The sequence below is a fragment of the Acinonyx jubatus genome, chromosome B4, assembly GCF_027475565.1.
Source record: "Acinonyx jubatus isolate Ajub_Pintada_27869175 chromosome B4, VMU_Ajub_asm_v1.0, whole genome shotgun sequence".
Lineage (NCBI taxonomy): Eukaryota > Metazoa > Chordata > Mammalia > Carnivora > Felidae > Acinonyx > Acinonyx jubatus.
Window position 1 is genome coordinate 20,584,540 of NC_069387.1, and position 283,635 is coordinate 20,868,174.

The following is a 283,635-nucleotide window of genomic DNA, read 5'->3' on the forward strand; positions in this document are numbered from 1 at the left end:
CCATCTAAAGGGTTGAACTTTGCTTGCTGAGGCAAAATTCAAAAAAATACAAGTGAGCTGGAACAAGGTATATTTTACTTCCAATGGACGCTCCAAAATTGGCCACAGCACAATAGACTCAGAAAACAGGCTATCCCTTAAACCATGAAGTTCGTTTGACCCACGTGGTATCCAGAATGCCAAGGAATCAGTCCTGGGATCAGGATTACTGCCAATGTTCATGTTCTCTTTCTCTCTGTCTCCCTCATACTCTGATTCTCTGCACTACATAATCTATTTATCCCTTGGCCTTCCATCTTCCTTCTTCTTTTTTTTTTTTTAATGTTTTATTTGAGAGAGAGATACAGAGTGTGAGTGGGGGAGGATCAGAGAGAGAAGGAGACACAGAATCCGAAGCAGGCTCCAGGCTCCGAGTTGTCAGCACAGAGCCCGACGCGGGGCTCGAACACACGTGCCGTGAGATCATGACCTGAGCCGAAGTCAACCGACTCAGTTCAACCGACTGAGTCATCCAGGGGCCCCGTTGCCCACAGTTTTTAAAGTTTATTTATTCTGAGAGAGCCAGAGCATGAGCAAGCTGGGGAGGGGCAGAGAGAGGGAGAGACACGGGGCCCGATCCCGCAACCGGGAGATCATGACCTGACGCCAAAATCAAGAGTTGGGCACTTAACCAACTGAGCCACCCAGGCGCCCCCTCATTACCCACATTTTAAGTATCAGGAAGCTGAGCCTTACACAGCTTATCACTCTCAAGCTACTAACCGTGGGACTGGGGTTGGCCCCATTTGGCCTAACTCCAAGTTTGGGCCTAGAATCACTTCAGGCCCCTGACAAGTTCTCCTTCCAAAGCATATTAAGAATGGAGTAAAGATAAGAGGGTTGAAACCGAGGAATTCAGAGAAGTGTGAACTGAAGTCACCTTATGACCTCTACTGTCAGTTGGATTGCGGCCGCTAATTTATTTTTAGATCACGTTGCACCCTGTTAGTTGCCGGGTTTATTCCCAAGGCCATCACTCCTGAATTTAAAATTGTATGAAATGCACTGTTTTAGGCGGCTCCCCCTCCTCCTCATGGGTCCCTACTGGTCTCTGATACCTTGCAGCTCCCCAGGACTTAGGGAAATCTGATACACCCCTTCCAAGGTGCCTTCCCCAGTCACTCAGGCCGCACCTGCTCTTTCCGGTCTTGGGATTTCCAAGCACAACCACCTACCTACACGTTTCACTGCACGCTGCTCCGGAACTACGTTCCTCTTCATGAGCAGGGCAGAGACTCATACGCTTCTCTTGAGTCCTCTCTGGTGCCTTGCTAATAAATGTTCCCAATAAATATTTGCTAAATGTAGGAACACCACTAACTGCTTTTGAGCAATCACAGAGGTGAAAAGAGCCGGGTAGTTTCATGATGTGTTAAGTTCTCTGAGCATAACAAGACCTTGGCAGGTGGAAACACTCTACCGAAAAATCACTGTCAGTTTGTTAATCCCCCAAAGAGGCCAGCCTGAAAGAAATGAAGTCCGCGGTTCATAAAGAGCAGATAAATGTTTTATATGGAAAATAAATTAGCAAATTCACTGTCAGATTCCTAATGGCAAGGAAGCATGGGAAGTCACAGTTTAACTTCCTTAACAAACCTGTCACTGGCAGCCAGATGACAGAGTCTATCAAAGAAACCATGTGTCACTTGGGAGACAGATTGCTCTCTGACAAACAGCGTTCATTCCCGGGCCTACCCCCTAAGACTGGAATAACAGTGACATCTCGCAAAAAAAGCATTTGTCATTTGACTGTACAAAAGTTTCCCTTCAAAGTTGAGGGTATTTTGAAGCCATGTAGATTCCCATGTACGAAAAGGAGTGCTTGTCACAGGAGTCTTTTATGGGAAGTAAAATCTATTTGAAAATCTGCTTTGATTACATCATTTCATGAAATTTGGGGTTTTGCTCATGGTGAACACGTTATGAGTCAGATAAGGCAGACCCAACTCATTTCTTTGTCATAAAGACTTCCCAAATCTGGCCTTGGCTGCTCGGTGTATCACCATTTGATCAGTTAATGGGGAAGTAAGACTTGCCACACTAAAAATAGGCCAAAATATTCCCAGAGGCCAATAGAACAACGAAGAGGTGAGGAAATAGTATGCTTGTGGAACGAAATGCGGAGCGGGATAAAGGTGCTCGCTCACAACCCATCTGTTCAAGAGCAAGCATTTATTAGGCACCCACTGTTTGCCAGGTGCCGTGTTAGATGTTGGAGAAGTAATATAAAGTTGACATGGCTGCTGTTCCCAAGGAGACTGTGGTGGGGGAGGTCACGAGGTGTCCCCCAGTCCTTGAAGAGTTCTGTGAATTCACTTCTGGAAAATCAACTTGACGGGTTCCTCAATTCATGACATCTTCATGACATCTCACACTTTAAGAATCACACACACACAGAATATCGATCCTTTTATTCCTGAAGAAGCAGCTGCTGGTGTCCCTGAGCAGCTCTATTTACTTAAATATAGCCCTCCATTTTGTTTTTTCTGCTCAAATGAAACACCAAGCTACCACAGCGCTTGGGTGAGACTTAGCGAGACAAAACTCTAACTTAAAAATGAAACCTATGGGGCGCCTTAAGCGTCTGACTTCTGCTCAGGTCAGATCTCATGGTTTGAGAGTTTGAGCCCCTGCGTCGGGCTCTGGGCTGACAGCTCGGAGCCCGGAGCCTGCTTCGGATTCTGTGTCTCCCTCTCTCTCTGCCCCTCCCCCACTCACACCCTGTGCGTGTCTCTCTCTCTCCAAAATAAATAAACATTAAAAACAAATTAAAAAAAAAAAAAAACAGAAAGAAAGAAACCTAAAGGGGGCGCCCGGGTGGCTCAGTCGGTTGAACGTCTGACTTCAACTCAGGTCATGATCTCACGGTTTGTGGGTTTGAGCCCCGCATCGGGCTCTGTGCTGACAGCTCGGAGCCTGCTTGGGATCCTCTGTCCTCCCCCACTCTCTCTCTCAAAAATAAATAAAACCAAAAACAAAAAAACCCTGAAATCTTACTAATACAAAAGAAAGCGTGGCATCTCAAAGGAACATGGGTATTCGAGGCAGGCAGATCTAGGCCCCAGTCCTTGCCTCAGCTGTGTGATGTACATAATCATCAGCTTGGCACACAGTCATTGGTACTGACATTGTCAATGATTGTGGTCTCGGTAATGGAAGCCCTTAACTCGTAAGAGAAACCGCCCCTGACAGGAAGAGACTCGAACCTCTCCGATCGGTGTACCCGTGAGCTCTCAGACACGCGGCAACACTAGAGTGATTTGCAGGGAAGGATTTAGCGAAGGGATTACAGGATCGCCTGCTACTGCTGCCTCCGAGCCTGGGGCCATCCTGAAGGTCAGCAGGGCTGGCATCTGGAAGAAAACCTGGATGCCCATGGGAGAGAGTGAGAACAAACTGGAACCCACGGGACAAACTGGAACCCGCATTTCCTCTCGTGAACCCCAACCTCGAGTCACGGCCGACCTTCGCCTGGGGGCTGTGTGCCCCCCTTAGTCCCAGCCCCAGAGAGGCTGAAGCAGGAGACCCCGCGGGAGCTGCCGGGGCTGTGGGCCAGGTGCTGCCCCCCTCGGACGAGGCAGGGGCTGCGGTGGCTCCTGGTGTCCCACTCTGACCTTCAGGGGGGTGTGAGTGCCACTTGGCTTCTGCCTTCCAGACCCAGTGCGGGTTCCTCCCGGCCAGATCTCGCTTGGAACCATGCTGGGAAGGGAACTGGGGGGAGCAGTTTCAGCCTCGCTCCGTTGACACAGAACAAACTAGCACAGAGGAGACCGGCCATTGCCACAGCACAGGCTGGTCCACGTGTGCCTGGTTTCCTGTCCCGCCTCCCTCCACACCTCCCCCTCCCCCGCCCCTTCACACCGTGTCACCTCTCTGTAGAGCACTTACTATGTTCCAGGTGCTATCTTAGGTCCCGGGGAAAAAAATTCCGAGACGTGGTGCCCACCCTCGTGACTCTTACAGTCTGTTGGGTGTGAGACATTAAATACCCACACACAGAGATGTAAAATTTCAGCTACGGTTAGAGCCATGACGGAGAGGGTACGTGGTCCCCTTGAGAGTGCACAAAAAGAGGATTTCACCTGATCTAATAAAAACACCTGAAACCCGATTAAATATCACTTCTTTAAAAACCTCCAGATTTCTCTGGATGCACCGGTGACACTGTTGATTCACACTGATTCTTAAGGTCAGCCTGAGACCACTGGCATCACTGATACATGACCATCAGAGTGGGCCAGAATGAGAAGAGCTGAAGATTAAATCGAAATCTGGAGAGATTTTTTTTTTTCTTTTTGAGAGGGCGCGTGCGTGCGCGAGAAAGAGAGCGGGGGAGGAGCAGAGAGAGCGGGAGAGAGAGAATCCCAAGCGGGCTCCACGCTGTCAGCTCAGAACCCCATGTGGGGCTCGAACATACAAACTGTGAGATCATGGCCTGAGCCAGACAGGCTCCCCATGGTCTGGGAAGATTTTTTATCGCCGTCTTATTAACTGACAGGTTAACTTTGCAGGGAACCCTGTCATGTACTGAGAGAAATACTGAGTTACAGGCAAGGGGGAAAGGAATAGAAAGCTCCAGCAGCAACACTCACACTGCTTACCCAGTCCTACATCGGACATCCCATTAATCGAATCATTTCTCAACTCCAAGACCTGGCACAATCCAGGCTTCTGTATAAATGTGTCACCTCAGCTGCTAACTGGACCATTCACATACGCTCCAATGTTTTGTAAACGATGAACTACTTTTTCCAAGGCAGCATTCAAGTCACGCTATAAAGCTGCTACCTGAAGACAAGAACTTATTTTTCCGGTTCCTTCTCTGCGGCACCTGGCAGAGACCCTGAGTGGGGTAGGTGTTCTGTAAGTGTCCTGGTCAGTTTGGGCTGCTGTGACATAATGCCGTAGACTGGGCGGCTTGTCAAGGACAGAAATTTCTCACAGTTCTGGAGGCTGGCAAGTCCAAGATCAAGGCATTGGCAGATCAAGTGTCTGGTGAGAACATAGATGCTTCCTGGTTCTTAGACGGCTGCCCTCTCGCTGTGTCCTCACATGGAAGAAGGGATGAAGAATCCCTTGGGGGTGTCTTTTGTAAGGGCACTAATCCCATTCACAAGGCCTCCACCCTTATGACCTAATCACCATGCAAGGGCCCCACCTCCTAATACCATCACATTGGGGTTTAGATTCCATCATACGGATTTTGGGGGAACACAAACATTCAGGCTACAGCGGCAAGCACCAGTGGAATGAATGAATCTAAATAGCAGGTTGGATGTCAGGATCTGCCTCCTATGGTAGGTTGCTATCCCGTAGCAAATGTGCCATCTTCTTCCAACAGCAGGAAGTGCATAAAAGGTTTCACCCTTGAGTTTGGGGTTTGCCCAAACCCGGGTCCTCCAGTGGGATCTACCATTCCCCTGACTGCGAACCTGCCTTTGACCCTCAGGTCTGTAGGGAACTTTGGGTTCTCCAGACTTGGGTGGGGGAAGTTGTCCAGTGTTGACTCACCTCTCGGTCACCACCTCTGACTTGTATGCCTCCAACCCAATGTGTCTCTTTGGTTTGCCTTGACAGTTGTTTTCCAGAGACCCCATTTTCTGTTTCTTGGGTTTTTGTTCTTTCTCCAATCTTACTCCCCCTCCCCACTCCCCACATGACTACAGTTGTTCAGCCTTCAGCACCTGAGGGCCCGTGTGCCAGCTGAGGGCCAGAAGACAAGTTCATATGGGCAAGTTACATGACGACCACAAGGCAGCTACCAGCGTCGTGGGTGCTGCTGAATTGTGCCATCATAGACGTCCCGGGAGTGATTTTCTGGAGCTACATTGACCAGATGCAGAGTGAAGGACCTAGTCCTGTTTCTTAAAAATTCTTTTGGAATTAGATGCTACCTTCCTTTTTAGTAATACTTTTGTTTTAAAAGAAAAGAACTTTTTTGTTTATGAAAAATAATCAAAATTACCACAAATAATTTGGAAAATGTAACATGTACTAAAGAAGGCACAGTATCCATGAGATAGTTATTTAGATGGCACAAGATGGGAGGTGACTTAAGGTCTGCGTGTCATATGAGCCACAGGGCGTACTTTCTTCCTAATCAAGAGGACTGCCTACTGTGTCTCCTTCAGACAGCCCCAGAGCTGGGCATGAGCCCAGCGGCCCCGCTGCTGACAGACCGTCTTCCTAGAGCACAAATCTTGTCACCTGCCCTGCTTAGGCCATTTTCCATGGACTCCTTCCCTGTGCTTTCCAGATAGTCTATCCCCTTTGTATAACACATAAGCTCGTCTTTCTTTTCTTTTCTTTTTTCTTTTTCTTTTCTTTTCCTTTTTCTTTTCTTTTCCTTTTCTTTCTTTTTTCTTTTCTTTTTCTTTTCTCGTTCCTTTCCTTTCCTTCCTCTCCTCCCCTCCCCTCCCCTCCCTTCCCTTCCCTTCCTTTCTTTCTTTTGTCTTTTTCTTTTCTTTTTTTTTTTGCAATCAGCTTTATTGGAGTGTAATTTACATACAATGAAACTCACTGATGTTATGTGTATAGGTCAGCGGCTTTTGACAAAACGTGTTATCTGGGGAACCACCATCACCACTATTAGAACATAGAATAATTTGCTCACGTCCCTCGGCTAGAACGCCCTTCCTGTGTCTCCAGTCCCTGGAAACTATTGATCTGTTTCGTGTCATTGTAGTTTTGCCTTTTAAAAAGAATTTCATATAAAAGAAATGGTAGAGAATGTAGTCTTTTGAACCTGGCTTCTTTTCACTCGTAATGCTTTTTATATTCGTCCTTGATGTTGTGTGTATCAGATGTGTGCTCTGCTTAAAGGTCGGCTCGTATCACATTGTGTGGGCATACTTTGATTAGGGTATTTATTTACGGTTGATGGACGACTGGGTAATTTCCAGTTTTTCACTCTTCTGAATAAACCTGTTAGGAGCATTCTTTGCATGAGCCCGTGTCTCTCGTTTCTCACAGGTAAATCCCCAGGAGTGGAATTGTTGCACTGTGTGTGTGACTTTACAAGAATATTGCAAACCGTTTCCCACAGTGGCTGGCCCATCTGCCATGACGTCTGCTAGCGTTTGAGGGCTCCATATCCTCACCCACACCCGGACCATGGGACTGCCCATCTTTTTAGTGTTGGTTCTTGTGGTGGGTTATGCGAGGCTTTTTTAGCCCACCCTCCAGGCCTCCGGGGGGCCCCCCTCCTGCTCTGTTCACATAGATTCACACTCAGTCGTGTGAGTTGTGTGAGTTGTATGAGAGCTACTGCTCTGCCATGCCGCTTCCTCAAGTGACCAGCTTCGTACGGGAGCCCCTGCCCTTCTCAAGGCTGAACGGGGGTCCTTGCTCCGGCACCCGCAGTATCTGGTGCACATCCGTCCTTACTGTGCTTGTTGGGTTTTTCCTGCCTTCTCCTCTTTTATAATTTTTTTTAAGTTTATTTATTTATTTTGAGAGAGAGAGAGAGAGAGGAGAGCCCTCCGTGCAGAGTCCAGTACGGGGCTCAAACTCACGAACTGTGAGATCATGAGCTGAAATCAAGAGTTGACTGCTTAACCGACTGGGCCACCCGGGTGCCCCATTTTTTTTTAAACAAAAATTTATTTAAAATAATAATTTATTTAAATAATAAAATAAAAATTTATTGTATTTATTTTTAAATACAAATTTTAATTTTTTTTGCAACATTTATTTATTTTTGGGACAGAGAGAGACAGAGCATGAACGGGGGAGGGGCAGAGAGAGAGGGAGACACAGAATCGGAAACAGGCTCCAGGCTCCGAGCCATCAGCCCAGAGCCTGACGCGGGGCTCGAACTCACGGACCGCGAGATCGTGACCTGGCTGAAGTCGGACGCTTAACCGACTGCGCCACCCAGGCGCCCCTTAAATACAAATTTTAAAGTTTATTTATTTATTTTGAGAGAGAGAGAGAGAAGGAAAGAGAAAGTGCTGAAGGGGCAGAGAGCGAGGGAGAGAGAGAGAATCCCGAACAGGCTCTGTACTGTCAGTGCGGAGCCCGGCTGCCTTCTCCTCTTAACCCAAACTTCAGTGGCAAGAATGAAGAGTGGGAAGAAGTTTCCACATCTTTGCAGCCCAGGGTCTACCACCGGGTCAAGAATTATGTGTTGAGTGAAAGAATGAACAAATGGATCTTGAGACTTTTAATACATTTTCGAATTGACAGGACTTACTCCCCCATCCAAACACGCCCCCAGCCATTCTTCAAAGAATGCATTGCTGCCCATCTTCTCTCCAGGGGCGCCTAGGAAAAAAGAAATTTCCCAGAAAGCTAGTGACGCATCCAGCCCCAGACTATGAGATGTGAGGCCGAGTGTGTCTCAGCAGGACTGGGGCTCTGACTTTACCCACTCGGTGCCCATCAGAGCCCTTCACTTATTCAGAAGTACTTATCAAGTACTAACCATGTCCAGGTACTTTGGTTAGGTTCTGAGGGTACCATGGCAGGGAAGGGGGAAACGTGTGGAACGGTCGGGCAAAGCTGAGAAGAATGGGTAGAACTGGACAGATGGAGAGACAAGGGAAAGAATGACCTTTCTGGTTACAGAGTTCCTGCTCACAAAACTAAAAAGTGGACCTAAGCCACGCCTGCTCGGGTAGTTAGGCCCTGGGTAGAGCATGGCTAGAACGTAGGGTCCCTTTTGAGAACTGCAGCACATGTAATCAGAGGGGTCCATGAACAATTGGGGAAGGTTCTAGAATGCATGGTGAAGGGGATTGAATTTTATCTCACAGGCAAGGGGCTGAAGGGAGGTGGGAAAGACTTTGTTTGTAACAGGATAGTAAAGGGATGAGATCAGTGTTTTAGAAAAAGACTCTGATAAGTATGTGAGGGATCCGCCTTCGACATTTGTACCAACCAGCGCTCATTTTCTGGGCTCCTAGATCTCCCAGAAATCTTTGATCCCTTTGGCAGCTAGCCTGGTGTTCACCCTTCAAGTCTGTTTCCTCAGGATGTTCCTGATACCCTAAGTCTATTTCTGAGGCTACGTAGCCTTCCAGATTGGATGCCTTTCTTTCTGTCCTGGCCCCATCACCAGGGGATCCCCGCTGTTGTGTGACAAGGCTAGTTCTATTCGGTCATACTAGTCATCCCACCGGAAGACAAATTAACATTGGCACAGTGATTTGGAGTTTACGGAACACCTGGAAATGTGACTGTTAGCGGGCATCTTGTAAAAGTAGGAGTATGGGGTGCCTGGGTGGCTCAGTCGGTTGGGCATCTGACTTCGGCTCGGGTCATGATCTCACGGTCCGTGAGTTCGAGCCCCGCGTCGGGCTCTGTGCTGCCAGCTCAGAGCCTGGAGCCCGTTTCAGATTCTGTGTCTCCCTCTCTCTCTGCCCCTCCCCTGTTCATGCTCTGTCTCTCTCTGTCTCAAAAATAAACGTTAAAAAAAAAAAAAAAAAAAAAAGTAGGAGTATGGCCACCCAAGACTCCTCCCGGGGCCCTGGCGGGGAGGTCCTGTGTGGAGGAGTTCGGCTCAGGGGCCCGCGGACACCTTGGCGTGGTGGGAGCCCCTGGGGCTGGGTTCCTGGCCTGGGACGGGGGTCATTCCAACCGAGAGGACAAACGCTGCCCTCGGCCCCACTGCATTTTTAAGCTGTCCTCAAAGGGCACAGGCTTCCTCTCCAAACCTGCCACATTCTCAGGATTTCTCTAGGAAAGCCCCACTTGAGGGTCTCATGTGCAGCATATTGTGTGAAGACCCTGCCCCCCCCTCCCCCCACCCCCCTGCCCCAGAAGGCCCTGTGGGCTTTATTCCTTGTTCAGAGAGCTGGAAAGAGCACGCAGCTGGTGTGAGCGAGGGCAGGGGTGGCCATCGCTTTTTGTATATAAACTGTTAGCGCAAATACAAACTGCTGTAAAGTCAAACAAACGTGCAAGAATGCCTAGTCCATGCAGGGATTCGGAGCTCCCGGACAGAAGCCTGCCTGGGGGGCGGGCTGCTCATCTGGCCCTTCTGATGGGGACGGGTGAGTCCCCTGGCGAGGCTCCCAAGGGAGGTGATGCAGCCTCAGACCTGGCCCCGCGTTCCTGGCAAGTCTGTCTTCTCTCTTAACGTTACTCCCTCGGTTTCTTCCTTTCTCTTCTGTCCTCAGAATGGAAAACAGCGGGGCAACCTCCTTCCTCCTTGAAGGTGGTTATTGAGGCCCGCCCTTTTGCGTTTTCCCTGGGTGGCCGGTAGCCCTTCGTCACTAGTGGGCATCTGAGATCCCGCGTCAGCACGAGAACTCATCATTTGCCTGCCTCGTTCCGCTGCCTCAGCTCCTTCTTGGAAGCAGGTGGCCTCTCTCCATTATGAATCCATTAAAAAGAGAAAAGAAAGAAAGGAAGAAAACACTCCCGGCTTGTTGTTAGGCCAGCCTCTTGTGGGAGACACAGGCCTCCTTCTCAGTATGCTCTAAGCACAGGAAGGAGCTTCGCGTGTGGAGAGTGATTTTTCTTCAGCGTTTGTCAGAGGCAGCGACCGACAGAGTCGAAGTTGCCGGATAAATTCATTAGCCCGCGAAGGGAGATATAAATACTGCTTAGGGTCACCTAAGCAGAGGTGTTCCCTCTTCCCGGAGTGGAAGAGGTCCCGGATGGTGGTGGAGGTAGGGGTACGAGGAGCTGGGGAAATGCCAGTTTGCACCAGTCGCTTAGCTTGCGACACGGACCGTCACCGGATAGCAGAGAGAGAGCTGTTTAAACTTGGGCCGCCGGGTAGACTTTTTAAAAACCTCTTTGCAAGGTTGATTTTAACATAAATCTCGAGCAAGCATAACATGTAAAACACCACTCAGGGCCATTACGGTTCTGTTACGGTTTTATTTTCTCTTGCCAAGCGGGATTTCTCTCTCTGCTGGTATTCTATGCGCCTGCCAAAGCCATATAAAAAGCACTCATGGAGAAAAGTTTCCAATCAAGCAGCCAATCCCGTTCTCTCCCAAATCCGAAGGTTATAAAGCAGGGCCTGGAGACGGGTAGGAAGTAGATGTTAGGAAAGACGCTGAGGGAGGCACGCTTGAAGGCAAGATGAATACACTCAGTGTCCAGCCGGCCGGCCTTGTGGGGTGGGGGGGGCGGGGGGGGAAAGGACCGGGACGCTTCGATTCATCACGGCTAAAGCTGAAAAGAGACCCAAGTCGGTGGCGTTTTCCAGTGACGTTTATCTTCTCATCTGTCGGTTGTTTTCTGTCAAGAAGGATAAGCTGCTAAAACACCAGACCAACCGAACCCTGCGGTTCACAGCGATCAATACGCACGTTTGCGCTGTTTACACACATTTCGGCCCGCACAGGTCCTCCTGTCTGTAAAATTAGGAGTTAGAGAGAGAGTCGTAGGGCAAAAAAACGGATCGTGTGTGGTGACTAATAGCTCTGATGAGACACACACACACACACACACAGACACGCACACACGCACGCACACCCTTCCTGTGGCATTTATAGTCACCAAACCTGTCCTGAGCTGACAGTCATATTTTTATGCGGTGACATGGGCCATATATTCAGGACCATCGAGACAGATAAGAATTCTGAGGTCCCCTGTGACTGGGCTGGGTGAGGAAGCCTTTGTGTGGCTGGAGGCAGTGTTCGCAGGACAATGGACTTCTAGCAATATATGCAAATGTGTCCTTTTCCCATTCCTGAAAGTGACCTTTATGATGAGATGGGAACAGCAACATCAATCCCTGGGTTAATATGACTTATTGGCCTAAAGGGAGGGAGGGAGCTCTGCTAGCAGGATTTAAAAACTAGGAATTAGCCTCGTCCAATTCGAACCTTCCCCAGAGCCCCAGGGGCCTTCCTTGTGCCATGCTAGAGAAACTTTTGCTGTCTTTGGACATCAGAGGAAACCACCTTTCCAGGAGTGTTATGAGCCTTTATGAAGAGTTCACACAAAAGTCAGGAGAGATGGCTTAAATAATATCAGGCCCTCTGAGGTCCCCAAACAGGACCTTTCCAGATTCTTCTAAGCCCCAGTGCCAGGGGCAGATTCAGGCCAGATTCAGAGACGTGCCTGTCAATAAAAATCATTATCAAATGGGGTTAAGAGTTACTGTTTATTGGCGAAATAGTCTGGTAGCCGCTAGATATAGAAAACATACAGAAGGCGATTTTCCTGGAGGAGGGGTCCAGCCTCGCCAAGCAAACTGCTCCCTCTGGCTGCCCCCACCCCACTTCTTCTTCCGGCCTCAGGGGCCAGGAGTTTGACTGTAATGTAAGAGCGATTGCTCTTTCCATGCTCATCATTGTTAGTGATTTTCCCTGGAGAGAGAGAGAGAGAGAGAGAGAGAGAGAGAGAAGGAGGCAGAGAGAGAGGGGGAGAGACAGAATCCCAAGCAGAGCTATCGGCACAAAGCCCGCCGTGGGGCTCGATCCCATGAACGCTGAGATCATGACCTAAGCTGAAATCCAGAGTTGGACGCTTAACCCACTTAGCCACCCAGGTGCCCTGAGACTTTACGTTTTTCAAATGCCTTAAAATGCCTTGACCAGTTTCTCAAGGTCAACAAGTATGAGGGCCCAGAGACGCAGAGTGCAGCCAGCATGTGCTGACAAGTGCCGTGCATTCACTGGCAGACCCAGTGGAGATAAATGGAGATACATTTTTATTATTATTTTTTTTTTTAGGGAGGCCAGGATTTCAAAGGAACAACAACAAAAAAGAAAAACAGTGACATCACTGAAGGGAAGAAAGCACCCACTGCTGTTAGACTCCAGACACTTTTAGTGGGTTAAAAAAAAAAAAAAAAAAAAGAAGTTGAGACAAAGTTTGCAGTTCTGTGACCATTTATACAGGTGACCCTTAGTGTTTGCAAATAAAGAGCCCTTTAAAAACTCTGTTAAGGGGTTTTCGTCAAAAGACGTTGACATCGCCTTGTTAAACTATTGTTCTATGTGAAAGAGGCATTTGGCTGTGCTTCCCATCTGGAGGGTTAAAATGGCTAAGTATTTAATTGCTTAGAAAGTAATCCTATTATTTCAGATTTCATGCGTAATGAATTCTTTTTCCTAATTTGAGGAACGATGAAGGGGAAAGTGAGATTCTCTGGTAAGTTTATTTTTGAAAAAGCACTTGACAGATGTTGGAACATCAGTCTCAAGTCTGGGAGAGGCTCTCAGCAGCAGATCGGGGAGCAGGTACCGGAGGCTGAGTGTGCAAAACCCACGTGACAATCAAATGAGGTGATGTCTGCCTCTGGTTCCCAGCATGAACTCACCGTAAAAAACAAGACTTTTCAGAAACAGGGCATAAATGAATACTTTGTTTCACTTAAAGCCCCTAATATTTCTTCTCAGAAGGGGCGCGTTTGTGGAAACATCTCAGCCCTAAGCAGCTCTGGGTAGCTTCGCGAACCTCTGAGAAGTTCGGGGGGCGGGGGGGGGGAGCAGGGCAAGCCTTTATTTCACGATTTCTGTCACAAATGACTAGACAGGAAAGTGATTAGAAACCGAGGGCTCAGGGGAGGCGTGGGGTGAATAGAAGAATTGCAAGCACCACGGAAGCTCCCAGCACGAAACACAGGCGTCAATAAAGATCTGTTGTGTGGATGGCTGACTGGATGGACCCAGTGAAAGGTTTTGTGATCACAAAAAAAGGTCAGTCAACGCTTTTTCTTGTAGAACCCACTCACCAACCCCCGCCCCCCCCCAATGATTGGGAAATGGGAACTCCTAATTAAGTTGATTAATATGCCCTAAATGAACCACTTAATTTCAAAAAAGTTTCAAAGGCCTTGCTAACATTCACACCACACAGACCAACCCAACCATGTGATTCTTGGGGGAGTCATAAAGCCCTGTAGGATAGCGCTGAGCCTGGACATCATTTATCACCGTGCAGTTCAGCAAAGGCGTTCTGTGAACTCTCGTTTTCAGATAACTTTGATTCTTGAGAAATAGGAATGGATCTTACCTACATGGTTAGTCTTGCTTTTTTTTTTTTTTTTTTAATTATGAAACACGCTATTATCTAATCTGCGCTGGAGATTTTTGACAAGCGAGTTTTGGAATTTTGTGGCGGGGGGGCCACCAGCATTGACCTTTGTTGATGGGTTTGACCTCTGCTAAGTGGGCTGCTGGGGCCTCTGAGAAAGGGACCCTCTGGAAGGGAGAAGAGTCGGCTGATTTAAGCCACAAGCAAAAACAAAAAACAAAAAACAGAACGCTGAGGTTTTGGGAATTTGGGTCTTGGTTTCTCTTTGTGACCTCGACTATGTTTACGATTTAGTGGGATGTATTATTTTTTCTTATGCTTTTTAAACTTTTTCTTTGCTCTTCCAAAATATTTTTAGAAAGTTTTCATTGTTTTTTTTTTTTAGTTTAGTATAGCTAAGGATCACTTATTCCCAATATCTAAGAAACTGGGAATTACTCTTCCAAGAAACTGGGAATTCCCAATATCTGAGAAACTGGGAACCTCTAGCCCTCTTCCTGCCCAAGAAAGAGAGTATACTTCTCAATATGTTTTCCCTGACTTTCTTCTCCAATAAAACTTTTTTTTTTTCTGGGTTGCATCACAGATCAGCTAAAGAATACTTTAAAAGAGGGCCTGCACAACATTTTACCTGTCGAGAAAAATCAGGATGGAAACCACCAGCCAGAGGAAGGTTTCAGGAGGATGTTTGAGCAAGGAGCTAGATGGTAATGAGGCCGGGTGAAGGAGAAGTCATATATATCTACTGTGTTGTTAAGACAGCTTCAGAAAACATTCTGGTCCCGATAGAAAACCTATCAGAGCTACGTGTATACCACTTACTGCAAAGCCATTTTCTGTTAGCGGAGGTGGCAGTCTGTCACCTCATCTGTCTGGGAGAAAACTGTCATTAGAAGGTTGGTGTGGGGGGTGCACAATGGGCTAGAATTCCTTACCCACGCATGTTTTCTCCCCCTTTCCTGCAGAGCGTGGGCTCTGAGGCAGGCCCCCCCAGTTCGGTGAAATCATGACCTTGTTCTCCTCACTGGGTTTCATTCTAGAACTGTCTGAAAAGACACCGCTTCATCTAGGGTACAGCCTGATCCCTTCTGGTGACGCATTTGTTCCTACTACCTTGTAACGTACTTTATTGTACCTACAAACCAATCAGAACCTTCAAGCGTTGATCCGGTGCTGACATGTTAAAGCAGAGTTGCTCACCTTGCTCTGAGACATATGAAGGAATGAGAGGGAAGGGCAATTTTCTGATAATTTGGCTCATTAATGGAAACCATTAGGGAAGAATGGAAACTATGGTTGAAGCCAGAACACTGACATATCTCTTGCAGCTACAAAGCATCTGTGATATTGTACTCATCTGTCATTTAGATGAGTGTACGGAAATAGATTCAATTATTCCTTCTAATTAACAAATTACAAATATCCGATGAATATGCATAGTCCTGAGTGATCTGGGGGACTGAAGCACCTATTTCGTGCTACGTCTGAAAACTAGTGCAAAACAACATGTTATTTTAGTTAGTCACTCAAGTAACCATGGGAGCTGCATAATAGCCCCTTTCTAGAAATGTGGAAACAAACTCAGAAGCCTGCCCAGGGTGACGCGGCAGGGCTGGGATTCCACCTCAGATCTCCAAGATTTTTAGAGCCTGGGGGCTTCTCATGATGGCACATGGAAGAAGAACCTTGAGGCTTTCCACATGTTAGTGTGGAGCGCGTTACTCACAGGCAGCAGGAAAGCAGAGAACGGGGGCCAGGACCTTAGCGCGATGGTCCCCAGGAGATGAGCCTACCTCCTCGGTACCCCCAGTCCTCATCGCGGGCAAAATGTTATCTTCTGTGCTGATCCGTAAGCTCCTTTAGTTAATTTACTTGTATATATCATCAGTGGCTCACACAAAGCTTAACACATACAATTTGTTACATGAGAGATTATGATACGTTCTGTACCATCAAATCCTAGAGGTCTGCCTTTTCCATTCACCTAGGGATCTTGTTTCTTGGCAGCATTTTCTCTGTCTCAGGGCTGTTTTCACAGGCGTCTGGGACGCCCACTTTAACGCCTGGCACCGCCTGCCCCCACAGCCCTCTCCCTTCCTTTGCTCATTGTTGTGGCTGCTTCCTGCACAAACATCAGGGCTGCTGTTGACATGTGATTCACACGTTTCAATTGTTTTTGCCCTTGTGAGAATTCTGGTTGGGGAGTAATGAAATGGGTGAGGAAATAAAAATGAGAAAGAAGGGGTGGGGGAGAGAGTTCCACATCCTATTTTTTTTTTTTTAACAAGTTATAAATGCTGAATCAACACGAGAAGGTGAAGGTCCATCTGGTACCATCACTGACCCTTGAGATTCGGCTCAGCCATGAGAAGGCCCAGCCAGTCAGTGCGTAGCTGTCACCGAAATAGCTGTCCCTGAAATGCCATCTGCACAAGCGAGCTGAGAATGCTGAGGTGAGAATTTAGCTCAAGATGAACCTACAACTTTTTCTGTAAACACAAAGGCTTTAAAAGCTGCCATGCATATTACCCTACTGCTGAATACTGTGGCAGCAAGATCCAGGGGCACAGACACCGTAAAAAAGGAGAAAGACCCATGTGATTGGATGGCCGGGGGGACATTTCCATTCCTACTGTCTTCTGTGAGTGCCATTTGGAGCAGAGACACCTGACCACTTCCCCAGTTCCAGAGGAGTCTCAGAGAAGCCAAATCTTTAACAGGTCTGAGAACAAGTTGTCTATGCCACGCTTGGAGGAGACAATAGTGAATGCAGGTAGAAGTGGCCAAACCAAGGGCCCCTGGGTGGCTCAGTCGGTTCAGCCTTCACAAGGTCATGATCTCAACGTTCTTGAGTTCGAGCCTTGTGTTGGGCTCTGTGCTGACAGCTCGGAGCCTGGAGCCTGCTTCGGATTCTGTGTTTCTCAATCTCTGCCCCTGGCCTACTTACACTCTGTCTCTCCCTCAAAAATAAACATTAAAAAAAGAATAAAAAAGAAGTGACCAATCCAAGTAACTTCCCAGCTCTCCTGCCTTAGAGCCTCACTCTGCTTCTTTATTTTAGAATAAAATAACAAGAGAAAACAAGAGAGAGGTAGTGAGTGTGCCAAGTGATGATCAAGAAAAGTCTGAAGGTCAAAGCCTTTTCCTCACTTTTTGGTACCGATGCTCTTTTAAAGAGTTACGATTTAATTTGTATTTTGTATTTGTAAAAGGTACAAAAGGGTGTATAATGTAGACCAAGTGTCTCTCCCATGTGTCTCCAAGTCATATACTTCCCCTTATTTCCAGGGACAACCACTGAAACTGTTTTTTTTGTTTTCTCCCAGAGATACTCTGTGTATCTACAAGCATATATATTTATTTAAAATGAAATTGTTCTCTATACACTGTTGGGTGCCATATTTTGTTTTTTCCTTTTAAAAAATATATTTATATATATTTATTTAAATATATTTATTTAAGTACATTTATATATACTTATTTAAATATATATTTGTTTAAATATATTTATTTAAATATATTTATATAAATGTATTTAAATATATTTAAATAAATATATATTTATATAAATATATTTATATAAATATATATTTATTTATATAAATATATATTTATTTAAATATTAAATATATATTTATTTATATAAATATTTATTTAAATATTAAATATATGTATATAAATATTTATTTAAATATTAAATATATGTATATAAATATTTATTTAAATACTAAATATATTTATATAAATATATATTTATTTAAATATATATTAAAATATTTAAATAAAATTTATATAAATATATTTATTTAAATTTAAATATTTATTTAAATATATTTATATATATTTATTTATCTTTATTTATTTAAATATATGTATTTAAATTTTAGAGAGCAGGGGAGAGGGGCAGAGGGAGAAGGCGGTGGGGGGGGCAGGTAGAGAGAATCCCAAGTAGGCTCCACACTCAGCACAGAGCCTGACACCGGGGTCATTCCCACAACCCTGGGATCATGACCTGAGCTGAAATCAAGAGTCAGACACTCAACCGACTGAGCCACCCAGGTGCCCCTGGTTTTGTTTTTTCAATCGTCAGTTTATCTTGGACAGATAAGTCCAGAATCAGCACATTTAGAGCATCCACATTCTTTTGAAGGGCTGTGCGGTATTCTCTTTTTTGGATAAACTTCTACCGGCTATTTAAATTGTTTTCCATTTTTGCCCACAGAAACAGGGCTTCAACGAACATGCAGACGTTATTGCATAGTTGCTTGAGTGTTTATGTAGCATAAATCCCCTATCAGAGGGACTGGTGTGTCAAAGGAGTAAATTCGAAATACTACCGTTCTCACGTATAGGTGTCCTGTACGTGCCGCCCGTTGTGTCCAGCCTCCTGTCTGCTCTTGGCCTCTAGCTGTGACCCTAGCCACAGGAAACCATTTGAAAGTGCCATATCGTCCCCATCCTCTCTATCTGCTGTTCACTCAGCCAAAACAGTCCCCTCTTACCCGTCCCACCTCCTCTTTTGTCACACGATCCTTTGGATCTCAAACTAGATGGCCCCTCTTACTCCTGGCAGCTTTGTGTCTCCTCAAGAGATGGCCTCAGTGCCTTCCTGTGTGCACCCGTAGCAACCGTGATCCTGCCTTATTGCAGAGAACATACAGCAAAGTCCACGCACATGAAAAAATTATACACTATGAGATGGATTATGATGGTAATGAACGGAGTATGATGCTGAGAGAATTATGGAAGAACTCCACTTCATATGATCTTCAGTGGGAGAAGGAACGAGTCGGAGGAGGGCCTTCCAGGATATGGGAAAAGAAAGGACAGAGGCTTTAAGTTGAGAAGAACTTGGCTTGTTTGAGAAAAAGAAACAGAAACAAATCAGGTTTTGCTGGAGCACAGGGAGCTGCTGAGACAGGACTAGATAAGATCTAAGAAAAGGGGAGAGGAGGGGCAGGGGCGCCTGGGTGGCTCAGTCGGTTGAGCGTCTGACTTTGGTTCAGGTCATGATCTCTCGGTCTGTGAGTTCGAGCCCCATGTCAGGCTCTGTGCTGACAGCTCAGAGCCTGGATCCTGCTTCGGATTCTGTGTCTCCCTCTTTCTCTGTCCCTCTCCCGCTCATGCTCTGTCTCTCTCTCTCTCTGTCAAAAATAAATAAACATTAAAAGAAACAAAAAGAAAAGGGCAGGGGCAAGGTGATCTAAAGGCTGGCAGGCCATGTGAGGGGTGTGACTATTCTAGGTATGATGAGAAGCCATTGAAGGGTTTCATATATGTGGGTGCAATGTTTTGATTTACCTTTCAGGAAGAGGAGAATATACCTCGTAGCAAGAGGGCACCCAGTGAGAGATGACGGTGGGTCTGGACCAGAATGATAGCAGTGGAAATAGAGGGAAGTTGATGGAATGGGATATTTTGAAACAAGAGTCAGCAGGATTTGCTGATTGACTGACTGTGGTCGGGAGGGAAAGAAATGAGTAATGAAGTTCCCGTGTTTTTGGCTTGAGCAACTGAATGGACTCCAAAAGATTAAACAAGGTGGTAGACATGGAGAAAAGGAGATGAATTTGAGGGATAGTTGGGAGGGAGAATTAGGAGGATGTGGTAATTCTGGATGTGGGGGATGGAGGACCTCACATGGTTTCTGGCACGTGGAAGGTCTTCATTGGCTACTGGTAAGCGAGATCAGTTCCTTGCCAAGTGGGCCTCTGCTCACGACATAACAGCCGGATTCCGTCAGAGGGTGCAAGGAAGAGAGCAAGAGGGGGTGAGGAAAATGGAAGCCAGAGTCTGTCCATAACCTAATCTTGGAAGCGACATCTCATCATTTTTGCCATATTCTGTTTGTTAGAAGTGAGGCTATTCCAGCCTACCCTTAAGCAGGCAGGACTAAACAAAGGCACGGATACCAGGAGGAGAGGATCACCGGAAGCTGCCTCCTAGGCCTAGCAGAATGATTAGACTTTAAAGATAAAGAAGAAAGTTCTTCAGCTGAGATACCCTTCAAATATCAAGGCTATTGAAAACCAGTCCTGAACATGGAAGAACTCAGGGACTACCATATACAGGTGCTTTTCCTAAGCAACCTGTTTGAGCAGACATAATAGGGTTCGCCAAAGAAGCAAAACCCATAGGATGGATGTATGGGAAGAGAGTTGTGTAAGGAATTGGCTCACACAATTATGGAGACGGAGAAGTTCCATGATCTTCCACTTGCAAGCTGGAGACCCAGGAAAGCCAGTGGTATAATTCAGTCTGAGTCTAAAGGCCTGAGAACCAAGAGTGCCTTGGGTGGGTGATCAATATTCCAATTCAATCAGGCAGGAAGGGCTGAATTCTTCCTCTCCTGTTTTCTTCTAATCAGGCTCTCAACATATTGGATGATGCTCCCCTACACTGGGATGGGGGTGGGGGGGTGGGGGGTGGGTAGGGGAAGGAGACAAACTACTGAATCCATTGATTCAAGGGGTAATTTCATACAGACACACCTAGAAATGATGCTTGGCCAAATATCTGGGCATCCTGTGATTCAGTCAAGTTGACACATAAAATTAACTATCACAGCAGGGCTCCGCAAACTAGCTATCCATTTTTGTAAATAAAATTTTATTGGAGCATAGCCGCATCCATCCATTTATGTATATGTCTGTGGCTGCTTTTGCACTAAAACAGCAGACTGAGTAATTCTGACAGCTTCCCACCAGTCCTAAAATATTTACTATCAGGTTCCTTAACGAGAAAGCCTCCCTACTCTTGGACTGCAGGATGACCTTTATCCAGTAAGCGATGACTGGGGAAACTGTCACAAGGACGGACGGTGACCATTTCCTGTATTTAATTATAGCGCCAAGGCCAACAGAAGAGTGGGACTGCGGGTAACAGTATAACATATAAACATTATATGTGCTGAAAAAGTAAGAAAAATGTAACTCAAAACGAGAGGAGAAGAAAGAGAGAGAGAGGAGAAATTAGAAGAAGGCTGCACGCTGCAGCACTCAAGCGGGAGTCAAAGCGTGCCTACTCAGAGAGGAAGAGTGCGCCTGCGTCGTGGCCACTCAGCGCTTCAGTACGCCGGGTCAAGGGTCAGCCGCGCAAGATGGCGGCGAGATCGTGCTGCGGCCGTTGGGCCCGAGCGGCGTCGGGGCGCTGAGTGTCCCGGGGTGCCGGGTATTTCAGGGTGTGGAATTTGTCAGCCGTGGGGAAGAGCACGCGCACTGGCTGGGGGAATGATGTCAAAGACTACGCGAAAATTCTATTTGTAGGCCATCGGAGAGAGGTGAGTGGAAGCTTTGATATTGATTGGCAGAGTCGGGTCACAGCGTGCAACTGCCCGGTGATAATAAAGAATATACCCTCTTAAAAAAATTTTTTTTAATGTTTATTTTCGAGAGACAGAGCATGAGCGGTGGAGGGGGAGAGACACAGACACAGAATCTAAAGCAGGCTCCAGGCTCCCAGCTGTCAGCACAGAGTCAGGGGTGGGGCTCGAACCCACCAGCGTGAGATCATGACCTGAGCCAAAGTGGGACGCTCAACCGAATGAGCCCCCCGGGTGCCCCCAGAATATATCTTCTTTTAAACACCATGTGAACATTCCTGAAAAGGGATCGTGTATTAGGGCACAAAGAAATCATTGATAGGTTTCATCAAAGTGAAACATTATTAATATTTTCTGAACACAGCACAATAAAGTTAGAAATGAAAACCAAAAACAAGAAAGCACTTCCACCTGGAAATTTTTAAGAAATTCTATTAAACAACTCGGGTTACAAGGGAAATATACACAGAAGTTACAGAATTTCTGAAAAATGATAATGAAAAGGCTATGAATCAAGAATATATACGTAAAACCTTTACATAGTTATATATTTAAAGTATCTCTATATAAGAAGCAGTGATTGTTAACAATTCAAAGCCCTAAACACCTCTATCAGTTAAAATTAAAAATGGAAAATAAAGGCATTAGATCCCCAATTCAAAAATCTAGAAAAAAGAATAAAACCAAAAGCACACAAAGATAATAAAGGCAAATGCAGAAATTGATGAGATTTAAAACAGAAAAATAGTGGATGAAATCCACCAATCAAAATTCTAGGGGCACCTGGGTGGCTCAGTCGGTTAAGCATTGGACTTGGGCTCAGGTCATGACCTCTCCGTTCATGAGTTCGAGCCCTGCACGGGACTCTCTGCTGTCACCGAGGAGCCTGCTTGGGATTCTCTGTCTCCCTCTCTTTCTGCCCCTCCCTTGCTTGCACACTCTCTTTCACAAATAAGCATTAAAAAAAAAAGGGGGGGCTGCCTATTTAAAAACAAAAAGTTCTTTGGAAAAGATGCACAAGATAGACCACTAGCTAATTTAATCAAAAGGAGATGTGATGATGGAAGCAGAGTCAGAGAGAAATTTGAAGATGCTATACAGCTGGCTTTGAAGGTGAAAGAAGGGGCCAGAAGCCCACAGTATAGGCGGACTCTAGGTGCTAGAAAAGGCAAGAGAATGGATTCTACCCTAGGGCTTCAAGAAAGAATGCAGGCCTTCTCCTGGTATAAACCTAGGTAACCCGTGTTTAACCGCTTGAGGTACTGCCAGACTGCTTTCCAAAGCGGTCTCACCATTTTTGGTTATATCCGTCCTAGTGGGTGTGAAATGATTTGTGGCTTTGATTTGCATTTTCCTAATAATGACGTTGAGCGTCTTTCCGTGTGCTTCTGAGCCATTTGTATATCTTCTTTGGAGACACGTGTATTCAAATTCTTTCCTCGTTTTAAAATTTGTCCCTTTCGTTGTCGAGTTGAAAGAGTTCTTTACAAATTCTGGGCATAAGTCGTGTTGCTTTCTGTGAAACATCTTTGCCTGATTGTTCATTTTCCCGGGCTCTGTTGGTATCGCTGCCTTCGACCAAGCAGGCCCCTCTCCTGCTTCGTGGACCGGCTTTGTACAGAGGACCCACTGAGCGATTCTGGGGACCTCTACCAACTCTTTCCCTCCTCAGGGAGAAGCATGTGGCTGTCATTTTTGTCTCCTGCTCTGTGCTGAGCACGGGTGTGGGAGGCTATGGCATCAGTCCAAAGCACTGTCTCTCTTCTCCCCTAGACAACTAGACTGTGCTGACCAGTCCAGAGATTCAAAAGTGTTTAGACAGCAGCTCTGGAAAAGTCGGGGAGGTGGACGTAAAGATAAACTCCTTTCCTCCCTGGGGGTAGCTGACAGCGGGCAGGGAGTTTTCATCCACTCGCTCTGCCAGGCGGGGGGAAGGTCCGTGGCATCTGCCAGCCCAAGCTACTGTTTCCATTCTTCCCCAGGCAGCTAACTGTCTGGGCTTCAAGACTGGCAAGACAAGGGCTAGTCTTCTGGGGAGACCTCTTGGAAAAGTTGGGGTGATGGATGTACAGACCAATCTCTTCCTTCCCCTAGGTTAAGTGGGGGGCTGGGGTGGGGGCGCTCTTCCTGGTCACGCGGTGCTTTGCCGGGCGCGGGGACTCCCGTGAGACGATGTCCCGAATCTCCCTACTGACTTCGGAGAGTCTAGTTTTGTGTTCTGTCGGATGCAGGAGCCTTTCAGTTTGTTTCCGGATTTCTCATAAAGAGACTGGCTGTGAATTGGTGCTCAATTGGGGTGTTTGTTGGGGGAAGGAGGGTCCGGGGCTTCCTCCTTCACCGTCTTGCTGACATCACCCTCATTTCAGCTTGAAGGACTTCGCTGAGTGTTTATATTGATTGGGAGGATCTGCTAGTGACAGATCTTCTCCGTTTTTGTCTATCTGAGAGTAAGGTAAAACACAAAAAAGCTCCCTTCTTCCCAAGATCCGGTTGTTTTCTTGAATGAAGGCGCCTCAAATTGCTGCAAGTTTTTGGCTCATGTCCAGAGTTCTAAAAAAGTAGATGATGACAGTTTTGCTACTATTCTGATTACTTTCACGGAGAAGTGGATTTTCTGAGGGTTTTATTCCATCATTGCTTTCCCCCTTGTTATTGAAGAAGCTCTGGAAGATCGGTGTCAGAGGTCTGCCGGAAAACCACAGCCAGTAAAAGCTATATATTAAAGTGATTTATTTAAAGGCATTGGTTTATGTGATTGCGAGGGCTTATTAGGTTAAGTCGAAAAAACATAGGCGAGGCTGTCAGGAAGGGTCGGCTGGAGCTCTCAGGCATGAGCTGAAGCTGCTGTCCACAGGTAGAATGTCTCCTTCTGGAAAACCTCATTTTTGCTCGAAAGGCCTTATGGAATCAGGCCTCGTATCATCTGCCGTAATCTTTCTTAGTTAACGTAAATTGATTATAGACTCGAATCGCGTCTACAAGATGCCTTCACGGCAACACCTAGATTAGCGTTTGATCATTTTCATGAGGTCTCTGGGGAAACCAAGCCAACTATGACTGTCCAAATCAGATGAAGTACAAAGCCACAGGAACAGTTTGACTTCACATGGATTAAATGGAAGGAAATTGAGGACGTCTAATATTTTGGGAACCTTAGTGACGTGATGTAGTGCAAAGAACACGTAATGTACAGAGAACACTGAGATGACCTGGCTGAAGCCTGGCCCTGTGATTGACTACCTCAGAGAGTTTACCAGTCTGTCGGAGCATCAGTCTTCTCAGTTGTGAAAAGAGAATAATAAAGATAAAACCACGGTACGAGATTTAAGTGAGAGAATGTGAGGGACCCCTGAGTTAACGTAAAGACCTGGTGAAAATTGAATTTCATCACACTGATGACTTAAAAACCCTTTTACATAACATCATTTAGAGGACCAAAAGCCAAGAGCATCTGTACATCCCTGGCCTACGTATCCCACCCCCACATGGGAACAGTGGGTGTGTGTCCGTCCGGTCAGCAAATCCCAGATGTCCCTTAGTCTATCTGGTTCACTAGAGCGGTGATCAATACATACAGTTCATTTGTATATTTTAGCATTTTTGCTGCTGCTTGTTTTTGGTAAAAAGAGGCATTAAAAACAATTTTTTTAAACGTTTATTTATTTTTAAGACAGAGAGAGAAAGAGCATGAACGGGGGAGGGTCAGAGAGAGGGAGACACAGAATCTGAAACAGGCTCCAGGCTCTGAGCTGTCAGCACAGAGCCCGACGCGGGGCTCGAACTCACGGACCGTGAGATCATGACCTGAGCCGAAGTCGGCCACTTAACTGACTGAGACACCCAGGCGCCCCTCTCTTTGTGGCATTTTATTTTATTAAAAGCTAAATTCCTAAGTCCATGTAGGAAAATATTAAAAGAAAAAACCATATGGCTTCGTAGTTAAACATTCGGTGTTCGATTCGGGGAGTCTTATGTGACAACGTGAAGATATTCCACTTTGTGTGCCCTGTAGAGTATCACCCACCACAGTAACGTGTTCTGTTTGTTCTGTGATTAGTTCCCTATTTTTAGAAAGACTTGCTAATTTATAGTAAATCAACTTTACCATCTGGACAAAATGTGGGAGTGGGGTGGGGTGGGAGGATGGGTTCTATTCTCAGAATTTAAATGGAAAACTCCCTCCTTTGGCCTGGTCAAACCCTGGTTTGGAGATGTGTAAGTACAACCAAAGCAGGAAGAAGCTCCCTTCTGGACTTTTGGGGAAAAATATCTGAGGCCATCTAAGGCACCGAATCCCCAGGCTAATAAACTATTCATCCCCAGACCATGAGGAAGCTTGAGGGGGGAAAGTGGTAGGTAAACACCGGTAAAACAGAAATCCTTATATTTTAGCACTATCATCTTTGGTAAAACTAAGTGAAAGTAGCACATATTAGTTGCCACAGGATCCTTAACTAATACAACCTGAGGCCCCCCCAAATTTTGTTAAGTGTATATGAGTATACTAAAGTTGTGTAGAAAATGTCACATATGTTGAAGCAATCGTCTGTTTTTATAGGACTTTAACAAAGTGATTGACTGAATGACTTCTATAAATGGATTTCTCAGTCTACTCCACTGGTAACTGCGATGCTCATTTAAGATGACCACAGCAATTTACTCAAAAACAAATTCACAAGGCAGTGTAACTTCAGTAAAAACCGAGGGCGATCATGACGTTGCCACACCTGTAGTAAAAGAATGAAAGAAATCTCAACTCCAGATCGGGGGGAGGAAGGTCTCTGTGGATCATACGGCAATCGTAGCTGAAGTCCACGGTTTTGCGGAGACCACTTTGTGGTACTAAAATGAGGCTGTTTCAGGGGCCGGCAAACTTGCTCTGTAAAGGGCTCTCGTAAGTGTTTCAGGCTTTGTGGGCGTCGGGTCTCAGTCACAACTACTGACTCTGCCACTGTGGCTTGAAAGCAGTGATAGAAAATATGTGAACGGGCGTAGGTGTTTCAGTAAAACTACAAAAATCATGTGTTGGGCTGGATTTGGCCCTCCGACTGTGGCTTGCTGACTCCTGCTCTAATCAGTAAGAAGCTGCCTCGTTCATATGTTTTAAGTATAGACAAGGGAGGCGGGAAGAGAGAAAGGGAGAGACAGAAAGAAGCATATTACAAAAAGTATTTAAAATGAGTGATTCATTTGGTGGGAGGGATTAATCGCTTAAGACCATTTTCCAAACTGGCCATCGGAAGTGAGACCTCTCGATTTAAAGTCAGGCAACAGTAAAGAAAATGCTGTTGGACTGAGAAAAAGATAGGAAAGGGAATAATACAGATTGACTCTCATAACATGAACCGTGGGAGGGTTGGTACAAAACCCAGGAGGCTGCGTGCTGGCGGGGGCTCTCCAGACACAGCTGAGGGGCTTGGGAAAGGGGAGCCCTGCCGAAGGAAGGGTGGTGGTGAGGTCTTGGAGTCTGGAGAGGGTGCTGCGCCCATCAGTCAAGCCTTCAACTTCCAATCTTGAGCTGCCGGAGTTCCAGCCCTGGCCTTGCTGGCAACGATCATGTGACCTCGGGCCAGTCACCTAGCTTGTGTGGGCCAAAGGTTCCTCATCTGTGACGCCTCCTCCAGCAGTAAGTGTGGGGTTGTGGAACACGGATGCATCACACTGGATTCCGAGAAATCCTGATCTCTTGTCCCTTCTCTTAAAAAGTCAAACACGAGCGTTTAAGAGTGAGAGAAAATTCCAGACTATGGCATGTAAGCGCCCTTTGTTAGGATTTTCACAGCATCACAAACAGGACTAAGACAAGCTTCTGGAGGGTATTCGGTTTAGATGAAAAGCTACCCCTTCAGAAAGAAGGAACTTTCAGTAATGGTTCTTGGTAACTTATCAACTCTACTTTTCCAGAGACACTTTCCTGGTCTTTGGGGCCACTTTGCCACCAGTGCCTCTTTGATATGCCAACTGTTTAAAGGCGGCAGTTAGTCTGGGAGAAGGGGACTGAGTGAAGGCTGCTGTGCACGTAACTCCTGTGCCTGGGAATTCAAAGGGCACAGCAAGTCTCCGCCCTTTAGGGAGAGCGACTTTTATATTTTTAACATAGCGCTCTCCAGATAATGTGGCTGGAGCTGAATAAAATGCTGTTTAAGAAGATGGGGAGGGAGGAAGAGATGGAAAGTGGTATTTTGAGACCTGGAAGAAGGATTTTTATGTGCAGTATATACTGTGACCCCTGATTTTGTGCCAATTAAACATTCCGTGTACAGTGATGGCTGGGGGCTTTCGGAGCACCGATGTTAAGAACTCCCGGGTGTAACTCCATGTTTCAACCTCTTGGCCTTGCTTCCTCTTCACTATATCACTTCCTTATATACATTTATACATTGTATACGTTACCAGCTCAGCATCCACAACCCCTGGTCTCTTGCACTTAACCCTTAATCACTTATTTCCAAAAATGTCGTGTTAAGGATTAATGCTTCATACCAACTTTTGCCCTTCTGTGAATCTGCAGTAACCAGTTTTCTAGGACCAATGTGAATTGAATCCAGAACATTAAATCATTGCTCTTGGCACAAGAAAACCCACAGAGCTTATGGGAATACTGGGACTAAGGGGCACAGCACCCCCAAACTTCATCACTGATACGGTCTTAAAAAAAAAGAGGAACCTAATAAAAATAGCAGTAGTTTTAAGCGTTGCTAAGTGGCCAGGAAATGGACAAATACCACAATAAATGTGGCAGGTTATCGTGAAGAGGACCTGAAGGGTGCCTGTGGTAGGAAACACTGGAAGGGGCTGTGTCTCTGGGATTGTTGTGAAGTAGAGCAAGGAGTGATTTGAAGTCAGACGTGAGGTTCTAACCCCAGGTAGAGCCCAGGGTGACTGCCCACATGGGGAGAAACCGAGGGAGTTGGCGATGTTTGAGGGGTGCATGGCTTGCGTATTCCTGTGTGGCACCGTTCGGCCAGGTGCAGTTTTCTGTGTCCACCTCGTGTTCCTCGTGGACTCAAGTGCACACGACTAAATGGGAAAAGTACATCATGGCCGATCCTTTCCTCACGTATCAATCGCGTTAGAACAAATACGCATTTCAAAACGAGTGTTGTAGCCAAACGGACTGTGTTTGCTAACCTGGCCCCGATGACGGTGGAATGCTCTAAGAGAGCCTTCCGTCCGCCGGCCGTGGCCCAATAAGAGTTTCAAAAAATGCTGACACAGAACTGTGGTTGGTAAAAATGGAAGATAAAATGATATTTATAGGGTATTCACTGAAGAGATTTCTTTTCTCTGTTCATCTTACAGCAAGTCCATTTTGGTGTGGAAGTTTCCATTGTTTACTAATAAAATAATTCACAGGTTGAAGGCAAAGCTCTAGGTAGTGAAGAGATTCGGTTTTACTTGTCCTTCTTCAAGGTGCAGCTAAAGGTACTCTTAGTACCGAGTCTTTAAATTTATTTGCATTAGAGACAAACCCAGTGGAGACGGAGGAACGAGGGATCCACTTTGTGAGTCATCAAAGTGCTTTATTTTGTAAAGCCTGGCTCATGACTGGAGTGTATTGTTAGCACTAGGAGATACAAGGCAAACTTCCTCACTCTGTCCAAATAGTTTATCGACAGAAATGAATGACAGAGACTGTTACAGACAAAAAGAAAGCATTTTGTAAACTTCTAAAAGCATACACACACTGGCCACAAAGGAAATAGTTACTCAAATAATGTATGGGTGCCTTATCTTTACTTCAGGGTCTCACCTCTGTAGTCTTGGGCCAAAGAAACCACAGTATAACTTCAGAATACTCGAACTGACTTGATTCCAGAATGAATGGGGGGGGGGGGGCAAACCAGTCTCGATTAATTCAAATGCATAAAATACGGATTCGGACAACCATGTCATGGTGGTGACACCATCTACCGTGGAGGACGAACCCGGGGGAAGTCCATAATGGTACGGTGGTGTTGCTGGCCTCCGAAGGTCCTGACTTGCCATCAGCACGTGTTTTCTGAAGTAAACCCACACACACTGGGCACAGTTGCAGCCCTGATAAGCCCTGAAGTAAAGTCATTGGAAGAGGCAGTATGGCAGGGGGTATTTGTGAGTTGTAAGTAATCACTGGAGGGTGGATTTTTTTTTTCTTTTCTGAAACTGCCTACAAAAATCCTCTCATGTTTTAAACAAAGAATTTCAAAGGCACAGCTTTAGCACAGTGTATAAGTTGATAACCTACTCTAAGCAAGTCTAATATTTTAGCTTGACGCCTTTCAGAAAATGCCAGAAAGTTGGTAAATACATGATCGATGTTGAAAATTTATAAACTGATTAAAACACAATCAGCACAGTTTAGGGCAATGAACTTACATAACCAGATTTGGGTTAAACATTAAAAAAAAAAAATCATCGGGTTGATAAATGTACATCTGGAGGAAACAAAACCACCTTTTACTTTCATTGTAGAAGACTGCCTACCGTGTACTTTGAATAAAACACTCACCCAAAAACATGACTGCAGGGTACATTTCAAAATATGACAAACATTATTTCACCTACACTGTAAAATGACTTTACATGTAAACTTCAAAAATCACATGCTGTACATTAAATTTTTAGATTCAAAAATATCCCTGTTTTCCTAATAATGTAAACAGTAAAATTGAGGGTTTCAGTTAAAGGGATAATTCATAACAAAATACCACTGTTTAAACAATGGTCAAACATAAACATCTTCTAATTTAGATCTGCCATCCATCGTTAACAGGAGAGTTCAGAGTTCTAATGCTTTGCTCACCTTCCCACAGTAGGAGATGTAGATACCATTGCCCGAAACTATGCACTTTTCAGGTAAGCTTTATTTTTATTTTGTAGCATAAATTCCTATATTGCAACATAAGAGTGTAACAGTGAAGAAGCTCCAGGCAAGAAAAGAGAAGTAAGCAGTTTTCCTGGACATACTTACTGAGGTGAAAAATGTACAGGTAAGAGTCACTAGGGGCATCAGCTTCTTGCTGGAGGAGGGGCATTTGTTCCCGGACCCCGGGGGCCCCCGCCGGACACCGTGTGGAGGCGGAACCCTGAAGCAGGGCATGCCCCTGCCTGGTGCCAGGGGCCTGGGGCACAGCTGTTAAGGAGCGTCAGCGTGCGTGGTAGAAATGTAACATTCGCAGTAAGTTTTTTCTTTTAATCACCATCATTATTATCATTATTATTATCTTCATTATTATTATGAATACTGTCACATCTTTCAACTCCAAAAAATAAACTGATCCACAGTTTATCGTGTGATGCCAACATGGTTGGTCTGACATGCATTTCCTTCATCCCCTCCCCCCGCATGTGCTCATTCATTCATTCGTCCACAGCTGGAATGAGAGGGTTGTTGCCCAAACACACCCTGACTGAAGCTGATCAGTTTTCATTAATTAATTAATTAATTTTTAAGACACGCACGCGCACACACGCGCACACACACACACACGTGTCAGAAATAGCTAGAACGATGCTGGGAAATATCAGGTAGCTGTCAAAGCAAGTAGCCTCCAAATCAGTCATCTTGGCCCGAAGATGTAAACGAGGAGGTGTGCTTCACTGAGTTTGGTTTTCATTTTTCTTACGCTGAAGCCACCTCTGTCCTTCCCATGCTCATGTCCGTCCAAGGTCGTGGGAGGTTACGTCAAGATGTGGCCAATAAAGTCCAAAAAGCGCTTTGAATACTGTTCTGGGTTCACGGTCGAGATCTCTGCACCAGCCTAGGCAGATGGAAAGGAGAGGAATATCGATATAATCACTACTCAGTATGTAGAGCATTTTTTTCAATTGCAGCTAAACATAAAGCTAATAATAATAATCTGTGCCCCGTTCTTAGAACTCAGAATTCTATCGTGGATATTGCATCTGAATATCTGAATGGTCCAGGTTCTTAGGATCTGTGTGAAAACGAGGCAGAGAGGCTGAACCACAGATGCTGTTATCCCACATACTGTGACTGTAGCAACTGAAAAAAACACCTTGAACTAGCCACGTCTGGGATGTTCCTTTCAAACAGTGGACTCCATGTGGCCTACATTCGGAAGCCACGTAATCAATGTTTGTTTTTCAGGAGAACAGATTGGAGATACCTTGAGAATGACACAAACAGCAACATTCGGCTGAAGGGGAATTCCACCGACCATGACCTAGGATTGCGTTTCTCTTCCAGGACCCGGGTAAGTGGCTGAGTGCTCAAAAGAGAGGGGTGACAGCAGCAGCAGGGTCCGTGTCAGCTGGCACCGTAACCAGGTGGGACGTGAGGCTGCTGATCGCACCTCCCCCAGCAGGGCACAGCAGTGCCATTGTTCCCCTTCACAGTGACCCGCTCAGAGCAAGGAAGCAGGGGCCCCTCGAGGAGGCTCAGTGGGGGACTTCCTATTACCAGAGGCGATGCTGGCGACCAGACTCGAGGTCTGGAGTTACCAGCCAGTTTCCTGAGCTGCAAAGGGCAAGACCAGTTTTACTAAGTCACCAGGTGCTATTTTTAGACACCCATAGTCACTGGGGAACCTATAATTTCCATGCCTGGCCTGGGCCGCCGGGATCTCCACAGACGAGCCCGGGCCTCGAAGGCAGAGAATAGTTCCCAGCAGCTCAGCACGGCATTCCTTTGCTAAGAGTAATGTCTTGCTCCTGCAGATGCAAACTGTACACAGTTTCAGGCCATGTGGTGTATGACAGAGCTGGGCTGGTGCCTTCCAGTGGAGACTCGCGTGGAGCCACGTTTGCCACGGCAAATTTCCAGTTTCACATGGCGTGTGATGTTACGGTGAGAATGGGGAAAGAGGGGAACAAACACGGAGCACCTCCCTGGCGCTCGGCCTGGTCGCCTCACGTCTCCTCCACAAGACCCCTTCAGCAAGTCAGTGGGGCTCCCTTCTTAGTGAGGGGACCTGAAGCTCTCGAGGTTACACGGCCGGGAAAGCTGAAATCGGGGTTCTGAGCCAGTTCTGTCTCTGTAGTATGCCCGTGGTTCGCCATCAGAGGTGAGCATCAGAATGACTACAGAGCCGTTGAGGGCCCTCCCCCAGCTTCTTGGACCGGACTCAGAATCGGGGAAGGGGACGGTGCGTCTGGCACGCACACACTTCACAAATGCCATGCGGGAGGCTGCGATGCCAGCAGGTGAGAGCCGCCGGGAGCCCTCCTCTTTCACCGATGCAGGAGTTCCGGCACTTTCACTGGGCCGAGGGAGGTCTTGGTCATGCTTTGCACACGGTTGGAATACCGTAAGTAGTAGCTGATGGTGCAACTGAAATGTTTCTTTGGCAAACAGAATATGGTTTTGGGCTGGTTCCCTTGCTGGGAGGGCAGCCTAGCCTGTTTGATTGTAAAATACAGAAAAAGAGCCTTTAATAGAGGCTGACGTTCTGGTGTATCCTGGCTGGTTGTACACACTATTGCTCCTTCCAGTGTGAACAAGCCAAGACACAAGTCTGTCTCTATGGGATGGGGTCTGCAGCTTTTTTAGCAACACCTGGAAAGCCAAAATGAATCTCTACGATACAAGCATAATGGATACTCACCACCTGGGAGGTTCAGCCAGGCAGGTGGGATTTGCTGGTAGGGCATGGGGCCGGGACTAGCACAGAGCAAGGGGCTGGGCTAGGTCCTGGGGAGCAGTCCCATTTCTACCACTTTCTAGTGCCGTGACCCTGACAAGTTACCATTTACGCTTTCTTCCTCAGTTTCTTCAACTGATAAACAGGGATACAGGCTTGTCATGGGGATTCAGTAAGTCAACATATGCCTAGAATAGTGATGATTTAGAGCAAGAACAATAAAGGTGAGGAATTTATGTTATTAAACTTTGATCTTGCACCCAAAAGCTTTCTGTAATAAAAAATACACAATTCACTGTGCAAAAAGAAAGATAATACTGCATATCTGGAAAGTGTCTGAAGCACAGAATAGTGCTTCAGTTCTGAACATTTTACAGTTTTGAGAATTCATCTTAAAACACTGTCTTTGAAGCATTTTTCAAACAAAAACGAATTCGCACAATATTCTAGAGATGCACGTGTGTGCTAATACCCCAGTGTGGAAAAAGACGACTGGCCGCTGAGTTGAAGTGACCTGCCCAAGGCGTAGGGAGTCGTGGTGGGAGCTGGTATTAGCTGTTGGCATTTGCCGGCTCCAAATCTCGCACTCGGAACATGACCCCCCCCAAGGTAACAAGAACCCCTGAGGGACTCTGGGACAGCTCAGTGGGAGGGAGGCAACCACAGCTGGTCCCTGCACTCCAGACTGCAGCAAGGGCCCAAGAGCAGAGAAGGAAACAAAGTGGAGATACTTACGCCATGTTTAACAGTTTTTGCAGCGTGGGCAGCTTTCTTTTTTGCATCATAATGAGTCAAAATGTCAATAATTGCCATAAAGTACACCTGTTTCCTGGGCGAGTCTGTAAAGGGATGAGAGAGAGCAGTGATTGTGGGACAAATGACGCCACCTGGAGAGGCACATCCTGGGGGTGAGGGACTCAGGACAGAACAGGGTTTGGAGGAGTCTGAAAACTAAGGCCATGTCCGTGTAAGTTCAAACACATTCTAAAAAAACACTTTTACTCCTTCCTCCATGTTTTATGGAGTAGAGAGGTGGGCAGACTGTGTGAGGGGACTGGGAGAGACCGGCTTCCGGTTATGGGAGGAACAAGTCACGGAGCAGAAAGGCACAGTGTAGGGAACACAGCAGTGACTCGGCACCAGGGCTGAGAGGTGGGCAGGTGTGGGCACGGCAGAATCACTGTGTTGTCCACCGGAAGTTAACGTTAACGCTGTGTATCAGCTATCCCCAAACACAGAAAAAGGTAACTGGTAAATAAAATAGTAATTTGGAAAAAGCATCCACGTAACTCCTGCATATCCCTGTTAAACAGCTTAACTTTCCCCAATTCTTTCTCAATTCAAAAAGTAAAAAAGTATCACCCTAGGATGTTACCAGTAGAGGTCCAAGGGGGAGATGGTTTTTAATTTTTGTCAATCTGCATTTTCTTTAACGATTATGGATTGCTTTGGTGTAAAGAGAGATGCTCATACAACAGGTAGATGGAATTACGCTCCTTACTCCTAGTCTACTGTTAACTACGCTTTGCTTTACGGCGCTTTGCACATACTGCATTTTCCACAGGTTGAAGGTTTATGGCAACCCTGTGTCAAGTCTGCTGGCACCATTTTCCCAATGGCATTTGCTCACTTCGTGTCTCCGTCACATTCTGGTAATCCTAGCAATAGTTTAAACTTTTTCATTATTGTATTTGCATGGTGATCTGTGATCAGTGATCACAACTCCCTGAAAGCTCAGATGATGGTTAGTATTAGTATATTTTAGCAATAGAGTATTTTTAAAATAAGATACGTACATTGTTTTTTAAAGATACAATGCTATTGCACACTTAAGAGACTATACAGCAGTGTAAATAAACATAACTTCTATATGTACCAGGAAACCAGAACATTCATCTGACTCACGTGGTGGTGGTGGTCTAGAACTCACCCTGCAACACCTTTGAGGTGTGCCTGTCCTTACAACCGTTCATAATTCTGAGTCTAGCATCAGAACTGCAGAAAGGCATTTATCATCTCTAAGATCCGTCTTCCACGTATTTCCACAAATAGGCTGTTTTAATTATAAATAAGAAAAGTGCATTTGACTACATCTCATTTTCTGCACTGAAGAAAATTTTGGGGAGCAAAATAACAACTCAAGCTCACTTGGCTGATATGCCACATCTTTTTTTTTTTTTTTTTCTTAAACAATGACGAACCACAATTTTTATTACTCAAAAAATAAGAGGCCTGTTTTTATCCTACCTCCAAATCATCTTGGTTTTCTCATGTCTCAGTAGCTAAGGTAGAAGGTGATATTCCTTCAAATATCCAGTCACCCAGATTTGGAGGATTAAGATTGGGCTCACTTAGACAAGAGGGCCACAGAGACCCCTTAATGGGCGGCCAGGGGGCACAGCAGAGGACAGACAGACACAACAGCAGACCAGACGCCCTCATCCCACGCCCTGGGCCAGCTTCAGCGCTCCTGAAAAGGGGAAGGGCCGGTAGCGATGAGACGCCGGCCCTCCAGGGCGTCCGCATGAGCCTCCCTCCCGCGTGAGGCACACTAGGGACCTCGTGTGTGCCTAGCTCTGGATGGACTCCTGCCATTTCGGATCCACGTAAGAGATGGCAAAGAATAAAAATTTCAAAAACGTTTCTTCTGTATGTTATCTGTCCGCACCTAAGTGTGGGTACGTGGGTGTTACATAGTTTGTGGCTTCACTCCATTCCAACATCACAAAATTCAAGGGCCCGGTCACATCCCGTTTCAAAACCAGAGATGAGCTACCCTTAACATTCTCGTGTCCCTGAGTCAGCTACTGAGGCTCTGGAGAATAAGCCTTGGAGGGCAGCAGACTTTTAACCGGGATTATGATTACTGGTGGGAAACAATGCAAAAATCAAATCACTTCATAGATAAAAAGAGGTGGTAAGAGCTCAGCTTACTTTCATGGCATTTAATCCCATAAACATCAATGTTTGGATCAAACTCCCCCGGGGCCAAAGGCGGTGAGCTGTTGAGCGTGTTTCCAGGACTGTCCGGAGGGGTTCCCACGGGGTGGGTGCCGTCGCTCTCCCCCTCCTCTTCCCCGTCCTCCTCACACTCCACCTCCTCCTGCTCGGCTCGCTCCACATCATGGATTCCCACCAGCAGGCTGTAGTCCATGAGCTTCAACTGGGCAAGGAACTGAGGGTGGGAGGCAGCAGGGTCAGTCAGGCCTTCAAACCCCAGATCTGGAGAAAACAAGCTCAGGAAAATGCACACGGGGGAAGGCTGTGAGCCAGGGGGCGGCAGAAACGAGAAGAGGGTCTCCCCGACAGGCGGCCAGCCAGGAGCCTCCTTTGTGATGCTCTCCCAGCCCCGCGGAAGCTTCGCGGGCCGAAAACGGAGCCCCACACCCCGGGCCGGCCCGGCGCTAGTAGTATTTTCCCTGAGACGCCAAGCTGGATGCCGAGAGGCGGGCACACATCCCATGGAGGCTGGATTACCCCAGAGAGCACAGCACATGGCCGGCAAGGAGGGAAGAGAGCTGCTCCCCCAACAACTGAGACTGGCCGAGGGGAAAGACCAGGGGCCTCCCAAGTGGCTTCCAGCAGTCTCTTGTGAAAGCACTTGGAAATTCAGCACACTGGGCTGAGGACGTGAGTACGCTGTCCGTCCCCACTAAGTAAAAGCCCAAATGTCCCAACCGACCAGCAAACGCCTGTGTCAGTGCTCGGGTGAGTAACACAGTCCTGTCCTGCTCAGGTTTCCTTCTGGAAGCGGGGAGACCGGAGGAGCTGAGGGCGGGTCCACTTCACACGAGGCAGCACAGGCCCAGGACCCCCGTCCCCGCTCGTCCCGTTCCAGCCTCGGGTAGAACGAATGTGGGCCGAGACCTGGCTCCGAGGGTCAGCCTGCCTTTCCTACTCCTCTCTGGACTTCTCACGCCATTTTCTTTCCTCTTCTTAGGAGACGCACCCAGACACGTGCTCTAATCGCTCCATTAAAGTGTGGCTAAGAACTGAGGGCAAAACGTGCTGGCCCATCTGCTGGCTAAAACCCCACAGCTCCCCGGTCCCCACCCAGCTGGCTCCGCACAGGGTCCGGTTCTGTTCCCACCCCGTGCCCATGGCCCAAGAAGACGCAGGACCCCGACTCTCGGAGGGCCTGATGCCACCCTCGTTCGGTGACGCAGAGCAGCCAGCTGGCCTCCGGCCATCCCGGCAGAAGTTAGGACATGAACTTCCTTACACAAAGGGCAAGCATGTGAAATGACCGGTCTTGGAGTTCTGGCCGAAAATGAGTGAAACGAAATCCGTTTGTGGAGACCTGCAGGAACCCCCCGGCCCCGGCCCCCCAGCCTGTAGGGAAGCAGCTCAGTGAGCGGAAGGAGAAGCCATTCCCCCTTGAAGACCAGGAGGGGACCCCGCACGCCAGCTGTGCCCAGAGGCCTTCCGTTCCTCACCAGCCCAGGCCGCCTCCTGCTCTCCTCTTTCTTAGCTCCCATTTCCATGTCTTCCCACCATGAATCCCCTGGGGCCAGGCTGACTCTGCCTCATTGAAGCTCAGGGGGAAAAAAAAATCACACAAATCCTCGTTCAGGCATGTAAGCAAGGTAGGAGAACCCTACGTGCAAACCCTTTGCCAAAAGAGTACTCCGTAGCCAACGGGTACACAAAAAGATGCTCCACATCACTCATCATCAGGGAAATGCAAATCAAAACCGCAGTGAGGCGGTCACACCTGTCAGAATGGCTGGTGTCAAAAAGACGAGATAACGGGTGTTGGCCAGGATGTGGAGAAAAGAGAAGCTTGTGCACTGTCGGTGCGGCCAGCATGGAAAACGGTATGAAAATGCCTCAAGGAATTGAAAACAGAACTACCCTACGATCCGGCAATCCCAGTTCCGGGTGCATATCCACAGGAAACAAAACCATTATCTCGAAGATGTATCTGTACTCCCATGTCCGCCGCAGCATTATTCCTAATAGCCAAGGTATGGAAATGACCTAAGTGTAGGTGGATAACTGGATCGAGAAAATGGGGTATATGTACACTGAGGAATGTTGTTTCATCTTAAAAAAGAAAGAAAAATTCTGTCACTGTGAACCTGCTGGGCGTTACACTAAGCGAAATAAGCCAGACAGGAAAAGACAAATACTGTGTGGTATCACTTATGTGTGTCTGTATGTTGGGGGGGGCGGGGTTGAACTCATAGAATCAATAGAAAAGTGGTTGCCAGGAGCCGGTGGGGGGTGCTGTGGAAGAACTAAGGAGAGCTGGTAAAAGGGTACAAACCTACAGCTATCAGATGTGTAAGGTCTGAGGATCTAATGCACAACGTAGTGACTGTAGTTGGTAACACCGTGTCGCGGATAACTCAAAATCGCTAAGAGGGTAGGACTTAAACGTTCTCACCAGAAGAATAAAAAAAGGTAAGTATCTGAGGTAATGGCTGTGTTCCTAACTTGATGGGGGAAATCCTCTGACAATGGATACATACAGCAAATCACCACCGTAAACACTTTAAATATCTTATAATAGTATTTGTAAGTAAGTGTTACTTATTTGTTACAAAAAAAACCAAAAAACAAAAAAAAAAAACCCCAAACCACAAAACAGTAACAAAACACAGTGCTGGTTCTCATGCCTTGAATCACTTTTCTGAGCCCGAGAGAGAGAGAGAGAGAGAGAGAGAGAGAGAGAGAGAGAGAGAGAGAGAGGAAGCTCCCGTTCCTCCCATGGTCTTCCCCAAACTCCCCCTTTAAAGTAATCACAGAACCACCTTTCTGGGCCCACCTTGCTCAGCTAGATTTGTCTGGCGGACAAAGACTGCTCATCGTGCCGTGGCCCCTGGCAGGTGCTGGGCTTTGGGGTGACCAGGGACTCACGTGGGCAACCGTCCCCCTCTGGAGTGAATGACAACGCGGTAAGACCCGTGAATCTTCTACCGAGGCGCCCAGCCGTGCAGCCAGATCCGGGTGACTTGGTCTGCTCCCCCACGGACCTGCATCTCCATGGATGTGGAAGAGAACCAGGTGCTGTGGGGACAGAGACAGCTGGCCTCCAGGGACTCAAAGCTAAGTAGTCGTGGATTCAGGATCCCGCGTTCAAAGCTCGTTCTTTACGCTGCGCTACGCTGCTTCTGGAAACTGCAGCAAGGCAGCTCTTCCCAAGTCGGGTTCTTTGCAACACTAGTACGGAAAAAATGAGTTCAATCAAATGGTTCCTGAGGAGGAGGGCCTCCCCGAGTTGCCAAGCACAGGGAGTCTCCGCGAGGGGTAGGTAGGTGCCGGCGGCACGCCTCACAGCGGCTTCATCTCGGAACCGCTTTACCCCCCTTCGGAGCACCCCGTGGAAACAAAAGACGTCTGGGAAACACTGAGGCCGAAACACCCAGTCATGCTCTCTGACCCCGCCCGGGTGTGGCGGGCAGGATGCTCCCCAGTGGCCACGGGCCTCAGGAGGCTGTGGCGGGGGCGGAGCTCAGCCTCTAGGCTCCTGGACATCAGGGTCCCTGCGTCTCTGTCTCCTGGCCCCTCCCACGCCGGGCACGGTGCTTGCAGAACACGCGGCACGCTGGCAGACACCGGGTTCCCGGCTGGCAACATCTCCCCAGAGAGCCCACGTGTTGGGGGGGGGGCACGGGTGGGGGAGCGGGCTGCTCGACCGGGCCACAGGCCCCCTTCTTTCCATCCCCGCTCCTCCCGGATCCTTGGAAGGTCCCTGAGAAGCGGTAAGGGTCCCAGTCCTCTGGGAAGGGAGGATCTTTTCAAAATGCGAGTTTGATCTTAACTCCGCCCCTGCTCTAGGCCTTGCAGTGGGTGCCTGTTCCTCGCGGGGCAGAAGCAAACTCGAACACGGCCCAGCGGACCAGGATGGTTGGCCCCATTACCTCTTTGGCTGCCTTGAAGCCTGTTCCAGCCCACCTTCTGGCCCTCTCACCTGCACCACTTGACCTTCAGATCACAACTGCAGGGACGCTTGCTTATGGAAGCCTTTCCCGATTCTTGCCTGGGCCACGCCCCCAAAGCACGGGCGTGGAGGGACCCGCACACTTTTCCCTAATGACACTTGGCTTGGCTGCACATTTACCTTGTTAGATTATTTGGGGAAGCTTCTGTCTTCCCTGAACACGGCAGCCCCGTGAGGGCAGGGGCTCTGGCTGTTTCTGCCCTCACCGTATTCCCGGTGGTAAGGTGTCAGTATTTACTGGACAAGTGAATGAGATGCCTGCTGCCTCTTCCCCAGTCCCCTTGAACTCACCCTAATTTCCCTAACCCCTTTCTCGAAGAAACAACCACCCAGGGCAAGTAAAAACAAAGAACAAAGCAACAAAGAAACCTTTGAGACTGTAAGAGGAAGCACCTACTCGAAGCAAAGTGAGAGCATTTACCACGTATCTTTGCCAGAATGGAACCTCGCTATCATGTAAGTCTACTGTTTGACCTTCAGAAGGCTGGTTTTCAAACACCCTTGCAGGTGTGCCTGATTACAAAAGTAAGGGGCTGCCTGTAATGAACTTGCAAAGGTCAGCTGGGAAGGGAGGATGACCACGGCTGGGCCGCTGCACTCAGTGGAGTCCCTCCCCCCCGCCCCCATATCCATGATGCTCGTGATGCTCATGATGCCAGGCCCTTTCCTGGGCCTTAGCTCTGCAGTCAGACTAGTGCCCAGGCTCCCTTTTTCAGTAAGGAAACATCTGTATCCAAAATACAAAACTGAAACCATCAGTGAAACATAATATGCATCTCTAGGTAAGAAGCTGCTCTCCGGGCTCCTGGGTGGCTCAGTTAGTTAAGCGTCTGACTTTGGCTCAGGTCGTGATCTCAGAGTTTGTGAGTTTGAGCCCTGCATCGGGATCTCTGCTGTCGATGCAGGACGTGCTTTGGATCCTCTGTCTCCCTCTCTCTCTGCTCCTCCCCCACGCTCTCTCTCAAAAATAAATAAATATTAAAAAAAAATAATAAGAGTATAGGTCTGGGAGTCCGGTGGGAAATGAAACCTTATTTCCCTCACTAGCTCTGTGACTTGACAAGGCGTCCACCTCCCCGAGCCTCAGTTATTCTAACTGTACAATGGGATAATCCCGCTAAGCTCACAGGGGTGTGGAGAGGAAGGAGAGAGGATGCGTAGTTCAGGTGATGGAAACCGGGCCTCGCTCGCAACAATGGAGGCTGTTACTGTGATTGCCCGTGTCGCTGTTATTCTGGTAGAAGGCTTTTTTCCAACAAGTCCGCACTTTAAACACGGGGACAGGTTCAAGTTAGGTGGGCCAAGAGGAGAAGCGTGGAGAACCCCACTAGCTCTTGTCTCCATAAAGTTTATTTTCCATCTCTTCTGAAGTAGAGGGGAATGTGGCAATAGACTCGAGAGTCTCGGTAGAGAAGATTCCCGCCGGGTGTCGCAAAACTGCCGTGGCCTGGAAGATTCCACGTGGCTGGGGAGGGGTTAAAGATTCCACTGCTGGGGTTTGCCTCCAGCTGACATTAAGGAACTTAATACACATCTGTTCTGGTTTCTCTTCATCCCTTTAAGCTTCTGACTCAAATTTATTGATTTTTTTTAAGTACGTAAGATTTCGAAGCATGACGATGTTTAAATCTCTATAATCTTCAGGCCCCTCGCCTCTCCTCCTTTTCCAACTTGTTAATAATTATCTGCCAGACCTTTGGGCTTCTTTTCCCCTCAGAAGATCCCACCTAATCTGATTCTTTCATGATTAATCCCTCTTTATGCCAAATCTCTGAGCTAGTGTCTTCTTCAAGATCTTTAACGAGTCCTGTCACAAACCCTTCTAGAAAACGATGTGGTCAGGGAGCCATTAATAAGCTCTCTTTCGCAACGTTTAAACTCACTTTATTTATTAACACATTCGCTCTACTGAATTACCACCTCCTAACACATCTGCGATGCAGAATTAAAATTCCAACCAGCACTATTTAACAGTTCTCTTGTATCACTTGTTAAAAGTTGTAATAATCCTCCTTTGGGCCATTTATCGGGAAACAAAATCTTAACTGCGATCTCACAGACGTTTCTCATCTGCGTTTCGTATCAGAGCAGTTTAGGAGCGTGGCCTCTGACAGCCTCAAATCCCAAATTAGTCTCTGGGCTTGGTTTTCCCATCCACAGACTGGGTAACAATAGCACTCATCCCCAGGAGTTTCGAATGAAAGAGACGATGTCCGCATGGGAAGGAGTCAGGCTCCACGCGTGGCTCTGTCGACGCTGGTGGCCCACCATCCCCCGCCGGCCTCCCCCGACTCCCACCCACCTCCAAGGCTGCGGGCCCAGAGACCCCACAGCTGAGATGCCCCGTGGTGGGGGTGCTCCCGGACACCACGGGGATCCCGGCGTGAGCCAGTGAGGGGAGATACGGGTGTCAGTTCTCTGCAGTCACGATCGGCGCCGACCACGCGCAGGCCAGAAGGCAAAAGTGATTGCCCCTCTCCCTACAGCACCTCCTTTTGGAGAAAAGGGCTCACCAATATGGAGTTATGTGCAAAGCTTTCTTTACAGAGTATATGAACAGAACAGGATTTGGGGTGCAGGGAAACAAAACAAAACAACCAGAACAGCTAGACTCTCATGACATTCTCTTCTTTTTGCTACAGAAACAGGTTACTGGGGCACCTGGGTGGCTCACTTGGTTAAGCATCGGACTTCGGCTCGGGTCACGATCTAACGGTTCGTGAGTTTGAGCCCCACATGGCGCTCTGTGCTGTCGGCAAGGAGCCACCTGGGACCCTCAGTCTCCCTCTCTCTCTGCCCCTCCCCTGCTTGCGCTCTCTCTTAAACATAACCATTTAAAAAACAACATAAAAAATTACTTATTGAGGTGTAATAAGTTCCCCTTTTAAGTCTTAAGTAAAAAACAAAAAGTACCACCAACCCCCATCCCCTCCAAAAAAACTAACAGGCCAGTCAGCTAACTTAGAAAGCAGAGTGTTACAAAAATGAAACTAGATTAAACTCTAGTTTCGTTTACCAAGATCAGATGTCAAGCTACCTCACCATAATTACCCGCTTAAAAATTTAATGATGCTTCTGCATGAATTTCAAAACTAAAGATACTTGTATCAGCCACTGAGAATTTTTTTTAAGGGAAGAATGCTTTATGCCCTGCTTCCATTTCAACAGAACAGCTAAGCGCGAGAGCCACGGATGGGATTAAACTCTCCAAATCCTCTAATCAACGACATTATTAGAGACAACAAAAGGGCTAAGAGGATCCTTATGTAATTCAGCTGTAAATTTGAACTGCTTCAGTTACGTTATTTCTGGAGTCTAAATATCCTAGTGGTACACAGCCAACAGAAAAAAGGATGAAAACATTTTTTCTTGGCAGATCGTGCACAACCCCTAAAGCATATTTACCATAATTGCTCAAGCCATATTATTCTCAGGATCAAAGATTCACTGATTAATGAATAAAAAGCTGAAACTGAGAAGGTCTTCCTCGAGTACTTAGTTATCAGTTAGATCAGGCTGACACCCAAGTAAGGGAAATATTTAATGTTGAATATGTATTATAATAACCACTGACAACAATGGAAAAATAAACATTAATGAAAGACTGGAGAAAAATGTTACATGATTTTCTACTTCTTTTCTACTTCTATTTTTTTTTTAATGTTTATTTATATTTGAGAGAGAGACAGTGTGCAAGCAGGGGAGGGGCACAGAGAGAGGAGGAGACACAGAATCTGAAGCAGGCTCCAGGCTCTGAGCTGTCAGCACAGAGCCTGACGCAGGGCTCGAACTCACGAACTGTGAGATCATGACCTGAGCCGAAGTCGCTCAACTGACTGAGCCACCCAGGATCCCCTCTACTTCTCTTTCTCAGGAGACAGTTGTATCCTTCACAAATAAACAATATTTAGGTTCTAACTGAAGTATATACACGAGCTAGGTTAAAAAAAAAACAAAACAGGTAAACGTTTTTAATGAGAATAAATTCATGACCTGAAAATAATTATGAACTCCTTCAATCGGTCTGGGTATCTTACAATGAAAGAGATGTTAGAACAGTGAAAAGAATATTGTAAAAACTGCTCAGCCCTCGCGGGGGATACAGTCTAATGCACACTCATCCTTTGGCTCAAACCATTTTAATTGTTTTTGTTTGATGACATGAAAAGAACTTTCCACAAAGCCTCTAAGTAGTAGAGCTGTATTGCTGTGTGGGGGACTGGATTTTAAAAGTAAAAAAACAGAGGCGCCTGGGTGGCTCTGTCGGTTGAGTGTCCTACCTTGGCTCAAGTCGTGATCTCACAGTTTGTGGGTTTGAGCCCTGCATCAGGTGCTGTGCTGACAGCTCAGAGCCTGGAGCCTGCTTTGGATTCTGTGTCTCCCTCTCTCTCTCTGCCCCTCCCCTGTTCACACTCTTCTCTCTCCTTCTCTCTGTCTCTCTCTCAAAAATAAGTATTAAAAAAATAAAGAAATAAAAGTAAAAAAAATAAAAAGTATACCACGTTCACGCATACGTACGAACAAAAGTTAACAGCTCAGCAAAACTTAGTTCAGTAACTGTCTAAATCAGAATTCTCTTTGCACTGTCTTACAAACCTAACAAATTTCAAGAAAATAACTTCTCCCGGCTTGATTTCTAAAAGATGCATAACAGGAAGTCCAACGGGAGAGCAGGAAAAGTACATTTCTCATTCTTAACCAGAATAACAGTGAAAGAAAGAAAACTTCATTATGGATGAAAAGCCCATTTTCACACAGTATTTGATGTGTCACAACCATCCCCCCCCCCCCCCCCATGCCACTGGTATCAGGAGCCACCTTTGCTCCGTTCCCACGACGTGTAAGGCTCAGTGGGGCTACTTTCACAGAGACTGCTGGAAATGTTCAAGCATCAGGTGACCGGGAATGTGTTCACGAACACCGAGATGCGGTTCCTGAACGTCTGCGCTTGAAATGCTCTGCTGCGTGACGGGACACCATGGTTCCGCGGAACCCTCACTCTGGGGGCCACGGGCAGTCGGCGCGAGCGGGCTTCCACTGAACAGACCCTCCTGCCAACTAGAAGGTGGGAACCCGAGCGGGGCGATGCCCGGCAGAGGCCTTCAGGCGCTCTTTTCTAAACCAGACCACGCGTGAGATACACCTGCTTACACCTGACTTTGATCGCGTACAACAGGCATTTTGGCCTCGGTTGCAGAAGCTTCAGAAGCCAGCCCAGACGGCGGACGTTTCTACAACGGGGCCGTCCTTTATACTGATTTTTCTTACCTCGACATCCTTTTTCAGTTTTTCCAGGAAGGCCTTTTTGTTGTTGTCGTCAATATAAATCTTCTGGCCCTCGTTAATGAAGTCATTATCCTTTAAGGTCGGTAGCTCTTTGGCCTAAAGCAAATGACAAAAAGAATGAAAGAAGCTTGAATAAAATAAAATTAAAAAAAAACAAAACACGTATGTCTTCCAGTCCCCGGAGGATAAGTTTCCACCCCCAGAAACAGTCCCCCTCGTTCACTGTGGGAGTCTTTTACCCAAGGCAACAACATGCGAAGTGGCTTGAATACCGCAAGGGGGCACCAGTGAGCTACGGCCGCTGGAAGCATTCCCACCAGGAGTGGAGGGTCACACATACCCCATATTATGAAGTTTAGTAACAGATGTCATGGTTTTCGTGGGCATGAACCTGACTGGATTCACTTTCTTACAAGAGGTCTTCTAAGTATAGAATTTGTATTCTTGGAATTCTTTGTCAGGAACCTTCAATTTTCTTACTGGTACAACCCAACTCCACGCCCCCGACGCTTTTTGGGTAGCCTTTGCCGGGTTCATGTTACAAATAACACGTTATCTGGCCTCAGAAAAGCACCATCCAGAATCATATCTAATTTCTCAGTCGGGGAGATCATGCAGCCAGAGGTTAGCCACCTGTCCTTCTAAGCCTTCCTGGTCACCACCCCGCCAAGAAAATTCTGTTTGCAGTTGGGCAATGCCGAAGGAAAATGTCTTCTTTTAATACAAAACATACTAAGATGAGAAGTTCTGTCCTTTACAAATAAACAAGAGGGTGGTGGGCTGGCGATTAAATGGAACTTACGCTGACCCGATCAACGCAAAGTAACGAGGGGGGGGGACGACCGAAACACGGGTCACAAGCAGAACAAAACTAGCTTATGCTGCAGGATAATATGGGCATTTAATTTTAAACTCGTGTGGATTATTCTATTTAACTTCGTGCAACCTGCATTTTGGGAGAGTTCAAGACCAATTAAAACCCCTCCCCGCTCCCGTCAGCAACTCATAGCTTATTTCTTCCACTTGAAAGGAATCCAATATAAGATATCATCTTTCTTACCATATTAATGAATGTCTGAATGGCTCTCTTTTCCATAAGTGTGAGCTAAATGAAAAAAAAAAAAATAATCCAAGGAAAGAATGTATTCTCTTTCTTGTTCCCCACACTGCCCTACCCCGCTATTCAGAGTGATAAAGGAAAACCCATTGCACAGATCTGTGGAACCAGTTTTCTTTTTCTTTTTCAAAAATGATTACTTTTGAGAGAGAGAGAGCACGCGCGAGCAGGGGAGGGGCAGAGAGGGAGGAGGACAGAAGATCCGAAGCAGCCGGACGTGGGGCTCGAACCCACGAACCGTGAGATCGTGACCTGAGCTGAAGTCAGACATTGAACTGACTGGGCCACCCAGGCGCCCCTGCAGAACCATTTCTCAAATGCCTGAAACTTCTCACTTTTCCTTCTATGTAAACTGCTCACATCTGTCTGAACATATACATATATGCACATATATTACACAATTACAAATCTGTAGCTTTGCTACTTGTTTTTAACTTCGCCAAAATTTGAAGCTTTGCAATTTTTGATAAGACTACTGCCAGAATAGCTATTTCTACAATGCAGGTATAGCAGAGATCAGAGATCCAAACATTTGACACTTTAAATAATCGTATTCCTGGGGCACCTGGGTGGCTCAGTTGGTTGAGCGTCCCACTTCGGCTCAGGTCGTGATCTCACGGTTCATGGGTTCAAGCCTCGCTTCGGGCTCTGTGGTCACAGCTCCGAGCCTGGAGCCTGCTTCAGATTCTGTGTCTCTCTCTGTCCCTCCCCTGCTCATGCTCTGTCACTCTCTCTGTCTCTCTCTCAAAAAAGAAATAAACATTAAAAAAAATTTTTTTTTAAATAAGGCAGCATGAATACGCAAAATGGACAGATGAATAACAGCATTCTTGGGGGACACTGATCTACTTTCAAATACTTTTATGCGGAGTCAGAGTTTTGAGGAAATAAAAACACAATGCCGCTGTTCCCAAAAGCTATGGGAGGGGCCTGGTAGATGAACTCCCTAAATGTGTCATTAATAACTTGAAAATAATGTCATAAACGTGACACGAAAAACCCTAAATGTGAAGACAGCGCATTAACGTGAAATGTTGGGGTCAACCGCACTGAGCCCTCAGTTCTTCCATCGGAATCATAAACGTAACGAAGTTTCAGAGAATGAAGCGCAAGGATCTGAAGTTGAACAGACCCAGGGTTTCTCACTGCCCCAAACCCGGAACCAGAGGCGCCCCTGGAGAAAGGGCTGAAGCCAGGTCTCCACCCAGGAACAGAGATGGAGGGGACTCTCCAAGGGGACGACGTGGGCGTCTGTGTGTGGGGGGGGGGGGGGGCGGGGGGCAGCGTTAAGGATTAAGGTATCTGCCTCAACTCGCTTCGTATGTGTAAGACAAGAAGGGCACAGGGATTTCTGTCTCTGTGTGAGCAAAAGGGAAACCTGAAGCCAGCGATGTCGGAGCCCGGCTGAGGCAGTAAATGACACGCTGGATAGGTGTTTATAATTCCAGGCACATTAATGAAGGTGAATGCCGTTTCAGGTTTACCCCAGCAGGGTTACTTCATGTGACAGGGAAAACTTAATCCTACCTCGTAAAACTCCGGGCACCCTGTACTGTATTACTAAGCTCGCTTGTGAATTTCACAGGCACTAGGGACGTATTTAGATTGGATCAAGTTTTAAAAAGGGCAACCAGATTGGTTAAAAGACTTAAGGGCTTATCGAAAGTCTCAAGAGGCAAAGGCAGATCCTTAGTGGGGCAGCTGCTGGAGGAACCCAACACTGGTCTACGCGTACCCCACCCCCAAGTGCCTGTGGTGGGGCAAGAGCGTGGGAGCACCAGGATGTCGGGGACGGTCCGGATCCTGGCTCCACCCCCTTACTTGCCAGGGCCCAGGCCAGGTTTCTGGAACCCTCCAGGCTGTTGCCTTATGGGCAGCACGGGGGAAACCCCACCAGCACCAGCAGCCATAGGTACGGTGCTAATAAGCATTTCATGTGCCTCAATTCATTCAAGTGCATCATCTCCCTGGTTCTGCACAACAATCTTAACTATTTCTCTCAAATTCATACCGACAAGGAAACTGAGTTTAGAAGAGATTATGCAACTTTAAACAAATTTTAATTTTTTTTTTTAAGGTTTATTCATTTTTCAGAGAGCATGAGCGGGGGAGGGGCAGTGAGAGAGGGAGACACAGAATCCGAAGCAGGCTCCAGGCTCCGAGCTGTCAGCACAGAGCCTGATGCGGGGCTCGAACCCACGAACCGTGAGATCATGACCTGAGCCGCAGTCGGATGCTTTAACCCACTGCATCACCCAGGCGCCCCTAAAATAATTTCTTTTAAAAAAATTAAAGAAAAGGACAAAGATAAAGTCCTCTGACAATGATTCATGCTCAAGCAAACCTTACTGCTTAGCTTTAAAACAAAACATTTTTTTTAAATTTTAATTCCAGTAAAGTGTTATATTAGTTTCAGGTATACAATATAGTGATGTGACAATTCCATCACTCAGCGCTCATCACAGTAAATGTGCTCTTAACCCCCATCACCCCCCACCTCCCCTCTGGCAATCATCGGTTTGTTCTCTATAGTTAAGAATCTGTTTTTCGGGGGGCGCCTGGGTGGCTCAGTCGGTTAAGCGTCTGACTTCGGCTCAGGTCATGATCTCACGGTTCGTGGGTTCGAGCCCTGCGTCGGGGTCTGTGCTGACAGCTCAGTGCCTGGAGCCTGTTTCAGATTCTGTGTCTCCCTCTCTCTCTGCCCCTCCCCCACTTGCACACGCTCTCTCAAAAATAAACGTTAAAAATAATTTGTTTTTTGGTTTTTCTTTTTTCTTCTTATTACTTAGCTGGTAGAACAATTTCAATACATCCCTCTGATAATGAGAGGCATTTATATTTAAGACACATTTTTTTAAAGTGAAGAAAACCACTACGCGATGAAGTAATGAACTTAATAAACTCGCGGTGTTCACGGCCCACAGAGGTGAGGTCCACAGAGCAGCACAGAAGCCACTGTGGGCAGCAGTGCAGTCTACCCTTTGCTTCGCAACCGGATTATCTGCACTTAGGAGACCTCTGAAAGCCTCGAAGTCCCCGGCCTGGTTCTTTAACGGGTGTCTTTCATACCCTTTCCAGGTCAATGCAGAACCAGCCAGAGGGCGGAGGAAACCACCAGAGCTAAAGCCATCAGCTCAGAATCGTTTCTTCACTGCACTCCCAAGGCTGGCTCCCAGCCAGCGGTCAGCAACTTTTCTGGGCTAGGTTAAGTCTTTATTTATTCCCTCTGAACCAAGTTCTCCTGGCCAGTTCCGTGTAGATTGGGAGCCCCCAAGTGTAATGAGGGAACTGTAGTACCACACTGGCCGGGAGGCGAGGCCCAGAAAGATCTACCACATGGCCCTCCCCGGTCTGCCCGGCCCTGGGCTGGGACTCCCGCCAGGAGCTGCTCCCAGGCCCCAGCCAGCCGAGGGAGGCTGCGTCCAACCCAGCTCAGCACAGAGTCCAGCACGGCCCAGTTTAACGAGGCAAGGTGACTCTCCCTTTTGCAGGAGCGGATTCTACTGGGGTGGGCTAGCCCCGAAATGGCACTCACCCCCACTACTGTGGCCTGGAAACGCGCAAAGACAGCCAAAGGTGTCAGCAGAGAGACACTGTCCCCTTGGCGACCGGCCTACCCTGCTTCCATGGTTGGGACAAAATTAGCAGGACGAATGTCCCTCCCACTTTCTTGCTGCGTCATTCATGCCAGACGGCGGGCCCGTCCGGCATGGCCCGGGTTTCTACACGGGCCCGGGACTGAAGCGTGAGGTTATGAGCACAAACTGGGTCCCGGCTGCCGGGGGTTACATCTCATCTGCTCCAATTATCAGCTGTGTGACTCTGAGCAAGTTACTTAACCTCCCTGTGACTTGGCTTCCTCTCTCTAAACGGGGATCGGCAAGAACCCCGGCGCTGTTGTGACGATTCTGTGAGTTCGGACACATCAAAAGTTGGGGCGCCCGGGTGGCTCAGTCAGTTAGGTGTCCGACTTCGGCTCAGGTCACGATCTCACAGTTCGTGAGTTCGAGCCCCGCGTCAGGCTCTGTGCTGACCGCTCAGAGCCTGGAGCCTGTTTCAAATTCTGTGTCTCCCTCTCTCTTTGACCCTCCCCCGTTCATGCTCTGTCTCTGTCTCAAAAATAAATAAACGTTAAAAAAAAAAAAAAAAGCTTAGGGTCGAGCTTGCCACGTGGGGAGTTATATACAAACATCGTCAGGGTTCTTTGCTGGGCATGCTCTCAAGCATGGCTTGCATAGGCAGAGACAAACTCATTGCCGATCAGGCCGGAGCAAGGTTTTCAAAACGTTTGGCGTAGGTAACATTGTCATACTGGCTCTGATGTTCTGAACCAGCTACTTAATGTGTCTCTTTCCAAGTCTTTACTTCTCATCAGTAAGCAACATGCTATGTAACAACGTTGGTCATGGCCCAAACGGTTTATGTGTAACTAAACACAAACGAACATGGCCGTGAGAGTCAGGACGTACATGAGACTGTAGTCGGAACCTGAAGGTCACCAACACGTGGATATTTTAAATGTATAGATGCTTCCGAATAGAATTACTTACTATTCCCTAGGGTTCCGTAAAAGATATAAATGATCTCTAAGGACAGATTTGGCCAGGGCTTTGAGATTAAAAAAAGGGAAAAATCTGCAGACCTAACCACCACCAAATTTGGAACTCTCAGTTTTAGAAATGAGAGTGTGCCTCTGTCACCAGCTCAGCAGACAATGACCCAGGAGCGAAGGCGGTGGCCAGAGAGAAATTACGGATCCCCGGGGGGCAGAGGAGGCAAGGGTAGAAGGCATGGAGGGAAGGAGATCAAAAACAAAAAACAAAAAACAAAAAACAAGGCATTAGAACTGCCCTTCTAATATAAACATTTTTAGCACTTTTCATAAAAACTTAGAAATTCCTAATTACTAAAAATTTTACAAATGCTCTGTGAAGACATAACCAAAACTAAATGTTTACCTAAAGGATTCACATCTTTTTTCCAATGGAGATGATCCCATTGGGTTGCATACATAGTTGCCTGTTTCACTGGGTTCTGTGCTTTGATACATGGTTGCTGTCACGTGCATGGAGTTAATTAACCCTGGTTATTTTAAGGGTTAGGAAAGCCAGGAATGATACAGAGGTGTTATTTCAGTGAGATTAAGAAATCAAATTATCTTTCAGAGGAGTCAAAAAAACACTAAAAAAAAAAAAAAAAACAAAACCCCAAATATCTGGGGCACCTGGGTGGCGCCGTCGGTTAAGCGTCCGACTTCAGCCAGGTCACGATCTCGCGGTCTGTGAGTTCGAGCCCCGCGTCGGGCTCTGGGCTGACAGCTCGGAGCCTGGAGCCTGTCTCGGATTCTGTGTCTCCCTCTCTCTCTGACCCTCCCCCGTTCATGCTCTGTCTCTCTCTGTCTCAAAAATAAATAAACCATCGAAAAAATAAATAAATAAAAATAAACGTCTAATTGTAAACCCCGACATCAAAAATTGCTGCCTGGCGTCCCTTTGATGGGCCATATTGTCACATTGGGAGCCAAAGACACAATATTAAAAAAAAAAAAATGTACTAATTATTGTCTCATGTTCGGGGTTGCTTATGTTCCTGATTTACTTGTTATTCAAGGCTCACCTACATGAAAATAAAGTTTGCAAAAAATAAAAAAATAAAAAAAATAAAAAGAATAAAACGCCCTTCCCCAGGCTTTCCAAAACACTTCATAAAAATCAGTCTGTGAGGCTGAAAATCTATTGTCCAGAAATATTTCTGTGAGGGAGGGAATTTCAGGTAATCCTTACACTGGAGCTAGGATAAAGAGAATCTGATCGAATAACATCACGTATATGGTATCAATTTTAGGGTAATCAGAGATGTTAGAGATTTACAATAAAGTCAGTTCTGCTTCTCAAAACATCCAAGCCACAAATTTGATACACGAAATTTGGAAAGGCAAATGGGTGAATGTGGGTAAAGTTCGTACAGAAATAGCAAGACGACAGTTGCTTTCTCACGAAGAGCACATGTAACGACCTTCTTTCACAACATAAGCAGAATGTTTACATACGTCCGTGGCTTGGGAAGTGACCCGACGGCTCTTCCTGCACCTTGTAATTTCCACAGTGAGAATGTACAGCAGCTGGATGTGAAAGGTGCGTGGTTTTCATTTTGAACTTGTTTGTCTATGTGTAAATGTAGAAAGAGAATATGCCTCAACACCCTTGTCAAACAGCGCTGCAATTCGGTAACACAAAACCGGCTAAGCCCTAGTATGATTTGGCCACTTAGAACTGTTAAGGCTAGGGGTGCCTGGGTGGCTCAGTCGGTTAAGCATCCGACTTCGGCTCAGGTCATGATCTTGCGGTCTGTGAGTTCGAGCCCCACGTCGGGCTCTGTGCTGACAGCTCAGTGCCTGGAGCCTGTTTCGGATTCTGGGTCTCCCTCTTTCTCTGACCTTCCCCCGTTCGTGCTCTGTCTCTCTCTGTCTCAAAAATAAATAAACATTAAAAAAAAAAAAAAAAAAACTGTTAAGGCTGGCAAGTGCCCAGATGTTGGTTATTTAGCTTCCCTATTTTTTTTTTAATGTTTATTTGTTTATGGGGGGAGGGGCAGAGAGAGGGAGAATCTGAAGCAGGCTCTGTGCAGCTAGTGTGCAGAGCCTGATGTGGGGCTCGAACTCACGAACCGTGAGATCATGACCTGAGTTGAAGTCGGATGCTTAACCGACGGAGCCGCCCAGGTGCCCCTGCCTAAAATTTTCAAGCTAATATTTAAAATGTGAAATTACCGCTTTTCTGATATTGTCATACTTTTCAAAACATGATGGCCCTTTAACTGTAAGGGCCTGTCCCTGTAAGTGACGATGTCAATGGTGACAGTTTGGTTTTCCTCCACAGGCTGTGACGTGACAGTTAACCTGCATGCCAGACACACAAAACAGGTGGTTGCGATCTGACCAGAAGATTCTGTCGCGCAAATGTTGATGGTGACGACGTAAGAAATCTCAAGAGTCTGAAAACTGAAGAAGCTTGCTAAGTACTATATAGTTTCTGGTTTAATACTAACATAGCGAACATCACAATTTTATTATTTTAGTAAGTATGCATCTGCAACAGCTTGCCTTAAATTCAGGTCCCATTCTAAATCTTAAAGTCCTCTCTCCACCCTGACTCTTTCTGGAACTAAGAGTTTTCAGCTTAAAAAAAAAAATTCCCTATCTAACAGCACTGCTCCCTGTGCGCTTGGGATACTCTGGGTTGGATTCATCCCAGAGCAGTAAAAATGAATCGAAGGCAACTAGGAGTTTATACACGACTGCAAGCCAGACCTGCCTGAGGACTTTCATGCTGTCACCTGGCAGGTGCTGTCACCTAGCAGAGTCACTGCCTGTGCTATCTTCTCTCTTTTCCGCCTGCCACTCTTACCAAATTCCAAACGAACTGAATCTTAAAAACTCCACTTCCCAGAATCACCCCCATGGTTTACATTAGAGGGTCCTTACATCTGCTAATACAATAGGACAGTTCCAAACATTTTTTCCATTAACCACAGCAATCACCTTCACCTATACCTAGAACAGACAGGATTTTAGTGACTGTCAGTCAAGTCCAGGACTCCTCAAAGTCAAGTCTAATACCTGCATCTCTGCAGGAGGGGAAAGCTTCACTTGAAACGAGAGATCTTGCAGCACGGAAGCAGGAGAACCAGTGATACAATCAAATCTTTTAATCTTATGAATGACGACCAAGTGGAATGATTGATCCCCACACCCCGAACTTCCGTTAACGCCAGAGCAGGGGCTGGGACTCAGATCCACTAATGCTCTTTGCACCCCCCCCTCCCCAAACCCCCTTTTATAAACCCTCTCTGGGCCACGAGGCAGATGTTAGTGCCGCTGCCTTTAACTTGAGGTCCGAGAAACAGACCCCGCTCCTGCCCTGGCAGGAACCTATTCCTTGCACTTTGGGCGCTGGAAGAGGCGTTTCTAACACTGGCTGGCAATGGGAACCGATTCGCTTCCACCTGGGGAGAAAAGGGAGTTTACAGAAGAAGGTTAAAGCGTTAGCTGAGTTTAGGGCTTAGAACCCGTGATAATCTACCTTTAACCGATCATCAGCCGACAGCAGAAAGATTCCCAGAAGGACACGCTGCTGTGCTCGATGCTCCGAGCGTCTTTGTCCCCTTGCCTGCATCCCAAAGAACCAGACAGAGGGAGGAATTAATCGCAATTTGCTACAATGTAAAGATCGCAAAAGAAATGCTGGAAACTGGCTTAGGAAAGCAGTTTTCGATGTAAGGGTATTAATGATGAATTCGCCTGACGCCTCGGTCAGTAATAGGTAAAGTGTCAGAGACAATGACACTCACTTAATTGCCAGTGCAATTCACAATGCCCAGGGATCGACAAGGCAGCTTTCTGTAGCCCATTATCAAAGTGTCAACAATGATTATTGCCGATATAGTTATACAAATGTCAATTGCAGGACAGCTGTTTTCTTTCACATGGGTTCCAGGGAGAAGGTTCTACGTTAGCAGAAGCAGTTAGAAGGTTCTACGGTAGAAGCAGTCTTCCTATTGCGACCTAGTGACTCCATTACACAGGCTTTACTTCACCCAAGCAAATCAGACATGAGTTTGAAGAAGAACTGTGCAGAGCGATGAACAAAATGCATATTTGTGTAAGTCCCCAGGACTCTCTCGCTCAAGAACATGGGCTTTTTAAAGAGTCAGGTCAAATCCCCCAGAAATCAAGTGAGCCCAGTTATGTTTTCTTTTACTTCCCTAGATTCCCTGCTGAGTGGCTTGCTTGTTGGCAGCGTGGCTCGGGCTGTCATTTGTAAAAAGCAGTCCGCTCAGCTATAATTACTAATTCGATGTCACACTGGAATCGCAGCGCAGCTGTGAAAAGATCGACCACCAGGGAGATTCGCATTTCTCGGTCTCATTTAGAGGAGGTAAACTGCCGGAGCCATGAATGGAAGATGCCCTTCCATTAAAAAGGAAAGAATTAAAGAATAAAACAAGTCATAGCAGCTGTCAAAATCTGACAACGGCTTAAAAAAAAAAAAAAAAAAAAAAGCCCTGGTCTTTTTTTTTTTTTTTTTTAAATTCAAGACATCTGTATGTACGTGTTCTGATACTTGTTGCCATGAAAGTGATTCCATTATTGTTGCAACAGAACTTCTTTATTTCCCTCAGCGCCATCTTCATTATGATGCTAATGCAAATCACACTAATTACGAGGGAGCTGAAATCAGGGGACGGGACTTGTCTGCACCTAGATCACTAAATATTTGAAATGACGGTTTCAAAACTTGTCACCAACAAGTTGGAAGTCTGGGCAATGAAGACAGTTATGGAGATTCAAATGAAAGGGAAAACTCACAAGCCAGATTACTAATCAAGCCAAGGCCGTGGGGATTCTTTACGAAAATTATCCTTTGCACCGTGACAATCTTTTTTTTTTTTTTTTTCTTGGAGAATATAGTTACACGGTGAAAGCAGTGAGAAGACTCTTGGCACATCACGGGATTCCATTCGTGAAAGGCTAAAATGCAGAAAATAAATATATCTAACGGCGGCTGTTTTGATGACATCAATGGTTTTACTTGCGAAAAGAATAGCATGTTTTTTGGGAGATGAGAAATATCCACTGCTCGTGGAAAGAAAACCTGAAAGTTGAGAGGGCAAGAAGGGCAAAGACGTGTTTTAGAACTTGAAAACCCAATGTTTTTAGGAGCTCAGCTCTATTAATACATTTCATTTCTTTTTAGTAGGACAGTTTAGTGACCATTCCCTCAGCTGTTGCCAGATTATAAACAAACCTCCGCATCAGAGAGCCCTGATGCCCTCCTGCCGATGCAGGGGCGGGGGGGGGGGGGGGGGGCGTCGCCTCCGCCAATGACAAATTTGAATTACTTTTACATTCCTTATCTTTAAGGTGTTTCCTCTCGCCCCTGCTCGGTGAGCACTTGTAAACTACAAGGGCAGGCGGGCAGGCGGGTGGCCTTGTGGAGCTCCTCTTTGTGGAAGAAGACTTGTCATGAACCCCACGCCCCGACAGAAGTAGAGGGCACGGAATTCTTCCCCAGGGCAATCGTGTGGACCGCGTTAATGTGTACACGGTGTAAGACACAGGGAGGTCGCCCGTGTTTATATATTAAAAAAACAAAAACAAAAACAAAAACGGAGGCAACTTGCCAACATAGCATGAAACCGAACCATTGATGTCGCTACTTTAAGAATTTTAAGATCAAGACTCAGAATGAACTGCTCTAGCACCGTATTTAACTCCGAAACATTGTTTCTGTCAATGCAGTGAATGTTTCATGATTCACGGGATTAACCAGAATCTTTGATGCTATGTCCTTTTAAAACAGGAGACCGAGAGCTGCCAGACATTCAGAGGGTAACAGCACAGTGGTCAGAAATGTGAGCTCTGGGCTGAGACCCTTGGCTGTATCACATCGTAACTGGGGGACTCTGGACAAGTTACTGAACCTGTCTGCGAACTAACTTCATTTACTCAGAGGAAGTAGTAAGAGCACCAACCTGGTGGTAAGGATGATCCGACCGAATTCGTGTAAGGTTTACACTCCACAAATGTCAGTTATCACTATTTGCCTTTCTAAGGCCCAAGACATCAAAACGCACAGTAAAAACACAAACCCCAGACGAAGGGAAGGTTTCACCTCTGCCACTGATTGATTGTGTGACGCCCCACGGGAACGTAAGTTCATGGGTCTCAAATCGGTCCCGATGTGAGGTAGGGGAGGTCGTTCCCCTCTCTGACTTCTCTAAGCCCATCTCCCAGGGAGATGTTTTGAGGAACAATTTAGAATATGAGAAAAGCATTCTAAGCATTTTAGGCGCCTCAGAAAAGCGGGCTGCTGTTAGAAATTCTGTAATTTCACTCTTTTTCACAGCTACCTAGACCAGTAAAAGGCGGGGCATTTTTGGTGAAGGGGGCAGTGGGGGTGTGGTGAGGGCCTTGGGCATTCTGGGCAGTGCATGGTCCTGTAGGCAGAGAGTAGAGGGAGGGATAGGGAACGAAGGGTCTGCTTCTGATGAAATAATACAGCTTCGAGGATGTCAAATACTTGTGGCTTTCCTTCGTAGATGTCCTCGTTTGCAGATTTTGGCTTCAGCAGCAGCCACCCCATGGCCTGTAACTGTCTTTCTGGGCATTGTTTATTGTCCAAGCAGACCATGCCCTTGGGGAGCAAACCTGAAGACGTTAAAATGAACAGAGGGCGGGAAGGGTGGGGCCTGCTAGCAATGATCTCAAGGGACCAGGGCGCAAAGGCAAAACAGAGCCACCGACGTGGAGAAGTGGATGCCACCCCAACCACAGTTCCTCCTCAGGGGCTGGCTTCTTGTTACGACGCAGAAAAGTCTGTGTGGCTCTCTAGATGGTCCAGATTATTTTCTCCTAGGAGAAAACCCAACCATACTAAACCTCTGAGTCTCTCACGGGCTCAAACTTAAATACCCACTTGAGTCTTGAGCACCTGGAAAAACTGTTTAGTCATAGCAACATGCAAGTCCACAGTCCATTGCTTCTGCTGCTTTTGGCCAAAGCTGGCGCCTTCAGGGTGCTGTAGGTGGAGGTCAGAAATGTCAAAATACACCCACTAGTGCACAGTAGAGATACAAATGGTCGAAGAAGGAGCCACCATTTCCCTTTCTCTTCCCCGCTTCTTAACCCACTGCTCTCCGGCTTCTGTGGCACCCACTGTCACAGGCAAGGTCACCAGAGATTTCCTTGGTGATAGGCCAATGGATAACTCTCAGTCCTCACCCTACCTGAGCCTGCAGAAGGATCTGATTTACCTGATTCCGGGGCAGTTCTTTCTCTCTGGTTTCTGGGCTACGACCAGAGTGCACGTCTCCTAAGACCAGGGGCAAGGTTCACTGGGCATTTCTCACAAGACACTCAGTAAATGTGTCTCTTTGGCCGATCCTTTGCAGGACTCTCGTCCTTAACCCACTCCTTAAATCCGATGCTCTTCTGGGCTGGTTCCAGACACACTTCTCATCCTGGGCGGTCTCATATATTTCCCTGATCATCCTTCCTGGAGGTTTCCAAGCCCCTTTGCTTCCGGCTGAAACCTTCCCTGCCGCCCCTCATGCCAAATGAGCATCTCTGTCATGGGGGAGGGGGGGACTGACGTTTCAAACTCCTCCCACTCTGTTCTCCCCCGTCTGTGAGTAGAATCGACACCCTCCCCACCGTCCAAACCAGACAGCCGGGAGTCATCCCGAACCCCGCCCTCCCTCCACACACACTCCCTGGCACTGGTCCCCTGGCAGGGGGGGACCAGCTCATTTAATCTCTGAGCTCTGTGGATGCTTCCTCCTAGACCTCCATAACCTATCCTTGTCGGCCATCCCAGCTCCGGCCACCATTTTATCCCGGTCATTTCAACAGCCTTTCCAACTGGTGCGGCTTACCTCCCCCTCCAGCTAGGGTGCCCGGTGCGCCCCCTCTGCACCCCTGTACAGGATGCTCCTTCTCACCCCTCCCTCCAGCTAACTCTGACTTGTCCTCAGGTTTCCAAACATCACCTCCCCCAGGAAGCCCCTCCCCGCCGACCCCCACCAAGCCAGAGTCAGGGGCCACATGTGCCCTATTAAACCGCTTATCACACGAGATGGTCATTTCCTATTTAACGTCCGTATCGCCTCCTAGATGGGTCTGTGTCGTTCATTATTTTAGTCCCTGAAGCCTGTAGGGATGGTACCCACGAAAGCATTCACAAACACTTCTGAATGAACACAGCAGATCTCCAAAATATAAACTGCAAATCTAGACGGAGTGACGCCACTCTGAGATAATAATTTAAAAACAAAACAAAAACAGAAAACCTTGAGCCCAGCTTCCAAACGGTTTGGTCAAAAAACCAAAACCAAAACCAAAACCAAAACCAAAAACAAAGGCACTTCCCAAGGTGACAAGGGGGAATAACTGAGGGTACAGAGGTCCCTTTCATATAAGCCAATGTCGATTTTGGTCAGTTCAGATTTACACGCAGAAAGCCACTTCCCACATTCTCAATCAAACGGATTCAAGTTGAATCTGTCATCTTGCCTAATAAACGAGATGGGATTCACATATTGCCTGCTGTCCGGTGACTCAGGAAAAGGTAAAAAGAGGTAGTCTCTCCATCCCTAATTCTGCAAGTGACACACATTCCAACCCCATCTTAGAGTCGGAAGGGAATCGGAAGCTCATCCCAGCCAACCTTTCACAGGTCAAGCTGAAGCTTTACCACCCTCATTTTGCAGGTGCGAAGCCAGGGCTCAGGGAGGCGCGGAAAGCGCTCGAGCTCCCGCCCGCTGGTTCGGGGTAATGTGGGGCCGGGACCCGACGGCTGCTGAGCCGTGCCTGCCAGTCTGGATCCCGAGAGACCGGGTTCAAGACCGGGTTGCACGCGAAACGCTTCTTTCACCCACCCTTAAAACCAAGAACTACTCCATGAGCCAACACAGAGGGAGGGGGGCACCTCATCCGAGGAAGCGAGGGCCGCAGGCGACCCCTCAGTTGGGTGACGCGGTGCTGGTGTGGCGGAAGGGAGCCGGGAGCGTCGCGGCGGAAGCCAAGAGGGAAAGTGGGGGGACAGGGGTGCTGTCCCCGCACGTCAGCAGGACCGCGCCGGGAGTAGGTCAGGGTACTCACCTTTTCCTTGTCGCTAGCTTCTCTAGCCACCGTGGAGCCCTGAAACACAAACACATCATGAAAACAGGCACACGGGAGGCATCGGGCTTCGCACGTTTAAAACACGCGCGTGTGCCAGGGCAGAGCGCAGAACACGTGAGCGCCAACTTCGCCGTGGAGCCTCAGCCCGCGTGGGCTCTGTCCCCTCCCCGACCATGACCCTGCCCCGTGGGTGCTCCCTGCTCCGCAGACCTTCCTGTTAGCTCGTCTCTAATCCTCTCCCTAGCTTGTCACCCGAGCTGTCTTCTCCCTGGTTCTCGTCCCCCCTTCCCCCCCAATGGAAATCAGAAAACCTGACAATCACTTGAGTGATCAATCACTCAACGTTGGATCCAAACCACGCTCTGCTTCTGGCCCCGACTGCCAGAAATGGTTGGTCTTAACGGTCTTCAAAGGGGAAGTGGGCCACTAAGTGGCTGCAGGGGCCACGGGGGCACAGAATGCCCCTTTCCCCCACATTACGTCTTCCAGCTATGAGCGCGCCTGGCCCTCTGCCTGTCTTTGTCCGTTTCCGAGAAATGTCTTCCTCGTTACCGTGAGTAACCCGTGTGTACCTCCCGGGCCCCCTCACTCTGGGAATCCCTTCAGACCCACACATTCACCCGCACCCCACTTTGTGCCAGGCGCCCGGCCGAGCACAGAGGTAGAAAGTGGAAGAAAACAGTTCTTGATCCCAGTAATTCTGCTCGGCTCTCCAAGCAGAATTGGTTCTCCAAGCTCTGTCATCACAAGAACCGTTCATTCTTGGTGTTCCTCAGCGGCGACAGCAGGATCTCACATAGCGATCGATGCCTGGCGTTCCCTGAACCGATGGCTGGAGAAAGATCCTGACCGATTCCCTGCTCTCCCTTCCCCCCACTCAGGTCAGCGGTGATGCGCTTACCTGATCATCTCTTGTACACCCATTTATTGCCCTGGAATACTTGCCTTAGCCAACCATTAAGAGAACTTATCTGTGACTTGAGGAAAGTTAAAGTGGCTTCTCGACTGGCCATTCTTAAATCAAAATTTACTACTCCGTGACCATCTTGCATCCAAGCAGCTCAGGCACTGATTAGAAAGTAGCCCGTAGGGGCGCCTGGGTGGCTCAGTCAGTTGAGCGGCCAACTTCGGCTCAGGTCATGATCTCACAGCTTGTGCGTTCAAGCCCCGTGTCGGGCTCTCTGCTGACAGCTCAGAGACTGGAGCCTGCTTCATATTCTGTGTCTCCCTCTCTCTCTGCCCCAACCCACTCATGTTCTGTCTCTGTCTCTCTCAAAAATAAATAAACATTAAAAAAAAAAAAAAAAAAGAAAGTAGCCTGTAATTCACAGATGAGAGACTCAGACTGAGGAGTCTCCTGATACTGGGGACGGGGGCCCAGGCTGGAGTCCCCACCACCTTGGGGCCAATTCTCCACCCCTCTGGTACTTGGCATTCCCAGGTCCGGTGGATGTGTGAGATCCTGCCGTCAGCCCAGGGGAAATGCTCAGTGTTTCTCGGGGATGCGTCAGGGGAGCACAAAGCCGACCCACGAAACGATGACAAGGTGAGTGGTTCAGAAGGAAAACCTGGGGCCCCTTTCCACAACCACAGCACGTACTCCTCTGCACAAACCCAGCCGCTGCCCCTTGCAATGGCCTGTTTGCCCTTCTTCAGGGATTCTTGAACACAGACCACAAATACCTTCCTTTACACACTGGTTTCTAACAAAGAATGTTCTCAAATTCAAAAAACAACAACAAGACAGGATATTTGCAATATTTGAGCACTGTCTACGCTTACTGGTCAGAGGAAGAAACTGCTTATTCCTCTTTGTATCTTTAGCCAAGTTTCTGGTCGCTGTGTGTGTATTATTCCCCCTGTAACAGAATTTACCCGGCTCTGAGTCTCAGGGAAGCTTCATCTTTATGTAAATGCAGATCATTAGCCGGGAGTGGGGGGGGGGGGGAACCTCACCCAAATTTAAATTAACTCAAAATAAAAAAAACAGAAATAGAAAATAAGGTTAGTTAAGTCATGGCCAAGAGTGTGAGCCACAAGATGATGCCAGATGTCCAGGTTCCGTCACAACAGAAAGTCCTGGCAAGAACAGAATTTATTTTTTCTACAAGCTAAGGAGGGAGATGAAATTATGAAGTCAAATTACAACTATAATATCCAGGCTATAAGTATAATTTACAGCAAGCTATGTTTACTAGGTGCTTGCTTGAATGAGGCACTATCTGAGGCATTTCTGGGGCATAAAAAATAAAAAGGACCAAAAATTTGCCTTTAAGGCACTTACTGGTAGAATGGATAAGTCACAACCAAATTCACTGACCAATTCCCATATGCTACACATTATGCTGGACATAAGATATATACATATATATACGTATATGTATATACGTATATACATACATATACATATATATGTATACATATATACGTATATACATATACGTATATATGTATACATACGTATACATACATATATATACATATACATATGTGTGTGTGTGTGTGTGTGTGTGTGTGTGTATATGGGTCCTTCCTCACCTAGCAAAGGTAGGTAAAATTATCCCTGTTTTACAGACGAAGAAACTGAGGCTCAGGAAAGGTTCAGCAACACATAACACAGCTGACAAGTGATAAAACCAGGACATGTGGCTTCAGAGGTCACTCTGGCTTATTATATGGGGGGAGTCAGGCCAGTGAAAGGAGTCCTCCTTCCCCTAAGGAGCACTGCAAAAGCTTCGTGGGAGAGAGGTACAAGGAACCCTGGAGGGTGGCTGGGATCTCCACCAGGGGCAATCCCAGAGAACAAAACTGCCTCAACTAGGAGGCAGGACAGAGGAAGGCTGTACTTGGGGAGCTTATACAGTTTATCTGAACTTCAGAGGGCAGGAGATCAGCCTAAACCACTTTGTCTCCCTTAGACTAGCATTTCTCAAAGTGTGCTGAGCATCCTGGGGTTCCAAGACCCTTTCATGGTCTGCAGAGTCAAAACTATCTTTATAATAACATTGAGACACGTTCTACTTTTTTCACTGTCTTGATATTTGCACGGATATTGAAAAAAAATAATGGGTAAAACTGTGGACAGCTCAGCATAAATCCAGTGGCATCAGTGGTACTCATCGATATTGTCGGTCGTAAAATACATACAAAACTATACATATTACATGTATGTACAAACATGTCCTTGAAGCAATGAAGTTAGTAAATCTTGACCGTGGAGTCAATACCTTTTCAGTATTCTTTGTGGGACGATATAGAAAACACTCCCGTTTATCAAGAAGAAATGTTTTTTTTTTTTAATTTTTTTTTCAACGTTTTTATTTATTTTGGGGACAGAGAGAGACAGAGCATGAACGGGGGAGGGGCAGAGAGAGAGGGAGACACAGAATCGGAAACAGGCTCCAGGCTCCGAGCCATCAGCCCAGAGCCTGACGCGGGGCTCGAACTCACGGACCGCGAGATCGTGACCTGGCTGAAGTCGGACGCTTAACCGACTGTGCCACCCAGGCGCCCCAAGAAGAAATGTTTTAAGAACATTTTTGTGACGGGGGCTGTCCGGGGGGCTCAGTGGGTTAGGCGTCTGACTCTTGACTTCGGCTCGGGTCACAATCCCACTGTCGTGGGACGGAGCCCCGCGTCAGGCTCTGCGCTGACAACACGGAGCCTGCTTGGGATTCTATCTCTTCCCCTCTCTCGGTTCTTCCAATGCTGCTCACGCGTGCACGTGCGCACGCACTCTCTCTCAAAATAAAGAAACATTAAAAAAAAAAAAGAACATTTTTGTGGTGGTTCGAGTTATGAGCTCAACTAGCCACTTTTTTCCATCACAACAACATTTTTGCTTGGAAGATCAAGTGGCAATGTCTTTACTCCGATCCAGGCATTTGGTAGGTATTTGCTCAAAGAAGAACAAAGCTGCGGGGCTCCGCTATGTGCGGGGTGGGGGGGGGGGTGCTGTGTGCTGGCACATCACAGAAAACAGTTCCCAGGGCTTGCTGCTGATGGTAAAATTTGAGCTTTTGAGTAGAAATCAGAGTTTGAAGAAACTTTTATCCATCACTGTGAGTATGACAGCTTCTCCATACTGATGAGACTTGTGGCGATATTGATGTGACTTTTAAGTTTATTTATTTATTTTGGGAAAGAGAGAGAGTGAGCGTGAGAGCATGTGTGGCACATGAGCAGGGAAGGGACAGTGAGAGAGAGAGAGAGAGAGAGAGAGAGAGAGAGAGAGAGGGAGGGAGGGAGGGAGGGAGGGAGGGAGCTGTGCGGTCATCTCGGAGCCTAATGGGGGCGGGATCCCAAGAACTATGAGATCATGACCTGAGCCAAAATCAAGAGTCAGAGCTTAACCAACTGAGCCAGCCAGGTGCCCCATGACTCCTTGACACTGTATAATGAAATGTGTCAATATCTGGAAGAGCACGAAACTCAGTGAACCATCTGTTCCAAATGACCAAAGCATGATGTCTTCGGACCGCTATATGTAAATGCACCTGTAGATTATACAGAAATAAGTACAGAAAGTTCACTGATGTGATTTCAGATTCCACATTGTAACTGAGCTTTAAGAAATTACTACTTGTCAAGTTTTGGTGTAGTATCAAAGAAGAATCTCTGCAAATTTCTGAGAAAGTTCTTAAAATACCCACCCTCCCGCTTTCCAACCACGTATCTTTGTAAGGTCAGACTTTCTTCATACACTTCAATCAAGTAACATCGTTAGCAGGCTGACAGCACAACCAGCTATGACATTCCAGTTGTCTCAGATTAAGTCAGATATTAAGGAGATTTGCGAAAAATGTAAAAAAAAAAAAAAAGGCCATCTGTCTCACTAAATTTTTTGATTTGTAAGATACAGCTATTTTTCATAAAAACATGCTAACGTGTAATAATAGTCTTTTATTTTAAATGAAGCAAGCATTTAAAAATCTCTTATTTCAGGGGTGCCTGGGGAGCTCAGTTTGCTAAGCGTCAGACTCTCGATTTCAGCTCAGGTCATGATCTCATGATTTCTGGTTTGGGTCTGGCATTGGGCTTTATGCTGACGGTATGGAGCCGGCTCGGGATTCTCTCTCTCTCAAAATAAATAAACCTAAAGAAAAATTTTATTTTAATTTCTAGCATTAAATAGCAGTAGATATAACCTACACAAGCAAAAGCTTTTTGGGGTCCTCTTTTTTACAAATTGTAATTTCAATATAACCAGCATACAATGTTACATTAGTTTCAGATGTACAACACAGTGACCTAGCACTTCTATATACATTACTCAGTGCTCATCGTGGTGGCTGTACTTTTAATCCCTTTTACCTCTTTCACCCATCCCTCACCCACCTCCCCTCTGGTAACCATTAGTTCGCTCTTTGTGGTTAAGACTTTTTTTTTTTTTTTTTTTTTTTGGTCCCTCTTTTTGTTTGTTTCTTAAATTCCATGAGCGAAATCGTATGGTATTTGTCTTTCTCTGACTTCTTTCGCTTCCCATTATACCTTCTAAATCCATCCGTGCTGTCATAAATGGCAAGATTTCATTATTTTTTTATGGCTGAGTAATATTCCAGTGTGTGTGTGTGTGTGTGTGTGTGTGTGTGTGTGTGTGTGAATACACCACATCTTTATCCATTCACCTCCATATCTTGGCTATGGTAAATAACGCTACAAGAAACACAGGGTGCACGTATCTTTTCTAATTAGTGTTTTGTATCCTTTGGGTAAATACCCAGTGCAGTTACGGGGTCATGTGGCCATTCTATTTTAATTTTTTGAGGACGTTCCATAGGGGCTGTATCAGGGGTCCTCTTTTAAGAACGAAGGAGTCTGAGATTAAAACAAAAACAAAACAAAACAAAATTCGCAATCTCCGGGTAAAGGCCAAAGGGTGGCAAGCTTTTTCTAAAAAGGGTCAGCTGGTTGGCTGTTTTAGGTTTTGGGGTCCAAAACAGTTGCTGTGGTACAAGGTAACTCTGTTGCTGTAATACAAAAACAACCACCCGTGATACAGAAACACTGGCCGTGGCAGCGTTCCAATAAAACTTTATTTACAAAAATGGCCAGGTCGGATTCGCCACGCAGGCAGGTCGCAGCTTGCCAGCTCCCAACCTGGACGTTCTCCCCCCAGATTGGCGATCCAAGAATCGGTTCACCCCACTCCACTCAGAATTCCAGTGGTGTGCCTGTCCCTCAAGGTCTCTGAAACAGCCGGCCTCAGGCCCTGCGCCCTCTGCTGGGAATGCCGTTCTCTCAGCTCATGCCCTCCTCCCCCGGGGCGGCTTCCGTGTCGTCTCAGTGAAACCTTCCCTGACACCCTGTTTAAGCTGCATCCCTTCCCCATTCTTCCCCTTCTTTACCTCTGTCCATCGCACTTAGCCCCTCTTAACATGCCGGGGGATTTACTCACTGCTTTTACTTACTGTCCACCTTTACCCACCACGGTATCAGCTCCTTTGAGTACGGACAGCATTGGTCTGTTCTGTCCATCACACTGTTCCCAGCGCCAAAGCCGTGCCCGGCACCTAGCTGGTGTTCAACAAATAACTTGTCGAAAAAAATCAGATGTGCTATTTCCCAACGTGCAACGGTCTTCTGGGAAAGCCCACAAGTGATTCTTGTTTAAGTCGAAGGACAGCACTGTTGGGCTAACTGCCTGGTGGCGTTAAGCTCTGAGCAGCAAATAAGCATTTGGCGGGATCAATTACAGCATTTGGTCAATTACTTAATAAAAATTCACACAGTCTTACCTTTAAGTCGTATTTCCTATATACAGATAAACGGTGGCTGAACACATTTCTTGTAACAATCACGTATATTTCCACTCCGTCCACATTAAGCCGGTACATGCCCAAGAACTGAGGAAGAAGGGTGATCCCATGACATTCTACTATATACTGCATAGGGGAGAGAGAGAGACAGGAACAAAGCATGCACTCAAAAGGTGCTCATTCAGATGTAAACCGTAACTCTTCAGCCTACGCTGGGCGGACAAAGTGAAACCCTCCAACCGTTAAGGTCCTAGTTACAGAAAATGACCACGTTTATACTGCCTGACACAGGATCTGCGTTCACATTTACACAGATAAGAGAATTCAACTTTTATCTCCAAAGAGGTATTTTTTCCTAACATTCCAAACCAATTTGTACAGTCAAATCTTGGACATAATAGTGTTAGGCCAGAGGGCAAGTGACTGGCCTATTTGCTAATGCCTCTAGAGAGAAATCACACCCTCCCTAAGGCCTCTGCCTTCCTCCCCAGAAGCCCAGGTGATTGATTTCGTGAGGTTGAGGGAGAGTCACTTGGCCACGAAGATCAGCTCTTTTAACGGTGTTATTAAAGTACAGCGTTGAAGCTGTGATTAAAGAGGAAACTGTGGAGAGAGCTCAGTGTGGGAAGCTGGGACGGCTGGCTCTAGTCTTAGTTTTTGTTTCTTACCCACCACTCTGATGTCTCGGGCTAGGCGGCCCGCCAGAGCAGTGCATGAAGGGAAGGTGCCACGCCAGAGAGCTCGATCCTGCTCTATAGCCGGGTCAGATGGAGATTCTCTGGCCTGTTGTTGGATTTCATCAAGGCCACTGGCCAAGCTTTGACGCCATTTCTGATTAAAGTTGCAAAAACACAACAGGGGTCGAGAAGTATTGGTGACTGTCCTCTAAAGGGCCACAAGATGGAGACACTTCTCCTTGAAAGCAGATCTTTATAAAATGGGTCCCACTGCACTTTTCAAAGGAAAGCTAGGTTTTTCCTCTCTTTAAAACGAAGGGAGAAAGAATATTGCAAAAAAAGCTCTTTCAGGTCCTTGAGATGTATGTGAAATCTCTAGGACGTGAACAGCACGAACAGTAAGATTCCAAAATTGTAAAAATTGTTAAGATCACACATGTTGTGCGTATTTACAGGGAGGAGCCTGGAAGAATGGTCACCACGTATTAATAGTGGAATTTTGGGTAATTTTGCTTTCTTCCCTTTTTTTAAAAAAAAATTATATCGTTTGAATTTTTTCATTTTACAGTGGGCATTGTATAACAACAAAATGCCCTTTCAAACATTTTAGTGGTAAGCACTGTCAATAATCAACTCCGATAATATTTAACCATCTTAAGAGAAAAAAAAAAAGACCTTTATTTTTATCATTAAAGATGGACAGCATCAGAAAATGAGTTTGACTTGTGCCACCCAGAGTTGTGGCAGGTTTTAAAGATGCCCTTGCCTTTGTTTGTTTGTTTGTTTTACCATACTGACCCTAACTGAGCCACACATTTTAATTTGACACATTTTTCTGAGTAGAATGTCACTTGAATTTGTTCTTAATTTGAAGTCAGATCAGTGGAACATTTTCTATTTGTCTCCTTTCAAAAAATAGTAAATTGGGGCACCTGGATGGCTCAGTCGGTTAAGCGTCTGACTTCGGCTCAGGTCGTGATCTCCCAGTTCGTGAGTTCGAGCCCCACGTCGGGCTCTGTGCTGACAGCTCAGAGCCTGGAGCCTCCTTCGGATGCTGTGTCTCCTTCTCTCTCTGCCCCTCCCCTGCTTGCACTCTGTCTCTCTGCCTTTCTCTCTCTCTCTCTCTCTCAAAACTAAACATTTAAAAAAACCCAGCAAATTAACTTGAGTTTTGCGGATACAAAACAGGGGGTAAAGAGCCATTGGTTGAAAATAAAACCTCTTACCTCTGATTGAAAGAAATAAAAAGGGTTGCTGTCCCTCCCCTCTGAAGAAAGACCTTGGGTGGAGTCTTAAAAACCTGGAGACTACGGGAGTCTACATTGTGTGAACGTGGTAGAAAGACCATGGGTGTGGGAGCTGGAAAGAATGTATGTGCCTCCTGGTGTCTCCGTTTAGCAACTGTGGGATCTCGGGCAAGCTATTAAATCACTTTTCATTTTAGTTTCATTTTCTGGAAAATGAGCACCGTAATTCCTACCATGAAGGAGGGTTACTGTCAAGATTAGAGATGAAAGTATTTCGACACACTTCACACAATGCCTTGTGCTGCCCTACATTCCCTCCTCCTGCAGGTGACAGTGGTAATAGTAACAATTCTTCTCATTTAAAACTCTCATAAGAGACTTCACCGTTGCACCTGTCGGCTTTGTCCTCCAAACTCACTGGCAGGCACTGGACTGGCGTCTACTGAGGCAGGCTCTGCGTCGCTATTTTGGAGGCCCCAGGGGGCATGTCCCCAGCCCTGGGGGTGGGGGGTGCACACCAGTTTCAGTCTGGCTGCTCAACCCCTCTTTGTGCTCGGATTATTCTCATCCTGGCCCATCTTTTACAAGTCTTGCCAGTAAATGAAGTCTTTTTAATCAAAATCTCTGTGTAACGGGGCACCTGGGTGGCTCAGTCGGTTAAGCATCCAACTTCGGCTCAGGTCATGGTCTCGCGGTTCGTGAGTTCGAGCCCCGCGTGGGGGGCTCTGTGCTGTCAGCTCAGAGCCTGGAGGCTGCTTTGGATTCTGTATCTCCCTCTCTCTTGCCCCTCCCCTGCTCATGCTCTGTCACTCTCAGAAATAAATAAACATTAAAAAAATATCTTTGGGGGGGAGCCTGGGTGGCTTAGTTGGTTAAGCATCCAACTTCGGTTTGGGTCATGATCTCATGGTTTGTGAGTTTGAGCCCCGCGTCAGGCTCTGTGCGGACAGCTCGGAGCCAGGAGCCTGCTTCGGATTCTGTGTCTCCCTCTCTCTCTGCCCCTTTCCTGCTCACACTATCTCTCTCTCTTAAAAACAAATAAACATTAAAAAATTTTTAAAAATATTAAAAAAAAAAATCCGTGTAAACCCACAGAGCACCATGGAACAGAGTGGATACTATTATTCAGGTTATGAACATGATAAAGAAACTCTGAATACTGTACAGGAAATCATCAAGGTTCCCCCCGCCCCATGCAGATGACATCCTACAATTCCTCTACCTTTACGATTAAATAAATTACTGCATATAAAAATCAGATCAGTTTGATCTGCATCTCCCAGCTTCTACGCGCACTTGCGCTCAAAGGCGCGTTCATCTCTGAGGCTCTCTGACGCACACCTGGAATAAACGCAGAACCACATCCCATATTCAAGCCTATCGTATTAGATTCCAGGATCGACAGGGCAACAGTCGGTGACAAAGGTTTAGGAAGCACTTACGGGTCAAAACTTGGCAGAAGAGAAACTCTACCCACCAGCTGCATTTCTGGGGAGAGCTTACACGGTTTCCTTACGGGAGAGGGACGTCCGGCCGGCTCTGTGAACGCGGGGGCCGGGGGACCGCCGCTCTGGCAGGCGGGTCGCTGCGCGCGGGAGCCAGCACGAAGGGGCCTGAACGGTCATCCTCTCGGGTTTTCACCAGCTGACCCAGGAAATGCTGCACACTAAGGGCAACACCAGTGGTCGCGTGTGCAAACCACGCACACAAACTCCTGGGGTAATCCCACATCCGGGAGACTGTCAATTCTCGGCCGGAGCTGTAGCTGGGCCCTTTGCACGACTCAGCCGCGTGGCGCTGCTAACCCCCCGCCCCGTCCGGTTCCACATTCACTAGCTGTGTACCCTCCGGGGAATCACTCAACCTCTCTGTGCCTCTGCATTTAGAGAAGAGGGGTGACAACAGTACTGAGGGCACAGGGTCTTTGTGAAGAATGTGAAGGCCAGGGGAATGGGACTTGGGGGGACTGACTGCCCTGGAGTCAGGCCACAGCAAGATGAAACCAAGACCCTGGGGGGAGGGGCGGAAAAGGGAGTGGGTAGAGAGGGAGGGAGACTTTCTAGGGCACCTGATGTGTTCCCCAAATGCTGAGAAATGGATTTTATTTTATTTAAAAAAGTTTAAATGTTTATTATATTTTTGAGAGAGAGAGAGAGAAAGAGAGAGAGAAAGAGAGAGGGAGGGAGGGAGAGGGAGGGAGAACAAATGGGGGAGGGGCAGAGAGGGGGGCGGGGGACAGAGGATCCATAGCGGGCTCTGTGCTGACAGCAGGGAACCTGATGGGAACCTGATGGGGGCTTGAACTCTCGAACTGCATGATCATATTCTCAGCTGAAGTCAGAAGCCTACCTGACTGAGCCACCCAGGCCCCTCTGGATTTTATTTTAAATACGTGACGGGGAGTCCCAATTTCAATGAATCTTCACAGAACAAAGGCTTTCTAAAAATGAATAGTTTTGCAATATGTATGTGTGTATGTATTTGTTTATAAAGTTAGGCGATATTTTTGTAAATATAAAATAAACACTAACAAATTGCATTTCTCTCTCACGTTGCTTTTAGGATCAGAGGCCTGAGCCCTTTCCCTTCAAGAACTTAAACACCATTGACGAATTTACACCACAACGTGGACAAAAATGCTTCAAAAATGATAAGAAAGGCGTGCACTGGGGGCACTATAATATTGTGCGTTTCTTTAATAACCAATTCTCTCTCTCTTTTTTAAATAGTTACAAACACCCCCGGCATCTGCTAGGTATTCATTTCTTTTTAACACTGTTGACTCAATCACAAGATAATCTAAGGAAAACCTTTGCTCCCTCCCTTCTACAGGCTTAATTTCCAGATGACGAGAATGGAGAAATAACAACTTAATTCTGAGGATGACTCCTTAAGAAAAGTGTAAGTATTTCTTTCACGTTCAGCCACTGTCTGGCTTGTGGCTACAAGGCGGGCCGTCCCCGGGCACACGGCTGTTCCCTACCTGCTCTGTTGCAACCTCGATCTACAGACTCAGAAACTGCGGTACCTGCCGTAGCCCGGTGGACTCCTTTCTAGAAGTCGGAAGGGTCTGCAACCTGTGTCCTCTGCTACTCAAGGTCCCGAGGGAGATGGGGCCACCAACGGACCAAACTTCTGGCCATGCTAATCATCCACGTGTGGCTCAGAAAGCAAGAGCGCGCATCAGCCAGCAGAGGGGATTCTTCCCCGAGAGCGAGGGCCGAACGTACACCATCCCTCCAGGGTCTCTCAAATATGGCATTTTTCGGAGACATTCCTATCTGGGGCATGACGGCGGCTGCTCTGGGTCACCTGCAGCCTAGCTCTACTCTCGCGTCGGAGAAGCTCGGTCTGGCGCCCGCACTGGTGGCTTTCAAATGCGTGCAACTCCGCAATGACCCTGAGTTTTCATCTGAATAGGCACTGAACACGTCCTCTCCAAGTTTAAAAAAGTGAACTCGATTGCCATCAATTCTTACTATGCTTTCTATATGGAGCTAAGACAATGACAGTTATTCTTGGGCTCAGCGTCTATATTCTCAGTGTTACACTTCCCGCATTACCTACGTTTGCATTTTAAAATATTGTTTTTATTAAGTATTTTTCACGCTTGTATTTTCATGGCTGGATACCTCCTGTTACCTGTTATTTATCACAGAGTGGCTTCTGTTTTTTTTTCAAGAGGACTCTCAGAAACTTATATTTGCTGGCAATGTTTTTGTCTGCAACTGTGTTTTCAACACTAACAGTTTTTACTTTTTTATGTCTTCTTTGAAAAAAATGTGCTTGCTGGGGAGCATCTGAGTGTCTCAGTTGGTTAAGCGTCAGACTCTTGACTTCGGCTCAGGTCCTGATCCCGTAGTTCATGAGTTCCAGCCCCGCATCAGGCTCCACACTGACAGTCTGGAGCCTGCTTGGGTTCCCTCTCTCCCTCTCTCTCTGCCCCTCCCCAACCTGCACTTTCTCTCCCTCAAAATAAATAAACATTTAAAAAAAAAAATGTACTTGTTGGAGGGGCGCCTGGGTAGCTCAGTCGGCAAAGTGTCTAACTTCGGCTCAGGTGGTGATCTCGCAGTTTGTGGGTCTGAGCCCTGTGTCGGGCTCTGTGCTGACAGCTCAGAGCCTGGAGCCTGTTCCAGATTCTGTGTCTCCCTCTCTCTCTGCCCCTCCCCTGCTTGCGCTCTGTCGTCTCCCTCTCTCAAAAATAAATACATGTTTAAAAAAAAATGTACTTGTTAGAAAAAAATAACGTATTTGTCTGGGCACCTGGCTGGCTCAGTCGGAAAAACATGCAACTCTTGATCTTGGAGTTGTGAGTTCAAGCCCCATGTTGGGTGTAGAGATTACTTAAATAAATAGTACGTTAAAAAAATGCAATTGTAGGGGTGCCTGCGTGGCTCAGTTGGTTGAGAGGCCGACTTCAGCTCAGGTCATGATCTCACGTCTTGTGGGTTCGAGCCCCGCATTGGGCTCTGTGCTGACAGCTCAGAGCCTGGAGCCTGCTTCAGATTCTGTCTCCCTCTCTCTCTGCCCCTCCCCAACTCGCACTGTGTGTGCTGTGTCTCTCTCTCTCAAAAGTAAACAAACATTAACAAAAATTCATAAAGGATTCCATGGGGTAACCAGTAAAACTAAAGTTTATCTCTTCATCATTCTTCCTTAGAACTTTTTCCTATATAGCTACGGCTTTGCTAGAACTGTAACACAATGATAAATTAACACGGCGAAATCAGAAATTTTAAATCCTATAAAGCCAAACAACCACAACAAGGTCTCCGTCTCCTTTGCTCTTAGGCACTCAACAAGAATAACAAGTCTTATGAATCCCCAATTTGTTGCTCCTCTCGTGCAAAATGAAACACCATGAAAAGACCCACAGCCGACGGAAGGTTTCAGCCGAGAAGGTTCTAAGTGATGTCCCGCAACACATCAATATTTATAGCTCTGCATGCAAGTGCGAACCTGGGCTCTTGGCTTTGGAAATTGCTGTTATTATCATGTTTCACTCATTCTTCTAGAGGCTTGGAGTGACAAGTTAATATAGCATCAAATTAATACTTCAATGTAAAGTCTCGTTTCATTTAATGTTTCTGAAAGGGTAAATTACCTGTAATCCTTACTGTGCCTCTGGCTATGTTTATAGATCACTGCGCCAACAAGAAAGAAAGAAAAGAAAGAAAGAGGGGTGCCTGGGGGGCTCAGTCGGTCGAGTGTCTGACTTCGGCTCAGGTCATGATCTCACCGTTTGTGAGTTTGAGCCCCACGTCGGGCTCCGCGCTGGCAGCGTGGAGCCTGCTTAGGGTTCTCTCTCTCCCTCCCCACCCCCTGCCATTCATGCTATGTCTGTCTCTCTCAAAATAAATAAACTCAAGTAAGTGCTTAGGGCATTTTTTCCTGGCTACAATGAAAATGCAGAATGGCCGTTCCAGCCTCATCCTAAGGAGATCTGAGACCTTAAGGCCCCTCCAGAACCACACTCGACGGGAGGCTGAGCTGGTCAAAGAAGGCAGGTTCCAGAACCATCCTCTTGCCCTCCAAACAGCCAGGAGCTGGGCCCCAGAGGCCCGTGCCTAGGACTGGGAGGTCAAATGTTTCAGCAGGGGTACCTGGGAGCCAGGCCAGGAGGAGGAACTGGGGCCAGAGAAGTTGGGTTGTGTAGCAGGAAAGGCAGGGCGCTACGAGGTGTAGATCCTGACAGAAACATGTTGTGCTCCCCGTTCACCTTCTTCGGCCCAGAGAAAGCTCTCTGGACAGCACCTTGCCTAAAGTAAAGCTCGGGGACCCTCTGGATATTAAGCAAGGAGCTCACCAGGACCACCAAAGACGAGAAGGCAAGTGTGGCGGCCCCTGGGGAAGGCCTTCCCACCCAGCTGTGGAGCTCAGTCCGCGGCCTTGTTGGCAGGCTCCTTCTGCACCTGCCTCCCTGTCACTCTGGCCCAACGCAGGAGCTTCTCGGGGGGAGGGCTCAAGAGCACTGCACCAGTCGGCCACAGCTTCATTGGCCTGCATGGCGGTCTGACTCCCCGTCTGCCCAATCCTGCCCCTCCCCCCTCCCCTACCCTACCTAGGTATGACCCCTAGTCTACATCTTGACCCCACACCGTGTGGGCTTCTGCTTGGGAAGGTTGCTCTGAGGCTTTTATCTTAACTTAATTATATATTTAAAAATTTTTTTTAACGTTTATTTATTTTTGAGAGAGAGAGCGTGAGCGAGCACGAGCGGGGGAGGGGCAGAGAGAAACAACAAATTCAGGTTCCCAGAAATTACAAAGGTTGGGACTATCAGAAAGAGAATTCGAACAGCTCTGCATAAAACATTTAAAAGACAGAAGATGGGGGCGCTTGGGTGGCTCGGTTGGCTAAACGTCTGACTCTTGGGGTGCCTGGGTGGCTTGGTCGGTTAAGCGTCCGACTTCGGCTCAGGTCACGATCTCACAGTCCGTGAGTTCAAGCCCCGCGTCGGGCTCTGTGCTGACAGCTCAGAGCCTGGAGCCTGTTTCCGATTCTGTGTCTCCCTCTCTCTCTGCCCCTCCCCTGTTCATGCTCTGTCTCTCTCTGTCTCAAAAATAAATAAACGTTAAAAAAAATTAAAAAAAAAAAAAACAAACAAAAAACAAACGTCTGACTCTTGATCTCAGCTCAGGTCTTGATCTCAGGGTCGTGAGTTCAAGACCCGCACTGGGCTTCATGCTGGGTGTGAAGGCTACTTAAAAAAGAAGTACATTTTTTAAAAGCTAAAAAAACTAAAAATAAAGAATGCCATTTCAGACATGGGCATATTACAAGCAACTATCAGGAATGAACTGGCAGGTATTTAAAAATGGAACTTCTGGAAGGAAAACAGAATTATAGAAACAAAAAGCACTGGATAGGTGAGACAGGGGAACAGGACAGTATAGCTGGAACGGGTACAGCTGAGGAATTTCCCCGGAATCTCACGAGCAGAGGGGTGTGCAGGTGGAAAATGGCAAAGAGAAGTGATGAGCCGTGGAGACCAGAATGAGAACGTTCTAGCTGTTACAGAGGCAAGAGGAGAAAAGACGATGCATAAAGAGAAAAGGTCGGCGGAATTTCCAGAAACTGGAGAAGATCTGCTGCAGGAGGCAGGTGCCGTGAGTGGGTTGGGCAACTCCCTGGAGACCCGAGACCCAATGTGTAGGATGCCAGGAGCTGGGAGCCGGGAGGCAAGGGCTCTGAGCACCCCATTCATCAGCAAGCAGCAACTCCCACCTGCAAAGTGGAGCTGGGGTGGGGGGACTCCCTGGGGACCCCAGAGATGGCAAAGGCCTTTCCTGATGTTTCTGGCTGTTTCTAAGACCAAGAAATGCATCTGCGGCTTCTGAGGGCAGAGGCCCTGCTGGGAGCTCAGAGCTCCCCGGCACCCCCTGGACTTAAAGCTTTAATGTCCTTTTCAAATTTTAACAGACCTCTTCTCCAGACAGGGAACCAAAAACCCAAGGGCAGACTCGGGAGTGTTTCCCCAGTTCTAGAAAGGAGACACTGCCCTGCCACCCAAGAAGCTTCGTCAGCATCACCTGGGAGCACGTTAGAGACGCAGCATCTCAGGCCACACCCCAGACCCACGGAGTCAGAATCTGCGTTTGTGTGGGAGGCTCGAGTGTTGCGTCTAGAATCAAAGTCTGAGAAGCAACGATGTGGTCTGTAACTGTTTCTCCTGTGCCAACACTGGTTGTTTTAACGGCCGGCTTTTATGGTGCCTGTTTTCTGGGTTTTCCTCTACCCGTGGCTCACTCTTCGAATGATAACGCCGACACCACTGTCCTTTGTGGGAAGGTAAAAAGATATGGTTCAGAGAGGGTCCAAAAAAAGTCCAGCATTCACTCTAAATCCTCCGCTGAGATGTGAGGTACTCGCATAACATCCAGATTCAGCTCAAGTTACTGACTGTTTCCCAATTGCCAAGGATAAAAAGGGATTTGGGGGCGTTACTTTATCAATTCTTTCAGTTGATCATTTCAGTCATTTGAAATAAAAAAAGAAGCACTTTTAAACCCTGAATTGCAAAAACTTAAAAGATATTCTTAGGCATTTCTTGATCATTTATACCAACTTGTTCCCTCTCCTGAAACTTCTAAAATTTTACTGACACTGACTCTGAATTTCAGTTAACGCTGAAGGACAGAATACCAAAACTCCCAGTGAATTCAAGCCGGTGGGAAAAAAAGAATCACTCACTTAAAGAGGAAGTAAGACATTCAAGTAGGTTCTTGACCATTTTCTTTTCCCCCCTTTTCGAATGCTCTCTGACACAGTCGGGCCAGTCAGCTGATAATCGTCACTTACGAGACCCAAGTTTACTGTAGCCTGACAAAATCCGAAGATGGCGTTGACACCAAAACATTAGGTTATTTTCCCAAATAAAACAAAGAGAAAACCAAATAAAGTAAGAGAGACTTGTAAGTGTTTCCTTTGCTAAATAGAAATTTCCCGCTGGTCTGAGAGACGACGCGGAGTAGAAATTAGGGTAGGATTTCGGCCGCATGTCAAGACTAAAAGCAAGATACCAGGACTTGGGAAAAATTCGAACTCCTTGAGGTTTGAATCCTCCTAATTCTGCAACAGGACCACACGGTATCAGAAACCAGGCCCCCCAGTGGATCGAAAGAGTTCACGGGGTTCAACACCGGGAGGGAGGAGAACAGTATTTATCTTAGTCATTTGTTTAGCACGGACCATACACCAACCTGAGCAGGTTGTAAAAATCAATTCGCCTAATTAGCACAAAACCTAAGGAGGTTGGTGCTTGATGAAGGAGGTTCTGTGATCCAAATTTTATAGGCAGAGAAGCGGCAGGGAGAGGTTAGGTAACTTGCCCCAGGTCGCGGCGCTGGTCACAGGCAAAAGTGAGCACACAGCTCCGCAGTCCGAGGCTTGAACCCTCTCCCACACCGCATGGCCGGGGAGGTAGGCTCGTCAGAAGCTTGGTCCCAGGAAAAATGTATTTAAACATCTAGCAATGTTCCACTTCTCCAGACACTGGCCTGGTCTCTGACCTTCCAGACCATAGCTGCAGCTCTGGGGAGATTTCATCAAAACGGAAAACAACGAAGGAAAAGAGAAGGGAAAAGAGAAGTCACAGGGCCATGCCATTACCACAGCTATCAGCAAGTCCATCCGTTTATTCCACAGGAGACACCCTCTCGGAGGGCCGGTCCCGTCCGTTGACAGGTAATGTGAACAAGTCTCATTGCTTGTCTACTAGCCCAGGTGGTTCAGAAGCACAGCACGTTAGAAGGTAAAGGCGGCAAAAAGCAACACGAAAGGGAAGAAGTCAGTTGCCGCTAAAGCAAGAGACAGAAATTTATGACTCCACAAAAATCCCAGAGTTCGTGTAGGCCTACTCAAAGCGGGAAGAAAGGCCTGATGTGCATCTCAAACGCCTCTGAGCGTCACCGAACAGAGAACCACAACTCCTGGATTGCAGATGACGCGGCCTGTGTCTGATCGCCCGGAACAGCTACCCAGGGGCACGAGCAGGGCTGAGCTCAGCACCATGGAAAGTTACCCACAGCTCATTGGAAGGTGGCCTGTGAGAGGAGCAGCGTGAAGAAGGTTCAAGTTCGGTCTGGAGGAAGCCAGGCCGGCAGAGGGCCGGGGAACCCATGCAAACTGCCCCTTCCCTGGCACGATCGTGTCGATCGAGTGTAATTACCGTCTGGTTTCAGCAGCCTACGATGATGATTTTCTTTTAAAGTCCTAGGAAATTCTGTGCTGCATGGCTGTTTGCAAGGATGACGTTTGTTGTGCCACATGCCCCCTCTGTGGGGTGCTCCTCAAGACAGCGCTGTCTGATCTTAATACCAAGAACAGTTGTGTTCCTCCTGAACAACCGATTCATCTGTACCTTCAGGCACAGCAGCCGTGTAACTGACACACTCAGGTTTCTCTTTCCGCTTTGGATGCTAGGAAACTGCGGTCTACCGGACCTCGTGCCACCAAGCACACTGGTCACCATGGCATGACATTTTCGGCTCTTCCCACGCTCCGTTTTGTGCCTTCGCCCTCTCCTTCCCTCTTCTACGTTCCCTTTCTTCCCACTGATTCTATCTTGTATTTCAAACTTCCTTCAAGGCCACCTTATATCCTTTCTGGAATTAGGTCAAGAGTAAGACCGTGAACGAATGAATGAATGAATGAATGAATGAATGGAACTCAGGTGGGGACACTGAGGTTCAGAGATCGCCTAAGTAGCCATTTCATAACAAGCCAGGATCTATGTCTCCTGCTTTTCAATGTCACGTCCTTTACATTAATTGTGTTAACAACGGTGATTCTCAATGATCAAGATGCTTTATATTTAAAAATACTATTTCTAAGCGGAAAGAAAAATCCAGATGTTGCCTAATTGAGACTTTTCTGGATGAAGAACATACCGAGAAAATAACAATTTTCTAGCAGTGGAACGGAAGGAAATCTTGCACGCTCTGAAAGCCCTGGGAGCACGTCAATCGATTTGTTTTGATCCCTGATGTATTTTATGTAATACTAACACTATGTCAGATCTGCATGTTAGGGTACAGGGACTACCCGGGAGAAAACGTTTCAAACAGTGATTTCTGTAAAGTCAAAAAAATTCTCAACTCAACGTTGTCATCAAGGAGTTGATGCTTGAATTGTGTGTCACATTTTACTAGAACAGTATCAGAGTCATGTATCAGAAGAGTATGTTTTCATCAGTCACTTGAGGTATCACTTTGCTTTGAATGTTCTGAGGCAATTTAGAGAAAGAATAAAAAGAATGTCTAAGTATGACATTAAGTTCCAGAGGGGGAACACGAAATAGTAGACAGCTTAAAAGGTGAACAGGTAAACGCTGCCTCTTACAATCCAATCCATTCAGAAGCGAGTGCCTTAGTGTTCCCCCCCTCGCCTGTACTATGCCGGCATTTTAAAGCGTCCTTCATATTAGGCAATAGCATAAATGCTCTAGAACAAGTTTCAAAAGGAACAGATGTTATAAAAGATTTTTTAGATAGGAAATGAATTTACAGGCTGACTAATGTTTTTAGAAAACAAATCAGGCACAGTCCCCCGTTTCCTGAAACAGAATATAGCTCAAAGATGTTGACAGATTTCACTGCGAGCAGAATGCAGTCGATCACATTTGCAAAGATGGGAGGAAACAGCAACTGCGAAGAAATGATCCACGATGGTCAGCACATCGTGCGTGACCATAAAGTAAGGAAGCTGACTTTTATTTTTTATTTATTTATGTATTTAAAAATTTTTTTAATATTTTTGAGAGAGAGAGCGAGTGAGCATGAGCGGGGGAGGGGCAGAGAGAGAGGGAGACAACGAATCTGAAGCAGGCTCCAGGCTCTGAGCTGTCAGCACAGGGCCCGACGCGGGGCTCGAACTCACGAACGACGAGATCATGACCTGAGCTGAAGTCGGGCGCTTCACCGACTGAGCCACCCAGGCGTCCCAGAAAATGACTTTTAAACAGACATCTCGGGAGCTCACAAGTCCAAAGGAGCACTGCCATCAACACAGTCACCTTAAGAGGCGGGTACATAATAATGATTCAGAATCCTTTGGTTAACACAGGCAGGGCCCTCAGCACTTTGTCTGACTACCTTCTGTGCAGCCAATCGTTACCTGGAGGTATTCAGGTAAAAAAACAAAGCAGGACTCTAAAAGCGTGTGTGTGTGTGTGTGTGTGTGTGCGTGCGCGCGCGTGCGCGCATGTACGTGTTTTAGCGTGTGGTTCAAACACGAGTTCTGAGGAGGACCGCTATGACGTTGTAAACAACGGTGACATTCACGCCACTGTTGCGTGACTTAATGAGAATGGTTCCCAACACCATATATTGAGCTCCTAAGGTATGGCAGACGGGGTGCTAATGTACATTCTCCCCTTCAACCCTCAGGACTCCAGAGTTAGGTGCTGTTATTATCTCCACTGTATAAATAAAGGAAGAAAATGAGGCTCTGAAGTCCAGAAGTCATGTGGTTAGTAGGCGACAGGGCTGGGATTTGAACCCAGGATTGTCTGATACTGGGCTGCATGCTCTTATTCCACAGTAAGTGGAAAAGCCTTTTGTACCTCTGGCTGGGCCCTGAGAACGGTTGTTCTACCAGGCACACTTACATTGGAATTTATTGAGATTGAGAGAGCGAGGGAGGGAGGGAGACAGAAGGACAGACTGCTGCTCCCAAGGGTACCTTCATTTTATCCCCAGGGGATTATAAAGGGATAACATGAGGGGTGAAAAAGAGGCAGGAAACACAAACACCCACTTTCTCAAACCAAACAATTTTCTCAGAGTGGGGTGGACCTTTCTGGGGCCAGGACAGGAAGAGACCGAGAAAACAGGACAGGATTTGGACATGTAAGTGAATAAGTCCTCGAGAGATCAACACCTAACTTCTGGCATGGGTGAAACACTTCTGAAATGTTGCCAAATCTTAAACCGAGTGATTTTAAAATCAGAACGGTCATCATCAAAACTATTATGGAGAAGAGTTTCATATGAAGAATGTTTTATACATAACTAATGATCTTCCTAGTATAAGAATTCCTAAATGTTATCAGTCATCTGGCCACAGTAGTGTTAAGAAACCCAGCTAGAGGAGACTTTTATGCCAAATGTGTTCTCATCATTTCCTACCTAGATCTTTGGTCTTGGTCCTAATTCATCGTGACTTTCAGTTCACTTTCTCAAGAGTTTCAAATAAAGAAAAACTACCTGGTGGTATTTCTTCAGGATGTTGTGCATTTCGGCCACATCTTCACTTGTGATGGTCTTGATGATGTATCTCTTGTCATAGGAAGTGTGGAATCGAGCCCCGCTGCGTGCCTGGGAGTCGTTGGGAAGGGGTGCGCTCCTCGTCAAGGAATTCTTCCCGTTGGGATAAGGTTGGAGGGAAGAGGAAAGAGACTGGTTAGAGGCATGGTTTTCTCATTTGCAGATCACGTGCTGTCATCACAAGTCTTCAAACACGGTTACGTTTGGAAGAAATCGGTGTAAGTAGGGTGACATTATATATTCATAGTGACTCAAGTGGGTAGTCTTTCAAATGTAATGCAGACAGCTTGGATCCGTACTGTGCTTCTAGTGTCCTTAAAGTAGGCGAATCCCTAGAATTACAATCAACGTTACTGTGTTCACCTTGTTCTTTCCTTTTTAAAAGAAAACTTTTAAAAATGCTTATTTATGTTTGAGAAAGAGACAGAGAGAGTGTGAGCGGGGGAGGGGCAGAGAGAGAGGGAGACACAGTATCCGAAGCAGGATCCAAGCACAGAGGCCGACACGGAGCTTGAACCCACGAACCGCGAGATCGTGACCTGAGCCGAAGTCGGACGCTCCACCGACTGAGCCACCCAGGCGCCCCTCACCTTGTTCTTTTCTGAGTGGGACAGGGCTCGGATTTTCTTCTGAATAAACTTAGGTTCCAGTCGTGAAAACCTTTTTTTTTTTTTTTTTTTTTTTATATTCCCTGAGTGGTTTCCTTATAGGACAGGTATTCCCCTAAACAGCAGGTGCAAAGCATTTCTTTCTCCTAATTCTGGTAACATCTCCATGAAATGGTTACTATTAATATTATCACAGGTTTACAGAGGAGGAGACGGGAGAAGAGATGGGTTGATCATTGGGCAAAGGTCACATGGCTAGTAAGGGGAAGGGCTAGGATCCCATCTCCAGGGCTGCTGGCTCAGATCCCAGGTACTCAACTAGGAAAACTACTCAAAACTGTGTTGTCTGTGGCATGCCTGGGGAGGAGCTGGGGCAGGTGTATCCCAAACTAGCTCCTCCTAAGATTCTGGCTTGGTCCACCCCCACCCTCCCTTCAGCCATTTTTGAGAACTTAGCTCCTGGAGAGTGGATGAGGAGGGGCTCTTGGAGCACCAGTTCATTCCAGTATCTGGGTCACACTAATGGCACTCTAGCTACATAAGCCCACCCTAATGTCTCCCCTCTTCTCATTTGTGACTCTCCTGTTTGAATCTCCTGTTTTCTTTCTTTCTTTTTTTTTTAAGATTAAAAAAAATGTTTACGGGCACCTGGGTGGCTCAGTCAGTTAAGCGTCTGACTTTGGCTCAGGTCATGATCTCATGGTCCGTGGGTTCAAGCCCCACGTCAGGCTCTGTGCTGACAGCTCAGAGCCTGGAGCCCGTTTCGGATTCTGTGTCTCCCTCTCTTTCTCTCTCTCTCTCTCAAAAATAAATAAAAACACTAAAAAAAAATTTTTTTTAATATTTTATTATTAAAAAAAATTTTTTTAATGTTTTTATTTATTTGTGTGAGAGACAGAGTGCAAGCAGGGGAGAAGCAGAGGAGAGGGAGACACAGAATCCGAACAGGCTCCAGGCTCTGATCGCTCAGCACAGAGTCCGACGTGGGGCTTGAACCCACAAACCGTGAGATCATGACCTGAGCCGAAGTCCGACGCTTAACCGACTGAGCCACCCAGGCCCCCGATGTTAATTTATATTTGAGAGAAACAGAGAAAGTGTGTGGGAGCACAACAACAAGGGAGGGGCAAAGAGAGAAGGAGGCAGAAGATCTGACTGAGCCACCCAGGCACCCCAATCTCCTGTTTTCTTGACCTCCCCCACTTCCCCCACCTTCTCACACTGGTCACTCAGCCGACTAGGATAACCTGTAGCATCTGAGAAGTCTGGTCCCCACCCCTGCTACCTGTGCTCCTCAGTGTTGCCCTTCCTGCCCTGCCTGGCCCCACTCGGCTGCATCTGAGGGATTCAAAGGCAAAGACCCTTTCCCCCTCCAACTTCCTCTCTACCAGTGGGCACTCCAAAGCCCCAGTGAATGTCTCGTTAAGGGACAGACGTCTTTAGAGAGGCAGGGGATATCACTGCATCATGGATTTTCAAGGGGAGAGTTCCTCTGTGTCTGGTATATTCAAGTCTCCTTATCCTTTCCTTCCTTTCTAGACGAAATCCAGCAAGGTTTGGCTATATGAAGCAGAACTAAATTGCGGGGGCAGAGTAAGACCTCCTGAAGGTCCGCCTCGGGCTGAGGGAGGGTCTCCCAGACTGGGTGCTGATGCCACGGCAGCGCACCGTGCTGTCCTGTGCGTCTCGCTTGCGATGTGGCGGCCACACCTGTCAAGTGCAAAGCCAATGCTGCCGATTAACTGAATTTGCTTTCCTCAGCCTATTAGAAACTGGAGAGAGGGGGGAAAAAAAAAATCGATGCAACTTGCAATGACTTTACAAGCAGGATTTGGCAGTGTTAAGTCATTCTTAAGACCACTGAAATTCATTAGACCGAGAAGGATGGAAATAATTTTCAGGATGAAAATGGCCATATTGATAAAGAGTTTAATTCCCAATCATGTTTTTCTTTCTCCTCTCAAAAAAAAAAATTCTCCTTAGTAGAATAAAAAGGAAGAAAATCAGAGTGAATTCCCCCTTTAGGGGTTTTAAATGCTAGCAAAAAAAAAAAAAAAAGCAGTCATTGCTACTGGCTAATGGTCTCACATTTTCCTCCCACACGTTAACCTGCAGAAAATTATTCCAAATAACTCCTTTCAGGAAGGGGGTGGGGTATATAGTAAAGGGCACCTGTGTTCTGCAAAGGACCGAATTAAGGCAGCATATTTACAGATCGCTTTCCTAGGTGTTACAGAGGCCATTGGGAAGACAATACAATTGAAAGCTGCACACTAAGTGCTTCTCAAACTTTAAGGAGCAACCAAATCACCTGGGATCCTGTTAAAATGCAGGTTCTGACCCAGCAGGCATGGGGTGGGGCATCTGAAGCAGATGGGGCTGCTCACAGCAGGTCTGCCGCCCGTGGGACAATCAAGGGTCCACTGAACGGTGGCTATGACGTGTTTTCTGTGTTCTTAGTGCGTAAAGTCATTACACACTTACCTGCATGAACACCTTTCCCGTTATATTCTGTGCAACTCTGCTTTGATTAAAATGGGAGGCTTTACGGTGAGGATGAAGAATTGATTGCACCCACTGTATTAATTCATTAAAGGAGTGTTTCATTATGATATGTACAAGGCAGCATCTGAATTTCCAAAGGGCTGGAAATGATTCATCCAATGAGCAGCACCTCCTTAGCTCAGACGCTACCTCCTTGCAAATTCTTTGTCTTCCCCTTCAGTTTCAAATATATTGACAAGCATTTATTATAGACTCTGTATGAGCATACTGCCCACGTCCTAATCCTGGTCATAACACTTCACAAATTCTAATCTTAATTCTGCCTCAACTCAGTTTTTCAATAATCACGTGAGTGGTCCCAACCTACAGTGCCTACTACCGCTATGTGTAAGGATTTTTTTTTAAGGCTCTTCAGTTTCAAATAATCAGTGAAGTTAGGAACAGATACTTGTCACAGTTAAGAATGTACCTTTTATAATCACTATGAATGTAAAAAGACAGCGAATCAAGTTCACCGAACGACCTAGACAAGCAGAAACTCAGAAGAGAAAACACAATTTATACAAAATGCACGATCCTTGGAATGACTCAAGCACTTGGGAAAATCCAACTCATTAGTTCGTATTTTATTTTCACAACATTCCTCTGAGATAGGAAAGGTCAGGTGCATTTTCCCACTTGAAGATAACCAAACTGTGGAGTACAACGGAGTCAAGTAATAATGCCTAAGCCTCCTGCCGGAAGCTTCCTCTGAGGAAGCCGGAAAGGGCAATTTTTGAAAAGACTTTTGACATTACTTAACATCATCATTATCGACTTTCTGTGGTCTTTGAAATAAGGTAGGGGAGAGAGAGAGAGAGAGAGAGAGAGAGAGAGAGTGAGTGAGTGTGTGTGTGTGTGTGTGTGTGTGTGTAAAGGCAGTACTGTGTAATGGTAGGGAGCCGGGCTGGAACCCAGTACACGTTCTGTCACTCTTCAACCCTTGGATGTCATTTAGCCTCTCTGAGCCTCAGTTTCTGGGTTTGTGAACTGATGGAGAATAAAGCAGGGGAGAGGGGGAGCTGAATGGGATGTCTACCTCAGACCTTTCATAACTCTAAGAAAGTCTTTACTCGAAGGCACGACGTGCCGCTCCAGGAACCGGAGATTCACCTCGGAGGGTGAGTCTGTATGTTTCCCAACAGAAGTGCAGTCAGAAAAGTACGCCCACTCAGCAGGGGCATGATGATGGTTTAGGACGTCTGGGCCATGATTCAACAGGGGGTGGCAATCGTTCTTAGGGGAGCATGAAACTGACGCTTCGCTGATTGCAGATGGGCTCAGGACAATTTCAGCAAGGCCGAGAAAGGGGGCTGAGGGGAGGAGGTCAGGGCTGCAGGCCGACAGGACTCGCTGAGCGGCCTCGGTACAGTCTGCTACCTAGCAAAGCCGAACATTGAAATTCTTCAGTGCGCTCCGCTCTGTCCCAAAGGAAAAACGGACTGTAGAATCACACGGGATGCTTGGTGAGTTTGCGAGGTCAAGAGGAGGAAGGCCCGAGAGAAGCAGAGCTTGGGATGGCCAGAGGGGCCCTCTGTGTGTAAGTAATTCTCTTAATCCAGGAGCACGACAGCTGGAAACAACCTTGGAGATTATTCCAAACCATCCCATGACAGGCAAGAAAACAGAAGCCCAGAGTGGAAATGACTGGCCTGCCTCAGTCCTTTAACACCTCGGTGGGATGAGGTACGTGGCGGGGGGGGGGCCCTGCAGGGGCAGTCGGCCACCATCCCTCCCGGGCTGGAGAGTCTGGGGTGCATCAACAATAGGACTGTTGACACAGATTCTTCCGTGGTGACAAATGCCTTCTAATCACAACTTAAGAGCATGGGCGAACTGGCCCAAAACCAAAAGTGTCTCAGGTTTGCAGTTTCGCCGAGTAAAGGTAAATCCTCGGTAACAGCTTCGACGCGAATGCAGCCCAGAGCCCTCAATTCGCACTTTTATTAACATGTGTATTTATGTATCCTGACTCATCCTAGGGCTGTTCGTTCCTCGACTTGGGGGAGGAGGGGTAGGAGTAAGAGCCGTCTTCTCTCCAGGCAAGAGTTGAAAGTGATGGATGTTTGTGGAACAGGTTTCGGGACAGGGAAAGCATGTGTGGCTGAGTCCCGAGCTTGGAGTCAGACAATCCAATGGCACAGAGGGGGCTGGGAGATGCCTAAGCACTCAGTATTTCTGCCGGTCCCGTCCGTGCACTGGGGTGACAGCACCAATCCTGAGATTTCTTCACATTTCTGACCAGGTGGCGTAGTTCATTGTGCCTGTTTTAATTAGTCCACACGTTCTGGGAATTGCTGGGGGTTCTCATTCTCTTTTGGGGACTGGCTCCTATCTTTACAGACTGCCCCATCCTCTGTCTTTCCCGGCTTAAAGCAATAAGGGTTTTCTTGGCAAAGAATGCCAAGGCTGAAAGAAGAAATCCTTTCCTCCGGGAGTGCTAAACTGGCTCATTCTCTACAATGCTCAACTGGTAAGGAAAGAAAGAAACAGAAAAAGAAGTTAAGGCAAAAATCTGCAAGCTAGGACAAGCTCTGCACGGAAGAAAGAAGGTCTAGCTGATGGCACCATTTAAAAAAAAAAAAAAAAATCTTTCTAAGGGCACCTGAGTGGCTCGGTCGGTTAAGCGTCCGACTCTGGGTTTCAGCTCACGTCATGATCTGGCGATTTCGGGCTCTGTGCCGACAGCGCAGAGCCTGCTTGGGATTCTCTCTCTCTGCCCCTTCCTCACTCATGCCGTCTCTCTCTCTCTTAAAATAAGTACATAAACTTAAAAAAAAAAATTCTTTCTCATCTGGACCACCTGATTTAAAGACCAAGTCTGAGATGAAAGTCTGATCTAACCAAAGGCCTACAAAGCACCATTTATAGGGCTGGTTCAGAGACCTTCAAGGTAATTCCTATTTCCAAAATAAAAAATTTACTGTCAGGAATGTTCCCCCTGACCTACCTGTCCATGTGTATGAGAAAGCTGCCTAGAGTGTGGAGCTCTATTCTCATTAGAGAACAGATTCCCTGTCAAGGACAAAGCTTAGAGAGTTATATATTCTGAAATAAGGTGTGCTTAAGAAATTCAAAATCTGGGATTCTGAACCTCTCAGTTCAAAAGTGTGAACATGCAAAACAAAGTGCCCTGGGGATATCTGGGGTCAAAGTCACAACACAATATAAAGGCAATCCAGGGCATTGAGTGTGTGAAATGTCCATCCCATTACATATTCCCAAGTCTAGAAGCCATCGGAAGAGAACGCATTATCACCAACCTACTAAGTACACACTCATCAGAAGATTCTGAACGTCGAGACCATCTCTCTGTGTTTACTTTATTCATCCGTCTATCTAGTTTCCTCATATTTCCTCAGGCTCACATTAACATAAGCAGAGGCCTGATGTTTCAAGTTCCAAACAGTGCTGATGAGGAAACTAGGAGACGGAATAACATGGAATTGGACACGGGAACTTTAGAAATCAAGACTATGAATTTGGACAAGTTATTTAAGCTCTTTGTGCCTCAGTGTCTACATGTGTAGAAAGGTAATAATGATGAGGATAATGATAATACCAATCAAAAGTTTGCCTGGGGGTTAAATTAGAGAATGTAAACTTTTTATAATAGTGCCTGGAATACAGTAGTACTCAGTAAACAGTAGCTATTATTATAAATAGTAAATTTCAACTTGGAAGCTACTTAGAGGGGCAGACTGATATTGACAGATGATTCTGCAGGATAGGAAGTTAAGAATGAAGGATTCATAGAGGTGCCTGCGTGGCTCAGTCGGTTAGGCGTCTGACTTCAGCTCAGGTCAAGATCTCGCGGTTCACGAGTTTGAGCCCCGCGTCGGACTCTGTGCTGACAGCCTGGAGCCTGCTTAGGATTCTGTGTCTCCCTCTCTCTACCCCTTGCCCACTCACACTCTGTCTCTCTCTCTCTCAAAAATAAATAAACGTTAAAAAAAAAAAAAAAAAATGAAGGACTCATAGTAAGTTCTTCTAATTTGCTCTTGATTCCTCCTGTCCCCGCCCTGGCCAAGCCTCTAGTTTGTACCCAGTGAAAATTGAGAGCCACACACTCTCCATTCACCTTTGCAGGTTATTTCCTACAGCCCTCCATAACAACCACTTACATTTTTATAAAAGAACTTAAAACATTTTATAAAGACCTTTCAAGTTGAAAATTCCCAACCCGCAAGGTCTTTCTCCTGTCCTTGGCCCCCGCTTACCTCCACCAAAGGGGAAAGGGGTGGGACAAGTCTCTAAAGAAATAGAAAGGGGTGGGGGGAGGCAGCTGGGGGCAGTGGGTGCCTCCTTCTTGAGGAGGAGGAAGGGAGGAAAGTAGGCTGGCTGAAGATGCCCATGAATCTGCAGGAATGGCAGGGGTGGGGGGTGGGGAGGGGATGGACTCAGGGTAGCCCAATGTGCAGGCCTCCGTTGCCTCTGTTACCTCGAGGGAGAAACAAGAATAATGAAGGGTGAGCAGGTGCCGGCTAAAGATGACGGCTTGAGGAGAGGAATGGAGGTTTGGAAAAGTAACCTTGGAACTGATCGTCCGGGAAGTCACCTGTGTAATAGGTTGGCTTCCCACGAAACCACAATCCCATTCAATGCGGGGCCTTCAAAGACTCACTTTAATATTCAAAATATGAATGAACAGACCTTGGTACAGCGTCACTGCCCATAAGGTCTCAGCATGTATGACAGAAATAGAGCAAGTCAGAAGTTAAGGGCGACGAGCCCGCCCAACTCGCCTCCCCCGCCCCTCACTCTGTTACCTGATTATCTGCAAAGAAAGTTGGACTTCATGTCTCTAGGTTTCCTTCTCGCTCTCCTAATCGCTATTCAGTGATAGTTACTGCTGTTAGCTTGTAGAGACGTAGGAACGGATAACGATTTGCTATCAGTTTAGGGTGAAATCTAATCATAAATGTAAAGCTAACTGCTGTGTTCATTGGCTACCCCTTTCTTCTATACATGCGTTAGCTTCATATTATAAACTATGTAACGTTTTAAATTCACTTGTTCTAAATGGAAATACCGTTATCACAACGCCCGGCCCTCGAGAACAAGGCAACTGAAATCGGTGGTGGAAGGAAAAAACAAAATCATACACTGAATATAAACGAATCTTAAACCGCCAACATTCTTCTGTCTTCATGGCGTTACTGAGCTGTAACTCACATACCACACAATCCGCCTACTTCAAGTTCAATGGTTTTTTTTTAAGTATATATACAGAGTTAACCATCCCCGCAATGAATTCTGGAACATTTTCATCACCTCAAAAAGAAGCCTGGGCCCGTTAGCAGTCACTCCCATTCTGACCTGCTCTAGGAAACCACAAATCGACGGTCTTCTAGATTTGCCTGTTGCGGACATTTCATAGAAACGCTCCTACGGGACAGAGGCGTGTGTGACAGAACCGAACTTTCTTCTTGCAAGTCCCTGACGTGACCGACGGTGCTGGCTGTAGCCCCTGCGCCGTCTCTGGGCGAGTGAAGGGACATTACGGGCACCCTGTCCTCGGTCCAGTGCAGGGGATGCACGACAGCCAGCAGATGTTGCGTCGTGGGGTACTTCTGGGCTTGCTGGGGAGTTGGGGGGGGAGAAGATGGGCTCTGACAAAAACTGAAATTCTGGGGCAAAGCTATTGGAGGTAGGGCGGGTAGCAATCTGACCACTGAGCCCAGATTTGCTTGCCTATCTTGCCAGTTGGTAAGTGAACTTTTTTTCAGCACCTCCATTTTCCACAGCCACATATATTACGGATCGTACAGCGCCCTGTCCCCAAACCTCAAGAGCTGTGTTTGAAGCTCCAATATACCATGTCAGCCCTCGGCAGGGAATAAAGGAAGATCATGAGAGATACGGCTCCCTCTTCAGCGGCCTTCGTGCGCTTCTAAATGGAAATTTGTCGTCATTTCCCTTCAGAAAGGGATTAATGGTGCCATCCTCCCTCCCCACTCCTCTACAGTCTACACTGAAGAGGTTTGTTTCCTCAGTGGGAGGTCCGGGGTTGGGGGCGGGGGGGGGGTGCCCAGAAAAGTGGAGGAAATGTAAAGGTCAATTTGATTAGCTCATTCTTAGCGGCCATCTTCTAATGTCTCTCATGAAAATGTCATGATTTAGCAACCATTACGGTCCCCTGTGCATTTTTTTTTTTAATACCCAAGCATTTTGAACACTTCATTCTCCTCGTCTTAGGCATTTTTGGTTTCTTCCCCCTGCCCCCCCCCCCCCCCGCTCCCCATTTTGATATGGTTTGCATTTCTGTTAAAACTCATGGATGGAGAGTTGTTTTCTTCTTCTTTTTTTTTTTTTTTAATCAACAGAGAGGCCGCTTAAAATCAGGCCTGTCATGCTCCAATGTACAGAGGCCACCATCTCACAAAGAGAACACGTCAATATTGTATATAAGAGCCTCGGCGACTGTCATCTACTCGAGATGACTTAATAACACATCCAGAGAGTTGACAGCTGGCAGGGCCTCAGCAAACATCGCATCCTTCTCCCTCATTTCACAGATGAGAAAACTGAGACTCACCGGGAGTAAGTGACTGGATGTAGCCACAGCCAACAGTCACTGAAGATCCAAAACTCAAACCAGCCCCCTTGCTCCCAGGAAACGCTCTTTTTTCCTAACCCACGCTACCTGTTTTGGGGACTTGAAACCTGGAAGCCGATCGCTCCCTGCGGACAACTCAGGATTATGATTACATGCCTCGAATCACAAGGCGGGGAGCCAGGAGCAACCACCCAATGAGGCTGCTTTCTGGGTTTGCATTTGACAGATCTGAGAAAGCACAGATGGTCCTCTGACCTCGTCAGAGGGGGAAAGACCAACACGCTAACTTGAACATCATCATCAAGGATTTATTAAATGCCCACTGTGTTCAAAGTCATGTGTTAAGCTCTTTGGGAATTTCAAAGAAAGTCTGAGCTGTGATCCCAGGCGCAGAGTGGCTTTCATTAAAAAGGGGAGCAAGACACATTGCAATTTAACACTTATCAATAATGAAACGGCGGAGAAAAGAACACACAAATGAATGGTGATGGCCAGCAGAGAAAGCAGCAGAGATGCGGGAACTTCACAGAGCGCCACGAGACCTCCTTCAAAAATCTCAGTCGGTTAAGCATCTGACTTTGGCTCAGGTCATGAGCTCACGTGTGGATCGTGAGTTCGAGCCCCACATCGGGCTCTGCGCTGACAGTGTGGAACCTGCCCGGGATTCTCTCTCCCCATCTCTCTCTCTGCCCCTCTCCCCTACTTGCATACTCTCTTTCTCTTTGTTAAAAAACAAAACAAAACCCTCGGGTTGGTAACTGACCGAGATCAAAATACCCCAGACCTGTGTCTAAGGATCGTAAGAAGCAAACACAACATCTAACCCGGACAGGAGCTCCCTGACGAGATGACTGTCCGCTCCTGGTTGGAAATCACGGGTCATCACCCAAAGTGGGTTCAGGGTGAGGAACACAGGCAAACAGGAAGCCTGAGTTCTCAGGTGGGGACAGTAACCGGTTCAATTCATAAGAAAGAGCAGAGAAAGCACAAGAAAAAGAAAATCTGATGATGTTGGTGGGTTGTGAGGGAGTTTTCCCAAAAGTCTGTCAGGAGATTGTCCGATCCTTCGGTTTTCAGCCCCGGGAGGAGCTTCTGTCCGATACGCACTGTGGGGCCCACGGAGGCTCAGCCGTGAGGCCCGCGGGTGTGAGAAGCTGTGAACAAGCTGGCCCAAGAGACAACAGTCTCAATGGGAAAAGGAAGAGCTGATATGGTTCAGGGAGTAAGTTCCAGGTGGTGACAGCGTAGGTAGGTTTGTCGAGAGACAAGCACCCACATGCCAATCCCTCCCAGGCCCGGGCCTCAGCTCCTGACCCCGACCCCGACCCCGAGCACCCCCCAGGCTGCCCCACTGCATGACGACCTGCCCCTCCCCCGTGACTCGCACCCCCCGCTCTCCCAGCCCCTCAGGCTCCGCCACCCCCAACTCCTGTCACGTGTGTCTCAAAACTGCTCTCTGCCTCACCCTGTCACTCTCAAGTGCCCTGGTTTATGCCTCTTCACTTTGCTGGGACATTGCACGGGCTCCGGCTTTTGTTACCTCCTCTTTCTGCATTCTGCGCGTGACCACCCTCAGTCATCTTTAGACAATTCACACGTCCTCACATCACTCCCCTGTGCAAAATCCGCACGGCTGCTCCGGGGCTGACGAATCTGGCTGAAGTCTGCAGTCCAGCTTCCCGTCCTTATCTCCGCAGTACCGCCACCATCCAGGGGCTGAGCATTTCCTGGGCTCTCGGCCGCCATGCTCTGGCCCAGAGGGCTCACTTACCTTGGTCTCCCCCCACCCCCCCACCAGCCCTCCCTCCCCTTCTGCCTCACGTATTTCCTACGGGCCTGCCCGAGGCCTGGCCGCTGCTACGTTCTGGGCCTGCACCCTGGTGGGCACGCTGGACTCAGTCCCTGCCCTCAGCCTAAGTGACACTTGGGGAAATCTACGTGATGACAGGCGCTGTCTTGTGCAGATATTTTGTTTGCCACAGCTCCGCACACCCTGAAGGTCTTTCTTCACACCGTAAAAACGTTATTTTGAAACCCGAAAGGACAACATCAAAAGTTTCAGACGTGAGCTTTTAGAATCAGTTGTTTTAAAATTAGAATTCTCTGTTACAAATACAAAGGAGAAGGTGCATCAGATGCAAATAATGAGGGATTCTAATTCAGGAGACGCGGCAGGGGAAGAGAAAGCCCAGTGATTATCCTCCACAAAGAACAAGAGGGCCTCAGTTTCAATTACGCGCTGTGTCGAGGCTTAACTGCCTCATCCCCGTCCTGCGGAACGTTTTGGTCTCTGGCGGGCAGTCCTCTCCCGCAGCTCAGAAACTTTAAGCGAAGCCTCCCTTTCACTTCCCAGGCCTGTTGTGAAACGTTCTGGTCCTCGGAGAGGCTGGAAAGAGGGACGCAGCTTTTCTTGGAGAAGAGTAAAAAAGATGTCTGGGTTTCTGTAAATCTCATTAGCATCAAATACAGAATCTGGCGTGGAATAGTTTAAAAGCAAGCGAACAGCAGACACAAACAATGGGGCGCCTGGGTGACTCAGCGGGTTAAGCATCCCACTTCGGCTCAGGTCATGATCTCGCAGTTCATGGGTTCGAGCCCCGTGTCGGGCTCGGTGCGGACAGCTCAGAGCCTGGAGCCTGCTTCGGATTCTGTGTCTCCCTCTCTCTCTGCCCCTCTGCTTGTGTTTGTTTTCTCTCTCTCTCAAAAATAAATAAAGTTAAAAAAAAAAAACAACAGCTGTCTCTGGTTTTAAAAAACAAACAAAAAGGAGTCCCCTTGCTCTGTCTTCCCTTCTGCATCGCCTAGAATGTCTTGCACAGAGCCTGACAGGCAATAGATACAAATAAACACACCCTGAGTGGTAAACGTGCGTGAAATCATCCACCTAGAGGGGAGCAGAGCCTCGGGCGGCCTGGAACCTCAGGGCCAGTGACAGTGGAAGCCTCCATGGGGGCATCCGTCTTCAAAGATGCCTTATATCTTAAAATCATGGTAACGGGGACTCACTTTGGCCCAACAACGAATGATCGGAAGAATATAATCCAACACTGAGCGCTTTACAAACCAATGAAGTAACTTGAAAACACACGTATAAACTGGAGAAAGTTCTGAACCTGGACACACACATACACACCTACACAGAGGTTTCTACATACACGTGTGTGCTAAGTGATACTGTTGTTAATGAAGAATATTCTAGAACTATTGCTTATGAGAAAAAAAAGTTTCATTCTTAAAAGACATTCAAGAAACCAAAACCAGGGGAAAGATACAATTGTTGATAGCAGGATTGCTTTTCAATTCTTCTCAAGAAGTTTAAATTTGCTGCTGGAGGTCAATTAGGTAGCCTAATTACTATGTTCTAATTTGATCAGATTCGGCGATACTGACTTTTTCCAGGTGCAGCAAAAAGGTATTCACACACACAAGGCAGGTGGACACCATTCACCCATTTGACTTAACGCGAAGGTCCAAATACTAAACGAACCAGGCAGGGGGCTCCCGATGCAAAGCTGCAAAGCCGCTTGTCCAACAGGCAAACACTTCAGAAAAACAAACACATCGAGGAAAAGCAAAGCAGTGTGGGGCCTGGTCCCCTCTAGCCATCCAGTGCCGTCAAAAGACGATCAGACCCCAGGTCACTGCTCTCACTTTTCAAATCAGACCGAGAGAGAGTATTTAACTTGGTACTGCGGATGTCAACTGATACGCGTTCCTTGTTCTGTCCACGAGAGACGCAATGTCTGGGCGGTGGTGAGTTGCTGTGCCGGGCAGCTGGGACGATGGCTCGGCTAGTCCTGGCCTGTTCCCACTTCTGGGCATTCCTGGCCCTGCCCAGGTCCGTGGCACCTCCACCTTCACCCCGGCAATGCCCGGAGGCCCTCAAGGTATGAACTCAGAGCCAGAGCTGGCACAACTTCCTCCTTTTTTCCAAACCGAGTAGCCAACAGAGTGGGTGGGGCCCCACATCCACAATCTCATCTTCAGGTTAAACGGCAGGGCCTGCCCCTCCTGAAACTTTTTTAAGAGGTAGAGACTTTGGGAAAGCGATGTGGGACTGGAGGGAAAAACCAGCACGTAGCTCTGGTTCGCTAAAGTTACTTTGAACACCCACCTTTTTTTCTCTTTTTAATAGAAATACAGTTGCCAAAGAGAAAGCAGCAATTTAAATGCCAAAAGTACCGGGCGTAGCTGAGGAAAGGAGTGGTGTTCAAATGATTAATTATCCTCACACTGGCTCTCCTCTGTACTGATTTCTCCTGCTAAGAGCTTTAGAGATTTGCCACTTAGTTCCACGAATCCTCCTCCACTTGCCTAATTTGCCTTTAAAGTTTGTCCTCAGCAATTTGCACTTACTTAAATATCAAGTTTACATCGTTTTGTTTTGGGGGGCGGAGGGGAAGGTGAAGGAAAACTGGCTCATGTCTTGGTATTTCTGCAACAAAACTAGTCATTTTAGGACATTTTAAAAACTACTTTCATCTACAGTTCAGATTTCAGGCTGTAAAGGCTCCATTTTTGATCTCACTGAGCAGCGTTGATTATGGGAAGAAACATAAGGACTTCATTTTGGTAACAAATTGAGGGACCTAACAAGATCCTGGAGCAGAGGCCCTCAAAAGCCAGTTTCTGTGAAATGCCAGTGTAGTTGTTTTATTTTTTAAAAAAGTGGGGGGGGGGGGGTGGGGGTGGCGCCTGGGTGGCCCAGTCAGAGTGTCTGACTTTGGCTCAGGTCACAATCTCACAGTTCTTGAGTTCGAGCCCCATGTCGGGCTCTGTGCTCACAGCTCAGAGCCTGGAGCCTGCTTCGGATTCTGTGTCCTCCTCTCTCTCTCTGCCCCTCCCTCTCTCATACTCTGTCTCTTTCTCTCTCAAAAATAAACAAACATTAGAAAAAACAAAAAAGGAGACATGAGACTCGGGTAGAGGAGAGTTTCTTAGGACGTCAGTTGTCAGCTACTCCTTCCTTTAAACCACTCAGTTTATTTCCATACGGCCTTTTCAAATGTATTAGTAGTTCTTAAATAATGTAGAATCATTCCTTTTCATTTTATACAAACCTTTTTTTTACTGTTCCAAGGTTTATTCTTTACAAGTGACTTATTTTTTTCAGCAGTACATCCCCAGTCCAGGTTTGACTGAAGTTCTTTCTCTTATGCATGAGGCCCAAAGCTGACCGTGCACCCCACCCTTCCCCCCCCGCCTCCACTTTCTCGGGCACACCCAAGCCTCTGCTCAGAACTCACCTCTGTGGAAATCCCAGCCCTGGCCCACAGAGGAGGGAATATTACTGGCAACCTGGCCAGCATTGCTTATTCAAAACATGGGAGCTTGGAGGCTTCTTATGCCTGAGTGAGCATGTGAGAAGTTCTGGGAAACTTTCAATAATGGGGCAGGGCAGGGTGGGGCGGGGTGGGGAGGCCCACACATCTTTAGGAAAATGTACTAACTAAGCTCAATTTGCCTTCGACACCCTATTTTTTTAAGGAAAACACAGGGTAAAGCCGTGTCAATGTTCAAATTGTAAGGTCACTCAGGGGGCAATATGGCACTTAATGTAGGATACATTAGGATTCTGATTTGGAGCAAATGAAAGAAACGTTTACTGGATCTGGAGGGATTTAAAATAAGTCAGTGCTCACACAGCAAAATGAACAGACTGTCCTAAAAGACCAGAAACTAGCCCTTGCCTCTCTTAACTCAGATTTTCTGCTCTTAAAAAAAATCCTTGGCTTTTACGTATCTGACTGACTATATTAAGATCAAGTAACTAATGTCAGGTCCTTTCTTAGGAGAAAGGACCACGGATCGGCACTTAGGACAGCACCATGATCTTGATTTTATTTTATTTAAAAAAATTTTTTTTAAGGTTTATTTATTTTTGAGAGAAAGGGAGACAGAGCGTGAGTGGGGGAGGGGCAGAGAGAGGGGGAGACACAGAATCCGAAGCAGGCTCCAGGCTCCGAGCTGTCAGCACACAGCCCGACGCGGGGCTCGAACCCACGAAGCGCGGGATCATGACCTGAGCCGAAGTTGGGTGCTTAACTGACTGAGCCACCCAGACACCCCCATGATCTTGATTTTAAAAGTCAAATTTGAGAAAACCAGGCAAATACGGGGGGGGGGGGGGGGCAGGGAGCAACAGTGGACATTTTTATGTGGTGGGCACCAAGAACAGACGATGTTCCCAGGAGCAGCAGGCTCCTGCTCGTGCAACAGCCCTACGGTCACTAGACCACACCAACCACTCCAGGTCACGGTGCACAAGGCGTGGCCTCCGACAAAATGCTGTGAGCAGGAGAGTTGGGTTCAGATGATTGGAAAAGCAGCAAATCAGCACGAAAATACAACTTTGGTGATTGCTAAGGGGACCCTGTAACTACAGGAAACGCAAATTCAAGACACAACGTACACACTGGCACTGACTGTCGACACGCCTGATGGCAGAAATCAAAAGAAGGCTGTGCTGACGGGCCACTTCCTCCAGGAAGTGAGAGTATCATCTGCAACGCTCACGTGCCTGTTTGCTTCCCGAAGAATGGTCGTTTCCTGCCGACCGCTAACATCTTTTTGCCCAGAGGCCCCTAACTGACGGAACCCTGCCTTTATCTCAGAAAGGACACTGAAACATTCCTACGTGAAATGAAAATTGCCATTACATAATTACTCGGGACGAAAAAAAGGTCAGTCCTATTTTACAGAGCAAACCCTACTGGAAGCAAAGGTAGCAAAAAAGCGACTCACCTGGAAATCCTGATCGTCGATGCCAAACCTCTCCCGCAGGTTCCGGAAAACCATCGGGCAGTATTCCTTAAACTTGAAGTGGCTCGGCATGTTTTCTCTGAAACGGTCATAGTGTGGAATAACGTTTAGATGTAGACTTGACTTTGCTACCATCTAGTTCCACGTGCGGCCAAAGTGCCCGGGGTTCCCCACCCGCAGAAGGCCGGTACGGCCCAGAACCAACCACAACCCACAGTAAACCCCGGGGGGACACAGGGACAGACTGGTGGCATTCGCCTCCTCTCACCACCTATAGGGGCACTGAGACTAGACGACCTTTCTAATCCCAACCACTCCTCGCGGCCACTTTCCCAAAGAAGAGGTGGAAAGCGAAGGGGCCACACAGACGGAAACGGTGAAGGAAAAGCAGAGAACTTGGGGAGCCCGGGATGGGCAGCGGAGCGAGCCACAGACGCCCTCCCCACATTCGTACTTGCTGATTAGAGTTTGCAAAACAACACTATCTCTCACTCCTCCAAAGACCTAGCTGATGCTATCCACAAATAACCACATTCCAAATGCACATAGAAAAGGGGCACCCTGGGTCGCGTCCGACTCTTGATTTCAGCTCAGGCCGTGATCTCTTGGCTTGTGAGTTTGAGTCCCGTGTCGGGCTCCATGCTATCGGTGCGGAGCCTGCTTGGGATTCTCTCCCCCCGCCCCTCTTCCACCCCTCAAATCAATAAACTTAAATAAATAAATAAATAAATAAATAAATTCACATAGAAGAAAATCCCTTCAAAAGGTCAACTTCTAGACAGTTTTAAGAATTAACACATCAGCTTCACATCAGAACAAGGGCCACATTAAGAAATTTCATAATTGATCCTCATGCGGGAGAGATTTCTATAAGGCTCCTCCCACTCACTCGGAATTGCTTCCTCCTTTGTGTACCCGTAGATACATACACACCTCTATAGTCGTACTTTGCACGCTGAATTATGCGGTAATTTGTGTATGTGTCAGATTTCAAGCACCTGCCTGAGAGCCCCCTGAGGGCAGGGCCACATCTACTTCCTCGTCCCTCCTCTCAGTGGACAGCTAATACATAAGAGGTGCTCCATAATGACATCCAAAATGACAGCCAAATGAAGGAGAAATACTGTCACTGCCCAACATGGCATCCAATCATGTTTTAGAAAAATGTCCCTTAATTCTTTATTGTTCTATGAAGTAGTTATTTCTGCTCCTAAGGTCAGCATTATTAGAGTTTTGTCCAAGATCGCTCAGGTCCACAGCTGCTAAACATCCCAAGCAATTTACAGCTTCAAACGTTTAAATTGTAATGAGAATATCACTTTTAACATAGAAGATATTCATAGAGAACAATATGCCATATGGCAAAAGGATATTACCCAAGAGGGCCTGCCGTTGCTTTTCTGAAAATGACAGATGGTTATGTTTATCACAGGATTAACTTCATCAGCAAAACTTTACTCCCACCCATTGAAAACTAATGCAATTACAGAAATTCACAAAACTCATACTCCTGGCAGCCGTGTCAGTCTTATAAACGGCCGTACTTGTACTTACTTGTTAAAAAGGTGATTGTCCACCTTTATCTTTGAATAGGCTTTGAAGTCATCTGGCATCAGCATAACAGGGATTTGAACATGGCTCAGTTCATTGATCTAGAAAGATACAGAGCAAAATGACACAGGTTAGAAATCTCTCCGCGGGAAGTGCTGGACTTGAACACACTTCTTGGGGAAAAAACCCGGTGGAAACGAGCACCTCCCACCCCCCACCCTCCTCCTCCTCCTCCTATCCCAGATCATCTCTCTTGCTGCCCTCCTCACTCCCTCTGCAGGCTTCACTACCGCCCCCACCTCACATCCGGCTCCGACTGCTCATCTCCCCTTCTGCTGCTGGGTGTGGGCACCGACCCCCCCCCCCCGCCCCCAGGTGGCAGCGACGAGGGAGGAATTCTGGAAGGTGAGCCCTCGTGGCCACCTGGCCCTGCTTCTCCCATGTATCTCCCCACCTCCTCTCCAGAGCCTCAGCCCAGAGCTTCTCGGATTGCATGTCTAAGACAACTTCTCCCCGCAAAGAGAATGCTATCCGACAAAGAGGGCTTTTTAATTTCTGACATACAGCTCTGTTGAATTAATGAACAGGACTATTTCTTTACACGTTTGGGTACCCAAAAAACGAACACTGTCATCTGTGTGATCTTTACCTTTCTTACAGGAACTAAGTACTGGGGCAGGGCATGAATGTACCAAAAGAGAAGCCTTCATGAAAGAAGGGAAAGGGACATAGGGCCCCAGGGCTAATGGGTTTCAAAGGCGTCAAGAATAAAAATAAGGACGCGGTTGCAGACGACAAAGGGTTGGATCAAGTTCTAAGTTCCAGCGAATGGCAGGGGCAGCTCTGACACATAACTTGGGAAAGGCTGGACTTTCTCTTGGTAAATTATTTTTCTATCTTGGTTCCCGAGCTATACGTCCCTTGTTGCTACTAATGAAAACCCCTCAGAAGATTTACACCTCCAGTAAGTGGAAGAGCCTCAGAAGGGTTCTCAGTTACAAAAACAAAACAGAACAAAGGGGGAAAACTGAGCGCTTTGATAAAGCAGAGTGGTTAACACATGGCTGGGATCATAGAATGGAGAGAAGCATCTCCAAGATGGCTTCCTTCTCCTAACAGGAGTTTAATCCATTGGGAATGAGAGGACTACCAAGCAAGCATGAACGGATGGGTTTCCCTGAAGACAGGTATCAATTTCGACACTTAGTTGGGCCACAGGAAAGCTGGGGAGCTCAACCACACACTTCGACATTAAACAAGCACCTTTGCAGGAAGCAGAAGTCGCCTCCTCACCTGAGGGGAATATTTGCAAATGGCGCCTGGGGGACGGCATCTGGGGACAGCATCCCCGCCACAGGCCTCCAGGAGCCCCGCGGGGCACGAGTTCACAGACAGAGGCAGAGTGGGATTCTGCAGAAACCAAAATTATTCTCAAGACTTCAGCTGTTAGAATGACCAGATACAGAAAAGGAAACGAAAGCCATGTGTAAAATGTATGAAGAAGAAAAAGACAGGCTGGCAAAAATGAGTAAACTACGGGACTTTCAAAATGACCAATCAATCAGGTTGAAAAGGGATCCCATAAAACTTTTACAAAATGAAAATTATAGGGGCATGAAGGACTCTACTCCCGAAATCACTGTTGCACTATCTACTAACTTCGATGTCAGTTAGAAAAAAAAAAAAAATTATAACTGATGAACTGGAATCAGAACAGAAGGCCCCGAACCCAGGGCCCTGGAAGCACACTGGGTAACTGGTGGACGGGAGGGTAAGTCTGAAGGAGTTCCCCAGAACACCACAAAGAATGAAAATGCAATATATAAAGGAATGGGTAAGGAAGAAAAAACGCTGACGGCAGGGGGTTTGAAGGGAGTCAGTGAAATCTTAGAGGAAAGGAACAGAGAGTATGGGGGAAGAGACAGTGTTTGAAATAATAAAGTTGAAAATGTTTTCACGGGGCGCCTGGGTGGCTCAGTCGGTCAAACGCCCGACTTCAGCTCAGGTCACGATCTCGCGGTCCGTGAGTTTGAGCCCCGCGTTGGGCTGTGGGCTGATGGCTCAGAGCCTGGTGCCTGCTTCCGATTCTGTGTCTGCCTCTCTCTCTGCCCCTCCCCCGTTCATGCTCTGTCTCTCTCTGTCTCAAAAATAAATAAAACGTTAAAAAAAATTAAAAAAAAAAAGAAAATGTTTTCACAACTGATGGAAGTTATGCAACTATGGATACATGATACCCCATGTACACAAAATAGTCTAAGAAGAAGTCCGCTCGTAGACACAGTGTAGTTAAGCTGAAGATCCCAAGAGCGGAGAGAAGAAAATTGGCCAGAGGGAAAGGACAGAACACAAGGAAGGAATGACAAACAGACTGACGGCCAACTTCTCAACAGCAAAGCTGGAAAGCCCCGAAGACGGTGGTCTACCTTCAAAGTGAAAAATACTGTGTACATAAAACTGTGTGCTGCGGTGTAATATAAATATATATTTGGGCTATTATTGGGGTTCCCGGCACAAATCTAAAACCCCTGGAATTTCCAGAGTGATAGGATTATCTTTTGCCACTCATCAGGCACCCTGTTTGAGCACGCCTGAATTTATGCTAACGAGGTGACTCCGGGTGAGGCCCCTAGAGAGCCAGAGAGGATGGGGCCGGTCACCAGAAACGCCAAGTAAGAACAACTTTGGAACTTTCAGCCCCGCTCACTGACCTCTGAGAAGGGGAAGAGGGAGTTGCTAGAGATTAAGTTCCATTAAAGCTCTTGAACAAGAAGTGCTGGGCTTCTGGGGGCGGTGAACACATCCACGTGCCTGGATGTGGCAGCACACCCCAGGTCCGTGGGGACAGAAGCTCCAGCGCTCGGGAACCTTCTGGGCCTCCACCTATGTACCTCTTTGCCTGGCTGTTTATCTGGATCTTTTATCACATCCTTCATAGTAACCTGGTAAATGTGCATACGTGTTTTTTACATGAGCCGCTCTAGCAAATTAATCAAACCTGAGGAGGGGGTCAGGGCATGTCCGATTTACAGCCAGCAGACGAGAAGCACAGGTGACAGCCTGGGACATCTGAAGCAAGGGCATCTGAAGCAAGGGCAGTCTGTGGGACTGAGCCCTTAACCCGCGGGGTCTGATGCTGTCCCCGGAAAGGCAGTGTCAGAATTCACTGCTCTGTAGTATTGGAAAAACCGTATGTGGGATATCCACTAAAACTGTCTTCCAAAAAGAAAAAAAGAGCAAAATAAAGGCTTTTTCATAGAAACAACACCCGAGAACTTACCGACAATGGACCTCACTAAGGGAACTTGCAAGTCTTTGAAGCATTATTATTTAGCCTCTAAGGGTATAATTCAGAAAGGAAGTGAAGTAAATGTTGTGTGCGGAAGGTATGAGATACAAAAAGAATTAGTAAGCAAATAAATTTGTAAATATGAAGACAAATATAAGTATCACCTTTATAAAGTAATAACGCTTAGTTCTCGGGATCAAAATAAACAGTAACAACAGCAGGTGAGTTGGGAAGCAAAGTGACGGTGCCTGTTGTATTGTTCAGGAGGGTGAGGCAACTTTAAGTATTGTAACATTTAAAAGGCAAACATTTAAAGTAGAGAAACAGAGTATATAGCTTTCAAACTAGTACAAAGTGGGGGGGGGGGCAAGAGGGGTGGAAAGAATACGAAAAGAAATAAAACTCATTATTTTTAAAAAGAGGAAAAAATGCTGGCACCTGGGCTCAGTCAGTTAAGCGTCCGACTTAAGCTCAGGTCATGATCTCGCGGTTCGTGAGTTCGAGTCCCATGTCGGGCTCTGTGCTGTCGGTTTAGAACCTGGAGCCTGCTTCAGTGTGTCCTCTCTCTCTCTCTCGCTCTCGCTCTCTCTACCCCTCCCCCGGTCGCACTCTGTCTCTCAAAAAATGAATAAACGTTAACATTTTTTTTTCTTTTTTAAAAGAAGAGGAAAAAATAAACACTGCAAAAATGGGACAAATAGAAAGTAAGTGATGAACAAGTCTGGATAGAAACATAATCCCAATAAGCGTAAGTGGACAAACAATTAAAAATAAAGACTGTCAAAATGAATTAAAAACTACAGGCTATATGCAAGAGAAACACCTAAAGCATAACTCAAAAAGGTTGAAAGGAACAGAAAAAACATATTAAATAGTACCGAAAATTACTGAAAAGCTAGCTTACCTTTACTAACATCGGGTAAACTAATAACTTTAAGACAAAAGCATTATTAAGGGTAAAGAAGGCCTGTACATAATGATAAAAGGCTCAATTAGCCAAGAAGCTAGGATTCATATTTTAAGTACCTCATTAGTCTGGAATTATACAGCAAAAATTGTTAGGACCTCAGGGAAAATGGGCAACCCCTTATTACCGAGAAAGATTTGAACATGCTTTTCTGATAGTTCAAAAAGCCAAAAGAACTAAGAAAGATAGAGATTTTTAGATTTTTTTTTCAACGTTTATTTTTTTGGGACAGAGAGAGACAGAGCATGAACGGGGGAGGGGCAGACAGAGAGGGAGACACAGAATCGGAAACAGGCTCCAGGCTCCGAGCCATCAGCCCAGAGCCTGACGCGGGGCTCGAACTCACGGACCGCGAGACCGTGACCTGGCTGAAGTCGGACGCTTAACCGACCGTGCCACCCAGGCGCCCCTAAAGATAGAGATTTTTTTAAACAACATATTAAACAACACTCATTCAATATATGCTCTTCCAGGTGCTTGGGATATGTTATTGAAAACAGATTAAGATGCCTGCCCTCCTGAAGCTTACATCTGAGTGGGAAGAGTCAGTAAATAAAACATAAACTTAGGAACATAAATTATCTACTATGTTAGAGGACTATGGAAAAAAAAGAAAAAGAGCAGGAAGAAAGGGCTAGGGAACGCCCATCAGTGCATGAGTGGGGTCCCCGAAGTATTTTAAATAGGGAGGGTTGGAGTAGACCAAGGTTTGGAGAGAAAAGGGGTTTAGCATTCCAGTGCAAAGGCCCTGGGGCAGGGCATGCCTGATATGCTTGGGACATGGAGACCCCTGTGGCTGGAGATTACTTGAGAAGAGAAACAGGAAGGGCTGAGATCACTGGAAAGACTGGCTTTCACTGCCAATGATACGGGAGCTGTTGCAGGGTTCTGAGTGGTAGAGTGTCGACATTACTTAACTTGGGGTTTAAAAAGATTACTGGAGGGGTGAGGGTGGGCACAAGTATGTGACAGGGAGACCAGTGACAGCAGTGTAGGTAGGAAAGGGGATATTTTTTGAAAGTGGAGCCAACGTCATTTCCTGAAGTTCTAAATGTGGGGGGTAAGAAAGAAGCCAAGACCGAGGCCGAGGCCTTGGCCTGAGCAATTAAGGGGACAGATTTGCCATCATCCAAGGTGGGGGGAGAATTCTGCGTTCCTTCTCATGCTTTTTGCTTTCTGAATCATGTTAAAGAAATGCCTGTTGTAAAAACTGCGTGCTTCAACAATTTTTTAATAACGACAAAATGGAAAACATACACGCAAACTATCAGGCTACTTACAATGTACATATATAAAATGTTATGCACTGCAGATTCTCAAACCTTAGTATGATCAGATTAGAACACCCCACCCGCATTTCCTGATCCACTGCCTTTTTTTTTTTTTTTTTTTTTAAAACACAATTGCTGGCCAGCCAGCTTCCCAAAGATACCATGTCCTTGAAAGGAATGTAGCATAATCTGAGCTGAAATCGCGGACTCCCTCGAGCTAGTCGTTTGCACGGTATCTCACAGATGCTGAGTATCTACCACATTCCTCTGGAAATTCTCAAATATCCTTGACACTCCTGGGAAATGTGCTGCAGTGCCCCAGGGCACCTTGGCAGAGTTTGGGAAGTACAGATATAAAATACAGCAGCAGATGTTTAAAATGGCAAATGATATAATCTAATTCTAGAATGAAATCATCAGAATAATCCCTTAAGATTCATTGTAGTGGATTATAATTTACAAGCACTTTATATTCATCCCAAACAAGCTTCATTACAACCACCCGTTAATCCTTAACCTGCATACATGGATGTTCTATCCAGATAGTTTTCTTGATAGAACTCTGTATCAAATGCATTTGTGCAAGGCCAAATTACCATTCTGTTCCTTTCAAAGTATTTCAGTAACTTAATCAGAAATCACTTTTAGCCTACTGTATACTATATTACTAGAATCTCCTTCATGTTACTGTCCATGTATGAAACTGCCACTTAACAAAAACACTAGACTAATTTTAAGAATTTTCTTTTAAGTTTATTTATTTGGGGGTGGGGGATGGGTAGAGGCAGAGAGAGACAGGGGGGGGAGAGAGCCTGGTGTGCAGCTTGAACTCACAAACTGTGAGATCATGGCCCGAGCTGAAGTAGGACGTTTAACTGACCGAGCCACCCAGGCACCCCATCACTAGGCTAATTTTAAATCATATATTCTTTCCTACTCATTTCACTCAAGTATCTTAAATAGAAAACAATTCTCAGTATATCTGTGAAAAATTTAAAAACGTGTATCTTTACACCAGCACTGGAATACCAAAGTTTGGAAGCAAGAGAAGCAGAACCGAAAACCAAGTCTGGTGAGGAGCACAATTAGAACAAAGCCGGATGATAAATCGGTTTTTCGGGATCTTGTGCAAACCAAAGAGTGTCCGTAAAAACAGGATGTTTACAGGGTGGCAAAGGGCAAGGTGAGGAGCAATCACTTCACATCGCGTTCCCCAAGTTATGCAGAAAAAAGCTGGAGGGAACATAATAATAAGATTCCTATCACAAGCTAGGTTCTGCGTGGTTACTGAAAAAGCGAAACCGGATTTGGAAGCAGGAGCAACCAAATCCCTGCATTCGGACGCCTCAGGCTGTTGGGATCAGAACTGGCAACGGTATCTGCTTTAGAAAGAAAGCAGGAAGTGCCAGCCGTGAGTGTCTGCTCTGGGCTGAGCGCTGCACAAACGCCGCGTTCACCCTCGCGGTGCCTACAGTCCAGAGGGGCACGCACATCTATAGAGAAAGTGCACACGTGTAAAATTCAAACAATGACAAGTGTCGGGAGAGGGAAGGACATCAGGCTGGGAGCAAGCATGACAAAGCATAGACGGGGGCAGGAATGATGGAAGGAGCTAGACTTGAGCAGAAGGCAGGTGGGAGGGTTCCGGAAAGTAGGGTCACAGGTGCAAAGGCCCTGTGGCGGGAGGAGGGCACAGTTAACTAGAGAGATAAAAGGTTAACGTGTGAGGAAGGCAGAAATCAAGAGGGCACGTGACAGGATGGGGCTGAACAGCACGCAAACAAGGGCTGTAAGAGGCTACTGTGGAACTCGAGGAGAGGCTAGAAGCCGGGCGAAGCGGGGAGGCAGCAGACACAAAGGAAATAGATTCCGCTGACACTGAGATGGTAAAGACATGGACTTGAGTGAGTGGAAAGACCGCGATTCCGTTTACCGAGAGCATTTTAGGAGGAGAGTTCAGTTTGGGACTTGTTAAATCTGATGTGCTCTTCAGATGTCTTAAATGTTGACGTCAAGGTGGGCAGGTGGCCACGCGGCCCTGAAGTTCCCAGGGGAGGCAGGGGCGGGCGATAAAAATACGCATTATCTGTACATGAGACAGGAGTTCTTCCTCGGGAGTCAAGGAAGGAAGCTGGAGAGCAGCGAGCGAGGGCAGGAGGGTCTAAAAGCAGCCTTGAATGCAGTCATCAATGGTTAACAGCATGGACAGGCGGATGAGCCTGCAAAGGAGAAAGGGAAGCGCGCTGTCACCTCGCGGTGGGAGTTGGGCTGGGGGGATCCAGGGCGGGCATGAAGGAAAGGGAGGTGGGGAGGTGGCTCCTCTATCAGGAGGGGTAAAGGGAAGGGGTTGTGGGGAACTGGCCGAGTCTGAGGGAAGACAGCAGTTCCCGGCCGTGGGAAGGAGGAGCCGTGGCCGTCGACTGTGCGAGAAGCAGGCCGGGGGGGGGGGGGGGGGGGGGGGGGGGGCGTGGGAGGTGGATTCAGAGGCCTGGAGAGAACACCGAGAACTTGAAAGACTGGCCACAGAACGCGGGAGAAGGAGTCTGAAGAGGGAAATGGGGCTGGGCTTCCGGGCAGAGCTGGGAGTCCATCTGTGGTCTGTGATGGTTAATTTACAGGGAACCAAACGAACTCATGGGGTGACATCCCGGGCAGAGCTCGGCCTCAGGGTGCGGGTGCAGAGGCGGAGGACGGCTGGGGTCCTTCAGGTTCAAGGTTTTGGTTAGTCGAGTGTGACATAAAGAGCAATGGAGTTCCAGGATAACCATTTGGACATGGGAAGTCACTACAAAATGCTCTCTGACCAGAGTTTTCCACGATGGTTGACACGGGTCAGGGGTGGGCAGCACGCACACACAGTGAAATACAAAGCAGCAGAGAAGAAATATTGGGGTCTAGAAAGTAAGTGCCACAGGCACTGAGAGCAGGTGCTGACAGCTCCTGGGAGGGAGGCAAGCTCGATGTGGCCCTAGCCGGACGAGGAGATGTGACTAGTGTTTCATTTAAATGTCTGGAAAATGCATACTTTTACTTCTTGCTACAAATCCCAGCTTCACAGATCAGAGCACGCCAGGATGTGGGGAATGTTGTACCTTCATTATTAGAGAAGAAAAGAGGTAAGAAATGAAACATGATTACGCTCACTCCTTGGTTTACATACACTCAAAAGATGAGGAAATTAAAAGAGAACCTTAGAGATCCTAGCAAGTCTCTTGTTTTGCAGATTACAACGTATCCTGGTATGTCTATCCCTTTATAATCGCGTAGCAGCCCGATTCTGGGTTATATCAGACAGCTACTTTACGAGCATTTTATCTTTCATTCACAATAGCTTCACGTTTCCTTTGGGTTTCTCTTTTCCCCAGAAATTCTCCCCCCACAAACCACTCGGTCAGGTTTTGAGTAGCTAGATTTCATGACCTGTGAACAAACGCTTCACAAACCAGAGGACGTACCATTTAAAAGCTTTTAATTAGTAAACAATGTTTTTTCAATAGTGAGCCCCTATATTATCTTCTTCCATAAGCACATTTTCTTTTGTTGCCACATGGGCTCACCCATACACAAAATTCATCGTTTTCATCAAAATGTATTTAATTATAGGGCTGCCCAGTAACTGAAAGGCTATTTAACTTCCTGGATAATTTCTCCTTTAGTCTGACATCACACAAATCAAAATATATCCTTGTTTCTAGTTCACATTCTTCAGCTCATGGAGGTAATGACAATGAGCTATTATCTTGAATAAGGTTAAGTTAATCCTGTTTGTTAATTTCTATGTTCCACACAGAGCTTTGGGTTGCTAATGCTCAGATTTCAGGACAAAATTCTTGGGTTTCAAAGCCTTCCGTGGGAGAAAACTTTACCAGTTTGGCATTCTATCTGCCCCAACCATTCCACGTGGCCCACCGCGAAACTGGTAACGAAGGTAGCCATGATTATCATCACCACGAGTTTACGTCTGCTATGATTCGTATTTAACAAAGCATTTGCACAGTTTTCTCTTTTCTAGACACTTACCTAGGGGACACAGATACATAGCTATAATTGACATACGCTATGTAATATTCATGAAAGGAAATAAAACAATTGTGTTAACTACGTTGAAGGAAGGAATGACACCCCCCCCCCATAAAATTAAGCATACATTATGAAATCCAAATAGTTTTAACTTTATGGAGATAACAGTGGTTTTGGAGCTGACGAAAATTTTATTGGGTTAACTAAACAGTACACCGAAAGCACTAGCTATCTCATTAAGGCCACATTTAAAGTTCCTCGGATTGCAAATACTCAATAAACTCTCACAACAGAAATGCGCTCATACGTTATGCTTGTGAAGTGCCGTAAAACCCTGGGTGGCGAGTCACTCGTTCTGCGAGTGTTCCGCAAGACGAGCAACCATTTCTAATCAATTTTAACTGGATAAGTGAACGAGGTCTTGCAAGAGGAGTAGTTCGTGACATGACACCGAATGCCACGTGATCACAACTGAGCCAACGGCTCTTCTTTCTCTCTCTCTCTCTCTCTCTCTCACACACTGCGGGATTGTGGGTCATCGTCTCCCATGCTCTGATGCTCAGTCTCAGGCCGTGGTGTTTGGCAGAAATCAGTGATTTTTCAGAACGTCGGAAGGCGCCAACAAATGGCACTTGTGTGTTTTGTCACTCTAAAGCACCTATGGACAGTCCTTTGCTTTTCATACAAGAGGAAGCTTAGGAATGCTTGGCTTCATTGTAGGTCAGGCTGCCTGCAGATATAGACCCTTTCCTCTGCCACCTTATTGCCAGTTACATTAAATACGGTATATTGCAAGTTTATTAGTACTGTAGTCAACATTTGTGTGAGCGTATACAATGGCCCCCACGCAGAAGAAGATTCTATTGAGCCAATAGATGGATGGCGGTGATTCCGTTAGCGACAGTGAAAGTCGTCCTACACAATAACTCTCTCTTGTCTCTCCCACACCAGCCACAACGGTTTTCAAAGGTAAGTGTGGGTCAATTTGTTTGTTTTTCTTTATATTTTGTATTTTATTATCTCGTATTATATTACAGTATTGTAACCATTTTTGTGTGAATATTTTGGGTTGTGGAACGAATCGTCTGAGTTTCCATTATTTCCTATGGGGAAATTTGCTTTGATATACAGGTGCTTTGGATTATAAGCAGGTTTCCAGAACAAATTACACTCGCAAACAAAGGTTTTATTGTAGTTCACAGTTGTCCAACCACTTCGGCAAATATTTTTTCATTTTCTATGTGTACTGACAGTCATATTCATGGTCCTATAAAGCTCAATGGCATAAAAGTATTGTAAATGCCCCCATGCGGCCAAGCTATAGGATGCGTCCCCCAGGGCCCTGGGAAGGGCCTCGTTTCCATTTATGCCACACAGTCACCCCCAAAACAGACAGGTGTGGACAAGCTCTGCTTTTCCACTTGGCCATTGGGCACCAATATGGACAATGCGGGGGTCCGACATAAGGCATCAAATAGGGGTGCCTGGGTGGCTCAGTCGGTTCAGCATCTGACTCCTGATTTCGGCTCAGGTCAAGATCTCACAATTCGTGAGATTGAGCCCTGCGTCGGTCTACGTGCTGACAGCACAGAGCCTGCTTTGGATTCTCTCTCTCTCTTTCCCTCTCTCTCTCCCCCTGCCCCTCCCCTGCTCATGCATGCTCTCTCTCAAAATAAATCAACAAACTTTAAAAAAAGACAATAAAGAAGTTTTGTTGTCAGCTTCAACAAAAACCATAGAAACCAGGGCAAAGGGATGCAGAGAGGGTTAGTACCAAGGTTTAGGACAAAGTGTCCACATATAAGTCAAGGGTGGGGGAGAGCAGAGAGAACATGTGTAGAGGGGAGTGGTGAAGGAAGAGGATGGGGAGAGCTTCGAGGTCGAGGCTCACCTTTGCCTCCCTCTCTTTAATACCTGGTATTAACCTTGCTAATACTTAGGGGACACCACAAAGCATCACATTAAGCACTTCAGGTACAGTATCGTATCTGACCTATGCAACAAAGTAGATACTACTGTTATCCCCACTTTCCAGATAAAGAAACTGAGGGTTAGTGAGACGAGGCAAACTAACCCAGCCTGCTCAGGCAACTCACTTGAGTTACCTCAAATAGAAAATTCAGACAGTGGGAACGGGCTGACCCTAAGATCCTTTGGAGCACCTGACCGCCTATGAGGTCAGACCCACAGCAACTTCCTAAGATGTCCACTGGGTGTAGGGCTTAAGAAAAACGGTTCACCTGAAATTTAAGTCTTCCACTGCGTCAAAAATTTCTAAAAGATTCCTTATTTTTTTAAAAAGGGGAATAATTAAATGCATATTGAGAATGAATTATTAAACGTATATTTAATTGAATATGCCCCCACAGTCTGCTACAATTATATCAGCTATGATTTCAGTACGTGCACTCTAAATTTGGAAAGACCTATATCGCTGAAAAGCTATCACGCTTCTGATAATACTTGTCACTTCAAAAAAGGGAAAGTAAAAAAATTCCTCAAACCTCCCCAAAGCACAACAAATTAGAAACGGAAGGATACACAGTTGATTTCCAAAGCAATTACTTACTCAAGCACGTTTGTTTAATAATCGGTTTTCACTCAGTCAAGAGTACACGCACAGAAAGACACCCCCGCCAAAGAACACCTCTCACGTGGAGATAGAGATATTTAATCTGATTAGGATAGACAGTCACTAAAAATTATGCCATATTGAGATGGAATAGGGGGTAGCCGAATCTACAGGCATAGGTGGTGGGTGGGAGCTGTTTTCAGAGCAGCACACCCATCTAGGACTGGGGCCAGACGGGATGGCAAGAGTGAGAATTCTTTTTTTTTTAAAGTCTATTTATTTGTTTTGAGAGAGACAGAGACAGACAGAGCGAGTAGGGGAGGGGTAGACAGAGAGGGAGAGAGAGAATCCCAAGCAGGCTCTGCACTGTCAGCACAGACGTGGGGCTCGAACTCATGAAACCGTGAGAGCATGACTTGAGCTGAAATCAAGAGTCGGACGCTTAACAGACTGAGCCACCCAGGCACCCCACGAGTGAGAATTACCTTAAAAGGCCATTTCATATATCCCTCTTCAAAAAATCTCCAGGGACACTTGGGGGGCTCAGTTGGGTAAGCATCTGACTTCGGCTCAGGTCATGATCTCACGGTTTGTGGGTTCAAGCCCCACATCGGGCTCTGTGCTGACAGCTCAGAGCCTGGAGCCTCCTTCAGATTCTGTGTCTTCCTCTGTCTCTGCCCCTTCCCCTCTCTTGCTCGATCTCTCTCAAAAATAAATACATATTAAAAAAAGTTTTTTTTTTAAATCTCAAGATACGTATTGAAGTGGGCTTTCTTAACCTCTTACCCAACCTTCCGACCACCTAAATATGAGTGCGCATTTAAAAATACAATTTGGGGGGCGCCTGGGTGGCGCAGTCGGTTAAGCGTCCGACTTCAGCTCAGGTCACGATCTCGCGGTCCGTGAGTTCGAGCCCCGCATCGGGCCCCTGTGCTGACAGCTCAGAGCCCGGAGCCTGTTTCAGATTCTGTGTCTCCCTCTCTCTGACCCTCCCCCGTTCATGCTCTGTCTCTCTCTGTCTCAAAAATAAACGTTAAAAAAAATTTTTTTTTAATTAAAAAAAAAAATGTCCTCTTCCCCTCCATATATCCCTTCACGACAGTATCTCAAAATAGATACTATCCACTTAGTGGACTCATCTCACACACACACACACACACACACACACACACACACACGCAATTCCTTTGTGACTCTGGTTAATAAGCATAGAAAGATCCTTCCCACCAAATAATTCACTGTGAACATTTCCGCCCTAGGGTTCATTGGCTTTTGGAAGTGAAGGAGTAGAAAACTAAAATTCCTACTTCCAGGAGGTAACAGTTGAAGGTGTTCGCAGAGATGATGGAACAAATCACAGCTGGAACTTCTGATGCCTTCTGTCTCTCTTGGTTCCACAAACAGCAGGGCCACTTAAACGTGAATCAGAACCTTCACCGGTTTCCCCCCAAAGGTATACAAAATGACCTCAGGCGAGCTTCTAAGAAAACATTTTCTGCAGTGTGAAAGGTCATCGAGACTGTACTTCCCTCCCCAAGCTCTTCCCCAGGGCAGTCTGCGCTCTCCGCTTCTGGGGAGGGTGGGGATCTTGACAAGGAGCAGGGAAGAGGGACCCAGCTCTGAGAGTTGTAACAATAAACTTTAGCAGATTAGACAGGCTGTCTGGTTGACATACAATTGCCCCAATTAGGTGTTAATACCTATGTTGGGCCCCCTTCCAAATGCCTGGGAGTTGGCTTCTAAAAACTTGTTACATTTATTAGTTTGTAAAATGGGGCCCTCACCAGCAGTTTATATACCAAATATATATATCAAATATATATATACCAAATATATATCAAATATATCAAATATATATACCAAATATATATCTTATTTTATGACTGAGATAGCAATCAGAATGTCCTTAGAATAAAAAAAATATCATAAAGGCATCATTTTCCCTTTCTTTTACTGATTTTCTTAGTAAATTTGGGGGACGGGGATGGAGGGGAGATTGCCTAAGATTTTTTTAATCTGATTTTTACTGTCTATTTGATACCTAATTTGTAATGTCTTATTTCCCATTAGAAAAATATCCAGTCACGGGGCACCTGGCTGGCTCAGTCAGCAGAGCATGCAACTCTTGGTCTCGGGGTTATGAGTTTGAGCCCTGCTTGGGGGTGTAGAGATCCCTTAGAAATAAAATCTTAAAAAAAAAATACCCATTTACTTGAGCACCAGCTCTCAGTTGGAAATAATTTTATATAAATCTTGTAACAAATATAGCTTGAAATAATTAAGAATGTTAAAAACTGTCTCAATATGACTCAAGGATGTAGCCCTCGCTGGGAATGGTGTGGCTCTCATTATAACTCAGACTGCAAACGGAACAGGAATTGAAAAGTCCAGAGGGTTCAGAGGGGCAGGCAGAGCAAATTAGAGTCAATTACAGACGTAGGAAAAAACAGGCAGCTGCAAATGTTTGTGAAGTGTATTTTTATTTGTCTTGAGGCAAGAGGTCAATTTTCCACAGCTGCTCCGTCACTATTCATTAAAAACTATTTTTTAAAACTTAATATCTTTGTATTTGCAGAGAGGACAAAATAAAAAATGCAAGCGTATTTTAATTAAAGCCTGCTTTTGAAATGGGAGCTATCTTCAAACGTCTAGACAAATAAATGCTTTATGTGGATGAGCCCGATAAAACCGCTCCGATAGCAAAGCTGAGTAGAGACACATCGAAGCACAAAGGTCTGTCACCCCAACATCTATAAACTCAAAAGCCCAAAGTAATACACTTACGGGCATTTTTTTCCTGTCGCACAAGGATCGTTAAGTCAATCTTCAGATAAACGGCTACTTGACTAAAATGAAAATGTCATCAGAAATATTTAAACTCTTGGTTAGAATCTTAATTTATAACATAGGCACAACTACCTACCATCTGTCAACTCGGTATCTGCGAGCTCAGACTTCTGATGGGTGTTCCTTGCCGGCTGGCCCGATGCCAGCTTCATCCAAAAGAATGAAGTCATGCTAAAATTTTACCTCTCGTGAACCACTGAATCCGACATGAAACTATTAAATAAAGGCCAAAATTTTACAGGCTTTTTACAGAAGTGGCACTGGCTTTAAAACCTGCAAGGAAAATGTTGCCAACGAAAACAAGACCCTGCAGTGGGAACGTGGTCTGTCCAAAAGGACCCGGGCTTGGAGTCGGGAGACCTGCGATGCCACTCTCTCGCCACCTAACCTTGAGCCAAGTGCTCCAGCTCTCTCGATCTCGTTTTATACTTTAAAAAATGAGTTTGAGGAGGCAAGGGATTGCAAACGATGTGCTGCTTGGCCCAGAGAGGGATTTAGAAAATGCTTGAATTTAATTACCAATTTGTTTTTTCAGGCTTGCGAAAATTTTACGTACAGATTTGGGTTTCTGGCATCTTTGAAAAAACAGCAAGGTCTGGCATCTTGCCTGGCATCATCTGGCGTGAGGACCAGCGGGGACGCACCCGCTGGCAGGGCACAGGTCCCACCACACCCTACAGACATCACTAGATGACCTCACTCATTCTAGGGTTTCAGCCACTGCTGGGCTCCGATGTCTGCAGGGGAGGCGGTCCCACAAATAAAAGTGAATTGCAAACCAACTTTCCAGAGGGGGTTTCTTAATTCCTAGAGGAAACGGATGACCTCATGGAGTGTTTTACTTATACAGGTGCAGGCAGACAGGGACAAAGGTAGGAAGAGAAGCCCACAGCTCCAATATGAATAATCAACGGCACTGTATGATCTTGGTCCTTCACCGAAATGGGCACAAAGACATGGAAGGGATGCTAAACTGAACCTGTACACCTGCAGTTGCCAGTGACCATGTCTTCATCCCATCTCCAGAAGGTAGCATGGTTGACAGCCAGGAAAGGTGGGATCAGAGACAAGAGCCATGTGGAGATGACATCATTTGAATTCCTGGACCCAGTGGATCTTTTTTTTTTTTTTTTTAATGTTTATTTATTTTTGAGAGAGAGAGACAGAGTGTGAGCAGGAGGAGGGGCAGAGAGGGAAGGAGACACAGAATCTGAAGCTGCCTCCGGGCTCCGAGCTGTCAGCACAGAGCCCGACGTGGGGCTCGAACTCGCGAATCGTGAGATCCTGACCTGAGCCAAAGTCGGATGCTTAACCGACTGAGCCACCCAGGGGCCCCTTGGACCCAGTGGGTCTTAAGGCAAGCCTACCCCTGTCACCCATCACAGAGACCCAAACCAATCAACCCTTTTAAGTTGGTGAAAGTTAGGTTTCTGCCACTTATGATTGAAGACATTCAAACACGACACTCAGGGGCACCTGGGTGGCTCAGTTGGCTAAGCGTCTGACTCTTGGTTTCAGCTCAGGTCATGATCTCAGAGTTCATGAGATCAGGCCCCTACATAGGGCCCTGGGCTGTCAACTGCTTGGGATTCTCTCTCTCCCTGCTCCTCCCCTACTCAGGCGTGTCCTCTCTCTCTCTCTCTCTCTCTCTCTCTCTCAAAATAAATAAATAAGCTTTAAAAAAAAAAACCCAAAACCTCAAATACAACACTTATATACTTAGTCAAGGTCAAATGCATATAAATTTCATTCGTTGGGGGGCATGAATACTAGCAATGGCACAGCATTCCGAGAAACTGACCTTGAAAGTCAAATGAACAAATTTTACTTTTATGGTCAGATATCTAATATGGCAACATAATTTAATATTTCCTGGTGTCTTCTTGTATATTCATCCTGCAATGAGGACATCCTAAATGTACAGAGTCCTTGGTGGACCATGAAAAAGAAGTTTCCCTGAGGCACTGGAAGGCACCATGCTGACGCAATTCTGGCAGGAGACCCTAACTCCCACACCCCTTTGGAAGTGGGGCCTGCCTGCCTAGCTGGAAGATGGGAGGAGTTTGGTATGTAAGACAGCTGTCTCACTGGCATGCCCAGGGAGGACCAATCTGCTGACAAAGTAAGCAAGGACATGGTCACGCATTGAGAAAACCACTCACTCACACACGTGATCAATGAAACCTACAAGATGATGGAGAAGGGGGTAGGCAGGTATATAGTTCAGCCCTTGTTTTTTTTTGAGAGAGAGAGAGAGAGACAGAAACAGAGTGTGAGCGGGGGAGGTGCAGAGAGAGAGGGAGACACAGAATCAGAAGCAGGCTCCGGGCTCTGAGCTGTCAGCACAGACTCCAACATGGGACTCAAACTCACGAACTGCGAGATCATGACCTGAGCTGATGTCAGGAACTTAAATGACTGGGCCACTCAGGCGCCCCTAACCTTTTATTATTTTTAATGTTTATTATTTATTTTGAGAGAGAGAGAGAGTGTGCGCGAGCTCAAGCATAATGGGGGAGGGGCAGAGGAAGACAGAGAGACAGAGAGAGAGAGAGAGAGAGAGAGAGAGAGAGAGAGGGAATATCCCAAGCAGGCTCCATGGTGTCAGCACAGAGCCCGACATGGGGCTCAATCTCACAAACCACGAGATCATGACCTGAGCTGAAATCAAGAGCTGGGCACTCAACAGACTGAGCCACCCAGGCGCCCCAGTTCAGTTTTTTTTTTTAAAGGATTTCTTCAGGAAACTTCCTAGTTGGGAACCTATATTAAGATTCCAGGAGGGAAGCACTGAATTCCTGATTCTGTCAGGAATGGACTTTTGTTTTTCTTTCCGTGAACAGAACAGAGGATCAGCTTGTTTTATTGCCACAACAAGAACAATATGAGGAAGGTTAGCATCATGAAGTTTTTATAGCTTTCCTGGATCCCTGTTTTAAGTGACGAACTGACCATGCATTTTTATCGCCTTCCCTTCCAGAAACCCTGCTAAAATGATAATAAAGGAAGTCAGAGATGGAAAAAACAACCATGACAAAAGAAAACTGGACCGCAGACAACACTCGAGGAGAAAATTTGAGCTAAGTTTTAAAAGACAGAAAATAGGGGCGCCTGGGTGGCGCAGTCGGTTAAGCGTCCGACTTCAGCCAGGTCACGATCTCGCGGTCCGGGAGTTCGAGCCCCGCGTCGGGCTCTGGGCTGATGGCTCGGAGCCTGGAGCCTGTTTCCGATTCTGTGTCTCCCTCTCTCTCTGCCCCTCCCCCGTTCATGCTCTGTCTCTCTCTGTCCCAAAAATAAATAAACGTTGAAAAAAAAAATTAAAAAAAAGAAAAAGACAGAAAATAGAGCACTGTTCACTGATGTGAGAGGAGAGAAAGCTGCCACCGGCCGCTCAGCTCGCGTGGATGCAGAGGGTCTGACGCCTGGAGTTCAGGAAGCAGAAAGCGTGTTGTCTGTTGCCAGCCACTGTTGCACCCTGGGGGAGACAGGGGATTGCGTCTTTAGAGACCTGTACCCAAGAGGCTTCAGAGTTGGGAACGCCGGGCACAGAGCGGGGTGAGCTGGGGCCCAGGACGAATGGAAATCTCCATTCTCACCATCGGGACCCCAGCCCCCACCCTCTGCTCTGCTGTGATCATGCTCGGCCACTCCCTGCGGGGACACTGGAGGCTCCCTCTCTGGAGAAAGCCCCCAGAGAAAACTCCACCAGTGGGCAAAGAGAGGAAGGCTAGACACACCCTAGCCGTGTTCACCCGAGAGCCCCCCGGCCAACAAGCGTCGCCACCCCACATACCCAGAACTGGCAATCTGTTTCCTAGTCTCATTCCTAAATTTGAATGGATAGCAGTGAACCACCAGACACGCGAGGACGGTCTCTAACACGAAAGAGGGACTGAAAGAAACCTCTTTTTCAGCGATATTTAACACCACGTAATACTAAGTTATCAAATTCAGTATTCTACTAAATACTCAAATGAGATACAGAAGGGTAAACGCTATCACTTTAACCAAAAGCTGTGTTATTATTTTAACCAAAAAGAGGGGTGGGGGGGGGGAAAGAAAAGGCGTAGGAGAGGTACAGCCTCATCTATCATGGCAGACAGTCAACAGAAAATTCTACAACTGACAGATTCATAGACAGAGGATAAGCATATTACCTAGAAATATAGAAGTAAATACCAGGGTTAATTATCATTAGGTATACCTGTGTGCTAACATGGGAAGTTCTTTAAGAAATAGTTCGAAGTGCAAAAAAAGCAAGATGTGTTTACTATGCTCCCATACAGGTTTTTTTTTAATGTTTATTTATTTTTGAGAGAGAGTGCGTGCACACACAGACACACACACAAGTGGCGGGGGAGGGGGTGGGCAGAGAGAGAGAGAGAGAGACAGACAGAATCCGAAGCAGGCTCCAGGCTCTAAGCTGTCGGCACAGAGCCCCGACTCGGGGCTCGAATCCACGAACTGCGAGATCATGACATTGGGCACTCAACCGACTGAGCCACCCAGGTGCCCTGCTCCCATGCAGGCTTTTGAGAAAGGTTTTACATTCGTGTATTTTATATGAAACGTACAGGAGGAACATACAAGCTACAGGAGCGGGTTTAGAGATACGGGGTGGGGGTGAAGTTTCTCACGTGTTATTTTCATAACAATGACGGAGGGAAAACCAAAGCACTCCTGTGGCTTCTAACCCAGGGGCGTATCATAGAACTACAAGGCAACGTTCCCCAACAAAGAGTGCACGCTCCTAGCAAAGATAAGGGAGAATTTCTACTTATTTTTTTTATCAACGAAAACTAACTTTTGTAAGTGTATTTTCCCTCCTCAGTCCACATGTCCATCACGAGCTATATGCTGTAAGGGAGACCACTTAAAGAAACAGTAAGAACCCTTACTTGGAGGGGCCGGCAGTGGGCATATCACAACTTTGTCCATGTCTCGTGTATTACAACGGATCGTAGTTTACACGTGCCCGGCTGAGTGCACTCACAGAATATACCGTCTGGTTTTAACTAAGCTAAATTAACCCTCACAAAGCAGACACGTGCTGAAAAAGACGCCTGAAAAGAAGCGACCGAAGCTAGTACTAAAAACACGAGCACCTGTTAACAAGAATATGGCAGGGCTAGCAGAAAACGGAGCTCCGGGGGCATTTTCTCTGTTGGCCAAATTATGAGGTCAAGTGTTGATGATTTAAACGGATACGACAAGAATGGTTCAAAAACAACTGAAATTATTGAGAACACTACTTAAAATGTGGGCTCCCTTGCATTCTGGTTAACTGATATAAATGCCCTTCCCTAAGATATCTTGAGATATTAGCTGGTGATAGCATCATGCAATTGAAATTCGTAAGTCATTTAAAAACTAAGCACTCAAACTGAACACAGACATCTGTAGTTATTTTAATGTTTCACATCATGTAATACTAAACTACCAAATTCAGCACTCTTCGACATTTTACTAATTTAACGATTAGTGTCCAGAAACTCACTTCTTTAAGATTTTTTTTTTTTAATGTTTATTTTTTGAGAGAGAGAGCGCATGCACGCAAGTGGGGCGGGCGGGCAGAGAGAAGGCACAGAAGCCAAAGCAGGCTCCAGGCTCTGAGCTGTCAGCATGGAGACCGATATGGGGTTTGAACTCACCGACCGCAAGATCATGATCTGAACCGAAGCCAGATGCTCAACTGACTGAGCCACCCAGGCACCCCAGGATGTTTTTTAATTTTTTTCTTATTAATGTTTATTTATTTTTGAGAGAGAGAGAGAGAGAGAGAGAGAGAGAGCAAGCACGAGTGGGGGAGGGGAGGGAGAGAGGGAGACCCAGAATCTGAAGCAGGCTCCAGGCCCTGAGCTGTCAGCACAGAGCCTGACGCGGGGCTCGAACTCACGGACTGCGAGATCATGACCTGAGCCGAAGTCAGATGCTCAACTGACTGAGCCACCCAGGCACCCCAGGATGTTTTTTAATTTTTTTCTTATTAATATTTATTTTTTTTTGAGAGAGAGAGAGAGCAAGCACAAGTGGGGGAGGAGAGGGAGAGAGGGAGACCCAGAATCTGAAGCAGGCTCCAGGCCCTGCGCTGTCAGCACAGAGCCTGATGCGGGGCTCGAACCCACGAACTGCAAGATCATGACCTGAGCCGAAGTAGGATGCTCAACCTACTGGGCCGCCCAGGACCCCCAAGAAGCTCCTGTCTAGGTTCCCTGACTAGCAGAATAGGCGCTACATATGGCTTTTTGTTCCTCCCAAGGTAAAAATGGCCAACCGTGCACGAAAGCCAATATGGCACCACATTCAAATGCATTCATTCCTTTGTCAGCAAACACTGTTAAAGCACAGACATAGAAGATACTGGGCAATATGTGAAGACAAACTCCACAGCCTGGAAACTTCGCTTCACGGTTGCATCAAAGTGAAGATGGTTCTAACACGTGTCTGCTTCTGGAATTTGCTACATCACTCCATATACTCCCAGAACTACTGTGTAATGGTGGTTGAGACGGAAGCAGAGCCCAAGCACTTTAAGAAGGGATACGAGTCACATGCTTTTCCTTTACAAAAAGCCAACTGTTCCGAACGTGTGGACCTCTGCAGGGGTCAGAGGGGCCTGTGGCTGGTGTGCGACCTGTCAGCTCAGAAATAAGCACACTTTAGGGGCGCCTGGGTGGCTCAGTTGGTTAAGCGTCCGACTTCGGCTCAGGTCACGATCTCGCGGTCCGTGGGTTCGAGCCCCGCGTCGGGCTCTGGGCTGATGGCTCAGAGCCTGGAGCCTACTTCTGGTTCTGTGTCTGCCTCTCTCTCTGCCCCTCCCCCGTTCATGCTCTGTCTCTCTGTGTCTCAAAAATAAATTAAAAAAAAAAAAAAGAAATAAGCACACTTTAAGCATCCTTTCAAAGTAAAGGTGAGGCTCAGCGTTGAGAAAATAACTGCTTTTCAAGAGACACGCATGCTCTGGAAAGAGAAGATTCTAAACACGGACGTTTGGAAACATGTCCGCTGTTTTCTGACCTTGGTGCCAAAAACAATGTGACCGTGTCACCTATGAAAACTCTTGCATCAGCACGCTTAGAAACTTGGAAGTTGGCTATTCTAGCCTATCAGAAATCTCGCCAGGGAGTTTCGCGTTGCTTTCTCCAAACTTCAAAAACAGCGTACCTCTCAATAACTTTGGGAGATTTCAGGGAGAAGGAAATTTAACATCCCGAAGTCAACGAAAACCTGTGTCCGATCGACTAAAGCTGGTCGGCCGTGTGGAGACAAGGGATGTGGGCATTTAGTCCAAATGGCCAGTGATACGCACCTTCCACTGGTGTTTAGACGTCTTTGTGGGCACAAGTTTTCAGCCACGAAAGCCATTAAGGCCAAGAATCAAAATATACAGCAAGAACCTCAGAGGTAGGCTTGAGAGAGATCCGCGTTAAAACAAAATGTTCAAAATACGCAAATGAATTACCCTGCTCACTCAAAAGTAATCATTCTTAATGAGGGCAAAAGATTTTTTTATGGTGTTAAAAAGGTTTCTAAGTATTTAATCTTACTTTTTTCTGGCTTTGAGATATGCTGTAAAATCTGTACATGGGCTTGTTAATATTCATGTAGGAAACTGATACCTAAATAAATCCACAGGGTAGCATGCTTACATCTGACACATACGATGTGTGATCAAAAATGTCTGGAATTTATTGTTCTATGGGAGATTTTTCAGTACACACGCCTTTACCCCTCTTAAAGCCCGGTGGTTGTTTGGCTGCGTGTTTAGGAGAGTAAAAAGTTGCCGGGTATTTTAGACACGACCCTCTCCTCCTTTGCAGGCCCCGAGGCCCCCCCCCCCACCACACTCAGAGCACTACTGAGAAAGAAACGTGATCCTGGCCGGAGGCAGGCACACTACATAGCATTCACACTTAACCATAGCAACATCACATTCTGAAAACTGTCAAAAAAACACTTTCACATTTACCCGATCTTTCCATCATAACAATGAGGCAGGATTATTCTCGCTGCACAAATGAGAAATAAAGTTCAAGGCCTCAGGAAGGAGGGTAAATTCAAAAAAGGTAAAATTAGACTCCTTTCTGCTAAGCCCCGACGCCTGTGCTGACCTCACACGCACTGGACCCTGCACCCCGGAGTCCTGAACGGGGCACCCCATGGAAAGACATGGCAGAGATGTGGCCCAGGATTTTATGAGAAAACAGGAGTCCAGCTGAATCCCCTTCCTGGGGCTTGTGAGAGGATGCTTCCAGGAATCGCGGGGGGTGGGGGGGGGGTGGGGGTGGGGGGGGTGGAGTTAGCATGTGAGAAGTTTGTGAAACTTGGTAAGTTTGGGATATAGATTTGTATCAAATGATTGTATGAAATTAACCACATTTGGTATCTAAATCTCAATCTTCTCGGTTCATGTCTCCTCCCCACCATTTCGAAAATACATTCTGTTCCAAACCTTGAGAAGAGTTTGCTTCTAAGCTCAGAGCTTTTGCATCCGATATGCTGAATTAGTCATGTTTTCCTGGTGAGTTACATTCTTTAGCCTAAAAGGCTATTTCAAGCATGTGCAAATGCGTTTTTCTAAAAAATGAAAGCCAACAAGCAACTCAAGTGTTGTCTAAAAAAGCATTAATTGTTTAGCACACAATAGTCTAAAGCTATTTTACTCGGAACAAGAGGATATTTTTTCGAAGACATACCAGACCACATTTCTTACATAATTTTCTTTTGTCACTGCAAATGTTTCTGAAAATGGAGGATATGCTCGCCTAAGTTTAAGTGTAGGGTTTGTGGCGTATCTTTGCTTCCACTAGGCTGAACTGCAGAGAGCCACTGCTTTCCAACAGAGATACAAGTTTACTTTATATTCTGATGTGAAGCAGAGGGCTGTGTGTGGTTTAAAAAATAATCATTAGCTCAGCTAATTTCTTTTTCGTGGCCGAAAACAGAGCATTTTTAACCCTTTACTTAGATTCCTATATACTCACAAATACATGCACTGAAGTGGGTTTTTTTTTTTTTTTTACAAATATAAAAATAACAAGTCCTTTTAACCTGGTTTAAAAAAAAAAAAACTGTCACCATTTCATAACGCATTAATTTTCCAAAACGTGTCATACCAATTAATGTGTATCTCCTATCCACAAGTACTCCTAATTCATGAACTGTCAGAAGAACAAGAAAGCTGCTGTTTGTTTTCATTATTTTAGGAAAAAAGAGCACTTGCCATCACATGGGTTTTGCAGAAATAATTCCATTCTCGTCTTCCCGACCTCCTCCCACTACGCTTTATGTATTCTACTGACTATAAAAATAGATAAGCAAAAAAGACCCCAGAGAATTAGATGACAGAGCATCTTAATTCCTAATTAGATCGACTGACATTAATTTCTCATTCTCCATATGCCATGAACATGAATTAAGGATGCAACACACCAGATTGAATCCAGGAGGTTCTTACTGGATTTTAAACCTGGAAACTTCTAAAAGGTTGGACAGGGGACTGACAGGACCCTTAGCTGTTACAAAAGATTCTTTTTTTTTTTTTCTTTCGCCATTGTATTCCAATAATCTTTTTTCTGAATCATTGGAGCCTAATGGTTTTCATCAACAAAGAACCCAGGTGGGCACTGAAGCTATGAACTGCCCAAAATGACAAATAATTCCTGGGAACAACATAGCACTGCCCTAAGTGGTCTCTCCAAGGTAAGGGAAAGGAATTAGAATGCAGCTCTTAGTACGAGGTACATAAACGATGGAGATCTTAAACAGTGCATTCACTTCCCCGTGAATGTCTTTTTTACATTAACTCTAAGAGTCAACTTTTGCATTCAGATGTATTGTCCTCTGCTTGCCTTTTGAATACCCGATTTGAACACAATTTAAAGTTGATTAATTTGCAGTTAGAAGGCATACTCAAGAAAGAGAACTGTGATGGAGATAACCTCAAATTCATGTTTTGTCAACTCTGAGCAGGTTAATTCCTGGTCATTTTTCTTCCTCTCAACCTGAATATTCAAGGTAAAAAAAAAAAAAATCAAGGGAATGCTGTCTGAAGTTCCATGGGAATCATAATTTTCTTCAGTCTTCGCAGAGGAAACTCAGAATGTGTTTGTCAATTAGGTTTTTTCTTTTTCCTCCTGGTATTTTCCCCCTCCTGTCACATGCTACCCCATGTACCTCAGCAAAGGCCAAAGGACTTGAATTTGCCCGTGTCCCTGCTCACGGCTTTGCTGCCTGAAAGAAATGTGCAGGGATGTTGCGCGAGAAGCACTTAGATGTTGGAAAGTGAGGAACGAGAGCTTTCCGGATGCTCACGAACACAAACACAACTTTGTGCGGGCACAGCATAAACAGGAAGGCACCCAAAAAACCTCCCACACTGCCTGCTCCTGCTCGTTAAGGGTGTGACGTTTAAGTAAGTGACATAAGCCTGCATTTGTTAAGCCAAAATCTAATGTTAACAAAAACCAGAGGGGCGCCTGGCTCAGTCGGTTAAGCGTCCGACTCTTGACTTCTGGCTCAGGGCATCATCTCATGGTTCATGAGTTCAAGCCCCATGGAGGCCTCTTCACTGCCAGGGCGAAGCCTGCTTAGGATTCTCTCTCTCCCTCTCTCTCTCTGCCCCTCCCCTGCTCATTCTCTCCCCCCCCCCCCAAAATAAAAAAAAGAAAAAGAAGGAAAGTCACTAAAGATCTTGCTATGATACATGACAAATTATGCTTTTGGTAGATGTCATCTACTGTTACAAGAGCTTTGCCCATGTGCGAAGCATTTTATTGTTGAATTTAAGAATCCCCACATGATATTCAGGGATAGCAATTATTTGAGGACCTTACTGATTCCTTATCTAAAGACAACCTAGGGGCGCTTGGGTGGCTCAGTTGACTAAGCATCTGGCTTTGGACCAGGTCATGATCTCATGGCTCTTGAGTTTAAGCCCCGCATCCAGCTCTCTGCTGTCAGCACAGAGCCCGCTTTGGGTCCTCTGTCCCTCTCTCTCTCTGTCTCTGCCCCTTTCCCACTCACGTGCTTCCCCCCCCCCCAAAAATAATAAATTAAAAGTAAATAAATAAAGACAACCTAAGGAGAATTAGAATGAAAACATTTCCTGTACCAGCAGGTAAAACAAAATTTCTTAAGAGGAAAGTTGGCCTATGGTCATCTTTTTCCCTACTAGATTATAAGAACTTTAATGATTTTATTCATCATTGCTACATTCCCGTCCATCCCAGGGAACAACTCCAAGAAACAGTTGTTGAGGGGCACCTGGGTGGCGCAGTCGGTTAAGCGTCCGACTTCAGCCAGGTCACGATCTCGCGGTCCGTGAGTTCGAGCCCCACGTCAGGCTCTGGGCTGATGGCTCGGAGCCTGGAGCCTGTTTCCGATTCTGTGTCTCCCTCTCTCTCTGCCCCTCCCCCGTTCATGCTCTGTCTCTCTCTGTCCCAAAAATAAAATAAACGTTGAAAAAAAAAAATTTAAAAAGAAACAGTTGTTGAACAAACTTTAAACTAAATCCTTCCTTCATTTCCTTCAAACGTGACTTTACTATTCTCTTTAGCAAAGACAAATCCTGATATTCGTATTGATCTCTCAAAAGACCAATGATCAAACTCCTAATTACTAAGTTGCCGAGGTTTGGACTGATAATATGCAACGTGACTTGAAGATTATTTTACTGGCATAAAATAAATGAAATCAAATCATCTCCAAACACTAATTCTACCCGCTGAGCAACTCTTGAGGAAGAGAATATTGGTTTGTATACATTTACCTGGCATCTTAAACTCACCAAAATGCTCCTATTATTTAAACCATCTTTACAGTATATGAACCTCTGTCATCATCCAACGGCCCAGAAATCACAGAAAAACGGTACCCTAAGTGCTTTAAAGTATCACCTACGATCTACTAAGGAAACGAATTCTTGACACTCAAAAAAAAAAAAAACCAGAAAAAAAGAAAAAACAAAACAACAAACAAACAAACAAAAAACCCCAACCCAACACAATAAACAACTTTCACTCGCCTTCAACTTGGTGGCAGGAGAACAGAAAATTTATCCGAGCTCAGGTCAACAATGCTGGAGGATGTATTCAGTTTTAATACACAAGCATCTTTAAATTCACCGCCTCTAAATGCACACTATGGAAAGCCCGGGAAATGAAAGAAAAAAGAAACCAGCTACTACAAGCATGCGTAAGACCTGACTTCCATGTGGTTAAATGTTTATCTCCTTGCATTCCTGAAAAATGTGGATGCAAAAGAGCTCCTTAGACCCGTGGCTACTTTAGCACAAGGGCAGTAATATCTCAACTGGCACAGTCAGCGAGAGGGAGATGTCAATTTTTTATTTCAAGGACAGCAATCTACTGAGTTAACTATACAACAGGCTGTCCTTAAAAAAAATTTTTTTTTTGATGTTTATTTTTGAGAGACAGAGAGAGACAGAGAGAGCAAGTAGGGGAGGGGCAGAGACAGAGGGAGACACAGAATCCGAAGCAGGCTCCAGGCTCGGAGCTGTCAGCACAGAGCCCAATGTGGGGCTTGAACTCGAGAACCCTGAGATCGTGACCTGAGCCAAAGTTGGATGCTTAACCGACTGAGCCACCCAGGCGCTCTGACGTAGAATTTTTTTTTTAAAGGACAGCACAGGGGTGCCTGGGTGGCTTAGTCAGTTGAGCGTCCAACTTCGGCTCAGGTCACGATCTCATGGTTTGTGAGTTCGAGCCCCATGTAGGGCTCTGTGCTTACACTTCAGAGACTGGAACCTGCTTCGGATTCTGTGTCTCCCTCTCTCTCTGCCCCTCCCCCAAGCATGCTGTCTCTCAAAAATAAAAATTAAAAAAAAAAAAAAAAGAAATGGGGAGAGGTGCCTAAGCCTTTGGGAGGTGCTTAAATCCCGAGGGTGGACCAGTGCTTTATAAGAGACCTGTAGAGATCCCTACGCCCAAGTGAGGACACAGAAAGAAGATGCCGGCTATGAACCAGGAAGAGGTCCCTCGCCAAAATGTGACCATGGTGGTGTCTTGACTGTGAACTTGCCAGCTCCTAGAATTGTGAGACAGAAATTTCTCTCAGTTGTTTATAAGCTGCTCAGTCAGTGGTATTTTGACAGAGCAGCCTGCACGGCCTAAGAGAGATGTTCTCCCCCCAAAAGTCTGACTCTTCAGTTGACTGGATCCCGTCTACGCACGATGCTCTGTACTTGGTAAGCAGGTTCCGCCTGACTAAAAAAGCTTGCCCAGTAGGGCAGGTTTCCAACCACAGACCACAGCAAGAACAGAGTATACAGGACAGACAGCCTTCTTGTTTGACACAAAGCTGTTAATGGTATCGTGCCATTTCCTGTACCCAATTTCTAATTTTAATGATGAGTTACGCTGCCCCCGATTATCGCGAGACCGGTTTACTTATGTGATTTATACTGTTTTCTAACCCTCTGATACAGAACGCTAAGACTGAGGGTCCTGCCCTGTTTATTATACGTGGTGATGTTAAAAGCATTGTTTCAAATCAAAGCTACTTTGTAGATATTCAGAATCTGTCACATGTAACTACTTAGATATCACGATACAGAATTACTAAATGACTACTAAAATGTAAGTGGGTAAAAAAGATCTTTGTAACACACGAAAAGGAGATGAGGCAGGGAAAGTGCCTTCCCCCCACCCCCCCACCCCCGCAGATGTGAGCCCACCAAGTCAAGAGCTGCTAAAACTGCCACATTTGTTCCCTTTCCAGCAATGATCTTAGACATTTGTCTGTTTTTAGACATTTCTCATGTTTAGATGCTGATCAGCAAAGCATAAGAGGGAGCCAGAGAGGAAAACCAAGAACTCCTGTTCTTCAAGTCTTGGTTTTAGGAACCCCAACACCACCTGAAGCTCAGACAGGATGTGTAAATGGAAGGTCTGTGTCACCACCTTCAGTTCCGGCAATGTCCTCGGGCACCTTCCCGTGTTGTCCGTCCGGCTTCAGCCAGCAGACCCAGGGAGAGTTTGACTCACCAACGCTCTTATTATTTTTTTCCACACAGGTAAATATGAATAGGGAGAGTAAGATGGTAACAGGTGAGGGATATAAGGCAAGAACTAAGGTGACAGCTTCTCATGGATCAGGACAAAAGGAAAAACAGTAGCTTTACAGGAGAGAAAGCTGATCCCTCTATAACCAAGAGATCAAAGTTACCACCGTCAGTAACGGGATAAATCGACATCATTTGTCTTCTGATATAATGCACCCAGATGGACACACCATCAATAATTGGAATCTGATCACTAGGAAACAAACCCTAATGGAGAGCTAGTCTACAAAATAACGAGATGGTACTCTTCATCAAAAGTGTGAATATCCAGAGAAACATACGAAGACGGAGAAACTGGTCCAGATTAAAAGAGACTAAGGAGATATGAAAACCAAACACACGTGACCCGGACCAGAAAGGAAACAAAACTGGGACCACTAGGGAGATGTGAATGAGATCTACAGGTTACATAGTAATATTGTATCAGTGCTAATTTTCTGAACTTGATAAGTTGATAAGTTATATAGGATGTTAACATCTGGATGCAGGGCGTATGAGAATTCTTTGTACTGTTTTTAACAACATTGTTGCATGTGTGAAGTTATTTCAAAATAAAAAGTGAAAAAAGGTTGAAATTGTGTTTTTAGTACTGCAAATCTCTCCCTAATAATCTGTGCCCTGCTTACCAAAGTTAACCTGGTTTTACTTCAACTTGCAGTTGTCTTTTTCTAAGTGTATTTCTTTATTTTGAGAGAGAGCTGGAGGGAGAGAGAGCACGAGCAGGGCCGGGGCAGAGAGAGGAAGACAGAGAATCCCAAGGAGGCTCCAGCCATCAGCACGGAGCCCGATACAGGGCTTTGAACCCAGGAATCTCAGGATCATGACCCGAGCCGAAATCAAGAGTCGGATGCTCAACTGACTGAGCCCGCAGATGCCCCCAATTTGCAGGTCTTAAACCACATATATATCTTCCATGTATTAACTGGAGTATTTCTCTCATGTCCCATTGAAATAAACAGTATCACCTTACAACTGTCCTAGTCCATGAACGAGAAGTATGTACCTCAAGGGCAAGACACATGCACTTACATCCCTAACACCTAGCTCAGTGCCTGGCTCAGTGCTGAATGAATGAATGAATGAATCCCTCAATTTCACTTTAAAATGGAAATTAGGGGAAGAAAGGCGAGGGGAGTAGGACATGAAATGGTCTTGACTCTGTTACATTATCAAATGGGATGAATAATTTCCAGTCAAGAGGGGAAAAAAAAATAAGCCTTACTTCTAGAAAGTAGTTGAATTTTATTCTTTGCTGTGTATTCTTTGGTTTTCTGTTTGTACAGCACCTGTACATCCCCAACACTCAATATTTCTAAAAATTAACAACAACAACAACACATTCTCGAGGCTAACATTTATTTAGGGCTTACTACGTGTAAGGTATCTGATCGTTGGTTTACAGTATTTCTTAAGGAATCATCTTAACAACCCCATGAGATGAACAGGACTCCCCTCCCCTTTACAGAGAAGCAAACAAGCTAAAAACGGCTAAGTGGCCAGCTCAAGGTCATAAAGACCTCTACACAGTGCACCTGATTCTGTTCGGTACAACTGCGGAACCCGGGCTCCCGGCCATGGCACTCAGAACTGCCTCTTGTCTTCTATACACATAAATAAATAAGAAGGATGCAAACTTTAAGGGATTAAAAACAAAACAAAACAAAACAAAAACCTGTTCAAGGAAAAGTGCTTAAGGGGCAGACGGCAGCTAGACAGGAAAAACACAAATCCTCCATGTAAAATACCTTATCCACTTTGTTTAATGTATGCAACTTTCTGCCTTTTTTATTTTACCCAGTCACCCACAGTAAAAGTGCCTCGTGAAAAAAAAAAAAATCCCAGCTTTGCCTCATCTGCTGGTAAATAGAGGAAAACACTAATGTTCTCCTCACATTCAGCGCAGGCTGGGGCTTCTGGCGTACCTCTGAGCCTGACGCAAAGGGTGCTGGGAGAAGGTGCAAGGTGCTGGGGGCGGGGGGGGGGGGGGGGGGCGACGGAAACAGGGGCCGAGAACCCAAAGAGGGAAGGCGTCAGAGACACCGTGGGTAAGGACTCCTCGAGGAGGCTGTCACTCCTGGATGCCACACCCAAAAGCTTTTCATAATTTTATGCTCTAAAAGCATTTTATAGAACTAGTAACCAAAGAAACAAGCAACAAATACTGAACACAGGAGTGTAGTTTTGTTTCCTTACACCCTTGCCCCCCCTATGGGGCCATGGGGTAAAGGAAATGAGTCTACACGTAGGCAGAGGCTCTTTAAGGCTGGCCAAGGTATCTCAGGGGTAGTTTTAGGCGCACAGATTTCGAGCCCGCGTGCCCGGGGTCGCTGTGAGCAGCACCTGGCACCCAGTGAGCGCACCTTAGCGTCACTGTCCTCATGGTCAACAGCCCCCAGAGTGCTGCGTCAGAGCAGAACCTTACTAACCTTTGCTGACTTTCATTTAAAACAAAAGGTGGTTGGGGCGGCTGGGTGGCTCAGTGGGTTAAGCGTCTGACCCTCGGTCTTGGTCCTGATCTCACGGTTCGGTTCTCGGGGTTCGAGAGCCGCAGATTGGGCTCCACGCTGACAGTGCAGAGCCTGCTTGGGATTCTGCCTCTCCTTCTCTCCGCCCCTCCCCGGCCCGTGCACACAGGCGCTCTCTCTCACATAAAACTTTAAAAGAATTAAACAAAATAAAAATAAAACAAAATGTGGTTGAAACAAAACACAAGCCCGCAGCTATGGCAAGAAACTGCAGCAGAAATTCCACGGAGCAGACGCACTGCAACGAGAGGGTGCCCCGAGCACCTGTTCACAAACGAAAGCTCAGACCAAAGAACACAGCCAGAGCGGGTGGGGGGAAAGCAGGCTCGACTAAAACGAGATTTTCTTCTTGAAGCTGCACTACCTGTTTCCCTCTGTGGCCGTTAGCAAATCTAAGACAACTCCGTATCACCCCTCTTGCTAGAAGAAACTGTAACGTCTCTCTCTGGTGTATCACCTTCCTTCCTTTCCCTTGGTCCTTACTGACCGTTCGCGTTCATTTCCTGAGTGGTTGCAGATCAGGGGAACATTTGACACTTGCCGGCAATGCGTTTAATGCTGCCAGAACGCCATACCTTTTTGTTTAGCTCTTTGAAGCAGTATCATATTCTGCATACAATACCGATAACCCGTTTGCTGTTTACTTGCTTGTTTATTATACCTAAATAGCATCTTTTATTATTTTTTTTCAAGTTTATTTACTTTTTTCTAGTCATCTCTACACCCAACATGGGGCTGGAACTTACGACCCCAAGATCAAGAGTTGCACACTCTTCTGACAAGCAGTCAGCCAAGCACCCCTTAGACAGCATCTTTTAAAAGTCCAAGTTTAGAGGGGCGCCTGGGTGGTCCAGTCAGTTAAGAATCTGACTTCGGCTCAGGTCATGATCTCGCGGTCCGTGGGTTCAAGCCCCGCATCGGGCTCTGTGCTGACAGTTCAGAGCCCAGAGCCTGCTTCAGATTCTGTCTCCCTCTCTCTGCTCCCCCCTGCATGCACACTCTCTCTCAAAAATAAACATTTTTCTTTTAACATTTATTTATTTTTGAGACAGAGAGAGACACAGCATGAACGGGGTAGGGGCAGAGAGAGAGGGAGACACAGAATCGGAAGCAGGCTCCAGGCTCTGAGCCATCAGCCCAGAGCCCGACGCGGGGCTCGAACTCGCGGACCGCGAGATCATGACCTGAGCTGAAGTCGGACGCTTAACCGACTGAGCCACCCAGGCGCCCCAAACATTTTTTTAAAACGTCCAAATTTAGAAGATAAATTAAGAGGTGGTTATTCACATTATAAAATGAGATTGCTTAAAGCAGGACTCACTGAAGTATTCTTTTCCAAGGCCCAATTCTGTCCCTGTCTCTCAATTTAGCAGAGTGCAAAGTTTCAGCATTTTTTAATCTACGGAAAAACCAGTTATGAGCACACACAACTATTACAGAAAGCAAGAATCATCTCTAAATTTCCTCAATGCTTATCAGCCTCTACTAAGCTGCAGAATATCTCCCTTAACTACTAAGTTCCATTTTTCTCTCCCAAAAGCACCTACTGACCTTGGCGGTATGCAACTCCCTGACCCCCATTTACACTTTGTGTAAACATCAGGCCTTCCGTAAGGAGATGACGACTCTTCAATTGAGATTTTAAAGACGTGGCATATGTATCCATATTTTTTAGAGACCTACATGGTGACGGGAGACCAAGACAAGGTGGATTCAAAACCAAGTGACAGAGGGGTGCCCGGGGGGCTCAGTCAGTTAAGAGTCCGACTCTTGGTTTCGGCTCAGACCATGAGCCCATGGTTCATGGATTCCAGCCTTGCACCGGGCTCTACGCTGACAATGCAGAGCCTGCTTGGGATTCCTTCTATCTCCCTCTTTCTCTGCCCCTCCCCTGCTCAAGCGCATGCACAGGCATGCTCTCTCTCTCAAAATAATTTAAAAAAAAAACCCAAGTGACAGAAATAGATATAAGTAAGTGCAAAGTGCTAGCGGTCTGGGGGTGGGGGGGAGGGAAGGGTGAATGAGAGGAGCACAGTGGATTGAGAATACTCCCTCTGATACTATAACGGTGGATACAGGTCATTTGCATTTGTCAAAGCCCAAAAAAGGTACAACACAGACTGAACCCTGATGTAAACGACAGGCTTTGGTAATGAGGTGTCCGTGTTGGTTCACCCATTGGGACAAACGTACCGCCCTGTACAGGACGTTGATGGCGGGGGAGGCCGGGAAGGAGGGCTGCGGGAACTCGCTGTACTTCCCCCTCAATTTTGTTCAGAACCTAAAACTCCTCTGAAATATAAAATTTACTAATTAAAAAAAGCAAAGCAGGAGTAGCATGAAATGTAGTGATGGCACCGGGAAGGGAGACACTGCAATGCGCTGAGTTTGAGGGGACACCGGAGCCAGATCTCAGAGGGGGGCAAGGAGGTGCGTTCTGCATCAGAGAACGTGTCACTAACACAGGAAAAGGCGGTGAAGGACTTCAGGGGATCAAACGGACAGGGAGGGAGGCATGGGAGGTTTTGAGCCAGACGGTTGTAAGACGAGGACCGAGTAAGGAATTAGCCCCTACTTTGGGGAATGGAATTTGGAGCCAGGATGAAGCCCAGAGGCCAGGCATCACGGCACAGGGCTGAGGGCGGAGCTGGGGTGCAGGATGTGGTGGATGGGATGCAGGAAAGGAACGGGGGGGATGAGATGTTTAAGAGGTTTTGCAGCTTTGAGACGAGAACGGTGAAGCCATTACCAGAAATAGGGAATACAGAAGGAGCAGTAAACTTAGGGTAGGCAGAGGATGAATTATTTTGGGGGTGCAGGTTATTCATGTGGCGATGTCTAACACGCACTTACAGATGTGGTTCTGAGGTCAAAGATGTTTACAAGTAATCGGGAAAGGGATACTAACGAAAGCTTTAGGAAAAGCTGCAGCTACAGGAATTAATAATGTTGCAAAGAGAGCTGTTCAGAGTGAAAAAACAAAATGGACCGCGTCTTAGGAGGAGGACTCAGTAAAGGAATCTGAATAGGAATATTTATTTTTCTTTATTCGTGGTTTTTTTTAATGGTTTTATTATTTATTTTTAAATGTTTATTTATTTTTGAGGCAGAGAGAGACAGAACATGAAAGGGGGAGGAGCAGAGAGAGAGGGAGACACAGAATCCGAAGCAGGCTCCAGGCTCTGAGCCGTCAGCACAGAGCCCGACGCGGGGCTCAAACTCACGGACCATGAGATTGTCACCTGAGCCGAAGTCGGACGCTTAACCGACTGAGCCACCCAGGCGCCCCTTAATGATTTTATTTTTAAGCGATCTCGACATCCAATGTGGAGCAGGAACCCACCATCTTGAGACCAAGAGTCTCATGCTCCACCGGCTAAGCCAGCCAGGCGCCCCATGAATGGGAATATTTAGAGATGGGAGAACCAGAAGGGAATAGGCAATGTGCCCTCCTGGACACTCAGGGAAGTACAGACACCTACCTCTATCATCACAAATAATCATCATGTCCTCTGCCACTTTCGCTGCAGGGCATAGGAGCTGTTAGGCCAAAACTACACCTGTTAACTTACAATCTAGGACGGGGAATACAGATACGTATATGTACTGCACATTTGAAATGCAGACTTCCACAACACCAGTTCTGGGTATAAATATATGGGAGACTGCATATGACTGGTCCTGGGTGAATCACACCTCCCTTTATCACACCCTTACGAAGCCCCCTCCCACACAGACTCGGGTCTCGGCCATGAGGCTGGTTTGCGCCACAAGCCTGAGAAGTGCCTGTGCCCTGGGCTTGTCCGTCTAAAATGCTGCTGCTGTGGCCTCAGCTGACCGCCACATGGGCCATTCAGCCCCAGTGGATTCCCCAGGTGACAGCCGCCACATGAATGAGACCGGAGCTGCCCAGCAGAACCTAGCTCAAACGGCAGAATCATGGGCAAGTAGTTACTTTTTTAAGCCACGAAGCTTTGGAGTATTTTATTTATATAGCAGTGCATAACTGCTTCAAGACACTTTATTTTTTTTTTAATGTTTACTTATTATTGAGAGACAGAGCGTGAGCAGGGGAGGGGCAGAGAGAGAGGGAGACACAGAATCTGAAGCAGGCTCCAGGCTCTGAGCTGTCGGCACAGAGCCCGATGCGGGGCTCGAACTCACAAACGGCGGGATCATGACCTGAGCCGAAGTCGGACGCCTAACCGACTGAGCCACTCAGGCGCCCCAAGACACTTTCAATTTGGGGGGAAACCACATTCATGTGGGGAGACAAGGAAGAGCAAATGTGCAAGAAGTTTTAGGTTTCAGAATGAAGGATATGCATCCATCCATCCATCCATCCATCCACCCATCTACCCACAGAAGATTGAAAATGGCTCCATGATCTGAAACCTGGGTTGGTCTCTCTGGCACAAAGCCCCTTTTCCAGATGCTTCTTTTTAAACGTATATTCTCACTTGTCGATTTTACCCATGATAATCCACAAATACAGATTTCAGAACTGAAGAGCGGAAAGGACCGAAAGATGACCAACAGATGAGGAAACTAAAACTAAATAGGTGACTCATTCCTAAAGCACCACAGTTTTTAGTGGCGAAACCAGAATCGTAAGCTGCTACCACTCGGCCCGACGTGCTCTGGGCTATACCCACCTGCCCCCATCCTGACCACACACTCTGCACGACCGAGCCTTTATGGACTCAAGAAAGCCAGTCTTTCTCATGCCCTGGTACACGTGGGGCATGTCGTCTTTTCTTCCTCGTGCAGTCAGGCTCAGTGGTCGGATGCAATCATCCAGGGGGTGCTCAGAGAAGCAACATGGAAGCCACACGCCAGGAGGCTCAAGTGCACTTGGCCAAAAGGTCACTACAGCTATGCTACGGAGACGAGACCAGGACTCGGGCCATCACCACCAAAGCAACCCCAGGAAACCAAGGGCATGTTGCCACAGAACTCCACAAATCACGTTTACTCAACATTTAGCCTCAATGTACATCAGGTCTCAGGATGTGCAGCGCTAGCTTACCAATATGGTCTCGCAGACAGACTTCCACACTAACATTTTGGACCGGCAGAGGGATGCGAATGGGTAATTTGAACATAGGTGTGAGGACGTTTCTGTAATGGACCTATAAATGAACAGCATCTCTGGAAAATGTGGCATTTGGAGATCGCCTGCTTTGCAATTTGGCTGGCTTCCTCTCTCAGGACCTCTTCCTGAACAGTCCCCTTGACCAAGGCCTACAGAGGAAATTGCACTAATGATCCCTAATGGGGCTCCAGGGGGGCCAACTGGGGATAATAATCTGCATTTTGAGGCAAGTTTCATCTTCCTGGTTGACTCTACTTGCTAAGAATTAACATAATTAAAATAAACAACTTCAGCGCACGTGTGCTCACTCTCTCGCTCAAAGTAAACACTGAAAATAAAATAAAAAGCATTAGGTTTTAAACACCCCCATCTGATATAAAACTAGGGTAGGGACTTCAAAAGCACATCCTATTAAATGAACTCCATTAGCCTCTACCATGCTGTTCCTTTTCTGTGAATAATCTCTTATCTTCTGGTTAAGTTCCTACGTACACAGAACCACATTCTTTGGCTAATTTGACCTAAACTTACAGGCCCTCTCAAAAACCCCTCACCTCGGAAAATGGTTTTCTGATGTCCTCTGTTCACTTTTCCTTAAAGTAGGTCTTAAAAGTATTCCACGTGTTTTTTTTAAGATTTTATTTTTAAGTAATCTCTACACCCAACACGGGGCTCGAACTCACAACCCCGAGATCGGGAGTTGGGCGCTCTGCTGACTGAGCCAGCCGGGCACCCCTGAAGTATTTCACAGTTAAGTAGGAGACCAGAAGGAAGGGGTGGGTAACATCCAACAGAGCTGCTCATGTTCCTCCTTCCCTTTTCTTTTTTTCGGCCTTCTCTTAATCCCATCTAAACACTTTCCCAAACAAGTGGAAAGGGCCTACCACTAATTCCCCCAGTGAACAGGGATCCATTGGTAAAGGAAAGGAAAAAGTATTTTTCTACAATTGTTCCAAGTTCACGCACAAGAATTTCCCCAACACTTTTTTTTTTTTTTTTTTTGGCTTTTGTTTTAGAGGAATTCTGTAGGACCTCGAAGTTCATTGGAGAAGATCTAAAACTCAGGGTGCCCTGGAATACTAATTACTGCTTTTCTAATAGATTGGAGGTAGTAGACCCAAGTAAGAATCTTTCTTGTAACTACTCCCATTTTAAAGTCTTCACAGATGTCCAGCACTTGTTTAAAAATAAATAAAAGCTGATAGTTAACCTGGAAGGTACATTCTCAGGGTCAGCTCCACTAGCTTCAACCGATGGCAGCAAAACCAAATTGATTTGATTATAGTGATAGGAAAAACAATTACACATGGTCAAACCTGTAGTCAGGAGAGGGGTGGAATACTCAATATAAGACACTCCCCAAATCAAAGGCATCAGAGAAAAAATGTAAAGCATGTATATTAGTCGATAAAAGATAATCCACCGGGGCCAAGAGAAAATACTTGAAGCACATTTAAGTAATTGTCGACGTTTAAAAAGCAAGCAAACTTTTGCTCAGAAGTGCTCAGAGTGCTCAGAGAAAGTGCTCAGAGAAATCACAGCTCTGCTTGCCAAAAACACCCTCCTAGGTTCCGGTTTACTTTATACTTAGGGAAAAAAATCAAAGGGAGTTTAAAAGGAATTAACATTTTAGTTAATTGAGACACACAAAATAAATGTATTGCTCTCATTGTCTCCATCCAAGGGTCAGAATTAAAAGCTTTAAAAAAAAAAAGATGTATATGCCCAACTTTTTCAGGTCAAACTGACTTGGAAATAAGCAGCAGAAAAAAAGTAGATAATACACCCAAGAACACAAATGGGCCAAAACAGAGTGGGTGGCCATCAGAGAAGAATACCTTTAAAACGTATTTACAATTAGAGTATAATTTTTCACAACACCAATTTTCCTAATTAAAGCCCTTGGACAGGCTATTTGCTATAGCTAAGAAAAAGAAGTAGCCATAGCTTAAAACTGAACATCTTTTCAGCGATCTCTTTCCTTTAATAAGCATAAAAGGATTTTTACGAACACCAGTAAAACTAAAAAGTTGTATTTAATTCATGGAAGCAGAAACGATTAGTCATGTAATGTCTTCATCTGCACAAATTCACAGTCCCTTCTTCAGAACATGCAGACCACGTGAAGGAAATTACTACGCTGAATTTCATCCAATTTCCAGCTGTATTTCCATTTTCGAACTTAATTAAAACTGGCAGTTTCACTAAGAAGATTCAAATTTCAATCAGATGGGTGTGTTGTCTTTTTTTTTTTTTAAAGAAAAAGCAAAAGAAAAATCAGTATGTCCCAAGCAAAGGATTAACAGAGCTTTGATTAGAATTGAAAGCCATGAGTTAAACAGCTGTTTTGAATTACCACTTTTATTAAAACACAATCCTTTACATGGAGCCCACTGGATTTTTTTTTTTTTATTAGTTCTAGAATATTGAAAGAAAATGTTTGCTTGGCTTAACACAACAGGGACTCATCACAGAATGATGGGGACAGTATTGCAGTGGGGAAATTCACTCCTCAGTGTCTCCCCTGGCGGCACTAGGTATTTTAGAACCCAGAGAAACCTTGGCAACATTCAAGTGCTCTTTCTACATCTTCCGGAGCACTCCCAGTGATGGGGTGGGGCAAGGCGAAGTGAGAAATGAGATCCACCTTGTAGAAGCGTCAGCTTGTTGACCAACAGGAAGTCTTTTTCATGGGAACGACAGGACAGTGTTTAAGGAGCAGCAGAATCTGCTGGAAGGTCAGCAGCTGGGGCAGGAAAGGGCACTGTGCCCCGCAAAGGGCAGGGAGCGGATTATGCTGACGCATAATAATATGTATGTAATAAGGCAATGCTCCCAGCGACCTGGGCACCACACCTCGGGGATCTGCCTGTCCTCTTCATGGGGTTCTGCTGAAAAAGACAATTATGGGCACATCCTGACAATCAGGCTTCTTGGTGGATCCAATTTATTTACCTCCTTCTCATCCTGTGGGAAAATGGAATCTAGACTCCAGTGACTGACATTAAGTTGCTTAAAACATGGCTCCGTTTTGTTATGCCCTAATGCAAAATGGAAATAAAGTGCAGCTGAAATAGAGAAGCCATTGGAGTCAGATGAAAGGGAACAATATTTAATGTTCTATATAAACATATAGCAAGGATGTGGAGCCTATTGAGATCTAAGGGGAAATTATCAAGCAAAAAAGCAATACACAGTTCTAAGAACCAGGAAAAAGACTGGGGAAAAATATTTAATTTTATTCATATTGTACTTTGAAAAATTATTTTAATGACCATCTTATATAAGCAAGTCTTATCAAATAAGGAAATGCAGTATGTGATAAGAACAGCAGTCTTTTTAAAATTTATCTCCATTAACATTCCTGTGAATTTATTATATCCTCTGATGCTACAGACAGCAGTTTAAAATTTTTTTTTAATATTTATTTTTGAGAGAGAGAGAGAGAGAAACAGAGTACGAGCAGGGGAAGGGCAGAGAGAGATGGAGACACAGAATCTGAAGCAGGCTCCAGGCTGTGAGCCCCAACGCAGGGCTTGAACCCACGAACTGTGAGATCACGACCTGAGCTGAAGTCGGACGCTCAACCGACTGAGCCACCCAGGGGCCCCACAGTTTCAGCCTTGGAGCGAACTCTGCAGACCACCTAATCTAACTTCCTCATTTTATCAAGATAAGAAACGGAGGCGCAAGGGCATTCGAGGAAAAGCTGGGCGAAACCTCCAGGCTCCTGACTACCCAACCAGAGGTCTCTCTTACCCACAACCCACAAGAGATGATCCTGAGCTTACCAAGCCCACTCTCTGTCACTACAATGCAGTTTGTCTCAAAACAGGGATCCTCAGTAGATCACAACGGGTGCTGGCTTTGACATAAGAAGTGAATTTTTGTTCTCAAGAGACCTTCCATTTACTCCTTCAATACATACTCAATCCTCTCTTTTGAATGCCCAGCTCACCACCCACCTCCTTCCCCCCCCCACATACCTGGTTACCAGAGCATTAGGATTCTATATACTGTGACCCTGTTCCTGGCCATCAGAGTTCCCTACTCCCCACCATGACTGCCCCAGGCAGGGCTGGCCGCGGCCCCAAGCATGGGCAGAGCCTTCTTTCCAGAGTTGGATGCTGGCCTCTCCACATGGCTGCATGGTGAGGTACAAGAACGGAGGCAGTCAGATCCTCTCAATTTGGCCGGGAGGCAGCGGAGGTGCTGACAGAAGCAGAGAGGAGACACAGAGATCCTGGCAGCATCCGGCAGGGGGCCCTGGTTCCCGCCATGCTGCGGGCTTTGGCCCCCAGAATGCCCCCTTGGCATCCTCAAGACAAAGAACCTCTTTTGGCTCACCTGGACCCGGGTATGATATTTTAGTCACATCGTTAATCCAAGTAAAACACTTTCATTTCATGATCAGCTGTCCTGGGAAAACCAATAACGTAGGCAATGCACAACAGATCAACACACAGAACTACATCCGCTGGTCAATTTTCTGGTAGGTGCAAGAAAGAAACAAGTTCTCTGTTTTCTGGAGACTGGCTCTTTGGTCAAGACGGACTCAACCCTGGGGATGTGATGTGCCTCTCTGTGAGGAGAGTACTTGTCCCCAAACGCAGCTGGAGGAAGAGCCAAGAGGCGAGGGGAGGATAAAATTTCCTCGGACTTTTGACGATATTCTTACTTTAAAAAAAAATAGTTCGGACCGCTTGACAGTGAATTTTTATTCTTCCAGCTCACCCAAAAGAGCTCAAATCAGTGCTAACAACCCGCATTTTGCTCCCAGGTATCTCGTACTCATCTAATAAGCGGTAGGTGTGAGTATGCGTGTTTTTCTCACCAACAGCCTTGAGCGCTGAGAGACAGGAAGCAGATCTGTTTGGAGGGCAAAACAGCAAAGACCACCCTTACTTCTGCTGAGCACGGTTGTCTGGAACGCCATCTGGTTATCAGAGGGTAGAAGCTGTATACTCTACATACTGAGTTTCTAACTTACAAGGGACACTTTTTCTTCTCTTTTTGAACCCAAACAGGGGTCGGGAGCCAAGATGGGCCTCCTAGAATCTCCCGGGAGGAGCACACTCTCCTTACCCCCACCTGCAGACGTGAGTTAGGACTGATTTCAAATGTCTACAAGACTTAGTAAGGAAAGTCAGAGGTTACCTAGTTAGATCATTCTCGGGGTAAGTTGGCTGGTATGTTCTCTTTAATCGCTTGCCACCTTCTACGTATCCACGCGGAGAAGAGCTCCCGCCCTCCTCACACAAAAGGATCAGCAGGAAAAAAAAGAAAGCAAGCAAACAGGAAGAAAGCTGACCAGGCTATCGATTGGGCTGACCCACAGATGTTTTCTCTCCTCAAAATACACAACACTGTTTACTTACGCTACAAATTTTTTTCAAACACAGGCTGAGACCCGCTTTCTAGAAGACGCTTTCACAAGCTCTCCAGCCAAAGCCGAACAGGAAAAATGAGACCTCGGTAACTCCTATTATCATTACTCTTCTGTTTCCCCGGCTCTGAGAGGCCTATTAAGAGGGTGTGTGTTGGCCCCGTGCCACTCGGTAGCATGCCACATTCTAAGTCCTTCCAGATAATTCGGGATCTAAATACCGTGTGTGTGCACGCGCGCGCGCGTGTGTGTGTGTGCACGCCTCGTGCCACTCGGTAGCATGCCACAGGGAAGAAAAATCACATTCTAAGTCCTTCCAGATAACGCGGGATCTAAATACCGTGTGTGTGTGTGTGTGTGTGTGTGTGTGTGTGTGTGTGTGTGTGCGCGCGCGCGCGCGCGCGCGCGTTCCTGCTTCACTTAAAGGGGATGCGTCATTGTTTTGTGAAGGGGTGCTGGCATGGAGGGAGAAACAGGGACACCGATAAGAAAATATGAGCAGGCGTTCGAAGTGAACACCCACTCCTGGGATTTGGGGGTGGCAGCACCCCCATCTCAAACCCCACCCAAGACCCAACTTGTCCGTACAACGGGAAAGATAACAACGCGCCAAAAAGTGACAACCGTTCCAAGGTACCTTCAACCACGTGGGAGCAAACAAGTGGCTGGTAGGATGTGGGGCACTTCCTCCCACAGCTGCCCATCTCCTCTTTGCCCCTAGTAACAGGGGAACTGCCCCCGGGAGGTCGCAGAAGACAGGACTGTGGAGACTTTGTTCACGTCGGGTCCACCGAGGCAGCTGGCAGATTAGGCCAGAGTAAGTGACCCCAATGAAAATATGCTACTGACAAGTATATGCAAAGTGACCTTTTGGGATGTTCTGCAGTGAAATCTCCAGCGAGTCACTGGAAACAGAGGGCTGAGAACAGCAAGACAAAAACAACGTGCGGAAAGAAGTACGAATTAGGTTCCAAGAAAAAGCATTTAGGAGATAAAAATAAAATATCGAGGAGAACATCTCCGCCTTATCTTTACTCACCGTGAGCCACCCTTATCTAAAATCCCTCCTGGGTCCTTTCGGAGGTTTACCAACCCTGCAAAGATGTTCAGATTGGATCTCTTCCCTCCTGGGTTATTCCAGCCCTGACTGATCTTTCTCCCAGACTCTGGGCCTCTGAAGCACATTAACAGATTATTCAGTGTGTTCATATGTATAGTTTTCTCTATTTTTCTGCAAGGCTGTATCTTTAAATATGCTAAGTTTTAAAAAAAAAAAAAGAGTACTAAATAATGAGTTCATATATAGAGAAAATATTCAGACAAAAAAAAAAAAAACAACAACAAACCAACACTCACTTAAAATGAGGGATAAATCTGTGTAACACATTCTGTTAATGCCCCGGTTAGCTAACATTCCCTGGCCTTCAGGTTATTACTGTATCCAAGCAGATGAAAAGTAATGTCAAGGAAATTTCTTCCATGGAACACCTTCTTTTCATTATTCCACTTATTCAAATTTTTATGAATGTCTTTGAAACTCTTTAACCACTTGTTCCAGACAATGAGCTTTCTGCCTCTTCTAAGTGTTTTTCCCTCAGACCGAAAAACATCCTTAATATTGGACTCTCTCCTGTCTTTTCTAACCTCTCCGACTTTTATAGGAGAGAACCCTGAAACACTTGCCGTTTTTTTAATGTAGTTTATCTCCAGGAAGAACAGAAAACTGATTAACCGCAATTGAACATTTAAAAAAAAACAAAAAACCCTTGCTCTTGTGGTCTGAAACAAGCACGTTTTCCTCTCATGCTTCAAGGCAACAAATATAATTGAATGTAACTATTTAAAACATACCCCAGGCCTAACAAGCAGTTAGGCCTGTGCCAGGCCACAATGTCTTTGAGAAATCAATTTGGCCAATAAAAGGCTGGAGACTACGCACCCTCCTGGAATAAAAAAGCACAGAGATGTTTGTGATCAGGAGAACATAGCCCAAAGACATTTGCTAGGGAGCAGTAAGCACCTTCTTGAAACTCATATCTGGCTGTGAAGAATTAGTCACCTAACTTCCCTCAAAAATCTCATTGTTACAAATCGGGGGGCCCCTATAAAAAGAAGTCACTGTTCTGGTCCCTGGAATGTATTTTCATTCATAGTTCTGCTTGGAGTTTAGCTATATGTCATTCAATTTTTCAGAGTAAGAATTTCTCCAGAAATTCTTGCGGACGTACTATCGGGCACACATTCGTTTAATGAAGTCTCTGGAAGGCGCTGCCAAATTTTAAACGTTCCATCATGCATTTATTCACCAGTCACCAAGCAACTGATGAATCATTTAACATCTTCCCGTATTCTGCTATCAGATGAGCCTATAAAGGCTCTAAGTTTCTTTCTCCTTGGACTATAATTGTTTTGTTTAAAAAAACAGAGAGAGAGAGAGAGGTTTCTTTATTGAGTTTGCATTTTAAAATTCTTAACTGGCTATCAACTGAATCATTTTGCACAGAAAAGGGGCAGAGTGGTGGGAGCCCCTGTTGAATGTGTGAGAGAACCCTCAGCCGAAACACACACCCAGCTGACATTTCTTTTGTACGCAGGTGCCTGTGCATCTCGTGCGGGGCAACAGGTCTGGCCACAGTGTTCTAAGGACACATGTTCCTTGTCCTCCAGGAGTTGATAACGTGGCTGGAAAGTGACGCTGCAAACATGAGGAAGCAAGAAATCTGAAAGCATGGGAACGGAACATAAAGAATGTCGGTGGGGCGCCTGCGTGGCTCAGTCGGTTAAGCGTCCGACTTCGGCTCAGGTCACGATCTCATGGTTTGCGGGTTCGAGTTCCGCATCGGGCTCTGTGCTGACAGCTCAGAGCCTGGAGCCTGCCTCGGATTCTGTGTCTCCCTCTCTCTCTCACCCTCCCCTGCCTGCGCTCTGTCTCTCAAAAATAAATAAAATATTAAAAAAAAAAAAAAAAAAAGAACGTGCACAGGGGTTAACGCTTAACCTGAATACTCTGACCTGCACATGAGTGTGAACATGCACATGAGTGTAACACCAGGAACAGGGTCCATGGCTACATAACAGAACAAATTAACCCGGTAGGAGGAACAAAGCAGGCCCGCCGGTGACTTACACAGCACGTGAAGAAGACTGGCCCCAAACAAAACGCGTAAGGAGGCTGATTCTTCCGCACATTACCACCAGCCATTCGCAACACCTTCCTCTCCCACCCGAGTCTGCCGCAAGAGACCAGAAGGAGCACCTATTCATTTGTTAGGTGTTCCTGTTCACCCCCCCCCCCCCTCGTTAGTCTATAAACTACATGGGGACAGAGGCTCATTTTCACCCCGGAACCCATCGGTGGGATTTGGCCCAATCAACATTCGTCAACTAACATGCTACCAAACTGTGCCCCAAGCCCTTCCCCCATTCAAAGTGGCCCGCCCTGTGCCCCACTCCCTCGGGGGACTTCTCGGGTGACAAATGATCTGACGATCCATCCACGCGACGTTTCAGTGGGTACAACTGTTTCTCTGCTGCCAGGCCACACGCACTCTGTTCTAGCCTCAGTTTTCCCAACGATAAAATGGAAGCTGGAACGTGTGCCCCACATCCCTCACTGTGAAATTATTGGGGGGTGCCGCAGAAGGGGAGGAAAACACGCCCCTCTAGGTTGTTTGGCCTAATAATGAAGTTGACATAAGACAGATTAGCAGGAGAAAAACAAATTCAATGTCATACATATGGGAGCTCACAGAAATAGACACAAAGAACGGCCCCAAGCAGGCAGCTTTTACACCCTTTAAAGAAAGAAACAATGATTTGTGAAGAGCTGACAAAGGGTCTTGGGCTGGCGGTAACAGATTAGTGAAAAAGTAATGGGGTTTGCTTATACAGCCTTCTCGGCCCTGAACTCCCCATCTTTGGCCACAAGGGCGCCTCTCCTTTTACCCTGCAGGTGCGGGAAATGCACCGATTTTCCTCGAACTGGCTTTTCTACCTTTCCCTGGCGATTCTTGCTTCAGCAGACGTCCGCCAGTCGGTGGTGTGAGGGCTCGGGGCCCCCTCACCCCACGTCCTCTCCCACCACGTGGCTCCACGTCCCATCTAGACAGACGACTCCCGGACCTGTGAGCCCGGCTTGCCCCCTCCCACTGAGCTCCAAACCTGTTCCCAGTGGCTCTCTTGACATCTCCTCGTAGATGGCTCAGAAGCACTCACTGCCCAGTGAGTTATGCCTGGAACCTGGGATTTTTTTTTCTTTCGCTCACTCCCCCCACCCTCCTCCAAGCCACTCTCCCAACTGCGGCCGCTGGGATCGTGTAAAAACACGCATGCGCTAATCACCTTCATGCTCAAAGGATGACTTCGATTGCTTTTAGGAAACACCCTTCTTGTGACCTCAAAGCCCTTCCTGACCTCACCCTACCACCCAACTCGGTGGCCCTGTTGGCTCTCACCCCCTCACGCCAGCCTTCTCTCCTGGTTCCAGCGAGCTTCAGGCCTCACACTCCGGCATCCTCGGCCTGGGGTTCTCTTTCCCACTCCACTTCCTGCTTCACCTAGCAAATTCACCTCCACCTTCAAGCCTTGGCTTAAATGCTTTTTCGAGAGGCCTCTCTGGCACTCACCCCACCTCCAGTTTAGATGAAGTCCCCGTATTATTTACTTCTAAGCATCACGTACCTGGCCTTTCCAGTTTCATCACGACTGTCAGTAGTCTGTGGCATATGTTTAGTGTCACTCCCCTCCCAGGCCATCAGAGCAGACCAGAGAGCTCGTGCAGTTACCCCAGGAGCCACAAGCGAGCACGCAGTCCCCAAGTGCGCCTCCTTCCGGTGGGAATCCTGCCCGGCTGTGGCTGAAGGCCAAAAAGCGCCAAACTTCCCGGCCAGTAGCCATTCAGAGGTAAAATCACAATCCCGCCCTCCAGCTCAACCTAAGACCGCCTCTTCAGCATTCCCGAAGATTCTCTGAGCCACTAACACATTCAATTCCTTATTATCTAGATCAGCTTCAGCAGTTTGTTTTCTGTAATTGAACCCTGACTCATACAGGTGCTCGATATGGGTTGAAGGACCATTCAATATGCATAAACAAGGGGCACCTGGGTGGCTCAGTTCGTCAGGGATTTCGGCTCGGGTCACGATCGGTAAGTCAGGGAAGCCAGCCCCGAAACTCTGCGTTAAGTGCGGAGTCTGCTAGAGAGTTTCTCACTGACTGACTGTCTGTCGGTCTCCCTTCCTCCTTCTGCCCCTCTCCCCTGCTTGCACACTCTCTCTCAAAAAAGAAAACAACAAAAAAAACACACATAAACAAGTTTATAACCTGCACACATGACACTTTTTAACGATCCACTTCAGCAACTGTCTTAGACCACTGAATTGGGTTACTTTGTGGGGTGACTCTTTTTGCAAAGCAAATGTCTTCAGAGATACCAGCGCTGGTCATATTTCACGCAGGAAATAATTAAAATCAGCTTAAATACCGATGATAAAAGTCATCGAGCATAGTATTTTACGAGTTGAAGGGTCCATGTGCTGTCGAGACATAAGCCGAGTATGTCCTAAAACTAAAAACTGCAGAAGCCTTCCGCAGTGTGAAAAACTCAGTCTCGTAGGGCATCGCCGGGAGCGCAACGTAAAGGAAACGTATAGGTTTTCAATAAACGACACACACACAAATCGTTCTCAGTTGAAAATGCGGGCTCCTCGTTGTGCATCGATACTGCTTTGACATGTTTATGAGAAAAGGCCATCCCTGAGGGTAGGAACCATACAGTAAGTTAAGCTCAGGGCCCATCTCTGAGAAAGGAAATACAATGGTAAAGAATTGTTAAAGGGAGAATGTATGGAAAAGGGGGGGGCGTGGTAAAAAGGAAATGAAGGCGGGCTTCCTACCCTGTTCTCCCCACCCGCCACGTTGAGGGATCCCCTGAGGCCCTGAGCCGTGGGGGTACAAAAAAATCCACTCTCAAACTTCCTAACCCCCTTTGTCTTCTGCGCACAGGCCAGTTTCCCTGGGGAGGTGAACTCCTGGCACGGGCAGGCTAGCACGTTCCATCCACCTGTCTTCGTGTGCCTCTTACCGACCCAATTCAGCAGACACGCACCGTGCGCGGGGGCCGTGCGACCAACAGGTAAGAGGAAGGCCGTTCCGGCCCCCTCGCTGCTGCCGGTAACTTGGTGGTTCAAGAGCTGCTGGGGGGCAAAGCCGCACAGAGCAGCGGGGACACGCCCTCGGTGGGCTTGGAGAATCGTGCCGAGACCCGCGCACCGGCTCCATCGGTCCGACACCCCGGAAGGTAGAGGAGACGCTGGAGAAGGTCTGCAATCTGAGCGACGATCGGAGGGTCAGTTCTGATGCCAAGGCCAGCCGTCCCCTCCGCGGTGACCGCGGACTTTGTAAACGGTGGGTTCGGGGGGGGGGGGGGGGGGACACTGTCTCTGCTTGCTACAGGGCAAGGGTTTAATAACGCGGAAGAAAGGAAACCCCGTCGAGGGGCTGCGGGATGGGAAATGACTTTCCGCTGGGTGCAGACGCCCAAGGCCATTCGTATTTCCAATTTAATTTTGGAAAACAGATGTTTCGGTCAATTTTTCAGGAAAATTTAATCTTATAATTATTTCCAGAAATGCTCTGAAAACGTTCCTGAAGGATGAATTATTTAACTTCCTCAAGGTCGGGAGGTCGGTCGCTCAGCACTTGCTGAACTTTCCCCCTAAGAGAAAAATCAACTATTAAGAAAATGGAAACAAAGTTCTCACTTTCCAAGAATTTACAGTGTATGGGGGGGGGAAAAGGAGGAACCGAGATACTTAATGGCGGACAAATGATTCAAATCACAAAGGATGAAAAATTACAAATTCGAGGATCCTATTAGCAACTTTACCTGCGAAAGACGTTTTGGACATGGGCTAAGACTTCAGAATTTGAAAAACGTGGTGGGAGGGTAGGTGGTTAACTAGGCTGAACCATACTTGTTTCGTTGTCTCTTACGAAGCACAGTCTTCAAAGAAAGGTTAAGTTTTCAAGAGACGCAAGGATGGTGGTCTGTGAAAATCTGCAACAACATGGCACCAGAGGGAGGGAGCTGATCTGGAGCCATGAGACCTGGCTATATAATGCTGAGCAAGTTAAAACCTCTGGGCCACTCATCCCACTTTGAGACTGGGATTATAATACCGTCCAGCTATATCACAGGGTATCCAATGGGCTGTGTAGAATGCTTTGGAAACCATGAAAGGTTGGCCTGTGAAAATTCAAATTAAAGACAAAGACGAAGGCTCTGGCAAGAGCGCGCCTGGGCATGGGAAAGAAATGTATGGACCGATGCAATGGTACCTCACAGGAGATGGGGGAGGGAGGTTGGGGCGCACCCAGGATAAGCTGTTGTTGGTCCTGGAGTACCACCAGATGGAAAAATAACAATCTGGCCCAACACCAAGCCGACAGGTTTCCACAGATATTTAAGGAAGGACGAGGGTTTTTTTGTTTTTGTTTTTTTTCAGAGAGTCGGGGAGGGGCAGAGAGCCTGATGCGGGGTCGAACCATGAGATCGTGACCTGAGCTGAAGTCAGACGCTTAACTGGCTGAGCCACCCAGGCGCCCCAGGACGGATGAGCTTTTAAAAAGATGTGCAGCACTCCTGGGTATTTACCCAAAGAACAGAAAAACTCATTCAAAGGGATATACACCTTCCTATGTTTATTGCAGCATTATCTACAAGAGCCAAATTATGGAAGCAACCCCAATGTGCATCCATAGATGAGTGGATAAAGAAGATGTGGTATATATACCCTATGGAATATTATTCAGCCATAAAAAAAAAAAGAATGAAATCCTGCCATCTGCAACAACATGGATGGAGCTAGAGAGTACAAAGCTAAGTGAAATAAGTCAGAGAAAGATAAATACCATATGATTTCACTCATATGTGGAATTTAAGAAATAAAACAAATGAGCAAAGGGGTGGGGGGAGACACAAACTAAAAAACAGACCCTTAACTACAGAGAACAAACAGATAGTTACCGGAGGGGAGGTGGGTGGGAGGGTTGGGGGAAGGCAATTAAAAGCACACTTCTCTTGGCGCAGAGTAATGTATGGACGTGCTGAATCACTATGTTGTACACCTGAAACAAATACAACATTGTTTGTTAATTACACAGGACTTAAACATAAATACACAAGTGCACAGGCACTGCGCAGAGGTCTGCTATCACCGTTCCTGTGTCTGCGGACACACCAGCGGTGACTTTTGGGCTGAAGCCCCTTGCAGGGGCGAGACGACCATCTGATCTGTGACTCTCAGAACTGTGGTAACTCACGCCCTGCCTCTGCAGAAGCCCGATGCCCCAGGCTTCCGACGCTGTCTCTTGACTTAGCCAGTTCACAGCTGTGTGGTCTTTTTTATTTGTTTTGAAAATACAGCTAAGTCTAGAGAACAGAGGTAACCGCATATCATTTTGATGTATTTCCTTCTAGACTTTTGGGTTCCAAGTAGTTTACAGATGGCTGAGCTCATGACGTAAACCATTCGAGAGTCTAGTTTTTCGCACTTAAAAATTCTCCGAAATAATTAATTCTCCAAAATAATTCTCTCAAACATGAGTACGTGGCTAGAAAATATTCTAACATGTCTGTACCATAATTCATCCTTTTCTTTTTTTTTTTTTTAAATGTTGTTGAACCAGTCCCGGGTATTTCATTTACATCCATCATTTGTTGAGGAACAAAGGTTCGTTTTTTTGGTTCCTGTATCTGGCTAAGGGCTACATCTCTTATGTAGTGTTGGATCCTTCACTGGAGGCTAACAAAGAATGGACACCATCAATTCTGACAACATTCGCTCTTTGCCATCAGCCTCATTAGCATCTTGGGAGAATCGAACCAAGAATCGTACCCATCCTTCAAGGCCAAGTTCATAACCATCTGCTCTGTGAAGCTTTAATGCCGCAACCACTCCAGCCCTCACTTATGTCTTCTCAACTCCGCTAGCTCATCTCAAGGAAGTAATTATACAATCGCCAATTGTTTGATGTCAAAAAACATTGTTTTTTCCTCTTGGGTTGGTGGATACCTTTTGTTCTTGCTGCCTAGCAGCTATTCAGATCCTTCTGGTGACAGCGTCCTATGTTCTTAACCTGGGGCACCAGCCCTGCTCTGATTCCGAGCCCAGCTCCCAACATGGGACGTGTTGAATTGTGCCTTTCTTAAGAGATAAGCACTCTCCTTTGCTTTAGGAACAAACACATGACCCAATATGGACCAGTGAAAGTCAGGTCCAAGACTTTCATTCAAACCATTAGGGGAAGAGACATTTTCCTGCTGGACCCAATGATGAAAAATGTAGAGCTGGGGTGCTGAGGCCATCCTGCTTCCACAGAAGGAAGACAGAGCAAACACAAAGCGGAGCTGAGATAACCAGAAAGAACTAAGTCGCAGTAAAGTTCTCTGTAAGTCGCTAGCCCGAATTACGTCTGAATTTTTGTAAACAAGTGGCAGCAAGTTCCCTTCTTGATTAAGCCAGCTTCAGTTACTTTCTGTCACTTGGAAAATCGATTTAAAAAAATAAGGCCCCGAACGATCTGTCGATTAGATTTTAGACTCCCTGAGCTTGATTTAAGTGTCCACTGATTCCCAACCGCACCAAGAACAGTGTTCAATGAGTAGCGTACCCCCTTGGGTCCAGGGCCATGGGTCACTTTGCTCTGTGGCCGTCCCAGCACCTAAGACCGTGACGAACACCTCCAACACCTGTTTGCTGCTTGGAGTCCGGTCCTCAAGCGGAGTAAGACACTGTCTTAAGCATCAGCCCGTCACAGCCTGTTGGCAGAGACGAGGCTGCTGGCAAAACAGTGCTTCCTGCCCTCTGCATATCCCTCCAACGGCCAGGTGGAAGAGCTGGAATTCATCCCACATCACTCGGTGAAATGAGTGATTTTTAGGAACAAAGCACCAGTCTTCTGTCAATACTTCCAAATTTCGAGAGACGTAGTATCTGCCTTTTCAAGGAACTTGTTCCATTTGATTTTATTTTTCACTTTTGTGGGTCTGTAACAACTCCTCCAAGAGCAATTTCAGATTTTTCTCGTCATCTGAAGGATCGCCAAAAGGGATGCCTTTTTGCCACTCTCCAGAACAAAGGAGAAGACTCCTGTCCTTGAAAGAAAGGCCATTTTGGTGCCTGAGTGGCTTAATCGGTTAAGCGTATGACTCTTCACCTCGGCTCAGGTCGTGATCTCACAGTTCATCATGAGTTTCAGCCCCACGTCGGTCTCTGCGTTGACCGCTCGGAGCCTGCTTGGGATTCTCTCTCCCTCTCTCTCTGCCCCTCCCTCAATTGAGCTCTATCTCTGTCTCTCTCAAAATAAATAAGCAAACATTAAAAAAAGAAAGAAAGAAAGAAAGAAAGAAAGAAAGAAAGAAAGAAAGAAAGAAAGAAAGAAAGAAAGAAAGACTATTCTGACCAAAAATAAAAAACAAAAATAAACTCCAAAACACAAACGTAAAATGAATTTAGATTCCACATGGTACATGTTCAGGGTCTTCATTATCTTTTTTAAGTTGTGACACAGACACTTAACATGAGATCTGCCTTCAACACATTTTTAAATGTACAATATGGTATGGTCAATATGGGGACAACATTGGAGCGCCTGGGTGGCTCAGTCGGTTAAGGACCCAACTTCAGCTCAGGTCGTGATCTCACGGTTCGTGGGTTCAAGCCCCGCGTCGGGCTCTGTGTGGACAGCTCGGAGCCTGGGGCCTGCTTCGGATTTTGTGTGTGTCTCTCTCTCAAAAATAAATAAATGTTAAAAAAACAAACAAACAAAACAGTAAGATACAGGCACAATGTTGCATAGTGAGTCTCTAGAATTTAATAACCCTTGCTCTTTTTAATATAAAAGTGTCTTCTAAAAGAATGTGCCCACCAAAGAAAACAAACACCTGATGACAGCCTGAATTTGGGGAATGGATTCTCTACCACATATAACTCTTTGAAGGCAAGTAGTGTAGCTGGCCTGTCCATCTGAAAAGCTTAAAGTCCAGGCACGGGACAAGAAAGAATAAATATGGAAATACTGTTAGTAATACTTTTTTTTTGTTAATGTTTTATTTATTTTTGAGACGGAGAGAGACAGAGCGTGAGCAGGGGAGGGGCAGAGAGAGAGGGAGACACAGAATCCGAAGCAGGCTCCAAGCTCTGGGCTGTCAGCACAGAGCCCGACGCAGGGCTCGAACTCACAAACCGCGAGATCATGACCTGAGCCATGATCGGACGCTTAACCGACCGAGCCACCCAGGCACCCCAGGTAATACTCTAACTTTTAAAACGGGTGCAATCATGTTAATTTCAGATCCAGTATGGACTTACAAATGGGACCTACCTATTTTTGGGGGGAGCTACAACCCTACTGAGGTCACCACTACAGAAATACGTAGCGTCAGAAGTACAGGAAAGTATCCTTTTTTCTACGGAATCGGCTGTGAATAAAATGCAAAAATGCTTTACTCACCACAGAGGAAAACAGTTTGCCATAAACTTCTTTTGTTGATCTTTTCAAAATTAGACTTTCAAGAGTTTGCTGTATTTTCTGTGGCAGCAAAAATGTCATGCCCCAATAGAAATCATTTTAGGAAAATGCTGCTAATCAGAAAATGTAACAGTTATTAAAAACAAACAAACAAACAAACAAAAAAACAATTCAAAATGTTGAATGTGACCCAAGTGGCAACAGAAGAGATTTATCCCTGGAAAGAATTCTAACCCTTTGCAACCTAATGCCGTCTTTAACACCTGAACACGCACTAGTGGAGAAATGGACCACGGTACATTAATGTGTTATGTACATACAGGAATCCGAGGGCTTGTATAAAACACATGTTAAACGGACACAAATACAATAAAAAGAAAAGCAGGACGGAGGATGGATTTAAACTACCAAAAGGTCAAAATAAAGTGAGACAGTGGAAAAGAATTCAAATTCGAAAACCACACCTAGAACAAATTCCATACCTGTTTTAAAGAAACCTTAAACGAGAAGGTTCTTTGATTTTTACCAAATCTCCTCTGTCTTATCAACACATTGGGATTATATAGTTGGTACACAGCAAAAGATCCCACAGGAATGAGAAGGAGGGCAGTCCTCCTTTTTTAATTAACACTAAGCCGCTATCCTAAACCCTGTGACATCCCAGGCGTTTTACATATATAATCTCATAAACTCTGCAGAACAAGTCCGTTAGATATGAATGTCTACATCCATTTCGAAGAAGAGAAAACTGAATTCAGCAAGGTTGATCTCTGCCCACCCCACCCTGCCCCTCGTGAGCTCTACAATGCCCTTGAGCAGATTTCCAGGCCCCTACAAACTGCTGGGGCAGCTCAGCCCCGTGGACTGTGCCCTAACCAGAGTATAAGAGATCTGCTGTCGCCGCCCTGCTGGCTGGACAAACCGGACAAACGACTGCCCCTGTGGTCTCAGCCTGTGAGGAGGTTGGACTGGGTGGGTCCTGGCTCCTTCTGGTTCTAACTGTTGAATTTGATTTGAAAAATATAGCTTTCATCAGGTTTCAGGGATGGTCTTTTTCTATTCCTAAGCATATACTGCCCGACATACTCATAACACATATTACAAAACCATTCAACTACTATGAGGACCAACCAGACGAGAAGCCTTCATTTCTCTACCAGCCATCACGAACAAATTCTATTAGGGATCCCTTTTAGGGGCTGTTGTCAGGGTGATAAGGCTGCGGTAGATAGAGCTTGGTTATCTTTAGTGTGGCTTAAATGTCACAACTCTTGTGACGCTTTCCCTACTGGCCCACACACCCCCACCCACAGCAGAACTCTGTCCTTCCCAGCTACAGAGGACAAACACTGCGTCCTTCACGCACCAGACAAGCTTTGATGACTGTTTCCATGATTTTCTGCCTTGCTGGACGTGTGTTCCCTGAGACATGAAACCACCTGAACTCATCCCTGTATCCCCAGCACTTACTCCTTGCTATGAGGTTGGGTGCACGATCAGTGTTCAACACATGCTTATTGAAATACTGAATTGTCTTCCAAAAGGCAGGTAAGAAGGCAGACAAGAAAAGAATCTAGGTGATCTGTGTATTTTATGACTCATAGGATCCCACTAAACACATACCAAGTACATGCCCGTCTCATTTTGCATAAAGGATGTGCTCGTGAAAGATAAGGAGAATTAGAAATGGACTCATCTGGCTAATAATTTCCAAGAATCTTAATCTCAAATGAGGCAATTCTTCACATTTTTTTAAAGTTTATTTATTTTGAAAAAGAGAGAAAGTGCATGTGAGGGAAGGGCAGGGAGAGGGAGAGAGGGAGGGAGAGAGACGGAGAGGGAGGGAGAGAGGGAGCGAGAGAGAATCCCAAGCAGGCTCTGCACTGAGAGTGCGGAGCCGGATGCGGGGCTCAAACCCACAAACTGACATCATGACCTGGGCGGAAGTCAGACGCTTAACTGACTGAGCCACCCAGGAAACCCTTCAGGATGTTTTTAAAGTAAAAAAAAAAAAAAAAAATGTGTCATGGAACCTGAACACCACCTCAGTTCATCTACATTGCTAAAGACTTGAGTGTTTTTTTAACTTCGATCAGTTTTTTTTCAGTCCTTACAGTTACAAGCCACAACATGACAAAATCATTTATCTGCAAGCAACTGAAATTAATCAGATGGAGTTTTCCTGTGGTAGTTCTCCTCCAACTTCACCTTGGTTTTGTCTTGTTTTTTAAAGTAGGCTCCACGCCCAACGTGGGGCTGGATCCCCTGACCCCGAGATCAAGAGTCACCTGCTCTACCTTTACCGTCTGAGCCAGCCAGGTAACCCTCACCTTATTTGTAATTCAGACTCGAGTAGATTAGGCTATACTGATCTGTACGAATTCTTTTAATATGTGAGAACAAAAACAGGAAGCATCACATGTCCTGAAATCAGGCCACAATGCCCATCCCCGAGGTGGGGCCAGTCAAGGAGGTTTCAAGGAGAGGGCCATTTTATTTTTTTTTATTTATTTAAAAAAAAAATTTTTTTTTAACGTTTATTTATTTTTGAGACAGAAAGAGACAGAGCATGAACAGGGGAGGGGCAGAGACAGAGGGAGACACAGAATCTGAAACAGGCTCCAGGCTCTGAGCCGTCAGCACAGAGCCCGATGCGGGGCTCGAACTCACGGACCGTGAGATCATGACCTGAGCCGAAGTCGGATGGTTAACCGACTGAGCTACCCAGGCGCCCCATGGGAGGGGGCCATTTTAAACTGAGTTCCAGGGGCGCCTGGGTGGCTCAGTCAGTTGAGCATCCAACCTTGGCCCAGGTCATGATCTCACAGCTTGTGAGTTCGAGCCCCACGTCAGGCTCTATGCTGACGGCTCAGAGCCTGGAGCCTCTTCAGATTCTATGTCTGTCTTTCTCTCTCTCTCTCTCTCTCTCTCTGCCCTTCCCCGGCTCACACTCTGTCTCTCAAAAATAAATAAACGTTAAAAAAAAAATTTTTTTTTAACTGAGTTCCAAAGGAAGGAGGGAGCAGACTATGGGGGCAATGTTTCCTAAGAATGCAAGGGCAAGCAAGGCTGATAACACAGAGGAAGAAGCAGAGGACAGCAAAGGGATTCCCTGCCAGACACCGGAAATCCTACCTTCAGGGTGGTGAGATCACCATCGGACAGAAGCTGTAGGCTCACGGAAAGCCCTCAAGCCCCTCTGTCCTTCCCCCTCCCAGCTGCCCCCTTCGGGCTTGCTAGAGGCCAGCCCGCTGCCCCCGGTTCTTCAGACGTTCACAACGCTATTCCAACTGCGTGGTTTACGTGTGTGTAAAACAAGGTTCTTTGCTGATGTTCTTGCCCTGATAACTGGTAAGGGTAGTAGGTACCCAACCAATGCTGTTTGAATGACTCAATCAATGAGCCTATTATTTTCAGTGTTTCAGAGCACGGAGTTACAGACACTGGACACAGATTCTAGGGGCAGAGGACAGGAGAGAAGAGGCTCCTGGAAATGAGAAAACCACTTATAGGAGGAAAAACCTAGGCAACCACTAGAGGAAATTCGGATAAGAGAATGGGATGTGGAAAGAATCCTAGGAAATTCAGAGGCCGACATGAACCTCTTAGTTTGTGAGAATAAAAACTTACCCAGCAGAATGGGCAGCTTTGACAGTTTACGATGATTCCAACTCTGGAAAGCTGGGAGCAGGGACAACTCAGTAACAGGACAACTCAAATAACTATGCACCACTCGCTGCAGGAAGCAGAAAGGAAAAGACTGTCTGGTCTCCACTTCCAATGCACAGTTTTGCACACTCCCTCTTTACTACACTCTGCGCTTGGCTATCCCGCTACAATTTCATTTTTAAAAACGGATTAAAATCATTTAGTCCAGGCATCTGCATTTTCCTAGCAGACTGCATTCTTCCATTAGTTCTCTCTCCTACCTTCCCACACTAAAATCCTTTCCCTCTCCCCTTCCCTAAGTACAATTCAAAGAACCAAGTGCCTTTTGGAAGATCAAAAGGGTTTTTTCCTCTGGTTCCGGTCCAACATCTCCGTGAGATTCTGCCGAATGCTGAAGTGGATTTCTGAAATGCTCTACGGTGAGGTTTCCAAAAGGCAACCTCGATTCGGTATTTGTGAGCCTGACAGTAGATGTGACTGAAAACATTTTGCACATAATTAAGGATTCTTGTGTCTGGTGTTCAGCTCTGTCCTTTCAGGGGCAAGGACGCATCACTGTTCATCTGTGGAAGTACACTCCTAAATTAGATTAAAAGCTCCCTCGAGGGGCTCCTGGGTGGCTCAGTCGGTTGAGCGCCGACTTCGGCTCAGGTCATGATCCTGCGGTTTGTGAGTTCGAGCCCCATGTCAGGCTGTGTGCTACAGCTCGAAGCCTGGCGCCTGCTTCAGATTCTGTGTCTCCCTCTCTCTCTCTCTCTCTCTGTCCCTCCCCTGTTGGCGCTCTGTCTCTGTCTCTCTCTCTCTCTCAAAAAATAAAATATTTTAAAAATATATAAAAAATCCAAAAACCTCATTTGACAAGATGTGAGGTCATGTAAGAGGAAAAAGGAACCTTTAGCCTGATGACCACAAGTGGCTTAGGCAGGCACGGGCCCTGGCCAGGAAATGGAGAGACTACACTAACAGAGAGTGTGTGGACACAGGGAGGTAGGGAAAGGGCAAAAGAGCCAATGATGGGAACAGCTCAATACAAATGGTCCCCATAAAATCTGACCACCCGACCAAAACAGGAATCTGTGAGCCTGGGCGTTGCCTGTCCCAGACCCACTTAGACGTGTGCAATGCAGCCCACATGCAGGTCTGCAACGTCCAGGATGTGCTGGCCCAGAATAAGGAGAAAGGGGAGGCAGTTGGTAAGCCCCAAACTTCTGGGGTCAGCCTGGAATTAGGACGTATATTCTCCTAATCCTACCAACAATGTGCTGACCAACGGTAGATCAAGTCTTTGTGCTTCACGTCAGTGGTACATTGAGATGATCCTGGCCATTCTAGCTGGATTGAAATCCTTGGCTTTCCAATTAACTAGCTGTGGAATCTGAAAGGACGTATTTCTGAGGCTATGTCCTTTTCAAAACAAAACAGCAACAACAACAACAACAACAAAAAAGGTTTCTGTTTCTTTTGACTGCTGTAACACAACAGCAGGCGATTAATAGAGATTTGCTAAATTAGCAAATAAAGGAATACTTAATTGAAACAAGCTAGCACACAGTTGCTGCTTAATAAGTGTTCACGACTTTGAACCTCCTCCTCCCCTCTAACTTTGAAGTGTATTCTCCATGTGGTTTCCTGTTTGGCCTTTATAAAATGTATCAAATGAACAAAGTCATTCTTTCTCTAATTGTAAAATAATACAGGTCCATTGTTGAAGGTGAACATATTGCATATTAGATTCGCAAGTTTTGAAACGTACTGGGATGTCGACACCACACTTCATTAACGGTTTGAGATTTATGTCAGAATGCTAAAAAAAAAAAAAAAAGGCAAAGAGTCAAGAAAATAAAAATCACTCACTCCATCATCCAGGGATATTACGATGTTTTGACATATAATCCTCCAGACATTTTTTCCATGCAATGCTCTAGACATACATTTTCCTACAAAAATGGCAAACGTAGTAGGTACGTTTGTATAGCCATACCAAAATTTAACTATCCTCTTACTGCTATGCACTTCTGATTTTTCCCTTATTTCTGGCCATTATAAACAAAGCTGCATGATCAACATCACTGTGCACACATTTTTAAAAAGATGTTTCTGACTAGCTAAGGCATGAGAAATTCCTAGAAGTGGAAATTACTGGGTCAGAGGTCCACAGAGACTTTATTATATTCTTATCGGCAATGTGTAAGTACGGTTTTAACTTACACTAATTACTACTGCGGTTGAACGTTTTCATATTTGTGGCTATTTACATCTCGTTATCTGTGGTTTTTCCTGTTCATGTTGTTTTACCCATCTCCTACTCAAGTTTTTCCTCTTGATCGTACCATACAAATTAGTATGCCTTTGTGGCTGCCAATTTTCCGCCATGCTTTCTTTTGCTTTTGGTTATGGTAAGCATTGATGATAAGAAGTTTCCATTTTCATGTGGTTACACGTATCAGCCTTTCCCTTTATTTTCAGTTTGCAGTCCACATGCTTCTAGACAAAAATGCTGTAATTCTGAAATGTTTTACTTTTTTACTGTTTAATACTAATGTTTTAAAGAGGTAACACAAAAGAAACACCTTTATGATATTAATACAAATTACTATCCCAGAGCCACAGTATTTTCATTTGTAAACTAAGAATGTATTTAGATGTTCGTATTTCGTGAAAGGTTTGGGGCTTCCAAGCTGGGGGGGGGGGGGTATGTGTGAAGATAAATGCAACACAGAGAAAATGCTTTGCGCTTTTAAAATATGGAATCATATTGCATATGCTTATCTGAACCTTCCTTTCCCTGAACTACATCTTAGAGTTTACTCAATTCGTCTAAATTACTTTTAACAGCTACTTAACACTACAGAGTATGAATGTGCTACGATTTACTTGGCCATTCTATTTTGTCTCCCATGTTTCGATGCTATACAATACGATGCAAGAAGTGTGCTTGCATGTATATAACCTTCCTAACCAGTGCTTTCTAGGAGATAGATGATCAGGAGTGGGACTGTGGGATCAAAGGCTGTATATATTTTTAACTTTGCTAGATATTTCCAGATGGCTCTCCAGAAAGACTATAAACATATTACATATTGAGACTCTCTACGATGTTTGAGATAGGTTTCTAATAAACTTGGCCAAGTAAAGGTTGACTTATCACCTACGACTTCAGGAGAAAATTAAATACCCACTGAACACATTTTAATTCTTCTCCTAAAATTCCAGTGATAATGATTTGTGCTTTTATTACTCTCTTTGCTTCCCTATAATGCTTTTATCTATTAATACTACAAGAAAAAACACAGAAAAACCGATTATACAATTCTTCCACCATGAATTCAAAATAAACATTTGAAAAATGTTGAGACTATGACTTTAAAATAGATTGCATTCCTTCCTAATTATCAACCATAGTTTTTATGTTGGCCGTTTAAACTAAAGGGGAGGGGCTGGGGGGAGGAAACGACATATACACAAAAGTCACAAGAAAAAGCCAGGACCTTTCAAGGTCTTTTGCCAATTTGCCAAAGAAAAGCAGCAGAAGGAATGAAATTAGGAAATCTGTTTTGAAAAGGGATCAGTCCAAAAAGATACAATCTAATACTTAGGGAAAACCATCGAGCAGCTCTAAAATTCTACTCAGAAGGTAGCTCCAAACCCAAAGGCGAGCACAGCCATTCTGTCAACATCTTACAACTGGCTTATCGTCAAACGCTTGCTTGGGCCCACACAGACCCCGCCTGTGGTTCTTCCTATGTACCTAAGCACTCCCCGTACTGTTTTTGGGCACCTCCTTCTCTGCAGGCCCTATCTGAAACCCAGCTTTTCAAGCAGTTGCCTGCATTTGATAAACCCTACCCCTCTGCTTCTCAAATAGACATTTTTGCATTACATTCGTAAAAAGTTTTAATCGTCCTGTGCTAATTAAGACTAATGAGCCAGCATAGCATCAGAACAACCAATGTTCACACCTCTGCAAGAAAGTTAAGTCATTAGCGAGGCGCCTGGGTGGCTCGGTCGGTTGGGCGTCCGACTTCAGCTCAGGTCATGATCTCACAGCTCGTGGGTTCGAGCCCCGCATCAGGATCTGTGCTGATGGCTCAGAACCTGGAGCCTGCTTTGGATTCTGTGTCTCCCTCTCTCTCTCTGCCCCTTCCCTGCTCATGCTCTGTCTCTGTCTCCCTCAAAAATAAATAAACATTAAAAAAAATTAAAAAAAAAAAGTCATTAGCTGAAGCCATTCTGTGGGCCATGAATAAAAAGGGCAGGTGAATCCACTCACTACTTCAGTAGTAAAACATACTTTTAAGCAAAATTCATTGACCATATTAATAATTATACCAAATACAATGAAAAAAAAAACCCCTCATGTTTCTAACCCATAAGCTTTTATTTGTAAAAATTATAATATATTGACTGGCACAGATACCTTTCATAAAAACACCTTATTTTACCATGTAAGACTGGATACTAATGGTTTCACACGACACTTAAGAGAGCAAGATTTTGGGGCGCCTGGGTGGCTCAGTCGGTTAAGCGTCCGACTTCAGCTCAGGTCATGATCTTGCGGTCCGTGAGTTCGAGCCCCGCGTCGGGCTCTGGGCTGACGGCTCAGAGCCTGGAGCCTCCTTTGGATGCTGTGTCTCCCTCTCTCTCTGCCCCTCCCCCGTTCATGCTCTGTCTCTCTCTCTCTCTGTCTCAAAAATAAACGTTAAAAAAAAAAAAGCAAGATTTTGATCAAGTAGCAAGGAAATTAAAATAACCAGGGTTCAATTACATTCCATTAAATAGTCCTAATTTAATTTCTCATACAGGAAAAGAAGTAACCAGCAAATTTTGATATATGTACTCGAATACAGCATACTACTCCTCAAGTACTGCATGATTATTTCATAGAATACCAAATTACAATTATGGTAGCAAATACCTTAAGCTGCCACTATGAACTCCTTGGCTTCAAATGTGCTGGCTTTCACCCAAAAGTTTACAGTGACAAAGTCACATCTATGTGGCTTTAATCATTCTTCAACAAACAAAGGATCGTTTATAAAGCGAATGGTCATAAAAACAATTAACACCTAACAAATGAAATCTTTCCTGTTAATATTCCATGGACACATGTTTTCACACACCAGAACATTAATGTGGGAGGTTATAAAATTGAAATTCTCTTGGAAAGTGAATCCTTGACTTGTATTTCTTAACTAGGAAATGTGTTTTTTCAGACCACTTTCCCCACAGACTAATACCTGTAAAAAGATCATTTGCGAAAAAAAACAACTCTGAATACCAGTATTTAAACCCCTTCAAAATATTTTACAAGTAGGTCACGGTTTCATGGCTGATATGAGTCTTAGCCATGAAAAATCCTAAAGTTTTCGGTGGACTTATATGTAACATTTTTTACTTGGTCTTTAAAATTAAAGATTAATTTGGGGTATTGAAATTTATACTCATTAAAATTTTTAAAGATTCTCCAAAAGTTTCTCAGTAGGTGTTTTCATCACCAACTATCGCTAACTAAAAGACAACAGGTTGATTTCAAAGCGAAACCAGGGCCTTTGCTGGCTGATTAGCAAAATGGTTTTCTTCTTTCACTATGTTGGTTGAACTAGAAGCTTCCGGATCACATTTCAATAAGGTTCAAAGTGAAAGTCCTTTGTTGGCTGACAAATATGGCAGCTTCCAACTCAGAATACGTTTTCTCTAAAATTCAATGTTCTAAACAGCAGTTGGTTTTCTAAGCTAGTCCACAAAACTCTATATGACCCATATGTAAATGAAATACTGTTACATGTGTTTCAATGCAGACAATACTCTCCTTTGCAATACCCATTCTGTCATCAATACAAGACATTAAGCAAAAACCGGGGCGCCTGGGTGGCTCAGCTGGTTGAGCGTCCGACTCTTGATTTGGGCTCAGGTCGTTATCTCACAGTCCATGGGTCCCAGCCCCGCATTGCACTCTGCACTGACAGTGTGGAGCCTGCTTGGGATTCTCTTCCTCTCTCTCTCTCTTTCCCCTCTGCCCCTCCCACTCTCTCTCTGAAAATAAATAATAAGCTAGAATAATAATAATAAAATAATAGAAGTCAAAAGATTCTGCTAAAGAAAACAGTAATGGAAATTTGTGACGTATTTACTTCTCTGGAAGCCTAGTGCCTGAGGCAAAACATAGTTGGGGCTGTTTTTGTTAAAACAAGCAAATGAAATAACCTAATAGCAGACTTTGGGAATATATCTTCCTGTCTGGCTTCTGTAAATTCTATTATCTACTTAATATGCTTTTTTCTCAGTAAAACACTCCTGGTTTCAATAGCCATTCTTTTGCTGCTAGGTGATAATACACTGTTATCATATAGAAAATTATCAGTGTACATTTGGTTTAGGGAAAGCACGTGTAACTAAAGAGAAAGACCATTTAACATCTCCATGGAGCTTTCAAGAGCTCTGGAGACTAAGGACACTCTATGAAAGCCTCATTTTACTTCAAAACGTATGGTTCCAAAACTCTTTGATGGTTAAGTGTCACAGGTGCTAACTACATGTTTTTCAACTATAACCAGGGGAGATTGTTTGGTATACAAAGAGAAGGCATAAAATGGAAAACAGGAGAGGGTAAAGATCAAAAACGAGGGAAGGAGAGAGTCATATGCATAACTGAAAAACCCCCACCTGTCTGAATGGAAACTGAGCTAGGAAAAGGGGCAGGAGGAAGGATGGGTCTGGTTACAGATGTGTCTCCACCTGAGTTCAGAGCAGGGCTGGCTTCTGGTAGAAAAGGGACCAAAAAGTCTTGCCAGGGATGGTAGCATAGTTCCAACCTCTAACTGGAAGAGAAAGAAAGAAAAAAGAAAGAAAGAAAGAAAGAAAGAAAGAAAGAAAGAAAGAAAGAAAGAGAAAGAAAGAAAGGGAGAGAGAAAGAAGAAAGAAAGAAAGAAAAGAAAGAAAGAAAGAAAGAAAGAAAGAAAGAGAGAGAGAGAAAGAAAGAAAGGGAGAAAGGGAGAAAGAAAGAAAGAAAGAAAGAAAGAAAGAAAGAAAGAAAGAAAGAAAAAGAGAAAGGGAGAAAGAAAGAGAGAGAGAGAGAGAAAGAAAGAAAGAAAGAAAGAAAGAAAGAAAGAAAGAAAGGGAGAGAGAAAGAAAAAAAGAAAGAAAGAAAGAAAGAAAGAAAGAAAGAGAAAGAAAGAAAGGGAGAAAGAAACAAAGAAAGAAAGAAAGAAAGGGAGAAAGAAAGAGAGAAAGAAAGAAAGGGAGAAAGAAAGAAACAAAGGAAGGAAGGAAGGAAGGAAGGAAGGAAGGAAGGAAGGAAGAAAAAGGGAAACCAGTTGATTGGCTTCTAATGTAAGTGTGACACTGGAAACTGATGGCAAATATTGTCATAGATGCAGTGAGCACAAAGCTCCTGAAATGAACAGACTTGGGGGGAAGAGAAAGCAGAGAGAGAAGGAAGCATCGGACCAGCGCAACCACTCCGGGCATCCAGCAGCAATGACTGTTCTGGGACCCAACCAGACCCGGTGGTGAATACCAGTGTTTCCGGAAATTTCTTAGAGAAGAGCTGGGGAAAACATTTTATATATATATATATGTATGTGTACAGAATACATATAGGTATTTATACACATACACAAAATAAAAATATATTCGTCTAGGGGTGCCTTGGCTGGCTCAGTCGGTACAGCATGTGACTCTTGACCTTGGGGTTGTGAGTTCGAGCCCCATGTTGGGTGTAGAGATTACTTAAAATAGAAAAGCCTTTAAAAAGATATATATTTATCTGAAATACTGTCAAAATGGCGAAATCGAAACTAAACTATTTACTTAACGTCCTTGGCAATAAACAATGCACAGAAAGAAATTTGAATTAAAATGCAAAGAAAGAAGGGAGGAAAGATCTGATGAACCTTAACTACTGGTCTCCTCTGGATGGAGACAGCACATTGATGATGGATGTTGATGACTTACTGTGGTCAGCCACTGTTCTAAGGCTTTCACCTCCACCATCTCCTTTCTTTAATTTTCACCACCACATGCTCCGGGATCAGGGCGTCTGGCTGGAAGGCGGCAGCCTGAGTGTGGGCACAGTGGGAGGCACGGCAGGAAATGAGATCGCCCAGGCCCCTCGAAGCTTGAAGGCTGTGTGAATAGTTACAGCGGATGTGAGCAGTTACACAGGGTACAGTCAGAGCTGAGGGGCCAGTGCGGGCCTTTTTGAGGAAATGTCACTGAAGTCGAGGCTTGGAAAAGGGTTACTGAGAAGATACAGTTCTCACTTTGAATTGCCTTAATGTCCAGATTTAGTTAGAATCTACATGTCTACACACACACACACACACACACACACACACACACACGCACACACAAATAGACAGTCTAGGACTTTCCTCCAAGAATATTTTTCTAGCTGAATGTAAAGAAGCTGTTGTTCTTTCAGGAAGTAGGCAGGCCTGTTACCATTAAACAAAAAAATGTTTGGACAAGTACCCACTAGGAAGAATAAATTATCAAAATAACTAATAACATGTTAATAGGAAATAATCTCTTTTGGCACCCAAGGTTTCAGTGGAATCAAAATTATTATAAAAATATACAGCTATGTTTTGCATACATTCTCTAACAACAAAAACCAGCTAAAAGCAAAGGTTCTTCCTCCAAAAAGACTCCTTGTCATTCTTTTTCTCTTAAGGATAAAAACCAAGGAACCTAGCCATCTAACACCTTGAATCTCATTACACCATGAATAATACCTCAGCAGGAGCACTGGGAACACCAAGCCCCTGCTGGCTCCCTCCCAAAGAGCCCCTCAGGGAGGGATGGGGCTGAAAGCACAGACTCCAACGTAGGGAATCTATCTGAACAGGAAATCGGTTTCCACCTCTGCACTGCTTCCAGGGAATTAGAAAAACGGATGAAGAGATTCCTTATCCACGGTGGTTTAACCTTAAGAACATGTTCGCATCAGTTTCTTACTCATGCACGTTTCACACTAATACAAACGCTTGAAGATACCAGGCACGTCCATCAAAGGTGCACCTGAGACGTTTCAGGGACAAATCCAGCCAAGCGTGTGGGAACTGGGGAAGGGCCAGGGGAAACAGAAATGAACACTTGTCCAGAGGAGATGGCGGCAGAGATAAATTCCAGAAGGACAGATTAAGAACGGGCAGAAAGCAAGACAGCAGCCTGCACGAGACAGACAGAGATAAAGACCAACTGACACTACACAAAGAGAAACAGAAGAGTCTGATAACTCAATCATGAGTCATGCCAACCTTGAATTAGAATGTCCCCCCCAAAATGCTGTCAACTCCAGACAGTAAATACTCGGACCTCAACACTCTAAAGTGGTGGGCTGGCAGGTTAATAGGTTATTGGTCAAGGAGCAGCAAAAAAGGATTAGCATGTCCCACCCCAAAATATACCAATGACGCATACAAATTCTTCTGAACTGAAGGCATCTGAGTTCTGGAAATCCCATATCTGCCCCAAAGCAGAACTCAATTCTGCTCCCCCAGAGCAACTCAGACCTTCTCTTCTCAGAGAGAACTCAGCACCACACCCAGACTTTGTCACAAACTATCTCATCTCCCATTGATCCTCCTAAGGGCCCGCTGACCTTTCCTTTCCCTCCCTTTCTCCCCTAAATTAGGTATGTGGACCCAAATTCTAACCATTCCTTTGCTACTTATCACTGGGTACTTACAACTGTGGCTGTGACTGTTAACTGTAACTGCATGTTAATAAGCTTGTGTTTGTTTTTTTCCTGTTAATCTGTCTTTTGTCAGTCTAATTTATAGGGCCTTGGCCAACGAACCCTAGATGGGTGAAGGCAAATGAGAGTTCCGCTGTTCTTCCCGGCAGCGGCCTTGTGAAAGTCCTCAAGCCAACGAGCGAGTTCCGTAGCAGTCTTGTGGTGTCGGCACAGCCCCACCTTCAGGGGCAGAAACCGAGATCCAGAGATCTCAGTCCTGCAGCCTCGCCCCTGCTTCCCCGTGCAAGGCCGCCTGTGAAGGAGCCCTGACTCCTCTGAACACACCTGGGTACTAGGACTTGTGCGATTAGGACTTACGCCTCTGGCCTGAAGGCCCCGAGAGTCCCCTGAGCCCCAGGGAGGCCACGCCCCGCTGCGCCCCACCAGGGGTGGTGTGGGTTCCTTCCCTGATGCTGCAAAACCGTCCGTCACACGTGACCATTGTGTTTGCGTGGGTGACCCTCCCACTAAACCGATTCCTTACAGAGAGGAACTGGGTGTTACGCTTTTTTGTTTGTTCGGAACTCAATGCAGGAAAATGCGATCGACGTTTATTAATTAACCACGGCAGTCAAAGGTAGACCTCGGATTAGAACCACGTGTCCTGGGCTCCGCTCCGCAGGTCTAGCTTCCAGACGGGATGGTGTGCAACGTGCAGAAAGGAATTTTGAAAGGTACAAAAATTATTCTAACAGCATTTTAACATACACCAGACGTAACTCCAACACAACCATAACTGCCTTTTCTGTAACTGTAGCGGCTCACAGCCGGCCCATCTGGCAAAAGTTGGGGGGGGGGGTGGGGAGGGAAGGATCCCGCTATTCACCTGACTACGGACCATTATGTAACAGAGAGACAGAAAGCGCTGTTCCCAACCCAGCCAATAACAAACCAGACCCTCAAGCAGCACGATTGGCAGTCCTGGTAATTTTATCCCAGAGAGAACAATAACAGACACTATTTTTATTCATACCGGTATTTAATCCTTTTTTTTTTTTTCCTCAGTAATATACTGGATGGCACTAATTTCTATGGGTTAATTATATATTCCCTCAAACAGAATAGGTTTTTCTGGAGCTTTGTTTTATTGAATTCACGAAGCCTCCCGGAGGAATATTACAGCCAAATGAAGAGTCGTTTCACCAACTGAAAGACCAACTTATTTTCTGCAGGAATGTGCTGTGCAAGCACGGCCTCTTTACCCCACCCTCTTGCCCATACACGGAACCTTTGCTTTTCATCTGCCACCTAATTATGGTGTCACACCTAGCCCGTGATGCTGGCCACGAAATATTTAACCACAGGGACACAGACCTCCACTTTCCTTAATTTCTTAGACTTAGAGCAACTGGTAGACCCTTGGACGCGGACTTGCACGTGGCAGGTATTGACGACAGACACATTGACTAGTCTTCCCATCTGTTGATACAGATGTTACTTGCGAACAATCCCTTTCGTCTTCGATCGCTTTCTTTTGGTGAACCCTGCCTTCAAAAGCACTATTTCCATGCTTATCAGACACCTCTACTCCTAAGAATCACGCTACAGTACTTGGAGAGGGAGAGAGGAAGACACGTGGGAACAAAAAAGGGGAGATCATTTGCTTCCACCGACCAAAGTTCGTTCCTTCCACCATCCAGGTATGCACGCAGTAAGTATTTATTGCGTACGCACTTTACTCCAGTAGTTTCTAAGCGAGGTACAGTTCTTTACTCTTGGTCTCAGCTGATGACACATGAAAAGATCTTCTGAAAATGGAATTTTATAAGTGTACATTCCTTAGAACATTAAAAACATTTATTTGGGCTACTGGGCTACTAACCAGTGTCCTTTTTTTTTTTTTAATTTTTTTAAATTTACATCCAAATTAGCATTGAGTGCAACAATGATTTCAGGAGTAGACTCCTTAGTGCCCCTGACCCATTTAGCCCATCCCCCCTCCCACAACCCCTCCCATAACACTCAGTTTGTTCTCCATATTTATGAGTTTCTTCTGTTTTGGCCCCCTCCCTGTTTTTATATTATTTTTGCTTCCCTTCCCTTATGTTCATATGTTTTGTCTCTTAAAGTCCTCATATGACTGAAGCCGTATGATTTTTGTCTTTCTCTGACTGACTAATTGCACTTAGCATAATACCCTCCAGGTCCATCCACATAGCTGTAAATGGCAAGATTTCATTCTTTTTGATTGCCGAGTAATACTCCATTGTACGTATATACCACATCTTCTTTATCCATCCATCCATCCATCCATCCATCCATCCATCCATTCTTTCCATACTTTGGCTATTGTTCATAGTGCTGCTATAAACATGGGGGTGCATGTGTCCCTTCGAAACAGCACACCTGTATCCCGTGGATAAATGCCTAGTAGTGCAATTGCTGGGTCATAGGGTAGTTCTCTTTTTAGTTTTTTGAGGAACCTCCATACTGTTTTCCAGAGTGGCTGCACCAGCTTGCATTCCCAACCAGTGTCGTCTTATTAAGACGTTACCAACTATACTTTTCATAGGCAGGTAGAAGGTAGCTAAGGTAACCATTAATCAAAGAGAACTTAATTAATTGCCTTCAGAGAACAGAGCTCAGGGCGGTCATCATTGGTTATGTGACATCTTTCTGGTCCTTCATTCTTACCATTTACATTGCTTATTGTTCATACAGTATTGATTGGTATATTGATTATGGGAAAACAATGTTTGTATTAACACAACAGTGGAGAAAGTAGCAAGCAAATGGGAATCTTCTATTACAGCCACCATTACGAGGTAGTATTATTACCTTTGCTTTAACTCTTACAGCACTGTTGAGAAAAAACAGCAAATAAGAAAGGCCAGTACACAAGGCATTGTAAGTAAGGAAAAGAATCTCCTTAACAAGCAAGATGGTTCCCTTAAATGATCAGTGTGACACATTTCTTATGACACAGGAACTACCAGTCCCCAAGCTGGCTGTCATGTCCACTCCACAGAGTGTTCGGAGGAGAGAAACAAGGCCAGGAAACGTTCAAGCCTCATTAAACCTCGGTCACCATCCTCTCACGCTATTTCTTTTATATTTCCTGACTTGGAAAAAAGGAAACGGGTTTACACTTTGGTAAAGTAACAGAACCCAATGTACATGATCTATCACTTAAATACTTTGGGATGCTGGTCAGTATCTCCCAGGTACCATTCACAGGCAAAGGAACTATTGCCATCTCACAGCCACCCCCCCCTCCCCCAACACCACCTCCATGTTCTAGAATGGGAGCTGGCAATTCGTCTCCTCCTCCTCATGCCTCTCCTCTTTAGGTCTCCTCTTAACGTTCAATGTAGAAGATGTTTTCAAAAGTTATTATCCCATAATATTATTCCCAGATAACATGTGCTTTCATTTCGCAAAGTTCCTTCTACTTCATAAAAGTCTACCAAGTTCCCCTAAATGGCAAATAAAGACTGCATCCCTTATTTTAGGAACTGGGACCGACAGAACTTTCCATTACTGATGTCTTGATGCCGACCAGCAATGTGACCACCCAAGACGTCAAGTCCTTGTCCCTCCTGAGTCAGAACCTACCTGACAACCTGATCACCTCTCAGCTCGCCATCTCGGATCAAGAGGGGTACCCTAAAAATCTGAATGTGACACGAGCAAGTACGTTACAGGTGATGACTCTTCACCTGGTACACCACCTCCCTCTACAAGCAACTGTCCAATATGGCAGAACAAGGGTAAAAGACTAGAGGGAATGCCTCGTCTCAAGGATGCGCTGATGAGGGAGCCATTTTGGAGAGTCGCTCAAAATCCAGCTACTCATAAGCCCTTCTTGCTGAAGGATCATAGCACAAGAGAGAGCACGAAGGATTCATTTGCTTCAGAACCTCTCCCGAATGCCTGCTGCATTCCACACACTGTGGTAGGTGCTGAGGGTTTTCAAGAGAAAATTCCCTTGCCTTCGTGGAGCTTCTTAGTGGGAGGAAATAGGCAATGAAAAAAATACAGAGAATGTCAGGTGGTACCCAGTGCTATGCGGGGGGGAAAGGCTGAGTTAAGAGGGATGGTAAGTGCTGCTTGGGGGGGGGTGGGGGGGGAGGGGCTGCTGTTGTGTAAGGGACTCGAGCCAGACTCTGGTAATTCTTTAGCAGAGACCTGAAAGTGACCGAGGGACCAAGCAGTTCAGGACCGTTACTACTGTTCGTATGTGTTATAAAGACATAAACCAGAGTTTAAGACTGTCTAGCAGAAAGGGCTAGTTTAATACAAACCACACTGCCAATACTAGAAACAGGCAAGGGGGGGGGCAAAAACACGTTATTTTATTACAAATTCCTTATACTTTCTTTGATGTTATAGTTAGGCCATTACATTCATTTCTTAAAATTATGTGTATAGATAATTTCTATAATCTCTGAGTTTCACGTCAAGATAGTAAAGGTGATTACAACATACACGCTTTGTGAGAGAGGGGTTAGGTCCACCTGGGTTGAGCATTCCTGCCACGGTGTGTGTGCTCACAGGGGAATCACCTCAGAATCACCAGGGGGGAGTCACTGATTGCCCCCCTCCCAGGGTCCTCCTGGAGGTTATGTTACCTTAGGGAGTCAGACTGAAACCTACCAGGCAAGTCAAATAATTAAATAACTACAAGTCGTGCAAGTGTTACAAAGGAAACAAACAAGCTTATGGAGAGGAGGTTGAGGAGTGGGGAAGGGGGAAGTTTTGTGCTTACCCATGAGGGTCAGGGAAGAATTAAGAGCTCCCGGGAGGGAGAGAACTTGCAAACCCTTGGGGAGGATGTGGTTCACACCTCAACTAGGAGCAGCCGCAGGTGACTCTGGCTGCCATATGGGCTGAGCAGAACAATGAGACAGAATCGGCTCCGAGATGATAAACGTTGAAGATGAGTCAGAGGTTCATGGGGGTTCAGTACACTATTCTCTCTGCTTTTGAAATATTTTAAAGTTTCCATTAATAATAAAAGAAAAACAAAAGCCTTCAAAAGCACCCCTGGTTGACAGTTTCCTACTTGCCGTTTGCTTGGTTACACTCAAACCAATCAGTAACAGAGCCTAAAACCATCAGATAAATTTTTAAAATAACACTAAGATGGGGGCACCTAGGTGGCTCAGTCGGTTGACTGTCTGACTCTCGATTTCAGCTCAGGTCATGATCTCTTGATCCGGGAGATCCAGCCTCATGTCAGGCTCTGTGCTGACAGTGTGGAGCCTGCTTGGGATTCTCTCTCCTCCAACACTCCCCCCCACCCCACCGGCCCCACTCTCTGCCCTTACCCTGCTAGTGTGGTGTGCATGCATGCATGCTGGCTCTCTCTTTCAGAATAAATAAATAAACATTAAAAAAAACCAAAACCCTAAGATATAACTTAGCATCTTAATCAGCCACCAAGACACTAAAGTAGCCCCCTACCAAAGTCTAAATAACAGCAATAATCTGAAGGTTTATTACAAAGAGGCAAGTGTGTTCCAATGAAAAGTCAACATGATAGGCCATTAGGGCTCTAGAGAAAAAGAATCTAAAAATACTAGAACATTCCCTGCCACTCTGGTTCTTCTAAATGAAAAACCGACCATTTAATTATGTTAGGAGCCAGCACATCAGTTAAAGCCCCAAGAAGTTTCCCTTTCTCGCTCCTTTTAAACCAGTATGAATAAAACATAACAAAAATTATATTCACTTTTAATTGTTTGACTTTTATTTTTTACATGTCCCTGTTCTGTCACAATGGCCTAAAAATATCAGGTGCGTGACTTTTAGCCCTGCCAATCCCCTTTTCAGTAATACACAAGAAATTAAATATGCGTTAACCAGACCTCAGCAAAGAGCCAGCACAGGCTCCCCAGAGAGATCCCATAAGTTTACACACCGACATACCCTGGGTGTGTGTGTATCTTTATGAGGTCCCTAAATTCTGTTTCAGCAGCACATGGCCAAAAAAAACCCCAAACAATAAATCCAAATGGAAGGCAGGGCTCACTGGCATACTTTTCTTGGTGGCTATTTCCAAACCTTTCTGTATTTCTGTTACTCTGTTGCTGTATGGGAAGCAGTCTTCTCCCACCCTAAGAAAACAAGCTTTTGAAAAAGCAAAGAATCATGAGGGCAACCCTGCTCTCGGAAATGAATTTACCGTGATGAAAAGTTCGCTTACAGTAGATTCATAATTTTTTTTTTCCTAATCGGCTGACGAGAGTATCCACATTCCAATACAGAACAAATCTCAGCTACTTAGATTTTGAAGGAAGCTGCCCATTCCATCCTAGGCAATGTATTCTGCAGGAACAAAGGTATCAGAAACAAAATAATAAATGTACAAGGACTTTTGCAGTCTTGTTTGGGGCAAACCCAAAAAAACTGGAAATAAGACTTTTTGCCCATCAGCAGATAATGGTTGAATACATTAAGGCATATTTATACCACGGAATATTACGCAGCTATTAAAATGAATGTGCGCTATATGTATTGTCCCAGAAGGGTTTACAATTTAAAATGAACAAATAAAAAACCCAGCAGTACTAGCTGTAGAGTAAAATAACGTCTTTACAAATTCTCTAAAAGCTTTGTGATCTTGGTTTAGGTAATTATATGACATCAAAGACAGAAGCAACAACCACAAAAAAAAAAAAATAGATAAACTGGCAGACTAGGTCAAAACTGAAAATGTTAATGCTGCAAACAATGCTATCAAGAAAGGGAGAGAAACCCACCAAATGGGAGATGAGATTTGCAAATTACATCTCTCATGAGGGTCTTCTATCTGCAAGAATTTTTACAACTCAATAGTAAAGACAAATAACCCAATTTAAAAATGGACAAAATATAATGCTCCAAAAAAAGACACACTTCTTCAAAAAAAGATTCAGGGGCACCCGGGTGGCTCAGTTGGTTAAGTGTCTGACTTCGGCTCAGGTCATGATCTCACGGTTCCTGAGTTCAAGCCACGCATCGGGCTCTGGGCTGACAGTGTAGAGTCTGCTTGGGATTCTTTCTCTACCTTCCTCTCTCTGCCCCCCTCCACTTGTGTTTTCTTTCTCTCTCTCAAAAATGAGTAATTCTGTAAAAAAAAAAAAAAAAAAAAGAGAGAGAGAGAGAGATGAATGTGGCCAATAAGCACATGAAAAGAGGCTCAACATCATTAGCCATGAGGGAAATGAGAATGAAAACCACAGTGAAATACCACTGCCCTCCAGTAGGACAGCTGTAAATCCCTAAGACGTTAGGAAGCATGAGCAAGGACGTAGTGAAACCAGAGACCTGATACATCCGTGCTGATAAGCAAAGGGATACAACTGCTTTGGAAACATGTCTGGCAAGCCCTTGGCGTGTTAGACAGAGAGTTACCATAGGACCCAAAGATTTCGCTCCTCGGATACACCCAAGAGAAATGAAAACATATGTCCACACAGCATTATTCATAATAACCAAAAAGTCTAAACAACCCAAATAGACATCAATTGATGAATGCACAAAGACACCATGGTCCGTCCATACAACAGAATATTACTCAACAATCAACAGGAAGGAAGCGATGCCACGTGCTGCAACATAGATGAACCTTGAAAACATTATGCTAAGTGAAAGAAGCCAGTCACAAGCGACCACACACAAATCTACAGAGGCAGGAAGTAGATTTGTGGTTGCCTAGTGCTGGGGGGAGGGGCTGGAAGGGACGGGAGGTTTGGTTTCTTTTAGAGGGGATGAAAATGTTCTAAAATCAGATTGTGACAATGGTTACAGAAGCCTGTAAGACTACTAAGAAACACTGAATTGTACACTTCAAATGGATTTTACATTGTACATTTGTATTACATGTGAATTATAGCTCAACAAAGCAGTTTTTAAAAAATGGGTTGCTTTTCAGAAGTGCCTGGGTGGCTCAGTCAGTTGGGCGTCCGACTCTTGATTTCAGCTCAAGTCATGATCCCAGAGTTGTGGGATCGAGCCCCACGTGGGGGTTCCATGCTGAGCGTACAGCTTGCTTAAGATTCTCTCATTCTCTCTCTCTCTCTCTCTCTCTCTCTCTCTCTCTCTCTCTCCCCCTCTCTCTCTCTCTCCCCCCCCTCTGCTCCTCTCCCCAGTTTGTGCTCTCTCCCTCTCCCCGCTCCTCCCCCCAGTTTGTGCTCTCTCCCTCTCTAAAATAAAAATTAAATAAAAACTTTAAAAAAGGTTCACTTTTTAAAAAATTCTCTAACTAGCAAACCTAAAAATGGAAAATGAGGACCAGGCACTTGGATTTTAATTATGTGAATTTTTTACCATCCACTTAAATAAGCCGCTGTGGTCATTCGAAATCATGCTTGTGAAATATATTTCATGATGGTATAATATTACAAAACTAAAGCAGAGTACAAAACGATATATATTTATAACTTAACAAAATAAGACTTTATAAAGAAAAGGCTGGAACTAACAATGATCCTCTAGCCTAGATGGTGGAATTGTGAGCAATTTAAACACTGGGCTTTAGAATTTTCTTTATCTAGGAAACCTGGGTGGGGCTCAGTGGGTTAGGGGTCCGACTCTTGGTTTTGGCTCAGGTCATGACATTGCAGTTTCCTGGGATGGAGCCCTGTGTCGGGCTCTGCGCTGACAGCGTGGAGCCTGCTTGGGGTTCTCTGTCTCCCTCTCTCTCTGCCCCTCCCCCACTCATGCTGTCTCTCCATCTCTCTCAAAATAAATAAATGCAAAAAAAAAAAAAAAACATAGAATTTTCTTTTTCTAAGTTTTCTCTAATAAGCATGCATCACTCCTTTCTTTCTTCCTTTCTTTCTTTCTTTCTTTCTTTCTTCCTTCCTTCCTTCCTTTCTTTCTTTCTTTCTTCCTTCCTCCCTCCCTCCCTCCCTCCCTCCCTCCCTCCCTCTCTCTCTCTTTCTTTCTTTCTTTCTTTTTTTGCAGGCTCCATGCTCAACATTGGCCTTGGACTCACAACCCGGAGACCAGGAGTTGCATGGTCTACAGACTGAGCCGGCCAGGAGCCCCGAGCATGCACACACTTCTTTAATCATAAAAATAACGACTTGATTTTTCAGATGAACCACATGCATGAGGAAGTCAAGCACGCCACTGCAACGTATATAACTACAGTTTATTAACGCCCTATATTAACGGATCTCTCTTTTTGTTTTTCCTGGTAAAAAGTCCCATACATCTCAAACTGTTTCGCCTAGATAATACTGCGTAACAGGATACTCCAAAACTCAGCGGCTTAAAACAACCCCCATCTTATTTGGCTCACAATTTTACAAGAGTCCAGAATCTGAGTAGGGCTCAGGCATGAAGTGTTTCCATACAGTCTAAGCTATTCAAGACGACCCGCTCTTACCTCTGAGTCCCCGGGGTGTCTGTCAGCTGGACTGGGTCTTTCCTTTTCCACCAGGTCCCTTCTCCTAGTCCAGCTCAAGCCTCTTTGACTTGGTGGCAGGTTGTTAAGAGGGCCAAACAGAAGCTGCAAGGCTTCTAAAGGCCTGTGTCTTGAAGTCACAAGGCACCACGTTCATCACATTCTGTTGGTCAAAGTGAGGGCCAGCCCAGATTCCAGGGGAGGAGAAAATCTCTTGAGCATAAAAGAATCAGAGGAACAGTTGGTGAACCCATCTGCAGACAATATGCAGGCAGGCCCAGAGGAAAACAATATCCAAAAGAATGAGCCCTTGGCTATTGAGATAGATACTTTTTTTTTTTTTTTTAATATTCATTTATTTTTGAGAGAGAGAGTGTGAGTTGGGAGAGGCAGAGAGAGAGGGAGACACAGAATCTGAAGCAGGCTCCAGGTTCCGAGCTGTCAGCACAGAGCCCGATGCGGGGCTCGAACTCACAAATGTCATGAGATCATGACCTGAGCTGAAGTCAGACACTTGACCGACTGAGCCACCCAGGCGCTGAGATAGATACTTAATAGAAACACTTTGTGTTTGGTAAAAGGTTGTGGCTCTGTGGGCTCTATTTTCCACTGTCTTATAAAGTAAGAGATTCACTCGCCTGAAAAAAATGTTGGCCCTTTCATTTAATAAAAATCAAATGATTCTGTGTGCTAAAACGTTACTATTTTTTAAAAGTCACGGCAAAAAAAGGGAGAACCTTAATTTCAGAAATTAATATTATTTTGCAATAGCAGGGATATCCAGCAAAAAGTCTAGGCTTTGCAGGCCATATGGTCTCTGTCACAGCGAGTCAATTCTGTTTGACTAGCACAGAAGGAGCTATAGGCAATATGCAAACAAATGAATATGGCTGTGATCCAATAAAACGTTTATGGACACTGAAATCTGAATTTTATATAATTTTCACAAGTAATGATATATTTTTCTTTAAAAAAATTTTTTAACCACTCTTTTGCATGTACGCAAAACCCAGTCTTAGCTCAAGGGCCATGTAAAAACAGGCCGTGGGCCAGACTGGACCCACAGGCCACAGTCAGCTAATCCCTGTGCTACAGTTAATTCAAAAGATACCATACAAATGCCAAAAGGTGAAATACTCCACTGAGCACCTTATACAAACATCCACATATATTTCCTGTATAAAATACTCAACCTTGGTGGGGCGCCTGGGTGGTTCAGTCGGTTGAGTGTCCAACTTCCGTTCAGGTCATGATCTCTCAGTTTGCGGGTTCGAGCCACCCGTCGGGCTCTGTGCTGATGGCTTGGAGCCTGGGGCCTGCTTCCGATTCTGCATCTCCCTTTCTCTCTGCCCCTTCCCCGCTCATGCTCTGTCTCTGTCTCTCTGTCTCTTAAGTATAAATAGAATATTAAAAAAAATAAACACAGATGTTACTACAGGGCCTCTAAAATACTAGGAGGATCTGTTCTCACATTAAACCTGCCTAATTTGTGAATTCCTCCGGACCTGGATACAGCTCCTAGAGTCTCTATTCAGGGACAGGTAACTACAAGCTGACGTTAGCTGGGGTTCACCTTGAACACTGACCCTTGTTTGGAACGCCTGGGATTCTCACCAGGCGTCTGAAGAGACACAGATGGTCCCATAATCTTTAAATATGCATCATATGCGTCTGAAAATTCTGGCATTAACCCAGGGCATGGACAATGTGCAATCACCCACCATGTTACCTGCAGGCCTGTTTTCACACAAGACTGATCTTCTGGACCCTTCTGCGTTTTGCCCTACGAGAGGCCATCTCTCTCTGATGCACGTGCACGCACACACACACACACACATACACACACACACACAAAGGCAAAAACTAATTTTACGTTATAGCACAGTACAAATGACAATGAGGAAACTTTATATCCGATCAAGTCAATAAACCCTCAGCCACTAACAAGGGGAGCCCTGAGATGACACATTGCTCCTTATGATCTCAACTCTTCAAAGTTATGCTTACTACCGCAGCTTCAGGCCTGCCCTTTAACATCTTAATAGGATTCACATTTTACAGGTCTCCTTCAGTGCCTACGCTTTGCCATCACACTTTGCGTCACCAGAGAGACTCGGTCCACAGAACCTACTGATCCTCCTGAGTTTTCTAAACACCAAGCAGGGACAAGAACCCAGGACCTGAGTCGGAGGTGGATTTGCTCCTGACCCTTTAGAGTGGCAGCTTGGCCAAGTCACTTTCTCACTCACAGCTGTTTTCTCGTCTGTCAAATGTGAATAATAACACATGCCCCCTCTCCTCTCGAGTGTTGTGGAAAGGTCAAGTGAATGACAACAGCACAACTGCTTTGTAAACATTAAACTGAAGTTACTTTCTTTTATCAGACACTTTCCTCTCAAGCATTAACAGCTATCTTTTGCTCAGTTCTTCAGGGTCTGATAAAGAAGTCTAAATATGGGCACCTTGATGGGCTCCTTCCATAGAGCATGTGATACTTGATCTTGGGGTCGTGAGTTCAATCAGGCCCCATGTTAGGTATAGGGCTTACTGAAAAATAAATAAAATAAGATTAGAAAAAAGCAAAGCAAAGAAAAGAAAGGAAGAGAAGAGGAGAGAAACGAAAAGAAAAAAGAAAAGACAAGACAAAGAAGAAGAAGTAGTCTAGGGACACCTGGGTGGCTTGGTCAGTTAAGTGTCCAACTCTTGATTCTGGCTCAGATCATAATCTCACAGTTCTTGGGATTAAACCCTGTGCAGGGCTCTATCCTAATAGTACGGAGCCTGCTTGGGATTCTCTCTCTTCCTCCCTCTCACTCTGTGCCCCTCCCCTGCTCCCTCACTCTCTCTCTCTCAGAATAAACAAACATTAAAAAACAAAAAAGAAATCTAAACATTTAGCCTATGTTTTGTTTTGTTGTATTTATTTTGATTTTTTAAAATATTTGTTAATGTTTATTTATTTTTGAGAGAGACAGAGACAGAATGCGAATGGGTTGGGGCAGAGAGAGAGGGAGGCACAGAATCCGAAGCGGGCTCCAGGCTCCGAGCCGTCAGCACAGAGTCCGACACGGGGCTTAAACTCACGAGCTGTGAGATCATGACCTGAGCCGAAGTCGGCCGCTCAACCGACTGAGCCACCCAGGCGCCCCTGTTTTATTTTTAATCACGGCTTCCTCTTTCAAGACTGAAGAGTCTTATTTCATTTTAATTTCTCCTCGTGGTTTAGTATCTCTTTTCTGACAACAACAATATGAAACTAGAAATTAGTTACAAGAAAAAAACTCGAAAAAACAATAGTAGAAAAAAACCTAGAAAAAACAATGCCACTAAACAACTAATGAGTCAACCAAAAAAATCCATGACAAAATAAAAAAATACCTGGAGAAAAATGGAAATGGAAACACAATATTTCAAAATCTTTGGGATTGCCACAAAAGCGATTCTAAGAGGAAGGTTTGTAACAATACAGGTCTACCTCAAGAAACAAGATTAATCTCAAATAAACAATCTAACCTTATACCTAAACGAACTAGAAAAAGAAGAACAGGGGCGCCTGGGTGGCTCAGTCGGTTGAGCGTCCGACTTCAGCTCAGGTCACGATCTCACGGTTCGTGAGTTCGAGCCCCGCATCGGGCTCTGGGCTGACGGCTCGGAGCCTGGAGCCTGCTTCCGATTCTGTGTCTCCCTCTCTCTCTCTGCCCCTCCCCCGTTCATGCTCTGTCTCTCTCTGTCTCAAAAATAAACAAACATTAAAAAAAAAAAGAAACGAAAAAGAACAAAGCCCAAAATTAGTATAAAGAAGGAAATAATAAATATTAGAGAAGAAAGAAATGAAGTAGAAACTAACAACAACAACAACAAAAAACTAATAGAAGAGATCAATGAGATGAAGAGCTGGTTCTTTGAAAAGATAAACAAAACTGACAAACCTTTAGCCAGATTCATCAAGAAAATGGGAGAACTCACTTAAAATCAGAAATGAAAGAGAAGTTACAACTGAGACCACAGATATACAAAGGATTAGGAGACTACTGCAAAAAATTATACGCCAAACTGGACAATCTAGAAGAAATGGATAAATTCCTAGAAACATACAATCTTCCAAGACTAAACCAGGAAAAAAATAGAAAATCTGAACAGCTCAATTACTAGTATAAATTTTTTTTAATGTTTATTTATTATTAAAAGACAGAGAGACACAGAGCGTGAGCAGGGGAGGGGTAGAAAGAGGCAGGAGACACAGAATCTGAAGGAGGCTCCAGGCTCTGAGCTGTCAGCACAGAGCCCAACACGGGGCTCAAACTCACTAATTGCAAGATCATGACCTGAGCCCAAGTCGGTCACCCAACCGACTGAGCCACCCAGGTGCCCAATCAATTACTAGTATAAAATTGAATGAGCAATCAAAAAACTCCCAACAAATAAAACTCCAAGACCAGATGCCTTCACTGGTGAATTCTACCAACTTTAAATAGTTACCTATCCTGGGGCACCTGGGTGGCTCAGTCAGTTCAGTGTCTGGCTTCAGCTCAGGTCATGATCTTATGGTTTGTGAGTTCAGGCCCCGGGTCGGGCTCTGTGCTGACAGCTCAGAGCCTGGAGCCTGTTTCGGATTCTGTGTCAACCTCTCTCTCTGTTCCTCCCCCGCATGTGCTCTGTCTCTCTCTCTCTCAAAAATAAACATTAAAGGGGCGCCTGGGTGGCTCGGTCGGTTAAGCGTCCGACTTCGGCTCAGGTCATGATCTCACGGTCCGTGAGTTCAAGCCCCACGTCGGGCTCTGGGCTGACAGCTCAGAGCCTGGAGCCTGTTTCGGATTCTGTGTCTCCCTCTCTCTCTGCTCCTCCCCGTTCATGCTCTGTCTCTCTCTGTCTCAAAAATAAATAAACGTTAAAAAAAAAATTTAATAAAATAAATAAATAAAAAATAAACATTAAAAAAAAAATTTTTAAGAGTTACCTATCCTTCTCAAACTATTCCCAAAAAATAAAGAGAAAACAATATTTCCAAATTCATTCTATGCGGCCAGCATTACCCTGATACCAAAACCAAGACACTACAAAATAGGAAAATTACAGGTCAATATCCTTAATGAACATAGATGCAAAAATCCTTAACAAAATATTAGCAAACCGAATTCAACAATACATTAAAAAGATCACTCACCATGATCAAGTAAAATTTATTCCAGGTATGCAAGGATAGTTCAATATTCATAAATCACTGTGATACACCACATTAACAAAATGAAAGATAAAAATCACATGATCATCTCAATAGATGCAGAAAAAACATTTGACGAAATTCAACAATCACTCATGATAAAAACTCCCAAGAAAGTGGGTACAGAGGATTGAGGAATCATATCTTGATACAATAAAGGCTATATATGAGAAACCCAGAGCTAACGTTATACTCAGTGGTAAAAAGCTGAAAGCTTTTCCTCTAAGATCAAGAACAACACAAGGATGTAATGTCCACTCTTGCCACTTTATTCAACACAATACTAGAAGTCCTTGCCACGGCAATCAAGACAAGAAAAAGAAATTAAAAAAACATCCAAAATGGTAAGGAAGAAGTAAAACACTCGTTATTTGTAGATGCAATAGTACCATATAGAAAACCTAAAAACTCCACCAGAAAACTACTAGAAATAATAAATAAATTCAGTAAGTTGCAAAATACAAAATTAATATATAGAGATCTGTTGCATCCCTAGACACTAATAATGAACTAGCAGAAAGAGAAATCCAGAAAACAATCCCACTAGCAGTTTTATATAAAAGAATAAAATACCCAGAAACAGATTCAACCAAGGAAGTGAAAGACCTGTACCCTGAAAACTAGAAGACATTGATGAAAGAAACTGACGATGCCACAAATAAATGGAAAGATATACAATGCTCATAAATGGGAAGAATCAGTATTTTTTAAATGTCCATATTGCCCAAAGCAGCCTACAGACTGCAACCCCTATCAAAATACCGAAGGCATTTTTCACAGAATTGGGACAAACAACCCTACAATTTGTATCAAACCACAAAAGACCCCATATAGCCAAGCAATCTTGAGAAACAAGAACAAAACTGGAGGTGTCACAGCCCCACATTTCAAACTATACTATCATAAGCTACAGTGATCAAAACAGTATGGTACTGGCACAAAAATAAATACATAAATCAAGAGAAAAGGACTGAGAGCCCAGAAATGAACCCATGCTTGTATGGTTAATTAATCTACAACAAAGGAGGGAAGAATACAGATTGAGAAAAACGCTCTCTTTTATGGGAAAACTGGAGAGCCACACACAATAGAATGGAATTGGATAACTATCTGATACCGTACATAAAAATAAACTCAAAATGAATTAAAGACCTAAACGTCAGACCTGAAACCATAAAGCTCCTAGAAGAAAACACGGGCAGTAATCTCTTGCACATTAGTCTTTTTTTTTTCTCTTGCACATTGGTCTTAACAATATTTTTTTGGATCTATCTCCTCGAATAAGGTCAACAAAAGCAAAAATAATATATTGGGACTACATCAACATAAAAGGCTTTTGCACAGTCAAGGAAACAAAAAGGCAACATATGGAATGGGAGAATACACTTGTAAATAATATATCCAATCAAGTGTTAATATCCAAAATACATAAATAACTCCTACAACTCAACACCCCCCCAAAAAAAAATCTGATTAAAAAATGGGCAGAGGACCTGAATAGACTTTTTCCAAAGGAGACATACAGATGGCCAACAGACAGACACATGAAAAGATGCTCAACATCACTAATCATCAGGGAGATGCAAATAAAAACCACAATGAGATATCATCTCATACCAGTTAGAACGGCCATCATCAAAAATGCAATAAATAAGAAATGCCGGCATGGATGCAGAGAGAAGGGAACCCCTGAGCAACTGCTGGTGGAAAAGTAATTTGGTGCAGCCTCTTTGGAAAACAGTATGGGCATTCCTCAAAAATTAAAAATAGAATTACTCTACGATCTCGTAATTTCACTCTGGGTATTTACCCAAAGAAAATGAAAACACAAATTCAAAAAGATATATTCAGGGGCTCCTGGGTGGCCCAGTTGGTTAAGCGTCCGACTTCAGCTCAGGCCACGATCTCATGGTTTGTGAGTTCGAGTCCCACGTCGGGCTCTGGGCTGACAGCTCAGAGCCTGGATCCTGCTTCGGATTCTCTGTCTCCCTCTCTCTCTGCCCTTCCCCCATTCACGCTCTGTCTCTCTGTGTCTCTCAAAAATGAATAAACGTTAAAAAAAATTATAAAAAAGAAAAGATATATTCATCTTTATGTTTATTACAGCATTATTTACAATAGCCAACAAAAGGAAGCAATGTAAGTGTCCACAGACAGATAAACTGATAAAGAAGATGTGGTGTATATATATCCAATGGTATATAAGCCAGTCATAAACAAAGAATGAAACCTTTTGTGACAGAATGAAATTTTGTGACCACATGGATGGACCTTGATGGCATTACACGAAGCGAAATAAGTCAGATGGAGACAGGCAAATACTGTATGATTTCACTTGTATGTGGGATCTAAAAAACAAAGCACGTGAACAAACAAACAAAACCAGAAACAGACTCAAATCCAGAGAACAATCTGATCGCGACCAGAGAGAAGGAGGGGATGGGGATGGGCAAACAGGAAAAGGGGATTAAGAGGTACACTCCCGGGGCACCTAGGTGGCTCAGTCGGTTAAGCGTCCGACTTCGGCTCAGGTCATGATCTCACGGTCCGTGAGTTCGAGCCCCGCATCGGGCTCTGGGCTGACAGCTCAGAGCCTGGAGCCCGTTTCAGATTCTGTGTCTCCCTCTCTCTCTGCCCCTCCCCTGTTCATACTCTGTCTCTCTCTGTCTCAAAAATAAATAAACGTTTAAAAAAAAAAAAAGAGGTACACTCCCCTAGTTATAAAATAAATAAGTCATGAGGATGGAAAGTACAGCACAAAGGACCTAGTCAATAATATTGTGATAACACTGTATGGTGACAGATGGTAAGTACATTCACTGTGGTGACCACGGTGTAACGTCTAGAACTGTCAAATCACTATGGTATGCACCTGAAACTAACATGACATCGGATGTCACGTATACTTCAATTGAAAGCTAAACTTTGTTTTTCTTTAAGTGTAGGATCTTGAAATATTTTCTTTATCCCTGTGCTGGAACTGCCCAGCACTTCCTGGCTGTCATTGGCTACAACAGGTAGCAGCACATCAGCCCCAAACCCCACTAGAAATAGTCTGAATCATCCTATCCTAAAATACCAACAAGAAGTTTGGAGCCCAGTATTCTTTACGTTTAACACGGACTCTTTTTGTTCTAGATGCATTCCCTTACATTTTCCAACGTAACTCCCCTACTATGGGAGTTTTAGGAGTATGCTAACTCCCGACTCCTGTGGTTTCGGATGCGCGGCCAGCCATCTTTCAGTTTATTTTCTCCATTGGTTTGCTGTTTTACTATCCATGAATGCTTACGATAAAAATGTACATTTAGGGGCACCTGGGTGGTTCAGTCGGTTGAACGTCCAACTGTCGATTTCAGTTGATTTCAGGTCATGATCCCCACCAGGGTCGTGGGATCCAGCCCCACACATCACGCTCCTTGCAGAGTGTGGAGCCTGCTTAAGATTCACTCTCTCTCACGGTGCCTGGGTGGCTCAATCAGTTAAGCATCTGATTCGATTCTGGCTCGGGTCACGATCTCACGATTTGTGGGACCGAGCCCTGCGTCGGGCTCCTCGCTGATAGCGTGGAGCCTGCTTGGGATTCTCTGTCTCTGCCCCTCCCCCACTAACATGCCCACTCTCTCAAAATAAATACATAAACATTAAAAAAAAAAAAAAAGATTCTATCTCCCCCCCCCCAACGCCCCTCTCCCCTGCTCACACATACTCTCTCTCTCTCTCTCTCTCAAAAAAAAAAAGTAAACTTAGCCAATCTCAAAGATACTACTAATTGGGGCTTTTTAAATGAAAAACCACATCAAAATCTATGGTATCAACAGCCCATCAGCAAGAAATATCCTTTGCCCCATTCTTTGATTTTTCTCCTAGCCACTCCAAAGGAAACTGTCAAAAAACCTTTTAAAGCATCTCTCTCTGTGCCCTCCCAAAAAAGCTTACATGCAATGTGTTTCACTAGTATTCCTTGAACTGTACTTGTGTGTGTCATCACACTCTTTTACGTACATCTCATATTCACAATAAAACATTATACCCGCTGGCTCTCCTTGTCCTCTTACAGATATTTTCCACCTCAAAACAAAACCCCGTCTTAACAAAACATAATTTATGTTTATCAGAAAACCTGAAGCTCCCTCCCAATATACAGCATCGGCTCAAACGCCCTGGTATGAAAAAGATCCTTGGTCTACAGGGCACCACAGTCTCCTGATGCATCACCCTTGCAAGCAGAGCCACCTGCTAGAAACTGTCATGATGCCGCACGCGTATGGCAGGGTGACCATTTGTGAAGTACCACTGGGTTCTCTGAAGACTTCTGGGAAAATGCCCAGTCCGTTACTGCTGCTCCCTAGCATTTTGCTGCCCTGCCAAACCATTTCGAGTTGTACGCGGGTGTGTCTTTCCAGCATTTCTTAACGCCCATCCTGCTCACGGCCGCCCCGCTTCGGCTCCCCATGCACAGCTGCTTCTCTTCTTGCGTCGTCAGCTATTCTCGGCAAGTGTCCAGCCTCGCAAAACAGCGGGTCAGTGAGGATTATTTTCATGCTTGCGGGACAGACGCAAAGAGAGAAACCTCATTCCTGGTGACAATCTTGTCATTCAAGGTCAACTATGGCAAAGAGGCCATGTATCTATTTGTAAGAATTCTAAGGTTTACATTTGCCAAAGGATTTTGATTCTCAGAATGGTTCCGCTTTGGGGCGTGTGGGTGGCTCAGTCAGTGGAGCACCCAACTCTTGGTGTCCACTCAGGTCATGACCTCACAGTTCGCGGGTTGGAATTTTGCACTGGGCTCCATGATGAAAGTGTGGAGCCTGCTTGAGATTCTCTGTCCCCCTTTCTCTCTGCCCCTTCCTCACGCGTGCGCACGTTCTCTCTCTCAAAATAAATAATAAACTTAAAAAAAAAGAAACCTTTAAAACAACGGTTCTGCTTTGAGTGCTTAAAATTATGGAATGAAATTATAATGTATAACCATATAGCATGAGAGCTTCTACGCATATAATTTTTAAGAGGAGTTTATTAACAAAGTACATGTGCATACTCTTCAACTGATTTTGGTTTTTTCTTTTAACCCAGTGTTTTTGGTATCTACTATAAGGTCTAGTACTTACTGCTAAATAGGCAGAGTGGGCTAGGACCTAAGAATTGAAGTCTTTATGTCTCTGAACCCTACTTATCAACTGTAATAAATTTCAGACCAAAAGTGAGTCATTAAGAAGAAAATTCTCCTTGGCGTGCCTGGGTGGCTCAGTCGGCTAAGCATCCGACTTCAGCTCAGGTCACGATTTCACTGTTCGTGAGTTCGAGCCCCGCGTCAGGCTCTGTGCTGACAGCTCAGAGCCTGAAGCCTGCTTCAGATTCTGTGTCTCCCTCTCTCTCTGCCTTCCTCTGCTCAAGCTCTCTGTGTGTGTCTCTCTCTCTCTCTTCAAAATATATAATCAACATTAAAAAAATTAAAAAAAAAAAAAAAAAGAATGAAACTTCTCCTCGAGAAATTTTGGTCATGACACAGAATCAAAGTCTCAGGATTTAAAAAGCTACAAGCTGCCTAATCCTATCACCCACCTGGGGACTGGTGCCTCTAGACGACAGCAGGACTTGGGGCCAGTCCCTGTCAACTCCAGTCACACACGCTGGTAACCGAGCCATACTTCGTTATCAACCGTGTTCTTGGTCCTTCAATACCAGGAGAGTAAGTAACGATACTGACTTCTTATATATGAGCATAAACAAATTCACGGGTGCGGTATCCCTTTCGTTCTTGAGTGAGGGGGAGGGGCTGGACTTGTAGCTGCCGTGTCAGGAATGCTGCCCAAACCCAACTCTGCCCATGGGAGTGTGCTCTGATTGTGAATGTTTATCCGTCTTGTCTGCCACTGTGGAAAAAAGACTTTGAAACGTGCTGACCCAGCACATACTCGGATAATTTCAGGAACAGGAAACTCATTATTCCCAAAGGCCGCTGACTGCATCCTTAAACAACTGGAACTTCTAGAGAGTGGTTCTTATCTACTGAAGGAAACCTAATCTCCCAAATGCTTCCACATACTACATCTGACTTGAATCTCACAAATGAATTGGGGGAGAGGACTCTGAACCTCTGGGTTTCTTTCAGAGATCTGAAAAGTGAGATCAGCAGGGGTCAAACAGACTAGTTTCTCCCTGTCTGTCCTTCTATATTAAGGAGTCCCTTCTACATTTATTTATATTGTATTTATTTATATTATGTCCCTTCTATATTAAGGAGTTAATCAATAATTGAAGAAAGGAAGCCCTTCTTTCTGTTTTATTTATTTTTTTCCTTGAGAGAGAGGGAGCAGCGGCAGAGAGAGAAAGGGAGAGAGAGAGAGAGAATCTCTTTTTTTTTTTATGTTCATTTATTTTTGAGAGAGAGAGAAGCATATGAGCAGGGGAGGGGCAGAGAGAAGAGGACAGAGGATCCGAAGTGGGGTCTGCCCCGACAGCAGCGAGCCCGATGTGGGGCTCGAACTCACTAACCACGAGATCGTGATCGGAGTCGAACACTCAACCGACTGAGCCACCCAGGCGCTCCGGGAAAGAGACAATCTCCATCTCAGGACCGTGAGATCACGACCTGAGCCAAAATGAAAAATCAGACGCTTAGCCGACTGGGCCACCAAGACACCCCTCTTCTTTCTGTTTTAATCTACGAACAAAAGAGAGTGCGGTCACAAGTAGCCTAGTAACATTTCGATTTTAAATTTTCAGATAAATACAGCTCACATTTTATTAGAGATGAACAAGGGGTCCACGAAAACGGAAAGAATTAGAAGCGCCGAAAAGAAGACCGTTTCCTGAACGCGTCAGAAGAGCAGTGTGAGTGGAAAATTTTGAAACCGTGGACACAAAAGAGTTGAAATACAGTATCCGTAGAGAACGGCACTCTGTAGAGACTTAAAACGAAGGATCCCCTCTAAGCGGCCTGCACACGGTCTCGGGCACCAGGCACAGAGCGGAGAACCACCTGTCACGATGACGAATGTCTTCAGTAGTAGTGACGGCACCTGGTGGGGGACCTGCAGGTCACCAAAAGCACGAAGTGCTTCGCTCACCAAAGGCGAAGCTCTCCTATCCCCACGAAGCTCCTCGCATACAAGCCGACCCAGATGAGACAGAGACACGCATTTCTCTGCAAACGACAAAGAAGGAAGACAGGGCTTCCGATTGGAAATGGAAACAGCGCATCGAAGTGCCACCTTGGAACACGAGAGCCACCCGAACGAGCACAACCCCCTGAAAATGGACTGTGTGGCCACGGACACCCTGTGGCGTCTTCACTGGCTGCCTCAAGCCTTTCCTGAGCTACACGCTCACGTCAGAGAAGACAGATCACTCTACGGACATCACTGGGTAAGGCCAGGACTGGCTCACCACTCATTCAAATACTTGAGCCCTGGAGGGGAGGAAAGGAAAGGGAAAGGGAAAGGGAAAGGGAAAGGGAAAGGGAAAGGGAAAGGGAAAGGGAAAGGGAAAGGGAAAGGGAAAGGGAAAGGGAAAGGGAAAGGGAAAGGGAAAGGGAAAGGGAAAGGGAAAGGGAAAGGGAAGGGAAAGGGAAAGGGAAAGGGAAAGGGAAAGGGAAGGAAGAAAGAGGGAGGGAGGGAGGAAGGAAGGAAGGAAAGAAAGAAAGAAAAAGAAAGAAGGAGAGAAAGAAAGAAGGAAAGAAAGAAGGAAGGAAGGAAGGAAGGAAGGAAGGAAGGAAGGAAGGAAGAAAGAAAGAAAAAAGAAAGAAAGAAAGAGGGAGGGAGGGAGGGAGGGAGGGAGGAAGGAAGGAAGGAAGGAAAGAAAGAAAGAAAAAAAGAAAGAAAGAGGGAGGGAGGGAGGGAGGAAGGAAGGGAAGGAAGGGAAGGAAGGAAGGAAGGAAGGAAGGAAGGAAGGAAGGAAAGAAAGAAAGAAAGAAAGAAAGAAAGAAAGAAAGAAAGAAAGAAAGAAAGAAAGATGGAAAGAAGGAAGGAAGGAAGGAAGGAAGGAAAGAAAGAAAGGAACAAAGAAAGAAAGGAAGAAAAAGGCCATAATTGCTTATCCCAAGAAAATATTTTATTCAATTAAGTATCTCTTGAAACTTGCACCGGTCTTGACCTTACTAGCATTAGATCGACAACAGCAACAGAATTATGCCGGTAATAATAAACAGCAGTAACAGCGACAGGCACTGTTCTTGGGGGTTTTTATGTAGATTAACTCATTTAATCCTCAAAACTACCTTCCTGGAATAGAGGGACAACCCTGTGAGGTGGGTACTGGTCCTACCCACCTCGTACAAAAGAGGAAACTGAGGCACAGAGAGGTGAACTTGTCCAAGGTCATAGAGCTGGCAACTGGTGGGACCCTGTCTCGCTCCTAAGTCAGAACTCAGGCACTAAACCAGACCACCCGGCCCAAGTCTGCAAGAAAGCATCAGGTCACGTTTAAATCGCTAGGGCTCCCCAAACCGGAAATCTTTAACATTATTTACTCTCTCTCTCTCTTTTTTTTTTAAGTTTTATTTATTTAAGTAATTTCTACACCCAACATGGGGCTCACACGACCCTGAGATCAAGAGTTGCATGCTCTTCTGACTGTGCCAGCCAGGAGCCCCAAGATTATTTACTATCGTCACGTGTTTTCCATCAGTTGAATATTTTAAATAAAATTTTGAAAGATTTTTGTTTCTCCCTTTATGGAAGACAGTGACACAAAACTGAAGTCACTTCTCTTTCAAGGGAATTTCTCTTCCAAGGGCACAACTACGGAAAAAGGGGAGAAAACCTAACATTTACTGAATGTGCCATGACTACTAATTCTGCCAGATGCTTTTATTTTATTTTTTGTAATTTTTTTAAAGTTTATTCTTAATGTTTGTTTATTTTTGAGAGAGAGAGACAGAGAGACAGAGAGAGAGAGAGAGAGAGACAGAGAGAACAGGGGAGGGGCAGAGAGAGAGGGCGACACAGAATCCCAAGCAGGTTACAGGCTCCAAGCTGTCAGCACAGAGCCCCACGTGGGGCTCGAACCCACGAACTGCGAGATCATGACCTGAGCCGAAGTCAGACGCTCAACCGACCGAGCCACTCAGGCGCCCCCAGATGCTTTCATATTCCTTATCTCCTTTTGTCCTCATAGCAACATGGCAAGAAATACCAAACCCATTTTACAGATGACAAGACTGAGCTTGAAAGGATAAATAACTTGTCCGAGACAAATGAAGTGTTCGAGTCTGAAACAGCTCCAGTCCAATGCCAACCAAAAAATGTAACCCAGGCATCCAATGCAAAGAAGAGAGCAGTGGGGCATAAACTGGCCGTGGGGCACGGGAGCAAACATTTCCACCAGCCCCCTTGTCCTGGCACTTGGTCCACACCGAAGGATGAAAACGTCCCCATCCTCAAGCAAATGTCACTCATGCGGTCCCCACAGAACGCCCTGAGGGAGGCTGAAGAGGTGGGATCCCCATTTTGCAAACAAGAAAATGAGGGGCACCTGGCTGGTTCAGTCGGTGGAGCCCTGTGACTTCTGATCTGGGTGGGGGGTGGGGGTTTGAGCCCCACGTTGGGAGCAGAGATTACTTAAAAATAAAACCTTAAACACACACACACCAAAGAAAATGGAATGGTTTGGGGAAAGCCTGCAGAGATGCTGGGGACTCAAACAACAGTGTTATGTGTCTGTGCCGAATGGCAGCAACGGAGCCCAGGCCGTGACGCTCCATTTTACTCTGGTCGCCTCAGGATGGCGGCTGTGACCAGCTGAGCTCAGAGCTCCTCCCCAGCCACCTCTCCTGCAGCCCGGCTCCATCGGACTCGTGCCTTCCCTTGTCCTTGTCATCTGACCTCCTGAAAACCTGCACCGTCTCCCAGGGCCTTATAGGTAATGAACCTCGAGTGCCTTTCCAGATACCAAACTTTTTTCTTCACTTCTAGATACGAAAAACCCCAGAGTTATTCTTTTTCTTTTTAATTTTTTTTTTTTTTTTTTTTTTTTTAGCATTCATTTATTTTTGGGAGACAGAGAGAGACAGAGTGCAAGTAGGTGAGGGACAGAGAGACAGGGAGACACGGAGAGACAGGGAGAATCGGAAGCAGGCTCCAGGCTCTGAGCTGTCAGCACGGAGCCCGACACGGGGCTCGAACTCACAAACTACGAGATCGTGACCTGAGACGAAGTCGGACACTTAACCGACGGAGCCACTCAGGCGCCCCCGCCCCAGATTTATTTGTATTCTCTTGTTCCTTCTCCTCCTCTCAGGATTATTGATTTCCGTTGTGGTATTGTGTCTTTCTTTACATATAGATCGGATCGTCGTACGAGACGAGTGGGAGGTTCCCCCCAGGTTTCATAAAACTTGTCACTGAGTTTTTAAACTTCGACTCCCTACTTCTCATCATAAAACCTATGCCCTTAAATGTCATTTGTGTAAAGCGGAGAGACCGTGACACTTAAAACTGGTCATTATTTATGTATGCCCTCCCTGCGTCCACAAACGATGACACGGCTCACCCATTGCTGCCACATTTGGGTGTCGTTTCCAATGGTTCCAGGTGGAAGCTCCTGCCAGAGGGGGACCCGGCACTCAGCAGATATCTGACGGACAGGGCTTCAGCCCCTGACTCTCAAGAACACACTTCAGGGCGGCACAACTTCTCAGAAACCTGCCTTCGTAACGTTTCCAATGACTAGTGAGCGGGAAGAGTTGCGAGAGCAGCTTAGGACTAGAGTCAAGGAACCTGCGTTTCCTGTCATGGGGGTCTGGACCATGTGGCACTGCACAGTCAGTGTCCCAGCCAACAGAAAGGAGTCCCAAATCTATACCAGAGGGTCTGAGGAAAAGCATGGGGTGGAAGATGCTTCTAAAGAAACACATCATGGAAGCTGTCTTCTATCCTAAGGGTAGAGTCTTCTATCCTAAGGGTAGAAGCTTAGAGTGTTCTATCCTAAGGGTAGCTCTTTATTATCTCTTATCCTAAACACTGTCGTCCCTGCTCTATAGCTCAGGGTCTGGGGGCTCTGAGTACTACTGAGGAATGCTTCTGAGACACACCCAGGTCCTGCCTGTGACCTTCCCCTAGACAGAGGGGGCCCTTGATTATGAAGGCAGATTCTCCTTTTACCCAATACAACACGGCCTTCGCGAACTCCATTCCGAGGTACTAATTCTGCAGCATGTGAATCCTCTTTCAGTCGACGATGCAGAAAACGCATCCGTTAGGCGCTCAATAATGACCTCAATTCATCACCAAGCCAGACCGGAAAAATCGATTCTTGCATTATTTATTCCAGCCTTCTCTTGGTATAAAGCCAGATTAGGAAAAGGCCATACACCTGGGCTAAGTCATCCTGAGTCCCCAGCCCCGGGTCACATTTTCGCCCATGGCCTTCACCGAATTCCACAACAATTCATTTTGTTGTCTAATGCCCTCTAACAGCAAACTTCCCTCAGAACCGGGCGGTGAAAATGAAACCAGTGTTTGTCCTGGTAGGAGACAAGGGTAGTTCTGTCACAGCTTTGTCATGGCTACTAAACAAGTCAAGTTCAAATGTCAAGGTCCTTAACCAGGACTGTGCACAATGTTATGGTAAATATATATTTCCCTCTCCTTCTTTACAATTTTTTTTTTTTACCTTGTTCGGTGTTTGTTTTATTTTATCTATGCCTTCCTTGTTAAGTCTCGAGGACTTTTGGAGAGTAGACAGGTTATAAAGATTTCACCTTCACCACTAAAAACAGAGTGATTCTGTATTGCATCTTGATTCACTTAGAAGGCTACTTCTCAGGAAATGAGACTCTGCTTCAGAGTATTCTTCACATTTCAGTAATATCTAGACGAAGCATGTGTCTGGGATGAAAAGGATGGAAAAAGAAAAAGAAAGAGGATTTCAAGGCCATATCCTTGGGAAGCAAAAGAACAGAGCAGAGAGATTTGAGAAGGAAATTAGTCTTTAGGAAGTCAGGTATCAACAGGTTTCCACTAGCTCGTCTGGGTAGCGGTGGGTCATGTATACACGACCCGGAGACGAACTGACATGACACAGAGCAGCCCAGGGCTGGCCAGGGAGACGTGATTCTAGTCCCATCTGAAGATGATCTCTTTCTCAATGCCTGTTTTCTCATGAATAAGATGAAGGAAGAGGGGGGGTGGGGGTGGGGATCACAAGTAGCATCTGGTTCTAAGCAGATTTTATGATTTTTTTGGAAACAGAATCTAAGAAATGAAGAGAACCTGATGAAAAGGTGCAAATCCAGGGTCACTCCATCACATACATACTTCGTGGAGAATCTCCTAAGGGATGCGTACGCGGGGCGGGGTGGGGGGGGGGTAAGCAAGACGATCTGCTGGGTTTGGGGAGAAACTCTCAGAATGTCCATTTATGGTTATTTTTTAATCTTCTTTTAAAAACATTTTTTTTTAATGTTTATTGTTGAGAGAGACAGAGTGCGAGCAGGGGAGGGATAGAGAGAGAGGGAGACACAGAATCTGAAGCAGGTTGCAGGCTCTGAGCTGTCAGCACGGAGCCCGACATGGGGCTCGGACTCACGGACCTCAAGGTCATAAACTGAGCCGAAGTCAGGTGCTTAACCAACTGGGTAACCCAGGTGCCTCTCTTTTTTATCTTTGATGGAAAAGAAATGCCTCTTACATCAACACCGGCACCCTCGTTTGGATTCACATGTAAGATGGTCCCCATCATCTGCTCAGTTTATTTATGGTAGCATGTCATCTATGTGGTAGAAAAAACACAACTGGGGTGCCTGGGTGGCTCAGTCCGGTAAGCATCCAACTCTTGGTTTTGGTTCAGGTCATGATCTCACGGTTTGTGAGTTTGAGCCCCGCACCGGACTCCATGCTGACAGTGCAGAGCCTGCTTGGGATTCTCTCTTTCGCCCTCTCTCTCTGCCCCTCCCCTGCTCGTGCTCTCTCTTGAAATAAATAAATAAAACTTAAAAAACACACACACGCAAACTTTAAGTAATGAGGTGGGAGTGACCACAAAAATATTTTATACCATCCAGAGCTGTTCTAGTTTTCTCATGGCAAAATACATAAAAGAATTGTCTTAAGGATGACTAACATAATCTTCTTTTATGTAAATACAACCTGTTCTAAATTTACTGACCTACTTCATGATCACAAGTAGCCGTCACTAATATGCTACCTGGCGGATATTTTTAAATGAGCTTTTACTTAGTCCCTTCAAGGTAAAGATGAGGTTCTAAAAAGTTCAAGAAAATAACTACTTTTTGGAAAGAAACCCGTATTACGGAGACGGCAATTTGAAAAGGGGTGCTTTTGTATTTACAGAGAACTTAGAAACAGTTTTCTAATCCATTTTAAAAATGTCAGTGAGGGGCGCCTGGGTGGCTCAGTCGGTTGAGCATCCGACTTCAGCTCAGGTCACGATCTCACGGTCCGTGAGTTCGAGCCCCGTGTCGGGCTCTGGGCTGATGGCTCAGAGCCTGGAGCCTGCTTCCGATTCTGTGTCTCCCTCTCTCTCTGCCCCTCCCCCGTTCATGCTCTGTCTCTCTCTGTCTCAAAAATAAATAAATGGTAAAAAAAAAAAAAAAAAAAAGGCAGTGAATGTAAAAAGTGTATTTCAACCCTCCACCATCCTTATTAATATAAACTGAAATACATTTTTTGAGAATTTAATGGTATCAGGGAAAAAAGGAAATTCACCAAATTATAACCAAATGTTCTGCATAACTGGTAGATGGTTTGAAAATGAAATTTGCTGGTTAATAAATATAGTCGTTAATGAACTTCAACTATTTATTTGGATCAATGTATCTCTGTGAGATAACTTTTTTTTTTTTTTTTTTTTTTTAGCTCTTACGAGTTTTCAAGCCAAATAACAAAATAAGTTGAATGTAGAACCACACTTTTCAAATCGCAGACTGGTCACAAAGATTTTTAAAAACAATGACACAGGACGCCTGGATGGCTCAGTCGGTTAAGCGCTTGGACTCATGGTTTCAACTCATGTCAAGATCTCACGGTTTGAGAGACTGAAGCCCGAGTGGGGCTCTACGCGGACAGCAGGGAGCCTCATAGGGATTCTCTGTCTCCCTCTCCCTCGTCCACTCTCACAACTAACAAGAAAGAAACAATGACAGAAATTCATCCGTATACTTTCATTTAAAAACACATGGGGGGCCTGGCTGGCTCAGTTGGGAGAGCGCACAACTCTTGATCTCATGGTCATTAAAGCCCCATGTTGGGTGTAGAGATTATTTAAGTAAATAAACTTCAAAAAAATAATAAAAATTGGGGCAACTGGATGGCTCGGTGAGTTAAGTGCCCAAATGTTGATCAGGGCTCAGGTCATGGTCTGACTGTTCATGGGATCGAGCCCCCCCCAGCACTAACAGCGCAGAACCTGCTTGGGATTCTCTCTCTCCCCCTCTTTCTGCCCCTCCCCTGCTCACACTCTCTCTCAAGAGAAATAAGTAAACATTTCAAAAAATAATTAAAATTAAAAAAAAAATTAAAACACATAACAATAACGTTGTTAACAAGACAAGATTTTGGCTGTTAATACTTATTTTATTTTTAATGCATCTTTAAAACTTCTTTGTGTTCGGGCCACTTGGGTGGCTCAGTTGGTTAAGCATCTGACTCTTGGTTTCCGCTCAGGTCACGATCTCACGGTTCATGGACTGGAGCTCCACATAGGGCTCTGCACTGACAGCGCAGAGCCTGCTTGGGATTCTCTCTCTCTCCCTCTCTCTCTCTGCCCCTCCCCCACTCACACAGTCTCTGTCTCTCTCAAAAATAAGGAAATAAACTTAAAAAAATTCGTTGTGTTCTAGGGGCACCTGGGTGGCTTGGTTAAGCACCCCAACTTCAGCTCAGGTCATGATCTCGTGGTTCATGAGTTCGAGCCCCACATCAGGCTCAGCACTGACAGTGCTTGGGATTTTTTTCTCTCTCCCTCTCTCTCTGCCTCTCCACTGCTGGAGATCTGTCTCCCTCTCTCTCTCAAAATAAATATAAACTTTAAATAAAATATAAAAAATATAAAAAATAAAATAAACTTTTAAAAAGTTAAAAGAAAACACTTGGATACCTATAAGAAAATTAGTGATAATCACTCGAGTTTATCTCTGTTTCTCCCATGCTCACCAAAAGTAACAACTTTCAGAATCATTTGTCACTTCACAGTTTCTCCCAAAACAATCAATAATGCTTTATAATCCAGGGACTTCCTGGGATGGCTCCCCCCCCCCCCAAAAAAAATCCTTTATATCAAGTAAATATATCTATTTCACAAACAGAAATATGCAGTTATTTCTGCCTATCCAAATTCAATCTGTAAAAGATTTCTTCCCATCCACCATACCTAAGAGCACATCTTGTTTTCCTAATTGTAAATACCACATGTTCAACATTTAAAAAAAGTCAAACTATAGAAAGATGTAAGTAGAAAAAAAAAAATCACCTATGATTCCCTCCCCTCCTCAGAGAGACCTGTAATATTTTAAAACACAGGCTATGTCCTCACTCAACCTATCACAGTCCTACACAGCCGTGACACTGAACTCCATAAGCATGTGTAATAGTTACAATGTATTTCAGTACACCAATGCATCATTTCCTTTAACCCCAAATATATCACACTAATGGATATCTATATTCTTTCCAATTTGTTTTCCAATAAGAAAAGACCTGTGTTTTGGTTTTGGTTTTTAAGGAAACAGGATAAAAGGGTCTCTCCTCAGTTGGTATACCCAATGGTTGGAAGTAAACGTTTCTCGCACAACTCTTATTTTGGACTACTCCACACGCCATCAGAACAGCCTTTTCTTCTGGTAAATAACCAAGAAGAAATGAATTCTTAAATGGTCTCTTGTTCTGGAGGTTCAGAGATGGGAATAAATTTGTTCTGAAACAGTATTTGGCCACTCTGGTTAAGTGGAAAACAATCCGTACGGAAGCTTTCTTGAACTCTTGCAGAAATCTCTCACATAAGGAAACAAGTACTTTCTTAAAAACAGAACATAAAAGATTTATATTCGTAATTCTAAAAAGCTCTTATTTTGAAATCAGTGAAAAATTGCAGTTAATTTACCAATATCGAAAAGTCATACTGGCTATGTTCTCACTCAACACACTTTCCAAGACCATTCAGAATGGTCGTGACTTTTCGGGGCGCCTGGGTGGCTCAGTTGGTTAAGTGTCCGACTTCGGCTGAGGTCATGATCTCACAGACCGTGAGTTCGAGCCCCGCGTCGGGCTCTGCGCTGACAGCTCAGAGCCTGGAGCCTGCTTCACATTCTGTGTCTCCCTCTTTCTGACCCTCCCTCGTTCATGCTCTGTCTCTCTCTGTCTCAAAAATAAATAAACGTTAAAAAAAATTTTTTTAAATAAAACATAAATTAAAGAGACTTTTTAACAAAATGTAACATTTATTGCTTTTCGTGTCACTTAATATTTTAAAATAATAATAGGATAGGAATAATTCTCTATTAAGTAATCATCTGAGCTAAACATACATTACCATCTTTTTATAAAAGGCCCTTAATTTTCTACTTAATTCAAGCTTTAAAAAATAAAAATCAATTAAGGTTCAATTTTAAAAGAAACGCATTATCCAGGGACTAATTTTAAAGCCCGCAGCCATCTGAAATAGTCCATAATTCAGGCCTTCTGAAAACTGGCAACCGTAGTTAACCGCTGTCACAATAAAACACATCCACACAGAGTGGGAATAACAGTGTATCTGGATGACTGTGGTTTATAAGCATGACCTTTCCTTTCCTTTCGCATTTGTCCCTTCAATTTTCTTCAGTGTTCTCAAGCACTCTTCCTCTTCAGCCAAAGAGAAATGTTACTTTTCATATTATGTAAAAGAGTTAAATATTAAAACAGGGAATTTTGGTATTTTTTAAAATATTTATTTATTTTAATCTTTATTTTTTATCATTTATTTATAAATTTTATAATTTTATAATTTATAAATTTATAAAATTATAATTTATAAAATTTATAAATTTTATAGTTTATTTATACTCTTTACCCCCCCCTCCCCCAAGCGGGGCTCAAACTCACGACCCCAAGATCAAGAGTCACACGTGCTTCTGACTGAGCCAGCCAGGTGCCCCGGGAATTTTACTCTTTCATTATCTATTAAAACTCTTTTATTTTACTCTTTTACTGTTTACTAAACTACACAATATACTCCTTCACTTCTGTCCAAAGGAAAACTTACATGGCTTTCTCCTTCTGGAATACGAGTTAACTAAGGAAGGAGCCGGGCGCTCACAGCTACCTGGGCGAAGCTTCCACCTCCCCTGCCTGGCCTTGCCAGGCTGCAGGGAGTTTGTAAAGTCAGCACAGGTGACGGATGTATTTACATCAGATAATGCTGAGCAGAGGGGACAGCACACAGAGTGGAGCTCCAAGCCAAGGACAGGACTACCGAGGGTTGAGAGCACTCAACCTTTAAAGAGCAAACACATATATTCTAATTACGGACTGCAGCGGAAGGAAGTGCATCGGTCCACCTTCTGAATCATCCACTGGTCAGGTCTCATGCGAAGTGGTAAGACTGGGGAACCAACTACAAATTCCTGGTGTTCTATTTTAGGCGTGTTACCCGCCAGGAAATGCTAGAGGGGTGGGTATGATAAAAGCTACGTAGAGTACGGCCAGTTGAAGTCGAGTCAAACATAAACAGAGGACACTGGCCCGCTTCTGGGATCCAAGTACTCTGCCTGAAAAGTTACCAGCTGTCAACTGACCACCACTTGTCCTACTCTTATCTCCACCCCAACTTCCAGACCCCAGACTTGTAGGAAAGCACATAGTTGGTCTTGTGGTCTTTGTTTTTTTTTAAAAAAAAAGGAAACGATGGGGTCGCCTGGGTGGCTCAGTCGGTTGAGCGTCCTACTCTTGATTTCGGTTCAGGTCACAATCTCATGGTTTATGAGTTCGGGACCTGCATCCGGCTCTGCACGGAGCCTGCTTGGGATGCTCTCCCTGCCTCTCTCTCTCTGCCCCTCCCCAACGCAGGTGCACGCATGCACTTGCTCTCTCTCAATGTAAATAAACATTAAAAAAAAAGGGAAATTACAAAGCCTTCTGTTTCGGAGACCCTGAGGATTCTAAACTTGAATGAAGAACGAAATTGTGATCAATGGGTCACTGACCACAGCTCTCCTTAGAGGACAGACAGACGGACAGCATGGCGGCTGGTCTTCCAACCCCACACTGCACGTATGTTGAACTACCTAAAATGCCTCTAAACGAAGCTGTAAGCGGGTTAAAAGCATCCTTTAAAAATATATATTTATATAAACAGCCCTCTGTGAAAGCAATTTGGCAACATGTACCGGGAGCCTTGACATACTCATATCCTCTGACCAAATAATTCCTCAAAAGGCAAGTCTGTTCTAAGGAAGCTATCCAAAAAAGGAAAAAGGTTTATATGGGGAGATGTTGACTGCAGCATTATTTATGGGAGCCAAAAAAAATGGAACCAATGTATACACTATTAAAACTTCATTAGACTATTAGGCAGTCATTAAAAATTACCATTGCAAGGAATACATAACGATAAGACGAAGTAGACGGACAGTATAATCTCAATGAGATTTTAAAAAAGGATTGAAGAGCCGCATGGGTGGCTCAGTCGGTTAAGCGTCCGACTTCGGCTCAGGCCATGATCTCGCGGTCTGTGAATTCGAGCCCCGCGTCAGCTGACAGCTCAGAGCCTGGAGCCTGTTTCAGATTCTGTGTCTCCCTCTGTCTCTACCCCTCCCCCATTCATGCTCTGTCTCTCTCTGTCTCAAAAATAAATATTTTTTAAAAAAGTAATTAAAACAAATAAATAAACAAATAAATAAATAAAAAAGGATTGAAAACTACACATCGAAACATTGACACGGATTGCCTCTGGACATTCTTTAATGTTTGTTTATTTTTTGAGAGAGACAGTGCAAGCGGAGGAGCATCAGAGAGAGAGGGAGACACAGGATGCAAAGCGGCCTCCAATTCTGAGGTGTCAGCACAGAGCCTGACGCGGGCCTCGAACCCACGGACGGCGAGATCATGACCTGAGCCAAAGGTGGACGCTGAATCGTCTGAGCCACCCAGGCGCCCCTAACCTATTTTTTTCTTTTAAACTTAAACCTGTCCCTGTCCTCCTACTCTGGCTCAACGTGCCAAAAAAAAAAAAAAAAAAAAAAAAGTAAGTGCCTTATGGGTTTATCGTAATTGTTTCTGAACAGTTCTTTCTATGCCAAAGCATTTGAACTTTTCATCTGTGTGCAGACAGAATCCAATTTGTGAATGGGTTGCGTTCCAAACATTCATTTTTCAGTTGGCTATTTGTTTCTATGAGGAAACATGTTCCAAGTCCTAATGTTATAGTAAAAGCCTGGTTCTGTGAGGGAGGGGTCAGTTGAAAAGAAAGTCTCCTCTCGGGATTGTGGGCCCAGAAGACAGCTGCAGCAAATTTTCAAGAAGGTAAAGTTGATTAGTAGCACATTGAGACAGGTAATCTTGGACCATGGAAACTTAAGGAGTCAGGGCAGAGCTGGCGAAAGATACGTGAACACAAGAGACACCTGAGCAGAGGACAGTGGGACAGCAGTGTGGGCAGGCGGGAAGAGGATTACTAAGGAAATTCAAGAGGACCATAAAGAAATTAAGTTTAGGGGCACCTGGCTGGCTCAGCGTCCGACTCTTGGTTTAGGCTCAGGTCATGATCTCTCGGTTCGTGAGATCGAGCCCTGCATCAGGCTCTGCGGTGGCAGCACGGAGCCTGCTTGGGATTCTCTCTCCCTTGCTCTCTGCCCCTCCCACATCTCTCTCAAAATTAATAAATAAACTTAAAAAAAAAAAAGAAAGAAAGAAGTTTCCGGTAGCTTAGATGGGTCTCCAAACTTTTAAGACCACGGATGATTCAGTCAGTAACGCTTCCATCGCCGTTGTAGGTGGTTATCCCTGGCAGCGAAGAAAACAATAACAAGGACCGCGTGTTTGTGTGGGCAGAGGGGTATTCCAGCCTGGGTATACAGCTATGGGACAAAAATTGTAAATACACACGTTTCTGTCACAGTGTGATCGGTATTCTGAAAAACTAAGTTCTGTGTACACACGGAAAACCACTCAAAACCTATGGAATTCTATCACCAGAACACTTAACAAATAAAATGCTAAAAATACACACTTCGGTCTCCAAAACTGTTTGATTCCAATTGTATACAGAATGGACTTTATCTTTTAAAGACATACGACTGTGGGGGCGCCTGGGTGGCTCGGTCGGTTAAGTGTCCCACGTCGGCTCAGGTCACAGTCTCACGGTTTGTGGGTTCGAGCCCTGCATCGGGCTCGCTGCTGTCAATGTGGCTCCTGCTTCGGATCCCCTGTCCTCCTCTCTCTCTGCCCCTCCCCCATGCTCTCCCTCCCTCTCTCTCAAAAATAAATAAACTTGAATAAATGAATGACTACATAATAAAAACACAATTGTGAAGATCACCCCGTGGAAAGAATGTGAGAACCGACTGGGCTCGCAAGGTACAAAGATTAGGACAAAACGCAGAAAGATTGGGGAGAACCACAAAATTACTACTTCTTTTTTTTTTTTTTTTTAATTTTTTTTTTCAACGTTTATTTATTTTTGGGACAGAGAGAGACAGAGCATGAACGAGGAGGGGCAGAGAGAGAAGGAGACACAGAATCGGAAACAGGCTCCAGGCTCCAAGCCATCAGCCCAGAGCCTGACGCGGGGCTCGAACTCACGGACGGCGAGATCGTGACCTGGTTGAAGTCGGACACTTAACCGACTGCGCCACCCAGGCGCCCCAAAATTACTACTTCTAAGACTGAGCATCTGCTGAGTCCAGAGGAAGAAGCGGGGATGAGTAAGGGGCGCAGTCCTGCTGTCCTACCGGGGCTGCGGCCCCTGGCTGTTTGTTAGTGTCCGTTGCATCCGCTGCCCTCAGCGGGGACACGCTCACAGAAAGCTGTGTGTGTACCAATGTCCACGGCGTGTGCCATCACTCCCTATTTACCAATCGTGGGCCAACTAATTTGCACTACAGAAACACGCACGCGGCAGAAAAGATGGCATAACGACCCATTTCCTAAAGCAGGTTCAAATCGGTACGGGAACTTCACAAATCCCCTTTTCTTCTGTCCAGCCTGAGCAGCACCTGAAAGAAAGCTTCCTCGAGGCCACCGCCACTCACGAACTGGACGTGAGGAATTTTGGACGCGTGAGCGGAGAAAAGCGGGGCAAAGCAGGGCAGCCGCTGGCACCCAGGGCACCTCTGTGCACATCGAAAAAGGAGCTTCCTCTGTGCAGGCAAGTTACGGAGAGGGTGCCTGTTTCTGGCCAAGGCAGCCCCTTGCCGGGGTGCCCAGGTGGCGGTACTGGTTCCAGCCCACACCTGCCCCTGGCACCCCTGGCACAGCCCAGGCTGTGTGGGCATGGTCACGTGCCATGCCACAGAGGCCGTCCGGGGGCTGTCATCCAGAACACCTTCCTCAAAGTGCCGGCTGAGGAAACACAACCAAAGCATGCTTATTGCAACTCCAGATAACGCTACGCTCTGGAACGCTAGGCTGTCTAGCACCTACGCTTCTAATCGCAGATGATCAAGCCTAAAGAAATTAATGCAAACAGAAGTAATGCCGCTAGAAATACGTACGGAAGAATGCAACGTGAATAAGACCATAAAAATAGAAGATGGGAAGACTAATGGAACCCCCCGAAAAGGCTCAGCAGTTCCCTGAAAATGACGCAGGCCTTTTGTACATACTCTTCGCTCTGCCAACAACCTGTTTTCGCTGGTCTCTACACCAGGCTGATGACAATTCACTCTTCGAGATCCAACTCAAATACGACTACCTGTCCCCCGGGGCGGTTTATCAATCCTCTGTTGTCTGTGCACACAACCTGGGGGGAGGGGTGCTACCCAGGAGGATTCCGAGGCTTGAGGGCTGTCTCCGCCGCTCCATTCAAGTGCCATGGGCAGCCCGGCTCCCCGTGGTGACAGCTGGCTGGACCTGATGGCCACCGACTCCTTTTCTGCCCCTCCTCCTTTCTATCACTCTTGAGAAATCCGAAGTTAGGATGCAGAGTGGCTAACTGCCATCTTAAAGGACCTGGATCTGGGGACAAGTAAGTTTAGAAGCTGTGTGGGGCCTACTTCCATAAAGCAGCCGAGAAATGACAATATCCTCAGAGAAAAGGTTCACAGAAAGTGACGCCAAGATCAGACAGACAGAGGGAAAGGAGCCACTTCGGGTCTTAGCCTATGGGAGGCTCAGTTAAGGGTCCTGCCCTTCTGCTCCACGAGTGACCCAGTAACCCCATTTTTCCTTCAGCTCATCAGACTTTCTTGACTGTCATTTACAACCAGATAAACCTTCTGTTAATATACCATTTTACCACCTTGTTTACATCTTCCCTGTAAGAGTGTAAACTCTCTAGGGGCGTCTGGGTGGCTCAGTCGGGTGAGCATCCAACTTCAGCTCACGTCATGATCTCACGGTTTGTGGGTTCAAGCCCCCATCGGGCTCTGTGCTGACGGCTCAGAGCCTGGAGCCTGCTTCAGATTCTGTGTCTCCCTCTCTCTGCCCCACCCCCACTCATTCCCATTTTTCTCTCTGTCTCTCTCAAAAATAAATAAACATTAAAAAAAATTTTTTCTTAAACCCCACAATTCAGGATTCTGTTCAGGTTGGGGACATCAAATGCTGAGTTATCCATCAAATGCTGGACTGATCTATAAATTGAAACATCTGTGAAAAGTTCAAAATTAGAAATATAATCATTTCCGCATATTAGTTACATAAGCACTGTTAATACAGACTCTTGTTGGCTAATCGCCCAAAAGGTAATAATAATAGACCAAGAATGGTAAGAAAACTATTTAGGCAACCAAGCCAGAAACCCCAGAGCTGTCCTCTACTCCCTCCTACCCAATCCAGTTGATTTTACTTCCAAAACATCCCTCAGGCACACCCTTTGTCTTTACTGCCACTCGCACAGGACCGCAGTGTCCCCTGGGAGTCTCTCCTCCCGTGGCATGGAGTCTCTGACTGAAGGATCCTGCCCCAGGACCATGGCAGGCTCTGACCTGTCCCTTAATGCCTGCCATTCCCCTCAATCGAGAAACTCTGCCGCTTGATCTCTATTTCCGCTAGTGGAGTAGAACTGGATTTTGGAGATCAACACTGCTGCTGGCAACAACTAAACATCCAGGAAGACAGTGTGTTTTAAACATGATCTTAAAGACACCAAAGCACCGAGGAGGCAAGAGTTAGCTTGCCAAAGTCTAAGGAAGAGCAGTCAGCTTAGTCCCAGAAGCCATTTTGGCCCTCAGGGCTCTGATGGTCTCAAGGGTTGAGATAAACAGAAGTCAGAGCCTAGAGCCCATCCAAGGAGGGGTGGGCGTGGGGATCTAAACCCTTTCTTCTTGAGGCTAGAATCCAAAAGGGTTGCACCCTCAGGGTTAAGTACACATCAAAAATAAACCCATTTCACTCCCCCCAGGGGACTGCAGCCCAAATTGGTATCACCGTGACATTCAGAAAATTCCAAGCTGTGAGTTAGTTCAAAATGGCCTTGATTTATAGCACCCCTGGCCACCCCTTTTGCCACGTGGCAAAGACAAGCAATCCTCTCTAAAGGGACACACTTTCACCCTGAGACTCAAAGAATTCCCCCCCAAGTAATTGTCCGAGGAAAATGAGCAGCTCATAGCCAAAGATAACCAAGCAAATAGGGGAAGGACCCACCATGAATAAGAACCAGCAGAAATACAACACAGCGGAATAATACCCACAAAGATTTGGGATATTGGGATTAGCACTATTTTTCCATCAGTTAAAGAATCTCAAATTTAATTTATGGCACGCTTCTGAATACTAGAATTCTTAGAGGCATACCTGAAGTCATTAAAAGACCCAAACTACAGGGAATAAACCGGAAAGAACACTGCGGTGCACTCTTCTCTACGATAACATCTCAGATTGTTCGGGAACGCATTCAGTCTTCACACAATTCTCTTGGTGGCCCTTCAACACCGTGACATTCTACGAAAGAAGTGCTTTACTGGCTGCACCGTCTCTGCTCTGTGCTCAAGGCAAAGCTCTTGCACACTGCTGTAAACAAAGCTCGTTCTCTGGCCTCGGCTCGGGGTCACCCCATACCTCTTATCGCCGACTTGCACCAAGTTCCCCCGCTCTCATTGCCCAACCCGCTCAGCAAAATGCTGTAAATACCGTGCTCGATCATAGCAAACATGAGTTTTACGTGTGGATGAAAGTTTAACGTGGAGAGGCTCACAGAATACCAGTGGAGCACTCCTGGCCTACAGTTTAAGGATCCAGCTCCATCCAGTCATTCAGTAGGTATTTACTGGGCGCCCACTGCAAACAAGCGCTGTTCTAGGTCCGGGGATCGAGTAAATTAGGCAGTCTCGTCCGCTGTGGAATTGAACATCTTAGTTGGGGGGAAGTAAGTAATCAACATGTAAACAACTCAGTTTCCGATGGTGTGAGGTGTCTCAGAGAAAACAAGAGTAACGTGAGTGGAGGAAGTTGGAGGGGCCATCCAAGAAGACAGCCCTTTAGCTGGGAGACTAAAATGACAGCCATTCAAAGACTTGAAGGAAGAATATTCCAAAGAGGAAAGTAAATGCGGAAGGTCTGCGGCTGCCCCGAGTTTGGCTTGTTTAAGGAACAGAAAAAGCCCAGCGTGGCCGGAACAAGCAAATCGTGGAGACAGCAGGAAGGGGTGAGACAAAGAAAGAAGCAGGAGCCGGGCCAGGAAGACCTTGCAAACCACAGAGGAGAGCCTGGGGTTTACTCACGATGCAACACGAAGCCTCTGGAAGGTTCTCACTGAAGAAGTGAAGTGACAGGATATCATTTACGTTTCAGAGAGATTGCTCTGCTACCAGTATAGAGGATTTGAATTGAAACAGGGCAAGGGTGAAATCAGGCGGGCCTGCAGTGTTTCGGCAGAGAGGGAATTTATATGCAAAGAGAGAAATACTCAGGACTTGGAAATGGTAGTGGTGAGAACAGGAGAAGAATCAAGGTTGGCACCAAGGTTTTTTTTGGCTTGAACAGCCGGGGAGATGGTGGTCCGTTCACGGATGGGGGGAGAAAGTGGCCTGGGGCAGGCAGCAGCAGGGAGGAGGAGAAGAGCCCTGTGTGGGTCACTTCGGAGATGCCTGCTTGGCATTCGAGGGAAGGTATCTGGTAGGAAACTGAATATGGAGCCCAGCAGGGGACTCAGAGCTGAAGATAAAAACTTCTTAGTCATCAGCATGAAATGCCACAAGACTAAATAAGATCGTGTAGATAAATTGTGCCTAGTTATAGAAGACCCTGGAAAGAGTCCTGGGACCTTCCAGCTTTCAGAGATTGGGTAAAGGAGGAGGAAGCTGGTAAGGTACGTAAGGAGGGTAGCAGGTGAGGCCGAAGGAAAACAGGAAAAGACACGAGAAGGGGTCCTGGGGATCTGAATCCAGGAGCATCGCTGGTGCTGGTTCCTTGCAGCGGGGAAGATGAAATGAAACCGAGGCTACAGCAGGTTCGAGAGAGAATGGCAGGGGAGGGACGCAGCAGCGACAGACAGATTACAGGAGGCAGGAGCAGGAGACAAGGCTGCACAACTGCTAGAAAAAGGAACAGAGAAACAGAGTGGACACCAACGTGAGGATGTGACGTCCCGCTCAGGAGCTACTGCCCACGGGTGGCTGTGGGGCACTCAATAAGAGAAACTGAACGTTCCAGATATTATTTTAATTCAATGCAATTGAATTAGTCATGTGTGACCAGTGGCTTCCAACCTGGACAGTGCAGCCCTCCAGCATGTCTCTGGCCTAATGGCATTCAGCTGTCCAAAAGTTAGCAGACTGCATGGTGGGAAGAATGGAAGTCAGTGGGCTTCTATGGGGCCAATGTCTTCTTTTTAAAAAAAAAAAAAAAAATTTTTTTTTTTTTGTTAACATTTTTATTCATTTTTGAGAGACAGAGAATGAGCGGAGGAAGGGCAGAGAGAGAGAGTACACAGGATCCGAGGCAGGCTCCAGGCTCTGAGCTGTCGGCACAGAGCCCGACGCGGGGCTCGAACTCACGAACCGAGAGATCAGGACCTGAGCCAAAGTCGGACGCTTAACTGACTGAGCTACCCAAGCGCCCCTGGGCCAATGTCTTCCAAAGCATTAAAGGTTACCAGCTGGAAGAGGGTAAAGGGAGAAGACACTAGAGGGAAAGTTAGGGAGAGAGAAAAGGTAAGAAACAGTTTCAAAGAGCATACAATATGATTTACAGTACATTTTACAGTGGCCCTCATCAGAACCGTTGTCGAGTTTTTCAGTGGCAAACATCAGCTACTGAGCCCTTTAAAATCTGACCTGCAACTACCTTTTCTACCATTTGCTAAACATTCCCTATCATTTACCTGTGTGGTTTTCAAGCTTCTTGGCTGTAGAATCGTTTCCCCCTGTACGTTATCTGCCCTTGCACCTACACAGTACGTATTTGGTGCCTCCAATCAAAAATGTTTTAAAAGGTGATGATGACGGGCACCTGGGTGGCTCAGTCAGTTGAGAGTCCAGCTTTTGATTTCGGCTCAGCTCATGAGCTCACAGTTCGTGGGATCGAGCCCCGCGTCGGGCTCTGCGCTGACAACACAGGGTGTGCTTGGGATTCTCTCTCTCCTTCTCTCTCTCAAAATAAATAAACTTAAAACAAAAAAGATGATGATGAGGGGGCACTGGATGGCTCAGTCGGTAAAGCACGCAACTCTTAATCTCAGGGTTGTGAGTTCAAGCCCCATGCTGGGCGTGGAGACTATTAAAAAAAATCACATAAAAGATGATGATGACAAAAACAAGCTGTTCTGGAGGAAGCTGCCGTAGCGGCTAAATCCCCCCCACCAGCTCAGCCCCTCCCACTAGCGCTGGAGGCACCTGCAAGGAACCCCAGGGTTTGAAACCAAAGACTTACCCTAGCCAGAGATTCTCAAACTGTCATGTGCTCACAAACCACCTGTCTTGCTGCAACGCACATCCTGCCCCAGAAGGTCTGCAAAGAAGCCCATGACTCTGCGTTTTTAACAGGCTCCTGGGTGATGGCTGACGCCGCCATTCTGTACGTCACATTCCGTGAGTGGCAAGGCCCGGGGCCACAGTCATACCAGACCACTCACCGTTCTCCACACAGTCTGCTTACTTTTACCAGTTTGTTCCCTTGGCCACATACACCTTTCCCTGTCTTCTCCAGCAGGAACATTCTACCCCATCTTCAAAGCCCTGCCCATGTCTGTGCCTCCTGAACTCTTGTCCAAGAGCCTTGGGCAGAAGTAATCATACTCCAGTCCCTGCCCCCATCTCCTATCACTTTCCCTCTTTCTCACACTGCTCCAGCCACACAGGCTTCCCTGCAGTTTCCTATACATGCCCCGCCAGCACCAGCCTCAGGGCCTTTGCACAAGCTGTTCCTGCTACCTAAAATGCCCTTCCCCCAGATATCCTCATATCCAACCCGTTCACCTCCTTCATCCCTTCACTCAAATGTCTCCTTCATGAGGTTTATATTCTGACCACCCATGTAATTCCCTCCCCACCCAGCATTCTTGGTACTCTATTATTTATACACACGTCTATGTATATGTCTGTTTCCCTGAAGCTGTGAGCAATTCAAAGGCAGGGTCCATAATACATTCCTTCTGCATCCGAAGAGTCTTGCACAGTGTCTCTTACATTAGGAAAGAAAGAAAGGAAGGAAGGAAGGAAGGAAGGAAGGAAGGAAGGAAGGAAGAAGGAAGGAAGAAAGAAAGAAAGAAGAAAGAAGGAAGGAAGGAAGGAAGGAAGGAAGGAAGGAAGGAAGGAAGGAAGAAAGAAAGAAAGAAAGAAAGAAAAAAAGAAAGAAAGAAAGAGAAATCAAACCAATAGCGGACCACAATGTACAACTAACAGATCTGAATGAAAACTGTCACACCTCAAACAACCTGGTGGGTGGTGGCAGCATTAAAGATACAAGAAAGAACATTATAACAAAAAAGAGACAGAAATTAAAGGGCACAAAGAGAATTCTAAAAGGGTTAATTTACAACTCAGAGATGCACAAGGATCCCAAGTGCAACTGCGACTTTTTATCTACGAGTGAGGTTAGGGTAAAAATGAACTGAACGTGCACTCTAAAAACTGCTCATGTTCTACCACTTAAAATATTTTTTAAGACATACTAATGACTCCTAACATCTATTAGGAGCCTATCACGTGCCAGCAACTCTCTAGCCATCTTACAAGCACCAACTCATTTAACCCATACAACACACCTCTGTGGTAGGTACTAGCTCCACCTCTTTTTTTTAAGGAAGGAACTGAGAGAGAGCTCAAATGACTGTCAAAGTCACACAGCCAACCAGGGGGCGCGGGAGCCTGCGTTCTTAACCACAGCAGACAGGTGAAAAACCATGAAGACTTACTTGAAATGTAAAGGCTTCTCTTTAGGTAGGTTACTGTTTTCAAACTCCCTACAACATTACTCATTAATAAATTATATATATATATATACATATATATATGTATATATATATGTATATATATGTATATATATATGTATATATATATGTATATATATATGTGTATATATATGTATATATATGTATATATATATGTATATATATATATACCCTCTTCCTAAGTGTTTTGAATATATACATTCATATCATATCTTTCATATCGTGAATGTATAATCATTCATACATATACAAAGGAAAAAACTGCTTTGAACACTTTTCCTCCGTATCAACAGCTAATCTCTGTCAAAGTATAGCTTTTAAGACTAAGGACAGGAAAGGAAAGGAAAAAGGAAAGGAAAGGAAAGGAAAGACTAAGGACATAAGTGAGTAATTCCCAGGGTAGCCCAGGCAAGCAGAGGTCAATGGCTGAGGGGACAGGTGTTTTGTTGTTGTTGTTTTTAATGTTTATTTATTTGGGGGGAGGGGCAGAAAAAGAGGAGAGAGAGAGAATCCCAAGTGGGCTCTGGGCTGCAAGCACACAGCCCAACAACACAGGGCTGTGAGATTGTGATCTGAGCCAAAATCAAGAGTCTGACACTCAACTGACTGAGCTCCCCAGGCACTGCTGAGGGTACAGGTTTGAATCACGGCACCTACTAGCCCTGTGTGCCCAGCCGCGATTAATTTCAACGTTTATTTATTTTTGGGACAGAGAGAGACAGAGCATGAACGGGGGAGGGGCAGAGAGAGAGGGAGACACAGAATCGGAAACAGGCTCCAGGCTCCGAACCATCAGCCCAGAGCCTGACGCGGGGCTCGAACCCACGGACCGCGAGATCGTGACCTGGCTGACGTCGGACGCTTAACCGACTGCGCCACCCAGGCGCCCCAAGCCGCGATTAATTTCATCTCTGCACATTCCTACTATGGATTATTCTTCCTGGCTGCTGCGTGCTCCTCCCCATCTCCCACCCCACACCATTCCCGCCTGATTCTTTCAACAGTCCTCAGTCGGGCTCCACAACTCCCAGGTGGTCCACGGACAGAATTCAGGGGATCCCTGAACTTGGTAGGATGTACCCTCCGTATTTTCATTTATTCACCCAAAAGCATTACTGTAAGAAGGGGTCCGTACATAGCCTTCACCGGACTGCCACAGGGCTGTGTGGCACAAAAAGGGAAATGTGGATATAAGCAGATACAGGGAAAATGAGCTAGGAGGTATTTTTAACGTTTCAGTCAAGGTAAAAATCTGGGTAGGCCGGCAGAGGTGAGAATGGAAGGTGAGGGAGTTGAGGAAAATACCTGGGCATCCCTAAATAAAATGGTATCTCCCACCTTCCTTCTACTTCTAACCTTCCCCAAAGACGGGCTGCCTCTCCTTCCGTGCATTCGTTCTTTAAATCTTTCAGCTTCCCCACAAATAGATGCGTATATGTGTGCATACCAAATCAGCCACCGTCCCAGAAAGCACGTCCCTGAACACCGTGATGTCTGAAGCGTTAATACGCGGGCCTTCCCGCTGGGTTATGTCTTGCTTCCTGTCTCTTCGCCCATCCTTCCCTCAAAGCCAAGTGTTCCCCTCAGAGACCTACTTTACCCCCCTGGCTTCCACCACCAACTCGGCACGGGCAATTCTCCATTCTCCATCCCAGCCCTAACCTTGCTCCTGAGCCGTGATCCCACCTTCCAACACCCCACCGGTGGACACTGTCACTACAATGCCCATTCACTGTCACCTGCAGTTCGACACTTCCTTTTAATGTATTTTTTTTTTTATTTTTGTTTAACGCTTATTCAGTTTTGAGACAGAGAGAGACAGAGCATGAACGGGGGAGGGGCAGAGAGAGAGAGGGAGGCACAGAATCGGAAACAGGCTCCAGGCTCTGAGCCGTCAGCCCAGAGCCCGACGCGGGGCTCGAACTCACGGACCGCGAGATCGTGACCTGGCTGAAGTCGGCCGCTCAACCGACTGAGCCACCCAGGCGCCCCGTGTATTTTTTAAAAGTAGACTCCATGCCCAACATGGGGCTTGACCTCACGACCCTGAGATTAAGAGTCACACACTCCAGCTACCAACTGAGTCAACCGGAAATGTTTTACCCTTTTTCAGTACATAATTCCTTCTAACTTTTCTAAGTCTACCATGGGGTCATCATTCTCTCAAGGATTCCACACATGCAGTCAGGGGACAAATCCTGACTATTTCTCTTTATTTTTAGCACTATTCCTTCCGCCGGTCTTGCTGTTCAACGTGTCGCCCAAGGACCAGCAGCGTCATCATCATCTAAGAGCACGGTAAACACAGAGTCTTGGGACTTACTCCAGACCCGCTGAGTTGAAATCTGCATGTTTAAAGTGTTCCCAAGTGATTCATACACACAGTAAATTTTGAGAATCACTTCTCTGGTGCTTATGAATATGCTACCAGCCTAACTGCATCTGAATTTGATCTTTTTTTTTTTTTTTTTTGGTATCAATTATAACTCCCTATTATGGGTTAATTACAGTTCTAGACTTTAAATACATTATCTCACTTAACCCTCAGAATAACCCTGTGAGAGAATCACCATCATCTCTATTTTAAGAATGAGTAAATTGAGGCCCAAGTGGATAAATCATCTGCTCAATGAGTCCACACCTGATGGAGGCAGGATTTGAACCTTATCTGTCTGACCACAAACCATTTTGCCCAACTGCACCAATTCCCTTAAATTCCAAAATTTGCATTTCAAAGGGGATGTTGGCCGAATTAATTGCTCCGTTTGACTGTATTTGCTGGTCAACTTATGGCGGATTTTATTACAATTCCTGCTGAAAATCTTTCAAAAGGCAGCGCAGACGATCCTGGCTTAGAAAGAGAAATCATCGTCTTGTGACGGGCATCATTCTGAACACTCAAATTCAGTAAAAGTTATTTGGTAAAGGGAGAAGAAAATGCATTCTCTTCTCAGGATAGAATCCCAAATTTTCGGGGGCTTAAAACGATTTCCCTAATAACAAACATTGTGTCTGCTTGGCATTCTTCTTTCCTCTAAGGGAAAGAGAAGATGGGGCACCTGGGTGGCTCAGTCGGTTAAGCACCTGACTCTTGATTTCGGCTCGGGTCACCATCTCTCGGACCGTCAGTTCTCGGTTGGTGAGATGAAACCCGGCAACGGGCAATGTGCTGACAGTGCGGAGCCTGCTTGGGATTCTCTCTCTTGCTCTCTCTCTGCCCCTCCCCGGCTCACTCTCTCTCTCAAAATAAATAAATAGATACCTTAAAAACTGTACTGATGAAGGGAAGAAATAAAAACAGCGTGGGACTAGTTCTTGAATGAGTGGTTGTTTGGGTTCCATTCAGTACATTTCAGCTAACGTCTAGCTAATCACTATTTTAATTTAACTGCCTCATTATATCCTATTCAGTCAATATTTCACAGTCACTCATTTCATTTTGAAACCTAGTTTCCTTCTTTCATTTTTTTTTTCCGTGCCCAAATATAAACCCACGAACCCCAAAGACACCACTATTCCTCTAATATACTATTTACTTATTTCAAGTCCCAGACCTTGCTGACAATGTAACAAAAGCTATGGATGCTGAACCCCGAAAACTACATACTGGCCCAAACTACCACTAGGACAGATCCCTGCCCGATCCTGCCTGTCCAGGCCCTCTCCATTCTTCTTCTTCTTTTTTTTTTTTAATTTATTTTTGACACAGAGAAAGACAGAGCATGAGCGGGGGAAGGGCAGAGAGAGGGGAAGACACAGAATCTGAATCCGAAGCAGGCTCCAGGCTCTGAGCTGTCAGCACGGAGCCGGACGCGGGACTCGAACTCACAGACAGCGAGATCATCACCAGAGCCGAAGGCGGACGCTCAACCGACTGAGCCACCCAGGCGCCCCCAGGCCCTCTCCATTCTTAAGGGAACTGTCCCAGTAGGCAAGAACTTCCATCTTTTCCTAACTGTTTAGCCCAGGGGGATGCCAAACGGGTCAGAATCCCTCCATGGGATTTTTAGAACTGAATCGGAAACAGAAAGTCCCTTTTGAGGGGGCAGGAATTACAAAATGCTAAATTCAGGAACCATCAGTTCCCGGTCCTGTGGAGGGAACCAGTCAGCTATGAGCAAGAATAAAGCCAAAACAGACAGAAAAGTCCCAACAGTACCCAAGCTTCCAGTTATGGCTGAACTCAGTCCTATTCCTGTTCTCCTGGTTTGGTGGCCAATCCCTTCTTGCACTGTGACAGACCTCCAAAACCCTCCTAATTTTTAAAGTTTCTGGCTAAGCTCATTCACATTTCTATAGCTTGCAACAAAAAGACTTTAGCGTTAATACGGACTCCTTCTAAATACCGTATTTGTTTTAAATAAGGTTTATGTCCTTTACGTTTCTTCTATACAGATGAATTCCTTTCGATACTTAATTAGGTTTTTAAATTCACATTTCCAAAAGGCTCACATTGCACTCTTCGTAAAAATCTTTTAGAGTATCTCTCTTTAAAACAAGTCTTGGCTCATATCATTCTACATGTTCCACGCACTATTAAAATATAATTTTAAGAAGCTAACTGCCTGATCATTTTTAGTTTAATTCCAAATGTAACAAGACAAAACCGCCTTCTGAAGTGGTCTTTTCCTTTATGTATTCAATTATATTCCCTGCTTAAAATACTTAAAATAAAAATTGGCAGCGATCCATTCACTGCTGGGTATTTTAAGTTAGAAAGCAGTAACGTATCAAATTCACCACACAAAGTCAGGCTTATTCTTGTCATTGAGAATTACCACCACAATTGACTTGGAAATTTCCACCTTAATTTCAAGTTTTTACATTTCAATCAAATAGACTTTGACTTAATAGACCACAATGCAGTCCAACTCCAATCAATCCAACAAACTCTCAGTTCACACCTCTCTTCCAATCACCCCAGATATCCTTCCCTCTGGTCACGGCCTTGAAAATTCCCTGAATGCAGCTGCATGTTCAAGGTTACAACGGTAACGCAACTTTAGTTCCATACTATTACTATTGCTAGTCTATGGATCCTAATATAATGCTGTGAACCAAGTAGATTGCAAAAACATTTGAATCTTGAAGTTAGAAAAATACTTAGAAATCATCCAGTCCAATCACCTTACTTCACAGATGCAAACATTGATGCAAAACTAGTTAGTTATATGCCCAAGGTCAGCAGAATTAGAGAAAGAATTAGAACACATGTACAATGAGCATTTTACCATAGTATGTACAAGGTTCCCAAACCTCTTATAAGATGCCTACGTGATAAAAATAAACATGATTTTTCTTTTTAGTACTCCAAATGTTAGTTATTTCTAAACATCCTTAAGAAAAATTCAAATGAAGGGGCGCCTGGGTAGCGCAGTCGGTTAAGCGTCCGACTTCAGCCAGGTCACGATCTCGCGGTCCATGAGTTTGAGCCCCGCGTCAGGCTCTGGGCTGATGGTTCAGAGCCTGGAGCCTGTTTCCGATTCTGTGTCTCCCTCTCTCTCTGCCCTTCCCCCATTCATGCTCTGTCTCTCTCTGTCCCCAAAAAAAATAAATAAACGTTGAAAAAAAAAAAAGAAAAATTCAAATGAAGTATAAAAGCAAGAAATTGCTAGATTCATGACAAATCTTTTCCCATTAATTCTGGCCACGTTATAAATGTAGGAGAATAATGTTAGAGGTGCCTGGCTGGTAGAGTACGTGACTCTTGATCTTGGGGTTGTGAGTTCAAGCCCCATGTTGGGTGTAGAGACTACTTAAACATAAAATCTTAAAAAAATAAAAATAAATTAAAAAAGAGATGTAGGAGAAAGACGGATTTGAATTATCCGCTCCTTTCCTGCTGTGTTTTCTCAAATGTCCCTATTCATATACAGCACTATGCTTGCTCCTTCTTAATAACGCTGACGAAGTTTATTCTCATTTTAAACTGTACACTTTGGTCATATTTGGTCAAGTTCATATAAAAACGTTTATCTAGTATTAGACTTTGCCACCTAAAATGAAATCAAACCAGAAATACATGACATCTTGGTACTTAGATTTCATAGTTACATACACTTCACTTTTTTTTTTCAGAGATAATAAAGAAAATAGACATTCTGAAAAAGAAGGCTGTGAAACAGACCATTCTTATGCCGATTAAGCCCTCAAAATAAAGATATTTGGACAAAAAAACTGAGTGGCATTCTTAGCCGTCTTTTGCGCAACGTCTGGAACTGTCCGTGTGGCTACTACAAAGTTGCTGAGTGAATAACATGGTTACCTTACATACTCTAAAACTTGACTCCTCTGGACGACTAAGAGTTGCTACCTTTTCTTGAAAGCAAAAGAAAATAACACGAGGTGTACCATCCACAAATCATATGTCATTTTTGTAAGCTTTAGATAGCTTACAAATTTCCAATTAGCAAGAAACTCTAAACCAAATGTAGCAATTCATAAATATGAGGTAGCAACGTAAGTGGTTACAATAAAATATGCACAACTACAAGATTTTGTGAAGCAAGATGGAATTCGGACTAAATCCCAGAAAGCACACTCTTTTTTCAGCAGCATATTGTTGGCAATCCTTTACTACATTTAAACCCTCAGACACAAACACTCTCTGACCCAAACACCAGAACTCCAAAGGAGATACAAGCACCAATAAATACAGAATAGCAATTTTTTTTTAAAAAAAGCAACTAACAAAAAATAATTTAAAAAGCTTAATAGAATTAGGCATAACTCTAAATTGTAGATGCATCATACAGGAAAAATTCCATTTTATTTACTACGATAAACCTTAAGAGGAGAGTTTTTGGTGCATTCACATTTGCGGTTGGACAAGCTCACGTTCCCAATCGCTAAAGAAGTTATCAGGAAGTGAAGATGAACTTCAGTGGATCAGACACTCATTTCTCAACTTTCTTAGACACAATCACTTCATGCAAACACAATATATCCTGATACTGTTCCACGTTTTCCCCAGCTTGCCGTCGGCAAGAAAACTATAAATAGAATGCATGCTTCTAAGCCGTTTTAAACAACTTCATTAAATTGAGAGTGCTCTTAAAACAAAACAAAACAGCATGGTTTTCTGCCATTTCTATTACGCTCAAAAGGGCACACAGACATCCACAGAAATCAAAAGTACGGAGGGCAAGCTTACACTTTTGCTCACATGCTAACTGACTGCAGTGGGTAAGGTCATGGTCAGAATTCACAAGCTCACTTAAACTTTCATGGCTCGGCCAACAGCTCCGATCATGTTTCCTGATCCTAAGGAGATTAAAACTGCAGGAGTTTCTCGCAGTAAGATCAGCAGGAGGCTATTTCAGACCCTCAAACCGCAGTCCGCATAGCCCGCAGCGGCTCATCTTCCACCGCCTCCGGCTGAGTGTTAAGCTAACCTTTCGGAGCATTCTCCCTCCAGCCTTTTTAAGCAAACCCCCAAAACCGGTGCGGCCAACTCGAGACGGCTTTCCCTCCGCCCAGCCAAGACCCCCCCCCCCCCTCCTGTCATCCCCAGGCCACCCTTCCGCAGTCGGTGACTTCGGCCTGGCTCCCCGAGGTGGGGGAGGAGGTGTGGAGAGGAAGACTCCCCGCCAAGCAGCTCTCCAGCCCGCACAGCGGCAGGGAGATGCGGGAGAGGAGCAGAGGAAGATACTAAACCCCAGTGCCATATTTACACGAGCTTTTTCTTTGCCAAAAAGATTCCCTGCGTCCGATAATATCGCCTTTAAAGGAAAAAAGGACCTAAGCACTAAAGCCGCTGCCCACATCTCCCGATCTCCGGTATTCTCACCCCTCTTCCCCCGCGGGGAGGCTCCGGACGCCCCTGACCTCGCACAGGTACACCTGAAGCCAGCTGAAGACCCGACCGCCCCGGCCGCCCCCCGACATCAAGGAGCGATCACCAAGGCTCAGACCCCAGCAGCCCCCGCCCGGGCTGACAGCCCAGGAGGACCCGTGCCCTGCACAAACTTCCCCGTTGCCCGGCTGCGGGGACCAGCCGGCCGACGCACGAACGGGAGCACGGGGGACGACACTGGTACCCGCCGCAGGGCTCAACTGCAGATGGGACCCTACGTCCCGCAACCGGCTCTAGGTCCAAAGGGGGTCCAAGTGGCGCCCGGGGAACCCAGAGAGGCGGGCGCGCGGCGCGGGGATGGGGGCACCGAGGCGCCGCGGCGGGCGGACAACCCTGGAGAGCGAGCAGCCGGAGGGCCGGGTCCCCGCTCGGGCTCCCCGCCCCGCAGCAGCTGCAGCAGAAGGAGGAGGGGAGCGAGGAGGAAGAGGAGGAGGAAAGGGACTGCGCGCCGCAGCGCAAGCCCTTACCGAGTGGTTTACCCCCCACATCAGGACGCTGAGCAGCGGATCGCTGGCCCGAAAGAGCTTCACTTTCTGCGCTACGAAGTGCTTCTTCTTGGTCTTGGTCTTGCTCGCCAAGACGGAGGACCCCAGGTTGCCGGGGGTCGCCATGGCCGCCGCCTCTGTCCCCTCCACCGCCGCGCTCCCGAGGCCGGGGACCCGCCCTCTCTACACGCCGGCCGGGGGAGGCAGCCGCATCCCCCCGGCTGCGGCCCCGGCGCGCCGTGCCCGCTCCTCCTGCTTTGCGCGCTTGGCCCGGCAGAGGAGGGAGGCTGCGCTCGGCTCGCGCCCCGGCCCGGATCCCGCGCCCGCCGCGGCTCCGCGCTCAGCCCGCGGCTGGACCAGGCGCGCCGCGAGCGGCTTCCGCGTTGGGCGTCGGCGTCATGACGCAGGGGGCGGGCGGGCAGCTGTTGCGGCGCCGCCAGGCGGGGCGCGGCCGCGGGACCGTTAAGCTACAGCCTGGCGCTCCGGCTCCGGCTCCGGCTCCCGTTCCGGCCCCGCCGTGGTCCCACGGGCCCCCGGGGTGCAGGCGAACTCGCGCTGGGCGCCCCCGACCGGCTGAGGACCCCGCGGGGTGGGCGTGCGGCGCTGGCCCCCAGAGGAATCCCGCAGGGCAACCCTGTCTGCTCCCCAGGGAGAAGGGGGGCGGGGAGGACAGAGGAGTGGGGATGTCGGAGGAGAGGAGCCCCCAGAGGCGGTAGTCAGGCGAAGGAATGAGGCTCGGGGAACCACCACTTAGACCGGTCCCGGGAGTCCGGAGAGCTGGCGAGACCTGACATGCTGCATGGAGACCAGGGCTTCCCTAGCACCAAGGGAAAGGACCCGGGTACGTCGTTGGCCACCTCCCAGGGTGGCACCGAAATGAAGTTGTTAACCCTCAGGCCTTTCGAACCCCGATCCTGAGCCTCGCTACACTCTCTGAGTCATGCAGGAGGGAGACCCCCACCTACCACCCTGGCTGCCTTTCCTGCCGCCACTACCCCCTCCACAGGGCAGGGCCCTGGATTCCTCATGCTCAGCACTTGGTTTCGCCTGGAGAATCGTGCCCCAAACTGCACCTTCTTCCAATTCAAATCCTCCGCGACGTTCTTTACAATTCTTCCTTTTATCCGTTACGCTCACCTTTCCCGGAGACCTGTTCGTTGTCTCTATCCATGTACACCTGAACTCTGGGAATGACTGACGCACCTCGGGAAAAGCTGCCATTACGAGTGTGGCTAAAAACAGTGCTGTCCCCATACCTTCCCCACGAATCCTCCTGTGTATCCATACCTGACTCAGCCCACTGGGCAAGCCCGTTATCGATTGTCATTTTTCCTCCACTCCACAGTGACTACCCACTGTGTGCTTGGTGATCTGCTCCGCTCGGTCAAGGAGACGGGGATGATAGCCCCTTATGCCTTATAAAGAGCTTAAGTACGTGTCATGAGCGTGGGGAGTGACAGGTTATGTGGGTCACCGTTCATTTGCTCCTCTTTGTTTCCTCTGCCCTTTAAACATAGAGGTTGCCCCAAGTCCTTTTGTTCTTTCCCTCTTGTGTCATACCCTTGTCCAAAATGGTGTCGGCTCTCCCAACGTCAACTGTCATCGCTCTTAGTGGTTAAAAGAAACAACCCAAATGTGTAGTGAGAAACATAGGGTTGCACATTTCCTCCACTTGTTTGAGCAAATCCGTTAACCTCCCTGAGCTTCAGGTTCTTTGTGTTCACAAAAGGGATAATCAGACACAAATGTCACTTTAGAGACTACTCTGGGCCTGGTAATCATGGTTCTGCCCTAGTACTTTAAAGGATGTTTATCGGAATCAAAATCAACAGTAGACAATGGCTGTGAAAAGCCCTTTGTAAACTATTCGGCATTATGTATATACATACTAGATACAATGTAGAGTACTTGTAGGTACTTCATATATTCTCCACTGACCTCAAAAAAGTAAATGCCTGGGTGAATATCTCTATATCAATTATCCACAGGCACCTTTAAAAAGGTGAGCCTGGGTGGCTCAGTTGGTGAAGCCTCTGACTCTTGATTTCGGCTCAGGTCACGATCTCACGGTTAGTGAGTTCAAACCCTGCACTGACTGTGGAACCTGCTTGGGATCCTCTCTCCCCCCCTCTCTCTGCCCTTCCCCCCGTGTGTGTTCCCGCTCTCTCCCTCTCAAAATATATAAGTAAACTTTAAAAAAATAAAATAAATAAGAGTCTACAGCTTAAATGCATTTTGTTTTAATTTTTTTTTAACGTTTATTTATTTTTGAGACAGAGAGAGACAGAGCATGAACAGGGGAGGGGCAGAGAGAGAGGGAGACACAGAATCTGAAACAGGCTCCAGGCTCTGAGCTGTCAGCACAGAGCCTGACGCGGGGCTCAAACTCTCGGACTGTGAGATCATGACCTGAGCCGAAGTCGGACGCTTAACCGACCGAGCCACCCAGGTGCCCCTTAAATGCGTTTTTAAGAAAAAAGTACCTAAGACCAAGTTCAACATCTTCCCCCAACCCACATGTTGTTTCATTTTTCTATTCTATTGGAAATGGCGTGCGTATCAGTTACTCCAGCTAGAAGTTCATTTGTTTAACAAATGTTCATTGACCCAGGCTTGGAAGCTTAGAATCATCATTGATTACTGCCTCTCATCATTAGTCCACATAAACCCCTTTACCAGGTCCTGGCCTTGAAAACGCTTGTGCTCTAACATTATCTCTTTTCTGGTTCTTTCATGATCCTCCTGGTTGAAATCAATCTGTTCACCTTAGCACTTCCTAAACTGTTCCCTAGCGATTTCATCTACTTAATTGTATCTTAATGCAAGACCAATGAGCTGGCTGTGAATGCTAAACACTGACTTGAGTGATGACTAAGTTTTGAATGAATCTACAGGAAGGTGAGACAGTGCCTTACCTGAGGGCGCTGTCAGATCTGAGGTTTCATGTAGGAGGGCAGCAAGCTATGGATGCGCGCACAAGGTGTCATCCCTGTTGGGGGCAGACGGGAGCATAGGCATAGAGATGAAAATCCGTGTGTTTTTAGATAGTAACGAGGAGGGTTGTATCCCTTAAAAGAGTTTTTTTCCCAGCTTTGTTAAGTCATAATTGACACAGAATATTGGGTAAGTTTAAGGTGTACCAGCTGATGATTTGATGTGTATATATGGTGAAATGATTACTACAATAAGGGTAGTTAACATCTCCATCACACATAATTGCTGTGTGTGTGTGCTCAGCTGTGTGATGAGAGCATTTCAGATCTACCCTCTCGGTAACTTTCAAATATATGATACAGTATTGTTAAGGGATAAGATTTTGGGTGATTTAACTTGCTTTGAGTGGCATTGAATATAATGCCATTCACGAATAGGTCATTAAATGAGTTTGCCAATGCCCTTTTGCATGAACTTTGTATTCTGCAGAGGGTGTGTGTGATGTGGGAATTCTGGAGTCACAGAAATGACTACAGAAAACACCGAATCCAGTTCTCAAATCATACACATCAGTCAACTGAGATCTAGATTTAAGAGATTTCCTGATTGTTGGCAAACAATAAACAGTCTTGAAGGCAGGACCCATGTGGTACTCATTCTGGTATTCTTGAACCTAACAGACTCCCTTTCTGGTAACACCTACAGCAAAGTTTTGGTGGATAAATGAAAAGTAAATTGTCGTCTCTCACAACAAACTTACACGTAAAGATTCCACACCCAGGAAATGTTTCTGCCAGGTTCCTTTAGAACACTTTATTGGGAGATTAGGTTAGGTTAGGCGTAATATTTAAAACTGAGGGTTAGATGCTATGTGGCTTTAGCAACTTAGCAATTTGATCACTATTTTCCTTGGCGTTTGTGCAATAAGGAATCAACGCACATGACTCTGGTTCAGCACCTAATTCAGGCAGCTTATGTCTGGTCAGGCAGAGTTGAAGCACCCAAACCACTTGCATTTAGCAATGGTCTTGACCAGAGCCATGGCTAGAAAAAGAAGAGCAAGGAAATTCAATCTCAGGACACATGTGGTTATGTTGGTCAAAGGGGATTGCCGCTCCCCTTGGTTTGCATTTGGCCTCTTGGGCTGTTCATCCAGATGCCAAGGCCATCACGGCTGCAAGAAATGCTCCAGCAGCCAAGTTCATTATGAAGAAGGAAGGAAATATCGGGAATACTGAAAGGCGGATACTCGTTTCTGCTTCCCGTTGCTGTGGCATTTCTGTTACTTTCTTTCACCGTAACCAATCCTTCTTACCATAACCAATTCTATTTACTATCCTAGAAAAGCATGGGGAAAGGGTAATGTTGACTAAGGTATATAACACCAAAAATGAGGTGGAAATAAGTGCATGCTTTTATATTTTATTGCCCCCTTTCATAAAAGAATTAAAAAAAAATACTTCCTCAATTGAATAATTCCAATTAGAATTTTTCATTGAGAAGAGGAATTCTGTAATGCTGTTTGGAAACTTTTATGCCTTTCATTGCTCTAGAAGGAAATTAGAGCAAGATGTGAGACAATTCCATTCTGTCTAATGTAGTGTCATCCAGAGCCTTGCCATTCAAAATGGTATTACTGGGGCGCCTGGGTGGCTCAGTCGGTTAAGCGATCGACTTTGGCTCAGGTCATGATCTCGCGGTCCGTGAGTTCAAGCCCCGCGTCGGGGTCTGTGCTGACAGCTCAGAGCCTAGAGCCTGTTTCAGATTCTGTGTCTCCCTCTCTCTGACCCTCCCCCGTTCATGCTCTGTCTCTCTCTGTCTCAAAAACAAATAAACGTTAAAACAAAATTAAAAAAAACAAAACAAAATGGCATTACTTTGGAAGACCATTATTAAAATACATACAGTTGAACCCAAACAAAACATAATGAACGGGATCCAAGAATTTAATTGCGACGTATGAATTACTCTTCCTTTGGTGTTGGGGGGGTGGCGCGGTTGACATGAGGCAGCCCAGCTTGCCGTCTGGGAGTTCCGAGGGTCTAGCTGTGTTGTCCAAACCCCTCCTGGGCTGGCTGTGGTTCGGCACCAGCTGGTAGGGTTGTCCACCCAAGTGAAATATTGATAGTGATTCTTCTGGCTTCTGCAGCTGGCTGGGACTTCTAGGACAGTGGCAGTAATTCCAGGAATCCACCACAAAGTTGGCAGATTTTCTGTTGGCCTGACCTAGGGAGATTGGATTGGGAGAAGACTGGGTATAAAGGAGCCAACATAGAGGGTAAAACGTGTCCCAGCCTGCTTCACTTTCTCCTCCAGTCCCCAAGCCAGAGGGTGAGAACTTCAGCTGCCCCCCTTGGAAACTCTGTGGAGGACAGGAGGCAATCTCTGATGGCATATCTTTATTATACAACCCTTTAGAATAGAAACAGAAATTTCCTACATTGGGAGAGAGCAATTAATTGAATTGCAAAGATCTAAATAGCAGACTCTAATGCGACCAATAAAAGTAGTATTTTCAGAGAATGTAATGACATAAAATAATCAGAGGTTAAATTAAGTGCAAAAAAATGGGATACACAATTGTATGTAAGTATGATTTTAATATTATAAAATGTGTCTATGTGTGCGTATACATGGAAAAGACCACAAGAAAATACATCAATACTGTGAAGGGTGATATATCAGGAGTGCAGTTTGGATGATGGATGATGTTAAAAAATATATTTCTGGATTTTCTAAATATTCTAAAACTCATTTGTGTTATGTTTATAATGTATTTTTTAATGCAACCGCCTTCCTGGTTAAATAACACAGCAATAGCATTTAACATACTAGCTCATTCCTATAAGAGAACAGCCTTTTAAGTTATTCCTTGCTATTTATTATAGTGATGGTATAATTTTGGGAATGTTGAACTAAATTTGTACTGGAACAGGCTGTTTTCCGATACGTAGGAGGAGGGGAAGTTCACCGAGTCCCTAAGAAAAAGAAAGGCTACAAATATGAGGAAAACAGGGGTAGGATTATCTTACCAATTAGGCATCATATTCCCAATGCCTAGGGCCTATGACTTTTTCTTTCTGTCTTTCTTTTTTTTCTTTTTTTAGAAAAAGTTTGAGTTCAGATTAAAAAAAAAAAAAAAAATGAATCCAGGGGCACCCGGCTGGCTCAGTTGGTAGAACATGCAACTCTTGATCTTGGGGTTGTGAGTTCGAACCCCATATTGGGTGCAGAGATTATTTAAAAATAAAATCTTCAAAAGAAAACTGTAAAATCAATATTAATAATAAGCATTTTGTTAACTGTCGACAAAACATTACACAGTACAATTTTATTCAATTTAGTAAAAATTGTCACTACATTTACAAGCAATTTGTCACTTAGCATTTATTTTGCAAGTATATATAATGATTGATTAAAAGAGATAATAGCCACCAATTAAATGGTAGTCATAGCTGAAAATTCCAAGAGCAAAATTATAAAAATCTTGCCCCAAATATTTTACAGCCAGAGTATTGTATTAACTGTGGGTTATGAATTCCTTTTAATATGTTTGACACAATGAAGGGTGGAGCTTCTAAAAATAAGAATGCCCAGCATTTAAGGGAGCCTTTCAAATACTCTAGGAAGAGGGAGGGTCTATTCTTCTTGGTCAACAATGTCCGTACAAATCTATGTGACCTTCAGAAGCCAAGGCTAACTGAAAAGATTGAAGATTTTAGCCTGCGCCTTTTTTCCTGGTTAAGAAAAAAGTCCACAATGTTCAGAAGTAGGAAGCTGGGTGACCCCAGCTGTGTGGACCCTATAATGGGGGGAGAGGACCCTATAATGGGGGGAGAGAAAGTCCTGCAAGGTGTCTGTCAATTTGCCCCCGTCCCCATATGGCTGTGGCATGAGTTAATGTTGACTAGCGTGAAGGTGGCTGGGATTTTCCTCAGTTACTTATTTTCCCATTAACACTTCAGAAAAACGCATTTATGCAGCTAATATTTATTGATGGTGCCTCCTGAGTGCTAGATAACATGCTGGGTGCTGCACGTAATTTCTTCCCTCATAGAGTTTACCGTCTGAGAGGATACAGAACAGAAGCAAGTAAACAGATAATCCTATAACTGCAGATTGTGATGAAGGTTCTGAAGGTAATAAACCTGATGCGGGAGTAGAAAATAGGCAGAATGTCAGAGAAAGCCTGTCTGAGAAAAAGATATGTAAGCCTGAAATATGAGAAACAGTCAGCCATCTGAAGAATGAGGTGAAAAGTGGTGTGGACAGAGGGGCCCTGCTGTGTGACGACTTTTGTTCTAGAACCCAGAAGAAGCCTGTGCCGGCAAGGAAGGCAGGGGTCAGGTCACTGAGACCCTGGCAAGAATTTGAATTTTAAGAGCAACAGGAGCTAATTATTTCTAGAAAGACCTCGGTGGCTCCTAGAAGAAACTGAGGGAACATGAATATCAAAGTAGGGAGACACGTAAGGAAACCATCACACCAAGTGATGGTGGCTTGTGTGAAAAGTACAAGAGATGATTCACTTTCAGAAACACCAAATAAAAGCTGTGCTGTCCAGTTAACAGGTTTACAACCCCTGGAAAAAAGGACGGGCCCCCCCTCCCTCATAATGGAGTCCCAAACCCTTAGATACTTCACTTCCTGGTTCTTCTTCCCCTCTCCGCTTCTCAGGCTTATTTTCTCAGACTTTGCCATGAGCATGTGCCAAGGAACAAAGGAGGGACTGAAAGTCTCTGTGGCAACTCAAGGAAGGTACATTTATTCCAATCACAGTACTGATTAAAAATTTCTCTTTTAAAAATTTTTCTGAGGTTTATTCATTTTTCAGAGACAGAGTGGGAGTGGGGGAGGGGCAGAGAGAGGGGAAGACACAGAATCAGAAGCAGGCTCCAGGCTCCCAGCTGTCAGCAGAGAGCCTGATGCAGGGTTCAAACTCAAGCACCGAGAGATCATGACCTGAGCCAAAGTCGGATGCCCAACCGACTGAGCCACCCAGGTGCCCCTAAATTTACTTTTTTAAAATGTTTATTATTTTTGAGAGAGAGAGTGCGAGTGGGGGAGGGTCAGAGAGAGAGAGGGAGACATGGAATCTGAAGCAGGCTCCAGGCTCTGAGCTGTCAGCACGGAGCCAGACCGTGAGATCATGACCTGAGCCAAAGTCGGATGCTTAACCGACTGAGCCACCCAGGCGTCCCCCCAATCAGACTACTTTTCGCCTTACATGGGCCTAGGAGCGTCTGGATAAGCCTGTAACCTCTGTAGTGCTCAGCCAATGAGGAACCAGGGGAGGGACTTGCACGCTAGGAGATAAATCGACTGCTGTAACTGCCCCCAGTGTGCCTGTCCCCCAGACACCTGCTCTTGCAAGAACGTTGATGATTAAAGCCTTGCTTCACTGGGCTGTGAGACTCTGCATCCCTCCTTTGACTGGACCGATGGGCTTATTTCTAACAGCTTGGACTAAAGCCTTAACAATAAAGATTTTTTTTTTTTAAGGGGACAAATTCATCTCTAAGGGCCTGTAGCATCTCACGGTGGATGGAAGTGGAGAGAGCGCAAACGTGGCCTCACTTTGAAAAGGAATGCCTAACAGAAGATCCCAGCTTCTCCTGCTTTTGCGCTTTTAACATGCCCGCAGTCAAGGGGCGCTGTGGCTTAACTGCCTGTTGCTGTTAATGAGAAGGCACTTAAAGAGAAATCCCACCCAACGTCTGCTTTAATGGTGGTATTTTTAATTCTGAAATACAGTGTGTTCTACATTGATGCTACACCAAGGCAAACCCAGAGAAATAATTGACGTGTATATTTGACATGCATCCAACGAATAGAGCCTGAGATCAGCCTAAAGACCAGGGCGCTCTCCCTACTGCTGCTTCCAATAGTCAGAGAGGGGATGCTTCCCATGGTCTTTGCTGCCCTTGAAAACCAAACGGAAGATAGAAAACAACCGCCCCCCTCTGCTGTAGTACCTCTTGTCTGAGTTGGTCAACGCCGTGCAGGGCCAGTCCATCAACTCAGGGGGAAGAACTGAAGTGGGAAAGCAGAACAAGGGGTGCCGGCGAGATTCCCATTCCTGCCCAGGCTGTTTCTACTTCCGCCTCCACGCTCTCGGTTCCTAAAATTAGCTGTTTTGGCCTCCCCCCCCTCCCCCAAGCGGAAGCAGCCCGGGAGCAATGGGCCAGGAGGAGCCCTGCAACGGCACCTCTCAGACAGAACTATGTTCCTCACACCCCTTCTCCCGAGCCTGGGGAACCCCGTTTTAACACCCCAGTTTTACCCTAGAGGGTTGTCCAGAAGTCTGCCAATCCAGCGCATTTTCTCGGTTACCTGTGCAAAGACCTCAGAATTCCACGCCTGAGTTTTTTCAATTTTGAATTTGGGTGCCTAGTGTGCAAAGTTCTGGTTGCTTTCAGGCATAACAATTTGCTATTTGTCACCTCATCTAGGCCTGTCTCAGTCACTTTCCCAAGTCTCTTAAAGTCTTTTTTTTTTTTTTTAATGCTTATTTATTTTTGAGAGAGACAGACAGAGCTTGAGCGGGGGAGGGGCAGAGAGAGAGGGAGACACAGAATCGGAAGCAGGCTCCAGGCTCCCAGCGGTCAGCACAGAGCCCGACGCGGGGCTCGAACCCACAGACCATGAGATCATGACCTGAGCCGAAGTCGGACGCCCAACCGACTGAGCCACCCAGGCGTCCCAGTCTCTTAGAGTCTTGAAAGGAGGAGAGTTGGGCCTCATCGGTTGCTTAGACTCAGAAGAGCTCCTTTGAATTCCCTTAGGTATTTTTAGTGCCTGCTAACATCCAAATGTTACGCTAAAAGGAAGCTATAGATGAAAGCATGGTTACATAAAATTCTAGGCCTGAATTTGGAAGATAGGAGACTGTTGATCATTCATAATACTCATGCCCTTTGTGCTTTCTTCTTAAATACGACACGGTTCTTTAGAGAGTTGTCGGAAAACTAAATTTCAATAAGGAACTCTGCTTTTCTTTTATTAATTTGGGCTTTTTCTGTTTCAGCTTCCATACTCAAATTTTATGTAGGTCATAAAAGTGATATTTTAATACTTGATAAAATAGGACTCAAGGACTAATCTGAAGTCAGAAATAGGTTTGTTATCATTTTTTCTTCATTCATTCATCACGTCTATGGCGAAGTCCTATAAGATTCTGGCCACAGGGGCGCCTGGGTGGCTCAGTCATTTAAGTGTCCGGCTCAGGTCGTGATCTCACAGTCCGCGAGTTCGAGCCCCGCGTCGGGGCCGTGCTGACGGCTCAGAGCCTGGAGCCCGCTTTGGATTCTGTGTCTCCCTCTCTCTTTTTCTACCCCTCCCCCATGCATGCTCTGTCTCTTTCACCTTCAAAAATAAATAAACATTAAAAAAAAAAAAGATTCTGGGCACAAAGGTGAATAAGACACATGCCTTGCCGTTGAGGAGCTCAGAGTTTGGTGGCGAAGATAAACCCATGAGCCAATAATTTTCAACACCGTATGGCCTACATGCTATGGCAAGGCTGTAGGTGTGCCTGGAAAACCACTCTGTCAGACTCAGTGGGGGGAGGAAGGGAAGAACCAAAGGCAGTCCAGAAACGGTGGTGCTTGAGTTAAAAAAAAAAACCAAAAACAAAAAGTGTTTATGCAGCATAATCACAGCATTTTTAAATTTCACTGTTGTGTCTGTACAACAAGTAGCTACATACAAAAAGCTCGAACCTTAAGAAAGGCAGGGACTAAAAAGGGAAAGTTCCCCCTTCTACTTCCTCTCCACTGCCATTTGCATAAATGGGAATGTGCTTTTACATGTTGCTTTGTGACTTGCTTCCTTTCCACTTAACGCTGTGCCCTAGAGATCTTTCCATACTGTAGCAACAAGGACTGGTCTCATTATCACAAATCTCGTGCATTAAAAAAAAGCCGTCCTTTTCTTATTCTGGCCTGCACGTCATTTAGCTCTTAGCTCAGTTCCTCTATTAGGTAAATACTCAGTGAAGGTCCACTTCCCTCTCCCTAGGAGTAAGTAGGACGAGGGCAGGTGGCTTCGATGTTATCGCTTGGGGGCGGAGACCATTGAAGATCGCAGGCATCCTCAACTCCTGGGATGACCGCCCAGGAGACCTCCATGGACCCGCAGTCTCTTGTACTCAGGCCTCGTGCTCTGGAAGCTTCTCAGCCAGATTTCAGTTCCTTTCTGGTCTGCCCTTCCCCATCGGTCACCTCCACCTCCCTAAGAGGATCCCCCGGGCTTTGGACTGCCCTGACCCTTCCGCCTGGAACCTGAGTCCGTCCACACTACTTGGTGTCCCAGTCCTGCCCTGTTCTTCCAGATGCAGCTTTCAGCCTCGTGGGACACACTGGATAGTCCAGGCCTCGGTCTTTCTGATCCAGCACGCCTCCCGACCCACACTGGAGGCCCGTTCTGCTGCTCTCTTACTCTGAGAAAAATCTCCCAGCTACACTAAGAGTATTTTTTTCCTATCTCCTTCTAAAAGGTATGTGTTCATCCCAAACTGTTATTTAAGGATAAACTTTATACTCGAATCCTTTGGACACTTGGCTTTGAGCTGCACAAAAACCTTCTTACATATTTTTTTTATTTTGAAAAGTTTAGCTCTTGCAGGCAAATGCCTTGGCTTTCGACACTATTACCTTCACTGTGGGTTTTAAGGAACTATTTATTTTGACGCTTTTTTTAATGTTTATTTGTTTATTTGAGAGAGAGGGGGAGAGACAGAGTGCAAGCAGGGGAGGGTCAGAGAGAGAGAGGGAGACACAGACTCTGAAGCAGGCTTCAGGCTCCGAGCTGTCAGCACAGAGCCCGACACGGGGCTGGAACTCACAAACCATGAGATCATGACCTGAACCGAAGTCCCACGCTTAACCAACTGAGCCACCCACGCGTCCCTATTTTTTCTTTAATTAAGCTCTATACCAAACATGAGGCTTGAATTCATGACCCTGAGATCAAGAGTGCTCACCGTTGTGCCCCACTAGAGGAAGAGGTTTGTAGGAATTGCGTTCTCCAAAGAAACAAAACCCAGAGGAGATAGATATATAGATATAGACAAAATACAGAGAAAGAAGTTGATTATGAAGGACTGGCTCACAAGATTATGGAGGCTGGGGAGCCTCGTTGATGCGGTTCCAGAGTGGTGGTGAGGGTCTGGAGATGACAGCCAAGAAAGAATTCTTGAGATGTCTTTGGTGCAAAAAGATGATTTTATTAAAGGACAGGACCTGTGGGCAGAAAATGCTGCACTGGGGTTGCGATGAGCGACTGATTACATGCCTTTAGGTTAGGAGGGAGTTGGGGATAGCCTAAGTTTCTAAGGAATTTTGGAAGCCAGGTTTCTATGACCTTGAGGGGGCTAGCTAGTGTTAGGAAAAAGTCATTTATTACTGTCTAGTAAAACCTCAGTCATGAGACCCTTCAGATGTCTATCAGTGGGCCATATGCTTGGAGGATGATGGCCATCATATATCTGGGGAAGTAGAGATAAAGGAAGTTTCCAAAGGAATTTTTATATGTTAAAATAGGCTTACAGGATCCTGGAGGTTGGGAAAATATTAAGCTAAGGTTGCCTTTTGTCCTTAGCAAAGTGTCATCTTCAAGGCGGCTGAGCTCCTAGAATGTCACTCTGCCTGTCTCAAGGACCTGGGCTGTATAGGTTATAAGGAAACTTAATTTTACCTCCCATTTCCTTCTTGTCTTTGTTCCCCACATCACTCTGGAGGGGAGAGTGACGTTGGGGCTCCAGGAAACTGAATCTGTAAGTTTCTGGGGATTAGGCTATTGATAAGATTGCCTTTTTCTTGTAATTTACTAAGACATTAAAAACTGATAGAGGGGCGCCTGGGTGGCTCAGTCGGTTAAGCGGCCGACTTCGGCTCAGGTCACGATCTCGCGGTCTGTGAGTTCGAGCCCCGCGTCGGGCTCTGAGCTGACCGCTCAGAGCCTGGAGCCTGTTTCGGATTCTGTGTCTCCCTCTCTCTGCCCCTCCCCCGTTCATGCTCTGTCTCTTTCTGTCTCAAAAAATAAATAAACATTAAAAAAAATTTTTTTTTTAAAAACCAAAAAACTGATAGAGACTCACGTCCTACATGCCTGTGATCTCTATTAGTTAACCATCTGTTTTTCCCTTTCCTTTGTTCTTGGGCAGCCAGGGGTGCCAACATTTGTAGGAATGTTACAAATATCCCACTTTGGTGGAAGAAGGGGTTTGGGGGGTAGTCGGCTTGTCTTATGCTCCATCATCATGAGGAAAGCTGGTGGTGGTGTTCTAGTCTAAAGCCGAAGGTTTGAGAACCAGGGAGCCAATGGTGTTAAGTCCCAGTACGAGTCCAAAGACTTGAGAACCAGGAACACTGACGTCCAAGGGCAGGAGAAGAGGATTGTCCCAGCTCAAGCAGAGGGCAAACTCACTCTTCCTCTGCCTTTTCGTTCGATTGAGGACCTCAAAGGATTGGATGATACCCAGCCACTTTGGGTGGGGGGGTTCTCTACTCAGTCTACTGATTCAAATGCTAATCTCTTCCGGAAACACCCTCATAGTCACTCAGAAATGTTTTACCATCTATCCGGGCATCCCTTAACCCAGGCAAGTTTACACATAAAATTAACCATCACAGAGCTCTTGTGGTTAACAGTACCCCCTGCACTAAGTAGATGCAAAGAGGTGGTTTCCCAAAGGAAGGATTGCTGAGCAGATTACGGAACAGCACGTATATTGCTGTTTGCAGTTTTTTGCTATGAAAAATGTTTCAGTGAAGTGCTTTTATATGCCCATTTGTACCTATGTACTAGCATTTCTCTAAGATAGGTACTTAGAGGTGGAATTGACAGATTATGGCAAATTGCTTTGCCAAGATGATATACCAGTTCACCTTCTGACAGTTTATAATTTTTTTAATTAGTTTTATTTATTTTTGAAAGGCAGAGAGAGACAGAGCACGAGCAGGGGAGGGGCAGAGAGAGAGGGAGACACGGAATCTGAAGCAGGCTCCAGGCTCTGAGCTGTCAGCCCAGAGCCCGACGTGGGGCTGAACTCAGGAACCGTGAGATCATGACCTGAGCTGAAGTCAGAGGCTCAACCGACTGGGCTACCCAGGTGCCCCCCTGACAGTTTATGAAATGCTCTTTTCCCCACACCATCCCCAGCCCTGGATGCTATTTGTCCTTGAAAATGTTGCCGATCTAGTAAGCAAAATAGGACCTTTGATTTTTTGTTTTTAATTTGCATTTCCTAATTGGAATTGGGCCAAGTCATCTTTTCATGTTTACGGACTGCTGTAGGTCAAGTCCTGGGAAGCAGATGCTGAGAGAGAGATGTGGGCGCCTGCATTTATTAGGGAGTGCTGTTTTGACTAACACCCATGGGGGAGGGGAGGAAGCAGGATTAGGCAGAGGGAAAGTTGGGCTGTTCAGCCCAGGCCTGAGCTGACGTCTTGGTGATCTCTGAAGCTATGCTGGCCCTTGGGAGTTGTCCTGAGTTACAGCATGGTGCCCAAGACCTGATAATCCCTGCTCCCCCAGTCGTTCGATGAAGGCTGTCCTGGGAAGGTGCATAACCCTTAGGTGAGGCGGCTCTTTCCCACCAAGAAGCATTTTTCCAGAGAGGGCAGACAGCTGAGGGCAGTCAGCCAGCAATCCCACCCCCCATTCCCCTCAGCAGCTGGGGGAATAAATCCTTCAGGACTGGAGCACAGCGCAATATGCATTACGTTAAATATACTTATTAATTTGTGCATCGCCTGTTCATCCTCTTTCTGTTTCTTTACTGATTCGTAGCAGGGCTTTATTCTGGGTCTTAATCCTTCATATATTATACATGTTGCAAATATCTCCGTGGTCAAAGCGTCATTGCTTTTCATGATCTTTTTCATTGTTTAATACTCAAATTTGTCCATTTCCCTTCTCCAACATTATAAAACGATTTTATATATATTTAGAATACATCTATGCTTTTTAAAAAATGTCTATAGCTCCTTAATTCCTCTGAAGTTCATTTTTTGGTCAATGGTAAGAGGTAATGTCCCAGCACTATGTATTTAATAGACTATTCTCTACCAACTGATGTAAAAGTGTTAGGGAAAAATCTGTTACATGAGGGCCAACAGGACTGATAAGACAATTTCAGTCCCTGCCGGAAGAGGAAGACTTCCCTTCCGGGTTCTGGTTCCCACCCTGGTTGTCTCAGGCGCCAAATTACTACTAAAGGGGAATGCGGAAGTAACGGACTATAAATTGTCCCCTCTGTTGATGCTCTGGGCTCAGATCTCTGGAGAATGATCTCTGGGCCCACTGGTGTAAAATAAACCTCCTTCCTTCCAAGATCTCTGAGTGCAGCTTGGTCCTTCTGCCGGGTGATCGAGACCAGTTTACGTAACCAAAGGACATACACGCTAGAATTTAAATTTGCACTCAGATGGGAATATGCGTTGACTCAGCAATTCCAGTCATCTGTGATCTATTTTTCTCTTAATATTTTATGTTTAAATCACTGTATTTTTGTATTTCGGTATGTGGTTGGTCAAGTCTTCCAATAAGATGGATTTTTTTCAAAACTTTTGTGCCATACCTAAGCATTTTTTAAAAGTAGACTCCACGCCCGATGTGAGGCTTCAACTCACAACCCTGAGATCAAGAGTTGCACGCTAGGGGCGCCTGGGTGGCGCAGTCGGTTAAGCGCCCGACTTCAGCCAGGTCATGATCTCGTGGTCCGGGAGTTCGAGCCCCGCGTCAGGCTCTGGGCTGATGGCTCAGAGCCTGGAGCCTGTTTCTGATTCTGTGTCTCCCTCTCTCTCTGCCCCTCCCCCGTTCATGCTCTGTCTCTCTCTGTCCCAAAAATAAATAAACATTGAAAAAAAAAATTAAAAAAAAAAGAGTTGCACGCTCTATGGACTGAGCCAACCAGGTGCCCCAAACATTTTCTCTTTCTTATGAACTTGTCTTATTGATTGCACTAAATCTACAGACTAAGTCGAAATGTTACAACTTTACAACATAGCAACTTCTCATCTAAGAACATATATATCTATATATCTAAGAACATATATATCTATCTAAGTTTTCTTTTCTTGCCTTTGTAAAGATTTATAATCCTTCACATAGGCCTTGTACATTTCTTGTTAGGTTTACTTCTTTTCTTTCTTTCCTTCTTTTTAATATTTTTTATGTTTCCTTATTTATTTTGAGAGAGAGAAAGAGACAGTGCGAGCAGGGGAGGAGCAAAGGGAGAGGGAGACACAGAATCTGAAGCAGGCTCCAGGCTCCAAGCTGTCAGCACAGAGCCCGATGTGGGGCTTGAACCCACGAACCACGAGATCATGACCTGAGCCTATATCAAGAGGTGGACACTTAAGCAACTCAGTCACCCAGGTGCCCCAGTTAGGTTTACTTCTAAATATTTTTTTTCCTCCCTTTTGTCAGTGAAATTTATTTTCTTCCAATGATATTACACATGTAACAATCTACTTGTTGGGTTACTACCATTTAATTGTATTTATATTCGTAAGTGAGATTGGCTTATGATGATAATTCTTTTTTCATCTGGTTTAATCAAAGGATCAAAGGACCATCTGGTTTAATCAAAGGCAATAACGTTTGTGTTCTTAAAAGTGGTATTTATCCACAACCATAAGCAACTGTCATCAACCAGATTCCACTTTTTTGTGAAAGTCAACCTTGTGTTGTTCATGAGCTCAGGGAGCAAGTCATATTTAAGAGCAATGAATGAATGGATCAGTGGATGAAAATTGTGTGGGTCTCTTGGGAGCTTCACGGTGTAAGTAAGGTGCTCACATTTCTAACCAGAGCATATGACTCTGGCAGGAAGAAATGGTGTTTATGTTAGTTCCTCCCAGACTAGGTGCAAATCATAAGTCCCTGGAAGCCTGCCAAGTCACCTTAAAAAAAAAATTAGTGTTTTTTGGGGCAACATGTTTGCTTTTTATATTCCGTTAGTCCAATTCTTGTGGACTGTGTGTTGTTTATAAACCCTTGATTGGGGCGCCTGGGTGGCTCAGTCGGTTAGGCGTCCGACTTCAGCTCAGGTCACGATCTCACGGTCGGTGAGTTCGAGCCCCGCGTCGGGCTCTGGGCTGATGGCTCAGAGCCTGGAGCCTGCTTCCGATTCTGTGTCTCCCTCTCTCTCTGCCCCTCCCCCGTTCATGCTCTGTCTCTCTCTGTCTCAAAAATAAATAAAACGTTAAAAAAAATTTCTTTTAATTAAAAAAAAAAAACCCTTGATTATGCTTGGTTGTGTTTTTGCTGCTTTGAACTACAAAAATATATGTCCTTAAAATGCCCTGTGAGAAGACTTCCCCTTCTCAAAGTGACGTGTTAGGTGCGTCTGTCTAGTTTCCTTCTTGTGGAGGAAACTAGAACCAGGAAGAGTGGGGGGGGGGTGGTGATAGGAGTTCTAGAACAAGCATTTGTTTGAGGGCATCAGAGAGCTCAAAGTTATGAAAGAATTCTACTTTAAGATCGAGGACAAGATGGAAATGCACGGAAATGGGGAGCTTTCTCCTCGGGGCTCTTGCAAATTCCAAGCAGGTAACTGAAAGGTGGAGTCATTCTTTTCATCCTTTCATGGTTAGAGGCCACAGTTTAGAGTATCTGGCTCACAACAACAGTCACCCTGGTAGATCCTCTTATCTTCTACTAGGCACACGAGATGACTCTACCCAGAGGTAAAGTTGAACTGGAAGCAAAGAGGTCTCAGACAGACGTTAGCCCATCTACTCGTCATTTAAGTGGCTATAGGGGCTTCTGATATTGGAACCATCTCGATCTCAGCTCAGGTCCTAATCTCTTGGTTCGTGAGATCGAGCCCCGCATCAAGCCCCGCATCAAGCCCTGCACGCAGGGCTCTGGGCTGATAGTGTGGAACCTGCTTGGGATTCTCTCTCTCCGCCCCTCCCCAGCTTGTGCTCGCCCTCTCCCTCAAAATAAATAAGTAAACTTTAAATTTAAAAGCAGCACTGCTCACTGTACTTAGTCGACAATGGCAATTCTTTTTATTTAAGTTTTCTTTATTTTAGCAATCTCTGAACCCCACATGGGGCTCGGACCCACCATCCGGAGATCCGGAGTTGCACCCTGTACAGACTGAACCAGCCAGGTGCCCCTAAGATGACAATTCTTATTAATAAATGTTACATGGTTTTGATAACAGTTACATCGGGATTTTTTTCTTTTTTTTCCTTAAGTTCACATGCGATTCACTTGTTTGTTAAAGGCATAGCAGAAACCAGTCATAAAACTCTTTTGGTACCTATTTCAGGGTTTTATGGGGGGTAGTCATTTATCTGTTCAGTTTTCCATCTTCCTGACTAGATTTTGATAATATGCATATCTTTGGAAAATTAATTCATATCTTTGGAAAAGTAACCACCTAGGTTTCATAGTTTATTAGTATAGATTTCTACCTAGTGTTCTGTTGACATTAATAACTTTTATGCCTGTAGTTATGGGCAATTTCAAGATGTATTTTCTTTGTTTTGTTTTGGTTTTTTTTCTTGATTCCATCTGACAAAATTCTAGCTTTTTATTCTTCCTTTCAAAAAAGTTTTACTGGTTTTATTGATTATATGACTTCCTCTGTTTCGTTTGTTGTTGGTACAATTCTAGCCTTTAAATTTCTTAATTCCTTTCTGTGGACTATTTTATTTTTTTCCTGCATTCTTGCATTGAATGGGTAGATGTTTTCTATCTTTTTAACCTTACTTTTTTTCTGATATGTGCCTTTTGCTAAGTGTATACATTTTTCTCTGGTTATCAGTCTGCCGGTATCTCATAGTTTTAACGTTTTCTCAGGTTTGCTCTTTTCTAAGTAGTTTGTCATTTTATTTTGAATGTCCGTTTTGAACCTAACAGTTACTTGGAAATGAAGGACGAAATATAACAAAAAATATTTTTAGTAAATAGCTCAGCTGAAATGAAAAAGAACTCTCCAGAGGCCAGAAATAAAGAATGAAATGATTTAAGTGAGAATGAGGTCACGTTTGCCATGTTTCCCACAGCTGACGGGAAAAAGGCCCGAGAGGAGGTCTGCTAAGGTCTTTAAAGCCTAGGCATCATGACCTTGGTTTGAGAGCTGGAACGGAGCTATGTGGGTAAAGCTTGACCTCAAAAGTCTGCCCCACCCATGAAAACGATAAAAGAAAGAGGGGCCCCTGGGTGACTCGGTTGGTTAAGCATCTGACTCTTGATTTTGGCTCAGGTCGTGATCTCACGGTTCTTGGGATCAAGCCTGGAGTTGGGCAATGTGCTGACAGAGCAGAGCCTGTTTGGGATTCTCTCCCTCAACTTTCTCTGCCCATCGCCCCTCAAAATAAAGAAATAAACATAAAAAGCTTGCCATTCATGGGGCGGTCTACTTCCTGCGAATCGGCCAAGTCCATGGAAAAATGTAAGCATTTTTGCCAGACTTGGTTTCCTATTGTGCTGTAACAAACCACAGTCAACTTGACAGAATGCTGCGGCATACCAAGGGCCTGATTCTCTCTCATGTTGGATCAAGTGAGAGGTCCCTCCGAGAGAACCTGGCATGGGAATTTGGGGAGTGCAACAAATTACTGGCTTAAAACAACGGAATTTATGATCTTACAGTTCTGGAGGTCAAAAGTCTGGAATGGATTTCACTGGGATAAACTCAAGGTGTTAACACAGTTGTGGGATTGGAACTTTGCATTTTGACATTCTATGAGGCCTGTGCTTATAAGGTGTTCTTCTAGAGAGGGTTCCAGCTTGGCCTTTTTTGCTATACAAATAGTTTGAATCCGGCTCCCCGCGTTGGGTGAGTGCCCACTATGGCTCCAAATGCTCAGGAGACTTTTCCACCCTCTTTTAAAAAATATTTATTTAGGGGTGCCTGGATAGCTCAGTTGGTTAACAGTCTGACTTTGGCTCAGGTCATGATCTCACGGTTCGTAGGGTTGAATCCCACATTGGGCTCTCTGCTGTCCACACAGAGCCCGTTTTAGATACTCTGTTCCCCCCCTCTGTCCCTCCCTGCTCACGTTCTCTCTCTCTCTCTCTCTCTCTCTCTCAAAAATAAATAAACATTATTTAGAGAGACAGGGAGACACAGAATCTGAAACAGGCTCCAGTCTGAGCTGTCAGCACAGAGCCCAACGCAGGGCTCAAACTTGGGAACGGCGAGATAGTGACCTAGGCCGAAGTCGGACGCTTAACCCACTGAGCCACCCAGGTGCCCCAATAAAAACATTAAAAAAATATCTGTCTATCTATTCATTTGATTTTATTGAACTACCGTTGGCACACAATGCTACCTTAGTTTCAAGTGTACAACACGCTGATTTGATCAGCCCTCTCCTGTTACTCTACCCAGAGCCAAAGCCTAAACACGCAAGTATATCTTTTCTAATTCCCCCACTTATGATGTCTTCTTTAGGGAAAGGTCCTGGCTTTTGTGGGCATCCCCTAGTTTGACCCTTTATTCTGTGTGCCCTTCAGATCCTGGGCCATTTGGGATCTGCAGATACTCTCGGGTTCAATGCTGGTTTGAGTGTGAAATCATGCTGTCTAGCATTTTGTGGACTCTCATTGTTTTTCCTTACTTTCTCGACAACAGAGAAATGTCTTTTTGAAATGTATTTTTTCCTACTTTTACCTCTCATTTAAAAATGATTCTGTACCAGTTTACCAAACGGTTGGAAACAGAGGTCAGGAGACAATGTTTTAAAGGACAATAATTGAGAATTTTTTAGAAGCTTATGAATACTCTAAGAGGATACTGGGTCTGGAGCAGAATGAATTAAAATATCAACAGCTAATCATGTTATTGTAAACTGTATAATGTCAAAGACAAGGAAAAATATTAAAGATAGATAAATAAGTCGCCAAAAAGAACGACAGGTAAGGGCACCTGGGTGGCTTAGTCGGTTGAGCATCCAACTCTGGATTTTGGCTCAGGTCATGATTTCAGGGTCGTGGGACTGAGCTCCATATTGGGCTCTGTGCTGAGCATTGAACCTGCTTGAGGTTCTCTCTCTCTTTCCTTCTGCTCCCCACTTGCATGCCTGCTCGCTCTCTCTCTCTCAAATTAAAAGAAACAAAAAAATAAAAAAGAATGACAGTTAAACTGATACCACGTCTCTCATTTGCAACAGTAGGTACCGAATGACAATGGATTATGGAGGGAAAGTAACTAACAATCTAGGACTCCATAACTATACCATACCTCTTCCATCAGATTGACACAGATTTTTAAAAACCTAAGTATGCAAAGTTTTGGTTGAGATGTAGGGCATCAAACCTCAGCCACTGCTGGTGGCAGGTAGATTGGTGCAACTTAGCACAATTTGGCAATAACTAACGAACCTGAAAATGTATATTCTCTATGACTCAGCCATCCTACTTCTCTGGGAAATGCTTCTACATATATCTCCAAAAGCGTGTACAAAGGTGCACACCATGGAATGATTGCAATGGGCCAAAAAATTAGAAGCAACCTAAATATTCATCAGTAGGAGAATGGGTAACTGAAGACTTCATAGCAGCTAAAATGAATCAACCTGGCGTTATGTATTTAAATGGATACATTATATGTCGAATAGATCTCAGTAAAGCTGGAAAAAAATAAATGGATATGGCTTGGCTACTTTATTTCGAATTAAAAAAATATCACAGTAAGGGGCGCCTGGGTGGCTCAGTCAGTTTAGCGGCTGACTCTTGATTTCAGCTCAGGTCATGATCTCAAGGCTGTGGGATCGAGCCCCGCATCAGGCTCTGCCCTGAGTGTGGAGCCTGCTTGGGATTCTCCCTCGCCCTCGTTCTGTCCCTCCCCCATGTGCGCACACGTGGGCACACCCACGTACTCTCTCTCAAAATAAATAAATAAATAAGCATTTAAAAAAAGTATCACAGGAAGATACACATTTATGTAAATTCAGAACAGCAGACACAGAAAAAGCTCTCTGCCCTCCCCCGATCTGGCTAAAAAGCACGACATACGTTTCCATTCGCAAAGGTGCCTCTCTCTCCAGTATCAGAAAAGGAAACTTGCTATTGTTGCTGGTGGTGGTGGTTTACTTAATTAAAAATTTTTTTTCAATTTTATTTGGATATAATTGACATATAACATTGTGTTAATTTAAGGTGTTCAACATAATGATTTGAGATAGATAGATAGATGGATAGATAGCAAATGATTACCACGCTATTTAATTAACACGTCACATAGTTGCCAACAGAGGATTCTGCATGGCAAATCTCACTCAACCGCCTTTATGTTCCGGTCCTTTTCACGTATATTTACCTTCCCACGGTCTGCCACCCCAAAGAGCCCAAATCCCTATTCCTTGGTCTCATCACTTCTCTACAAATGTTTTGTTCTTTGTTAAGATGCTATATAAGCTACAAGTTCTAACCCAGTTTGAATTACACATCCTTGAGTTTCTACCAGGTGCATGAATACACTCTGTTTTTCTCTCGTTAATCTGTCTTTTGTTAGTTTGATTTTCAGGGCCCCAGACAGAGAACCTAGGAAGAGAAAGGAAAAGCTTTTTTGTCCTTTACAAGGTATATATTAAAAATACATAAAACAACCCCATATGTTATTTCTGGAGACATATATCTGTAAAAAAATCATAAAAGCAGTGAGAAATTCACCATTTTAGTAAAGATAGTTGTTACCTTCAGGGAGGGACAGAGGCAAGGGGGATAAGAAGGTATTGCTGTACCTGTAGCATTTTATTTCTCAAAAATGAAAAGCTCTAAATAAACATGAAAACAACTAGCCTTTAAATAATCTCATTGGTAGGTACATGCTGTTGATCTGTATTTTTTCTGTTGGGAATAATATATACACATGAGGACCAATAAGACTACTTAATGCATTTCTCCATGTTTGGTACAGATTTTCTTTTTCTTTCTTCCTTTTTTTCCTTAATTGTATTTTTTTGTAATCTCCACACCCAGTGTGGGGCTTGAACTCACAACCTGAAAGAGTTGTGTGCTCCACCAGCTGAGCCAGCCAGTTGCCCCCGTACAGATTTTCTTAAAATACATCTCTTCAATTAAGTTTATTGATTATGTAAGTTTAATCTTCCATGTCTTTCCTTATTTTTAATCTATTTGCGTTGTGTCAAATTTTCTTTTATATTAAAGCTGTTCTTACACGTTTTGAAGCTACAACATCGGATGTATAAAGGTTCATGACTTTTGCATCTTTCTGGTAAAACGCCATTTATCAGCACGAAATATCCTTTATTTTCTAAGTGATTTCTCCTTTTTAATTTTTTTTCTGATTTTAATTACTTTTGGCTTAGCACACTGGCTTCTGCTTTCCTTTCTTGTCTTTTCTATTTTTTTTGAATCACGTCAATATCCCTTTATTTTGGGATTTTGGGTGTTGTAACTCTCGCAAACAGCAGTGCTTGATTTGTTCTCTGCTTGCCATTCAAATGCCCTTTCATTTTATTTGTTAGTTAGATACTGCTGCATAAGGAACCATTCTCAAACTCAAAACAACTACCTGGTTATTTGTTTTATGTTTCAGTGGGTCGGTCCTTCGGGCTGGGTCAGCTGGAGGGTCCTTCTCTTCTTCTGCTGGCCCTGCCTGGGACCTCTCATGCAAGTGCAATTATTTGGTGGCTCAACCAAGACCTCAGCCACACGTCTGGCGGTCGGTGCCGACTCTCAGCGAGACCTCTCTCTGCACATGGTCTCCCATCCCCAAGAAGGGGTCTCTTCAGCTATGGCTCTTTTCCAAGAGGGTGATAGCGGAAGTTGCAAAGCATCATGAGTCCTGAGCTCGGAAGACCCATAATATCACTTGTGCTGGTCAAAGCAAGTCACAAGGTCAGCCTGGATTTGGAGGGTAGAGAAGGAAACTCCATCTGTTGGAGTAATGGCAAAGTATCACTGTAACCGGTCGGGCGTACAGAATGTGAGGGACTATTTCCGCCCCGCTGCCGGCAATCTACCATAACGTGGGATGGATCAAGTATGTGCTTTGTTTTACTTCCGGGTTCTAGTGGTTTGGGAAGTATTTGTACTCTTGAAATGTTGTAATTAAAATTGTAACCTAGGGGCACCTGGGTGGCTCAGTGGGTTACACGTCTGACTCTGGCTCAGGTCACGATCTCATGGTCCGTGGGTTCGAGCCCCACATCAGGCTCTGTGCTGACAGCTCAGAGCCTGGAGCCTGCTTCCGATTCTGTGTCTCCCTCTCTCTCCACCCCTCCCCGCTCGTGCGGTCTCTCAGCAATGAATAAACATTGAAAAAAATGTTTTAAAAATAAACAAATAAAAACCAAAATTGTAACCTAGACGTTTGATCCACTTATTCTATCTAAAAATTTAAAATTTATTTGCTTTTTTTTTTTTAAAGTAAGCTTTACATCCAACATGGGGCTTGAACTCACAAACCCAAGATCAAGAGTCACATGCTCTACCAACTGAGCCAGTCAAGTGCCCTTGTCTACATCTTCTCTTGTCCTTGTCCATTGTGCTCTTCCCTGTGAAGCTGATCGGTATGGACCCCATGAGTAGGCTTCCTTGCCCTCTGACTTAGGATCAAGTTTGGCCAGTGGGGAGGATCAGAGGAAAGGAAGACAGCAAGGATGGAGTATTGGTTCTCCAGCTCCCTCCCTTTGTAAGTGATCATTCGGGTTCGCTGGAGATGCGAGCTCTGCTTGTGGGAGTTTATCTCTGGCGATTGTGGGAAGAGACAACATGCTGCTGTGTGACGTGCACCAGCAGCTTGCCGTGTAGGTGTTGGAGTTTCCCTGTTGCTTGTGTTACCATTTATCTTGGGGTGCTACTTTTCTCTCAGGTCCACCGCCCACAGTCTCCGCTCTAATCTGAGTTTAAGGCAATGTCGCCCATCGCTAAGCAAAACAAGAGAAGGCCAAGGGGGGAGCTTAATTGTAAGGACCGTTCCTAATGCCATTCCTGAATCAATCACCCTCACGGTCAACTTACGACCCCATCCATTCGGTCTTTGTGTTCATTGCCTCTGAACTTGACACCTCACTGGAACACTCCCATGCATGGCATCACGCCTTCTAACCTTGAAAGGTCTGCCTTCTCATCCAGGGATCACTACGGTACATGTTGCTTCTCAATTTAGGATACTTTGAAAAAAAAAATTAATCCAGTCTCAAAGTTTAGATTTACCCAGTGCTGTTTGTCTGTCTCCATAAATTTTGCTGCTATATTGACTATTTTAGGAAACTACAAGAGCACCACACCTTAAGCATTTTACCACAAATGTGGCTATTTTTCTTAACGCAGAGGATGCAATACCATGAAAAACTGCTTGTCTAGTTGAATGATGTTTCTGAATAAGAGTTAGACAATTGCTAGGGCACCTGGCTGGCTAAGTTGGTGGAGCATGGGACTCTTGATCTCGGGGGTGTGAGTTCTAGCCCCATGTTTGGTGTAGAGATTACTAAAAAAAATAAAATAAACTTAAAAAAATAATTAGACAATTGTTCAACTAAATTGCACAGATAGCCAGGAATTTGCATTGTTGCTTTTGTGACTTAATAGAGGTAGAGTCCACAGTGGAAAATACAGGAGGAGAGTTCAATAGGCAAAATCATTCCAAAGAGAAGGTGTGATTGGTACAGATAGATATCTTATAATTAAATTCTGGCTAATTCGTGTTTTTCATTATCTCGATATTGTTTGCTCTGTTTAAAAGAACTGAAAATCAGGGATGTTAAGATTTTCATGGTTTCCTCAAAAGTAAGCCTGTGAAATAATAAGAAATGTATACACACACACACACACACACATATACACGTATACACACACACACACACACACACACACACACACACACACATATATTGGTCTCTGCCCTCAGTTACTAACACGGGGCTCCTGAGACCCTGGTAAAAGCAGTCTTAGGAGAATCTTTTGTTTCAATACTCAGTCTTTGACCCCAGTTCCTGGCAAAGAGGACCTAAAATTCTTGTAATTTCTTAAGTGTTAAGAGTGCTAGGAATACCTTTTGTTCTAATATTTGGTTTTTGACCCTGGTTCCTGACACAGCATTCCCAAATCCCTTGGAATTTCCCGGGTGACAGCAATATCTTTTGTTCTAATGAGGTGACTCTTGGTGGGCTCCTGGATGGGGTCTGGTCACCAGAAAGACCAAATCATGGTCACAAGCTTAGAATTTTCAGCCCCCCACCCCCCATTTTCTAGAGAGGGAAGAAGGGCTGGAAATGGAGTTAATAATTGATCATATCTACATGATGAAGCCTTCTATAAACCCCAATAGTAGGGGCCTCAGAGAGCATCCAGGTTGGTGAACACATCCCCGTGCCAGGAGCGTGATGCACCCCAACTCCACAGGGACAGACGCTCTTATGCTCGGGACCCTCCCAAATTTGCTCTTTATCTGGCCGTTCATCTGTATCCTTTATCACATCCTTCACTAAACTGGTAAATGTTGGAGGGCATTTCCTTGAGTTCTGTGAGCTGTTATAACAAATAATCAAATCCAATGGGGAGAAGGCCATGAGAACCTCCAATCTGTAGTCAAATTGGACAGGAGTTGTTGATAACCTGGAGACCTACCACTTGTGAATGGCAAATAAAATGGGACCAGTCTCATGGGACTGAGCCCTAAATCTGTGGGATTTGATGCCATCTCCATGTAGATAGTGTCAGAATTGAGCTAAATTGTAGGACAACCAGGTGGTGTCATAGAATTGCTTGAGGTGGGAAAAATTCCCAATAGGAATATGTGAGAGTAAAGAACCACAGGAGGAAGACTGAGTTTTGCCTGAACAAAGTCCCATAAAAAGATAAATGGTAAATATATAGAGTTTAGAAAACCCAACAGTAAGGAAAAACTCCATGTTCCCATTATAATTTTAAAACAATGAAAAGTAAAGTTTAGTTACATCCAATGTAGTAACATATCCTCCCACACATAAGGAAACATCCCCTTCAACTAATTCACAGCCCAACTGGTTATAGCCTAAATGATCTAGAATTTTTAGTTATGATAGCAATTAGCATACCAAAATCCAAATCAGCTTTTAGTAATATGATAGAACTATAGTATTCTGGGTGATCTGGAACAGGTCTGGAGTAGTAATTAGAACACGGTTGGTACGTAAGCTATCTAGATTTTTTTCGTTTTTCAAAATCTTTATTTATATTAAAAATGTGACCTTTGAGAAACTTGTGAGACTTCGTTGTGCTTCAGTTTCTTATCTCAGATAAGAAAAATAACATTCTTTCCTTTTTCATTTAGTCTTGTTTAGCAACCGTTAATATATCTGATTTTTTTTTGTTCTGTCTCCTTGTATCAGTTACCCTTTGCTGTGTAACAAACCACCCCACAACATAGTGGCTTCAAAAAAGCAAAAATTTCTTTAGCTCAGAAGTCTATGGATAAGCGATTCGGATTGAGCTCGCCTCAGGCACTTTTGCTGGTCTTGACTGGGCTCATTCACGGATCAGCTTCTAGGTAGCACTGGGAGCTAATCATTCTTGGAGGCTCAGCTGTGATGGCTCATGGCCTAGCTGAGACCACATAACTTGGTCTTGTATTATCTGGTAGAATATCCCAGGCCTTTCCACATGCTGGTAGAAGAGTCCTCAGGAGCTGCAAGAGAGCAGGTCCTAAAGTAAAAAGTGCTTTTCTTTTATTATATTTTTTAATGTTTGTTTTTGACAGACAGAGAGAGAGGGGAGTGTGAATGGGGGAGGGGCAGAGAGAGAGGGAGACACGGAATCTGAAGCAGGCTCCAGGCTCTGAGCTGTCAGCACAGGGCCCAACATGGGGGTCGAACTCACGAACCGTGAGATCATGACCTGAGCCAAAGTCGGACATTTCACTGACTGAGCCACCTAGGCGCCCCTGTACAAGTGTTTTTCAAGTGTCTCCTTCTGTCAGGTTTGCTAACGTTACGTTGTCCAAAACAAGTCACATGGACGAGCCCAGACTCAAGTCTCCCGATGAGAGAAACTGCGAAGACACTTCACAAGAATGTGGATGCAGGGAGGGAAAGAATTTGTGGCTATTTTCACAATCTATCCATTTCCTAACAGACTAACATGGCATTGACATGGAGTGCTTGTTCACCATAAGGTAACACCAAGTTCTCATTAACACTTTCACTGTTAAATTAAATTATGTTACCAGACTCTCTGGTTGAGTGTATATATTGAAATGTTTTCTGATGAACTCCTTTGAAATGCAATGTCATCTTTTACTGATGTGCCTCGTTAAAACAAATAAACAATACAACCTCAAAATGGCATGCAAACAGCAACATTTAAAAAGGTTTATTTATTCTTGGGGCGCCTGGATGGCTCAGTTGATTAAGCATCAGACTCTTGATTTCGGCTCAGGTCATGAACTCACAGTTCAATCTGTGGGTCGGAGCCCCACCTCAGGCTCTGCACTGAGTGCTGAGCCTGCTTGGGATTCTCTCTCTCCCTCTCTCTCTGACCCTCCCCACTCCTTCGCTCTCTCTCGAAATAAATGCCTAAGCTTAAAAAAAAAAATGTATTCTTCTTAGATGGTATTATCCTATTAGGTTAAAACAACATTCATTTTATTAATTGATTTGTATATTACTGTAAATATTTTTGTGGTATGATGGGAAAAGCAGGAGGTAGAAGACTTGGTGTCTCGTCTCAATTTTGCCTCTAATCCCTTGCAATCTTAGGCAAATCACTTAATCTCTTGAAGACTCACTTTCTTCGTTTACATAATAGGTGGTCTGGAGAACAAAATCTCTGCTTCATTTCAGCAGTAAAATTATGGATTTTCTCTTGAGGAACACATCTATGGCAAAGCCAAAAACCAAACCCAAGTATACACAAGAATAGAACTATCAGTCTTAAGCTAGAGTCTCAGTCATTGGAACTTTTTGAAAAAATTACCTATGTAGTTGTCTGGTTATAGGTGGGAGTCAGGCCCCCATCCATAGGATACCCCATATCCTATAGTGTTACGTTTCGATTCTATATTAAAAACATAGGAAAATGAAAAAATGAAATGAGCCTGGGTGGCTCAGTCAGTTAAGCACCCGACGCTTGGTTTCGACTCAGGTTGCGATCTCAAGGTTCATGGGATCAAGCCCCGCATCTGGCTCTGTGCTGACATCATGGCCCCTGCTTGGGATTCTCTCTCTCTCCCTCTCTCTCTGCCCCTCCTCTGCTCATACACTCTCTCTTTCTCAAAATAAATAAGTAAACTTAAAAAAAAAAACCAAGAAATAATGAGCCCAAAAGCCTTTTAATAAAACAAGTTTTAGAAAGCCTTTAAAAATTGCTGAGTAATTACACTTATGATTAGCTCAACATTGGAAAACTCTGGAGGGAGACGTGAGCATCAGTAACACCTCGTTCATTTAACATTTCTTGTTTAATATTTCCTCTGTTTTCATTGTTTTTAGAATGTGATTGTACTATAATTCTCTGAAAAGACAGAACCCAGAGAAAATTCTATGCATTTTTCGGTGGGTAGCCCAGTAGTCAACGCTTATTTAACAACTGAATGGATCTGTACCAGGTTTGGCCAGAGTCTTTTCCCTTGGAGATAGAGATCTAATGTGCCCTATTTGCTTTTATTAGATAGTCTTGCTTTTTTTAATTAAAAAAAAAAATGTTCTTACAGGTATTTAGACCCAATGATATTTCATTGAAGTTAAGTGGAATATGGTAATAAATTATACTTAAGCTATACTGTTATTTTTTACTGATATGAGTGGCAATGAAAATGATCAAAATAACTAACTTCACACATGCATATTAGTGAGAGGCCAAATAGCACAGGGGAAGGGGACAGGAATTTGAACAGGGTTTATCTAATCGTTCAAAGAAGTTCCTTCACAGAATGGACAATATGTGGATTGAAGTGCTTGTAAGTTACAAGCAACTTGCAAGTGATACAAATATAAATTTAAGACTTCTAGAATATACACATTGGTGGAAACAATCTTTTGAGGAAAAAGAATTTGTGACATTAACTGCATATGTCATTTTGAGATGAGTTTCTCTTCTGCCTTAACTTCTTAACCTCTTGGCTGGGTTTGGTGTCATTTGGCCACATCTTCCTTCTTAAAGCTCTTTCCCCCTTTAACTTCAGAGACCGGCTATTTCTTCCTTCTGCTTTCATTTTTCTGAGTACTGCTCACCAGCCTTCTCTCCCTTCCTGGCCCAGTCTCAGTAACTTCTATGGTGGAAGTTACTACCATGCTTCCATTGTTAGCTCCCAAATTTCCTTCTCCAATCTTCAGTTCTGTCCCAGAGAGTTCTTTGGGCCTTCAACTCAACAAGTCTACAATGGAACCCATTACTTTTTCCCAATAACCTTCTGTTTTTCGAGTGTGTGTGTGTGTGTGTGTGTGTGTGTGTGTGTGTTGCTCAGTGAATGAGAAGACCCCATAGGAGTCCCTTTTTTTAAGTTTATTTTTATTTTTTTAGTAATCTCCATACCCAACGTGGGGCTTAAACTCATGGCCCTGAGATTAAGAGTCGGGTGCTCTGCTGACTGAACCAGCCAGACACCCCCCCATTGTGAGTCTTTATATGTCAAGTGTAAAGCTACTTTCCAGCCCCCAGGGGCTCCCTCTGCATGCAGTTCTTTCTTTCTTTGCCACATGTCCGAAAGAGGTGATAATACTTTTATCACTTGGGTGTTGTGAGGTGGACAGGACTCAACATCGTCTGGCTGCCTCCCCCAAAGAAGCAAAAGGTCACTTGTTAAAAGCATTTTAGGGGTGGGCTTGGCTGGCTCAGTTGGAAGAACGTGTGACTCTTGATCTTGGGCTTGTGAGTTCAAGCCCTGCATTGGGTGTAGTGCTCAGTTAAATAAATAAAAAAAATTTTTTTAAAAAGCATTTTGTTAGGAGACGGAGAATATTCTAAAAATAACACAGTGGGAAGTAAAGCAATTCATTAAACAAATACTTAGTGAGTACCTACTCTGTGCCAGGTGCTGGGAATACCTGCACAGGGTGCTGGGAATACCTGCTGGGAATACCTCTGTGCACAGATGGATGTTGGCTTTATATTGACCTCTAAGCCTGGGAATAAGGGGTGTGTGTGGGGCGGGGGTTAGGGTAGAGCATAAGCAAACAATCACGCAAATACATGTGAAATTCCAACTGTGACAAGTACCGTGAAAAAGTGGTTCCTAAAGCGAGTTGATAATAGTGTGATTTAATCTAGGCAGACGGGCCTGTGATAGGCTCCCCCCCCCAGCCCCACCCCCTACCCGAGGAAACTTATCTGGAGCCAATATCTAAAAGATAATGGGGTAGACTGTAAAATTGTCCTCATTATTTCTATGCCTTTAATTTGACTTTGCAACTCCTCCCCTCAGGAGGATCTGTTCATGACTCTTTTCATCTGGGCTGACTTTGTGATTTACCTTAGCCAATAGAATGTGGAAGAAATAATGTGGGGCCAGTTCTGAACTTAGGTCTGAAGAGGCTTCATGCATGACCGTTCACCTTCTGAGGACCCTGACAGGGCTGTATGAATAAGCTGGGCTAAACTGTTGGATGATAAGAGACACGTGGGGCCCAGTCGCCCCTGACCCCATAACTACCAACCAGCTAACTGCCAGACATGTGAGTGAGGCCATCCAAGACCAGCCAGGCCCCAGCTGACCTGTTAAGCAAGCACAGAGCCACGAACAAGCCAGATGAGATCAGCCAAGCCTGGCCCAGAGCAGCTGAACTATCCAGCTGACTCAGATCTCCAAGCCATAATCGGTGTTTGTTGTTTTAAGAGACGGAGTTTTGACATATTTATTAGCTGTCGCAGCTAACTGATACAGATGAGCAGGGATTAACTAGGCAAAGGACTTTATAGAGGACAGCATGTACAAATCCTGTGTGAGGAAGGAGCATGGCAGCTTCCCAAGATTGCAGGAAGACCCGTGTGGATGGATCCTAATGAGTGTGGGGGGCACGATGTGAGCTGGGTCTGCATGAGGAGCGGCAAGGCTATGTAGAGTCTGGTCGACGATGGTAAAGAGTTGAGTCTTGATTCTAAGAGCAACGGCATTCCACACAGAGGTTTTAAGCAGGAAGATTGCGCAACCAGAGTTGGGTTTTGAAATCTGTCTGAAGTTTGAAGAACGGTTTCAGGGGGGCCAGAGTAGAAACAGGAGAGTGTTGCAGTAGTCACATAAGAGACTACAACAGTGCACAGTAGAGCGGTGACGGTGACAGGGCCACCACCTTGCCCGGCTCCGGGAGGCTCCTCTGTTTACTCTGTGGTATAGAAGAATGATTTATCCCTGGATTTGTGCAGCGCATCCCTTGAAACCTGGGAGTGGAGATCATTGGACGGACTCAAGAGAGTTTGGAAGACGACAGGTGTCAGTGGTTGATAGGCTATAGCAAACGGAAGTTTCTAGGGCCATATCAAGGGTGACTGTTAGGTTCTTTTCTTGGTGGATGATACCAATCATTGAGCTAGAGAACAATGAAAGGAGATCACATTTGGAGAGAATGATCATAAGTTTGGATTTAGACATGTTGACTTGAAATGCCTGTGACATTCCCGAGAAGACATCCAAGTAGGCAGATGGGTACATGGGGCTGGAGCTCAAGTAAAAGGTCAGTTCGGAAACATATTTTTGAGTCATTTGTGTATATGGTATCCAGAGGCTGGAAAGACATATCTTCAAGAGATGATCTCACCAGGTTTTAGGTTACTTGTTCAAAATTCCTAACGCTTTCAGAAATGGTCCCTGATTTCTTGGGACTTCGGTTTCCAGAAATTATTTCTGAATGTGATGCTCATGCATCATCTCTTCTTTCTGACCAATGGGGTTACTATTTTCCTTTACATATTATTTAATCCCAAAGAAACAATTAAAATGGGTTTCATTTTTTTTAAACAACTTTCTTTCTTTTCTTTTTTAATTTTTAGAGAGAGAGCGAATGCACGAGAGCAGGGGAGAGGGAGAGAGAGGCGGGGGGTGGGTGGGGGGGGGGTGGGGAGAATCGTAAGCAGTCTCCACGCTCAGCGCAGAGCCTGATGAAGGGCTCAGTCCCACAAGCTGGGGATCAGGACCTGAGCCAAAATCAAGAGTCAGACACTCAACCGACTGAACTACCCAGGTGCCCAGGTGCCGTGTTTTGAAACCACTGGACTGAATGCCATTTGTCTAAATGGAAGCCTAAGGTTCACCAAAACTATCGCTTTTGTGCTTTCTCCCCCCTTTACAAACTCAGGATTATTTCTTCTTCAGCTTATATCTCCAATGCAGTGCATAACAGACTCTAACAATTGCACGTCTCTTGAATAGATCTTGTTCCCTCATCATATGCTTGTTGGTCTATTTCTTGTGTCCTCATTTGCCTCTTTGCCTCTAATTTCCCCCCAGTACGTTTTATTTCCCCCCATACAGCTATCAGAGTGCTTTTTCTAAAATGCCAACCCGACTATATAACTATCCTAAAGCACTCTCAGGAATGGAGCAAACTCCTGGGGACAGCTTTCAAGAACTTTCTGGCCTACAGCACCCACCGTACTTTTCCAACCTTCTGTCTCGCTACCGACATCCTCGCCCAATCTACTTTGAGCCGTGTAGAACTGCTTTCCTTTCATTGACTGTACTGGGATGCTTTAAAATAGGTTTTTAGGGGACACATAGGTTGTTCAGTCAGTTAAGTGTCCAACTCCTGATTTCTGCCCAGGTCGTGATCTTGCGGTTCGTGATTTCGAGCCCTGTGTAGGGCTCTGTGCTAACAGTGTGGAGCCTGCATGGGATTCTCTCTCTCTCCTTCTCTCTATTCCTTCCCTGCTTGTGCTCTCTCTCTCAAAAATAAATAAGTAAACTTTAAAATAAAATAAAATAAAATGGGTTTTTAGGAAGAAAAGCATGTAAGCAATCCAAATCAAGGCAATAAGTGATAGTTCTAAGCAGGAGAAAAAGCACTATTAGAAAGGTCATATTAAATAAATAGGTCACTTAGGTTGATATAATGGTAGCCGAAATTGAGCTTTTGCAGGCTCTGTTCAAATTGAGGTTCTAGGATCACATTTGCCTCATACTTATAAAATCGTTGTACATATTTGGTTATTGCTGTATTTGATGGTTCATTCCTTTTAAATAATGAACCTAGAATTTATTTCACGTGGTTACAATTGCCGCCTCAAAGTATTTCAATTCCATACTATAGTACTCACTTCTTAGTTACAACTATTAATTTTATTCCTTCCTTCTCATGAAGTAGAGAAAATATTTTATACAGATAGACCTTATCTATTTTTCTTGGACTTTTTCTTTTCCTTTGAAAGGAAGGATTTTTTTTTTTTTTTACTTTGCAACTTTTCGAGAGTATTCTGGCATTATTCATCTCTTCTATTCCAAATGGTTTAAAAATATTCATCATTTCTCCCAGATGGTAAACAATGAAATACCGCTCAGGGTTTAGAAGAGAAAGAAAAACGTCTTTGGTTTCATTTGAACGTTCTTTAGAAAGAATTTCTGTAATGTTAGCACATAATAAAAATTTGGGAACAAAGGATAAATCCAAATCTGGAAGGCAATTTTCAGCAAATCACTGGATTCACTGCACACCTGTGTGAAGAACCGTATGACACAATTCCCTCTGCTTTAATAATCTCCAGAAACTTCTCAATCACAGCCAATAAAACATAATGGTGTGGTGTCCAATCTGTTTTTACTAAAGTATATGGTATTTTCTATCCATATTTCTCATATAATTATCTTAAAAACTTGACAACGTCTTTGCAGATGGACGAATAGGGTTGCAAATAGAATTAGTAATATTGAAAGTATTTTAAGTTTTAAAATAGTCTCCCTGATCCTTGTCACCATTGGATCCCAAGTATGTGCTTGACAATGTTCGTTCAAAATTCTTGGCTCTTCTGCCTTACATTTAATTCTTAAAATGTTCCCTCCTGTTGGCATTGCCTTCATTAGGCGGGCCATCTGCTGTAATTCACATCAGGTCTGGTTTGCGGTAGATGAGTTAGAGCCCTGTAAGGCAGCCATATTGTGATACACCTGGGAGGGCTGGGCTTTACTGAGTGTGGCCTGGGCCATTTCCTGTGTGTGTATTGCACACATGGGCAGCTGCTCTAACATTCTGCCACGTGTTGTCACATCACATTTCTTTGACTAAGCTCAAGAACATCGAGTGCATTGACAACGCCCTAAACATTTCTGTCTTTGTCATTCCAAATATTTCATTTCATTTCTCTCTATGTATGTATTTATACATATATTTAACTTTCTTGTTTATTTTCAAGTCTATAATCTAGTATTTAAAAAAAAATTTTTTTTTAACATTTATTTATTTTTGAGACAGAGAGAGAGCATGAATGGGGGAGGGTCGGAGAGAGAGGGAGACACAGAATCCGAAGCAGGCTCCAGGCTCCAACCTGTCAGCACAGAGCCTGACGCGGGGCTCGAACTCACGGACCGCGAGATCATGACCTGAGCCAAAGTTGGACACTTAACCCACTGAGCCACCCAGGCGCCCCTATAATCTAGCATTTTTATTCACAGTAAAACACTTTTATTTTTTAGAAATGTTTATTTATTTATTTGAGAGAGAGAGAGAGAGAGAGAGAGAGAGAGTGTGTACATGTGCAAGCAGAGGAGGGAGAGAGGGAGAGAGACAATCCCAAGCAAGCTCCATGCTCAGTGCAGAGCCTGATGTGGGGCTTGATCCCACAACCCTGGGGTCATGACCTGAGCTGAAATCGAGTTAGCTGCTTAACTGACGGAGCCACCCAGGCGCCCCAGCACTGTTTTAAAATATAAAAAATTTCAGGGCTCCTAGTTGGCTCAGTTGGTGTAGCTTATGACTCTTGATCTCGGGGTTGTGAGTTCCAGCCCCACATTGGGCATAGAGATTACTTAAAATAAATAAATTATATATACATATATATGTATTGCAAGTAACTTGTTCTGCGAGTGTTCTGCAAGATGAACAAACATTTCTAATAAATCTTAACTTGATAAATGAACAATGTCTTGCAATGCAAGTAGTGCATGATGCCGAACATCACATGATCACAACTGAGCCAATGGTTCTTGAGATTTGCTTTGATAGACAAGTGCCTTGGATTATAAGCATGTTTCTGGAACAAATTATGCTCGCAAACCAAGGCTTTACTGTATATGTACGTAGGTTTTTCGGAAGAAAACAAAAACAAGTACTGATGTAAACTATCACTACTTGCTTTAGTGATCAGCCAAATCAAAGCAATAAGTACATATGCATATATATACTTACATATAAATATATATATATATGAAATTTCAGATCTGAGTTTCAGGTACTCTGCTTTCTAAATTTGTCAGGCATGTTTCGTCGTCATCTTGAGGCCAGCATTACAGTAATTTCAAGTGAAATTCACTACTGTCATGGTCTGAATATTTCTGTGTTTTAAAGCCAGAATTGGTAAAAAGTGTATTGGTTAAGTGCATGGATGCTCTCCTCAGCCTGCCCAGATTGGAACCTAGCTTTATGCTCAATGGCTGTCTGCCATTGGGCAGGTCATTTAACCTCTCCGTGCCTCAGTTTCCTCAACTGTCAGCGGGAGATAATAATCATACATGCATGTTAGGATTCATTCTTAGCATTCATCTTAAGGATAAAATCAGAAAAGCACTTAGAACAGTTCCTGGCACTTGGACAATACTATATATAGCTGGTTTTATTTATAGTGTTGTATTTCAAACATAAAAGTCTAGATCTAGCTTTTGAAAACTTTTTTTTTTTTTTTAAGTAAGCTCTATCCCCAGCGTGGGGCTAGAACTTACAACCTTGAGATCAAGAGTCACATGCTCTACCGATTGAGCCAGCCGTGTTCCCTCTCATAGGTATTGATAGTAGATATGTGATGATTAGTTACTGAAGAAAATGAACTGCTAGATTATTCTATACTACTACCATTTGGAATTCCACTTGATGGACAGTGGGGTGGGTTAGAGAAAGCGTGTTTAGAATCTTTTTGTGGAAAGTGGGTAGAATGCTTTGTTTAAAAAAAAATTCTTTTTAAGTGTATTTAGTTTTGAGAGACAGGAGACAGACCATGAGCAGGGGAGGGGCAGAGAGAGGGAGACCCAGAATACGAAGCAGGGTCCAGGCTCCGGAGCTGTCAGCACAGAGCCTGCCGCGGGGCATGAATTCGTGAATCACGAGATTGAAATCTCTTTGAAAAATAAATACACTTAAAAAAATTTTTAAGTCATTTAAATGATTTAAAAATCAGAGTTACCAATAGAGAAACCATAAGCACAACAGAAGAAGAGTAAGAAATGTGTGAGTGTGTTAGTGCAAGCTCAGCATGTGCCCACAGGAATCAAGTGTCTCTGGGTTCAAAGAACACCTGTTGGGCAAGACAGAGCCCGTGCAATGGAAATGTCATCAGCACTTGAGCTACCCCAAAGGGAACGGGGTTTTTCCTTGCTTTGTGTTCTACCTTGACGAAAATGAGAGATGTAAATATCACAGAAAGTATACACGCTTGCCTTGTTTTTCATGAATAACTGACTTTCCATACACTTTTGAAAGTCCTCCCTTTTTCTGTTTCTGTCTGCCACTTTCTTTTTCCATTTGGGAAGTTGGAGTGACTCATGCTCCACTCACTGAAGCCACAGTTCCATTTGCGTGTAATCCCGCGGAGCCTGTGTGTTTGTGTGTGTGTTTACATCTGTCCTTTGAAAGGAAGGAAATAGAAGCAGAGTTCCCCCCAAAGTGTTAGAGAGTAATTGAATATTTAAAGTGATGTATCATAATTCAGTATTAATTTATTCAATAAACTTTAAACAATGTTTTGATTGCCTACTATGGGAAACATGCCAGATGGTGGGGAAATCATGAGAAGAAAAAAAACAAAATCTCTTCCCCCAAGAGGATAATACTCGTAGAGACATGGGCATCAAAATATTGCTGTGAAACAAAGACCTTGGTGACCAGCATACAGTGAGAGGACAGAGGGGACAGTAATTGCATACCGTTAAATAGCAGAGATTCAACCGAGTAAATTTTAAAGATCTAATTGGCTTTATTAATTGATCCATGAACCAGGCAGCATCCCATTTAGCAAGTAGAGAAAAGCTCCAAAGGACTACAGAAAGGGAAAAGGTTTTAAAGGCTGGACCAGGAAGTCATAAACAGAAAACAGGATTATTTCAGGTGAGGTCACCTTCATGTGGGGACAAAAAAGCCTTAGTAGGTGGATTACCTCATCTTCCTTTGGGAGATGGAAAGGGCCCCTGTGACAGATTACCTTATTGGTGATGACCAGAAAATTCCTGACTAGACTGGTTAGGAATACATTCCTGGGGGGTTGAAACAGCAGTTAGCTTAGTTATTAAGTCTTGGTTTATTGACTTGAGGCCTTAACCTAAGTGACGCCATTTTGGGCCTTTTTTTTTTTAAACAATACCTATTTCTAATTAGAAGAAAGATCTTCTCTTTCAGCATGACATAATAAGGATCTACATATGCTGTCAAAATATTTTTAAAGGCAACCATTATTTTGGTAATATAAGCATTCTAGCAAAGCCAAGACAAATTCCCAAGGAGGAATAAAAAGGCAACATTTGCTGTGTTCCTATATGCAATTTTATGATGAAGCTAAAATAATTTAGCCGGTGTGGTACTGGTACAGTATTAGCCAGAAAGCTAAATTAAACAGAATAAGGTTACATAAAAGTCCAAGGAAAATGAATACCTCCCCACTGATCATGAAAGCATAATTTTTTTTAACATTTATGGGTTAGGGGCACCTGGTTGACTCAATCAGTAGAGCATGCAACTCTTGATCTCAAGGTTGTGAGTTCGAGCCTCATGTTGGATGTAGAGATTACTTAAAATCTTAAAACAAACAAACAAACAAACAAAACAACCTAAAAAACAAAATCAATGGGTTATAGCAGTTGGCTAGCTATTTTTTAAATGTTTGTTTATTTTTGAGAGAGAGAGAGAGAGAGAGAGAGAGAGAGAGAGAGTAAGTAGGAGAGGGGCAGAGAGAGAAGGAGACACAGAATCCAAAGCAGGCTCCAGGCTCTGAGCTGTCAGCACAGAGTCTGATGTGGGGTTTGAGCTCAAGAACCATGAGATCATGGCCTCAGTTGAAGCTGGACACTTAACCAACTGAGCCATCCAGGTGCCCCATAATTGGCTAGCTATTTGAGAAAAAACGGATTTTTTAAAATTATTTTTTTTCAATATATGAAATTTATTGTCAAATTGGTTTCCATACAACACCCAGTGCTCATCCCAAAAGGTGCCCTCCTCAATACCCATCACCCACCCTCCCCTCCTTCCCACCCCCCATCAACCCTCAGTTTGTTCTCAGTTTTTAAGAGTCTCTTATGCTTTGGCTCTCTCCCACTCTAACCTCTTTTTTTTTTTTTCCTTCACCTCCCCCATGGGTTTCTGTTAAGTTTCTCAGGATCCACATAAGAGTGAAAACATATGGTATCTGTCTTTCTCTGTATGGCTTATTTCGCTTAGCATCACACTCTCCAGTTCCGTCCACGTTGCTACAAAGGGCCATATTTCGTTCTTTCTCATTGCCATGTAGTACTCCATTGTGTATATAAACCACAATTTCTTTATCCATTCATCAGTTGCTGGACATTTAGGCTCTTTCCACAATTTGGCTATTGTTGAGAGTGCTGCTATAAACATTGGGGTACAAGTGCCCCTATGCATCAGTACTCCTGTATCCCTTGGGTAAATTCCTAGCAGTGCTATTGCTCGGTCATAGGGTAGGTCTATTTTTAATTTTCTGAGGAACCTCCACACTGTTTTCCAGAGTGGCTGCACCAATTTGCATTCCCATCAACAGTGCAAGAGGGTTCCCGTTTCTCCACATCCTCTCCAGCATCTATAGTCTCCTGATTTGTTCATTTTGGCCACTCTGACTGGCGTGAGGTGATATCTGAGTGTGGTTTTGATTTGTATTTCCCTGATAAGGAGCGACGTTGAGCATCTTTTCATGTGCCTGTTGGCCATCCGGATGTCTTCTTTAGAGAAGTGTTTATTCATGTTTTCTGCCCATTTCTTCACTGGGTTATTTGTTTTTCGGGTGTGGAGTTTGGTGAGCTCTATATAGATTTTGGATACTAGCCCTTTGTCCGATATGTCATTTGCAAATATCTTTTCCCATTCCATTGGTTGCCTTTTAGTTTTGTTGGTTGTTTCCTTTGCTGTGCAGAAGCTTTTTGCATGTTGCTGTCCAGTTCTCCCAGCACCATTTGTTAAAGAGACTTTTTTCCATTGGATGTTCTTTCCTGCTTTGTCAAAGATGAGTTGGCCATACGTTTATGGGTCTAGTTCTGGGGTTTCTATTCTATTCCATTGGTCTATGTGTCTGTTTTTGTGCCAATACCATGCTGTCTTGATGATTACAGCTTTGTAGTAGAGGCTAAAGTCTGCGATTGTGATGTCTCCTGCTTTGGTCTTCTTCAAAGTTACTTTGGCTATTCGGGGCGTTTTGTGGTTCCATATGAATTTTAGGATTGCTTGTTCCAGCTTCGAGAAGAATGCTGGTGCAATTTTGATTGGGATTGCATTGAATGTGTAGATCGCTTTGGGTAGTATTGACATTTTGACAATATTTATTCTTCCAATCCATGAGCATGGAATGTTTTTCCATTTCTTTATATCTTCTTCAATTTCCTTCATAAGCTTTCTATAGTTTTCAGCATACAGATCTTTTACACCTTTGGTTAGATTTATTCCTAGGTATTTTATGCTTCTTGGTGCAATTGTGAATGGGATGAGTTTATTTGTCTTTCTGTAGCTTCATTATTGGTGTATAAGAATGCAACTGATTTCTGTACATTGATTTTGTATCCTGCAACTTTGCTGAATTCATGTATCAGGTCTAGCAGACTTTTGCTGGAGTCTATCGGATTTTCCATGTATAGTATCATGTCATCTGCAAAAAGCGAAAGCTTGACTTCATCTTTGCCAATTTTGATGCCTTTGATTTCCTTTTGTTGTCTGATTGCTGATGCTAGAACTTCCAACACTATGTTAAACAACAGCGGTGAGAGTGGGCATCCCTGTCGTGTTCCTGATCTCAGGGAAAAAGCTCTCAGTTTTTCCCCATTGAGGATGATGTTAGCTGTGGGCTTTTCATAAATGGCTTTTATGATGTTTAAGTATGTTCCTTCTATCTCGACTTTCTCAAGGGTTTTTATTAAGAAAGGGTGCTGGATTTTGTCAAAGGCCTTTTCTGCATCGATTGACAGGATCATATGGTTCTTATCTTTTCTTTTATTAATGTGATGTATCACGTTGATTGATTTGTGAATGTTGAACCAGCACTGCATCCCAGGAATGAATCCCACTTGATCACGGTGAATAATTCTTTTTATATGCTGTTGAATTCGATTTGCTAGTATCTTATTGAGAATTTTTGCATCCATATTCATCAGGGATATTGGACTGTAGTTCTTTTTTTACTGGGTCTCTGGTTTAGGAATCAAAGTAATACTGGCTTCATAGAATGAGTCTGGAAGTTTTCCTTCCCTTTCTATTTCTTGGAATAGCTTGAGAAGGATAGGTATTATCTCTGCTTTAAACATCTGGTAGAACTCCCCTGGGAAGCCATCTGGTCCTGGACTCTTATTTGTTGGGAGATTTTTGATAACCGATTCAATTTCTTCGCTGGTTATGGGTCTGTTCAAGCTTTCTATTTCCTCCTGATTGAGTTTGGAAGAGTGTGGGTGTTTAGGAATTTGTCCATTTCTTCCAAGTTGTCCAGTTTGTTGGCATATAATTTTTCATAGTATTCCCTGATAATTGTTTGTATCTCTGAGGGATTGGTTGTAATAATTCCATTTTCATTCATGATTTTATCTATTTGGGTCATCTCCCTTTTCTTTTTGAGAAGCCTGGCTAGAGGTTTGTCAATTTTGTTTATTTTTTCAAAAAACCAACTCTTGGTTTCACTGATGTGCTCTACACTTTTTTTAGATTCTATATTGTTTATTTCTGCTCTGATCTTTATTATTTCTCTTCTTCTGCTGGGTTTAGGCTGCCTTTACTGTTCTGCTTCTATTTCCTTTAGGTGTGCTGTTAGATTTTGTATTTGGGATTTTTCTTGTTTCTTGAGATAGGCCTGGATTGCAATGTATTTTCCTCTCAGGACTGCCTTCGCTGCATCCCAAAGCGTTTGGATTGTTGTATTTTCATTTTTGTTTGTTTCCATATATTTTTTAATTTCTTCTCTAATTGCCTGGTTGACCCACTCATTATTTAGTAGGGTGTTCTTTAACCTCCATGCTTTTGGAGGTTTTCCAGACTTTTTCCTGTGGTTGATTTCAAGCTTCATAGCATTGTGGTCTGAAAGTATGCATGGTATAATTTCAATTCTTGTATACCTATGAAGGGCTGTTTTGCGACCCAGTATATGATCTATCTTGGAGAATGTTCCATGTGCACTCGAGAAGAAAGTACATTCTGTTGCTTTGGGATGTAGAGTTCTAAATATATCTGTCAAGTCCATCTGATCCAATGTATCATTCAGGGCCCTTGTTTCTTTATTGACCGTGTGTCTAGATGATCTATCCATTTCTGTAAGTGGAGTGTTAAAGTCCCCTGCAATTACCACATTGTTATCAATAAGGTTGCTTATGTTTATGAGTAATTGTTTTATTTATATATTTGGGGGCTCTGGTATTCGGTGCATAGACATTTATAATTGTTAGCTCTTCCTGATGGATAGACCCTGTAATTATTATATAATGCCCTTCTTCATCTCTTGTTACAGCCTTTAATTTAAAGTCTAGTTTGTCTGATATAGGTATGGCTACTCCAGCTTTCTTTTGGCTTCCAGTAGCATGATAAATAGTTTCCCATCCCCTCACTCTCAATCTAAAGGTGTCCTCAGATCTAAAATGAGTCTCTTGCACACAGCAAATAGATGGGTATTGTTTTTTTATCCATTCTGATACCCTATGTCTTTTGGTTGGCGCATTTAGTCCATTTACGTTCAGTGTTACTATAGAAAGATATGGGTTTAGAGTCATTGTGATGTCTGTATGTTTTATGCTTGTAGCGATGTCTCTGGTACTTGGTCTCACAGGATCCCCCTTAGGATCTCTTGTAGGGCTAGTTTAGTGGTGACAAATTCCTTCAGTTTTTGTTTGTTTGGGAAGACCTTTATCTCTCCTTCTATTCTAAATGACAGACTTGCTGGATAAAGGATTCTCGGCTGCATATTTTTTCTGTCTAGCACACTGAAAATCTTGTGCCAATCCTTTCTGGCCTGCCAAGTTTCAAAAGAGAGATCAGTCACGAGTCTTATAGGTCTCCCTTTATATGTGAGGGCACGTTCATCCCTTGCTGCTTTCAGAATTTTCTCTTTATCCTTGTATTTTGCCAGTTTCACTATGATATGTCGTGCAGAAGATCGATTCAAGTTCCGTCTGAAGGGAGTTCTCTGTGCCTCTTGGATTTCAATGCCTTTTTCCTTCCCCAGTTCAGGGAAGTTCTCAGCTATAATTTCTTCCAGTACACCTTCAGCACCTTTCCCTCTCTCTTCCTCCTCTAGGATACCAATTATGCGTATATTATTTCTTTTTAGTGTATCACTTAGTTCTCTAATTTTCCCCTCATACTCCTGGATTTTTTTATCTCTCTTTTTCTCAGCTTCCTCTTTTTCCATAGCTTTATCTTCTAGTTCACCTATTCTCTCCTCTGCCTCTTCAATCCGAGCCGTCGTCGTTTCCATTTTATTTTGCATTTCGTTTAAAGCGTTTTTCAGCTCCTCCTGGCTGTTCCTGAGTCCCTTGATCTCTGTAGCAAGAGATTCTCTGCTGTCCTCTATACTGTTTTCACGCCCAGAGATTAATTTTATGACTATTATTCTAAATTCACTTTCTGTTATATTATTTAAATCTTTTGTGGTCAGTTCATTAGCTGTTGTTATTTCCTGGAGATTCTTCTGAGGGGAATTCTTCCGTTTGGTCATTTTGGATAGTCCCTGGAGTGGTGCGGACCTGCAGGGCACTTCCCCTGTGCTGTGGTGTATCACTGGGGTTGGTGGGCGGGGCCGCAGTCAGCCCTGATGTCTGCCCCCAGCCCACCGCTGGGGCCACAGTCAGACTGGTGTGTGCCTTCTCTTCCCCTCTCCTAGGGGCGGGATTCACTGTGGGGTGGGGTGGCCCGTCTGGGCTACTTGCACCCTGCCAGACTTGTGGTGCTGGGGATCTGGCATATTAGCTGGGGTGGATCGGCAGGGTGCACAGGGGCGGGAGGGGCAGGCTCAGCCCGCTTCTCCTGCGGTGATCCGCTTCGGGAGGGTCCCTGCGGCACCGGGCGGGAGTCAGACCCGCCGGAGGGACGGATCTGCAGAAGCACAGTGTTGGGTGTTGGCGCGGAGCAAGCAAGTTCCCTGGCAGGAACTGGTTCCCTTTGGGATTTTGGCTGGGGGATGGGTGAGGGAGATGGCGCTGGCGAGCGCCTTTGTTCCCCACCAAACTGAGCTCTATCCTCCCGGGGCTCAGCAACTCTCCCTCCCTTTGTCGTCCAGCCTTCTCGCTTTCGGAGCAGAGCTGTTCACTTATGACCTCCCAGACGCTAAGTCACGCTTGCTGTCAGAACACACTCCGTCTGGCCCCTCCGCTTTTGCCAGCCAGACCCCGGGGCTCTGCTTGGCCGGCGGGCCGCCCCTCCGCCCCGGCTCCCTCCCGCCAGTCGTGGAGCGCGCACCGCCTCGCCGCCCTTCCTACCCTCTTCCGTGGGCCTCTCGTCTGCGCTTGGCTCCGGAGAATCCATTCTGCGAGTCTTCTGGCAGTTTCCTGGGTTATTTAGGCAGGTGTAGGTGGAATCTAAGTGATCCGCAGGACGCGCGGTGAGCCCAGCGTCCTCCTACGCCGCCATCTTCCCTCCCCTCCGAGAAAAAAAGGATTCTTAGTCTGGCACTGGATTCCTAATTGATTCCAGGTGGATTAAAGAACTATAAAAAGAAAATAGCAGAAAGAAAATTTTATATGTGGAAGAACTTTTCAAGCATGACACAAAAGGTGAAAGTGTAAAAGGATAAATAAGGAATGAACATGAAAATTTAATGTGCATCAAAATACACCATGAACAAACTTTAAAGGATAAAAAAAAATAGGAAACACTTTGCAATGCGTATTTCTTAAAAGGGCTCTTAGAAATTAACAAGAAAATAAATATACCAAAAAAAATACACCAAAGAGCCTACTACATATATTAAATATAGATGTAAATCTAAATATTTATAAAGACTGAAAGGAAGTATTGATAATGGTTAATCATATAATGAGATTATGGGAATTTTAATTTTTTTCTGTTTGCTTACATTTTCTAAACACTAGTCAATGAATATAAGAAAAAATGATACTAGTAAAATAAAAGGATAATAGGAAGGGTGCTTGGCTGGCTCAGTCAGTAGGGCATGTGACTTTTGATCTTGGGGTTGTGAGTTCAAGCCCCATGTTGGGCATAGAGCTCACTTTTTAAGAAAAAGGATAATAAGAGGAGCTAGGCAGTCTCATAAAACACTAAAAATACTAATGTAAGCATCAGCCTGGCATATCACTTGTGAAGGAGGACATAGCAATACTTATCAGAAACCATATTACTTCATATACCCCCCCTTTTTTTAATGTTTATTTATTTTTAGAGAGAGCAAGTGAGCAGGGGAGGGATAAAGAGAGAGGAGTGAGAGAATCCCAAGCAGGCTCCAAGCCCTAATGGCATGGAGCCCTACGTGGGGCTTAAACTCAGGACCATGAGAACATGGCTTGAGGCAAAATCAAGAGTCAGAGGCTTAACTGACCGAGCCACCTACAGGCTCCCATATACCCTTTGAATAAGTAATTTTCTTCCTAGCAATTTATTCTTTAAAAAAATTTTTTTAATGCTTATTTTTTATTTTTAGAGAGACAGAGACAGAGAGACAGAGCATGAGCAGGGGAGGGGCAAAGAGAGAGGGAGACACAGTATCCAAAGTAGGCTCCAGGCTCTGAGCTGTCAGTACAGAGCCTGACACGGAGTTTGAACTCACGAACCGCGAGACCATGACCTGAACTGAAGTTGGCCGCTCAGCTGACTGAGCCACTCAGGCGCCCTTCTCGCAATTTATTCTAAAGAAACAGTTGGGAATCTATAAAGAAAATGTAGCTGCAAGAAAGTTCATGACATTGCTGTTCAAAACAAAAAAGGAGACCAAAGAAATATTGCACAGTAAAGGCTAGTTGAAAATGTGGGAAGTGTCCTCAAAAGAATATTACAAAACCATTTACGTGTTACTGCAAGGGCATGAAAACATTTGAGATGTATTATTGAACAAAAAAGTCATATTATGAATCATGGTTGAGGTAACATTTTTATATAGACTCTATAGCTGATATCTGTATTTCTACCCTTTTCTCTGTATATTTATATACAGTATATTAAAAAGCTGTGGAAATGGTGTCTTAAATAATAATAGTGACCTCTGAGTAGTGAGATTACAGGTGATTTTTATATCATTTTTGCTTATTTATATTTTCTAACGTTTCTTCAATATACGTATATATACACACATATAACACATATGTGTATATAAGTGTGTGTGTATATATATGTATCCATATTTCTCTCTATATCTGATATCAACACAGTATTTTTATCTCTACTCGTATATGTTTATATACATTACATGCATTATATATACATTATATAGATTACATACATTTATACACATTACATACATTATATACACTTTTGTATTTGCTGAAGTTTCTCCCATAAACACGTATACACACACACATATATGCTGCTGAATATGCATATGTATGTGTACATTCATGCATACAAACACGTTCAGTGAAATAGGAAAAAAGTATTTTCAAAAAGCAATCATCTTAGTAGTCAGATCCAGTGAATTTATTATTTGGTTTGTATTAATCATTTTTAAAGTACAACGTGAAAAAGACCTCTGTTACACGGCACGGTAGGTACAAAAGCGGGGAGCCTTCCTCTACGATAGTCCTCATCCATATTCCACATCGTCTCAAAATGAGGTCAATGAGTTTTTCTTTTTACATAAATTATCTTTGATGAGGTCTGAGGAAGTTCTGGCTTATATTAAATTCTGTGATTCGGTAGTAGTTTTATAGCAAGGTTTGAATATCATTGCTGAATGACTAATTTTTGAAACAAATACGATCCATGTTATTTAGAGCTGTACAGTTTACAGTTCTTTCTTTCTTTTTTCTTAAGCTTATTTATTTATTTTGAGAGAGGGAGAGAGAGGGACTGTGAGTGGGAGAAGGGGAGAGGGAAAGAGGGAGAGAATCTCAAGCCCGATCCGCGGCTCGATCTCACAAACTGGGAGACCATGACCTGAGCCAAAATCAGGAGCTGGACCCTTAACTGACTGAGCCACCCAGGCGTCCTTCACAGCTCTTTCATACACACTACCTTTATTGAATGCTCATAACAGCCCTGAAATATGAGCGAGATGTTTTTACGTATGAGAAAATGGAAGTTTCCCAACGTAAAGGAACTAGTTCGCCCAACACATTGCTGGCGGAACTGGACTTAAACCCAGGTCTTGTGAGGAGGGACACTCAAGAGGGAACATATTCCACCCTCTTTTCCTCACACCATTTTCCTAAGATTTAAACGTGTTACCCTACTAGGTAAAGGTTCAAATCTAATATGACATTGTCCCATTCCTATGTAGAACGCTAGTTGTCTGAAAAGCCTCTAAAGGGCGCCTCAGTTACTCCATCCTATGACACTTCACCCAGAACGGTCCTATGCACAAAAGCCATGAAATCCCTACAGATTATAAGGACTACAGAGAGGGAGGGAGGCAAACCATAAGAGACTCTTAAATACAGAGAACAAACTGAGGGTGGACGGGGGGTGGGGGAGAGGGGAAAGCGGGTGACGGGCACTGAGGAGGGCACCTGTTGGCATGAGCACTGGGTGTTGTATGGAAGCCCAGTTGACAATAAATTGTATTAAAAAAAAAAGACTAGACTAGGGTAGATTAGGGCTCTTGTGTCATCCTATCATGGCCATTTTTAGAAGACCCACAGCCCATTATTGCTGTGTATGCCAGGTGCATCACATAAACCCCACACAACACCAACAACCTATGAGGCAGCCTCTGTTATCCTCATTCTACACATGAGCAAATCGAGGCTCCGAAAAAGTGCCTTTGGTCGCGTAACTAATGAATGGCGCAGGCAGGATTGGAGTGCAACTGTATCCGACTCCAGATTCTTTCTGCAACCCCACTCTGCCTTCCTTGACTCAGTCTGTGTTTGGATTGTGCAGAGAAAACATGTGCCTCCCTGATACTGACAGTGTGCGTTTCAGATTATGTGGTTCTTTCGGGCAGAAAACCGTTATATTCACTAAATGGTGATGCAGCCCAATGCCAAGAGGAAGGTTACAGCACTGGAGAAAACCAGCGTTTCATAGACCAAGGGGAAACCTTTCTCATTTTCCTCGCCCCTTTTGTACATGTTTGCCTTGCTAGTAATAATTTCCTAAATCTCTTTAATGTAGCATCCATCACTAAGGTAGACGTCCCACCAAAAAAAAAGAAAAAGACAATCAGGAAAAAGCTATATTGTCTCCTCTCAAGTTTTTTTGTGTTTTTTTTCTCCCTCAAGTTTTTGGTGAGGTCTGCCACCTAAACAGTTTCCTCTCTAACAACTTGACCTTTGCTGAGCCGGTAGAGAAGAACCCTTTACTAGCTCAGATTAGGACCACTCCAAATATTTGGACACATGATATATGTGTTTGGCATTGCGGCCATTGCTCCTATGGCCTATAATACAAATAAACCTTTGTTCGACCACGGATTTCAACCAGATCTCAGACCTGGTCACAAGAAGCAGCAATTGTGTGTGTTGTTTCTGTTGACAGTTATTTACACAGTGGTTCAAAAGTTTTGGGGCCAAAGAGTTGTATAGGATAGCGGTACCTTTCAGGTTCAGTACTGTTAACAATTTTGCTGTTTTTGATCTCCTGTGACCAGTGGTATAAAAACTAGTATTCTGGGGCGCCCGCTTGGCTCAGTTGGTGGAGCAGGCGACTCTTGATCTCGGGGTTGTGAGTTCGATCCCCGTGTTGGGTGTAGAGATGGCTTAAAAACAAAATCTTGAAAAAAATAAAAATAAAAAGCACAAAGGGACATAGAAACATTGAAGCAAAGGTGATTTGCCAAACCATGTGCTTGCCAATTCTTAACGAATCAGGTGTTAGGAACGGCTTTAAAGTTTTGTGTTTCCTTCCCATCCACTTTTGGCTTTTTCAGAGGAGCAGAGACAGTGGAAAAGCAAAATAGTTCCAAGAGGGATGCTTTTCATTTCTTGATTTGCCTTTAAAGCTTTAAGTTGATATTTGAGAAAGGAGTGAATAGTCACAATTTTAGAAGTGGAATTTTAGAACTCGTACAAATATAAACATTTCCTGGCTTATAAATAGCAGACAGTTACAAATGTTTATCCCTTATCTCCACACTGTTGGAGCCTCAAACTAGTCCCTTAAAAACTGTCATGCTGGCAGTGAGGGGTCAAGACAGAACAGTTAGAACTTTAGATGCCAAAAAAACCCACCCATACTGAAACCAGGTATGGGAATCAGACTTCAGCAGACCTGGTACGTCCCTGGGTTCTCCCTCTCACGCTAAAGCCTTTTTTTGTTGTTGTTTTTTCTGTTTTAAATCTCATTTTATTTCCCCAACATCCTACCAGTTAAAAACCTCGCTCCCTCCCTCCCTCTCTCCCTGCAGGATGTTGTTAAAAAATGCAACGCATCTGGGATGTCAAAGGCATCTTAGTCATTCGTACCTCAGTGTAAATTGGCTCAAAAAGGTTGCTTTTTTTAAAGCCCCTAAAAGAAATAACGGATGCCAAGTTTGCCGGGCTTCTGGCAAAACTCAGAGGATTCGGACACCGAACCTGCGGTCATCCCTAAGCTTTCGTGGGAGGTGGGGAGGATTGGAAAAGGGGAGCAGCTGCGACACTCCGAAGTTAGGACAGAAAGGTGGAAAGAGGGAATGGTGCCAGGAATAAACTGCCTCTTTTCAGAATTTGTCTGTATCTGGCCATGAGTCAAGGCTTTCATTTTTAGTGTCGAAGGGAAAACCTTATCCATTCAAACACTCAAGCATCCAGTCCTTCTCCCCTCAGCAGACAAACCTTTAGTTACCCCCCCCCCCCCCGACTTCAGGCAGGGAGGGGCAGAGAATAATCCCCGTCTTAATTGGTGCAGAAGTTTCCTATTTCCTGTTTTTGTTGTACCACTGGAAAATTTGCCGTATGTATCTGCAGCGCATTACAGACTCTTAGAAAGACTGAGAGAGCCCTGTTCGGTCCCTTTTTGTGAAGCCGTGTCCCAGAGAGAAGGGCTTGAGTTTGTCAGAGCAAATCGGTGGCCAAGCAGGGAATAGAAACCACCTCGCTGGTGGTAATGTTAAATAGCAAAGGTCTCCTATAAAAATACGGAAAGCTAAGTAACAACAACGGGCGAGAGTAAACTAATGCGACTCGTCAGTTTCACACTCCGGAAGCGTTGTGTTTTTGAACCAACGGTGCAACGTTTTGCTAACGGAAAAATGTGTATGCGGCCGCCTATTGAGCTGGTTGAGGGGTCCCGCCTTATTCACCGCCCCCCCCTTTTCTTAACTCTTGTGGGGGCTGTCTCACTGCCTCAGTCTGCTGCCCCACTTTTCTCCCGTGGTTCTTTTCCTACTTCTTACTTTTCAGGGAAGCCAGGTGGTTGTGGGCGGTGAAGCTCCTGTTGTCCTTACAATTTCCTCCTCCTTTAGAGGGAGACCAACTAGTGCATTCAATGCTCTGGACCCCTGGGCCAGGCCTGCCCTGTCACGCACCAATTTACAGGAACTGATCAAGGTGTCATTTCATCTAACAGGGGGAAATGAAATTAACAACTGCATTTGCATTCGCTCTAGGCTGTGATTCCCCCAGAACTTTGAGGCTGTGACACTGTTACCCTTTATACCCACCAGCCGCCGTCTTCTTCTATGGCCCCTTCTTCTAATGTGGTTTTCTTCAAATGGATGGATGTACGGTCCGAGACCCCAAGTAACCCTTGACACTGATGGGCCAAAAGTTATACAATCAACAAAGGTCAAGCTTCAGGCAGTTGATGTTGCAGGGTATATAAAGGCATCTGAAAAGTCTTCCGTTTGTATACATAAACATTTTCATATTTAAATACATCAAAAAATTTATTTAAATGTTTTTATTTATTTGTGAGAGAAAGAGAAACAGTGAGCAGGAGAAAGGCAGAGAGAGAGAGTGAGACACAGAATCTGAAGCAGGCCCCAGGCTGTGGGATGTCAGCCCAGAGCCCCCTGCGGGGCTCAAACTCACAAGCTGTGAGATCATGAGCTGAGCTGAAGTCGGACGCCCAACTGACTGAGCCAGCCAGGCGCCCCTTTAAATACATTTTACGCTCTGCGTAATACAGAGTAGGGTTTATTAACCCAAATAAACTCAAGCCCTCTGAAAGGTTGTGTGCATACACAGTTTCATAGCTATTATCAGAATCTCAAAGGGTCCCAGAATACAAAGTTAAAGAACCATGAATTCAGATGATAAATGCGTCATTTAAATCATCTCACCAATTTTACTGATTTTTGTCTCTCCCATTTGGATGCATTTCCTCATTGACTTTCTTTCATTTGTGGCTTAAAAGGCTTCAAGTCACCGGATTTTCTTAATATTTATTTATTTTTGAGAGAGAGAGAGACAGAGTGCGAGTGGGAGAGGGGCAGAGCGAGAGGGAGACACAGAATCCGAAGCACGCTCCAGGCTCTGCCCTGACACCCCCAGAGCCCGGAGTGGGGCTCAAACTCACAGACTAAGAGATCATGACCTGAGCCAAAGTTGGACACTCAACTGACTGAGCCATCCTGGTGCCCCAAGTCATAGGATTTTTCTTACATCAGTTTCCTTTATGTGCTGTTGATTGACTTGAGTGAAAGGTAAGCCATAGAACAGGACTTTGGCGTAATAGCAAGATGATTTCTGTCATGGGAGAATCATGAGCTTTAGGATTAGCAGACTGGAGTTCAGCTGTGCCACAAAGGTCACTCAAGATCGATTTTATAGTTTCTTTGAGTCTCTGTCTCTGACCTGTATATTGGGGGAAAAGTATCTATTTCATGGGGTTGTCATGAGTATGGCATAGCACACACCTGTAAAGAACCTACCCACCGTAGTTCATGACGCCTAAGAGACACTGAATAAACACGTTTTCTTCCTTCTCTGGCACGAACCAGACTGTTGGACGTGCTGTGATTTTGTGAAGTTACGCTACATGCAAGGACCTTACCCCTGCTGATATTTACCTGTGGGTGGACCTTCTGTTTTTAGGCCAGAGGCAAATCCTTTAGACTACAGCTGTCAAACTAGGAACACTTTACCATCCTCTCTCCATTTCTGATGTCCTCCCTTGCATTCCTGTCACCTCCTCCCTTTCTGCTACTCCTGCTCCTTCCCAATATCCGCAGGAAGAGTCAACTCGTTGTCATCTCAACGTCTCCAAGGACCTCAGAGAAAAAAAAAAGGTATCAAAGGGAAGAATAAATATAATATGGCTAAAGCATGACAATAAATTACACAACTTCATCTCAAATTTTGCTCCGGGGAAAGGTTGACATGAAATGTTTGAAGAAACATGAAACAAACCCTAAAGATAGATGATTTTTCACATCTGAAAGGCAATTTCCCCCAACCACCCCCTCCTCCCAAGCTTCAAAGCAAGGGTTCCTTTTGTCATCTGCCTGATGGGTTATTTTGGACAGGGTTTAACTTATGAAATTGCTCCAATGCCCCTTAAAAGGTGTGCTAGTGAAAATGATGAATGTGAGCTCTTAATTGAAAATTTAAAAACATCCACGCGGCAAAGCGTAGTAAACACATTTGCTCTTTGGTAAAAGTTTCAAAAATGAGTACCTTCCATAGGCCACATTTGCACTCAATAACCAATAGGATGATTTGAGAAATAAGCCAGGGAAGAATATGTCTTCGGGATCAGTGTTCTCCTCAAAGTGTCCCCTGCAGTTTTGATTCATCAAACACTTCAAAGATTTTTTTTTCTCTAATTTAGACAAAATTTTTTTTATTATTTCATTATGAACCTTAACATATTATACCAATAAAAAAGTGAACATACCTATGAAAATATTAAGAATTACTTACAGTAATAGAGACCTAATTTTTCTTTTTTTTGCTACAGAAAAGTTGCTGAATTTTCAGCATCATATATAATTTCAAAAGAATTCCAAAAAAAATTGTATTCAATTAAGAAGAAATTTGGGGCGCCTGGTGGCTCAGTCGGTTAAGCGTCTGACTTCAGCTCACAGTTTGATCTCACAGTTTGTGGGTTCGAGCCCCATGTCGGGCTCTGTGCTGACAGCTCAGAGCCTGGAGCCTGCTTCAGATTCTGTGTCTCCTTCTCTCTCTGTCCCTCCCCCGCTCACACTCTGTCTCTCAAAAATGAATAAACGTTGAAAATATTTTTTAAATTGTTAAAAAAACAAATAAATAACAAAGAAGAAATTTAAACAAGTTAATGGTGATACAGGCTGAGGGATTTTGCCAGTGTGATATAATAAGCTTTGAGTTCAGTTGCATAAACATTGAATAATGCAATACTCTTCTTATAAAATTTAATAAAACAGAACTTTGAGACATTCTGAATTTCTGAAAAAAATTAATTTCTGAGCAACATTTGTGTAATCCTTACGTCAAATGACCATGATTTCCTGTTCCAACTATATCTTCACACAAATGATGTTTCGGAAAACATAATTTTATTATTGTAAATTGAATCATACAGATGCTCTAGAGACACGTGTTTTTATCTATTTGTTTATTCTTAAGTTTATTTATTTATTTTGAGAGAGTGTGCACGAGTGAGTGGGGGAGGAGCAGAGAGAGAGAGAAGGAGAGAGAGAATCCTAAGCAGACTACACTGTCAGTGCAAAGCCCAATGCAGGGCTCAATCCCACCACTGTGAGATCATGCCCTGAGCCGAGATCAAGAGTTGGACACTTAATCGACTGAGACACCCAGGCGCCCCTATTATTTATTTATTTTAAATTTATTTTTTTTTAATGTTTATTTATTTTCGAGAGAGAGAGAGACAGAGCGTGAGCAGGGGAGAGACAGAAAAAGAAGGAGATACAGAATTGGAAGCAGGCTCCCGGCTCCGAGCTGTCAGCACAAAGCCTGACGCGGGGCTTGAACCCACAAAGCCAAAGTCAGACGCTTAACGAACTGAGCCACCCAGGCCCCCCTATTTATTTATTTATTTATTTATTTTTCAAAAAACTGTTAGTTTCTAATTTTTTTAAATGTTTATTTATTTTTGAGAGAGAGAGAGAGAGAGAGAGAGAGAGAGAATATGAATGGGGTTGGGGCAACAAGAGAGGGAGACACAGAATGTGAAACAGGCTCCAGGCTCTGAGTTGTCAGCACAGAGCCTGACGCGGGGCTCGAGCTCAGGAACCATGAGATCATGACCCGAGCCGAAGTCGGACGCTCAACCGACCGAGCCACCCAGGTGCCCTGCTGTTTATTTATTTTTAAGGTTTATTTATTTATTTTTTATTATTAAGTACTGTCTACACCCAAAGTGGGGCTCCAACTTGTGACTCCAAGATCAAGAGTCACATGCTCTTCTGACTGAGCCAGCCAGGGGCCCCGAAGTGTGTTGTTTTCAAGGCCCGATAGCATCTCATTTGGTAAAATGTGAATGGCTAGTATCTAGATATTATTTTAGGATTCTGAATTTGTACATAGTGAGGAGGCGGGGGGCAATAATTGGAGGGAAAAGCACCAACATTATTTGAACATCCCTTTGGGGCCAGGCATCTCATTTAATCCCCTAATCCACCGGCAAATTAGGTATTCTCACCTCATTTTTATAGAAGAGGAAACTGCCCAAGTCTACAGAGTTAATAATGGGAAAAAAAATCATCAGCACTTGATGACAGGATGTGAATATTACATATATGTTTATTGTAAATTTTTTTTTATTGTAAAATTTTTAAATAATTTATTTGGTGAAAATTTTCAAATAATTACAAAGGCGGTGCGATCTCATCATCACCCAGATTAAAAAATGATCAAGACTGACACATTTGCTTCATCTTTTCCTTTTTTCTTTTACTTCTCAATTTGCTGAAGTATTTTAAAGCCACCCCCAGATGTGTCGTTTTATCCCTGCGTGTCTGTCTTTAAAAAAATACGGAGTAAAGAAAAATGACAGTGCTGTTACAATACCTCATAAAGGAACGATAATTCCTTGGTGTCATCTGAGTCAGTCCATAATTCACTTCCCTAATTGCTTTAAAAATATCTTTTTTCTTCTGGCTTGCTCACATCAAATTATGAGCATGCATTTTAGCCAAGTTAAGGTTCAGTTCTTGTGGTTCTAGAAAACAGAGCAATGACAGACAGCTGATGTTTCTGCAAAGTGAAGATTCCCCAAAGGATGCCACAATATTCTTAGTTTGAATTTCATAGGCCACCAATTAAATTAACAATTGGTGGGGCACCTGGGCGGCTCAATCGGTTAAGCGTCTGACTCGAGTTTTGGCTCAGGTCATGATCTCACGGTTTGTGAGATCAAGTCCCGAGTAGGGTTCCGTGCTGACAGCATGGAGCCTGCTTGGGATTCTCTGTCTCCCTCTCTCTCTCTGCCCCTCCCCTGCTTGCTCTCTCTGTCTCAAAAAATAAACGGAAACAAAATTTTTTAAGTATAAAAAAATTAACGAATGAAAGGAATAACCGTAAAAGGTTATTTTGGGGGTTTTGTTTTGCTCTTTATTTATTTATTTTTATTTTAGAGAGAAAGTGCATGAGCAGGGAGATGGGCAGAGGGAGAGAGAATCCTAAGTAGGTGCCCTTTGGAGCTGGATCCCGCGATCCCGGGATCATGACCTGAACCGAAATCAAGAGTTGGACGCTCACCTGGCTGAGCCACCCAGGCGCCCTTGTTTTACTCTTTAAAAGAAGAAAACCTTGCCATCTCCCAATACCATGTTATGAATTGACTGTTTCTTTCCCTTTAAAACAGTATATACACTGAAACCTAACCTCCAGTGTGATAGTACTGGGAGGTCGGTCCTCTTTTATAAAGGGCACAAATCCCATTCAGGAGGGCTCCACCCCTCAGGACCTAATCACCTCCCAAAGCCCCCACCTCCTCATATCATCAGCTTAGGGGTTAGGGTTTAAACATATGATTTGAGGAGAACACAAACATTCAGACCATAGCACAGCCTGAGACCATTATTTTATTCTTCAGAAGGACACGTAATACACAAACGTAGGAAAGATGTTATCACAAAATGACTGGCCTTCCCAGGAAAGGATGTTTAGCAAATCTGTAAATATGTCTTAGAATATGGATTTAACAACTGAAAAATACCTCAAAATTAATAATATCAAGTGTTGCACGTCTATATAGTGAAAACCAACAGTATCCAGTATACGTAGGATCCTAACAGGCAGCCAACAGTGGTCGATGTGACCATTTACTCAACCTCTCTACACCTTAGCCTTTGTAAGATGGGATAACATCAGTCCTACTCATTAGGTTCTCGTCAGTAGACATACGGCGTATCTAACGCATAAACTATGTATTAAACAAATTCCAACTAATTATGCACTTCAAGTTTCAGATAGTATGCACAAAAGAACATAAACTCAGCCCTTCATCTGCACTTGGTTTTCATGGGAACTTGGAGAACTGGTGAGGAAACTCTTGTTAAAGTTTTATTTTTTTTTATTTTAGAGAAAAAGAGAGAGTGCTAGCAGGGGAGAGGGGTGAGGGCGGAGGAGAGAGAGAGAGAGAGAGAGAGAGAAAGAATCTTAAGCAGGCTCCATGAGGAGCGTGGAGGTCAACACTGGGCTCAATCTGATGACCCCGGGATCATGACCTGAGCCAAAATCAAGAGTCAAATGCCCAACCGACTGAGCCACCGAGGCGCCCGTGGAAACTCCATTCATCTCTCCTCGAGGCAGATGGTTGTTTTCTTTCTGCCGCTGATGTGTAGAGCAGCCAGAATTAATGATATCTCTAGGGGGATGTGTTTGAAAGAAGTAAGATTAAATGGGGACAGGGTTATTTCTTTCTTGTTTGTGAAACGCTTTGGTGACTGTGAAGTCTTTCTAAGTATGTCTCCCAAGTTGACATGTTAGTTCATATTTTGGAAGCTTTTTCATAGTATCCTCATTTTTCTAATGACCAGTGGGTAAAAGCAAATTCAAGTCTGCAGACTGAAAAATTGAAGCACAAAATAATTAAGTTGCTTAGCATAATAAGAGCTAGCATTTATTGAGACTTAATCTTCTGAATGCTTTATATTTATCTTAACTCCTATGATCCTCAGGGCAATCCTGGCTTGTCGGTGAGACTTCTTGTCTGTTATAAATTTTTTTTTTTTTTTTTTTTGAAAGAGAGAGAGAGAGAGACAGCGTGAGCAGGGGAGGGACAAAGAGAGAGGGAGAGAGAATCCCAAGCAGGCTCCATGCTGTCAGTGCAGAGCTAGATGGGGGTGGGGTGGGGTAGTGGGGGGCTCCATTCTACAAACCCCAAGATCATGACCTGAGCCGAAATCAAGAGTCTGATGCTTAATGGACAGAGCCACAGCACGCGGGGGGGGGGGGGGGGGGCACCTCACATCTATTTTAAAGACAAGGAGACTGAGGCACAGAGAGGTTAAGAAACTTGCTCAGGATCACTTAGCTGGTAGGTGGAGGTCCAGGATCCACACTGGGCAGTCTGGCTCCAGAATACTGCACTATTGGCAGAAAATTTTCTAAACTGAACCCTCCTGTGTTTAAAGAGCTGGAATTAGGGAATGACGGGGAGAGGTAGGCAGTCCCCCCCCCCCCCATCCCACACACACACCTGTGAATTGCCACATCTCTTCTCCACTTACCCCCCCACCATAGGAATGCAAGCCAGAGGCAGGCTCCGCCCCCTCCGCCCCCTCCACCCCCTCCACCTCCCTTGGGATCCCTCTGTACCTCTTTGTTTTCTCTTTGTTGTCTCACAAAGATCTATTTGTTTGATCTTTCCATCTCGACATTGTTTCATCCTAAATTGAGAAGCTGGGACGAAGGCAGAGGGGGAATTGAAATCAAACCCTCCAGTGGGCGAGAGATGAAAATGCCAGGGTATCTGTCTGCCTTCCCCACTCTCGTCCCTCGTCAAATAGACATTTCCTCAAAATGCCACCTGACTTCACCCTTCTTTTTGCTTCTCGTGCCCTTTAATCTGGCTGGTGGTATGGATATCAGTTGCTTGTATACCTGGGGCGGGGGTAAGTTCTGCCCGTTCTGCCATAGAAAAGCTGTGATGGTCCCCTAGCCGTACATGTAAAACCCAGGTTGTCTGAGGACTTCTTACACATCGTTATCCTGTGGTCTCTAGACGCTTTCAGGAGGGAGAGAGAGCCAGGAAGGTACTGTAGTAGTCATTTGTTTGGGGCAGCCCAAGTATTCCTGAGGCTAAAATGCAGAAGTTCCTGCTCTTTGAAGACCTTATTTTTATTATTTTACTTGCTTTAAACAACAACGGCATCTCTTTCAGATTAGATTTTGATGGTGGCATGTTTGTTTTCCTCAAAATTTCTTGCTTGCTTTTGCTTTCTTTTCTTTCTTTCTTTCTTTCTTTCTTTCTTTCTTTCTTTCTTTCTTTCTTCCTTCCTTCTTTCTTCTTTCTTTCTTTCTTCCTTCCTTCTTCCTTCCTTCCTTCCTTCCTTCCATCTTTCTTTCTTTCTTCCTTCTTTCTTCTTTCTTTCTTCCTTCCTTCTTTCTTTCTTCCTTCCATCCATCCTTCCTTCCATCCTTCCTTCCATCTTTCTTTCTTTCTTTCTTTCTTTCTTCCTTCCTTCCATCCATCCTTCATTCCATCCTTCCTTCCATCTTTCTTTCTTTCTTTCTTTCTTTCTTTCTTTCTTTCTTTCTTTCTCTTTCTTTCTTCCTTCCTTCCTACTTTCTTCTTTCTTTCTTTCTTTCTTTCTTTCTTCCTTCCTTCTTCCTTCCTTCCTTCCTTTCTTCCTTCCTTTCTTCCTTCCATCTTTCTTTCTTTCTTTCTTCCTTCCTTCTTTCTTTCTTCCTTCCATCCATCCTTCCTTCCATCCTTCCTTCCATCTTTCCTTCCTTCCTTCCTTCCTTCCTTCCTTCCTTCTTTCTTCTTTCTTTCTTTCCTCCTTCCTTCCTCCTTCCTTCCTTCCTTCTCTTTCTTTCTTTCTTTCTTTCTTTCTTCTTCTTTCTTTCTTCCTTCCATCCATCCTTCCTTCTTTCCATCCTTCCTTCCATCTTTCTTCCTTCCTTCCTTCCTTCCTTCCTTCCTTCCATCCTTCCTTCTCTTTCTTTCTTTCTTTCTTTCTTTCTTTCTTTCTTAAGATTTTATTTTTAAGTAATCTCTACACCCAAGGTGGAGCTCAAACTCACAGCCACAAGGTCAAGAGTCACCCGCTCCACCAACTGAGGTGGCCAGGCAGCCCGTGTTTTCCTCAGCATTTCTGACCTGTCTCAGCTATGCACTTACCCCTTGTTTGCCCTTAATTATTCCACAGTGCATATGCACTCTGCAGGTTGTTGGCCTGGGGGCTTCCCTGAGGAAGCCAACTGACCGGGAGGAGGGGACAAAGGTTCCAGGGCACAGGGAACGCCTAGTACCAGTCATCGGTGCCCAAAGAGGAACAGTGAATTTAGAGCAGTGTGGGCAGGGGCCTCGGGCATGAAGAGCTAGGACTGGGTGCGTAGCAGTTGGGAACAGGACAGACTGGGGCCCAGGATGCCGGAAAGAGGCTGAACAGGAGAGGCCTTTGGCGTGCCTCAGGCTGCTTGAACCTCCTTCCCAGTGCCATGGAGAACCAAAGAAGGGTTCCGTATCCTATCCAGGGGGATAGCTATAACTAGAGTTCTGTTTCAGAGTGCTTCCCTCAGCATTTTGGGGAGGAGGGGCTGGAGGGGGAGCATAACCAGAGGCCAGAGAGGACCCCTCTGCAGTTTTCCAGGGAAGGGGTCCTTAGGTCCACAGGTGAGGTCATGATGAGCATGGCCCCCGGAGGGCAGATTCCAGGTGCACGTAGGTAGTAGAATTGAGTGACAGGGAGATAGACTGGGTGTGACAGGCGGGGCAAGAGAGAGGGTCTGAGGTGATTCGCCTAATTATGTTTTGGTCTTTAGGATTTTCTTTGTTCTTGCCAGTTTTGACCTATTTAGCACATCAAAAATAAGAGAATGGACAAATAAGCCTGAAGAAGTCCAAGGCGGTGGGTTTAGCCAATGATCCAGGACGGGCTGGAGCCAGGTTCTGAGGGTCGGGAATCAAGAACAACAATGAGGGCACCAGGAACAGGGGCTCAGGCTTCTAAGACCAGGGTTTCTGACTAATTCTGACAACACCATCTGACGTGCCCGGGACTGCTGTTAAGATGGGTGCTGTTAACACCCATCAGTGTGTAAGACCTTCATGTCTTCAGGTTTCTGCCCAAACCTGATCTCAGGCAAGAGCTTATGAAAAATGAGAGAGTAGACTTAGGGAGAAGGAAACAAGCATCATTCAATCCCTCCATAGGACAAGCCTGACAAGCTGTGTATAACACGCACGTGCACACCTGCATAGACGTACGCGCGTGGGAGGATGTGTCATTTGAAGTTGACCCTTGGGGAACAACATGGGGACAATGCTCGGTACAGACGCTGATGTTCTCGTACGCAGGGGGCGGGCGCTTTAATGTAAAGACGGGAGATGTCCACTCAGATTCCTCCAGGGACTGCTTTGCTCCCACTTCAACGTGTAAGATCCTTCAACCCTATCAATCAAATTAAGGATTTCAACCATATTAATCAAATTAAAAATTGATATATGTCCTTTATACGGCCCTTTAAAAGGACTAACTAGAATTGCTACCCAATAGATGAGCATATAAAAGATAATGTTAAAAAAAAAAGTTAAAAAAAAAACCCCAAACTGATGCCAGTGCAGGATGTATCTTAAATGCAAATGTCTTCCAGACCAAAATTACTTCCAAAATTACTGGTGTCTCTAGGGCAATGATATAAATAACCCGTGCTTACTTTTCAACTCATGAAAGAGTTGGCAAAAGTAATGAGTTTTTAATAGTTTCGTAAACACTATGTCTGAAAATAGTTCATGAATATTTGGGAGGAACTTATGAAATGTTTATATGTTAGCTCAGTAAAGTACACACTTTGTCACAGTTTAGTGGCTTGCAAAGACTCCAATCAATGGCGAAATTAAGGAGAAGCAAAGATTTGCATAGGCACGAATTTAGGTATGAGAGAATTCTTGCACGTAAAATGTCTGTACTTCTGACATCTTACTATACGAGCATGAAGGGGACCGAGGACCAAAAAAAGCAAACAGCAACTTGTTGGGTAAAATACAAGACCCCCCCCTCCAACTCCCGTTTTGGCTGCGTTGCTACATCTGAAGATGAAGTGTCTTTGCTTCCTTTCCTTTCGTTCCAAATCTGTCCTGCAAAGACGGGCTGAATGCACATGCCAAAAGGAAGCCCGTTATTTGTAGCCAAGGCCACTGTGGTCACTGTGATAGATGGTGAACGCTTTTTTTTTTTTTTTTTTTTTTTGTCCAGCAGTACTGGAGTTAAGTCTTTCATTTTGTGTGGGATGCCGCGGGGGGGGGGGGGGGGGGGAGTGTAACAATCAATTTTAATGTGACTCTTGGTTGAAAGCCACGTAACTGCTTTGAGGTGCTTTGCGGCTATTACAATGTATCTATCACATAAGACATTTTTAACCCCTGTAAAAATTCATCCTTCTGCCCCTCCCCCCCGCCCCAGTTGGCTATTGTTAGTTCTGATTCTAAGCAGCTGTTGTATTTGCTAGAATAAGTAGAATCAGCATTTCAGTGATTTCAGACTGTATTCATAATGTGTTAGATGTTTTAGAAAGTTACGAGGATCTCTGAATGTTTCAGTCTAACTTAATATTTCCTGAAAAGGCTGCCAAAAACCACAGAGAGACTATGACAACTTTAAGTGTGTGTGTATGTGTGTGTGTGTGTGTGTGTGAGTGAGTGAGAGAGAGAGAGACTTTTTCCTCTTTCTGTTCAGTGTTCGGGCGTATAATCAATCAAATTTATTCTGGGCTCTGGTTCACGAGAGACTGACAGCCAAAGAACTCATGCATTTGGTGGAAGGGGCTTGAAATCCAAGAATCTGCCCCTGGAGCGGGTGGGAAGGGGGAGGGTTGGAGAGATTTCCTCGGACAAACTGACCAGTTCCCGTTGCACACATCTCCTGGGAGAGAGCGCCTATTCATGCAGCCGGTTTCACAAGTAGATACAAACTTACAGTGTTTGTGAAAAATGACTTCCTTTCTAGTCTGCCAAAGATGTGTTTAGTGCTGTTCCTCTGTGGAGGCCAGTGGCGGAACCATAGTACAACTGGCTGTACCAGTAGCCCGTGCTTCCTCTGATGCTGTCTCCTAGTCTCCCGTCTCAGCTGCCCCCAAAGCCTCCTTTCTCTGTGCTCCGGATAAGAAGCGGTTCATTCCATTTGCTCAGCCCAAAGCATCTGCTAACTGGTGTTATTAAATCCCTGATGGCTCCTGTTGTGTCTCCGTAACTGGGCTGTAAGTGTGGAGCCTGGGGGGGGGGGGGGGGCGTCAAGAGTGATGGCTCTAGTCCCATTGCCTGGGTTTAACTAACCGTGTAACCCCCTTCTTCAACTGCTCTAAACCTCAGCTTAGCCATCTGCAAAATGGATAGCACGTCACGTGCCTGGCAGGTGAGCCAGACTCATTGGAAGCTCTCAGAGCTAGTAGAGAGAGTCGTGTCTTTTTGATAAGCAACGTGCTTTTGCTCTATCATAAGGCCAAATACCCATAAAATTAGATTATACCACGAGGCTGAGGCCATCTTCCTTCCAGTAACTCAAGTTGACAGAGCGTTTAGGAGACATTGGCAGTGCTGCTCTGAAGCTGCTTCTCCCCCGCCTCATCTTTAAAAGGAGCAGAGAGAAAGAAGTGTGGTCCGGTTCTGAAAAAAACCAGGGCAGGCTTTGTTTCCCATGTAGACATCCTGTGTATAAACGCATATCGCGATTCCCAGAATTCCTTCGTGACGGTTTCCTTAGTTAATGGGCAAGGAGGACTTTCTCAGGCTAGGCCTGCACAGATCTGCCTCGGAAGAGAAAGCCAAATAATTCCTATTTTGGGCCTTGTGCTCAGAAAAAAGGGACAAACTGCTTGTTTCAAAAAACTTTCTGGGACATTAAACAACAGTGTTCTTTTTTTTTTTTTTTTTTTTTTTTTTTTTTAGGGGAGGCGATCTAGCAGGCTGCCCAATTTCACTGTATTAAGATAATTTTTTTTTTTTCTCTCATGTGCTTATTCTTAAGACATTGCTCTCTTAATTTTTCCTAGCTGGTCTCCCAGGATGTGTAAGACACAGGAATCACTGATGGAGAGGGCCGAATCTTCCCACTTAGCTTCTCTGCTAGACTCCGGACGACTGAGGTGGCTGTTGTGGTTGGGGGTTCCCTCAGCAGTTCACGGGTGTGTGTGGGTGGGTGTGAGGCGGAAGGCTGGAGGCGGGCTCTTGGTGAGCGGACAAGCAGCCTATATATATATATAATATTTTATATATAATATATATTAATATATATTAATATATAATATATATTTTTATTTTTTATATATATAATATATATGTATTTTATTTTTATTTATTTATTTATTTTTTTAAATAGGCTCTGTGCCTGATGTGGGGCTCGAACTCACCACCCGGGGATCGAGAGTCCAATGCTCTACCAACTGAGCCGGCCAGGTGGCCCTTGTCATCATGCTCTTAACTGTCAGGCCAAGGTACTGCCTTAGGGTTGACTGAGAAGGCAGCCTTGCGTCTGAGAACGTGGTCAGGGAAAGCGTTCGCCTCCCCCACAGCCGGCTACACTTCTTGCCAGGACATCCTTCTCGTCTCCTATCCTCTTCCCCACCCTCGACTTTCTCCCCCACTCTCGTGTTGAGGTTTCATATTTTCGTCTTGGAAGCTGAACCTTTTTCCTACACATACCCATGTGGAAAATACCCTCATTTCTAGAAAGGAAGGAGCAGTTTTGATCAGAACAGTCACTCTCTCCCCGCCCCCCCCCAAAGAAGCGAACACACGAAAGAAGATCTTCACACACGAAAGCATTGCACATCAACTCCATCCATGTATTTTTGTAATATTAAGTAACACCCTAAGAATTTTATCAAGTGCTCAAAGAGCCTGGACGTACAAGCATTTGGCTTTTAAATGGTCATATTTATACATAGGAACAAATAAAGGGAACTCAAAGGCAGAAAGTATCTTTCAATGAAACGCATCAAAATGTATGGCCCAATGTGAATGAATATTCTTTTCTCTCATTGTATCAACTGAATTACTTAATATAAAATGTTTTTAAAGATGTTATTTTGTGGGTGGGGGGTGGGAGGGAGCCTGGGTGGCTCAGTCGGTTAAGCATCCAACTTCGGTTCAGGGCATGATCTCATGGTTTGTGGGTTTGAGCTCCACATCGGGCTCTCGGCTGTGAGCACAGAGCCTGCTTTGGATCCTCTGTCCCCCTCCCCCCACCCCCCGCCCGCCCCCTCCTCCTCATTCTCTATCTCTGTCAAAATAAAAAAATAAATAAAAGCTTAAAAAAATATGTGATTTAAGTAATTTCTACCCCCAAAGTGGGGCTCAAACTCACGACCCCGAGATCAAGAGTTGTTTCTCTACCTGCTGAGCCAGCCAGGCCCCCTTGAATTACTTAGCATGATTTTATCTTCCTGGAAACTTTAACTACATATTGGAAGGCCATGTAGCATTTTACTTAAGAGCAGCCATTCGAATCAGACCCATCTGCGTTTAACTCCTTCCTCGACTTATTTTCTTGTAGCGTAAACTTGAACAAGCCACTTAACCACACCTTAGCATCTTTACCCCTAAAATGAGTTTGGTGGGTTTTTTTTTTTTTTGGTGTGATATTGTGATTTATGGTAAAAATGTGTATATTTGGTCTTCCTCCAGTTCTGACACAGAGCACCTAAAACTCTTGGCATTTCCTGTGATGAGAGCCAAAAAGATGTCTTCTGTAATGTTAGTGAGGTGATGGTGGGAACACACCTAAAGATGGGAGCTGGGTGTCAGAGGAACCTCCCCCCCCCCCCACCACACCTGTAATGGAGAGAAGCCTCCATAAAAAATTCAGAAGAACAGTGTTTGGAGAGCTTCCAGGTTGGATTCGGGGAGTGTGGTGTCCCTGGAGGTGGCATGGAAGTTCTGTAACCTTTCCCCATGCTTCTCTCCCATCTGGCTGTTCCTGAGTTATAGCCTTCTATCATAAACTGTCATCCAGGGAGTAGAGTGTCTCCCCGAGTCCCGTGAGCTGCTCTAGCAAATTAATCTAACCCAAAGAAGTGGTTGTGGGAACCTGGGATCTCTAGCCTGTTGGTCAGGTGACAACCTGCACTTGTAATTGGTGTCAGAAGAGGGGACAGTCTTGTAGGACTGAGCCTTTGACCTGTGGGATCTGACGCCCTCTCCAGGGAGAGGGTGTCAGGATCGAGTTGAATTGTAGGGCACCCAGCTGGTGTCCGAGAGTTGCCTGGTGAAGCAAAAAGCCACACATCACAGTGAGTATTAAAGGAGAAAATATATACAAACACGTGGCCCAGTGCCTGGTGCATGGGAGGTGTTCCAGAGAAGACAACCCACTTTTGTTGCCTGCCTACGATACAGTAGTCCCTGGGGGAGGCCCCTGAGGACCAAATGGACAGAGTCTCTGTTCTAGTCCTTATAGATGGGAGGAATTGGAGCAGTTAACTGATGGCTTAGAGAACAGATCCTCCCCCCTTGGTTCTATCTCACACAGCACAAAACAAAACAAAATGAAATT

The 283,635-nt window shown here is 45.1% G+C and overlaps 1 protein-coding gene and 1 long non-coding RNA gene across 3 annotated transcripts; both read right to left on the reverse strand.

Moving 5' to 3' along the window:
• Positions 1-28,806: 28,806 nt before the first annotated feature.
• PIP4K2A (phosphatidylinositol-5-phosphate 4-kinase type 2 alpha) lies at positions 28,807-218,159 on the reverse strand. Of its 2 annotated transcripts, XM_027073613.2 has the most exons (10): positions 217,759-218,157; positions 99,399-99,496; positions 97,827-97,923; positions 81,312-81,464; positions 66,657-66,803; positions 59,899-59,937; positions 45,104-45,217; positions 35,824-36,064; positions 33,625-33,728; positions 28,807-31,047 (listed from the first exon to the last, which is right to left on the reverse strand). In XM_027073613.2, exons 1-10 carry the CDS (start codon positions 217,900-217,902, stop codon positions 30,967-30,969), a joined length of 1,218 nt encoding a protein of 405 aa, XP_026929414.1. In that variant the 5' UTR covers positions 217,903-218,157; the 3' UTR covers positions 28,807-30,966. The 2 variants fall into 2 exon arrangements, with proteins under 2 accessions (XP_026929414.1, XP_053081356.1); XM_053225381.1 differs by lacking the exon at positions 81,312-81,464 and having other exon boundaries at positions 217,759-218,159.
• Positions 168,628-174,394, reverse strand: LOC128316303 (uncharacterized). Its single transcript, XR_008299950.1, has 2 exons — positions 172,536-174,394; positions 168,628-171,309 (listed from the first exon to the last, which is right to left on the reverse strand). It is a non-coding gene; the product is annotated as an uncharacterized LOC128316303 (long non-coding RNA).
• Positions 218,160-283,635: the final 65,476 nt, after the last annotated feature.

Bases quoted from the DNA above. Each gene is read 5' to 3' on its own strand.
- PIP4K2A (XM_027073613.2), bottom strand. From the start codon at position 217,902: ATGGCGACCCCCGGCAACCTGGGGTCCTCCGTCTTGGCGAGCAAGACC. The intron at 81,465-97,826 runs GTGAGTCGCTTT...CCCAACGGGAAG, and splicing joins TCGACGATCAGGATTTCCAG to AATTCCTTGACGAGGAGCGC. The intron at 31,048-33,624 runs GTAAGTATCTCC...CCATCTGCCTAG, and splicing joins CAAAAACTGTTAAACATGGC to GCTGGTGCAGAGATCTCGAC.